This window comes from Salmo salar, chromosome ssa03 (genome assembly GCF_905237065.1).
Source record: "Salmo salar chromosome ssa03, Ssal_v3.1, whole genome shotgun sequence".
In the NCBI taxonomy this organism is placed as follows: Eukaryota; Metazoa; Chordata; class Actinopteri; order Salmoniformes; family Salmonidae; genus Salmo; species Salmo salar.
This window is the reverse complement of record NC_059444.1, coordinates 41,920,761-42,209,118: the sequence shown is the minus strand read 5'-3', so window position 1 is coordinate 42,209,118 and position 288,358 is coordinate 41,920,761. Positions and strand designations below refer to the sequence as shown.

Genomic DNA, 288,358 nt, shown 5'->3' with positions numbered 1-288,358 from the left:
CTGTCACGTACATCGTAAAGATGGGACCAAGGCGAAGCGGGAATGTGAATGCTCGTCTTCTTTTATTTAATGAGAAGAAAACGAAACAAAACACTTATACAAAAAAAACAACGACGAGAAACAGTCCTGTAAGGAACACAACTCACAAGGAACAACTACCCACAAAAAAACCATGAAAAAAACACCCCTACTAAATAGGACCTTCAATTAGAGGCAACAAGAAACAGCTGCCTCCAATTGAAGGTCAAACCAATAAACAAAGCATAGAAATAGATAAACTAGACACAGACATAGAAATAGACTAACATAGAACATACCCAACAAAACCCGAAACACATTAAACAAACACCCCCTGCCACGTCCTGACCAAACTACAATAACGAATAACCTCTTTACTGGTCAGGACGTGACAGTTTCATTCAGTCAATTTATTTCATCCATTGTTGCTGTTCAAATGGACTTCTTCCCTTCTCTCACTTCCTTGGCTGCTCTCTCAAGAACGTCAGACCCCTAGACCCCTGCTGGTTTTACGTTTGGCATACACAGGGCATGATGATTTCTGCTCCGTAACAATACAAATGCACTATCTTGAGTTCATATGCATGAAACATTGCAAAAATACTATACATGTTACGCATATTATGCATAAAACTGACAAAATTCCATCCTCATTTGTATGGCGTATGGTTCCCATTGGCTCAACTTACTCCATGGCCATTGGCTCAACTTACCCAAATGCAAACATTTTGACTATATTAGCCAACACAGCTACAAGGATACACTTTAATGCTAGGTTTAGGACCTCATACTTTAGCTTATGGAGACCCCAACTGATGTACAAAACAATATTAAAACGATCTACGTTGGTTTAGATAGTAGCCTCATGAAACCTATAACACAGTCAATTAATTTGACTGTAAAAATCTGTTTTTTGGACCTCCATGAAATTATGACCTAAATATTTTTTGGAACTCCATGAAATTATGACCTAAATATTTGGTTAAATTATAAATGCTGTGTATGGTTTCCTAGAAACAATGGGTGGCTCAACTAACCCTTTGGCTTAGCTTACCCCACTCTCCCGATCAGCAAAATGTAGTAAAACATTTTGCAACAGAAAACCAAAAACAAGCATTTCATATTGGACAAGTTCAGGTAGTCCCTCCCCGTTTCAGTCTGTTTTCTTCCATTTGGTGTCTAGTGAATAGAACCTGTGAAAGTGTATCTGTTTGTGTGTATTTGTGCTATGTGAACATGTACTGTAGTGAAGATCAGTGTGGCTATGTGACACCTGTGTCTCTCTCAGGTGGGCGAAGGGTGGTGTTCTCCTGGAGGGGGCGAGGGAGAGTGTGTTTGTGACCCCAGTAGACCACTCCTTTCACACCGAGCCGGTCTCCTGCTCTGTGTTCAACGCTGTGGGACACACCAACCTCAGCATCGTGGTCGATGTACACTGTGAGTCTGACTATTAGATAGATGTTATTGTCCTCTGAAGAGGAAATTCATTTCCACAGCTCATACATTTACATATCAAGACCAACAACCACATCACCTAGACTTGTCATTTACAGTTCCATACCTCCATACACTTAAGACAGCAGATAAACAGACAGAAGACTGAGAGCGCACATTAGTCTGTTGTCTGTTTATCTGCTTTTTTATCTACTGTATCTGTCTGTCTGTCCGTCCGTCCATCCCAGGGCACGCAGGGCACGTGACCCCCCCCTCCCATTTGTAGAATTGCAGTGAATTAGCTTTAAAACAGCAACATTTTATCTCAGCCTCCATGGTCCAACTCATCCCTGAGTCCCGAGTGGTGCTGTGGTCTAAGACACAGTGCAAGAGGTGTCACTGCAGTACCTGGTTTGAATCCAGGCTGCATAACATCTGGCTGTGATTGGGAGTCCCATAGGGCGGTCTGCAGCAGAGGTAAGTCTGGGTCTTCCTTTCCTGTGGCAGTCCTCATGAGAGCCAGTTTCATCAAAGCGCTTGACGGTTTTTGCGACTGCACTTGAAGAAACTTTCAAAGTTCTTGAATTGTTCCGTATTGACTGACCTTCATCTCTTAAAGTCATGATGGACTGTTATTTCTCTTTACTTATTTGAGCTGTTCTTGCCATAGTATGGACTTGGTCTTTTACCAAATAAGGCTATCTTCTGTATACCACCCTTACCTTGTCACAACACAACTGATTCGCTCAAACGCTTTAAGAAGGAAAGAAATGTCACAAATAAACTTTTAACAAGTCACACCTTTTAATTGAAATGCATTCCAGGTGACTACTGTACCTCATGAAGCTGGTTGAGAGATTGCCAAGAGTGTGCAAAGCAGTCATAAAGGCAAAGGGTGGCTACTTTGAAGAATCTCAAATATAAAATATATTTGGATTTGTTTAACACTTTTTTGGTTACTATATGTGTTATTTCATAGTGTTGATGTCTTCACTATTATTCTGCAATGTAGAAAATAGTAAAAATAAAGAAAAACCCTTGAATGAGTGGGTGTGTCCAAACTTTTGACTGGTACTGTATATGTCTGTCTATATTTTGTATTTATAGGCAAGTCAGTTAAGAACAAATTATATTCTATATACCTGTTTAACTACTGTATATGTCTGTCTGTCTGTCAGATGGTCCTATCCTGAAGGGGGCGCTCACGCCGATTACAGTGGACATTGACTTTGACGCCAAACTCAACTGCAAGTGGGCCGGGAACCCTCCACTCACACTCACCTGGACCAAGAAGGGATCTAACATGGTGAGAACTGAGAAGCTATCCTCTGCTATAAATCCTGGGTTGGGGTCAATTCCATTTAAATTAATTCAATTCAGTAAGAAATTCGAATTCACATTTTTCGCAATGCTTGTCTATGAGAAACAATTGGGAATTGGAATTTCACTTTACTTCCACAATTGACTGATCTAAAATGGAATTGACCCCAGCACTGCTGCTATCCAGGATCCTGAAACCCCATATCGGGACCTCCATATCCATTCTACCAGTGCTTGACTTGGACGGAAAGAGGTGCCAGATGTAACTCATTTTGGATGCTGGTCTCTTTATATTTAGGTCCTCGTAATCATCCAATTTAAAGTTAATATTGCCCACCGGCCCAATTAAGTACCCTAAACCCATAAAAGCAGCACTTCATTGAACCTTGTCCCACCTGAACTTCTTACTCTCCCCAAACCTAAATCTAACCCCCCCTAACCCAACTAATGTTGACCTCCTAACCTATGACCTAAATATTTTATTAATGCTTTATAACTACTGTAATAAAATAATATATTGGCGCCTGCTGCTGAGAAAATCAACATGTTTTATTAATTAAATATCTCCCTTCCTCCCTCCCTTTACAACTTGGTTCCATCTAATCTCCCTCCCGTACGTGTGTGCGTGCCTGTGTGTGTCCTTTTCAGGTCCTTAGTAACAAGGAGGAGCTGATCCTGAAGTCCGTGAGCCAGGCAGACGCGGGCCAGTATGTGTGTAAGGCTATCGTCCCCAGGATCGGAGTGAGAGAGACTGAGGTCAATCTTATAGTTAATGGTCAGTTACAGTACAGCCGTGTATAGTGTACCCACACACAGATACAGACACACACATATATACAGTGTTACTTTTAACATTACTACCCTTTTGATTCTGCTGTTAGTACTTCTGGGCCCATATTCATAAAGTATCTCAGAATAGGAGTGCTGATATAGGATCAGGTTCCCCTTGTTTACCACAAATTTCCCCTCATTATCACTTGTTTTGTCGTGAGTGGAGTCTAAATAGCTGTATCTGTCTGTCTCACCCAGGCCCTCCCATCATCTCCAGTGAACCAGTGCAGTACGCAGTGAGAGGGGAGAAAGGAGAGGTCAAGTGCTATATCGCTAGCACCCCTCCACCCGATAAGATTGTGAGTGAAGTGAACTCTGTGAGATATCCTATGAAATATCTGTAAAACTTCATAATAACTTTCATGTATATGCATTTATAAATGCTTATAAATGCTTTGTAAATGGTATAATTTCTTATTAATTGTAAGGCTTTGTGAAAAGAGCGAGTGAATGAATGAATAAGAGCTGTACTGACAACATGGGGTGTAAGAGGGGGATGATGTGAGAGTGAAGGGGAGAGTAAAATTCTGTACCTTTCAGTATCGATTATCCACTACACCAGCAGAGACATGACAGAAATCTGTGCTTTATTAAAAAAGTCTCCACTCCTGCCTTTTAGTGGCTTGCATCCCAAATGGCACCATATTCCCTTTATAGTGCACTACTTTTGATCAGAGCTCTGTCAAAAGTAGTGCACTATAAAGGGAATAGTGAGCCATTTGTGACAGCTAGTGGGTGCTTGGAGCATATAGTGTGATACGACATTATAGTTTTAACTTAATGCAGAGAAAGAGGACCTATGAAATATGGCGCTCTGTGCGTGTGAGAAAGGAGACTGGGGGCTGGTGAATGGGAGGAAGGGAAGGGGAAGGGATAAGTTCAAATCTTTTATTTCTTTTTCTGCCTCCTCTAGTCGCTTCACCTTTTTCTTTTTGGGGTGTTAAAAGGTACATTAGCACATCATATTTGATGTATTTATGTTCCATATTTAATAGTTTAACTACTTGTAACGCCCTGGCCATAGAGAGGGGTTTTTTGTTCTTTATTTTGGTTAGGCCAGGGTGTTACATTGGGTGGGCGTTCTATGTTCTTTTTCTAGGTTTTTTGTATTTTTTTGTTTTGGGCCGTGTGTGACTCCCAGTCAGGCACAGCTGAAGTTTGTTGTTGTTGATTGGGAGTCACACATAAGGAGCAGGTTTTTCCTTTGGGTTTGGTGGGGGATTGTTTTCTGTGGTGTTCATTTTGGGACCAGACAGGACTGTTTGCTGTCGTTTCTTTTCGTGTTTTGTATAGAGTGTTTATGTTCATTAAACTCTTTAATAATGAATACACATCCTCCGCTGCACCTTGGTCTAATTCTAACGACAGGCGTTACAGAATCCCCCACCAAAAAACGGACCAAGCAGCGGAGGAAGGAGAAGAACCAGGAGAAGAGCTATCGGGACTCATGGACGTTGGAAAGAATGGAGAGGAACGTTCAGGATTCCTGGAGATGGGAAGAATTACTGGATGAAGGTGGACCATGGGCTCAGGCTGGGGAGTATCGCCGCCCGCAGTGGGAGATCGAGGCGGCGATAGCTGAGAGGCGCTGGTACGAAGAGAGGGAGCGCAATGGACACGGGAGGCAGCCCCCCAATTTTTTTTGGCGGGGGCACACGGGGAGATTGGCGGAGTCAGGCGGTAGACCTGAGCCAACTCCCCGTGCTTACAGGAGGCAGCGTAGTACTGGTCAGGCACCGTGTTATGCGGTAAAGCGCACGGTGTCCCCAGTACGCGTTGATAGCCCGGAGCGCTACATGCCAGCCCCCCGCAAGTGCCATGCGAGAGCAGGCATCGAGCCAGGACGGGTTGTGCCTGCTCAGCGTGTCTGGTCTCCAGTGCGCCTCCTCGGTCCAGGTTATCCTGCGCCGGCGTTGCGCACTGGGTCTCCAGGGCGCTGGGAGGGTCCAGTTCGCCCAATGCCTGCTCTCCGCCCGTGCCGGGCCAAAGTGGGCATTCAGCCTGGAGTAAGCATGTCGAGCGTCCGTACCAGAACTCCAGTGCTCCCCCACAGCCCGGTTTATCCTGTGCCTCCTCCTCGGACCAGGCCTCCAGTGGGTCTCCCCATCCTGGTCCGTCCTGTGCCTCCTCCCAGGACTAAGCTGCCAGAGTGGCCCGCTTGTCAGGAGCTGCCAGAGTGGCCCGCTTGTCAGGAGCTGCCAGAGTGGCCCGCTTGTCAGGAGCTGCCAGAGTGGCCCGCTTGTCAGGAGCTGCCAGAGTGGCCCGCCTGTCCGGATCTGCCATCGCCGCCCGCCAGCCGGGCGCAGCCAGGGTCGTCCGCCAGCCGGGCGCAGCCATCGCCGTCCGCCAGCCGGGCGAAGTCAGGGTCGCCCACCAGACCTTCGGCGCGGCCAGGTGCGCCACCTAAGAGGGCGACGCCAAGGGTGGGGCAGAGGCCACGTCCCGCACCTGAGCCGCCGCCGTAAGAAGGCCCACCCGGACCCTCCCCTTCAGTGTCAGGTTTTGCGGCCGGAGTCCGCACCTTGGGGGGGGGGTACTGTAACGCCCTGGCCATAGAGAGGGGTTTTTTGTTCTTTATTTTGGTTAGGCCAGGGTGTTACATTGGGTGGGCGTTCTATGTTCTTTTTCTAGGTTTTTGTATTTCTTTGTTTTGGGCCGTGTGTGACTCCCAGTCAGGCACAGCTGAAGTTCGTTGTTGTTGATTGGGAATCACACATAAGGAGCAGGTTTTTCCTTTGGGTTTTGTGGGGGATGGTTTTCTGTCTCGTTCGTTTTTGACCAGACAGGACTGTTTGCTTTCGTTGCTGTTTGATGTTTTGTTTATAGTGGTTCATTTTATTAAATATTTATAATGAATCCACAACCTCCGCTGCATCTTGGTTTTCTTGCGATGACAGCCGTTACACTACTTCAGCAGATTTACGGTAGAAAAATCTGTTCGACTCTTTATTGCTTGTGTACACCTGCCTCGACCAGGTGTGTGTGTGTCTGCATGCATGCGTGTGTCCTTGGGTGTGTTTGTGTTAAAGACACGGAACCCAATGTATTGTGTGTGTGTGGGTGTGGGGTGTATGTATGATTATATGAGTACTTATATGCTGTGTTTGAATATACAGTATGGCTGTATAGACAGATTTTCTATTCTCCATTGACTCACAGTTTTTATTGTTGTGTGTGCGTGCATGTGTGTTTGACTCCTTACAGGTGTGGGCGTGGAAGGAGAACGTGTGGGAGAAGGAGAAGGGGACTCTGCTGGAGAGGTACACGGTGGAGCAGAGTAAACCTCACTCCCAGGGAGGGGCTGTCCTCTCCACCCTCACCATCAACAACGTCATGCAGTCTGACTTCCACTCTCCGTACAACTGCACCGCCTGGAACGCCTTCGGACCGGGGACTATGATCATCACCCTGGAGGAGAAAGGTACACCTTAAAGCTGGCTGGATTCATGCCAGAATCTGGTCTAGCAGTAGTCCATCCGACCTCCCTCGAAGAGGCGATCCCTGGGTCCACCACTTGCCCCTTTCCTCTCTGTTTCCCACACTAATCTCCCCCTCTAATTCATGTATGTATCTATCAATATCTAAATAAAATACATAAAGAGGAGGGAATTCCACTCCACATCCACACCTTAAAAAGTAAGTCACTTTGGATAGAAGTGTCTGCTAAATGGCATATATTAGCATTATATGTTGGTATGACCATGTGTCTCTGTCTCTCTTGTCTCTGTGTACAGAGATAGTTCCAGTGGGGATTATAGCTGGTGGAACTGTTGGATCCTCCATCCTGCTCCTGATCTTTCTGTTGGCTCTGGCCTTCTTCCTCTACCGCCAACGAAAAGGCAGTGAGTACTGTACCAACCAGCTACCACGCTCTCTGCATGCAACATCTCTCTGTGTGTGCATGTCTGTGTCTGTCATTCATATAGGACGTGTCCCAAAAATCACCTGATTCCCTATATAGTGTACTATTTTTGTTCAGGGTGCCTTTTCATACAGCCCAGATGTCTGTCATTGCATAGGTGTGTTTTGTTGTTTGTGTGTGCATGTGTGCATGTGTGTTTGACAGCAGCCTCTGTCTTGTTTGGGTTCCAGGTCGGCGTGGGGTCACTCTGGGGAAGCCAGACATCAAGGTGGAGACGGTCAACAAGGAGACACACAGTCTGGAGGAGGAGTCTGAGAGCATTTCCACGGCAACACGCATGGTCAAGACCATGTACTCCGTGAGTACCCCACAACACCCACCTCTATAAAACAAATCAAACTTTATTTAAAGGACAATTGTTTTCACAAAGGAGCGCGTCTCCTCAAAAACAAAACATGCCAGCTATACTATCTTGAAGGAAATCAAAGTGCAGTCCTGAACCTTTCTTCACTGTTGCAGTTTATTTCAAGTGCATTTAGACTTTATTGTAAAACAATAAAATTAAGGATAAGGGGGACATGGATAGAGAGGTCTTCTCACAGGCTGAGGGTGTGTCCCAAATAGCACACTATTCCCTGTGACAAAACAAGCAAGTATAGTGTAAAGAATCATTGTGCCATCTAACCGCTGTGAAATATGTTTTCCATAACCAAAAATATTATATTTCAGCTGGTTGAAATTACAAAACCGAAATTTAAAGACGCAAAAACGAAACTTAAGAACGGGAAGCATAGAAATAGCACATATAGAACTGATCTACGGCTTCTTATTGTTGCTTTCAATGATAATGACAGATCTATAACTCACATTTCTATGTGAATTTGGTTGGGTCGCCCATAAAGTTACCTATTGCAGCTTTAAGACAGAAAGTGTTATAGAAGCTATAAGGTGCTGAAGCATTTAATTGTTGTTTAAGAACAAACCACTGACTGAATTCCCCCTTATGTGCTGCATAGCCCTGGCTATAACATTCTGAACTGTAGTCAACAAACATTTATCAAATAACATTTATTTTGTTTTCATCATATGAAAAACCTGATATTCTGTTTTCCTCTTCCTTCCCTCCTTTCTCTCTCTCCCTGTGTGTGTTTTGTTGTTTGATGGTTTAGTTTCTGCCCTCTGTCTCCCTCTCTCCCTCCACTCAGCCATTCAAAGACGATGTGGATCTGAAGCAGGACCTGCGCAGTGAGCTCGATACCCGCGAGGAGTACGAACTGAAGGTGAGCAACTCTCTCTCTGCTACTCACTTCATACAACCTACCTCAAAACAACAAACATCTCGTGCCTTCAGAAAGTATTCACACCCTTTGAGGTTTTCTACATTTTGTTGTGTTACAGCCTGAATTTAAAATTGTCACTGACCTACACACAATACCCCATAATGTCGAAGTGGAATAATTTTTTTAGAAAGGTTAACAAATTAATAAAAAATGGAAAGCTGAAATATCTTGAATCAATAAGTATGATTCAAACCCTTTGTTATGGCAAGCCTAAATAAGAAAAATGTGCTCAACAAGTCACATAATAAGTTGCATGGTCTCACTCTGTGTACAATAATAGTGTTCAACATGATATTTGAATGACTACCTCATCTCCCCACACATTCAATTATCTGTAAGGTCCCTTAATTGAGCAGCAAAATTCAAACACAGATTCAATCAGACCAGGGTGGTTTTACAATGTCTTGCAAAGAAGGGCACCTATTGGTAGACGGGTAAAATTTTTTATCAGACATTGAATATCCTTTTGAGCAAGGTGAAGTTATTAATTACACTTTGGATTGTGGTATCAATGCACCCAGTCACTACAAATATACAGGCTTCCTTCCTAACAGAGTTGCCAGAGTGGAAGGACACCGCTCGGGGATTTCACCATGAGGCCAATTGTGACTTTAAAACAGTTACAGAGTTTAATGGCTGTGATAGGAGAAAACTGAGGATGGAGCAACAACATTGTAATTACTCCACAATACTTACCTAATTGACAGTGTGAAAAGGAAGCCTGTACAGAATAAAAATGCTGCAAAACATGCATCCTGTTTGAAAGTAAAACTGCTAGAAATGTGGCAAAGAAATTAACTTAATGTCCTGAATACAAAATGTTATGTTTGGGGCAAATCCAACACATCACTGAGTACCACTCTTCATATTTTCAAGCATGGTGTTGGCTGCATCATTTTATGTGTATGCTTGTCATCGGCAAGGACTAGGGAGTTTTTTAGGATAAATATAAATGGAATAGAGCTAAGCACAGGAAAAATCCTAAAGGAAAACCTGGTTCAGTCTGCTTTCCAACAGACACTGGGAGACAAATTCACCTTTCAGCAGGACAATAACCTAAAACACAAGGCCAAATATACACTGAAGTTGCTTACCAAGACGACAATGAATATTTCTGAGTGGCCGAGTTACAGTTTTGACTTAAATCGGATTGAAAATCTATGGCAAGACTAGAAAATGTCTAGCAATGATCCACAATGAACTTGCCAGAGCTTGAGTATTTTTTTTTATGATAATGTGCAAATATTGTACAATCCAGGTGTGCAAAGCTCTTAGAGACTTACCTAGAAAGACTCACAGCTGTAATCGCCGCCAAATGTGATTCTAACATGTATTGAAAATGAGATATTTCTGTATTTCATTTTCAATAAATTTGCAAACATTTCTAAAAACAAGTTTTCACTTTGTCATTATGGGGTATTGTGTGTAGATGGGTGACTGTATACAACACAACACACATAAACACATCACACAAAATATCACAATGACTACCTTACACCTCAAATATGCTGACACCTCAAATTTAAACACATGTAAAAAGCTCACTATCCTTAGGAAATCACGATACACAACTTACACATAACATTTCACACAAATTATCACATTGACTACCTCACCTCAAATATGCTCACATCTCAAATTGAAACACTCATGTAAGCTTGTAAAAAGCTCACTATCGCCTCACCTCTATCCTTAGCACAGTACAATGCACAACTTACACACAGCATATCAAACATGACTAGCTCACCCCAAATAATGCTCAAACCCATGTAAAAATCTCACTATTTCCTCATCATCTCTATTCTTAGGATCCAACGAACGGCTACTACAATGTCCGCGCGACCACCCACGACGATGCCAGGCCGTCGTCCCGCTCTATGCTGTACCAGGGAGAGTTCCGGAACTCCAACCCTCCGGGGGGAGCTACAGGAACTACCTCCAGTGGACCAGCAGGAGGCCCCGGTGGGGCGGTGGTGGCAGGAGGGGTCCCGGGGAATCCGGGGTCACGGGCAGGGTGCTACGACCCCCGACCTCTGTCCAGGATGTCTCATACTAACTACGCCCAGTTCAACACCTTCACTAGGGCTGGGCAGAGCCAAGCCCCGCCCAACATCACCCATCCCGCTCATCCCACTTCACAGACCAGCGAATTCCCCGGAGACTGTGGCCTATTGGACAGCAACACTCAGCTCACCTATGACAACTACGGCTACCCCGCCAAGTATCCCACCTATCGGATGGGCTTTGCCCCGCCCCCGGAAGTAGTACCAGCCTATGAGATGTACCCGACTGGACAAGGGGTGGGACCAGGGCCAGTCCAAGGACTAGGTCCTGGTCCAGAAACTCTGCTTGGGAGGTATGGGACCTCCACCCGCTTCTCCTACTCCTCTCCTCCTGGTACGGACTACAATCAGAGACACACGCAGAGGATGCAGACACACGTGTGAGAGATGTATTGTGTAGTACATAGTGGTTTTCATACACACATATACGTACATAGAGTGCATTTGGAAAGTATTCAGAACCCTTGACTTTTTCCACATTTTGTTATGGTACAGCCTTATTCTAAAATTGATTAAATCGTTTTTTTCCTTCAATAATTTACACACAATACCCCATAATGCAAAAACAGGTTTTTAGACATTTCTGCACATTTATAAAAAACGGAAATATCACATTTACATAAGTATTCAGACTCTTTACTCAGTACTTTGTTGAAGCACCTTTGGCAGTTATTACAGCCTTGAGCCTTCTTGGGTATGATGCTACAAGCTTGGCACACCTGTATAGGGGGGAGTTTCTCTCATGCCGCTGAAAAACATTCCCACAGCATGATGCTGCCACCACCATGCTTCACCATAGGGATGGTGCCAGGTTTCCTCCAGACGTGACGCTTGGCATTCAAGCCAAAGAGTTCAATCTTGGTTTCATCAGACCAGAAAATCTTGTTTCTCATGGTCTGAGAGTCCTTTAGGTGCCTTTTGGCAAACTCCAAGCAGGCTGTCATGTGCTTTTTACTGAGTAGTGGCTTCCGTATGGCCACTCTACCATAAAGGCCTGATTGGTGTAGTGCTGCAGAGATGGTTGTTCTTCTGGACGGTTCTCCCATCTCCACAGAGGAACTCTGGAGCTCTATTAGAGTGACCCCTTGACCCTGGGTTCTTGATCACCTCCCTGACCAAGGCCCTTCTCCCCGATTGCTCCGTTTGCCGGGTGGCCAGCTCTAGGAAGAGTCTTGGTGGTTCCAAACTTCTTCCATTTAAGAATGATGGAGGCCACTGTGTTCTTGGGGACCTTCAATGCTGCAGAAATGTTTTGGTACCCTTCCCCAGATCTGTGTCCCGACATAAACATGTCTCGGTCTGTACAGACATGCACTGTCAAATGTGGGACCTTATATAGACAGGTGTGACTTTCCAAATCATGTCTAATCAATTTAATTTACCACAGGTGGACTCCAATCAAGTTTAGACACATCAAGGATGATCAATGGAAACAGGATGCACCTGAGCTCAGTTTTGAGTCTCATAGCAAAGGGTCTGAATACTTATGTAAATGAGGTATTTTTGTTTTTTATTTGTAATACATTTCAAAAATGTATAGAAACCTGTTTTCGCTATGTCATTATGGGGTATTGTGTGTAGATTGAGGAGAAATAAATCAATGTAATCCCTTTTAGAATAAGGCTGTAACGTAACAAAATGTGGAAAAGTCAATGGGTCTGAATACTTTCCGAATGTACTGTATACACCTAAAAACAAACGTACTTGTCAGAGTGAAACAGATAGATACACTCAACCGGGGAGAACGACTGCCCCTGGCATTGAGGATTTCAAGTTGAAAACCGACGCGATACTGCAGTCATTGTTTCCAGATAACAGGATCCCTAATTAAAGTGACTGGGGAAGTGCCGATCTTCGTGGTCAATATTTGTGTGGGTATATACATTTTTGTTATATGCACAAATATTGGTACCAATAATTTATTATATTTCACCAGATGTATGTCCTTGAACCGACTACTTTAAATCACACACAGACAAAGTTATGGGATCATTTAGTTGCTAATGTCAGCCTGCAGTACCTCGGTCGGCCTTTAACTTGAAAACTCCATTAAAGGGGGCAGCACAGAGCTAGCCTGCAACATCACTTCCTGGAGTAGCTCAAACTGCCCAAGCAATGTTTCCAAAAACTCTTCCATGTAGCAAGATTGCGACACGCTGAAATGACACTTCCTCTTCATCAAATGCGCCACTAAGCATTCTCATAGGAAACTATGGGGTGACGTCATTGATGGCTTCGTCCATATTTTTTAGTCTATGCACTCAACACATTTCTGCTGTCTACACACTTGCTCTATCCCATATACACAAACAATCTTACACAGTTTCTCTCAAACACTCTATTGTGTGCAATCTTAAGCTCCGAGAGCTGATAAAGCGAAAGCCACAATCAAGGGAGGGAAGACATGAAATGATAAGAGAAAGAGAGGCTGGGAGTACTTTTCTTAAACGAGGAGAGGGGTTTCACAGAGTGAGTATTTACATGCTGATAGAAAGCATCCTAGATATATCTCTTCGCCTTCACATCTCCACTCAGTTCAACTCTGTCTCTCTTTCCTCTCAACCCATCTCTGTATATACAGTTGAAGTCAGAAGTTTACATACATTTAAACTCAGTTTTTCACAATTCCTGATATTTAATCCTAGTAAAAATTCTTTGTCTTAGGTCAGCTAGAATCACCACTTTATTTTAAGAATGTGAAATGTCAGAATAATAGTAGAGAGAATGATTTATTTCAGCTTTTATTTCTTTCATCACATTCCCAGTGGGTCAGAAGTTTACACACACTCAATTAGTATTTGGTAGCATTGCCTTTACATTGTTTAATTTGGGTCAAACGTTTTGGGAAGCCTTCCACAAGCTTCCCACAATAAGTTGGGTGAATTCTGGCCCTTTCCTCCTGACAGAGCTGGTGTAACTGAGTCAGGTTTGTAGGCCTCCTTGCTCACGCACGCTTTTTCAGTTCTGCCCACACATTTTCTATAGGATTGAGGTCAGGGCTTTGTGATGGCCACTCCAATACCTTGACTTTGTTGTCCTTAAGCCATTTTGCCACAAAAATCTGTCTGTAAACAATTGTTGGAAAAATGACTTGTGTCATGCACAAAGTAGATGTTCTAACCGACTTGCCAAAACTATAGTTTGTTAATAATAAATTTGTGGAGTGGTCGAAAAACGAGTTTTAATGACTCCAACCGAAGTTGAAATTAAAATACCAAATAATTAAAGAGCAACAGTAAAATAACAGTAGCGGGGCAATATACAGGGGGTACCGATACCGAGTCAATGTGCGGGGGCACAGGTTAGTCGAGGTAATATGTACAGTTGAAGTCGGAAGTTTACATACACCTTAGCCAAATACATTTAAACTCAGTTTTTGACAATTCCTGACATTTAATCCTAGCAAAAATTCCCTGTCTTAGGTCAGTTAGGATCACCACTTTATTTTAAGGACGTAAAATGTCAGAATAATAGTAGAGAGAATTATTTATTTCAGCTTTTATTTCTTTCATCACATCCCCAGTGGGTCACAAGTTTACATACACTCAATTTGTATTTGGTAGCATTGATTTTAAATTATTTAACTTGGGTCAAACGTTTCGGGTAGCCTTCCACAAGCTTCCCACAATAAGTTGGGTGAATTTTGGCCCATTCCTCCTGACAGAGCTGGTGTAACTGAGTCAGGTTTGTAGGCCGCCTTGCTCGCACACGCCTTTTCAGTTCTGCCAACAAATTTTCTATGGGATTGAGGTCAGGGCTTTGTGATGGCCACTCCAATACCTTTACTTTGTTGTCCTTAAGCCATTTTGCCACAACTTTGGAAGTATGCTTGGGGTCATTGTTCATTTGGAAGACCCATTTGCAACCAAGCTTTAACTTCCTGCATGATGTCTTGAGATGTTGCTTCAATATATCCACATAAGTTTCCTCCCTCATGATGACATCTATTTTGTGAAGTGCACCAGTCCCTCCTGCAGCAAAGCACCCCAACAACCCCGTGCTTCACGGTTGGGATGGTGTTCTTCGGTTAGCAAGCCTCCCCTTTTTCCTCCAAAAATAATGATGGTCATTATGGCCAAACAGTTCTATTTTTGTTTCATCAGACCAGAGGGCATTTCTCCAAAAAGTACGATCTTTGTCCCCATGTGCAGTTGCAAACCGTAGTCTGTTTTTTTATGGCGGATTTGGAGCAGTGGCGTCTTCCTTTCTGAGTCGATATAGGACTCGTTTTACTGTGGATATAGATACTGTTGTACTTGTTTCCTACAGCATCTTCACAAGGTTCTTTGCTGCTGTTCTGGGATTGGTTTGCACTTTTCGCACCAAAGTATGTTAATCTCTAGGAGACAGAACGCGTCTCCTTCCTGAGCGGTATGACAGCTGCGTGATCCATGGAGTTTATACTTGCGTACTATTGTTTGTACAGATGAACGTGGTACCTTCAGGCATTTGGAAATTGCTCCAACCCTCAAGTCTGGATGAACCAGACTTGTGGAGGTCTACAATGTTTTTTCTGAGGTCTTTGCTGATTTCTTTTGATTTTCCCATGATGTCAAGCAAAGAGGCGCTTAGTTTGAAAGTAGGCCTTGAAATACATCCACAAATGATGTCAATTAGCCTATCAGAAGCTTCTAAAGTCATGACATCATTTTCTGGAATTTTCCAAGCTGCTTAAAGGCACAGTCAACTTAGTGTATGTAAACTTCTGACCCACTTGATTTGTGATACAAGTGACGTAAGTGATATAATCTGTCTGTAAACAATTGTTGGAAAAATGACTTGTGTCATGCACAAAGTAGATGTCCTAACCGACTTGCCAAAACTATAGTTTGTTAACAAGAAATGTGTGGAGTGGTTGAAAAAATGAGTTTTGTTGACTCCAACCTAAGTGTACAGTGCTATTATTTTTTTGCACATTTGTCACACTTAAATGTTTCAGATCATCAAACAAATTTTAATATAACACAAAGATAACCCAGGTAAACGCAAAATGCAGTTAAGTGCTCATTTTATTTATTAAGGGAAAAAACTATCCGAACCTTCATGGCCCTATGTGACAAAGTAATTAATAACATTTTTTGGAAAGCTGAGTTCAATTTCACTAGCCACATCCAGGCCTGATTACTGCCAGACCTGTTGAATCAAGAAATCACTTAAATAGAACCTGTCTGACAAAGTGAAGTAGGCCAAAAGATCTCAATAAGCAAGACATCATGCCGCGATCCAAAGAAATTCAGGAACAGACGAGAAACAAAATAATTGACATCTATCAGTCTGGAAAGGGTTACAAAGCCTTTTCTAAAGCTTTGGGACTCCAGCGAACCGCAGTGAGAGCCATTATCCACAAATGGAGAAAATTTGGAACAGTGGTGAACCTTCCCAGGAGTGGCCGGCCTACCAAAATTACCCCAAGAGCGCAGCGACGACTCATCCAAGAGGTCACAAAAGAACCCATAACAACATCTAAAGAACTGCAGGCCTCACTTGCCTCAGTTAAGGTCAGTGTGCATGACTCAACCATAAGAAAGAGACTGGGCAAAAATGGCATCCATGGCAGAGTTCCAAGGCAAAAACCATTGCTGATCAAAAATAACATAAAGGCTCATCTCACTTTTGGCAAAAACATCTTGATGATCCCCAAGACTTTTGGGAAAATACTGACGAGACAAAAGTTTAACTTTTTGGAAGGTTACATCTGGAGTAAAAGTAACACAGCATTTCAGAAAAAGAACATCATACCAACAGTCAAATATGGTGGTGGTAGTGTGATGGTCTGGGGCTGCTTTGCTGATCAGGACCTGGATGACTTGCTGTGATTGATGGAACCATGAATTCTGCTCTCTACCAAAAAATCCTGAAGGAGAATGTCCGGCCATCCATTCGTGACCTCAAGCTGAAGCGAACTTGGGTTCTGCAGCAGGACAATGATCCAAAACACACCAGCAAGTCCACCTCTGAATGGCTTAAAAACACAAAATTAAGGTTTTGGAGTGGCCTAGTCAAAGTCCAGACTTGAATCCGATTGAGATGCTGTGGTGTGACCTTAAAAAGGCGGTTCATGCTTGAAAACCCTCCAATGTGGCTGAATTAAAAAAATTCTGCAAAGAAGAGTGGGCCAAAATTCCTCCACAGCGATGTGAAAAACTCATTGCCAGTTATCGCAAATGCTTGATTGCAGTCGTTGCTGCTGAGGGTGGCACAACCAGTTATTAGGTTTAGGGAGCAATTACCTTTTCACATAGGGCCATGAAGGTTCGGATAGCTTTTTTCCCTTAATAAATAAAATCATCACTTAAAAACTGCATTTTCTGTTTACTTGGGTTATCTTAGTGTAATATTTAAATTTGTTTGATCTGAAACATTTAAGTGTGACAAAAAATAAGAAATCAGAAAGGGGGCAAATACTTTTTCACAGCACTGTATGTAAACTTCTGACTTCAACTGTAATCTCATTGGGGAAAAGATATGAAGATTATATTATTTTAATGTTAATATGACCTTGTATAAACATACTGTATACAACTACATCTATGGAACTACTCTCAATATTATGCACACACTCCTTTACACTCACAGATATTAACAAACACACACACTCTCTTACACGTTCAAGGAGATGGTCTTGCGTCACTGCTGTGCTCAGGCAAGGCGATAGCTTGTACTCCATATGTGGACCTCTTTTTAACCTGCTTCTTCTCGATGCCATGACAAACTGCTCAACTGGCATGGCCAAAAGGCTCCTCCAAGAAGTGAAGGAAAATGAAACATGGTGTGCGTTCCAAATGGCACCCTAATCCCCATGTAGTGCACTAGTTTTGACCAAGGCCATAGGGCTCTGATCAAAAGATGTGGACTATATAGGGAATAGGGTGCCATTTGGGACACATCCAAGGCATCATGGTATAACAGCCTTCATGCCAATATGGTGATTTTACCTCCGACAAGAAAGAGAACAACTGGTGGGCCAAGGACCACGTGCTGCACACCTATAAGGTTCGTTGGAGTACGACTCTCCGTGGTATGGTGGGGTACGACTCTCCGTGGTACGGTGGGCTACGACTCTCCGTGGTACGGTGGGCTACGACTCTCCGTGGTACGGTGGGCTACAACTCTCCGTGGTACGGTGGGGTACGACTCTCCGTGGTACAGTGGGGTACGACTCTCCGTGGTACAGTGGGGTACGACTCTCCGTGGTACAGTGGGGTACGACTCTCCGTGGTACGGTGGGGTACGACTCTCCGTGGTATGGTGGAGTACGACTCTCCATGGTACGGTGGAGTGCGACTCTCCATAACCAGATGAGGGGTACAGTGGCTTGCGAAAGTATTCACCTCCCTTGGCATTTTTCCTACTTTATTGTCCTACAACCTGGTATTAAAATGGATTTGGGGGGGGGGTTGTATCATTTGATTTACACAACATGCAAAATATTTTTTATTGTGAAACAAACAAGAAATAAGACAAAAAAAACTGAACTTGAGCGTGCATAACTATTCACCTCCCCAAAGTCAATACTTTGTAGAGCCACCTTTTGCAGCAATTACAGCTGCAAGTCTCTTGGGGTATGTTTCTATAAGCTTGGCACATCTATCCACTGGGATTTTTGCCCATTCTTCAAGGCAAAACTTCTCCAGCTCCTTCAAGTTGGATGGGTTCTGCTTGTGTACAGCAATTTTTAAGTCATACCATAGACTCCCAATTAGATTGAGGTCTGGGCTTTGACTAGGCCATTCCAAGACATTTAAATGTTTCCCCTTAAACCACTCGAGTGTTGCTTTAGCAGTATGCTTAGGGTCATTGATCTGCTGGAAGGACTGAAACAGGTTTCCCTCAAGAATTTCCCTGTCTTTAGCGCCATCCATCATTCTGACCAGTTTCCCAGTCTTTGCCGATGAAAAACAGCCCCACAGCATGATGCTGCCACCACCATGCTTCACTGTGGGGATGGGGTTCTCGGAGTGATGAGAGGTGTTTGGTTTGCGCCAGACATAGCATTTTCCTTGAGGGCCAAAAATCTACATTTTAGTCTCATCTGACCAGAGTACTTTCTTCCATATGTTTTGGGAATCTCCCACATGCCTTTTGGTGAACACCAAACATGTTTGCTTATTTTTTTCTTTAAGCAATGGCTTTTTTCTGGCCACTCTTCCGTAAAGCCCAGCTCTGTGGAGTGTATGGCTTAAAGTGGTCCTATGGACAGATACTCCAATCTCCGCTGTGGAGTTTTTCAGATCCTTCAGGGTAATCTTTGATCTCTTTGTTGCTTCTCTGATTAATGCCCTCCCTGCCTGGTCCGTGAGTTTTGGTGGGTGGCCCTCTCTTGGCAGGTTTGTTGTGGTGCCATATTCTTTCAATTTTTAAAAATAATGGATTTAATGGTGATCCATGGGATGTTCAAAGTTTCAGATATTTTTTTATAACCCAACCCTGATCTGTACTTCTCCACAACTTTGTCCCTGGCCTGTTTGGAGAGCTCCTTGGTCTTCATGGTGCCGCTTGCTTGGTGTTGTTGCAGACTCTGGGGCCTTTTAGAACAGGTAAACTGAGATCATGTGACACTTAGATTGCACAAAGATGGACTTTATTTAACTAATTATGTGACTTCTGAAGGTAATTGGTTGCACCAGATCTTATTTAGGGGCTTCATAGCAAAGGGGGTGAATACATATGCACGTACCACTTTTCAATTTTTTATTATATTTTTAAATAAGCACTTTTTTTTTATTTCACTTCACCAATTTGGACTATTTTGTGTATGTCCATTACATGAAATAATAATAAAAATCAATTTAAATGACAGGTTGTAATGCAACAAAATAGGAAAAACGCCAAGGGGGATGAATACTTTTGCAAGGCACTGTATGTGTGGACTATATAATGAAATACAGTTTTGTATACAGTATGCCACTTAAATAAGGTAGCCTAATCTGGAAAGGATGGAGCTGTAGCAAGCTTCTTCAAATGCTCCTTCCTCCTCCTCTGTCATTTTCTATCTCATCTCTTTACGTATCTACGACTACCCCACATTTCACCCACCTGAGGTCAATGCTGTGTGTTTGGGAAGCGGGTGAAAGAGCTTTTGTATTTAAATAAATCTCTACAATTTGTACAAAATGCGCCCAGTCCCCCATCCTGAAATATTACTGTATTGGTTTCTCTCAATTGCACAGTAGAATATCGATATTTATACCTAAATAGAAGAAGAAAAAATGTCATTTAGAAACATTTTTTAGTTTTTATATGGAGTTGTGGACCAAAGGTTCAGAGTTTTCGGTGACATTCACTTTTACAATTCAATGTTCTGAGGCTTCTGTGTCCAGGTTCAACCATTGTTGAGTTGTGTTGAGTTTTGATCTAGCAGGGTGTTGTTGTAGACTAGGGTAGCGTCTCAAAAGGCACCCCATCCCCTATATAGTGCATTACTTTTGACCAGAGTCTCACCATAAGATATCGGGAATAGGATGCCATTTGGGAGGTAGTCATTATGGGCTCTGGGGTGATCGAGAGGAGGATAAGGTTTACTCTAAAGTTTTGCGAGGTCTTGGGGGGAACAGCATACATTTATCAAGAGATACAGATCGAGGAGGATGTGACCCAATATGGTACTGGTTAGTGTACTCTTCAGTTTGATGCTGGCTATGGTACAGTTTTGATGTTGGTACGTATAATATAGTATTTGTTACTTTGCTTTACCCCATTTGGGTATTTGGTACAGTGCTCTGTAGTGGTGGATGTGTAGGCCTACACACAGTGGCTAACCTGTGGCTGTAGGTAAACTCTGATTATGTCATCCACCCTCATTATTCACTTAAGACGTTGACAATCATTGTTGATTTGACTTAATAATATAATAATAATAATATATGCCATTTAGCAGACACTTTTAGCCAAAGTAACTTACAGCTGTGCATTGCATACGTTTTACATATGGGTGGTTCCGGGAATCGAACTCACTATGGAGGAGAGAGGAGGGCCATGAGTTCCATGCCAAATGGCACCTTATTCTCTATATAGTGCCCTACTTTTAACCAGAGCCCTATGGGTCCTAATCAAAAATAGTGAACTACATAGGGAATAGGGTGCCATTTGGAATGCATACAGGAGGACAAGGTACTCATGCTGGAGGAAGGAGGTGGCGTGGTCCATCTTTAGGGGCCGTGTTTCAATACTCTACTATGACTTTGTGTGTCCCAAGTGGCACCCTATAGAATTACATATAGAACCCATATATAACTTATAGGATCTCAGTGCCCTATTCCCTATATAGTGCACTACCTTTGCTCAGATCCTTATGGGTACTGGTCAAAAGTATTGCTCTACATAAGGAATAGGGTGCCATTTGGGGGACACATAATGTTGCTGCCAGCCACGGATCAGAAGAGAAAGAAACGTCCTTCTTAGATCTCTGTTTCTACTAGAGTCCTCTTGGCTTTCTTCTATATATATATCTTTCTTCCAGCTCTCACCTTTCCTTCCAAATGAAAACATAGGAGTAGATCAGAGTATATTTCTGTAAATAAACATGTGTTTGATGGGGCAGGGTTGGTAGGACGGAGGGGATGAGGATGGGGGCCCTCTGTTCAAAAGATATAGCTTCATTCATAAACTCGTTACAATCTTTTTACTTCCTCACGCATTTTTTTTCTCCAAAATAAATGCCTTCCCTGTATGAAATCTGTTTTTTTATCAGCATATTATATTCATGGTATTATTATGCCACCAACGAAGTGATGATTGAGGTTATACTACAGTGTTTAAACTTGTATACACATACTGTATCCTTTACTTTGTTTTTGATATATGTGTGTATTTAAAGAAAGACCATGGCAACCTATTCCCTATATAGTGCAATGCTTTACACCAGGGCCCATAGTACTCTGGTCAATAGTAGTGCTCTATGTATGGAATAAGTTTGGTACGTAGGGAGTAGTGATACATGTATGTGGCCAAAGTGACTGCACAACCAGGCCACACCAGGCGGGATAGATAGCGTTCTTACCCAGGCTGAACCCAGGCCCTGGTCTCTGGTCCTTGGTCCCAGTGGACAGCACTAAGGTGCTCAGAACTGTTCTGTGCTATCCCTGACCAGCACTGACTGATGTACGTGGTTTGATAGCAGTCTTGTGTTTGGAATCTCTAATCTAATGGGTGCCAAAAGACTGCAGCAAAAACTAAAATGAACAAAGCAGACAAAAAAATGCAGCAGCCATTTGTGTGTGTGTGTGTGTGTGTATGACCTCTGACCCTAATGTTTTGATCTGTGTGTGCGTGTGTGCGTGCATGTGTGTGGGTGTGTGTGTGTGTAGAAATGAGATGTTGGGCTGTGAAGAAAATGTAGGTGAGAGACAGAGGCGTGGGTAGCATCCCAAATTGTATCCTATCACCAACATAGTGCACTACTTTTGACCAGAACCCATGGGGGGCCATTTGGGATGCAGACATGGAGCCATTATGTGACCTTAGGACATGAAGAATTAGCAGACTGAGTCCACTCATCCTTCATGCTGCAGTTGAGTGTGTTTATGCTCCAAGAACGTCCATGATTGAGATTTGGAATGTGTCCCAAATGGCACCCTTTTCCTTATATAGTGCACTACTTTTGACTTGAGCCTTTTGGGCACTGTTAAAAAGATGTGCACTATAAAGGGAATAGGGTGCCATTTGGTTTGGCGTGAGTGCATTTCTTCCATATACGTTCACAATAATTTTATATTTTTTCATTGCTCCGACAGGACTGTATACCTTGTATTATTGTTATTATGATTTAACATTAAGTAATGCTCCTCTGTATAACGGTTCTACTTGATTGTTATTTTACAAAAACAAAGATATTATAAAAATGTGCTTTTATTTACATTTTTGTTTTCTTAAAAAAAAAATCTAAATGTATTTAATTATTTTCCCACAGTATTGCAGAAAATAAAAAGACATAGCCTTCATAAGACAAGGATAACCTGCCTTATTTCACATTTTATATGAAATGAAATGCTCACCAACAAACCCACAATGTATGTCCAAGATTGTACCCTATTCCATATGTAGGGAACTACTTTTGTCTGTGTCCCAAATGGCATCCTATCCTATCATTAGCTTATACTATCACGTTTTAAGGTACAGTTGAAGTCGGAAGTTTACATACACCTTAGCCAAATACATTTAAACTCAGTTTTTCACAATTCCTGACATTTAATTCTAGTACAAATTCTAGTACAAATTCCCTGTCTTAGGTCAGTTCCCTGTCTTAGGCCACTTTATTTTTAGAATGTGAAATGTCAGAATAATAGTAGAGAGAATGATTTATTTCAGCTTTTATTTCTTTCATCACATTCCCAGTGGGTCAGAAGTTTACATACAATCAATTAGTATTTGGTAGCATTGCCTTTAAATTGTTCAACTTGGGTCAAACGTTACGGGTAGCCTTCCACAAACTTCCTACAATACGTTGGATGAATTCTGGCCCGTTCCTCCACACGCTTTTTCAATTCTGCCGACACATTTTCTATGGGATTGAGGTCAGGGCTTTGTGATGGCCACTCCAATACATTGACTTTGTTGTCCTTAAGCCATTTTGCCACAACTTTGGAAGTATGCTTGGGGTCATTGTCCATTTGGAAGATCCATTTGCGACCAAGCTTTAACTTTCTGCATGATGTCTTGAGATGTTGCTTCAATATATCCACATAATTTTCCTCCCTCATGATGCCATCTATTTTGTGAAGTGCACCAGTCCCTCCTGCAGCAAAGCACCCCCACAACATGATGATGGGTGGTGTTCTTCAGCTTGCAAGCCTCCCCTTTTTCCTCCAAACATAACAATGGTCAATATGGCCAAACAGTTCTATTTTTGTTTAATCAGACCAGGGGACATTTCTCCAAAAAGAATGATCTTTGTCCCCATGTGCATTTGCAAACCGTAGTCTGGCTTTTTTATGGCGGTTTTGGAGCAGTAGCTTTTTCCTTGCTGAGCGGCCTTTCAGGTTATGTCGATATAGGACTCGTTTTACTGTGGATATAGATACTTTTGTACCTGTTTCCTCCAGCATCTTCACAAGGTCCTTTGCTGTTGTTCTGGGATTGATTTGCACTTTTCGCACCAAAGTACGTTCATCTCTAGGAGACAGAACGCGTCTCCTCCTGAGCGGTATGACGGCTGCGTGGTCCCATGGTGTTTATACTTGCGTACGATTGTTTGTACAGATGAACGTGGTACCTTCAGGTGTTTGGAAATTGCTCCCAAGGATGAACCAGACTTGTGGAGGTCTACAATGTGATTTTCCCATGATGTCAAGCAATGAGGCACTGAGTTTGAAGGTAGGCCTTGAAATACATCCACAGGTACTCCTCCAATTGACTTAAATGTTGTCAATTAGCCTATCAGAAGCTTCTAAAGCCATGACATAATTTTCTGGAATTTTCCAAGCTGTTTAAAGGCACAGTCAACTTAGTGTATGTAAACTTCTGACCCACTGGAATTGTGATACAGTGAATTATAAGTGAAATAATCTGTCTGTAAACAATTGTTGGAAAAATTATTTGTGTCATGCACGAAGTAGATGTCCTAACCGACTTGCCAAAACTATAGTTTGTTAACACGAAATTTGTGGAGTGGTTGAAAAACGAGTTTTAATGACTCCAACCTAAGTGTATGTAAACATCCGACCTCAAATGTATACACTAACTTTCACACATCTAGATGGCCGGGCCGGGTGAATGTGGAGCCAGAGGCAGCAGCGGGGTCAAATTGTAGACCCCCGTTCCTACATTTGAACATAAACATTGATTTTATCAAAGAAAACTATGCATTTTACCTCTGGGATCCTCAGGATGACAGATCAGAGCAAGATGACTGAATGTAAGTAAATTATTTACCTTCAGGGGGAATGTATCAAACCAGTTGCCGTGATAAAAGTGTTTTGTTATTGTGCACTCTCCTCAAACAATAGCATGGTATTTTTTCACTGTTGGCTACTGTTATTTGGACACCGCAGTTAGATTAACAAGAAGTTTAGGTTTCTGCTCATATAAGACATGTCTATGTCCCGTAAAGTTGGCTGTCATTCTAGTCACATTAGCAACAACCATCCCGGTTTAGGGACACCAATCCCGTTGAGCAGTGGTTCCCAAACTTTTTAAAGTACCGTACCCCTTCAAACATTCAACCTCCAGTTGCGTACCCCCTCTAGCACCAGGGTCAGCGCACTCTCAAATGTTGTTTTTTGCCATCATTGTAAGCCTGCCACACACACACTATACGATACATTTATTAAACATAAGAATTAGTGTGAGTTTTTGTCACAATCCGGCTCGTGGGAAGCGACAAAGAGCTCTTATAGGACAAGTGCACAAATAATAATAATCAATAATTTTGCTCTTTATTTAGCCATCTTACATATAAAACTTATTTTTTTAATCGAAAATTGTGAATAACTCACCACAGGTTAATGAGAAGGGTGTGCTTGAAAGGATGCACATAACTCTGCGATGTTGGGTTGTATTGGAGAGTCTCAGTCTTAAATCATTTTCCACACACAGTCTGTGCCTGTATTTAGTTTTCATGCTAGTGAGGGCCGAGAATCCATTCTCACATAGGTACGTGGTTGCAAAGGGCATCAGTGTCTTAACAGCATGATTTGTCAAGGCAGGATACTCTGAGCGCAGCCCAATCCAGAAATCTGGCAGTGGCTTCTGATTAAATTCAATTTTCACAGAACCACTTGTTGCAATTTCGATGAGGCTCTCTTGTTCAGATATCGTTAAGTGGACTGGAGGTAGGGCATGAAAGGGATAACGAATCCAGTTGTTTGTGTTATCAGTTACGGGAAAGTTCATTTGCACACCAAAAAATCATACAATAATGGAAAGATCTGTGTGTTGTCCTTGTTAATGCAGACAGAGAAGAGCTCCAACTTCTTAATCATAGCCTCAATTTCATCCCGCACATTGAATATAGTTGCGGAGAGTCCCTGTAATCCTAGATTCAGATCATTCAGGCGAGAAAAAACATCACCCAGATAGGCCAGTCATGTGAGAAACTCGTCCACATGCAAGCGTTCAGCCAAGTGAAAATGATGCTCAGAAAAGAAAACTTTAAGCTCGTCTCTCAATTAAAAAAAAAAGTGCCAATACTTTGCCCCTTGATAACCAGCACGCTTCTGTATGTTGTAAAAGCGTTACATGGTCGCTGCCCATATCATTGCATAGTGCAGAAAATACATGACAGTTCAGGGGCCTTGCTTTAACAAAGTTAACTGTTGAGGACAGACGTTCTGCTAGCGGAACGCCTCGCCTAATATCCAATGGTAGAGCGTGGCGCGAAATACAAAAACCTTAAAAATGCTATAACTTCAATTTCTCAAAGATATGACTGTTTTACACCATTTGAAAGATAAGACTCTCCTTAATCTAACCACATTGTCCGATTTCAAAAAGGCTTTACAGCGAAAGCAAAACATTAGATTATGTCAGGAAAGTACCCAGACAAAAATAGTCACACAGCCATTTTCAAAGCAAGCATATATGTGACAAAAACCCAAACCACAGCTAAATGCAGCACTAACCTTTGATGATCTTCATCAGATGACACTCCTAGGACATTATGTTATACAATACATGCATGTTTTGTTCAATCAAGTTCATATTTATATAAAAAAACAGCTTTTTACATTAGCATGTGATGTTCAGAACTAGCATACCCACCGCAAACTTCCGGTGAATTTACTAAATTACTCATGATAAACGTTGACAAAATACATAACAATTATTTTAAGAATTATAGATACAGAAGTCCTTTATGCAATCGCTATGTCAAATTTTAAAATAACTTTTCGGCGAAAGCACATTTTGCAATATTCTGAGCACATAGCTCAGCCATCACAGGCTAGCTATTCAGAAATCAGAATTACTATTAGAAAGATTGGATTACCTTTGCTGTTCTTCGTCAGAATGCACTCCCAGGACTTCTACTTCAACAACAAATGTTGTTTTGGTTCCAAATAATCCATAGTTATATCCAAATACCTCCGTTTTGTTTGTGCGTTCAGGTCACTATCCAAAGTGTAACGCGCGAGCACATTTCGTGACAAAAAATGTCAAAATATTCCATTACCGTACTTCGAAGCATGTCAAACGCTGTTTAAAATACATTTTTATGCTATTTTTCTTGTAAAATAGCGATAATATTCCAACCGGACAACGTTGTATTCATTCAAAGAGAGAAAGAAAAAAATGGCGAGGTCTCGTGAATGCGCATCTCCAGTCTCACTGTCCCCAGGCAGACCACTTACAAACTCTGCCCAGAGACAGGAGACGCGTCATTCCGCTTTCTGAAGGCTTTAGAGAGCCAATGGAAGCCTTAGAAAGTGTCACGTAACAGCACAGATACTGTAATTTCGATAGAGATGCAACAGAAGGACAACAAATTGTCAGACAGGCCACTTCCTGCATGGAATCTTCTCAGGTTTTTGCCTACCATATGAGTTCTGTTATACTCACAGACACCATTTAAACAGTTTTGGAAACTTTAGAGTGTTTTCTATCCAAATATACTAATTATATGCATATTCTAGTTTCTGGGCAAGAGTAGTAACCAGATTAAATCGGGTACGTTTTTTATCTGGCCGTGAAAATACTGCCCCCTATCCACAACAGGTTAATTGACCCCCCATAAATGTAACAGACATATACCAGAAATGTGTCAGGCCCGCCACATCTGTTGACTCATCCAGCTGTTACGCATAGAATTCACTGGCTTGTATGCGAAGCAGTAATTGTTTCAAAACATCTCCTGCCTTGTCACTGATGCGTCGTGAAACAGTGTTGTTTGATGAAGACATTGCCTGTATTGTTTTTTTGGGCCTTTTCCCCCAGCATTGTCCCAGTCCTCCACAATAGTATGGGGCTTGCCTGTCCTAGCCACTCGGTAGCTCACCATATAAGATGCTTCTAGACCCTTGTTATTAATGGTATCGGTTGCTTTTATACATGTCTTACTAGTTGAAAGTCATCTTAATTCTCGCTCAAAAAACTCCTGTGGCTTATTTTTCAAATTGGCATGTTTTGATTCTAAATGTCTGTGCAGGAGTGAAGGTTTGAGTTGTGAGATAGTACTTTTGCACATATGACACACTGTGGCTGAGGAAAGGCGCTACTCCCAATATAAGTGAACCCCAAATCAATGTAGTTCTCATCATATTTGCACCTCTTCGATGGTTCAACATCACTGTTTGTTGTTTGGTGCTTTCCTGGGTAAGGGGGCAGTAGCTCTTCGGCTGCATCAGATTCACAACTGTCAGTGTCCATGCTAGCTGGGCTAACAACAATTGTAAAATTACTGATGCTAGCATTGAATGTGCTCATGGAGTAGAACAACTTGTGTCATCGACAGGTGAGTTAAGCTGGTAGTAGCAGTACTACCAGTAGAGCTGGTATGCATCTCTATGGACGTGGGCCTTACTTTTTTTAACCAATTTCAAGTAAACTGAATGAGCAGCAGCTACGTTTGGCTACATACGGACCGTTAGTGGAATTCCTGCGAGAGAGTAACAGTTAATGTGATTGGATGTTAATTATTTGACTAGGCTACCTGTATTTGACATTGTGTTATTTTGCTGAACACTAGATGGTTTAATTTTATTTTTGACAGTGAAACAAGGCTACTCAGGTGAGAGAAAAAAACTCCCCGAAATGGATAGCCCATTGGAAAATATAAACTGACTGTTTGAAAATGAAAAAATAAAAAGTTATGTGAATCACATTTATATTTGGCGTACCCCGGTTTGGGAATACCTGCCGTAGAGGTTGACTAATATCTGTATTCTATGCTTGTGCTTTTTGAATAACCAATTTCTGTGTTCATAAAAGTGACTGAAATCCTCACTATCAGCATCTGCAATTTGGCTGTACGCCCAGACCCTTGTTTTGAGAGTGAAATATCTCAGTTTCTCTCAGCTTAGGGAGAAGAAGCCTTGTGAGATATTGGTCTGTGTTACGTACGCCTCTTGGAGGAGGGAACACAACACCCTGCTACATCTCAACTACCCATGGCGTGAAAAAGTATGTGATCGTATGTGCGGGGAAGGACAGAGGCAGAGAAAAATACAGTTTATAGGGAATTTATTCTTCCTTAACACGGTAAGGTGGGGAAAAGGGGCTGGACGGAACCAAAGCAAAGAAAGTAAAAATGAAAGAGTCCCCTCTCCTACCTTACCTGCCTTCCCACTACTTACCTAACTTTTAGCACCACCTTGCGCACTAACCTAAATACCGGGGGTAGTCAGCCCAAGTCTTACCTAGTGTGCATAGACAGTAAATATTACGGGTTATGTATGCCTGCAGGCCTCTTGCCTAAACACTCCCAAGGAGTGTTCCCTTTCCCCCCCGGGAACAAATGAAACAGAATAATTACTAATACTTTAAGGGAACAATTTCAATAATCAAAAACACTAAGTCCTATTGGCATATACATACCTCAGGAGTTGTCAGACGTGTGCGTACTTGTGCTGAAGTCAGGTGCAGGAGAGCAGAGAATTGTGAACAGGTGCACACTTTATTTCGACAGGAGAGAATATACAGCTGCATCCAAAAAACCTCCAACCAACAAGGCAAAGTGTAAAAAGCGCAAAAACAGTCACAACCATCAAATGTATACAACCAGGCTTCGTGAAAATAACACGATAGAAAAAGCACGCAAGCCTAGTGCGTACAAAAACACGTATCACACAAACAATCTTACACAAAGATATGAGGGGGAACAGAGGAATAAATACATGTAGATTGATTGGGGAATGAAAACCAGGTGTGCAGGGAACAAGACAACAAATTGATACATGAAAAATGGAGCAGCGATGGCTAGAAAGCCGGTGACGTCGACCGCCGCCCGAACAAGGAGAGGAGCCGACTTCGGCGGAAGTCGTGACAGGAGTAGCGGCTACAAAATACTTTCAACAAAACTTCCACAGACTAACAACCAACATAGGACATCAAAGAAGCTCTCTCTCCTGACAAAGGAACACTGGCTTTTATACAGCTGGAGAAGGAGTTGGTAATTGAAGACAGCTGTTTCCCCTGACGAGAGGGGGGGTCCAGAGCTCCAATCATCAATGGGGCCGACCAATCAGCTGCTTGAGGAATCCAGGATTTCATTTCCTGAAATACACACACACATACAAACCCACAACAACACAGAAACTGGGGAACGTAACAGTCTGTCACATGCATAACTCAGTATTGGTCAGTCACATGAATGAAGAAACGTTAATGATGAATTAATTATGAGTGATGAATAAGCTAAATCATGCAAATATAACTTGTCTGCAGTATATAAAGAGAACTAACGGGACTGCCCCAGTAGAGCTCCTGATCGACATGTGTATTTGGTGCATTGAGCTATTTGCAACCTCTCCAGCACGCTGATAATAAGGAATTATTCATTTAACCTCTCTAGGGTCGGCGGGACGAAATCGTCCCACCTACTCAACAGCCACTTGCAGCCTGTGGCGCGATTTTGAAAACCTTAAAAATCCTATTACTTCAATTTCTCAAACATATGACTATTTTACAGCTATTTAAAGACAAGACTCTCGTTAATCTAACCACACTGTCCGATTTCAAAAAGGCTTTACAACGAAAGCAAAACATTAGATTATGTCAGCAGAGTACCAAGCCAGAAATAGACACCCATTTTTCAAGCCAGCATATAATGTCACCAAAACCCAGAAGACAGCTAAATGCAGCACTCACCTTTGATGATCTTCATCAGATGACAACCCTAGGACATTATGTTATACAATACATGCATGTTTTGTTCAATCAAGTTCATATTTATATCAAAAACCAGCTTTTTACATTAGCATGTGATGTTCAGAACTAGCATACCCCCCGCAAACTTCCGGGGAATTCGCTAAAATTTTACTAAATTACTCACGATAAACGTTCACAAAAAGCATAACAATTATTTTAAGAATTATCGATATAGACCTCCCCTATGCACTCGATATGTCCGATTTTAAAATAGCTTTTTGGTGAAAGCACATTTTGCAATATTCTAAGTACATAGCCCAGGCATCACGGGCTCGCTATTTAGACACCCGGCAAGTTTAGCACTCACCATAATCATATTTACTATTATAAAAGTTTGATTACCTTTTGTTGTCTTCGTCAGAATGCACACCCAGGACTGCTACTTCAATAACAAATGTTGGTTTGGTCCAAAATAATCCATCGTTATATCCGAATAGCGGCGTTTTGTTCGTGCGTTCCAGACACTATCCGAAATGGTAAAGAAGTGTCGCGCGCATGGCGCAATTCGTGACAATAAAATTCTAAATATTCCATTACCATACTTCGAAGCATGTCAACCGCTGTTTAAAATCAATTTTTACGCCATTTTTCTCGTAGAAAGCGATAATATTCCGACAGGGAATCTCCTTTTCGGCAAACAGAGGAAAAAAATCACAAAGGCGGGGGCGGTCGGGTCACGCGCATAAGCCCAGAGTCCCTTGATCGGCCACTTGAGAAAGGCGATAATGTGTTTCAGCCTGGGGCTGGAATGACGACATTCTGTTTTTTCCCGGGCTCTGAGCGCCTATGGACGACGTGGGAAGTGTCACGTTAGAGCAGAGATCCTTAGTAAAAGATAGAGATGGAATAGAAGTTCAAGAAATGGTCAGACAGGCCACTTCCTGTAAAGGAATCTCTCAGGTTTTGACCTGCCATTTGAGTTCTGTTATACTCACAGACACCATTCAAACAGTTTTAGAAACTTTAGGGTGTTTTCTATCCATATGTAATAAGTATATGCATATTCTAGTTACTGGGTAGGAGTGGTAACCAGATTAAATCGGGTATGTTTTTTATCCGGCCGTGCAAATACTGCCCCCTATCCCCAACAGGTTAAGATTGACTTTGATTGTCCCTGTGTAGAATTTCAGTTCCATGTAGAAAGGGTTTTACATGGAACCCAAAGGGAAAGGGGGATACCTAGTCAGTTGTACAACCAGAAGGTTCTACCTGAAACCAAAAATAGTTTTTCAAAGGGTTCTCCTTTTGAAGAACTGTTTAGGTTCTAGATACACTATACAGTATCTAAAAAAGTATGTGAACACCCCTTCAAATGAGTGGATTTGGCTATTTCAGCCACACCTGTTGCTGACAGGTGTATAAAATCAAGCACATAGACATGCAATCTCAATAGAGTGGCCGTAATGAAGTGCTCAGTGACTTTCAACGTGGCACCGTCATTGGATGCCACCTTTTCACAAGTCAGTTCATAAAATGTCTGCCCTTCTAGAGCTTCCCCGGTTAACTGTAAGTGCTGTTATTGTGAAGTGGTGAAAGTGTAGGCGCAACAATGCTTCAGCCGTGAAGTGGTAGGCCACACAAGCTCAAAGAATGGGATTGCTGAGTGTTGAAGTGCGTAGCCTGTAAAAATGGTCTGTCCTCAGTTGCAACACTCACTGCCGAGTTCCAAATTGCCTCTGGAAGCAACGTCATCACAAGAACTGTTCGTTGGGAGCTTCATGAATTGAGTTTCCATGGCCGAGCAGTCGCACACAAGCCTAAGATCACAAAGCGCAATGGCAAGCATAGGCTGGAGTGGTGTAAAGCTCGCTGCCATTGGACTCTGGAGTAGTGGAAACGCGTTCTCTGGAATTATGTATTAATCTGGGTTTGGCTGATGCCAGGAGAACGCTACCTGCCCGAATGCATGGTACCAACTGTAAAGTTTGGTGGAGGATAAATAATGGTCTGGGGCTGTTTTTCATGGTTCGGGCTATGCCCTTTAGTTCCAGTGAAGGGAAATCTTAATGCTACAGCATGCAATGACATCCTAGACGATTCTGTGCTTCCAAATATGTGGCAACATTTGTTACATTTTACATTTTAGTCATTTAGCAGACGCTCTTATCCAGAGCGACTTACAGCAGTGAATGCATACATTTCATAGATTTTTTTTTTTCTGTGCTGGCCCCCCGTGGGAATCAAACCCACAACCCTGGTGTTGCAAACACCATGCTCTACCAACTGAGCTACAGGGAAGGCAACAGGTTGGGGGAGCCCCTTTCCTGTTTCAGCATAACAATGCCCTTGTGCACAAAGTTAGGTTCATACAGAAATGGTTTGTTGAGATCAATGTGGAAGAAATTGACTGGCTTGCACAGTGCCCTGACCTCAACCCCATCGAACACCTTTAGGATGAATTGGAACACTGACTGCGAGCCAAGCCTAATCGCCCAACATCAGTGCCCAACTTCACTAATGCTCTTGTGGCTAAATGGAAGCAAGTCCCTGCAGCAATGTTTTAACATCTAATGGAATGCCTTTCCAGAATAGTGTAAGCTGTTATAGCAGAAAATGGGGAAACCAACTCCATATTAATTGGGGACCGAGTGACACAGTGGACTAAGGCACTGCATCGCAGTGCTAGAGGCATCACTACAGACCCGGGTTTGATCCCAGGCTGTATCACAACCGGCAGTGATCGGGAGCCCCATAGGGTGGCGCACAATTTGCCCCAGCGTTGTCCGGGTTAAGGGAGGGTTTGTCAGTGGTAGGCTGTCATTGTATATAAGAATTTGTTCTTAACTGACTTGCCTAGTTAAATAAAAAATACCAATGATTTTGGAATGAAATGTTCGATGAAAAGGTGTCCACATACTTTTGGTCATGTAGTGTAGCACCTTTTTTTCTAAGAGTGCAGTACATAGTGTTCATAGCATTTCTGTAAGCAGTATATTCAGAAAGGTCTTTACAGATAACCACAGCCCCCTTCTTCAACATATACAGGAGAGAGAGAGACAGAGAGGGAGAGAGACAGAGCAGGGGAGCAAGACAGAGAGAGAGAGAGCAAGAGAAAGGGAGACAGACAGAGATGGAGGGAGGGAGCGAGATGGAGGGAGAGAGAGAAAGAGGGAAGGAAAAGAAAGGGAGAGAGACAGAGAGATAGCAGGAGAGATAGAGAGAGCAAGAGGTGGAGAGGAGGGGTGACTGATTCATCCTGGGTGGTGTAGCAGTCATTATGCTAAAGCCCTCTCCTCAGTCCCCTTCTCCTCTTTTCAGTCCCCCTCTCCTCTCCTTCCCTCTCCTCCAGCCCAGTGACTGGAATAACCTTCAGCATTTCACTTTCGTTCAGATGTGGATATTGTGAATCATACGGACTGTCACCATTTTCATATTTTGCACCGTTCAGCTGTGGGTTGGAAATGATAATGATAATATTTCAAAGTGATGTAATGCATTCCAAGACATTTGTCTTTCACACCTCCTCTGTCTCTCTGCAGATTATGTCAGTCTCAGGGAGGGAGGAAGGGTGTCTGGCTGTTCCTTTTCCAATCTGCAGCGTGCTTCTGCCATCTGGTGGCATAATGAACGTAACGACCGAAAGAGGACAGGAGAGAATTGACTCCACAGAAGTTGGTGATGCCTTAATTGGGGAGGATGGGCTTGTGGTAATGGCTGGAGCAGAATAAATGGAATGGTATCAAATACATGGTTTCCAATTGTGCTGTTCCAGACATTACTATGAGCCGTCCTGCCCTCAGCAGCCTCGACTGACTGTGGCCTACCAGCCAAGTATCAGCTTATAAGAGTGAGTCTTGTGGGAAAATATATTATTCACGAAATATGACACCTAAGTCAACACATTTCATTCAATGGAAAAGATATGTATCAATGTATTGATGCATAAGTCAATACATTGCATTCAATGCAAGAGATATCCCACTGGGCACACCATGTCATTTCAACGTGGATAATTGGGTAATATTTGTTGAGATGTTCATCAACTTATATTAAAATCAAATCAAATCACATTTTATTTGTCACATGCGCTGAAAACAACAGGTGTAGACCTTACAGTGAAATGCTTACTTACAAACCCTTAACCAACAATGAAGTTTTAAGAAAATACAAAAAAAGTAAGAGATAAGAATAACAAATAATCAAAGAGCAGCAGTAAATAACAATAGCGGGGCTATATACAGGGGGTACCGGTACAGATTCAATGTGTCAATGTGCAGGGGCACCAGTGTCGAGGTAATTGAGGTAATTATGAACATGTAGGTAGAGTTATTAAAGTGGCTATGCATAGATAATAACAGAGTAGCAGCGGGGGGTGGGGGAGATTGAATGCAAATAGTCTGGGTAGCCATTTGATTAGCTGTTCAGATGTCTTATGGCTTGGGGATAGAAGCTGTTTATAAGCCTCTTGGACCTGGACTTGGCGCTCCGGTACCGCTTGCCGTGCGATAGCAGAGAGAACAGTTTATGACTAGGGTGGCTGGGGTGTTTGACAACTTTCAGGTTCTTCCTCTGACTCCGCCTGGCATAGAGGTCCTGGATGGCAGGAAGCTTGGCCCCAGTGATGTACTGCGCCGTACGCACTACCCTCTGTAGCAGTTGCCATACCAGGCAGTGATGCAACCCGTCAGGATGCTCTCGATGGTGCAGCTGTAGGACCTTTTGAGGATCTGAGGACCCATGCCAAATCTTTTCAGTCTCCTGCGGGGGAATAGGTTTTGTTGTGCCCTCTTCACAAATGTCTTGGTGTGCTTGGACCATGTTAGTTTGTTGGTGATGTGGACGCCAAGGAACTTGAAGCCCTCAACCTGCTCCACTACAGCCCTGTCGATGAGAATGGAAGAAGCAGACAGCAACAGACAAGACACAGAAAGTGACAGATGAGGGCAGATGTAGAGAGAACAGAGGTGGGTTGAGCACACAGTAGATTGTATTACCTCAAGCTGCTCTAAATTCTAATTAGTTGTATTTATTTGCACAAATTATAACAGGTGAAATACAGAAATTGAAGAAGTAAAATATGGTTTACAAAGAATTTGCATATGCGGTGAAAAGGCCTTTGAAATTACTATTAAAACTTAACTTTAACTCTTTGGGCTAGACGTGCCGCTAGCGCCCCACCTCGACAACATCCGGTGAAATTGCAGAGCACGAAATTCAAAATACAAAATTCGTAATATTAAACATTCATGAAAATACAAGTGTTTTACATCGTTTAAAAGCTTAACTTCTTGTTAATCAAGCCGCTTTGTTAGATTTCAAAAAGGCTTTACGGCGAAAGCATACCATGCAATTATCTGAGGATAGTGCCCCGTGTACAAAAGCATTACAAACATTTTCCAAACAAGCAGAGGTGTCACAAAAGTCAGAAATAGCGATAAAATAAATCACTTACCCTTGAAGATCTTCCTCTGTTTGCAATCCCAAGGGTCAGCCTCATAGAAAATGGTTGTTTTGTTCGATAAAGTCCTTTATATCCCAAAAAAGTCAGTTTAGTTGGCGCACTTGATTCAGTAATCCACCGGTTTCCCTCGTTCAAAATGCATACAAAGCAATCCCAAAAGCTACCAATAAACTTCGTCCAAACAAGTCAAACAACATTTCTAATCAATCCTCAGGTACCATAATATGTAAATAAACGATCAAATTTAACCTCTTACATCTAGATGTTCCGCTAGCGGAATGCCTCGCCAATATCCAATGATAGGGCGCGAATTACAAACTCCTCAAAAATCCCAAAACTTCCATTTTTCAAACATATGACTATTTTACACCATTTTAAAGACAAGACTCTCCTTTATCTAACCACATTGTCTGATTTCAAAAAGGCTTTACAACGAAAGCAAAACATTAGATTATGTCAGGTTGAGTACCCAGCCAGAAATAATCAGACACCCATTTTTCAAGCTAGCATATAATGTCACAAAAACCAAAACCACAGCTAAATGCAGCACTAACTTTTGATGATCTTCATCAGATGACACTCCTATGACATTATGTTATACAATACATGCATGTTTTGTTCAATCAAGTTCATATTTATATCAAAAACCAGCTTTTTACATTAGCATGTGACGTTCAGAACTAGCATACCCCCCGCAAACTTCCGGTGAATTTACTAAATTACTCACGATAAACGTTCACAAAAAACATAACAATTATTGTAAGAATTATAGATACAGAACTCCTTTATGCAATCGCGGTGTCCGATTTTAAAATAACTTTTCGGTGAAAGCACATTTTGCAATATTCTGAGTAGATAGCCCGGCCATCACAGGCTAGCTATTTTGACACCCACCAAGTTTGGCACTCACCAAACTCAGATTTACTATAAGAAAAATTGGATTACCTTTGCTGTTCTTCGTCAGAATGCACTCCCAGGACTTCTACTTTACACCCATAGTTATATCCAAATAGCGCCGTTTTGTTCGTGCGTTCAAGACACTATCCGAAGGGTGACACGCCGGCGCGTATCGTGACAAAAAATGTCAAAATATTCCATTACCGTACTTCGAAGCATGTCAAACGTTGTTTAAAATCAATTTTTATGCGATTTTTCTCGTAAAATAGCGATAATATTCCGACCGGGAGATGTTGTTTTCGTTCAAAGACTGAAAGAAGAAAATGGTGTCTTCACGTGCACGCGAGCGCCCGTCTCATTGTTCTCAGATCGACCGCTTTCCAAATGTGCTACTGTTTTTCGCCAAGGGACTGCAGAGTCATCATTCCCTGTTCTGGCGCCTTCTGAGAGCCTTAGAAAATGTCACGTTACAGCAGAGATCCTCTGTTTTCGATAAAGAGGCTATAGAAGGCCAAGAAATGGTCAGAGAGGGCACTTCCTGTATAGAATCTTCTCAGGTTTTGGCCTGCCATATGAGTTCTGTTATACTCACAGACACCATTGAAACAGTTTTAGAAACTTTAGGGTGTTTTCTATCCAAATCAAACAATTATATGCATATTCTAGTTTCTGGGCAGGAGTAATAACCAGATTAAATCGGGTATGTTTTTTATCCGGCCGTGAAAATACTGCCCCCTATCCTAAACAGGTTAAGACAGAGAATAGTATGTTCATTACCGGAGATAAATAACGAAGTGTGCGCCCTCATCCACGCGCGCCACAATACTACAGCCAAAATGGGAGCCACCTAGAAAAACTACAAATTCTAGCTCATTTTTCAAAAAACAAGCCTGAAATTCTTTCTAAAGACTGTTGACATCTACTGGAAGCCCTAGGAATTGCAATCTGGTAGGTATTCCTTGATTTTCCCATAGACAGCCACTTCAATGAGTGGTGACCTCAAAAAAGAGAAAATCTGGATGGATTCTTCTCTGGTTTTTGCCTGCCATATCAGTTCTGTTATACTCACAGACATTATTTTAATAGTTTTAGAAACTTTAGAGTGTTGTCTATCCGATACTTCCAATTATATGAATATCCTAGCTTCTGGGCCTGAGTAACAGGCAGTTTACTTTGGGCCAAACTTCCGAATACTGCCTCCTATCCCTAAGATGAATACTTTTTATAACCAGGACAGGACAAGAGATTGTTAACTTGAATACTTTTTATAAGCAGGACAGGACGAGAGAGTGTAGACAAGAGACAGCAACATAGAATACTAAGAGACAGCAACATAGAATACTAAGAGACAGCAACATAGAATACTAAGGGACAGCAACAGAGGGCAGACAAGAGAAACAGCAACAGATGTCACAGAAAAAGCGATGGAGAGAGGCAGAGGAGGGGTAAGCACACAGTATCACTTAAAGCTGCTCTATGGATTCTAATTACTGTGCTCTGTGTGTGTGTGTGTGTGTGTGTGTGTGTGTGTGTGTGTGTGTGTGTGTGTGTGTGTGTGTGTGTGTGTGTGTGTGTGTGTGTGTGTGTGTGTGTGTGTGTGTGTGTGTGTGTGTGTGTGTGTGTGTGTGTGTGTGTGTGTGTGTGTGTGTGTGTGTGTGTGTGTGTGTGTGTTTGTGCACTGTGGGATTCTTTAATCAGTTTGGCTTATTGGACAGGTTAGAGCTTATGTTTGAAGTTGTTGAGTGGTAGAGAGTAGAGATTGTTCCAGAGTAGAGAGTACCCACATTAGCAACTGTAATTGAGTACTAGCAGTGTATGCAGTGGCAGGTGGGAAGGTGCAAGTTACCTGAAAAATATCTAATCTCTCAATGTCCTAATCTCTCAATGTTCATCTCAAACTGCATCAAATTCATGCATTTAGCTGTTGAAATTATTATTTTTTTGCTTGGGAGTATGCCCCTCGACCCCCCTAATGGCTTTGGGCTAAGTCCTAAATGTTTTAAAATCCTAGAAACGCCCCTGGGCAGGGCATACTCTTCCTTTACAGTCGACATTCCTGTTTAACTCGTTAAATAAGATGATGGAAAAAAGGTTAGGAGAGCTCAATCATAGACAGACTGATTAAACACAAGGAAAACCTGCCCATAATGTGACAATAAGAGAACCGTCCTCCTCACTGAAGTTCACAACATTTTGTAATTGTGTAACACCATATTGAGATTGGTAAATACTGTTCAATCAATTTGTAATAAAACCGATACACGAGTGTTACACTGGAAAGTGAGTAAGGTGCTGTTTATTTGAAGACATTCACTGGTAAAGTATTATGTAGCCTACTGTATGTAATGGCCTGCTTTCCAAAGACAAACAAAATAGAGAGTGCATTTATATATTAATGTTCTAATGCCTCTATTGATATGGACATTTGAAAATATAAGACAGTTGAATGTCTCCCATAATGGATTAATCAAACATAGGTTATACACTTACAAGTAATGTTTCAAAGATCTAACTGCAGATCTAACTGTACGGGTCATCTCAGAGGTAACCAGGTTAAAACACACAACCACCAAATTAAACATTTGATAGTTACATTCATGTCCTTTTTAAAGCATAATACTTAGCAATATAATGTCATCTAACAAATTGGACCAACACCTCTGCCTATAACTTTGGTTTATAACTTTATACAAAAATGTGTTAATAACTTTGGTCCCAAGAAATCTGATAAAAAGAAGGACAAATGGCATTGCTGTTCAATCTATGGAAAGTCAAGTGTATCATATTCACTGTGCTTATGGGGAAACATACTGTATACATGTAAACATGTACTGTCTATATGAATAAAATGTTTCTATTTTAATGAGATAAATGTGAGATTATGTCAGTGGTCTTGCTGAATGTACCTGTGTCATGTTTTTTTGCACGTTGGTAAATGCATATTGGGGGGTGCATTCCTCCTATTTCCTCAGAGTAATACAAGTATTAATAAATGTCATTATAAATAAAACATACAAAGTGCATTTCAAGGGCAGTTGTCTAAGCTCCAAACTCTCCTGCATTAAGCACACATTTTCTGCCAGACATTTTAAAAGTTTAATGGTGTTCCTTGAATATCAGACTTTAGGTTAAGTGGGTTCATTGGAGCGCTATGGCTGCGTTTACACAGGCAGCCCAATTCTGACCTTTTTTCCACTAATTGGTATTTTGACCAATCAGATCAGCTCTGAAAAATATCTGATGTTAAAGGTCTGATGTGATTGGTCAAAAGACCAATTAGTGGAAGATCAGAATTGGTCTGCCTGTGTAAATGCAGCCATTGTGACGTCTGCATTTGATCCAGCATGACCCAAGATGGCAGGCGTAGCCTACATGAGCTTTATTAAAGTCCTTTATTAAAGTCCCTGTGTCGTCAAAAATGTAATTGTCCTGTGTTTTATATATATATCCATGCTGAAGTTGGAATTATACCGTGAAATTGTGAAAATGATAATGTCCTTTTAGTGTAAGAGCTGTTGTAAAAGACCGCCTGAAATCTCCTTCGCATAGAGTTGATCAGGCTGTTGATGGTGGCATTTGGAATGTTGTCCCACTCCTCTTCAATGACTGGGCAAAGTTGATGGATATTGGCGGGAACATGCACAAACATGTTTGGTGAGTATGCAGGCCATGGAAGAACTGGGACATTTTCAGCTTCCAGGAATTGTAAAGATCTTTGCAACAGTGAAAGATGAGTGACCTGATGATAGTAAATGCCAAGTTATATACTGTAAATACTAAATATGAATACATTGTCTTAGAAAATATGAATACCAAAATCTAAATCATATGAGAAATACCAAGACTGTAAAAAGTGTACCCATATGGAGATAATTATAAGTTATTAATCACATCATCCGGGCTTGTTTACCTGTAATTAAAGAAAATAATTTATAGCATGTTCATATTGATAAATATTAATTCAACCAAAATCTTTCTGTAGAATGCAATTTATAGGCTTTCAGAGGCTTTCACAGGATCAGTTTCTGTTTGTATTTTACTTCCAGAGAACAGTATACACACAAACAGGACAGGTGCATACACACTCGGCAAAAGAAGGTGAAGCTTTCAATACACAAATTACTGGAGACGGAGAAATGCTAAAACGTACAATGCACAGACAAGACACAGCCATGTCACTCTACAAAACCCAGACTGGGTAGTCTAACGCATACTGGAATAAGATTATAATATTTGAGCCTGAGGAGCAAGTATCTAAACCATAAACCAATTAACTTGGCATCTAACACATCTCTCCCCATAAACGACATATTAGACTTTAGAGTCTAGTTTGCGATAGAAAGTAGCTGAAAAAAAGTGAGTTCGCGCTGTGCGTTCTCTGCGGGTGTTGGTCATAGAGTGCCATAGCAATGCTATGTCACAATGACATGTCATATTCTCAAATCTTGATGGTTGTACAGTTGTCTCAAATAAAACTGTGAAGGACCTCGGCATTACTCTGGACCCTGATCTCTCTTTTGACGAACATATCAATACTGTTTCAAGGACAACTTTTTTCCATCTACGTAACCTTGCAAAAATCAGAAATTTTGTCCAAAAATGATGCAGAAAGATGAATCCATGCTTTTGTTACTTCTAGGTTAGACTACTGCAACGCTCTACTTTCCGGCTACCTGGATAAAGCACTAAATAAACTTCAGTTAGTGCTAAATACGGCTGCTAGAATCCTGACTAGAACCAAAAAATGTGATTATTACTCCAGTGCTAGCCTCCCTACACTGGCTTCCTGTTAAGGCAAGGGCTGATTTCAAGGTTTTACTGCTAACCTACAAAGCGTTACATGGGTTTGCTCCTACCTATCTTTCCGAGTTGGTCTTGCCGTACATACCTACACGTACGCTACGGTCACAAGACGCAGGCCTCCTAATTGTCCCTAGAATTTCTAAGCAAACAGCTGGAGGCAGGGCTTTCTCCTATAGAGCTCCATTTTTATGGAATGGTCTGCCTACCCATGTGAGAGAAGCAGACTCGGTCTCAACATTTAAGTCTTTATTGAAGACTCATCTATTCAGTAGGTCCTATGACAGAAGATCTCTTTGTTTCTTGGGACCTAGAACAAGCATCTCTGTTTTGTCCGAGTTTAAAAGTAGAACGTTTGCAGCCATCCACTTCCTTATGTCTGAAACACAGGCTTCCAGCGAGGGCAATTTTGGGGCTTCACCATGTTTCATTGAAATGTACAGCTGTGTGTCATCCGCATAGCAGTGAAAGTTAACATTATGTTTTCGAATGACATCCCCAAGAGGTAAAATATATAGTGAAAACAGTAGTGGTCCTAAAACGGAACCTTGAGGAACACCGACATTTACAGTTGATTTGTCAGAGGACAAACCATCCACAGAGACAAACTGATATCTTTCTGACAGATAAGATCTAAACCAGGCCAGAACTTGTCCGTGTAGACCAATTTGCGTTTCCAATCTCTCCAAAAGAATGTGGTGATTGATGGTATCAAAAGCAGCACTAAGGTCTAGGAGCATGAGAACAGATGCAGAGCCTCTGACGCACTGTCTCGTCTCCACGACGCCGAGGAGCGGGCCATTGACCCCACTCCCATACTCCCTGCCTCCTGTCTGGTGGCACCAGTAGTCTGGGAGGTGGATGCGGACATCGAGCGGGCGTTGCAGTCAGAACCCACTCCATCTCAGTGTCCCGCGGGTCGGAGGTACGTCCCGCTCGGTGTTCACGATCGTCTGATCCGGTGGTCGCACACCCTACCCTCCTCGGGTCATCCTGGTGTTGAGCGGACGGTGCGGGGTCTGAAGGGGAAGTACTGGTGGCCCACTTTGGTTAAGGAAGTGAGGCGCTATGTCTCTTCCTGTGCGGTATGCGCCCAGTGTAAGGCTCCTAGGCACCTGCCTCGAGGGAAACTACAGCCCCTTCCCGTTCCACAGCGACCATGGTCCCACCTGTCGGTGGATTTCCTCACGGATCTCCCGCCGTCTCAGGGGAACACCACGATCCTGGTTGTTGTGGATCGGTTCTTGAAGTCCTGCCGTCTACTCCCTTTGCCCGGTCTTCCTACGGCCCTATAGACCGCGGAGGCCCTGTTTACGCATGTCTTCCGGCACTACGGGGTGCCCGAGGACATCGTCTCTGATCGAGGTCCCCAGTTCACGTCCCGGGTATGGAGGGCGTTTATGGAGAGACTGGGGGTCTCAGTCAGTTTGACTTCGGGTTTTCACCCCAAGAGTAATGGGCAGGTGGAGCGTATTAACCAGGATGTGGGCAGGTTTCTGCGGTCCTATTGCCAGGACTGGCCAGGGGAGTGGGCGAGATTCGTGCCATGGGTCGAGATGGCGCAGAACACTCTTCGTCACTCCTCTACTAACCTTTCGCCCTTTCAGGTGGTGTTGGGCTACCAGCCGGTCCTGGTGCCATGGCATCAGAGCCAGACTGAGGCTCATGCGGTGGAGGAATGGGTACAGCGCTCAAAGGAGACCTGGAGTGCCGTCCAGGAGTCCCTTAAATGGGCTGTAGGACGGCACAAGGAGAGCGCTGACCGCTGCCGCAGTGTTTACCCCAGAGGACCGGGTCTGGCTCTCGACCCGGAACCTGCCCCTCCGCCTGCCCTGCCGGAAGCTGGGTCCGCGATTTGTGGGGCCGTTCAAAGTCCTGAGGAGAATAAACGAGGTGTGTTATAGGTTACAACTTCCTTCATATTACCGTATTAACCCCTCGTTTCATGTGTCTCTCCTCAGGCCGGTGGTAGCAGGTCCACTGCAGGACGCTGAGGTGCGGGAGGTCCCTCCGCCCCCCCCGGACATCGGTGGGCCCCGGCGTACACAGTCCGGTCCATCTTGGACTCCCGGCATCGGGTAGGGGGCCTGCAGTACCTCGTAGACAGGGAAGGGTACGGCCCGGAGGAGAGGTGCTGGGTCCCGGTGGGGGACATTCTGGATCCAGCGCTGCTGCGGGAATTCCACAGCCTCCATCCGGATCGCCCTGCGCCTCGCCCTCCGGGTCGTCCTCGAGGCCGGTGTCGGCGCGCTATCGGAGCCACGCGTCGGGGGGGGGGGGGGGGTACTGTCACAACGTCCACAGAAGGTGGCGCCTCTCCCTGGTCAGGCGGGGCTCGGCGGTCGTCGTCGCCGGCCTACTAGCTGCCACCGATCTATGTTTCTGTGTCTTTTGGTTATGTCTGTTTAGTCTGCACCTGTTTTGTGTTAGTCATTAGTGGGGTATTTAGTTTGTCTGTTTCGTTTGGGGATTTGTGCGGGATTGTTCTTTGTGTCATGCCTTTTGGGCACGTAGGGGTTCATTGTATTTTCCAGTTTGATGCTGCGTGTTTTCGGCATTAGGGTTGCCGGGCTGCGTCCCGTCCTTGGGTATTTTGGAGCTGTTCTCCTGCCTTATTATTGTGCACCCTGCCTTGTTGCGGCATTTTCTCTATACTATTAAACGTGTGTTTCACGGACCTCAGTCTCCTGCGCCTGACTTCACCCCTCCTGCTATCGAAGTGTTTTATGACAGACCTGGAGCACTCAGAAACTGGAAAATCGAGACTAATTAAACGTCTACTTCTTTCTGCTGTAGAAAACAACTTAAAGTCTAGTATATTATTTGGAGAGACCGGTTGACAGCCACGGTAATTGCAGTGTGACAGCAACTCTTTGTTTATGGATATGGAAGGGAAAGTCACAAGTCCAAATGGTTTGAACAAACTGTTTTGTAGAAACTCCCATGAGGACCTGACTTGTTTTGTAAGAACTACTCGCACACACTATCCCCACAGTGCCTAAGTGCTATTCCTCCCCCGAGACCACAGGGCCCCACACACTGTGTCTTTAGACTCACACCACCACACACCTGTCCTGTACTTACAAACGTTTTTTGGGACAAACACTAATTCTACGAATTGTACACATATACTGGACATACGTATGTATGTACGCACATACGCACATACATCATCATTGGAATACTCCCACATTCCTGATTGAACAAAAACCTCCAGTGTCTAAACCACCTGACCTACTTTACGCGAGTACATGTGCACTAAGTATACAAAACATTAAGAAACCTGCTCTTCACATGACAGACTGATCAGGTGAATCCAGGTGAAAGCTATGATCCCTTATTGTCACTTGTTGTCACTTGTTAAATTCACTTCAATCAGTGTAGATGAAGGGGAGGAGACATGTTAAAGAAGGATTTTTAAGCCTTGAGACATGAATTGTTTTATGTGCGCCATTCAGAGGTTGAATTGGCAAGACAAAATATTTATGTGCTTTTGAACGAGGTATGGTAGTCGGTGCCAGGCACACCAGTTTGTGTCAAGAACTGCAACACTACTGGGTTTTTCACGCTCAACAGTTTCCTGTTTATATCAAGAATGGTCCACCACCCAAAGGACATCCAGCCAACTTGACACAACTGTGGGAAGTATCGGAGTCAACATGGGCCAGCATCCCTGTGGAACACTTTCAACCCCTTGTAGAGTTCATGCCACTACGAATTTAGTCTGTTCTGAGGGCAAAAGGCAGGGCTTCCTAATGTTTGGTATACTCAGTGTACGTGACCTTTGATATTTAGGTCATAAATCACTCTTGTGTGTGGATTTTCTGTAAATAATTACTACCGACAGGGTATTAATTAATTAATTAAATTCACAGACTGAATTTAACTGCATTGATTATCCTAATAACTATCACTGTACTGAAATAAAGAGAGTGAAAAAAAACTACTTCAAACTGATATCTGGTAGTTTGCAACATTTTTGTATTTTTACCACTCACAACAGCTTCATAAAGTCCACTGTCTCATTCCGGTTGGTTATTCAAGAGCAGAGAGAAGTTTTCCTCACTAAACTCAGTGCTGTTGTGGACTGTCACGACTCCATATATGTATTTTTACTAGACTGCCTAAACTGTTAAACTTCCACATAAAAGCATTGCACTTTTGCAGTTCTAAATTTGCCTGGACATCCAGATGAACATCCTGTCCCTTCAACACTAACACAGAGGTCACAGACCTGGTCACAGCACTGGATAAAGAGATAAGAGACTAAATGTGAAAAAGAATAAGCTTTAAAAAACGATGTGACAAATAGATGTATGATATCGAATTCCGCAACGCAACCTCCAAAAGGAATACGTGAAAATGTATCATTTTGGCAAATAGCCAAATGTGTTGACACATTATCTCCTGATTTGCAAAAACTATGTATTTGCTCATAATCAAATCAAATTAAATGTATTTATGAAGACCTTTTTACATCAGCAGATGTACTTATACAGAAAGCCAGCCCAAAACCCCAAACAGCAAGCAATGCTGATGTAGAAGCATGATGGCTAGGAAAAACTCCCTAGAAACGCAGAAACCTAGGAAAAAACCTAGAGAGGAACCAGGCTCTAAGGGGTGGCCAGTTTTCTTTTGGCTGTGCTGGGTGGAGATTATAAGGGTACATGGCTATTAAGGCCAGATCGTTCTTCAAGATGTTCAAACGTTCATAGATGACCAGCAGGGTCAAATAATCAAAGTGGTTGTAGAGGGTGCAACAGGTCAGCACCTCAGGAGTAAATGTCAGTTGGCTTTTCATAGCCGAGCATTTCAGAGATTGAGACAGGAGGTGCGGTAGAGAGAGAGAGGGAGGGAGAGAGAGAGAGGGGGAAAGAGAGATGAGAGAGAGGGTTGAAAACAGCAGGTGAAGGACAAGGTAGCACATCCGGTGAACAGGTCAGGGTTCCATAGCCACAAGCAAAACAGCAGAAACAGGATCAGCCGCACGACCAGGTTGACTGGGTACAGCCAGGAGTCATCAGGCCAGGTAGTCCTGAGGCATGCTTCTAGGGCTCAGGTCCTCCCGGAGGAGGGAGAGAGAGAGTTAGTTAGTGGGTTAGGGGGAAAACATCCGACATTATAAAATCCATGTACACAAGCAATAAGTGTGTGGTTAAAATTGGCAAAAAAAACCCACATTTCTTTCCACAGGGCCTGTGGGTGAGATAGGGATGCAACTTAAGCCCACCCTCTTCAACATATATATCAACGAATTGGCGAGGGCACTAGAACAGTCTGCAGCACCCGGCCTCACCCAACTAGAATATTAAGTCAAATGTCTACTGTTTGCTGATGATCTGGTGCTTCTGTCCCCAACCAAGAATGGCCTACAGCAGCACCTAGATCTTCTGCACAGATTCTGTCAGACCTGGGCCCTGACAGTACATCTCAGTAAGACAAAAATAATGGTGTTCCAAAAAGGGTCCAGTTGTCAGGACCACAAATAGAAATTCCATCTCGACACCGTTGCCCTAGAGCACACAAAAAACTATACATACCTCGGCCTAAACATCAGCGCCACAGGTAACTTCCACAAAGCTCTGAACGAGAGACAAGGCAAGAAGGATGTGCTATGCCATCAAAAGGAACATAAAATTCAACATACCAACTAGGATCTGGCTAAAAATACTTGAATCAGTTATAGAATCCATTGCCCTTCATGGTTGTGAGGTCCGGGGTCCGCTCACCAACCAAGAATTCATAAAATGTGACAAACGCCAAATTGAGACTCCATGCAGAAATCTGCAAAAATATTCTCCGTGTACAATGTGAAACACCAAATAATGCATGCAAAGCAGAATTAGGCTGATACCCGCTAATTATCAAAATCCAGAAAAGAGCCATTAAATTCTACAACCACCTAAAAGGAAGCAATTCCCAAAACTTCCATAACAAAGCCATTACCTACAGAGAAATGAATTTGGAGAAAAGCCGCATAAATAAGCTGGTCCTGTTCACAAACACAAACAGACCCCACAGAGCCCCAGGACAGCAACACAATTAGACCTAACCAAATCATGAGAAAACAAAAATATAATTAGTTGACACATTGGAAAGAATTTACAAAAACACTGAGCGAACTAGAATGCTATTTGGCCCTAAACAGGGAGTACACAGTGGTAGAATACCTGACCACTATGACTGACCCAAAATTAAGGAAATCTTTGACTATGTACAGACTCAGTGAGCATTGCCTTGCTATTGAGAAAGGCTGCCGAAAAGCTGCCGAAAGGCAGACCAGCCTCTCAAGAGAAGACAGGCTATGTGCAGACTGCCCACATAATGAGGTGGAAACTGAGCTGCACTTCCTAACCTCCTGCCAAATGTATGACCATAGAGACACATATTACACAGACCCACAACGAATTAGAAAACAAATCCAATTTTGATAAATACATATATCTATTGGGTGAAATACCACAGTGTGCAATCACAGCAGCAAGATCTGTGACCTTTTGCCACAAGAAAGGGGCAACCAGTGAAGAACAAACACCATTGTAAATACAACCTATATTTATGTTTATTTATTTTCCCTTTTGTACTTGAACTATTTGACATCATTACAACACTGTATATAGACATAATATGACATTTGACATGTCTTTGTTATTTTGGAACTTTTGTGAGTGTAATGTTTACTGTTACTTTTTTATTGTTTATTTCACTTTTGTTTATTATTTATTTCACTTGCTTTGGCAATGTAAACATATGTTTCCCATGCCAATAAAGCCCCTGAGAGAGAGAGAGAGAGAGAGAGAGAGAGAGAGAGAACTTAAGTTCACTCAGGACACCAGATAAGACAGGAGAATTTCACCAGGTAGGACAGACTGACCCTAGCCCCCCAGCACATAGACTATTGCAGCATAGATACTGGAGGCTGAGACAGGGAGGGTCTGGTGACACTGTGGCCCAACCAGGCAGGATATAACCCCACCCACTTTGCCAAAGCACAGACCCACACCACCAGAGGGATATCAACAGACCACCAACTTACTACCCTGAGACAAGGCTGAGTATAGCCCACAAAGATCTCCTCCACCGCACGAGCCCGAGGAGGCGCAATACCAGACAGGAAGATCACGTCAGTGACTCAACCCAATCAAGTCAAGTATAGAGAAAAAAAGCCTGGCATGTGACGCACCCCGCCTAGGGACGGCATGGAAGAGCACTAGTAAGCCAGTGACTCAGCCCCGGTAATATTGTCATGAGGCAGAGAAACCCAGTGTAGAGAGGGGAGCCGGCCAGGCAGAGACAGCAAACTCATCACTCGTGTTGTCATGTGTAGCTACCATGCTGTGTTGTCATGTGTTGCTGCCATGCTGTGTAGTTGTCTTAGGTCTCTTTGTATGTAGTGTTGTGGTGTCTCTCTTGTCTTGATGTGTGTTTTGTCCTATATATACACTGCTCAAAAAAATAAAGGGAACACTTAAACAACACAATGTAACTCCAAGTCAATCACACTTCTGTGAAATCAAACTGTCCACTTAGGAAGCAACACTGATTGACAATAAATGTCACATGCTGTTGTGCAAATGGAATAGACAACAGGTGGAAATTATAGGCAATTAGCAAGACACCCCCAATAAAGGAGTGGTTCTACAGGTGGGGACCACAGACCACTTCTCAGTTCCTATGCTTCCTGGCTGATGATTTGGTCACTTTTGAATGCTGGTGGTGCTTTCACTCTAGTGGTAGCATGAGACGGAGTCTACAACCCACACAAGTGGCTCAGGTAGTGCAGCTCATCCAGGATGGCACATCAATGCGAGCTGTGGCAAGAAGGTTTGCTGTGTCTGTCAGCGTAGTGTCCAGAGCATGGAGGCACTACCAGGAGACAGGCCAGTACATCAGGAGATGTGGAGGAGGCCGTAGGAGGGCAACAACCCAGCAGCAGGACCGCTACCTCCGCCTTTGTGCAAGGAGGAGCAGGAGGAGCACTGCCAGAGCCCTGCAAAATGACCTCCAGCAGACCACAAATGTGCATATGTCTGCTCAAACGGTCAGAAACAGACTCCATGAGGGTGGTATGAGGGCCCGACGTCCACAGGTGGGGGTTGTGCTTACAGCCCAACACCGTGCAGGACGTTTGGCATTTGCCAGAGAACACCAAGATTGGCAAATTCGCCACTGTCGCCCTGTGCTCTTCACAGATGAAAGCAGGTTCACACTGAGCACATGTGACAGACGTGACAGAGTCTGTCACATGAGACGTGACAGAGTCTGTCTAATGCAAGACAATGCTAGACCTCATGTGGCTGGAGTGTGTCAGCAGTTCCTGCAAGAGGAAGGCATTGATGCTATGGACTGGCCCGCCCGTTCCCCAGACCTGAATCCAATTGAGCACATCTGGGACATCATGTCTCGCTCCATCCACCAACGCCACGTTGCACCACAGACTGTCCAGGAGTTGGCGGATGCTTTAGTCCAGGTCTGGGAGGAGATCCCTCAGGAGACCATCCATCACCTCATCAGGAGCATGCCCAGGCATTGTAGGGAGGTCATACAGGCACGTGGAGGCCACACACACTACTGAGCCTCATTTTGACTTGTTTTAAGGACATGACATCAAAGTTGGATCAGCCTGTAGTGTGGTTTTCCACTTTAATTTTGAGTGTGACTCCAAATCCAGACCTCCATGGGTTGATCAATTGGATTTCCATTGATTATTTTTGTGTGATTTTGTTGTCAGCACATTCAACTATGTAAAGAAAAAAGTATTTAATAAGATTATTTCTTTCATTCAGATCTAGGATGTGTTGTTTAAGTATTCCCTTTATTTTTTTGAGCAGTATATATTTTTTTATCCCATCCCCCGTGGGAGGCCTTTTGCGTTTTGGTAGGCCGTAATTATGAATAAGAATTTGTTCTTAACTGACTTGCCTAGTTAAATAAAGGTTAAATAAAAATAGATATAATAATTACGCTACTCTGTTGCGGTAAAACCACGAGCGGTTATTATGAGAACGACGACATCTAATGTTGGCTTCAACTTGGCTTTCCATACTAATTCTTAACAAAGAAGGATTAACAAATCCTTAACGAAGAAACCTGCTTTTTGGTCACTTTCTCGTTAATAAAACAACGATGGTGAGATTAATGCTACCGCTATTCATGCATTAATTGTGTGCCTGCGTCGGCCATATAGCTGCGTCAAGAAAAATCGCCATCTATTTAGTCAGGCTATTTCCACATCATTCTCACATATTTTAGAATGTAAGAATAATTAGAATATCAAAGTCTAAAAAATAATTATTCTTAAAGTTGTAATGGCCTACTTTTTATTTACACTTTTGGGGGGAAGTGTGTCCTATATTAGGCCATATATGTAAATTAAACAATTGCATAAAATTGAGGTCCGTGAAAATTACAATTAAGTCCTTGAATTTGTATTAATCTGTATGAACCCTGCTTAAATGATGTATAGTCCTACAGTAGACCTATGTTGTTGTATAGGTGGAGTTATGGGCAATTTGCATATATTCACTTTTATTCCTCTATGTACACTGCATAAAAATCTATGAAATGCTTGTTTCAAATCATTTGGAAATGTTTATCCCAATGTCACACATTGGCCCCATTATTTATAGAAAGACCCATTTGCAAAATGGTTTAAAGATGAACTGATCCAAAAGGTCAGTTGCCTTTGTTAACAACTAATACAGAAGTACCTTTACAATAAAGAACAAGGATATGATGCACACGATTTCAACTATTCCGTTTCAGAAAACATTCCTTTTCAGCAACTTTATGAAGTAGAAATCCATGAAGTTTAACCTAATCTGCCTAAAAGCATAGATCACTTTGGTGCACAGAGAGTGTGTCAGGTTTTTCAGCCCACTTATTTGTGGTCACCTGACAGACATGTCCGAAAATGAGTTGAGCTATGCATAGCGGTCTGTGGTGTGACTTTCTGATAGTGAGAAGTTTCCATCCTTCAAATGACCTTGTGGCGCAGTTTCCTGTTACTGACTTTCCTGTAGCCTAATTGACACTTTGCTAACTTTTTCTCACAGTAAGAGGCTACATTAAAGTATCACAACCCATTTGATATATTACTCAATTGTTTATGTTTTTGTTTCATTTGAGTCTTTGTAATCCGACATGTACAGTTTCAAAATATATTTAAATCTAGAGTATACTCAAAAACTGTTGCCTTGAAGTTACTTCCTCTTCCTCCACTAGCTTTTTACATCCATGACCGGAAATTTCACACAAGATTAACACATTCTGTTTGCAATTCTAACATGTGCCATGGCATGCGAAATGATTTGATAACCTGTTTCCAATACATTTTAAATGTATTTAGAAACAGAAAATGCGCACCAAACTCAAGTGTTTGTGAAAGCAAAGACAGGGTAGAATGCATTTTCATGTTACAAGCCAATTTGTGTTACAATGAGATTTGTTATTGTGTAATTAAAGTATTTTCAACATGTGCATTTCCAGTAGGGCAGCCCCAACCAAATTACTGACACACAAATAGGGGATTCAGTGTAATAATTAAAATAAATCTTAAAAAATGACTGCTCTTTACTTTGATAATTTTTTATTTCAAATTAGCTTATGTTGTTAAAGATCTAGAAGACAACATTCGGGTTTTCCAGTGAAAACCTAGACAAGTTGAAGACAAAATATCAAACCTCTCCCACAGTTAATAGTTCATATCAACAAAGCACTCAGGCTTCAAGGCCTCTTAGAGATCATAATGGCAAAATCATGATCAAACCTGGCTTCAATTACTTTTATGACCAGTTTCCCTGACACAGATTAAGCCTTGACATGGACTAAGAAGCACTTTCAATGGAGAATCTCTCCATTAAAAATGTTTTTTAGTCTAAGACTAGGATTCATCTTTGTCTGGGAAACATGCCCCTTAGCGTTTGCTTCAGTCTGTCTAGACTGCCAGATGGGTGGAGATTGCAGTTTTGCGACTATTTGATTGGTTCCTTTGCGCCAGGCAAGCTCAATCAATGCCAGGATTTATTTTTAATGATTCCAATTGCATTTGAACCCAAGTCTAATCATGGACACCACACAATAATCACATTTGCATTCTCTCAAAACATCAGCAATACCAACAGTCCGTGTACGTTCTCTCCTGTAAACCAAATTAAGGCATGGGTTCATATTCTAATCTAAAGCCATGATTAGGTCTTGACACACCTCTCTCAACTTAAGTTACCCCACCAAATTTCCCCAAAACCTACTTTACACATGAAACCATGATTACCACCAGAGGAAGAAATAGAAGCTTGTACTCATGTGAGTCCCTGGGTGTGCATCCCAAATGGCACCCTATTCCATATATAGTGCACTACTTTTGACCAGAGCCCTGTGGGCCTTAATCAAAGGTCAAAAGTAGTGCACTATAGGAAAAGGAGTGTTTTTTGACTCTATGAAAAGGCAATCTGGTGTCTAGAATAGGCCTAGAACGTATCCTCCTGTTAGCGTTGAACCTTCTAAATGGCTGTTTGTGATTATTTACAAAAATATTATTTTCTATGAACGTGCTTATAGCCACAGAAACAACACATGGCAAACTGACTGAAGAGAGGAAAATCGACAAAATTGTAATTGTTAAAATCACAATCATAAAATATGAATAGAAAGCATCATTCAAACATTTCATCCAGTGTTAAAGTGCTTTTAGTTGGGTTAAAAGCACAAATCTATATACATTCCAGTAATATTAAGTGCTACAAACGCTCCTATGGTGCAAAGGTACTTAATAAAGTGCTAACTGCATTCCTCTGTATCAACAATAACAGATATATCTGTGCAGAAAATGCATACTGACGACTATACACAGCACCTTATAATCATCTTCTCTCGCCTTCTTCATGTCCAGTCAAAGTCCACAACAGGTCTACATTCTTTTTTGTATTGATACATTAGTGTTATCATTTCACCAAAGTGCTTTAAGCTAGCATATTCTACAGTACATTGGCACGTACCAATAACAAATAACAAAATCATAAAACATTCTAAAGTGTTACATATTTGTATGTTTTTACAGTGTATTTATGGACGGATGTCCAGTACGTTGGCAGAGAAGCATCAGTACAAAGGCTGAATCCCAAATGGCACCCTATTCCCTATATAGTGCACTACTTTTGACCAGGGCCCGTAGGGGATATAAAGGGAATAGGGTGCCATTTGCGATCCACCCTAAGCATTCAAAGCCTTTCCAGGGGCTTCCCCCTCTCCAGCCATAACACACTTTGCCCCTCTATATTTCTATACGTACCAATTTCATGTAAATAAACAACAAGCAATGAATTAATCATTTGAATATTTGTAGTAAACTGTAACAGACCCTGCTTAGAATCCAGTGTATGCCAGATCTAGGTTCATATACTATTTACATCTTTCAAGTTTGCTTTAGTCTTACTGAAGTGCCAGATGGGCAGGGTTTGCGGTTTCCGGACTATTCTATTGGTTCCATTAAGCCAGGCAAAGCTCAATTAAGTACGGACAAAAGTATTTGAAATGATTTCCAATAGTATTTGAACCCAGGTCTGGTGTATGCGTCTCAGTGTGTAGGCTCTCAAACATTGCTGATGCGGACACTGAGAGGGCTACTGTCTCTGACCCTCCCTCTCCCTTCCTCTCCTCTCTCCCTGTAGCTCTGCTCCAATCGGATCTTCTCCGGGTCAGTCCCCTCCACCCCCCCTCCTCCTCCTCCCCCGTTGCCATGGTAGCTCTGTGGGCGGGATGTTTTGAAGAGGGGCGTGGTCTTGGTTTTGGCCACTTTGTCGAAGAAGGCAAAGTCGGCCACGTACTTCCCTGAGGGGGAGAGGGAGACCACAGGGGGGAACTCGTACCCCCACAGGATCTCGTCAGGCAGGTAGGAGGTACGCACCTGGCAGGTGGCTGAGGTGGGCTCTACCGTGGCACTCATGATAACCAGCAGCTCAAAGTCCGCCAGCTCAGGATCTGTCCATCCCCCGCCTGAGGAGAGAGAGAGAGAGAGAGAGAGAGAGAGAGAGAGAGAGAGAGAGAGAGAGAGAGAGAGAGAGAGAGAGAGAGAGAGAGAGAGAGAGAGAGAGGACACAAAGGACACAAATATCTCAAATTAAAGGCCCTGTCAAACACACAGATCCATTCCCGTAGTTCTAGGCTGATCCCAAATGGCACTCTATTCCCTATACAGTGCACTGCTTTTGACCAGAGCCCATAGGGCCCTGGTCAAAAGTAGTGCACTATATAGGGTATAAGGTGCCATTTGGGATGCACACACAGATCCATTCCCACAGTAATAACCAGGCGTACCCTTGGCGGCCCAGGCCCTGAGCGGGCTGTTGTCGTCTATGATGTGGTAAAATGTGAGGGGGAGGATGAGGAAGGGGCTGTCGCTGGACGTGTCCACCTGGAAGGGAACGTTCCTCTGGTCCAGACGCACCGTCTCCCCCTCCTTAGTATGAGATGTCTGCAGCAGCTTCCCCGTCACCTAGGGGGCGCACACAATCCCTAGGGCAGGTGTTTTCAAACTGAGGTCTGCGGACACCCGGGGTTCCACAAGGGGGTGCCAGGGGGTCCGTGGAAAATGCATTTTTTTCCTTATTTTTTTTACACTAAATTAAATGTAGTTTTTTTTATAATACCTACAGAACATTTGTTTGGTAAAATATTTATCAATCTTCATATCTTTCCCATCCACCCCCAATGGCAATAAAAAAAATTTGATCAGTATACAAATAACCTTCGCATTTTCCTGTCTCACTCTGCCCTGGGGCCCCGACCTCCAGGGGGCCCCAACTAATATTATTATTATTTCCGGCAGCAGGGTGCAAAGGCCTCCAAACAAATCTCTAGCCCCAAAAGGCTAGAGCAGGCCCTGCTCAGATAGCATATACGTGTAGAATAGTAGGACATTTGCTTTAAAACTACACAATTTTCTCTCAGACTCATGTCCTCACCCAGGGGCTCATAATATTTGGGGTCCTTGACATTAAAACATTTGAAAACCCCTGCCCTAAGGGTCACGTTTGGTTTTAGAGGGGATCAACTCTCCTCATATTTTGCTTCGTCTTCATTATTCAGACAGGTTGTAAAAGAGAAAGCTATGTGGGATAGATCCTTTGCCAAGATAATCCATCCACTTGACAGGTGTGTCATAGCAAGAAGCTGTTTAAACAGCATGATCATTACACTGGTGCACCTTGTGCTGGGGACAATAAAAGGCCACTCTAAAATGTGCAGTTTTGTCACACAACACAATGACACAGAGGTCTCAATGTTTTGAGGGAGCATGCAATTGGCATGCTGACTGCAGGAGCTGTTGCCAGAGAATTTTATTTCTCTACCGTAAGCCACCTCCAATATCATTTTAGAGAATTTGGCAGTACTGTACTTCCAACCAGCCTCACAAACGCAGACCACGTGTAACAACGCCAGCCCAGGACCTCCACATCTGGCTTCTTCACCTGCGGGATCATCTGAGAACAGCCACCTGGACAGCTGATGAAACTGTGAGTTTGCACAAGCAAAGAATTTCTGCACAACCTGTCAGAAACCATTTCAGGGAAGCTCATCCGCTTGCTCGTCATCCTCACCAGGGTCTTGACCTGACTGCAGTTTGGAGACATAACCAACCTCAGTGGGCAAAAGCTCACCTTCGATGGCCACTGGCACGCTGGGGAAGTGTGCTGTTCATGGATGAATCCCGGTTTTAACTGTACCGGGCAGATGACAGGCAGCAGGTATGGCGACATTTGGGCGAACGGTTTGTTGATGTCAACGTTGTAAACAGAGTGTCCCATGGTGGTGGTGGGGTTATGTTATGGGCAGGCATAAGTTACGGACAACGAACAGAATTGCATTTTACCGATGGCAATTTGAATACACAGAGATACCATGAAGAGATCCTAAGGCCCATTGCGGTGCCATTCATCCACCGCCATCACCTCATGTTTCATCATGATCATGCACAGACGGCCCCATGTCGCAAGGATCTGTACACAATTCCTGGAAGCTGAAAGTGCCACAGTTCTTCCATGGCCTGCATACTCACCAGACATGTCACCCATTGAGCACGTTTGGGATGCTCCGGATCGACATGTACGACAGCGGGTTCCAGTTCCCGCCAATATCCAGAAACTTTTAAGAGGAGTGGGACAACATTCCACAGGCCACAATCAACAGCCTGATCAGCTCTATGTGAAGGAGATTTATTGCGCTGCATGAGGCAAATGGTGGTCACACCAGATACTGACTGGTTTTCTGATCCACGGCCCTACCTTTTCTCTAAGGTATATGTGACCAATAGATGCATATACTGTATGTATTCCCAATCATGTGAAATCCATAGATTAGTGCCAAATGAATGTATTTCAATTGACTGATTTCCTAATATGAACTGTAACTCAGTTAAAAAAAAGATATATTGCATGTTGCATTCATATTTTTGTTCACTGTACTTTACACTTGCTGTTGAACACACACACACACACACACACACACACACACACACACACACACACACACACACACACACACACACACACACACACACACACACACACACACACACACACACACACACACACACACACACAGTTGAGCAGTTACCTGGCACCCCAGCAGCAGGCTCTTCCGCATGTTGGCCACTCGGATCATGAGGCAGGGTCGGCCTTCGTGACTGGACACCACGGCGTGCTGGCTAAACTTCACCGTCTCACCTCGCTTCTTTGGCCGAGCCACCTGAGGAAAGCAGTAAAGACTACTGTATCTTGAGTTCAGGTTTGGTGTCAATTCCATTTCAATTTAGTCAATTCAGGAGACATTCAACAATTGAAGTACACATAGAAGTTAATGGGCAATTCAACTGACCGCAACAATGTGTGTATCAGAGATTTCATATATCGATGATGACCCAAGTGATGTAAGAAGGTATAAAGGACAAAACACACCATGCCAACGAACGTTTGAAAGCAGTGGGTGGTCACGCAATCACCAGCTGGGAGTCCATTATTGGTGGCAATTCAAAATGTAGAATAGGCGGGAAAAGAACAGAACATGACGGCAATGTTCTGTTCAGAAGCGATAGGACGGCCATCTGCCGCTTTTAACCGTTCATTGGCACGGTGTGTTTTGTCCTCAAGTGCAGTGCTCAGTGAGCCATGCTGTACCTTGGCGAGGAAGGTTCCGGTGATGAAGATCTCCAGCACCATGGTGATGACGAGTTGCAGGATCAGGAGGATGATGGCAGCTGGACATTCCTCTGTGATGCAACGGAAGCCGTAGCCAATGGTGGTCTGGGACTCCAGCGAGAACAGGAATGCCCCAGTCAGCGTCTGCATCTGCAGCACACACGGGGTGTGGTTCGACGGTGGGTTGAACTCTGAGAGGGCCCAGGAGAGAGAGAGAGAGGGAGACAGAGAGAGGGAGAGAAAGTGAGAAAGAGAGAGGAGAGAAGACAGAGAAAGAGAGGAGAGGGAAAGAGTGAGGGAGACGAGAGAGAGAGCAAAGGGAGATTGAGAGGAAGAAAGAGAGAGAGGACAGAGGCCTTTTCTCAGTTAGATTTGCTCAACTCCTGCATCCTCTCTCTGTCCTCTCAGTTAGATTTGCTCAACTCCTGCATCCTCTCTCTGTCCTCTCTGGCCTCCTTTGGAAAAAGGTCAAAGGTAATCGAAGAGAAGCGATGAGGAGAGTGGACGTGGACGAAAATGTGCTTATATGAAATGTGAAGGTCCTTCTCCACACGCAGGTCATTTACAGGGGTGGATCCCAAAATACATGTGTAAAGTGATCAAAACAAATGAAGTTAGTTGTGCAAGCCATTTTTTAGGTATAAAGATAAGTAGCATATAGTTTTTAAACGTGTGCATGCTTTTCTCTTTCCACAATACAACAGCTGATTCAAAGGGGGGTGTGGCAGATATCAAAACTCTTCTGCTGTAGGATACACTTGTGCTTCCTCGCCACTTAGGAGGCTATCGAGGAGGGGAGGACCATCTTAACCTTGCCTACTAAAGAATTGACACACTCCTCGACCACTTATTGGTTTCCGGGTCACGGAGGAGAGAGGACGGAGGAGAATAGACAAAGGACGGACTTTTGCCCAAACAAGAAAAGGCCAGAGAGTGAGAGGAGAGATTGGGAAAGAGGCTCTGGTCAGAAGTAGTGCAGTAACTATATAGGGAGTAAGGTGCCATTTTGGACAGCCAATGTATGTTACACAAAACTTAGTTGGTGGTTTTTGTTAAGTTGTACTGATCTAAAACAACACTGCGACAGCGAATTGTACTGTATTATTGAGGATTTTAAAAAGTCTCCATTCTCTCCACTCTCTCACCCAGCAGATCTCCATGCACTAATGCCACCAGGTACCACAGAACCCCGAACAGGAACCACGTCCCCGTGAAGGTAAGGGTGAAGAGAAAGAACTTCCACCGCCACTGCATATCAAGGAATGTCGTCCAGAGGTCACGCATGTACAGGGCCGACCGCCCGCTGATGTGTTCGATGCGTACGTTACTCCGCCCATCCTTAGACAGAACACGTCTCCGCCTCCTCAAGGTCCCGCCCCCGCCAGATCCCCCGGCGCCCAATAGGGGCTTTAGAACGTCTGTCTGCGTCTGCGAGTGACACACCTTCTGAGGGGAGCAGCTTCGGGAGGAAGGGGGCGTGGCAGATGTCATCTGTCAACACAACAGGAAGGAAGGAGAGACTGATTAGGTGACGTCTTTATCACAGTAACAGGGCATGAAATAATAACTGTAAATAAAGTTTAGGCATCCTGTAGTACAGATGTTAACCAGTTAACCAGTGCTATTAAGATTATATTCTCAAATCACACAAGAGCAACAAAAGAGCATTGCAATTAATTAACATTTAGAAAGTCACTCGAACTTTGATAGACAAACATCAAAACCAGTTGTCAGAGTTGAGTCTCAAAATGGCAATGTAGGACTATAAAATGCATCACTGTACTTTCGCATTACTGTTGTAATGCGAAAGTACTGCCCTGTAGCCTTTAAGGAATAGGGTGCCATTTGAGGTGCAACTCAGGTTTCTGTGTTGAGTTAAAAAAAAGATATGCATCTTTTGCTGGAAGATTGCAGAACAGAGGAAGATACAAACACAACATGACGAGGGACCAAACAAAACAAGCACATGCTGTATGACCGCAGATTCCACACACTGTGTGTCCCAAATGGCAACCTATTCCCTCACTAATTTTGACCAGGGCCCTATGAGCTCTTGTCAAAAGTAATACACTATATAGGGAATAGGGTGTCATTTGGGACGAAGACAAAAAGTCCTACACAGTAACAACGTTTCCATCGACAGTTTTTATGCGAGTAAAGTCATACCATATAGAAAAATTCACGACAGCTAGAAGGAAGTTTCGGTACAATTTTATAAAATGGCAACGTATTTTTTTTTAATGTGCAAATATTGATATAATAACCATCATATCGAAGTAAACTTGGAGTCGCGATGATATGGTGTGTGGTACTCCCACTACGACTTGGGAAGACATGCAGTTTATAAGGCTACAGATTAAATAAATTATGATGAACTTCACATGGTGGTGAAAGTGCAAGGTGATGAACTTGATGCTCCTTTCCAATAAATATCAAAGATCTTATTCTGGTGACATGATAATCGATGCTTGGTTGCCGTTTGACAAATAAACATATTCTTGCACTTTTGTCCATAATAATCTCATCATGTAGGCTATACTCATACTGTATCTGCAAGCTGTTGACTAGAGCGCATGAACCAATATCAGAGTGGGCACATTTGCTATATAACGCAAACTGTTTTGTGACAAAGCCATTGAAAATACGATGGAAACCCATTTAACTGTATGTTTTATTACTATGTATTTTTTATTCACTCGCAATTTAACTACAAAAGTTATTTTTATGTGCACTATGTCATCACGCACAGACTTTTATCCACAACAAGTCAGTTTGATGGAAACACATCTCTGGTGTGACAATTTGCACTTTATATTTACGCGGATTTTAGAATATTCGCATGAAAATCTGTCGCCAATTGGATGGAAACCTAGCTAATGACATTCGCTCACTTACTTCCACAAAGCACGTAGACCAGAAGTTGAACATGGCAAAGAGAAGTGGGAGAGACACAAATGAGAGATAAAATAATTTGATAAGGGAAATGGGAATAAGAAGGAGGTGTAGAATTAGGATGACCAGATTAACATTACTGCATCAAAACAGACAATAGATACAGGGACTCACTTTGTGAGCCGTACAAAAAGGGAAACTGGACCGATTAAATTAAGGCCAATGCTCTGTTAAAAACACTGAGTTTATCTAGATGAAGTAAAAAGAGACGTGACTGTGCTGTTGATTCCAAATAGAGGGCCCTTTAGTGGACAAAGAGTGAACTTCTGTCTAGAAACAGGATATGGTGATAAGAGTTAACAAGGAAGAAGGCCAACATTCCCTTTCTGGTTGCCCTGCACCTTTCAAGCCGTGTCCCTTCTTGAATTAAGAAGGGAATTCACCAACTCCTAGAGGTCAGTGAATTATATAAATTATTCTTTATTGTTAAAACCAATACCCTTTGGCCCGTAGCATAGCCTTCATCAGGGTATTAATTAAAGATGGAAAATTAAGGAGGCTTTTATAGGCCTTCCCTTCTTCACTCTCATGCTGGTCTTTCTCTCTCTCTCTCTCACACACACACACACACACACACACACACACACACACACACACACACACACACACACACACACACACACACACACACACACACACACACACACACACACACACACACACACACACACACACACACACACACACACACACACACACACACACAGTATTCCCCCAAATGTGTGTCATTGATGTTACCAGGCAGTGACTGTAGTCTACGGCAGGAGTATAGTAATAAGACATTTTAAAATCACATTGACAAAAAAACACAATGTTCTAATAAACATACACGCGACATACACACACACAACACACACACACGAAATTCCAAATAAGTGACGTAAAAAATAAACCCCAAAATAGCTCCGCTACAATGCAGAGTTTTACGTAAGTAATTACTGTTAATTACACATCTCTGGTTATGCAACTCTTTCATAGTTACAATGACAGTATTGAAAACTTTCACCGTGTCCCCCTTCATCCCTCTCTCCCTCTCTCACACACACGCTCTTTCTTTCTCATCCTCTCTTTTTTTCTGAATGTGCAGCCTCTAGGCCTACAACTTGTACACAAGAAGATAACATCTTATTAATAAAAACTTTAACAAAAGAAGAAGCGTAACCAATACCGTAACCGTAACCAATACCTTTCCAATCGGATGTATTCCATCTCCATGACAACACATCTACTTTTGTACAACGGTATTATTACTGTAATATCAGAATGATCAACTGAATCAAAACTTCTCCCTCTAAACTACAAAGGCGTTTTGCATGTTTTCCCGATCTCCCTCTCCTTTTCCTTTCCCTCTCCTGCTCCCTCTCTCACCCTCTTGCTCTCTCTCCCTTTCTCTCGCTCGCTCGCTCTCTCCCTCTCTATCTCTCCTCTCTCTCCTGTGTACACAGGAATGCTTTGTTTGGGTCAGAGATGAAAGGAACAAAAGACACCATTGACAAAAACGACTGTCTGTGTGTGTGTGTGTGTGTGTGTGTGTGTGTGTGTGTGTGTGTGTGTGTGTGTGTGTGTGTGTGTGTGTGTGTGTGTGTGTGTGTGTGTGTGTGTGTGTGTGTGTGTGTGCCTGGTGTGTGAAAGGAAAAGAGAGAAAGAGATCTGTGACAAAAGGCCCTCGTTAATATTCCAGAGTGTAGAGTAATCCCCCACAAGTAGATACTGAAACACGCTATTACCCCCACTGTTGCCCCCATTCCCTCTCTCCCTTTCTACCCCTATCTCTCTCTTCCTCGCTTTCTTTCTCTTCCCCGCTCACGCCGTCTCCCTCCCTCTCCATCTCTCTCTCACACACACACACCAATCGTAGTTCATTGTGTACTAAGGTTGTTGCACAGCATAGAAAGAAGCCGTCATAACATACCGTTAATTACCACCTCAGTTTACACAGATCAGTGCTTCCAGATCCATACTGAATAGTTCCATACAGCTCTAACTTACAGCTGTTCCTCTCATCGCTAGCTACTGTTATTATTGACTAACACGATTCCATCCAGACCACCCTAAAGCTGCTTTTTGACTGTGACACCGGTGTTTCACTGGTGAATTCACCCTGAAGTTATACTAGGGAAATTGTGTTTCCATAGCTAGGGCTGACACTGAGGACTTGTGAATAGCAGAATCAACAACCTCTGTATAATCAAAATAATTGCTAAGTAGACCAAACTGATGGCCAAACCATAGAGCTCCACAACCGCTCAGGTTCCACTCTCTGCTCCAGGACCACAATGGAAATAAGTAGTAAAACATTTTTTTGTGTTATCCTCAATTATTGTAAATGCACTGTACCCACATTTGTGGTTGAATTGTGTTTGATATTGTCCAATAAATCAAACCAAATGTAAAAATATATATTTTTAAATCCATATGCTGTCCTCTGTTCCTTTATTGTTTTGGTTAACTCAGGGATCATTGAAATGGATGCAATTTGACTTCTTTAATTGATTGACGTCAATTTGAATTGACCCCAAGCCATGCAGTAGACATGTAACATGGTGCAGGAATCCCCGAAGCTGTGGTGAAAAGTTGTTTCCCTTATTAGCCTAATCTTTGGTTAACTCTCTGGCACACACCAATTGTTATGTATCACCTCCAAAAAAGAGTACACTACTGTGTGGGTTATTTTTTAAATGATAGGCATTAGGTTGATGTGTATTTGACCATTAACAAACATCTGAAATAAACACCTTTTAGGATGTTAAAGGGTCATGACTTTTGATCAACAGTCATATGTCACTCATCAACTGCAAAATCCTCACTAAAAACAGCCAAATTAGAAGTTATGAGATGAAAAGGTGGTCAATGAAAACTAGAGAAATTGATCATGTAAATGTAATATCTCCTCTTCATATTTATTGAGGTATTAATGTATGATGTAAGTCCTTAAGCAACCTTGAAATATTAACTAATAAATACCTGTTGTTTCATTTTCATCTGATAGCATAGTGTTGCAGCAGAATAGTTTTTTTGCTACAGACAGCTATATACAGGACTAGTAAAGGCCTGTTACATTACTTTTGTTCATATTTTTTATTAATATATATATATATATATATATTTTTTTTTTAATTTTCAGGGATGTGGGTCTTATTCTGGTGACATGATGATCCATGCTTGGCGGCCTTTTGACTCTGCTCTTTTTTCCATAATAATCTCATCTTGTAGGTAGGCACCCGCACTGTATCTGTGAGCTGTTGGCCAGTGCAAAGACCAGAGTGGGCACATTCGCTACATAATGCAATTTTTGTTGTGGCAAAACGATCTGTAGGGTTTAACATGAGATGGAAACCCATTTACTTGTATTTTTTTAACCACAAAAGTTATTTTTAAGTTTTTATGTGCCCCATGTCATCACACACATCTTTTTATCTGCAACAAGTCACTTTGACGGAAACACGGTTTAGAATATTGCAAGAAAATCTGTCGCCAATTGGATGGAAACCTAGCTAGTAATACTGTAATTGATCATCCTATTATTATTTCCCCATCTTTATTTGGAGAGTAGGCCTAATTGAAAGGCCAATCAGCAAAATACATTTATATCTTTATCTGAAGTGATACTTATTTGCTCCCAAAAAGTTGAACTTACCTTGACTTGATGTGTCTTGCAAGCTGTGTTTAAAAACTAATTGAAAGGTGCAGCAGAAGAAGGCAAAGTTCTTCTAGTACTAAACCGTAAGACTCCTTGACATTTGTCTAGTGCACTTGTCTGCATTGTTATCATACGCATGCTCATGTAACCCAGTCATTCCAATCCAACTTGGATGGTGTATTGGAAGAAACTACAGTAAGATTGTCAACTAGAAATAGATAGCCTATACCTTCTTTAAAATAGAAAATACACAAAACTATCATTGATAGCTCAGGCTCTTCTCTTGAACCAAGCCGTAGATTTGTGACAAGTTTTGTGTTGAGTTTATAAGTGGTCAGTCGATCTCTCTCTCTCTCTCTCTCTCTCTCTCTCTCTCTCTCTCTCTCTCTCTCTCTCTCTCTCTCTCTCTCTCTCTCTCTCTCTCTCTCTCTCTCTCTCTCTCTCTCTCTCTCTCTCTCTCTCTCTTTCTCTCTCTTCCTCTCTCTCTTTCTCTCGGCTGGCCATGTAATTGCTGTAATTGGCAGCACTTCATCAATAGGCCTATCCTACCAAGCATGTCCAATGATGGCTCTCGTCCAGGGTGTTACGTGCATATTGCTGATGCTTAAGACTCATCGTCTAGCCGCACGTAACGCACTGGACCAGAGCTAGTCCGCATCTTGCTATGGTGGTTTGAAGTGTTGCGGTTTGGCAGTTACCGGTCTTTGCGGACGCATTATCTGCGGTGCCAATGTGCTTATTAAGCCCTTAGTCATCTTTACCAAATATAAATAACATATCTCTACGAAATTAACTCTATACTGAATTGTTTCCTTCCATTTTGGAAGGGGGGCAACTTTTCTAGTTGTCAATTGCGCTAAATCATGTCTGCTATATCAATTGCTTTGAAGATGGCCACCTGTTCTTTTGGGCATCTTGCTGTTTATCCCCCTCTCTTTTTGTTGATCCCAAATTGCCCCCTATTTCCTATAAAGTGTACTCTTTTTGTATGGGCCACTATATAGGGAATAGGGTGTCATTTGTGAAATACCCCTTAGCATGCCCTCAATGCCTCCGTATTCGCTGCCCGCATTGCATGTGGCCAAGAGCGTCTGTACACGGTGTCCTGTTGGACGGAAACACATAAAGAGAAACATCCGTGAGGAGAATACTGCTTTTCTTGTGTATGTGTCCCAACTGGCACCCTATATAATAGTGCATTACTTCTGGCCAGGGTAGTGCACTATATAGGGAATAGTGTGCCATTTGGGACTCAGGCCTGGCTTATGAATAAGAGGGTGACCAAGCATTTCTCTAATGAAAGACAGAGAATGAATAAGATTCCAGGGGAAGTGTTAACACACACTAAAAGTGGAAAACAAAGGGCCACTGATCAGATAAACAAATAGCTGATAAAGTAAGTAAAAAGTTCAAATATTGCTCTATTTTACCACGGAAGCCTAATAATTGACCCCCCCAGGTTAAAAACCTGGTCAAAATAACACTTTCAGTGCAATGCAAAATTTCAAGCATTGTGATCCCATTCGGGATAAAAAATACAATGTGGTTTACGAAACTTCAATCAGTAAGGCTGGTCTGAATGGGTGTCACTTGTATATCTATTCAGTAAGCATAATATGGGCTCACTAGTGCTGTTTACAGCAACAGTCTTCCAAATGATGGTCAGTGCTTTCCGAGAAATCTCCCCTGAGGGGGAGGATACGTCCTTTGTTCCAACGATCAATCTACACCCACACCCAGACAATCCAGGTGATTCCTCTACGACCAGGATTTTCCCAAGAAGGAGTGAGAGAAACGCCCAACTTCTGGGCATTCTGGCTGATAAGGGTATCACAGTGGTGGAAGGCATGTCCAGCCATGAGTTCCTCCAACTGGCTACAAATGTGCTCAGCTCTTCTCTGCAACTCCCAGATGACGGCATCCTGTCATTGGTTCACCCAGAGGCAACAAAAGACTCCAGAAATCGGCTTCATCAGCAAAGGGGAAGATTCCAAGACGTGAGGGCAGAAGTGCCCTCGACCAGGCTGGTCCTTCTTTTTCTACTCCCCACCCCGCCGCCGAGGCTACCTTCAACAAGGCCCCTCTTGCTGTGGCCGTAACCAACGACCCGGTGCCCTCGACACCATGGGCTCTATTGAAGCATGTCTCCGCTTCCGTTACCGGTTCCAGCCTCACTTGCACTGCCCAAAGTAGCAGTGGGGGTTCCCGCAACCATTTCTGAGATGTTCTTCTCCGGAGTGCCCATGTTTACCCACTGCTAGGGTCCTAACCTGCCCAGATTGTGGCCAGCCAGGGCAGGCCCCCGAGATGTGCCTAAAAGCTGCTTTCAGAGTTAAGCCTGCAGAGGTCCCCCATGATCCAGCACCAAGTTTCATTGTCAAGTCTGAGCAAGCAAAACCCTCCCCTTCACTGACCTCCAGGGACACCTGGTGAAGTTTCATAATAACACCCCCATATGCAATCATTTCAATGAGAATGCCTGAACCTTCTATAATTGCACCTTCCTCTACGTCTCCATCTCATGCTTCGATCCTCACCCCAAGTCTGTCTGCCCATGCCGGTTACGCCCCCCGAAGGCCACCTGGAAGGGGAAAGGTTCAAAGAAATTCCAAAGAAACTTCCACTCCAGTCAACGTCCAAGCCCTGGCCACTAACTGTGGTACCATCCTGGCACCCCCTTTGTAGATTATTTGGTAACGGGGTTTTAAGGTGGGCAGTCACAAAGTTCAGAATCTCCAGTCCGCTCTCAATAAGCCAATTGCTGGTAGTGCAGCAATTGTTGGATAAGAAGATCAATAAAAGTTCCTTAATTGGCTCCTTTGCTTCGCCTCCTTTTTTTACGTTCAAAATGTCAGTAATCGGGGAGGAAACTTTCGATTTTTGACGTACCCGCGCCCTGCTCTGGTCCGATAGCCAGCGTTAACGAGAGCATTCCCCGCAAAGCTTTTTCTCTGTATTATGCTGCCGTGGATCATGCTATTAAGCTCATAAAGCTGGTGGGCATGGGCTCCAAGTTATACAAAGCAGACATCACAGATGCTTTCAAAATCATGCCACTCCACTGCTCATAATGGCCAATGTTTAGTGTCATATGGGAATCGCAGTATTATTTAGTTGTCAGGCTCTCCTTCGGGTGCAGGAGTAGCACCCATATTTTAAATTCTCTGTCTGAAGCCTTGTGTTGGATCTTGTTAAATAACTGCCATTTGCCTTTCGTGTTGCATCTTCTAAACAATTTTCTGGTTAACAATTTCCCTCCCGACAATTCAGGCCATGCTATCTCAGTACTTCTGAACAAATTCATAGCTGTCAGAGGAGAAAACTGTCGGGCCCCTGACTTCTCTCGAGTTCCTAGGCATAATTCCAGACAGCATCAATATGTGCACTTCCCTCCACCTAGATAAACTGTTTCAGATCTGCGAATCAGTGTTGTCCTTCACCGATGGGCAGCCCATCATGAAATGTGACTTATTGTCTCTACTGGACAACTTAACTTTGCGATGCGGATCATCCCTCAAGGGTGGGCCTTTATATCATGGCATCTAATGCAAGCTTTCTCAGCCCAGGTTCTATCAGACCGAGTAATCCTGGATGAGGGCTGCCGTTCAGACCTCCGGTTTTGTCTATTTAGCTTAATAGCTGGAACGGCATCTCTTTTTTTCTATGATGAGATGCCTGTGTCCTCGGATGCCCTCGGTCAGAGGCCGAGCAGTTGCCATACCAGGCAGTGATGCAACCAGTCAAGATGCTCTCGGTGTTGCAGCTGTAGAACCTTTTGAGGATCTCAGGACCCATGCCAAATCTTTTTAGTTTCCTGAGGGGGAATAGGCTTTCTCGTGCCATCTTCATGACTGTCTTGGTGTGTTTGGACCATTCTAGTTTGTTGTTGATGTAGACACCAAGGAATTTGAAGCTCTCAACCTGCTCCACTACAGCCCCGTCAATGAGAATGGGGGCATGCTCGGTCCTCCTTTTCCTGTAGTCCACAATAATCTCCTTAGTCTTTGTTACGTTGAGGGATAGCTTGTTATTCTGGCACCACCCGGCCATGTCTCTGACTTCCTCCCTATAGGCTGTCTCGTCGTTGTCGGTGATCAGGCCTAGCACTGTTGTGTCGTCTGCAAACTTAATGATGGTGTTGGAGTCATGCCTGGCCATGCAGTCGTGGGTGAACAGGGAGTACAGGAGGGGACTGAGCATGCACCCCTGGGGAGCTGCAGTGTTGAGGATCAGCGTGGCAGATGTGTTGCTACCTGCCCTCACCACCTGGGGGCGGCCCGTTAGGAAGTCCAGGATCCAATTGCAGAGGGAGGTGTTTAGTCCCAGGATCCTTAGCTTAGTGATGAGGTTTGAGGGTTCTTATGGTGTTGAACACTGAGCTGTAGTCAATGAATAGCATTCTCACATAAGTGTTCCTTTTGTCCAGGGGGGAAAAGGCAGCGTGGAGTGCAATAGAGATTGCATCATCTGTGGATCTGTTTGGGCGGTAGGCAAATTGGAGTGGGTCTAGGGTCTCTGTGATAATGGTGTTGATGTGAGCCATTACCAACCTTTCAAAGCACTTCGTGGCTACAGACTTGAGTGCTACGGGTCTGTAGTCATTTAGGCAGGTTGCCTTTGTGTTCTTGGGCACAGGGACTATGGTGCTCTGCTTGAAACATGTTGGTAGTACAGACTTAATCAGGGACATGTTGAAAAAAATCAGTGAAGACACCTGCCAGTTGGTCAGCACATGCCCGGAGCACACGTCCTGGTAATCCGTCTGGCCCCGCAGCCTTGTGTATGTTGACCTGTTTAAAGGTCTTACTCACGTCGGCTACGGAGAGCGAAATATTCGGTAACGGCAGCTTTCCCACTCGCCTTTTCCGGGTCCTGACCAGGCATCCGGCTCTTTGTCCTCTGTACCTGCGTCGCTTCCTCTTGCAAATAACGTGGATGTCGACCCTGCCGGGTGTTTGGAGAATGTCTTGTGCATCTTGTTTGTTGAAGAAAAAATATTTGTCTAATCCGAGGTGAGTGATCGCTGTCCTGATATCCAGAAGCTCTTTTTTGCCGTAAGATTAAAAAAACACATAATAGCACAATTGGTGCGAACTGCGCATGTGCAGGCCTCAAAAACTTGGCAGTTTGTCACTTTCACGAGGTTGTAGTAAAACATGTTCAACTACTTAAGACACTGGTTGTGCCTTTAGATTTAAAAACACATGAACAATAAAATAATCATTTTGTATTTCTCTCATTGACTTCTCAACCCAGCCTGCTCTATTTGGTCTGTTTCGCAAGCGTTCCCAGAAGTGGGTGCACACCCAGGCCCACCCCGCCCCTGCCCAGTCATGTGAAATCCATAGATTAGGGCCTAATGAATTTATTTAAATTGACTAATTTCCTTATATGAATTGTAACTGTAAATTGTTGAAATTGTTACATTTTGCGTTTATATATTTTTTGTTTAGTACAGTTGAAGTCGGAAATGTACATACACTTAGGTTGTAACTCATTTTTCAACCAGTCCTGTCACGCTTGTCGTCGGTAGAAATGGACCAAAACGCAGCAGGTAAGTGCAGGCTCATCTTGACGTTTATTTATTTTCAAAATGAATACCAAAATAACAAACACTAGAACGAACGACCAACAACAACAACAACAACAACAACAACAACAACAACAACAACAACAACAACAACAACCAGTCTGGCAAAGCATAAGGCTCAACACAGAACAATCACCCACAAATAACAAACACAAACACACCCTAATATATGGGACTCTCAATCAAAGGCAGATAGACAACACCTGCCTTCAACTGAGAGTCCCAACCCCAATTAACCAAACATAGAAACAGACATACTAGACTAAACATAGAATACCTGAAAACCAAACAGTGCCCAAAAACCCCGGAATACTTAAACCAAATGCCCCTTCAACAAAACACACCACCCCGAACCACATAAAACGAATACCCTCTGCCACGTCCTGACCAAACTACAATACTAATTAACCTTTATACTGGCCAGGACGTGACAGTACCCCCCCCTTAAAGGTGCTAACCCCGGAAGCACCTTAAAAACAAAAAAACAAATAAAAAACAACCCCAAACAACAAAACCAAAATTCCCCTCTACTAAAGGGAGGGAAGGGAGGGTGGCTGCCGTCAACGACGGCACTGTGCTACACCCCCCCCTCCCCAACCCACCTATATTTGGAGGTGTCTCTGGTTCCGGCCGTTCCAGGCTGTCGGGCCACTCTGGCATCGCCGGGGGGCAGTCGGGCCAGTCTGGCAGTTCGGGACAGTCTGGGCAGTCTGGCAGTTCGGGACAGTCTGGGCAGTCTAGCGAGTCCGGGACAGTCTGGGCAGTCTGGCAGTTCGGAACAGTCTGGGCAGTCTGGCAGTTCGGGACAGTCTGGGCAGTCTGGCCACTCCGGCAGTTCAGCGCAGTCTGGCCACTCCGGCAGTTCAGCGCAGTCTGGCCACTCCGGCAGTTCAGCGCAGTCTGGCCACTCCGGCAGTTCAGCGCAGTCTGGCCACTCCGGCAGTTCAGCGCAGTCTGGCCACTCCGGCGACTGTTGACTGGCGGGCAGCTCCGGCGACTGTTGACTGGCGGGCAGCTCCGGCGACTGTTGACTGGCGGGCAGCTCCGACGACTGTTGACTGGCGGGCAGCTCTGATGACGACTGTTGACTGGCGGGCAGCTCTGATGACGACTGTTGACTGGCGGGCAGCTCTGATGACGACTGTTGACTGGCGGGCAGCTCTGATGACGACTGTTGACTGGCGGGAAGCTCTGATGACGACTGTTGACTGGCGGGAAGCTCTGATGACGACTGTTGACTGGCGGGCAGCTCTGATGACGACTGTTGACTGGCGGGCAGCTCTGATGATGACTGTTGACTGGCGGGCAGCTCTGATGACGACTGTTGACTGGCGGGCAGCTCTGATGACGACTGTTGACTGGCGGGCAGCTCTGATGACGACTGTTGACTGGCGGGCAGCTCTGTTGACTGTTGACTGGTGAGGCTGGGTTTACGCACTTGAAGCCTGGTGCGTGGTGCTGGTACTGGGCTTACCAGATTTTGAACACGCACCTCCAGGCTAGTGCGGGGAGCGGGAACAGGACGAGTCGGACTGGGTTGACGCACTTCCGGGTTCGCACGAGAGACAGGAGCTGGAAACCCAGGGCTATGGAGGCGCACAGTCGGTCTTGATCTTACCTCCTGCACAACCCGTCTTGGCTGGATGGAACTAGTAGCCCTGTACGAGCGGGGTGCTTGTACAGGGCAGACTGGGCTGTGCAGGGGCCTGATGGTAGCCGTGCGTAGAGCGGGAGTTGGGTAGCCTGGTCCTCGGAGGCGTACCGGCGACCAGATGCGCTGCGCAGGCATCCTCCTACCAGGCTGGATGCCCGCTCTAGCACGGCACCTGCGAGGGGCTGGAATAGCGCGCACCGGACTGTGCGTGCGTATGGGTGAGATAGTGCGCTCTTCAGCGAAACATGGCGCTCTCCACCCCATACGCTCCTCCATATAACCACGGGTAGCTGGCTTCCGGCTCTTCCTATGCCTAGCCAAACTACCCGTGTGCCCCCCCAAAATTTTTTAGTGGGGGTGCCTCTCGTGCTTCACCCTCAGCGCGTCCATGGCCTCGTACCTCCGCCTCTCTGCCTCGGCTGCCTCAATTTCCCACTGCGGGCGGCGATAATCCCCAGCCTGGTGCCAAGGTCCGGCCCCGTCCAGCACTTCCTCCCAGGTCCACTTCTCCCGCCAGTCCAACTCGAAGTCCCTCTGCTCCTTCCTCTGCTGCTTGGTCCTGGAGTGGTGGGTGATTCTGTCACGCTTGTCATCGGTAGAAATTGACCAAAACGCAGCAGGTAAGTGCAGGCTCATCTTGACGTTTATTTATTTTCAAAATGAATACCAAAATAACAAACACTAGAACGAAGAACAACAACAACAACAACAACAACAACAACAACAACAACAACAACAACAGCAACAGCAACAACAACAACAACAACAACAACAACAACAAACAGTCTGGCAAAGCATAAGGCTCACCACAGAACAATCACCCACAAATAACAAACACAAACACACCCTAATATATGGGACTCTCAATCAAAGGCAGATAGACAACACCTGCCTTCAACTGAGAGTCCCAACCCCAATTAACCAAACATAGAAACAGACATACTAGACTAAACATAGAATACCTGAAAACCAAACAGTGCCCAAAAACCCCGGAATACTTAAACCAAATGCCCCTTCAACAAAACACACCACCCCGAACCACATAAAACGAATACCCTCTGCCACGTCCTGACCAAACTACAATACTAATTAACCTTTATACTGGCCAGGACGTGACAACTCCACAAATATCTTGTTAACAAATTATAGTTTTGGCAAGTCGGTTAGGACATCTACTTTGTGCATGACACAAATAATTTTTCCAACAATTGTTCACAGACAAACTATTTCACTTATAATTCACTGCATCACAATTCCAGTGGGTCTGAAGTGTACATACACAAAGTCGACTGTGCCTTTAAACAGCTTGGAGAATTCCAGACAATGATGTCATGACTTTAGAAGCTTCTGATAGGCTAATTGACATCATTTGAGTCAATTGGAGGTGTACCTGTGGATGTATTTCAAGGCCTACCTTCAAACGCAGTGCCTCTTTGCTTGACATCATAAGAAAATCAATATAAATCAGCCAAGACCTCCACAAGTCTGGTTCATCCTTGGGAGCAATTTCCAAACACCTGTAGGTACCACGTTCATCTGTATAAACAATAGTACGCAAGTATATACATCATGGGACCACGCAGCCATCATACCGCTCAGGAAGGAGACGCGTTCTGTCTCCTAGAGATGAACGTACTTTTGTGCAAAAAGTGCAAATCAATCCCAGAACAACAGCAAAGGACCTTGTGAAGATGCTGGAGGAAACAGGTACAAAAGTAACTATATCCACAGTAAAACAAGTCCTATATCGACATAACCTGAAAGGTCGCTGAGCAAGGAAGAAGCCACTGCTCCAAAACCGCCATAAAAAAGCCAGACTACGGTTTGCAACTGCACATGGGGACAAAGATTGTACTTTTTGGAGAAATGTCCTCTGGTCTGATGAAACAAAAATAGAACTCTTTGGCCATAATAAACATAGTTATGTTTAGAGGAAAAAGGGGGAGGCTTGCAAGCCGAAGAACACCATCCCAACCGTGAAGCACGGGGGTGGCAACATCATGTTGTGGGGATGCTTGCTGCAGGAGCTTGGTCACAAATGTGTCTTCCAAATGGACAATGACCCCAAGCATACTTTTAAAATGGTTGCAAAATGGCTTAAGGATGACAAAGTCAAGGTATTGGAGTGGCCATCACAAATTCCTGACCTCAATCCCATATAAAATTTGTGGGCACTACTGAAAAACCATGTGCGAGCAAGGAGGTCTACAAACCTGACTCAGTTACACCATCTCTGTCAGGAGGAATGGGCCAAAATTCACCCAACTTATTGTGGGAAGCTTGTGGAAGGCTACCAGAAACAATTTTAAAGGCAATGCTACCAAATACTAATTGAGTGTATGCAAACTTCTGACCCACTGGGAATGTGATGAAAGAAATAAAAGCTGAAATAAAATAAAATAAAATCTACTCATTCAAGGGTTTTTCTTTATTTTTACTATTTTCTACATTGTAGAATAATAGTGAAGACATCAACACTGTGAAATGAGACTTATGGAATAATATAGTAACCAAAAAAGTGTTAAACAAATCAAAAAATATTTTATATCTGAGATTCTTCAAAGTAGCTACCCTTTGCCTTGATGACAGCTTTGCACACGATTGGCATTCTCTCAACCAGCTTCATGACATAGTCACCTGGAATGCATTTCAATTAACAGGTGTGCCTTAAAAGTTAAAAATTAATTTGTGATATGTCTTTCCTTCTTAATACATTTGAGCCAATCAGTTGTGTTGTGACAAGTTAGGGGTGTTATACAGAAGATAGTCTTTTGGTAAAAGACCAAGTCCATATTTTGGCAAGAACAGCTCAAATAAGCAAAGAGAAACGACAGTCCGTCATTACTTTAAGACATGAAGGTCAGTCAATATGGAACATTTCAAGAACTTTGAAGGTTTCTTCAAGTGCAGTCGCAAAAACCATCAAGCGCTATGATGAAACTAGCTCTCATGCGGACCGCCACACGAAAGGAAAACCCAGAGTTACCTCTGCTGCAGAGGATAAGTTCATTAGAGTTAACTGCACCTCAGATTGCAGCCCAAATAAATGCTTCACAGAGTTGAATGTATTTGAGAATTTGTTTTGTTTCCATATGCTCATATGCTGAATGGAGAGAATAAACTGTGCAGACCCGAAGACGTGCAAATTACAGAAGAGATGAACAATCCTTGGAATTGTGTGGGTCAGTGCTAGGTAAGAATTTTGTCCAAGGAAATAGACTAAATGTGGAAGAAAAATGTTAGCTGCAATCCTTTTTCAGAACAGTGTATGCCACTTTAAATTCTAAATTGCTGATCTGCAATGAATACCTACCCCTAATTACTCATTCCCCTGTCCACAGCAACATCGATGGTGCAAACTGAGGGTGCCTGCCTGACGTCTGAGGCTCCGTGAGGCTCAGTGTCAGTATTGAAGGTAAGATTGAACTTTAGTTGAACATGTTTTCAATAAACGCTCAAGCAATCTATATTTTTTCCCCAATTTGATTCAACCTTTCCTTTTTCTTTACAGATATGAAACTAGATGGAACACCCCACTAGATGCAATCATTCAGTTGCAGAATTATTTTAAATAAAACATTTACATATTAAGGGGTAATGAAGTGTTTATTTATGTTACATTTAATTGAACTACATGTAAAATATATATTTTGGATGCATTTCCTGATTGTATGTGAAATATTTAAAATCGTTTTTTTGTTACATTTCATGTACATGTACAAATACATTTCAGATGCATTTTAAATACATGTTGTATTATATGTCAAAATGCATCCCCCCCAAAATATTTTAAATGCATTTTTTCCCCCGTATTGGATGATGGTGGTCAGTCAGAGTTCGAACTGCACAACTAAGAAGCCTCTCTTGAAAGCATTTATTTTCTGGCTCACTCACTTCACCTTTGGCAGTTTTGAAGTTGCTCAAGAAACTTACCATTATAGTTTTTGGTATGCTGAAGATTTTTTTATAATAAACCAAAGCACTTCCTCACTGTAAGAACAGGTTCAGAGAGGGGTTAACAGATAGACAGAGGAAGAGGAAGGACAGAGTAGAAAAAGAGAGGAGGAGGAATGAGGGGGTATTGTACTTGGCGGGGTCAGTGCTCTTGGCTCATTGCTACCGGTAATGTTACCTCCGCTTTACACACACACACACACACACACACACACACACACACACACACACACACACACACACACACACACACACACACACACACACACACACACACACACACACACACACACACACACACACAGTGCTGTTTCTAGACATAAGCGACGTAAGTGGCCGTTAGGGGGCCCCCAACCAGGAAGTCAGTCGGTGTCTCAACTCACTGTTAGTTAGGAAAGTAAAATGCAACGTGCAATTTTGAAATAAAATTTGGTAATGCACAGCAGTCACTCAATTAGCTAACATTTTATAGATCGCTAGGTAAGTTAATCTAGCCAGCTATCTTAACCTTGTAGTAATCATAGCTGAACTACTGACTGGGCACTCAAGGCACGCGCCTAGGGGCCCTGACCTCTAGGGGGCCCCAATGGATTTTGCTAGTCACTCTCACTCATGTCATATGAACATGGCATAAGTCATGGGAAAATGTGTAAAATTACAGGACATTTGCTTTAAAGCTGCAACATTTTCTCTCCTCCCATGGCAAAATGTGTAGAACTGCAGAAAATCAGCTTTAAAATGTCACATTTTTCTTTCAACCGCAAGGCAAAATGTGTACAATTGCAGGAAATGTGTTTTAAAACTGCAAAATGTTCTCTCTGCCCTATAGTTTTTTTGGAAGAATTGTGGGGGGGCACTAAAATGCTTTGCCTGTGAGGTGGGGATTTTGCCTGTGAGGTGAGGTGTAACCAAATCTCACTTAGGGCCACCAAAAAGCTAGAAACAGCCTTGCGCACACACACACACACACACACACACACACACACACACACACACACACACACACACACACACACACACACATATACCGAAGTGTAGAGTATTACCTCCGCTTTATTCATCTGTTGGCTTTCTTTACAGCCTTTTGATACAGTTTCCTATTCTGTCATCTGCATTAGCATTCACTTCCTTTGCACAATCTGTCTTCATCCCAAATGGCATCCTATTCCCTAAATAGTGCACTACTTTTGACCAGAGGGTTCAAAAGTAGTGCACTTTATAGGGAAAAGGGGGCCATTTGGGATGCATTCTGTCCTCTGATCTTTTCGGTTTTTGTTTGGAAACAGGCTTTTTTTATGCTAGTAGCTCAGTTCTTCTTCAGGTCCAAGCTTCGTGAAACCAGACTGACTATTGCACTCACGATCGTTTCACTTCACTTGATACGTGCAGTGAAAAAGAATGTGAGCTTGTGAGATCAGGCTGGTTTAACAAGCCAATAAAGCTCTTTCCTCTGCATAAACACAATTTAGCTCTACATTTCCTTCCCATATTTCAATCCCAAAAATGAATAATATGATCATAACAATTTTCATTATAATGCATGATTCAATGGTCAAGGATAACAAAAAGTCATCACAATGGACCTTTAAAGCATCACATTTTATAAAAAATGATATTATAATTCTGTTCATACTGTACATTCCTTTCTCACTCTGGCTATTCAGGACAAGGTCTGCCACTGAGAGGCTGCACAATGAAACTCACCAGAGTTGCATTCATTAGTGCACACCGTAGCAAAACGTTTTGCAACAGAAACAGTGTTTCTTATTGGACAAATTCAGATAGTCTCTCCCTGTTTTAGTCCGTTTCTTCCATTTGGTTCCAAATGAACACTACCCAGAAGTACCAGTATGTGACAGTGTAACTAATGAGCTACGATGCAACTCACAGTTTACTGTTTGGCCAGTAGAATGAGCCAGATGTCTATTCTTCTTCTTACACCTTCTTAGCCGTTGGTTGATATGCAAGGATTTAGGTTGATGTAGGGATACACAACCAGCTAGTGCGTTACCTCTCCTGGAGCATTCCAGTCAAGCTACTATGCTTCTACAGTTTAGCTCAGTCTTCATACCTGAAAGTGCGGATACAAAAGTTAAGTCTGAAATTGCACCCCAATGGCAATCCTGGTTATAGGTAACGATCCTTTGCCTGAACTGTCAACATATTTTTTGCATATAAATATATATTTTTTTATATATATATATATATATATATATATATATATATATATATACATAAAGCAAATTGAGGTGAGAGCATTGGAAATGCTTTTAGTGGTTGCTCTGCTTCTGTTCAATGGGGGGCACTGTGTGCCCTTTCGAAGGATGGGTCCTGGCCTCTCTGGGGGGGCCTAGGGATCCGGGGGGACGGGGGTGGTCTGCTGGTCACTGGGATGACAACACAACTAGGGATGGGAGGGGTTACAATTAGAGGGTTACTTAGTAGCAATGCATATCATGGTACAGCTATATGGACACTCAATCACTGGTACTTTTTAATTGTAAATTTACAAACATAAATTATGACAAATAGATTTGAAATGTATATCCGATAATAGTAAATGGGAAAATAAGTATAGCCAGTTAGAATTTGAATGGCTTAGCAGATAATAAGAAAAGACTAACAATATTTACCTGGCTTAAAGAGAAGAAATATAATATATATTGTTTACAGGAAACTCATTCAACAATTTCAGATGAAGTTGTGTGGAAAAAGGACTGGGTGGGGTGAGATATACTTCTCCCATGGGCAAAGAAACTCAAAAGTGGTGATGATATTAATAAACAGTAATTTTGATTCAAATGTGCAAATTGTCCAAACAGATCCGCAAGGTAGATGGATGATTTGAAATATGTTATTTGACCATAAACAGATATGGCTCATTAACCTACGGACCAAATAACGTGTATTTGAAAATATATATAATAAATAATGCAATTCAGTACTTAGCTCTTAACAAAAACAATTTAGGTCAAAAAAGTCCATATTTACAAAGGAAATAAAAGGTCTAACAGAACAGATATTCTGAGCCTCTATGGTACAAAAATGTACCATAGAGGCTCAGAATAAGTTTGAGGAAAAACAAAAAGAAATGGAAGAATTTATTCAAGGTCAAGTGTAATATATTATACAAATAAAGCCACTTGGATGGAATATGGGGGAAAATGCACCAAATTATTTTTTAATCTTCAACATAGAAATGATACCAATAATAATTTACTGACACTTGTTACAAATGACAGAGTCACCCATGATTCACCAAATTATATTTTGAAAGAGGAAGCAAAGTACTTTAAGCATGTTTTTGTTTCAGTCTCCTCCATCTCCTCTAACCGAAGCTAATTGTATGGATTTTTTTCTATTAATAATGTAAAATTAACAGCTGTACAGAAAGACTCATGTGAAGGCCAAATTACAGAGGAGGAACTTCATGATGCAACTAAAGCCTTTAAGGCTGGGAAAACTCCAGGACTGGAAGGCATACCGGTTGAGGTATACCAAACTTTTTTTGATATACTCAAAGGACCGTTATTAGCATGTTTTAACCACTCCTATGTAAATGTAGATTATCAGACACTCAACAAGAAGGTCTAATTTCATTATTACTAAAACAGGATACAAGTGGAAAATATAAAGATCCAGTCTATTTAAAAAATTGGAGGCCCCTTACACCAGTGTTGTGATGCAAAAATTAGAGAAAAATGTATAGTGCATGAATTAAAAAGGTATTGTCAGATATTATTCATTCTAATCAGACAGGTTTTTTACATGGACGATACATTGGGGATAATATAAGACAAGTACTGGAAACAATAGAACACTATGAACAATCTGGGAAACCAGGCCTGCTATTGTAATGGGTCCTGTGTGTAACGGGTGTAGAGAGTCAGACGCAGGACAGCAGATATGAGTAATCAACATACTTTACTCAAAAATAACCAAATACAAAGCAAAAATGCGAGCCCACAATAACAGACCGATATACAACGAACAATTTCTCACAAACATACATGGGGGAACAGAGGGTTAAATAATGAACAAGTAATTGGGGGATTGAAACCAGGTGTGTAAGACAAAGACAAAACAAATGGAAAATGAAAAGTGGATCGGCGATCGCCTTCTGCTGCCTCACGGCCCATTGCAGGTGCACATGTGCGTCGTCCAAGGTCTCCTCTGAGCACTTAAACCATTCGTCCACCGCAGGAGCTTCGATCTGGCTCTGATGCCAAGGTGCCAGAACCGGCTGATACCCCAGTACGCACTGGATGGGAGAGAGGTTAGTGGAGGAGTGGTGGAGTGAGTTTTGGGCCATCTCTGCCCAGGGATGAACGCCGCCCACTCCCCCGGCCGGTCCTGGCAATATGACCGCAGAAACCTACCCACATCCTGGTTTACTCTCTCCACCTGCCCGTTACTCTAGGGGTGAAAACCTGAGGTGAGGCTGACCGAGACCCCCAGACGTTCCATGAACGCTCTCCAGACCCTGGACGTGAACTGGGGACCCCGATCAGAGACTATGTCCTCAGGCACCCCATAGTGCCGGAAGACGTGAGTGAACAGGGCCTCCACAGTCTGTAGGGCGGTAGGGAGACCGGGCAAAGGGAGGAGATGGCAGGACTTATAAAACCAATCCACAACGACCAGGATCGTGGTGTTGCCCTGTGAGGGAGGAAGATCCATCAGGAAGTCCACCGACAGGTGCGACCACGGCCGTTGTGGAATGGGTAGGGGTTGTAACTTCCCTCTGGGCAGGTGCCTGGGAGCCTTGCACTGGGCGCACACCAAGCAGGAGGAATCATAAACCCTCACATCCTTGGCCAAGGTGGACCACCAGTACTTCCCGCTAAGGCAACGCACCGTCCGACCGATGCCAGGATGACCAGAGGAGGGTGACGTGTGGGCCCAATAGATCAGACGGTCGCGGACAGCAGACGGAACGTACAGGCGCCCAGCTGGACACTGAGGGGCAGTGGGCTTTGTGTGTAACGCCCACTTGATGTCCGCGTCCAGCTCACACACCACCGGTGCCACCAGGCAAGAGGCCGGAAGTATGGGAGTGTGATCCATGGACCGCTCCTCTGTGTCATACATCCGGGATAGTGCATCTGCCTTAGCGTTCTGGGAACCTGGTCTGTAGGACAGAGTGAAAACAAAACGGGTAAAGAACATGGCCCACCTTGCCTGGCGAGGGTTCAGTCTCCTCGCCGCCCAGATGTACTCCAGATTGAGGTGGTCAGTCCAGATGAGGAAAGGGTGTTTAGCCCCCTCAAGCCAATGTCTTCACGCCTTCAGAGCCTTGACAACAGCTAACAGCTCCTGGTTCCCCACATCATATTTTCGCTCCGCAGGGCTGAGCTTCTTCGAAAAGAAAGCACAGGGGCGGAGCTTTGCTGGCGTGCCCGAGCGCTGAGAGAGCACGTCTCCTATCCCAGCCTCGGATGCGTCCACCTCCACTATGAACGCCAAAGAGGGATCCGGATGAGCCAGCACGGGAGCCAAGGTAAACAGATCCTTCAGGTGACCAAAAGCCCTGTCCGCCTCAGCCGACCACTGCAGTCGCACCGGTCCCCCCTTCAGCAGTGAGATAATGAGAGCCGCTACCTGACAAAAACCCCAGATAAACCTCCGGTAGTAGTTGGCAAACCCTAGAAACCGCTGCACTTCCTTTACCGTGGTGGGAGTCGTGACAGCTATTCATAGCTGACTTTGAAAAGTATTTTGATAAAGTACGACTGGAGTTTATATATAAATGCCTGGAAGATTTCAATTTTGGAGAACCTCTTATAAAATGGTTTAAAATCATGTAAAGTAACCCTAGGTGTAAAATAGTAAATAATTGCTACTTTTTAGAAAGTTTTAAACTGTCAAGAGGAGTAAAACAAGGTTGTCCACTAAATCTATTTATTATGGAAATCAAAATGTTTGTCACGTCCTGACCAGTTAAGGGTTATTTGTTGTTGGAGTTTGGTCAGGATGTGGCAGAGGGTATTTGTTTTATATGGTTTGGGGTGGTGGTGTAGGTAGTAGGTTGTTTTATTTATGTATTCCGGGGGTTTTGGGCACTGCTCTGTGTTTATGTATTTCTAGGTTTAGTTAGTTAGTTGTGGGTATAGGTTCTAGGTTTGTTTTCTATGTAGAGTTAATTGGGATTGGACTCCCAATTGAAGGCAGGTGTGTTGAGTTGCCTTTGATTGGGAGTCCTATATTAGTAGGATGTGTTTGTCTGTGTGTTTGTGGGTAATTGTTTGTGAGCACTGCTTGTTTAGCCTGCCACACTGTTTGGTCGTGAGTATTGTTTGGTTTTTCCTGTGGATGCTTTGTGTTTTTTTCATTAAAAGAATGAGTATCCACATACCCGCTGCAGTTTGGTCAATTCAACACGGCACTTTTTGTGACAATGTTAGCTATTAAAATCAGATCCAACAATAATATCAAGGGGTTAGAAATCCAGGGCTTAAAAACAAAGGTGTCATTGTATGCTAATGATTCATGTTTTCTTTAAATTCCACAATTTGAATCCCTCCACAGCCTCAGAGGATCTAGATACGTTTTCTAACATCTCTGGATTACAACCAAATTATGATAAATCTACTATATTATGTTTTGGATCACAATTTTTTTTCACTTCTACATTACCATGTAGTGTACCAATAAAATGGTCTGACGGTGATGTGGACATACTTGGTATACATATCTCAAAATAAATAAATAATCTCACTCCAATACATTTTACTAGAGAGTTAGCAAAAATAGATAAGATCTTGCTAACATAGAAGGAAAATACTTGCCTATTTGTGTAAAAATAACCCTGATTAACTCTTTAGCCATATCCCAGTTTACCTATTTGCTTATGGTTTTGCCTACACCTAGCGAACAGTTACAGTACCAGTCAAAGGTTTCGACACACCTACTCATTCAAGGGTATTTCTATATTTTTACTATTTTCTACTTTGTAGAATAATAGTGAAGACATCAAAACTATGAAATAACACATATGGAATAATGTAGTAACCAAAAAAGTGTTTAACCTCTTATGGCTAGGGGGCAGTATTTTCACGGCTGGATAAAAACCGTACCCGATTTAATCTGGTTACTAATCCTACCCAGTAACTAGAATATGCATATACTTATTATATATGGATAGAAAACACCCTAAAGTTTCTAAAACTGTTTGAATGGTGTCTGTGAGTATAACAGAACTCAAATAGCAGGTCAAAACCTGAGAGATTCCTTTACAGGAAGTGGCCTGTCTGACCATTTCTGGAACTTCTTTGCCATCTCTATCTTTTACAAAGGATCTCTGCTCTAACGTGACACTTCCTACGTCGTCCATGGGTGCTCAGAGCCCGGGAAAAACCTGAATGTCGTCATCCCAGCCCCAGGCTGAAACACATTATCGCCTTTCTCAAGTGGCCGATCAAGGGACTGTGGGCTTAGGCGCGTGACCTGGCCGCCCCCGTCTTTGTGATTTTTTTCCTCTGTTTGCCGAAAAGGAGATTCCCGGTCGGAATATTATCGCTTTTCTACGAGAAAAATGGCATAAAAATTGATTTTAAACAGCGGTTGACATGCTTCGAAGTACGGTAATGGAATATTTAGAATTTTTTTGTCACGAATTGCGCCATGCGCACGACCCTTATTTACCATTTTGGATAGTGTCTGGGACGCACGAACAAAACGCCGCTATTCGGATATAACGATGGATTATTTTGGACCAAACCAACATTTGTTATTGAAGTGGCAGTCCTGGGAGTGCATTCTGATGAAGACAACAAAAGGTAATCAAACTTTTATAATAGTAAATCTGATATTGGTGAGTGCTAAACTTGCCGGGTGTCTAAATAGCTAGCCCGTGATGGCTGGGCTATGTACTTAGAATATTGCAAAATGTGCTTTCACCAAAAAGCTATTTTAAAATCGGACATATCGAGTGCATAGAGGAGTTCTGTATCTATAATTCTTAAAATAATTGTTATGCTTTTTGTGAACGTTTATCGTGAGTAATTTAGTAAATTATTAGCAAATTCCTCTGGAAGTTTGCTAGTTCTGAACGTCACATGCTAATGTAAAAAGCTGTTTTTTGATATAAATATGAACTTGATTGAACAAAACATGCATGTATTGTATAACATAATGTCCTAGGTGTGTCATCTGATGAAGATCATCAAAGGTTAGTGCTGCATTTAGCTGTCTTCTGGGTTTTTGTGACATTATATGCTAGCTTGAAAAATGGGTGTCTGATTATTTCTGGCTTGGTACTCTGCTGACATAATCTAATGTTTTGCTTTCGCTGTAAAGCCTTTTTGAAATCGGACAGTGTGGTTAGATAAAGGAGGGTCTTGTCTTTAAAATGCTGTGAAATAGTCATATGTTTGAAAAATTGAAGTTTTTGTATTTTTGAGGAATTTGTAATTCGCGCCACGCCTATCATTGGATAATGGAGCAGGTGTTCCGCTAGCGGAACGTCTAGATGTAAGAGGTTATTAATACATATAATATATTTTGTATATAAGATTCTTCAAAGTAGCTACCCTTTGCCTTGATGACAGCTTTGCTCACTCATGGCATTCTCTCAACCAGCTTCATGAAGAATGGTTTTCCAACAGTCTTGAAGGAGTTCCACATGCTGAGCACTTGTTGGCTGCTTTTCCTTCACTCTGCGGTCCAACTCATCCCAAACCATCTCAATTGGTTGAGGTCAGGTGACTGTGGAGGCCAGGTCATCTGATGCAGCACTCCATCACTCTCCTTCTTGGTCAAATAGCCCTTACACAGCCTGGAGGTGTGTTTTGGGTCATTGTCCTGTTGAAAAACAAATGACAGTCCCACTAAGTGCAAACCAGATGGGATGGCGTATCGCTGCAGAATGCTGTGGTAGACATGCTGGTTAAGTGTGCCTTGAATTCTACATAAATCACAGACAGTGTCACCAGCAAAGCACCTCCACACCATCACACCTCCTCCTCCATGCTTCACGGTGGGAACCATACATGCAGAGATCATCCGTTCACCTACTCTGCGTCTCACAAAGACATGGCGGTTGGAACCAAAAATCTACAATTTGGACAGATTTCCACCAGTCTAATGTCCATTGCTTGTGTTACTTGGGCGAAGCAAGTCTCTTCTTATTATTGGTGTCCTTTAGTAGTGGTTTCATTGCAGCAATTTGACCATGAAGGCCTGATTCACGCAGTCTCCTCTGAACAATGGATGTTGAGATGTGTCTGGTACTTGAACTCTGTGAAGCATTTATTTGGCATGCAATCTCAGGTGCAGTTAACTCTAATGAACTTAGCAGAGGTAACTGTGGGTCTTCCTTTCCTGTGGCGGTCCTCATGAGAGACAGTGTAGCGCTTGATGTTCATAGCGCTTGATGGTTTTAGCAACTGCATTTGAAGAAACTTTGAAAGTCCTTGAAATCTTCCAGATTGACTTACTTTCATGTCTTAAAGTAATGATGGACTGGTGTTTCTCTTTGCTTATTTGAGCTGTTCTTGCCATAATATGGACTTGGTCTTTCACCAAATATATCACCCCTACCTTGTCACAACACAACTGATTGGCTCAAACGCATTAAGAAGGAAAGAATTTCCAAATGAACTGTTAACAAGGCACACCTGTTAATTGAAATGCATTCCAGGTGACTATGTCATGAAGCTGGTTGAGAGAATGCAAAGAGTGTGCAAAGCTGACATCAAAGCAAAGGGTGGGTACTTTGAAGAATCTCAATTATAAAATATATGTATTAAACACTTTTTTGTTTAATACATAATTCCATATGTGTTTTTTCATAGTTTTGATGTCTTCACTATTATTCTGCAATGTAGAAAATAGTATTAAAAAAAATACCCTTGTATGAGTAGATGTGTCCAAACTTTTGACTGGTACTGTATATGGATTTAAATGTATTTGGATGCATGTATGTATGTATGTATGTATGTATGTATGTATGTATGTATGTATGTATGTATGTATGTATGTATGTATGTATGTATGTATGTATGTATGTATGTATGTATGTATTTGTATGTATGTATATGTACATATAAACTCAAAAAGAAAAATCCCTTTTTCAGGACCCTGTCTTTCAAAGATAATTCGTAAAAATCCAAATAATTTCACAGATCTTCATTATAAAGTGTTTAAACACTGTTTCCCATGCTTGTTCAACCATAAACAATTAATGAACATGCGCCTGTGGAACGGTCGTTAAGACACTAACAGCTTACAGACGGTAGGCAATTAAGATCACAGTTCTGAAAACTTACGACACTAAAGAGGCCTTTCTACGGATTCTGAAAAACACCAAAAGAAAGATGCCCAGGGTCCCTGCTCATCTGCGTGAATGTGCCTTAGGCATGCTGCAAGGAGGCATGAGGACTGCAGATGTGGCCAGGGCAATAAATTGCAATGTCTGTACTGTGAGACGCCTAAGACAGCACTACAGGGAGACAGGACAGCTGATCTTCCTCGCAGTGGCAGACCACGTGTAACAACACCTGCACAGGATTGGTACATCCGAACATCACACCTACGGGACAGGCACAGGATGGCAACAACAACTGCCGAGTTACACCAGGAACGCACAATCCCTCCATCAATGCTCAGACTGTCCGCTATAGGCTGAGAGAGGCTGGACTGAGGGCTTGTAGGCCTGTTGTAAGGCAGATCCTCTGCAGACATCACCGGCAGCAATGTCGCCTATGGGCACAAACCCACTGTCACTGGACCACACAGTGGCAAAAAGTGCTCTTCACTGACGAGTCGCGGTTTTGTCTCACCAGGGGTGATGGTCAGATTTGCGTTTATCGTAAAAGTAATGAGCGTTACACCGAGGCTTGTACTTTGGAGCGGGATCGATTTGGAGGTGGAGGGGCCGTCATGGTCTGGGGCGATGTGTCACAGCATCATCGGACTGAGCTTGTTGATTGCAGGCAATCTCAACGCTGTGCGTTACAGGGAAGACATCCTCCTCCCTCATGTAGTACCCTTCCTGCAGGCTCATCCTGACATGACCCTCCAGCATGACAATGCCACCAGCCATACTGCTCGTTCTGTGCGTGATTTCCTGCAAGACAGGAATGTCAGTGTTCTGCCATGGCCAGCGAAGAACCCGGATCTCAATCGCATTGAGCACGTCTAGGATCTGTTGGATCGGAGGGTGAGGGCTAAGGCCATTCCCCCAGAAATGTCCGGGAACTTGCAGGTGCCTTGGTGGAAGAGTGAGGTAACATCTCACAGCAAAAACTAGCAAATCTGGTGCAGTCCATGAGGAGGAGATGCACTACTTAATGCAGCTGGTGGCCACACCAGATACTGACTGTTACTTTTGATTTTGACCCCCCCCCACACACTTTGTTCAGGGACACATTATTCCATTTCTGTTGGTCACATGTCTGTGGAACTTGTTCAGTTTATGTCTCAGTTGTTGAATGTTATGTTCATACAAATATTTACACATGGGTGTAGTAATTGTAATTGCACAATCAAAGAAAGAGAGCTGGGAATGCTTTCCCTGGAACTTGACAGTAAAGATTATATTTTAGCAGGGATGCCATTTCATCAAGAAGATGCAGGACCTGACAAAATATGCTGGGGAGCAGTTGGGTGGGCAGAGTTGGAGAGGGAACTGTTCGGTCTGCATCATAAACTGAAGCAGATGCTGGCTAAGCAAGGAAGTAATCCAAAAGCAATCAGATTACGTTACTCATTTAGAATAATCCAACTGATTTTGTTACCACCACTCGGCCTAGACTTCAGTTCAATGTCTAGTTTGGATTTATATTTGGTTGAGTTGTCAACTAACTTGAATTCAATGTGAAATCAACCAATATTTCACCATATAATTGGATTTAGGTTAGATGAATTCCCTTACATTGATTACTTTTTTCAAATCCAATCAGTTTCCCATGTTGATTCAACATCACCACATTGAAATTTGTTTGAAATGATGTGGAAACAACGTTGATTCAACCTGTATACCACGGGTACAGTTGAAGTCGGAAGTTTACATACACTTAAGTTGGCGTCATTAAAACTAATTTTTCAACCCCTCCACAAATTTCTTGTTAACAAACTATAGTTTTGGCAAGTCGGATAGGACATCTACTTTGTGCATGACACAAGTACTTTTTCCAACAATTGTTTAAAGACAGATTATTTCACTTATAATTCACTGTATCACAATTCCAGTGGGCCAGAAGTTTACATACACTAAGTTGACTGTGCGTTTGAACAGCTTGTAAAATTCCAGAAAATGATGTCATGGCTTTAGAAGCTTCTGATAGGCTAATTGACATCATCTGAGTCAATTGTAGGTGTACCTGTGGATGTATTTCAAGGCCTACCTTCAAACTCAGTGCCTCTTGGCTTGACATCATGGGAAAATCAAAAGAAACCAGCCAAGACTTCAGAAAAAAAATTTAGACCTCCACAAGTCTGGTTCATCCTTGGGAGCAATTTCCGAACACCTGAAGGTACCACGTTCATCTGTACAAACAATAGTACGCAAGTATAAACACTATGGGACCACACAGCCGTCATACCGCTCAGGAAGGAGACACGTTCTGTCTCCTAGAGATGAACGTACTTTGGTGCAAAAAGTGGAAATCAATCCCAGAACAACAGCAAAGGACCTTGTGAAGATGCTGGAGGAAACAGGTACGAAAGTATCTACACTGCTCAAAAAAATAAAGGGAACACTTAAACAACACAATGTAACTCCAAGTCAATCACACTTCTGTGAAATCAAACTGTCCACTTAGGAAGCAACACTGATTGACAATAAATGTCACATGCTGTTGTGCAAATGGAATAGACAACAGGTGGAAATTATAGGCAATTAAAAAGACACCCCCAATAAAGGAGTGGTTCTGCAGGTGGGGACCACAGACCACTTCTCAGTTCCTATGCTTCCTGGCTGATGTTTTGGTCACTTTTGAATGCTGGCGGTGCTTTCACTCTAGTGGTAGCATGAGACGGAGCCTACAACCCACACAAGTGGCTCAGGTAGTGCAGCTCATCCAGGATGGCATATCAATGCGAGCTGTGGCAAGAAGGTTTGCTGTGTCTGTCAGCGTAGTGTCCAGAGCATGGAGGCGCTACCAGGAGACAGGCCAGTATATCAGAAGACGTGGAGGAGGCCGTAGGAGGGCAACAACCCAGCAGCAGGACCGCTACCTCCGCCTTTGTGTAAGGAGGAGCAGGAGAAGCACTGCCAGAGCCCTGCAAAAATGACCTCCAGCAGGCCACAAATGTGCATGTGTTTGCTCAAACGGTCAGAAACAGACTCCATGAGGGTGGTATGAGGGCCCGACATCCACAGGTGGGGGTTGTGCTTACAGCCCAACACCGTGCAGGACGTTTGGCATTTGCCAGAGAACACCAAGATTGGCAAATTCACCACTGGCGCCCTGTGCTCTTCACAGATGAAAGCAGGTACACACTGAGCACGTGACAGACGTGACAGAGTCTGGAGACGCCGTGGAGAACGTTCTGCTGCCTGCAACATCCTCCAGCATGACCGGTTTGGCGGTGGGTCAGTCATGGTGTGGGGTGGCATTTCTTTGGGGGGCCGCACAGCCCTCCATGTGCTCGCCAGAGGTCGCCTGACTGCCATTAGGTACCGAGATGAGATCCTCAGACCCCTTGTGAGACCATATGCTGGTGCGGTTGGCCCTGGGTTCCTCCTAATGCAAGACAATGCTAGACCTCATGTGGCTGGAGTGTGTCAGCAGTTCCTGCAAGAGGAAGGCATTGATGCTATGGACTGGCCCGCCCGTTCCCCAGACCTGAATCCAATTGAGCACATCTGGGACATCATGTCTCGCTCCATCCACCAACGCCATGTTGCACCACAGACTGTCCAGGAGTTGGCGGATGCTTTAGTCCAGGTCTGGGAGGAGATCCCTCAGGAGACCATCCCCCACCTCATCAGGAGCATGCCCAGGTGTTGTAGGGAGGTCATACAGGCACGTGGAGGCCACACACACTACTGAGCCTCATTTTGACTTGTTTTAAGGACATTACATCAAAGTTGGATCAGGCTGTAGTGTGGTTTTCCACTTTAATTTTGAGTGTGACTCCAAATCCAGACCTCCATGGGTTGATAAATTGGATTTCCATTGATTATTTTTGTGTGATTTTGTTGTCATCACATTCAACTATGAAAAGAAAAAACTATTTAATAAGATAATTTTTTCATTCAGATCTAGGATGTGTTGTTTAAGTGTTCCCTTTATTTTTTTGAGCAGTATATATCCACAGTCAAACGAGTCCTATATTATTGACATAACCTGAAAGGCCGCTCAGCAAGGAGGAAGCATATGCTCCAAAACCACCATAAAAAAGCTAGACATCTATTTGCAACTGCACATGGGGACAAAGATCGTACTTTTTGGAGAAATGTCCTCTGGTCTGATGAAACAAAAATAGAACTGTTTGGCCATAATGACTATCGTTATGTTTGGCGGAAGAAGGGGGAAGCTTGCAAGCCGAAGAACACCATCCCAACCGTGAAGCTTGGGGGAGGCAGCATCATGTTGTGGAAGTGCATTGCTGCAGGAGGGACTGGTGCATGTCACAAAATAGATGGAATCATGAGGCAGGAAAATTATGTGAATATATTGAAGCAACATCTCAAGACAAATGTGTCTTCCAAATGGACAATGACCCCAAGCATACTTCCAAAGTTGTGGTAAAATGGCTTAAGGACAACAAAGTCAAGGTATTGGAGTGGCCATCACAAAGCCCTGACCTCAATCCCATTGAAAATGTGTGGGGAGAACTGAAAAAGTGTTTGCTAGCAAGGAGGCCTACAAACCTGACCCAGTTACACCAGCTCTGTCAGGAGGAATGGGTCAAAATTCACCAATTTTATTGTGGGAAGCTTGTTGAAGGCTACCCGAAATTTTTGACCCAAGTTAAAACCTGTTGTGGATAGGGGGCAGTATTTTCACGGCCGGATGAAAAAAACGTACCCGATTTAAACTGCCCAGAAACGAGAATATGCATATTATTAGTAGATTTGGATAGAAAACACTCTGAAGTTTCTAAAACTGTATGAATGGTGTCTGTGAGTATAACAGAACTCAAATGGCAGGCAAAAACCTGAGAAGATTCCAAGCAGGAAGTGGCCTGTCTGTCAATTTATAGTTCTTCTTTTGGTTCTCTATCGAAACTACAGTATCTGAGCTGTTACGAAGCACTTTCTAAGGCTTCCATTGGCTCATGCTGTTTTTTCTTTTCTCTCTTTGAATGAATACACTATTGTCCGGTTGGAATATTATCGCTATTTTACTAGAAAAATACCATAAAAATTGATTTTAAACAGCGTTTGACATGTTTCTAAGTACGGTAAAGGAACATTTTGAAATTTTTTGTCTCGAAATGCACTCGTGCGTTACCCTTTGGATAGTGACCTGAACGCACGAACAAAACGGAGGTATTTGGACATAACTATGGATTATTTGGAACAAAAACAACATTTGTTGTTGAAGTAGCAGTCCTGGGAGTGCATTCTGACGAAGATCAGCAACGGTAATAAAATTTTTCTAATAGTAATTCTGAGTTTAGTGAGCCCCGAACTTGGCGGGTGTCAAAATAGCTAGCCGTGATGGCTGAGGAATGTACTCAGAATATTGCAAAATGTGCTTTCGCCGAAAAGCTAATTTAAAATCTGACATAGCGATTGCATAATGGAGTTCTGTATCTATAATTCTTAAAATAATTGTTATGTATTTTGTCAACGTTTATGATGAGTAATTTAGTAAATTCACTGGAAGTTTTGGGTGGGAATGTATAATCTGAACATCACATGCTAATGTAAAAAGCTGTTTTTGGATATAAATATGAACTTGATTGAACAAAACATGCATGTATTGTATAACATAATGTCCTAGGAGTGTCATCTGATGAAGATAATCAAAGGTTAGTGCTTCATTTAGCTGTCTTTTGGGTTTATGTGACATAAATGCTTGCTTTGAAAATGGCTGTGCGATTATTTTTGGCTGTGTACTCTCCTATCATCTAATGTTTTACTTTCGCTGTAAAGCCTTTTTGAAATCGGACAATGTGGTTAGATTAACGATAGTCTTGTCTTTAAAATGGTGTAAAATAGTCGTATGTTTGAAAAATTGTAGCATTTTTGAGGTTTTGTATTTCGCGCCACGCTCTACCATTGGATATTGGCGAGGCGTTCCGTGGGAAGCTTGTGGAAGTCAACCCAAAACGTTTGACCCAAGTTAAACAATTTAAAGGCAATGCTACCAAATACTAATTTAGTGTATGTAAACTTCTGACCCACTGGGAATGTGATGAAAGAAATAAATGCTGAAATAAATCGTTCACTCTACTATTATTATGACATTTCATAATCTTAAAATAAAGTGGTGATCCTAACTGACCTAAGACAGGGAATTTTTACTGGGATTAAATGTCAGGAATTGTGAAAGACTGTATTTGGCTAAGGTGTATGTAAACATTTGACTTCAACTGTATGACAAAACATAACATAAATAACACGTATACGGTCTGACATACCAAGGCTGTCAGCCAGTCAGCATTCAGGGCTCGAGCCACCCAGTTTGCATCACGCACTGCTATCATCCATTACGCACATCCGCCTTCCCTCGTCACGCACATCAGCAATATTGGACTCACCTGGACTCACTCATTACCTGTTTTTACCTCCCCTATATTTGCCAGCTCTGTTCCCAGCTTCAGCATTAATTGTTTTTTGTTTGTGTTACTAGTTTGCTGACGCTGTTCCTGTCTCGTTCCATGTATGTTCTTTATTAAATGTTTTACTCCCCGTACCTACTTGTCTCTCCAGCGTCATCCCATGTGACAGAAACATGTGATGTCCATGTTTCATGTGACATTTTGAATGACATGTAGATGTTTTGTTGTTTCTATGTGGTGTCATTGTGCCTATCTAGACTTTTCCTGTAACTACACGTGAGAAAATCTGCAAGAAAATCATATTTAAATTTCGAAATGTTGACTCTGATGTCACACATTGAACCCTTCATTTAAAGAAAGAACAGATAGGGACTTGTGATTAAGGAATACATATTAAAAAAAGGGTGCTGGTGCCGAAAAATAAACGTTTTTACTTAGTAATTACATTTATTAAATATATGTAATTACTAACCCAGAAAAAACGAGTATTTTTGGGCATGTGCACACTTTTCCCATTATTAATGCTGAGCGATCAGTGCTTTTTGAGGTCGGTTCGGTTTCAGTTGGATTAATAAAAAATAATCACGGTTTTGATATTTTTGGGGGGCATTAAATGCACACATTATTTGCGTTGAATGCTGTAGCAACACAGAATAAATCAATTAATAAAAGTCCCATGATGGTAGTGACTGCCCATTACTGCGTATCACTTATTAACCATAATTTATTAACATTACTTTATTTTAATAAAATATTTCAGTTGTTGTGTATATACACATTTGTTTAATTTGATGACTTTATTATATCATTCCAAGTCATCATCTCATCTCTATAAAGCTGCTGCATATGGTGTCTGACAAAATCATTGTTTTAGTAGTTCTTCAAAGTAAATATGGCATACTTTTATGACTGTTGAATACCAACTATCAATCACTTAGGTCATGTATTTTTAGGTAGAAATACCTTGTGAAGCAGCTGCTTTCTATCTCTTCTCTCTGTGTCTGCTCCACACAGACCGGACAAGTATGTGGGCGCGCAATGGATTATGGGTATTGTAGTTAATTACCAAGTTTCCTGAGCTAAACTATGTAGAATATTGGCATGTTGGAAAATACAACTCCCTACTACATCGCACAGTTCGGGCTTGATCTGATGTTTCTCTAGGGAAACTTCACATCGAACTCAGCCCAAAAAAATAACAAAATGGAATTCAATAATTGAACTGATGTCGGTTTGGTTGGCCCAGTGCAGTCAAAAATGTGATTTTCCTGTGTTTTATATATATTTACACACTATAATGTTGTAATAGTACTGTGAAATTGTGAAAAGGATGATAATGCCCTTGTAGTGTAAGAGCTGTTCGAAAAGACCACCTGAAATTTCTGCCTGTTTTGGTGGGATGGAGTTTTGGCCTGGCTGGTGATAAATTAGTTAATAGACCAATAAGAAAGAGAGTTCTAAACCTCTCCGCCAATAACAATTCGTTTTCAGGCCACATATCCTTCCCATTAGGCTCGTCCAATCAGGCCCCGCGCTCAGACCTTTCCCAGATAGTCTTTTTTACAAAAATAACAGTAAGGCACAAATTGTTACCCACAAATGATTTGATATTGAGATAAAAATGGCTGCATTGGGCCTTTAATGTGTGTTATGAAAACCTGGCAATTTTGAGTAAAGTAGCCTGAGTGTACAAAACATTAAGAACACCTCTTTCCATGACAGACTGACCGGGTGAATCCAGCTGAAAGCTATGATCTCTTATTGATGTCACTTGTTAAATGCATTTCAACCAGTGTAGATGAAGGGGAGGAGATAGGTTAAAGAAGGATTTTTAAGCCTTGAGACATGAATTGTGTATATGTTCTGTTCAGAGGGTGAATGGGCAAGACAAAATATTTAAGTGCCTTTGAACGGGGTATGGTAATCAAGAACTTCGATGCTGCTGAGTTTTTCAGACTCAACAGTTTCCCGTGTGTATCAAGAATGGTCCACCACCCAAAGGACATCCAGCCAACTTGACACAACAGTGGAAAACATTGGAGTCAACATGGGCCAGCATCCCTGTGGAATGTTTTCAACACCTTGTAGAGTCCATGCACCGATGAATTGAGATTGTTCTGATGGCAAAAGGGGAAGGGGTTGCAACTCAATATTCGGAAGGTGTTCCTAATGTTTGGTATACTCAGTGTATATACAATTTGGTAAATATACAGCTGTGTTGAGCTGAATCAATCCGACTGTTATTATTGATATTCAATTAATGTATTAGCTTGATCATTTAGTACATTTAAATTTATTTTATTCAGTTCAGACATACTTGCAAGTTGTAACAGTATTTGTTTTTTTAAATTAGATTTTATAGGTGAAGTAAATGACCAAACTGTAAGTGTTCCGATAACGTAGTAGTGTAACCTGTAACTGAAATGCACTATGTTGGTATACTAACAATTATGGATGTTCTCTGTATATTTGTAATACTTATTTATACTTATTTATAGTAGCACCTTTTCATTCTATAATTAATGATTTTTTATTTAACGTCTTAAAGGATGATTCAAACTAGGGGGTTATTCTGTAGATATATAGTGCCTTCGGAAAGTATTCATAGCCCTTGACTTATTCCATATTTTGTTGTTTTACAGCCTGATTTCAGAATTGATTATGTTGATGTTTTTCTCTCACCCATCTACACACAATATCCCATAATGACAACTTGAAAAGAATATTAATTTTTTGGGCCAAATGAAATACAGAAATATCTCATTTACCTAAGTATTCACACCCCTGAGTCAATACATGTAAGAATCACCTTTGGCAGTGATTTCAGCTGTGAGTGTTTCTGGGTAAGTCTCAAAGAGCTTTGCACACCTGGATTGCACAATATTTGCACATTATTATTTTTTTAATTCTTCAAGCTCTGTCAAGTTGGTTGTTGATCATTGCTGGACAGACATTTTCACATTTTGCCATAGATTTTTAAGCAGATTTAAGTCCAAACATGTAACTAGGCCACTCAGGAACATTCAATGTCATCTTGGTAGGCAACTCCAGTGTGTATTTGTGTTTAAGGTCATTATCCTGCTGAAAGGTGAATTTGTCTCCCGGTGTCTGTTGGAAAGCAGACTGAACCAGGTTTTCCTTTAGGATTTTGCCTGTGCATAGCTCCATTCCGTAGTCCTTGCCGATGACAAGCATACCCATACATGATGCAGCCAACACCATGCTTAAAAATATGAAGAGTGGTACTCAGTGATGTGTTGTGTTGGATTTGCTCCAAACATACCACTTTGAATTCAGGACATAAAGTTAACTTCTTTGCCACATTTTTAGCAAACATGGTGTAGGTTTTGCAACATTTTTATTCTGTACAGGCTTCCTTCTTTTCACTCTGTCATTTAGGTTAGTATTGTGGAGTAACTACAATGTTGTTGATCCATCCTCAGTTTTCTCCTATCACAGCCATTAAACTCTGTAACTGTTTTAAAGTCACCATTGGCCTCATGATGAAACCCCTGAGCGGTTTCCTTCCTCTCCGGCAACTGAGTTAGGAAGGACGTCTGTATCTTTGTAGTGACTGGGTGTATTGATACACCATCCAAGGTGTAATTATTAACTTCACCATGTTCACAGAGTGAGTCCAAGCAAATTATGTGAATTGTTAAGCACATTTTTACTCCTGCACATATTTAGGCTTGCCATAACAAAGGGGTTGAATACATATTGACTCGAGAAATACATTTGTATTCATTTGTAAACATTTCTAAAAATATAATTCCATTTTGACATTATGGGGTGTTGTGTGTAGGCCAGTGATACACAATCTCAATTTAATTAATTTTAAATTCAGGCTGTAACACAACAAAATGTTGAAAAAGTCAAGGGGGGTGAATACTTTCTGAAGTCGCTGTACGCTGCTGCTACTGCTTATTAACTATCCTGTTGCCTAGTCATTTTACCCCTACCCATATGTACATATCTACCTCAATTACCTCATACCCCTGCACATCGATTCAGTACTGGTACCCTGTTTAAATAGCCAAGTTACTCATTGTGTATTTATTCCTCATGTTATTATCTTTTTTACTATTTTTCTATTTTTCTCTCTGCATTTTTGGAAAGAGCCGGTAAGTTAGTCTACACATGTTCTTTACAAATCATGTGACAAATAAAATTTGATTTGATTTGGAGCGCAGGGCCCCTGGGCACGTGCCCTGCATGCCCAGTCAGTACTCAGTCATGATGACTACAATTTTAGATAGCTGGGTAGACTAACTACTAATCTAAAAATTCTTAGCTGACATGGCAAATGAGTAACTATCAGTGACTGACATAAGACAACATTTTGAAATTTCACCTGGGGTATTCTACTATTCTTACACCTGGCATATTCTACTATTCTTACTCTCAGTAGTAAGTTGAGACTGAGTTGTATTTTGGGGGGTGGCCCAAACTATATTTTACCACTATCTCTACTCTCCTTCTTTTCCTTCACTATCAAGGCCTATTAAGGTTTAATGACGAGAACCAGGTTAACAAGATTTACCGTGATTTCCCACCTAAACCCACTCCCTTTTCCCTGGATAGATACAGTGCATTTGGAAACTGTTCAGACCCCTTGACTTTTTCCACATCTTGTTACGTTACAGCCTTATTCTAAAATGGATTAAATAGTTTTTTTCCCTCATCAATCTACATACAATACCCCATAATGACAAAGCCAAAAACAGGTTTATATACATTTTTGCTAATTTATAAAAAATAAAAAATAAAAATATATAAGACTTACATAAGTATTCAGACTCTTTACTCAGTACTTTGTTGAAGCACCTTTGGCAGGGAATACAGCATCGAGTCTTCTTGGGTATGACGCTACAAGCTTGGCACACCTGAATTTGGGGAGTTTCTCCCATTCTTCTCTGCAGATCCTCTCAAGCTCTCAAACATCAGGTTGGATGGGATGCGTCACTCCATAGGTATTTTCAGGTCTCTCCAGAGTTATTTTCAGGTCTCTCCAGAGATGTTTGATCAGGATCCAGTCCAGGCTCTGGCTGGGACACTCAAGGACATGTGCTTAGGGTTGTTGTCCTGTTGGAAGGGGAATCTTTGCAACAGTCCAAGTTCCTGAGTGCTCCGGGGCAGGTTTTCATCAAGGATCTCTCTGTACTTTGCTTCGTTCATCTTTCCCTCGATCCTGACTAGTCTCCCAGTCCCTGCTGCTGAAAAACATCCCCACAGCATGCTGCCACCCCCATGCTTCACTGTAGGGATGGTGCCAGGTTTCCTCCAGACGTGACACTTGGCATTCAGGCCAAAAAGTTCACTCTTGGTTTCATCAGATAAGAGCATCTTGTTTCTCATCTTTAGGTGCCTTTTGGCAAACTCCAAGCGGGCTGTGATGTGCCTTCTATTGACAAGTGGCTTCCGTCTGGCCACTCTACCATAAAGGCCTGATTGGTGGAGTGTTGCAGAGATGGTTGCACTTCTGGAAGGTTCTCCCATCTCAACAGAGAATCTCTGGAGCTCTGTCAGATTGACCATCGGGTTCTTGGTCACCTCCCTGACCAAGACCCTTCTCCCCCCGATTGCTCAGTTTGGCCGGGCTGCCAGCTCTAGGAAGGGTCTTGGTGGTTCCAAACTTCTTCCATTTAAGAATAATGGAGGCCACTGTGTTCTTGGGAACCTTCAATGCTGCAATAATATTTTGGTACCCTTCCCCAGATCTGTGCCTCAACACAATCCTGTCTCGGGGCTCTACGAACAATTCCTTCGACTTCATGGCTTAGTTTTAGCTCTGACATTCCCTGTCAACTGTGGAATCTTATATAGACAGGTGTGTGCCTTTCCAAATCATGTCCAATCAATTGAATTTACAACAGGTGGACTCCAATCAAGTTGTAGAAACATTTCAAGGATGATCAATGGAAACAGGATGCACCTGAACTCAATTTCGAGTCTCATAGAAAAGGGTCTGAATACTTATGTAAATAAGGGGTTCTGTTTTTTTCATTTTTCATAAATGTGCTAAAATGTCTAAAAACCCATTTTTGCTTAGTCATTATGGGGTATTGTGTATAACGTAACAAAATGTGGAGAAAGTGAAGTGGTCTGAATACCTTTCAAATACTCTGTAAGTGTGACAAACCGGCAAATTATAAGACACTATTTCTACAGTGTGAACAGCATGACGTGAAATGGAACTGTTAAATGATATGCAATGTCTAAATCTGTCATTATATGGCCATTTCTGAGCTGCTATCTTTATTAGCAATAATCAATGCTCTTGGAGCCTACCATATACGCTTACACAAAGTCTCCATAAATTCAAAGCTCACGCATTGTTTATGCTGAAACTATACACAACCTTGAAATGCAGTTAATAGGTAACAAAACTGGCTCCAGCTTTTGAGCTAATGTTTGGCCTAACTGCTTTTATTTACTAAAAAAAGTTTTTCTGTGTGGCAAAGCTTTATTCAAATTAATGCCAATGAGGCCTACTACAAAACCAACCTGTTAAAAATCCTGTCCAAGGGAATTCTGCCTGATTTAAGCAACAAAAAAACGGGTAAAAAAACATCCATCATCTCTCGCCAAGATCCAGGCTACCTCTATGGAGGTCAAGAGAGCCTTCTCAGTCTGTGGCCAATTTGTGCCGAATATCAGTAACCACCTGAGTCCGGGAACAATTGATGCACCTGCCTTTTGAGAGCCCACTTCAGCATAAAAGAGAAAAGTTAAACAGATAGGCCTATAGCCTAAGCAAATACTTTGTTTGTTTGCTACAGGGTAGGCCTACCAGGTTATTTGATGTAGCCTATAACCTTAGGTTGTAGGTAGAATGTTATTCTACATGTGTTTGGCCAGTGGTGGAAAAAGTACCAAACTATCTTACTTGAGTAAAAGTAAAGATACCTTAATAGAAAATGACTCAAGTAAAAGTAAAAGTCACCCAGTAAAATTCAACTTGAGTGAAAGTACAAAAGTATTTGGTTTAAAATATACTTATGTATCAAAAGTAAAATTATAAATGTCAAATTCCTTATATTAAGCAAACCAGATGGCACCATTTTATTTCTTTTTTTATTTACAGAAAGCCACGGGCACACTCCAACATTCAGACAATTTACAAACGAAGCATGTGTGTTTAGTGAGTCCCCCAGATCAGAGGCAGTAGGGATGACCAGGGATGTTCGGTTGATAAGTGTGTGAATTTGACTATTTTCCTGTCCTGCTAAGCATTCAAAATGTAACGAGTACTTTTGGGTGACAAGGAAAATGTATGGAGTAAAAAGTATATTTTCTTAAGGAATGTAGTGAAGTAAAAGTAGTAAAAAATATAAATAGTAAAGTAAAGTACAGATACCCCAAAAAACTACTTAAGTAGTACTTTAAAGTATTTTTACTTAAGTACTGTACTTTACACCACTATGTTTGGCTGGGTCTTGAGAATCAGTCAGCTACAATTACAGTTAGGCCGATCTACAATTATAGTTACTGTTTCTGACTAAGACTGTTTTTCATGTTAATGCCATTTAAAAAAATATTTTAATAAACTGGAATTGAACTGCTTTATGAACATTTCGTTTTTTCTGTCTTGAATAAAAGTAATAATGGAAAATAATAATTGCTGGGTCTTGACTTGTTTATTTAACTTGATTATACAAAACATGAGGAACACCGTCCTAAAATTGAGTTGCATCCCCTTTTACCCTCAGAAGTGCCTCAATTCGCAGGAGCATGGACTCTACAAGGTGTCGAAAGCGTCCCACAGGGATGCTGGCCCATGTTGACTCCAATGCTTCCCACAGTTGTGTCAAGTTGGCTGGATATTCTTTGGGGGGTGGACCATTCTTGATACACACGGGAAACTGTAGAGCGTGAAAAACCCAGCAATGTTGCAGTTCTTGACACAATCAAACCGGTGCCACTCGCACCTACTACTATACCCCATTCAAAGGCACTCACATCTTTTGTCTTGCTCATTCACCCTCTGAATGGCACTCATACGCAATCGATGTCTCAATTATCTCAAGGCTTAAAAATCCTTCTTTAACCTGTTCTCTCCCTTTCATCTACACTACTGTCTGGTTCTACCCTCCCGCGGGGGCACATCAACCCTCTCTCGCATGTAGAGACCGAAGCCATGGAGGCCTACGTCCAGGAGGTGCTGGCCCAAGGATTCATCCGTCTGTCCACCTCCAGCTTCTTTTTCGTGACGAAGGGGGAGGTCTCCGCCCCTGTATCGATTACCAGACACTGAATTTGGCTACTGTTAAAATCAGTTATCCCCTGCCTCTCATACCCACTGTGATCGAACAGATGCAGGATGCTAAGTACTTTACTAAATTGGATTTACGCAGTGCCTACAACCTGCTGCACGTTTGAGGGGGGATGAATAGAAGACCGCCTTCAACACCAGAACCAGGCACTACAAATATGGGGTAACGACCTACGGCCTGACAAATGCACCCTCTGTGTTTCAATCATTCATTAACGAGGTTTTAGAGACATGTTGGGTCACTGTGTAGTGGTGTACATAGACAACATCTTGGTGTACTACATGCGAGCAACATGTCTCTCATGTTGGCGGTCTCCTTCCTGGGCTAGCGGATATCCACCGTGGGATGGAAGAGCAGAGGGTCAGTGCAGTACGGTTGTGGTCTGTTCCATCCAACATCAAGGCGGTGCAGCCCCTCTCAAGGGCCCTCTCAAGGGAGGTCCTCGACTGCTGCGCTGGACTGGGGAGGCCAATGAAGCCTTCCGTGCACTCAAGGAACATTTTACTAACGCACCTGTTCTGGCTCACCCTGAACCGTCTGCACTCATCGTGGAGGTGGACGCCTCCGAGGTTGGAGTAGGGGCTGTTCTCTCCCAACGCACTGGATCGCTGCCTAAACTCCATCCATGCGCCTTCTGTCTCCCACGGAGCGGAATTACGACATGGGGGATCGTGAGTTGATGGCAGTCAAGAAGGCGCTGAAAGCATGGCGGCACTGGCTGGAGGGTGCTAAACACCCATTCATTGTCTGGATGGACCACAGGAACTCGGAGTGCATTCGAGCAGCGAAGAGGCTGAACCCGCGTCGGGCCAGGTGGGCTCTATTCTTCACCAGGTTTGACTTTACCCTCTCCTACTGGCTGGGATCAAAGATCTTTAAGACCGATGCATTGTCCCGGGTGCATGACACAGAGGAACGGAGGGAGAAAGTGACAGACATTGTTCCCCTGTGTCGCATTGTGGCTCCTGTCGTATTGTGGCTCCTGTCGTGTGGAATGTGGACGCGAACATCCATCGAGCCCTGTGTCAGGAGCCCTCACCTGCCCACTGTCCCGAGGGGCGTATCTAAATGTCCTCCGTCTCTTCACCTGGGCACACACAGCACCTGTGTCGGGGCACCCGGGTATAGCCCATACTATCGACTGTCTCTCCGCAAAGTACTGGTGGCCCACCTTGGCCCAGGACATCCGGGTTTACATCTCATTCTGCTCCACCTGTGCACAGAACAAGAGACCTAGACACCTCTCCTATGGCAAACTCCACCCGCTGCCGGTTCCACAACGACCCTGGTCCCATCTCTCTGTGGACTTTATCACAGACCTTCTCCCATTGGAGGGGCACACCACCATCCTGGTCGTTGTGGACCGGTTTTCCAAAGCCTGTCGTTTGATTCCTCTGCCTGGCCCTGCAGACCGCGGAGGCTCTCTTCTCTCACGTCTTCCGGCACTATGGGATCCCGGAGCGTGTCGGACCGTGGTCCTCAGTTCACCTTCGGTGTCTGGAAGGCCTTCATGGAACGACTGGGGGTCACGCTCAGCCTCACCTCCGGGTACCGTCCCCATTCAAATGGGCAGATGGAAAGGGTAAATCAGGAACTGGGTAGGTACCTTCGTAGTTACTGTTAGGACCGGCCAGGGGAGTGGGCTGCATTGCTGCCTTGGGCAGAATAAGCACAAAACTCCCTCTGTCACTCCTCCACTAACCTCACACAATTTCAGTGTGTTCTAGGCTATCAGCCGACCCTGGCACCAGAGGTAGACGATTGGTTCCGGTACGTCGAGGTGGTATGGAACATAGCGCACACCTGTCTCCAGCACGTCATCCTCCGGCAAAAGGCGCAGGTCGATCGTCACAGCAGTGTGGCCCCGGTCTTTCACCCCGGTGACAGGGTCTGGCTTTCTACAAAGGACCTGTCCCTCTGCCTGCACTGCAGGAAGCTGAGCCAGCGGTTTGTGGGGCCGTTCAAAGTCCTGAGGAGAGTCAATGAGGTGACGTACAGATTACAGCTCCCCGTCAATTACCGTATCTCACCCTTCATTTCATGTATCTCTCCTCAGGCCGGTGGCAGCTGGTCCCTTGGCTAGTGCTGGACCCCACGATGCACCTCCCCCTCCCTTGGACGTCGAGGGGGCCCCGGCGTACTCCGTCCGCAGCCTGTTGGACTCACTGCGTCATGGGGAGCTTCTCCAGTACCTGGGGGCCATCCCCAAGATCAGTGGCGCCCCGCTGCTGGAGCAGTGTCTCGGGGGGAGTAATGTCACACCAGCCTTCGCTTTGGCTCCCCCTCGTCATCATTACACACACCTGGTTCCAATCCCCACTCTATATATATATATACTCCCTCTGCCATTTGTCTTTGTCGGTCATTGTAAATGTTACTTGTTTTCCTGAAAGGAATCTCTCCTACTATTTCCTGAGTACTTTATATTTTGCACTTTGGGTTTGCCCTGTGCCTTTTGATTATGAAGATATATTTTGAGCACAACAGCGTTTGGGTTTTTTCCCGCTTTGTTCTATGGTGCTTAAATAAATTCAGTAGTTCTAAACCTGCGACTGCCTCCTGTCTACACCAGTGAAATACGGCTAGGTGCAAGGGGATAGAAAAGGACCAAGCTACATCTTTCAGTTAAAGGTAGGCTAAAACTAATGCAATTTTCACTAGACTGTAATAACCTCATAATAGACTGTACTCATAGTGCTTCATAGGCCCGTAAAACTAGGCTACATCAATGAAATACTGTGGTGACTTTGAAAGAAATGAGTTTATTAAATTGCAACAAATACAACAACAAACCGTTAGATTGATGTGCATATTTCTCAATTTACAGTGGACATTACGTCCGTTTTTATACTAAACAAAAATATAAACGCAACATGCAACAAATTGAAAGATTTTACTGAGAAACAGTTTAAATAAGGAAATCAGTCAATTTAAAGTCCTTAGGCCATAATCTATGGATTTCACCTGACTGGGAGTACAGATATGCATCTGTTGGTCACAGATGCCTTAAAAAAAGGTAGGGGCATGGATCTGAAAACCAGTCAGTATATGATGTGCACCATTTGCCTCATGCAGTGCAACACATCTCCTTCGCATAGAGTTGATCAGGCTGTTGATTGTGGCCTGTGGAATATTGTCCCACTCCTCTTCAATGGAGCAGTAGACACTTTCTGTTGTTCGCTGTAACTAATAGAACATAAAGTTGTGTTGTATTGAAAAGCCCTTACTTCTTGGAAAAGTATCATAGCTTTCTCTATTTCTGGCATATGACAACCCCTCCAGAGTTGACAACCCCTCCATTACAGTTTTATTTTAAAGGACCCAACAGTAAAGGACAACTTTAAATTTGGGTTAGTTCTTGTTCCCTCAGCAAAACCACACTAGAGTGACTGTGACCATTTGCTATTTTTTTAATGAAGTGTTACACTGCCCTCTGGTGTGTAGCAATGAACACAATTATTTAGTTTCAGATCCAAAACAAAAGTCAGGACTGGTCAAAAGTATTGCACTAAAGAGGGAATATAGGGTGCCATTTGGGATAGGGGCTGAGCTTCGGCGCAATCTGAAAAACTCTGAATACTGCAACAAGAGAAATTAGGAAAGTCAGTGTCTATGACTATGTCCGGGTCATTACCTTGAACTGTAGACGACCACAGTTGACTGTCTCTTTCATCCATTACAAACTCAGAGCTCAAGGGGTTCTCCGGCTTTTCTGTGTTCCTCTGTTGACATCCATCCTGACTGAATCCAGAATGTTCTTCCTCCTTCTCCATCTTTATTACAAACTCCAGAACACTGGTCTCCTGCTCTCCACAGTTCACAGACTGGTGTAGCTTACTGAGCTTCTCTTGATCTTCTGCCAACTGCTCCTCTAGGAGGGTTAGTGGGGCCTGATTCTCCTCTTCTTCCAAGTGCTGATGATTCTCAATGGGGAGATTCTGGATGGCATTATTGCTGTATCTGGTGCTTCCTGCAAAGACAGTTATAACTGCAAAGCCAAAAAAGATATACAGTTGAAGTCAGAAGTTTACATAGACCTTAGCCAAATACATTTAAACTCAGTTTTTCACAATCCCTGACATTTAACCCAAGTAAGAATTCCCTGTTTTAGGTCAGTTATGATCACCACTTTATTTTAAGAATGTGAAATGTCATAATAGTAGAGAGTGATTTATTTCAGCTTTTATTTCTTTCATCTCATTCCCAGTGGGTCAGACGTTTACATACACTCAATTAGTATTTGGTAGCATTGCCTTTAAATTGTTTATCTTGGGTCAAACGTTTCGGGTAGCCTTCCACAAGCTTCCCACAATAAGTTGGGTGAATTTTGGCCCATTCCTCCTGACAGAGCTGGTGTAACTGAGTGAGGTTTGTAGGCCTCCTTGCTCGCACAGCAAAGCACTCCCACAACATGATGCTGCCACCCCCGTGCTTCACGGTTGGGATGGTGTACTTCCTGCTCTGTCTTCCTGCATACTTCGCATACTTCGCTCCGCGGGTAATATTACATTTCATTACATTACATTGGAACGATTTGATTAGTGTAATGTTAGCTAGCTAGCTACATAGTTGTCTTTGCTGTCTTTGTATCAAGGATAAAGGTGTAGCTTTGTAGCTTTGAGAAACTAACTTTGAGAAACTAAGAGAAACTAACAAGGTTAGTTAGCTACGGCGTCGAAGGATACGGTGCACTGGGTGGGTTTCACGGAATAATACTGTACCAAGTTATCTAGCTGAATAAACTAAGTTTGAGCCTGTTCCTAGAAACATTGAACCACTGTAGTTCACATCAATTATAATTTCTAAAGTGGAAGTTGGAAAAGTTATATGAGTGTTTCAGTGAATGGTTGGTGAGGGAGGCCCTGCTCTCTCGCTTCCCCAGTTGTTTAGATAATTTTCATTCCAATATCCTTTGCATTAGCGTAGCCTCTCCTGTAGCCTGTCAACTATGTGTCTGTCTATATCTGTTCTCTCCTCTCTGCACAGGCCACACCAACGCTTCACACCGCATGGCCACTGCTACTCTAACCTGGTGGTTCCAGCGCGCACGACCCACGTGGAGTTCCAGGTCTCCGTCAGCCTCTGGAACTGCCGGGTCTGCGGCCAACAAGGCAGAGTTCATCTCAGCCTATGCTACCCTCCAGTCCCTCGACTTCTTGGCGCTGACGGAAACATGGATTACCACAGAAAACACTGCTACTCCTACTGCTCTCTCCTCGTCTGACCACGTGTTCTCGCACACCCCGAGAGCATCTGGTCAGCGGGGTGGTGGCACTGGAATCCTCATCTCTCCCAAGTGGACATTCTCTCTTTCTCCCCTGACCCATCTGTCTATCTCCTCCTTTGAATTCCATGCTGTCACAGTCACTAGCCCATTCAAGCTTAACATCCTTATCATTTATCGCCCTTCAGGTTCCCTTGGAGAGTTCATCAATGAGCTTGACGCCTTGATAAGTTCCTTTCCTGAGGATGGCTCACGCCTCACAGTTCTGGGTGACCTTAACCTCCCTACGTCTACCTTTGACTCATTTCTCTCTGCCTCCTTCTTTCCACTCCTCTCCTCTTTTGACCTCACCCTCTCACCGCCCCCCCCCCCCCCCTACTCACAAGGCAGGCAATACGCTTGACCTCATCTTGACTAGATGCTGTTCTTCTACTAATCTCACTGCAACTCCCCTCCAAGACTCCGATCACTACCTTGTATCCTTTCCCCTCACGCTCTCCTCCAACACTACTCACTCTGCCCCTACTCAGATGGTATTGCGCCGTCGCAACCTTCGCTCTCTCTCTCCTGCTACTCTCTCCTCTTCCATCCTATCATCTCTTCCCTCTGCTCAATCCTTCTCCAACCAATCTCCTGATTCTGCCTCCTCAAACCTCCTCTCCTCCCTTTCAGCATCCTTTGACTCTCTATGTCCCCTATCCTCCCGGCCGGCTCGGTCCTCCCCTCCTGCTCCGTGGCTTGACGACTCATTGCGAGCTCACAGTACAGCGCTCCGGGCAGCCGAGCGGAAATGGAGGAAAACTTGCCTCCCTGCGGACCTGGCATCTTTTCACTCCCTCCTCTCCACATTTTCTTCCTCTGTTTCTGCTGCTAAAGCCACTTTCTACCACTCTAAATTCCAAGCATCTGCCTCTAACCCTAGGAAGCTCTTTGCCACCTTCTCCCCCCTCCTGAATCCTACTCCCCCTCCCCACCTCCTCCCTCTCTGCGGATGACTTTGTCAGCCATTTTGAAAAGAAGGTTGACGACATCCGATCCTCGTTTGTTAAGTCAAACGACACCGCTGGTCCTGCTCACATTGCCCTACCCTATGCTTTGACCTCTTTCTCCCCTCTCTCTCCAGATGAAATCTTGCGACTTGTGATGGCCGGCCGCCCAACAACCTGCCCGCTTGACCCTATCGCCTCCTCTCTTCTCCAGACCATTTCCGGAGACCTTCTCCCTAACCTCACCTTGCTCATCAACTCATCCTTGACCGCTGGCTACGTCCCTTCCGTCTTCAAGAGAGCGAGAGTTGCACCCCTTCTCAAAAAACCTACACTCGATCCCTCCGATGTCAACAGCTACAGACCAGTATCCCTTCTTTCTTTTCTCTCCAAAACTCTTGAACGTGCTGTCCTTGGCCAGCTCTCCTGCGATCTCTCTCAGAATGACCTTCTTGATCCAAATCAGTCAGGTTTCAAGACTGGTCATTCAACTGAGACTGCTCTTCTCTGTGTCACGGAGGCTCTCCGCACTGCTAAAGCTAACTCTCTCTCCTCTGCTCTCATCCTTCTAGACCTATCTGCTGCCTTTGATACTGTGAACCATCAGATCCTCCTCTCCACCCTCTCCGAGTTGGGAATCTCTGGCGCGGCTCACTCTTGGATTGCGTCCTACCTGACAGGTCGCTCCTACCAGGTGGCGTGGCGAGAATCTGTCTCCGCACCACGTGCTCTCACCACTGGTGTCCCCCAAGGCTCAGTTCTAGTCCCTCTCCTATTCTCGCTATACACCAAGTCACTTGGCTCTGTCATATCCTCACATAGTCTCTCCTATCATTCCTACGCAGACGACACACAATTAATCTTCTCCTTTCCCCCTTCTGATAATCAGGCGGCGAATCGCATCTCTGCATGTCTGGCAGACATATCAGTGTGGATGACGGATCACCACCTCAAGCTGAACCTCGGCAAGACGGAGCTGCTCTTCCTCCCGGGGAAGGACTGCCCTTTCCATGATCTCGCCATCACGGTTGACAACTCCATTGTGTCCTCCTCCCAGAGTGCTAAGAGTCTCGGCGTGACCCTGGACAACACCCTGTCGTTCTCCGCTAACATCAAGGCGGTGACCCGATCCTTTAGGTTCATGCTATACAACATTCGCAGAGTACGACCCTGCCTTACACAGGAAGCGGCGCAGGTCCTAATCCAGGCACTTGTCATCTCCCGTCTGGACTACTGCAACTCCCTGTTGGCAGGGCTCCCTGCCTGTGCCATTAAACCCCTACAACTCATCCAGAACGCCGCAGCCCGTCTGGTGTTCAACCTTTCCAAGTTCTCTCACGTCACCCCGCTCCTCCGCACACTCCACTGGCTTCCAGTTGAAGCTCACATCTGCTACAAGACCATGGTGCTTGCCTACGGAGCAGTGAGGGGAACGGCACCTCCGTACCTTCAGGTTCTGATCAGGCCCTACACCCAAAGAAGGGCACTGCGTTCATCCACCTCTGGCCTGCTGGCCCCCCTACCTCTGCGGAAGCACAGTTCCCGCTCAGCCCAGTCAAAACTGTTTGCTGCTCTGGCACCCCAATGGTGGAACAAGCTCCCTCACGACGCCAGGACAGCGGAGTCAATCACCACCTTCCGTAGACACCTGAAACCCCACCTCTTTAAGGAATACCTGGGATAGGATAAAGTAATCCTTCTAACCCCCCCCAAAAAAAAGATATAGATGTACTATTGTAAAGTGGTTGTTCCACTGGATATCATAAGGTGAATGCACCAATTTGTAAGTCGCTCTGGATAAGAGCGTCTGCTAAATGACGTAAATGTAAATGTCAGGCAAGATCTCATCACATAAGCATGGCTCACAATACCAGGCTCTATTGATGAGTAACTTTTCGGGATCTTTAAGACTTGTATTAGTGTAGCAGACAGGGATCTGTGAAACCCTTTCCCCAGCCTCTTTAAGCAATTAAAAGAAGGCCTTTTTTAATAGCTTGGTGGTTTGGATGCTTCAGGAGGGGGGGGGGTCATGTGTGTTTGCGAGGCGGAGGTCATGAGTTTGAGTCTCGGTGTGAGCTGATCGGGGGAAGAACTTGTTAAGCAAGCAACGTGTTGTGCTTTACATGAACTTCCTGAACTTATCCCTATAGGCTTTAGCTGAGTGGGCTAACACAGAGCAGGTAGATACGGACAAAAATCCATGTCGTGATAAATTGCCTGAATTGAAGTGATAACGATAAATAAGATGATATGTTTATAATGTTCGTTTTTTTATTATCCTTTAAACTGCTACTGCTAGTTCGATGGTTGTAGCCATTAACAATTAGCACATTTATTTTAAACTTCACATTTCTCTAGTACAGGCTACTTATCGTAATAAACCATACCAGCAAAATGCCTGCAATAAGTGATCAATATGGTTGATGTCGATAATTGACACTGAAATCGCTCCATATATAATAACTCCTAAAGTATTGGGACAGTGACACATTATTTGTTGTTTTGCCTCTGTACTCCAGCAGATGCACAAATATCATACCCCACCAAAATTCTAACCTCCCCTGTTATTGTAATGGTGAGAAGTTAGCATTTCTTTGGGGTAAGATATTTGTGAGTGTGTAACTTTCTCACTCATCATAATTCACAATTCATCAGGACTATCCGTAATCATGGTAGCATCCACATTTATGTAGAAGTGTTAAGAAACATATTCTATTCTTATTTACAATAAAAGTGACTCCAAAATGACATTACATTACATTACTTACCATTAATTTCTATTGGGCACAAAATAATCTGAAACACAACCAAAACACCAAATGTATCCAACAAGTTTGTAGAGTCACAAGCTTGATGTTATCATTGAGTGCTAGGAATATGAGACCAAATACTAAACTTTTGACTACTTTAATCAACAGAAGTGAATTTGCCCCAATACTTTTGGTCCCCTAAAATATGGGGACTATGTACAAAAAGTGCTGTAATTTCTAAACGGTTCAGCTGATATGGATTAAAATGGGATTTGCCGCCCCCCTGCTGTCATGGCGGGTGCTATTGGTGCTATATCTGCGTTTACACCTTTTCTGTCCTCGGGGTTGGTCATTTTAGGGGATTTGAATCTGGATTAGCTATCCCCAGCCTCAGCTCAATTTAAGAGTATATGCATTGATTTTAATCTGACTCAATTGATCTCAAAACCCGCACGGCTAAATGTGAAAAACCCTGTTATCTCTTCAATGATTGATTTTAATTCTTACTAATAACTATTTGTCTAGTGGAATATTTGCATATGATCTCAGTGATCATTGTCCCATATATGTATAAGAGATACGAAACAGCAAAATACAAATCCTTGTTCAATTGACATGTTCTACTCTGATTTAGCAACAAAAAAAGAGAAAATAGAAAAATATGCACACCCAACTAATCAGGCAAAGGAAAGAAGAACGTATCAATGGAATGTCCGCAACTCTAGTATACTCCAATAGTGATTGAATCAGACGCACAACAAGGACAACGATTCGATCTGAGTTGTATCTTCATCAGGTCATCTCCACTCAGGCTCTACTCTGATTTAGCCACTGTCTCCTGTATTCCTGACCTGAGTTGGCTCTAGAAAATGTATCCTCCATATTTATTCCTCTAGCAGATCAACACACGCCTTTCAAACAGTTCAGAGATCGATCGAACCTTTGGTTTTCTTCTGAATTATCTGAGCTCATTCAAAGGAGAAATCAGGTCTGGGCCAAAGCAAGGGAAAACAGACACTGTAGTGGACTGGCAATCTTTCAGAAAATTGAGAAACAGATGTACTATATCGATTAAGAAAGCTAAATAAAGCTACTTTTTAAGATCTACTGTACAGTGAGGGGAAAAAGTATTTGATCCTGTGCTGATTTTGTACGTTTGCCCACTGACAAAGAAATGACCAGTCTATAATTTTAATGGTAGGTTTATTTGAACAGTGAGAGACAGAATAACAACAAAAGAATCCAGAAAAACTCATGTCGAAAATGTTATAAAATTATTTGCATTTTAATGAGAGAAATAAGTATTTGACCTCTCTGCAAAACATGACTTAGTACTTGGTGGCATAACCCTTGTTGGAAATCACATAGGTCAGACGTTTCTTGTAGTTGGCCACCAGGTTTGCACACATCTCAGGAGGGATTTTGTCCCACTCCTCTTTGCAGATCTTCCCCAAGTCATTAAGGTTTCGAGGATGACGTTTGGCAACTCGAACCTTCAGCTCCCTCCACAGATTTTCTATGGGATTAAGGTCTGGAGACTGGCTAGGCCACTCCAGGACCTTAATGTGCTTCTTCTTGAGCCACTCCTTTGTTGCCTTGGCTGTGTGTTTTGGGTCATTGTCATGCTGGAATACCCATCCACGACCCATTTTCAATGCCCTGGCTGAGGGAAGGAGGTTCTCACCCAAGATTTGACGGTACATGGCCCTGTCCATCGTCCCTTTGATGTGGTGAAGTTGTCCTGTCCCCTCCATGTATGACGGTGGGGATGGTGTTCTTGTGGTCATAGGCAGCATTCCTCCTTCTCCAAACACGGCTAGTTGAGTTGATGCCAAAGAGCTCCATTTTGGTCTCATCTGACCACAACACTTTCACCCAGTTGTCCTCTGAATCATTCAGATGTTCATTGGCAAACTTCAGACGGGCATGTATATGTGCTTTCTTGAGCAGGGGGACCATGCGGGCGCTGCAGGGTTTCAGTCCTTCACGGCGTAGTGTGTTACCAATTGTTTTCTTGGTGACTATGGTCCCAGCTGCCTTGAGATCATTGACAAGATCCTCCCGTGTAGTTCTGGGCTGATTCCTCACCATTCTCATGATCATTGCAACTCCACGAGGTGAGATCTTGCATGGAGCCCCAGGCCAAGGGAGATTGACAGTTATTTTGTGTTTCTTCCATTTGCGAATAATCGCACCAACTGTTGTCACCTTCTCACCAAGCTGCTTGGCCATTTCAGCCTTGTGTAGGTCTACAATCTTGTCCCTGACATCCTTGGAGAGCTCTTTGGTCTTGGCCATGGTGGAGAGTTTGGAATCTGATTGATTGATTGCTTCTGTGGACAGGTGTCTTTTATACAGGTAATAAACTGAGATTAGAAGCACTACCTTTAAGAGTGTGCTCCTAATCTCAGATCGTTACCTGTATAAAAGACACCCTGGGAGCCAGAAATCTTTCTGATTGAGAGGGGGTCAAATACTTATTTCCCTCATTAAAATGCAAATCAATTTATAACATTTTTGACAAGCGGTTTTCTGGATTTTTTTGTTGTTATTCTGTCTCTCACTGTTCAAATAAACCTACCATTAAAATTATAGACTGATCATTTCTTTGTCAGTGGGCAAACGTACAAAATCAGCAGGGGATCAAATACTTTTTTCCCTCACTGTATCTCTGACTCTGCTGGTGTCAGAAATGCAGTAAAAAAAAATGTATGCACTGATGCGTACAAATTCCTCTTCTTCCCTGCCTAAGCAAGTTCTGTCAGACTCTGGCATCATAACTGAGAATAATGGGATAAGTGATGCTTTTAATCATTATTTTATCTCGGCAGGCTTTTATGATGGTGCCGGAGGGGACTGCTGCCGTTTTACGGGCTCCGAACCCGAACGGTTAAACTATTTTGTGTGTTTTTTCACATTGTTTGTAAATAATGTTGCTGCTACCGTCCCTTATGAACGAAAAGAGCTTCTGGACATCAGAACAGCGATTACTCATTCTCAAACTGGACAAAGAGTATTTCTTTAATGAGTCCAACACAAAGGATATACTGCTTCTCCAAGACAAAATCCCTGTCATTCGCCGGAAGAAAAGACGGAAATACAAAGGGAATTTGTCAGTGAGTGGGTAACCCGCCTCTACCATCTAATATTGGCCAACGGGCAATCACTGGAGAATAAACTTGATGATCTTCGATCGAGACTATCTTACCAACGGGACATTAAAAACTGTAATAATTTTATGTTTCACGAGTCGTGGCTGAACGACAATACGGATAATATACAGTTGGCTGGGTTTTCCGTGCATCGGCTGGACAGAACAGCTTTGTCTGGTAAGACGAGAGGTGGGGGTATGTGTCTATTTGTCAATAACAGCTGTTGCGTGATGTCTAATATTAAGGAAGTCTTGAGGTATTGCTCGCCTGAGGTAGAGTACCTCATGATAAGCTGTAGACCACACTATCAACCAAGAGAGTTTTCATAGATATAGCCGTCTACTTACCACCACAAACCGATGCTGGCACTAAGACCGCACTCAACAAACTGTATAAGTCCATAAGCAAACAAGAAAATGCTCATCCAGAAGCGGCACTCCTAATGGACAAGGGCCTTTAATGCAAGCAAACTTAAATCCGTTGTACCTAATTTGTACCAGCATGTCACATGTGCAACCAAAGAAAAAATAAACTCTAGACCACCCTCACTCCACACAGAGAGACGCATTCAAAGCTCTCCCTTGAACTCCATTTGGCAAATCTGACCATAATTCTATACTCCTGATTCATGCTTACAAGCAGTCTAATGCAGGAAGTACTACTAACTCGCTCATTACAAAAGTGGACAGATGACGCAGATGCCACGCAACAGGACTGTTTTGCTAGCACAGACTGGAATATCTTTCGGGATTCATCAAATGGCATTAAGGATTATACCACCTCAGTCACCGGCTTCATCAATAAGTGTATCGACGACGTCGTCCCCACAGTGTACATATCCCAACCAGAAGCCATGGATTACAGGCAACATCCGCACCGAGCTAAAGGCTAGAGCTGCCGCTTTCAAGGAGCGGAACACTAATCCTTTAAACAGGTCAACATTCACAAGGCCGTGGCGCCAGACGGATTACCAAGACGTGTACTCAGAGCATGCATGGACCAACTGGCAACTTCACTGACATTTTCAACCTCTCCCTGACTGAGTCTGTAATACCTACATGTTTCAAGCAGACCACCATAGTCCCTGTTCCGAAGAAAGCGAAGGTAACCTGTCTAAATTACTTTCGCCCTGTAGCACTCACATCAGTAGCCATGAAGTGCTTTGAAAGGCTGGTCATCAACACCATCATCCAGGAAACCCTAGACCCACTCCAATTTGCATACCACCCCAACAGATCCACAGATGACGCAATCGCACTCCCCACTCTTTCCCACCTGGACAAAGGAACACCTATGTGAGAATGCTGTTCATTGACTACAGCTCAGGGCTTCAACACCATAGTGCCCACAAAGCTCACCACTAAGCTAAGGACCCTGGGACTAAAACAGCTCCCTCTGCAACTGGATCCTGGACTTACTGACGGGCCGGCCCCAGGTGATAAGGGTAGGCAACAAAACATCTGCCACGCTGATCCTCAACACAGAGGCCACTCAGAGGTGTGTGCTTAGTCCCCTCCTGTACTCCCTGTTCACCCACGACTGCATGGCCAAGCACGACTCCAACACCATCATTAAGTTTGCTGACAACACAACAGTGGTAGGCCTGATCACCGACAACGATGAGACAGTCTATAGGGAGGAGATCAGAGACCTGGCAGTGTGTTATTCTGCCACCAACCTCTCCCTCAACGTGAGCAAGACAAAGGAGCGGATAGTGGACTCCAGGAAAAGGGGGGCCGAAAACGCCCCCATTCACATTAACGGGCTGTAGTGGAGCGGTTCGAGAGTTTCACAAGCTCCTTGGTGTCCACATCACCAACAAACTATCATGGTCCAAACACACCAAGACAGTCATGAAGAAGGCACAGCAACACCCCTCAGGAAACTGAAAAGATTTGGCATGGGTTCCCAGATCCTCAAAAAGTTCTACAGCTGCACCATTGAGAGCGTCCTGACCAGTTGCATGGCAACTGCTCGGCCTCCAACCATAAGGCGCAACAGAAGGTAGTGCGTACAGCTCAGTACATCACTGGGGCCAAGCTTCCTGCCATCCAGGACCTATATACTAGGCAGTGTCAGAGGAAGGCCCCAAAAAATTGTCAAAGACTCTAGTCACCCAAGTCATAGACTGCTCTCTCTGCTACTGCACGGCAGGCAGTACCGGAGAGCCAAGTCTCGGTTAAAAGGCTCCTTAACAGATTCCACCCCCAAGCTATAAGACTGCTGAACAATTAATCAAATGGCCACCTGGACTATTTACATTGACACCCCCCCAGCCCCCCCCCCCCAGATTGCGAAATCCTTGACCCATATTTTTTACCTAATGATTATATCTGCTACTATCCTCAAGGTTTGGAAGGCGGCCCTTGTGCTCCCTCTTCACAAAGGTGGTGAGCCTTGTGACCAAAATAATTATTGGCCTATTTCTAAACTCTTGCCCAGCTAAAATGTTGATTAATTCTCAGCTACGATCTTTCTTATCTTTGAAATGTATATCAGTTGGGGTTTGAGTGTGCAAAGCTGTCGCCAAGGCAAAGGGTGGCTACTTTGAAGAATCTAAAATATATTTTGATTTCTTTAACAGTTTTTTGGTTACATGATTCCATGTGTGCTATTTCATAGTTTTGATGTCTTCACTATTATTCTACAATGTAGAAAATTGTAAAAATAAAGAAAAACCCTTGAATGAGTACGTGTGTCCAAACTTTTGACTGTTACTGCATATCTTTCATCTCTCTGTTTCCTCATTTTCCTTCAATTCACAAGAGGCTGAATGTATCTTACGTTAGAAAACATCAGTGTGAGCGAAACAGCGCCCCTCTGTCTCTCTATGTATAGGCCATCGATCCGATGCTGTCTGGTCCAAACGAGTATGACATTGTTGCAGCCCGTAGCATTGAAGGCAAGAAGCCAGTGAGCATCTGGCCTCCCTTGACAATTTTTTTTTTTTAAATACAATGAGCTAAACTGATCGAGCTCAACCGTGAACCCCCCAAAAAAGTGTCAAGGGAAGCCAGCTTGGATTTGACATCACTCCTATCAAATCCGATTGAGAGCATACGTCACTGACAGAAAAATTAGAATTGTTACATCTAGTTGTGTTGTTGTCCTCTGGTGGCTAGCTAGCCAGCTAAGAAAAATGGTCCCTTTCCTAAATTAGCTATGGATAGAGACAGGGATTTGGACTTGTGGTTTTACTTAATTCTGATTCAACCATTAATTCATACATTGTTTGTGCCCCTGGCCTGAGAGGATGGAAGTTCAATATGTAGAAGTTAACTAACTAACGTTGCCCATGAATGGAAGTTAGACTAGCGAGTAAGCATTTTAGTCAGGTAGCCTAGGACAACAAAAAATAATGGTGTGTACTGTATGACAGAGTGATAGACCATTTCATCAACATGAAAGAGAGGAGGAGGGCATTGGCGTTTCTCTACAAGAAGGGTGAGTCAACATGTTTTTCTACTTGCACAAACACGCATGCACACACACGCACACAGAAGTCAGAACCATGGACAGACACATCATATTTAGCTTACATTGATTGGACTAAATTGTTTTTGGTATCTTTTAGTTGTCACTGTATTAGACTAAGCAAAGGCGATTTGATGAAGTTGAAATGGTGCTGGATTAGTGGAGGCAGCCCCTGTTTTCTTTGTGACTTGCCGTAACTCTCTGTGGTTCTAAATCTATTAGTTGTTTAGTGGTCCGAAAATGTCAGAAACATTAACTTGCTTGACCATGCTGTAGGTAGGTCATGTAACTGTTACTGTACATGCAATATGCTTTGTGAACTTCACTGGACAGAGGTTGCTATCCGGTTTTGTGACAAAACAAAGGTGAGGTTGAATTTATTCTGCCACTGCCTTCTTATTGTCTCGGCCTTTAGGCCTATATATATCACTGTTGCGAGGTATATGAACGAACAGGATAAATCATAGAGCAAACAACGCAATTATCACAACACATAGGTTGTAGTATGACTTTTTCTGTGGGGGGGCTTGGCTTCCCCAGTGATTTTACCCACTCACTGCTACTGGCATCTGGATAAACGAGTTGAGTTAAGAAGCTGAGAATAAAAATGTGCTTCTTCTATAGAAATATGTATTGCCTCTCGCTAAATAGTAGAAAGCAGACTATTCAGTCAACGTTCCTATAGGTCCTAGACTATGGCGACAATCTATAGAGGAACCAGACTAATTAAAATAATTGTATTTATTGTAGATAGGCCATGACTGACCTCACACTCCAGTACAGTAGATGGCGGTGTATGCGATCCGCAAACCCAATCTCAAAGAAGAAGAAACTAGCAGCGACACAGAACTACACGGGTAACATTGTAGCTAGCATTTTTAAACCAAATGATTAGCCTACCAGTAGCATATTAACGTTACTTAGAAACAAAGTTCCAATCTTTTGCAGGAGTAAGACAGAGCTGCGTTAAGATTAATTAAACATTTGAAAATGTTGAGCAGTGTTTCTCTACGGGCGCAGATCGCTTCCATCATAGAGGTACTTTCTAAAGCGGCGGTTGCAGAAATTAGCAAAGTAGTCGACGATGGTATAGTTGTGTTACGTGTGGAAATGTGTCAACGGGAAAATGAAATCAATGTCCTGAAAAATAATTTACAACAACTTGACAGCGAGCTTCGAAGAGCTCGAGCTCGTGGGATTCAAGCTCGAAGACGCATTCATCATGGTCGATCAGTCGCTGCTGAGAATCTTGGGAGAGAAGGTGGGTACACGACCTAGTATTAGCAGCAACTCTACTATCAATCAATAGTTAGCAGTACGTAACTGCACGTAACACTGGTCAACTAGCAATAGCACAATTTCAGGTAAACAATGTAGGTTTATTTGATCGGCCAACTCACGTTCACATTGAACCAGAATCTGTATTTACAGAATATGTTGATTATCCTTAAACCCAGGACGCAGCCATTCACCAGCTTTTCAAGATTAATAATATAGAAATACGAACGGTACTTAATAACGAATGTAGTTTAATGTCGTTACGGACGGTATGTACTTCTAAAAAAAAAACTCGAAATAAAAAGTTACATGCACCGGGGGGAAAAAAATCGTCTTTAAAGAATTTAAGTATTGTTTTTGACCAAGTGCGCATGCACCTCCTGCAATATTTGTAATGGAATTAATATACACTAAATAAAGCCTATCTTTATGTACTATCACATTAAAAACGTGCACTGTTGTCTACTTACAATACATATTATTGCATTCCGTGTAGCGCCGGTGAAACCGATTGATATGATCATACACTCTTGTAAGGGGATGAAGCAGAGATCTCTATATAATGAGGAGATGCTTATATCTCTGTCCTAACAATGGGAGTCGTTGTCCCAAAGGCGGGAAGGCAAGGGAAGAGCTTAGGTCAACAACAACAAAAAAAGCTTAGGTCAAAATAACGCATTGGGTTTTTTTGGGGAGAGTGAAACTAATTGTTTAGCTGCCTCTCTTACCTCTCTTCCTGCAGATGAGTGATAGGGGTTAACCTAGAGGTTAAGAGCTCTAGATAAGAGTGTCTGCTAAAATGTAAGTTATTCTGGCTTGGACAAGGCTAGTGATGGTGTGATTGTGAAATCATGTCATTATTACATACCGTTACACCCTTCTTTGACACAACCCCTCAGAAACTAGGGTTGGACTGATATATGATTAAATCGAATGTTGTGATATTTGACATCGACAAAATATTGTAAAGTGCAAGAGCCTTAAATTTACAAATCCAAACTGCAGTTTTACGAATTATGCAGTATCAATATGTTGCAAATCCATTTTTTTTTAATACATGCACCGAATACAACAGGTGTAGACCTTAACGTGAAATGCTTACTTACAAGCCCTTAACCAACAATGCAGTTTTAAGAAAATATTTACTAAATAAACTAAAGTTTAAAAAAAGTAACACAATAAAATAACAAGGCTATATACAGGGGGTACCGGTACCGAGTCAATGTGTGGGGGGTACAGGTTAGTTGAGGTAATTGAGGTAATGTTAATATTATGTTTGGTAGGCTCGCATCACTGGGCAGGTCGCAGCTAGGTTTCCCTTTGTAGTCTGTAATAGTTTGCAAGCCATGCCACATCTGACAAGCATCAGAGTCGGTGTAGCAGGATTCAATCTTTGTCCTGTATGGTTGCTTTGCCTGTTTGATGGTTTGTCGGGGGGCATAGTGGGATTTCTTATAAGCGTTCGGGTTAGTGTCCTGAACTTTGAAAGCAGCAGCTTTTGCCTTTAGCTCGGTGCGGATGTTGCCTGTAATCCATGATTTCTGGTTGGGATATGTACGTACGGTCACTGTGGGGACGGTCATTGATGCATTTATTGATGAAGCCGGTGACTGAGGTGGTATACTACTCAATGCCATCGGACGAATCCCAGAACATATTCCAGTCTGTGCTAGCAAAACAGTCCTGTCAGTAGCATCCACGTCATCTGACCACTTCTTAATGAATAAACTAAGCCATATTTTTTCGACATAACATTATTTAATGAGAATGCGACTAATATCGTAAACAAATAAGCAAAAACAAATGCACAGTCTGGAATTATCTAGTCATTAACGGCGCAAAAACGACTATATCGCGATATTTGGAGTAGCATATCATAGAAGAGGTCTCCCATTGTCCAACCCTAACAGACACTGATCCATTTGGTTTATTATTAAAACAAACAATGAAGGATTTTGCTGACATGCAATACTTATTCATTTCCACAGGGCCAGGTAGAAGCGGTACTGCTTGTGTCGGGAGGACCTCGCTTGAGAAACTGCAGTCTGGGGAAGATGGTAATGAAAGGGATGAAGAAGACATTCGACGTGCAGTTGAGATTCAGGTGAAGACTGAGCCAGGAGTGGAGCTGGAACAAAGAGAACAAAGTACAGGGAGAAAGGACAAAGGTTGTCTGGATGCTGAACTGTCAATGTATGACAGAGACAGCCAGCAGTGGATGTCCAGTTCACAAGCAGACAATGATATGGAGATGAGCAATTCAGAATATTTGAATAGTTCAGGGCAAAACTCCCAGTGTCTCCCTGATCACTCTCCTGTACCTCCTGGAAATTCCGACAAGGCGGAAGCGTCATGCAGCAGTGTTTCGTTTCCAGGTAAACCATATTTTGATGTAAGAGGGGATATGATTTCACAGCTCAGACAGTCACAACATTATCGGCAGTCAGACATACTCAAGAGAACAAGTGATGGCACAGTACAGTCAAACCCAGACCCTAGAAGTGTATTGGGTTTTGGCTCAAATTATAATACTGCAAGGAGAGCGAGGACCAAGAGATTTTGCCAGGTTAAGAAACACTTCATTTGCACACTGTGTGGAAAGAGTTTTGAACGTTATGGTCATCTTGAAAGGCATCTGCGAATTCATACGGGTGAGAAACCATACAGCTGTGACCTATGTGGGAGATGTTTCAACCAGAAGAGTAGCCTCAAAGGGCATCTGAAGACTCACAGAGGTAAGAGATTAGAATCAGTATGTAAACAGTACATTGGTTATAGATCATAGGCAATTCCATGACTGCATACCAAATCACACCCTATTCCCTATATAGTGTAGAGCCCATAGGGCTCTGGGCAAAAGTAGTGCATTGTATAGGTAATTGGGTACAATTTGGAACAGCAATATATTGGTTATTATAGGACATAAACAATTCCCTGTCTCATTTTATTAATCAAATGTAATATTTCCACACAGTATCGATAGACGGACAAGCTAACAACGCGGAGATGCCTCCCCTGGATAGAAGTCAGTCTGAGGAAGAGCAATGCAACAAAAATAATGAAGTGGTCCAAACTCCTCCTGAGATACCTGTGAAGTCGGAGCCAGAGGAGCAGAAGGATGCATCCCAGATACTGAATCATGAAGGAGAAGAACAGACTGCAGGAAGCGCAGAAGAACTGGCTGCTAAGTTGTCATTGTATGAGAGAGGGAGCCAGTCGTGGATGTCCGGTTCACAAGCAGACAATGATATTGAGACAAGCAATTCAGAATATTTCAGCAGTTCTGGTCACAAGTCACAGTGTTTCCCTGACCATTCGCCTTTAAATCATGTCCCAGGAATGGTGGAAGCGTCATGCAGCAGTGCTTCATTTCCAGGAAAACCATATGTCGATGTCAGAGAGGATATGATTTTGCAGCTCAGACAGCAACATTATGGACCTTCAGACACACTCTTGATAGCAAGTGACGGCACAGTACAGTCAAACTCACAGGGCATGGAAGGGGTTACACTGAACCATAGCCCTATCTTCTCTAGTTTTCCAAGAAAAGTGAGAACCTTCCAAGGAGTCACCAAGGACAAGAAGTGCTTCATCTGTTCATTCTGTGGGAAAGTTTTTGAGCGGGTTGGTCATCTGGAAAGGCACCAGCGAATTCATACGGGTGAGAAACCGTACAGATGTGAAATATGCGGAAGGTGTTTCAACCAGAAGAGCAGCCTCAAAGGGCATCTGAAGACTCACAGAGGTAAGTGACAAAAATAATGTTTTTCATACTTTTAATACATGAAAATTAAAATCTGTTAACTGTTCTAAGGTTCCATCCTAAAGGGCACCCTATTCCCTTTATAGTGTACTACTTTTGACCTTGGCCCATAGGGCTCTGATCAAAGTAGTGCACTACATACAGAATAAGGTGTCATTTGGGACAGATACTAAATGTTTTCCTGGTCTCTTTCAGTGGTTTAGGATGAAGTTTAACAGCTAATGTTAAATTGCTATTTTGATGTTATCAATGCTAAAATATTTGGTACTCTTGTTTTGTCAAGCAGATGGTGTTGAAATGCTAACGGAACAACCTCTACTTGATAAGAAGCCTGATGTCCATCCTAAACCCTCAGAGAACCCAGAGGAACAGAGGGCTCAGGCCTCACTTGCTGAAGAACAGCCTAGCTCTGGTGACAGTGAAGATGAGGAGGGGGGAAGGGGGCAGGGGTTAGTAGTGAAAGCAGAGCAAGAGAAGGAGTTTAAAGCCCAGACAATCAATCTGTCTGGACATCAACACCAACAAAGCACAGAGCGACCAGGTTATCAGGATGACCCAGAGTATGTCATGGATGAGAGGGAGAGTCAGATGGGGAGATCTTTTACAGCAGAGAGGCACAATGATAACGAGTCTGGGTCTGTACATCCAGGTTGCTCCTTCGATGGTACAAAGCAGCAGAACTCCCATCCAGATTCACCCAGTGTGAAATACAATCACCGTCTTTTTGATGGAATGCACCACCACGGGTTCTATTCGTCAGCTTCTAGAGAGGTGGAACTTGAACACTTGTCTTTTCAGGATGAGAAAAACAAGTTGGAAATGATTGAGCAAGAGCAGTATGCAGGAATGGCTCTAAATGTAAGGAACCGAGAGGATGGCAATGGGACAATGCTACCCAGGTTTCAGGGCCGGGTACCACTACCTGTAGAGAAGGAAACGGCAATGAGAGAGTACATCACAGAACCAAACAGTCAAGAAGGCATTTTATTTGCCCTTGGTATAGACGGTTTTGACAGCACAGAGGGCAGCAGTGCCACCACAGACAACACAAGAAATAGATGTTTCATATGCTCCATTTGTGGAAAGAGTTTTGATCGCCATAGTCATTTTGAAAGACACCAGCGCACTCATACTGGTGAGAAACCCTACTGCTGTGAGATATGTGGTAAGAGTTTCACTCAGAAGAGCAGCCTGAAAGCTCATCAGAGACTTCATACAGGGTAGTTAATCAAAGGCCAGATGGGCTTCATCAAAATGCAATCAATACTAGTGTTGTAAAATGAGTATTGGACATATGGCTGCTATTGGTAATAACTCGGTGTTGCAACAATTTGGAAGTCCAACTATATTGTGTTGACTTAATATGTTTGTTTTATATGTTTGTTTCCATTACACTTGATTAAATGGAACATTTGAGTAGTGCTTAGTTTGTCGTAATATATATATATATATATATATATATATATATATATATATATATATATAAAAAAAAAAAGGTTAAAGAAAAACTTTGAATAATGACATTTCTTTTCTCTCTTTCTACATCAAACATATGGATAATTTATCCAATTAATAGGGTTACGTAACCATTGTTTTTGGAGAAGACCTTGATGGTAAGTTTGCCTACTACTCAATGAATGAGTAGAGTAGTTCAAATTGAGTTTTTTTACTCAAGCTACCAAAACACAGGAAAATCAGCCTAGTTTGAGTAAAATGTGCTTATTTTTCTGCATGTATATATTTTAAGTAAATGTAAAATTGTGAATGTCTCAATCTTGTGGGTTCACTGTTTTACTTGTTAGTAAAATAAAATGTTTTATAAGAGGATTCCTATTTTTTGCCTTTCCAACTTTGGTGTTCACTTTTCTAGTATTTTCAGTAACAGAAGTTTGATGCGGAAGTAGTTTATTTTGCAAACCGATTTCAATTTTGGTTGATGTGGCTTGCTTTTAGAATTACAAGTTGGATATACAGTTGAAGTCGGAAGTTTACCATACAACTTAGCCAAATACATTTAAACTCAGTTTTTCACAATTCCTGACATTTAATCCTAGTAAAAATTCCCTGTCTTAAGTCAGTTAGGATCACCACTTTAAGATTGTGAAATGTCAGAATAGTAGTAGAGATAATTATTTATTTAAGCTTTTATTTCTTTCATCACATTCCCAGTGGGTCAGAAGTTCACATACACTCAATTAGTATTTGGTAGCATTGCCTTTAAATTCTTTAACTTGGTTCGAACGGTTCGGGTAGCCTTCCACAAGCTTCCCACAATAAGTTGGGTGAATTTTGGCCCATTCCTCCTGACAGAGCTGGTGTAACGGAGTCAAGGTAGTCAAGGCCTCTTGCTCACACACGCTTTTTCACTTCTGCCCACAAACTTTCAATGGGATTGAGGTCAGGGCTTGTGATGGCCACTCCAATACCTTGACTTTGTTGTCGTTAAGCCATTTTGCCACAACTTTGGAAGTATGCTTGGGGTCATTGTCCATTTGGAAGACCCATTTGCGACCAAACTTTAACTTCCTGACTGATGTCTTGAGATGTTGCTTCAATATATCCACATAATTTTCCTACCTCATGATGCCATCTATTTTGTGAAGTGCACCACTCCTGTAGCAAAGCACCCTCACAACATGATGCTGCCACCCCCGTGCTTCATGGTTGGGATGGTGTTCTTCGGCTTGCAAGCGTTCCCTTTTTCCTCCAAACATAATGATGGTCATTATGGCCAAACAGTTCTATTTTTGTTTCATCAGACCAGAGGACATTACTCCAAAACGTACGATCTTTGTCCCCATGTGCAGTTGCAAACCATAGTCTGGCTTTTTTAATGGCGGTTTTGGAGCAGTGGCTTCTTCCTTGCGGAGCGGCCTTTCAGGTTATGTCGATATAGGACTCGTTTTACTGTGGATATAGATACTTGTGTACCTGTTTCCTCCAGCATCTTCACAAGGTCCTTTGCTGTTGTTCTGGGATTGATTTGCACTTTTCGCACAAAAGTACGTTAATCTCTAGGAGACAGAACATGTCTCCTTCCTGAGCAGTATGACGGCTGCGTGGTCCCATGGTGTTTATACTTGCGTACTATTGTTAGATTTTCCCATGATGTCAAGCAAATAGGCACTGAGTTTTGAAGGTAGGCCTTGAAATACATCCACAGGTACACCTCCAATTGACTCAAATTATGTCAATTAGCCTATCAGAAGCTTCAAAAGCCATGACATCATTTTCTGGAATTTTCCAAGCTGTTTAAAGGCACAGTAACTTTAGTGTATGTAAACTTCTGACCCACTGGAATTGTGATACAGTGAATTATAAGTGAAATAATCTGTCTTTAAACAATTGTTGGAAAAATTACTTGTCATGCACAAAGTAGATGTCCTAACCGACATGCCAAAACTATAGTTTGTTAACAAGAAATTTGTGGAGTGGTTGAAAAACGAGTATTAATGACTCCAACCTAAGCGTATGTAATCTTCTGAATTCAACTATATATGGAATTGTTTTAATTAGGTCATAGCAAGGACCAGTTTGCTATTTGGTTTAGAATTTTAAAACCCTTTGAAGTGTAAATTATGTACAAATTATTTTATGAAAAGGTTTTTTTGGCCTTACTGCTATTTGCCTCTACAAAGGCATTGAATAACAGATTCAGTACATGGAACAACAGATTGTTCCCCCCCCCCCAAAAAAAACAAAAAACATCTAAAGGGTGTTTGTTCTGAATTGTCTGTCCGATATGAGAAAGATCAGGAAATTGTATACATTGTACATGTATTTAACTCCTTATTTGTCCACAGTTGTTATATAATTAGTGTGTAGCCCAAACTGTTCAGAAGGTACAGAAGTTGGCAGATAGGCTGTACCGATTTCAAGTCACAAGAGGCTTGTGGGGGTCATAGAGCAAAACGGAGAACATAAGTAGGGTCATAGTTTGTAGGCCAGTTTGGACGCTATTGACGATTTTGTGAGAATACCGATTCTCAGGATGTCTCATAGTCTGAGAAACACAGCTCAAACCCTGTCACCTTTCATTGCAGATGCGGAAGGGCGGATTAAGACGCATCCAATGCAACAACAAAAAAAAACATTGTTGAAACGTTTTATTATGCGATTTATATTTCCTGGGGGCGCGGACATTGACTTTAGGGGGCAGGTACATTTTGGCATTGGCAGTTTGAAGATGTCTATTTCAGTAGCCACGTTTGCGGGTGGACTCTGGGCTCAACAGTGCGACCATTTCACTCGCATATGTGAATTAAAGTATTATCACCTTTATAGTAAAATAAATGCTGCTGAGTAGCTGTTTACAAAGTATTTCTGTCGTTTTGTTTCATAGCTGGTAAAATATTCGCACAAAGTCAAAGAACTACGAATCATATAACGTTAGCCTATTTCACCTCGCCCTGCAACACTGCCTGGCTCCGGGCTTTTTAGAAGCACTGCGCACAATATAAAAGTTGGTCTAATTGATTTGAGATGAAAGCCTACTGAAGTGAGACTTTGTCCTTGTTTCTTGGATAGTTATATTGTTTTCTTCACAAGCTAGGTTGTTTTTCTACGCTTGAGTTTCAACTGCTAAGGAAGCGAAGACAACGCATCTAGCTCACAGGCACAGACACGACGATACCACGGCAACATCCGCCCTTAAAGGGGCAGGTGAAAATTTGTCTCTGATATTTTGGTTAAGACTCAGGTCACAAAAAAAGAAATGTAACAATATACCACATGTAATTCTTACTAGTAATACATGTATTGTTTAGAAACATTACAAAGCATGCTAATCCGATAGCACTTTTTGGAGGGGTAATCTTTTAGCTGGAAAGTATTGTAACGACCCGGTATTGTGTTCTGTGTTTGTGGGTGTGTTATGGTTCTCATGGCTACTAGCAGGGGTTAAATATGTCAGGACAGAGGGAAAGGCTGGGGGGGTATGATGGGTAATCCCGCGGGACTTGGAAATGATAAATAGGGATTACTGTCTCATCTTCTCTCTCTTTCTGTTCGGGGCCTTGATCTGTTCCTATGGGAGTAAACATTAATTAGACTTGGTATAGTTGTGTACATTCGGCATTTAGCGGTGTGGGCTGTGGCCTGAACAATAGCCCAGTTTAGGAATAAACCTGTGTTCTGACCTGCACACCTAGAGTCCGTCTCTTTTTCCTTTATGACCCAGCTGGGTCATTACATTGGCGTCAGAAGTGCTTTCGAACTACGGGACCAAGACTAGGCGAGTTAGCTGTTTAGTATAGGCTGGGTTAGCTTTAGCGTGACTCGCATCTACGGTCATGATGCTTGGGGCGAGGCGGGAAATTAAGGAAGAGTCGGACAATGTGTCCGTTGTGGGCTCGGGGGTACCCGGTCGGGAGGGTCGGGCGGCGACTGCCGTAGAAGAACTGGAGGGCCACATGGCGGGAGTTAAATTGTCAGTCAGCAAGATGGCAGAACTGGCGGGTTTTCCTTCACGCCGCTCGAGAGCAGACGTCACGGCGACGGGGATATCGACGTCACCAGGTGCGGAAATGGCGGGGCCTGCTTATGTAAACAGAGATGGCAGCGGCCTATTGCCATTAGCCACGGTAGCGGCTAAACTGCCAAAGTTCAATGGACAAGGTAAATGGGAAGTTTTTTTCACTCAATTCGAGTTGTTGGCTAGAGCCGGGAGGTGGTCTGACGAGACGAAAGCGTTACAGCTTGCCCTGAGCCTGACAGAGGAGGCGTCGGAATGCCTGTTAACGCTAGCCCCGGACGAGAGGGGCGACTACGGTGCGCTAGTGGAGGCGTCGCCAGGAGGAGGACGCAGAGCTGCGTCCTGTGCTGCGGTGGGTGGAAGAGAGAAGACGACCGCCGTGGGGGGAAGTAGCCCCTCTATCACCAGTCACCAAGGGACTGTGGGCTAAATTCACAGTCCTTAGAGTGGCTGAGGGAGTGCTCCAGAGGGGGTGGAAAAAGCCAGCGACTGGAGAAATTACGTGGCAGGTAGTGGTGCCCAAAAGGCTGCAGGGGAGCGTGTTACAGCAGCTTCATGGGGGAGTTGGCGCAGGGCATTTTGGGGTCTCCAAAACGTTAAAGCGCATGCGTAAAGGCTTCTATTGGGCCAGGCACAGGAGGGATGTTGAGGACTTTTGTAGGCAGTGCGACGAGTGTGCTGCTAAAAAAGGACCTCCAGGTCAGTCACACGCCCTCCTACAACAATTCCCAGTAGGGGAGCCCATGGAGAGACTGGGAGTAGACATAGTGGGGCCGTTTCCAACCACAGACAGAGGTAACAGGTGGATTCTAACCGCTATGGACTACTTCACCAAGTGGCCGGAGGCTTACGCTCTCCCAGACGAGGAGGCAGAGACAGTAGCTGATGCGTTGGTGGGGGGAATAATCAGTCGGTTTGGGGTGCCACAGTCTATTCACAGCGACCAGGGGAGAAACTTCGAGTCACGGGTGTTCTCAGAGTTGTGTAGACGGTTAGGCGCAGAGAAGACGCGCACTACTCCGCTTCACCCCCAGAGTGATGGGCTGGTGGAAAGATTTAACAGAACGTTAGCACAGCAGCTGGCCATCGTTACCTCAAAACACCAGAGAGATTGGGACACCCACTTACCGTTTATTCTTATGGCATGTAGGTCGGCTGTTCAAGAATCGACTGCGTGCTCCCCAGCGCTACTAATGTTAGGTTGTGAGTTGCGCACCCCAGCCGAACTGACGTTTGGCCACCCTCCTGATAATGACGACGGGGTTTTGCCTGGCCCGAACTATGTGTGTCGTCTGCAGAACCGGTTAGAAGCGGCTCACACCTTCGCAAGAGAGCAACTCGAGAACGCAGGGGTGCGCCAAAAGCACCACTACGACTCGCGCGCTAGGGGGAGGCACTTTGGAGCGGGAGAATGTGTGTGGCTTCACAACCCCACGCGCAAGAAGGGGCGGTGCCCAAAGCTGGACAGTGCATGGGTGGGGCCGTGTCTGGTGATAGAGAGAGTGGGGGAGGTGACGTACCGGGTGGAGGTCCCCCCACGGAGCAGGAAGGTGGTGGTCCACCGGGACCGATTGGCACCCTACAGAGGGAGGAAAACGGTAGGAAATGGGAGTGAGGTCTCTGATGTGAGCCCACGGGAACAGTCTAACGACGAGACTCTAGCGCAACCTGAGCCTGGGATGGGGGCTGCTTCTTCGGAGGGCGCTGGAAATGACATTGGGGCAGATGAGTGTTCTGGGGGTTCACCGGTGAGAGCCACGGGGAGGCCCAAGAGACTGATGTGACCTCCGGGTCGTTTTAAGGATTTTGTTGTGTAACCCTAGGGGCTAGGGTTTAGAAAGGGGGGGCTATGTAACGACCCGGTATTGTGTTCTGTGTTTGTGGGTGTGTTATGGTTCTCATGGCTACTAGCAGGGGTTAAATATGTCAGGACAGAGGGAAAGGCTGGGGGGGTATGATGGGTAATCCCGCGGGACTTGGAAATGATAAATAGGGATTACTGTCTCGTCTTCTCTCTCTTTCTGTTCGGGGCCTTGATCTGTTCCTATGGGAGTAAACATTAATTAGACTTGGTATAGTTGTGTACATTCGGCATTTAGCGGCGTGGGCTGTGGCCTGAACAATAGCCCAGTTTAGGAATAAACCTGTGTTCTGACCTGCACACCTAGAGTCCGTCTCTTTTTCCTTTATGACCCAGCTGGGTCATTACAGTATATTTTGTCTGGTAAACATTCTGAGTGGCTGGTAGACTTAAGGTTAATTTTAGGCCCTGGATGCAAGACAGTAGTGTTGTCACCATACCAGAATTAGTATCCAGACAGATCTTTTGAGTTCATTACATTTGAAATTGTAGTTGTTTTTTTTATGTATGCATTAATGAATCAATTATACAATTACACAATCTTTTTTTTTTTTTACCTATGCAACTACATAACATACTGGTAATAATTTATTTGAATGGTAAATCTCTAGTCTATTGATAAACTGGGTAAATCAAGATGTAGCCCCGGCCTATTCACAAAACAGGTTAATGCATATTCAATAGGAATGTGTGCATGCATTGAGTTATTTAGCTTGTTTTGGCTGATTTCAAAGGGTTACAGTTGGAAAAAAATAAATAAATTCCTTTCCATTTGAGACTTATGTTATTGTACTGATCAACAACATTTGCATATAAAAACGGTCTCTTCTTTTATAAGTGTGCCTGACGCATGACGTCATTAACACAAACAGTCAGATGTAGATGATCTTGACTGGAGAGACGTGATGCTGGGGAGAAGAAGCAAATGAATAAAGTTTCAGCTTTGAAATCAGCAATACTTCACATATTATCACAAACAAGGCACTAGGGTGGTACACTGACCTTAGTTCAGCTGTTAGCTAGCAAGGAAAGTCAGCCCACAAAGCTGGAAGCTACCGGTATCTTGGCTTGTAAAGTGTTCTAGCCTGTACTAGCTAATGGACCTTGTTTTGCAAACAGTAATTAACAGTTATCATTTCTACATACTGTGTTGCAGTATTCAAGTGTGTTAACTTCTGTGCAGCATAAATCCTAAGCTGTGTTCAAATACACATACTAATGTACTGTATACAACATACTTAATGAGTATATACTACATACTATTAGTTCATTTTAGTGTACTGTAAACGAATGGTATCGTTTCAATTGAGCGTACTAGAGCGTTGCCTGTCTACCGGAAGTTGATACTGTTGCTATGCAACCTCTTGCTAGCATAACAAATGACTAGCTAAACATTTTACATTTCGGGTGTGTTCGAATATATTCAATCCGGAGTGCCAGATTGTGCTCTGGGCTTCGTAAATTCAGAGCGTTTCGCTCTCGGCGTATTCAGAGCGCACACTGCTGGCAGTGCTGGACGCTCTGGCGAAGGAGCAGTAGGGTTGATCCGAGCGTTCAACGGCAGTCAAGCACCCAAGCTAACTGGCTAACATTGGCTAGCTACTTCCAGACACAAATGAGAAAACACCTTACTCTGACCATTAGGCTGTTTTCATGTTATCCAGAGCGTTGGTGTCTGTAGCTGTGCTGCTGGCAGCAATTGAAGCTTTTTTTTTTGCAGATGTTGTAAATTCATCAGTTATTCTGTGAAAGAGTGCTCTGAAATCAGAGTAGATAGCCAGATTTTCAATGTCCATTGAAACGCACAACGGCTATACCACTTTTCTAAGAACGACATGAATAATCAAGTCAATAAACGTTGCATACTTAGTTAGATAGCATATAGGTAATATTCTGTCTGGCAAGTTTGATGTATTAGTAGATAACTAACGTTAGGTAACATTAACTAGCTAAGATACCGGTACATACTGCTGTAATGCTATGTGGTTTGAAAGGATGGCGTAGCTAAAAAATTGTCAGCCAACATAACGTGTAACGTAACTTATTAGAAAAGTCATTACTTTATTACATTGCTCAACATTTTCTTAACATTTATCATAATTAGTTAAAGCAATGAATTTGTATCCGCTCTCGGACTTCGGCTGCATATTTTCCGCCATTTTCTTCAAATCTGAAAACGTTGTGAAGCCACGCCCATTTTCTGAAGAATTGCATTATGGGCCGTAAAAGCATGGAAATAGTGTCCACTGCATGTATACTTCGTATTGTGGTGAATTTAGTACGACATCTGGGAACTTTTGGCATACTAACTATATTCATACTATGACCAATAAGCATACTATATACGCAATTCACATCACAAATAGCACTATTGGTGCGGTTATTATGAGTATTCGAACACAGCTTTAGACAGTGCAGTGGTTCCTCAGGAGAGGCTAGAGTTGGCAATTGTTGGGGTAGGTTCCTTATTCCTTGTCAATCATTGGCTTATTGGTGAAATCAGCAATCAGACTATCTTCTTTAAGTAAATCAATCAAACCTTTATTAATGCAATTGCAGACAGAAGTTGACAATGGAAACACAGTGCGTATGTTTCAGAGTAAGTTCTGCAAAATAAAAAAAGGTCGAAGTTGCTTTAATATGCTTGCAGTCAACCCCTAGTGATGTAACTACCTACATCAACACCTTCTACTCATGAGACCAAGCCCATGCATATACAGTTATACAAACATGCAGGAGAAAACAATAGTCCAGTGTTTTCTAAGGGCTCAAGAGTAATTTTCCATTCCCGTGTGGCTTACAGCAGTGTGTCTGACTTGTCTCGTATCTATTTACTCCCCTGCAGGGGTCTATGTATCTCTTTTAGCCTTGAGGCGCTTTCTCACAAACACCCTGTTTTGACTGCAATGGCTCACACATCTCTCAGACCATTTCTTATAAGAGGCAGAGACTAGAAAATAACTGTGGAACAGTATTAAACCTTATAATGCATATATTGCTAATCTGTGGTCCAGGACCCTATACATGTAGTGGGGGAGGGTCTTATAGCCCATCCCCTTCTATTAATGCAACATAAGCATAATCAATTATTATAATATATCAATCATTTGGTGCAGCCCCTATCATGACCCCAAGGTGACCCCCATCACAATTAGCAAGTGGACTGCCCTATAAGGGGACATCGGCTGCTCTGATAGACAGACTTGATCTTCTCTCAATCAGAGACATATTTGATAGAAGTAACATAAATTCTAGTACTGAACCGTTTTTCATGTTCTAGTATCGAAAAAGTTTTGGTATACCATGCAACACAATAAAACAGTAATTTTACTCATAGATTATGCATGTAAGAACTACACATTGACACATCCAGCCCAAAACTGGAGACATCAATGCAACAGCAGCTGTGTGTGGTCTGCTTAGTTCAGTGACTTCCATTAAACCAGAAAAAAGAGGGAGTGGGATATCTCACTTCCTCTTCTGTGTCTGACACACCACTTGCTGTGGACCCTGTAACCCCCATGACCTTTAACCTCTGACCCCCATGGGAGCAACAGGTAAACACAACCACCATCTGCTGGCCCAGTGACCTAACCCTGTGACTTTTCACCCTTGACCTCAATTTTTTATGCAACTATGGTGAAAAAGCAACAAATTCAGGTGTACACTTTTTTTCTCATGGAATCTTTTTATTTTACTATTACAGATACATCTTAATTGTCATTTATGGATATTTGCAGGTGTAAGTGTTGACATTTGATGTGACTATGTATCAGTCATGGCCACCAGAGGGAACTAGTCTCCTGGGAAGGTCAGTAAATCCGACATAAGCTCGTCTATCCCTGCTTTGCTTGTAACAATCCGGCAGGCAGACAGACAAGCAGAGAGACAGACATACAGGCATTGGCAGGCAGACAGGCAGACAGGCTGACAGGCTGTGACATTGGCAGGATTCCCTAGGTTGTCACAGGAGGATATTAAAGGGATAGTGTGAGATTATGGCAATTAAGCTGTTTTTCTACTTACCCAGAGTCAGATGAACTCGTGGATACCATTTTTATGTCTGCGTTGGAATTAGTTTCATATGATGCTAGCGTATCTGTAGACTTTGTCATTAGGCTAACGCTAGTTAGCATTGTCTCACAAAATTTCTTCCAACTTACTTCAAACTGTACGCAGAGACATAAAATGGTATCCATAAATGTATCTAACTCTGGGTAACTGCCAGAATCTCGCACTGTCCATTTAAACTAAGTGCTGTTCTGCTGTTGTTCTCTTTCTCCTCTTCCTGGTTCTCCTCCACCCCACCTGGTCAGCCTTAGTAGCAACTAGTTCTGAGTAACTAACCAAATTGTGTTTTTTCCCCTGGTTTTTAAATGACTAATTGACTGTCGGTTCAATTAATTGAATTTCATTGAGTTATTTTTTCTGTGAGCTCAACGCACAGCCGCGAGAAGTAGGGGTGTTGACTAGGGTTGAATATTTTCCAGGTATTTCACAAATGTTACATTCTAAGAATAAATCACTTTTCTCCCGGGTAACCTGGTATTTCCTGCCAAAACCAGAAGAGTCATTAAAAAGCATTATAAAGCATATAAATCAGCTTATGTGTGGATTTGATTAGAGCTATGATTGAAAATTCAAGCTTGATGCTTCCTGAGCCTGATGAGCCAAAAATGTAAAAGAAAATTATGAGCCCTACATTAAAGCCCTACAAAAAAGTCCAAATGATTGTGCCATTATCCAATACATATGATATAGGCTACTGCACATTACGCTCGACAGAAAAACATAAAAGCCTATCAATGTAGCTAGCTATATGCTCTCTTTGGTTTATAAATGAAACTAGCTCCAGTTGGCTAATCTTTTTGAGTGTGAATTGTATTACTGTACTGTATTCTATGGACTGGAATTACGCACAGCGTTCAAACCATGATAAAGCAGGGAGCGAACATGCAATTCTGGTGCACCACATGCGGTCTACAAATTTACAAGTATAGGCTAGCGAATTTGATTTTAATTTTGAAATATAATAGGTCCTATTTGTATAATTATTTGACTGACGCATATATATATATATACCTTTTATGTTTCCCCTAATGTTATTAGCCTACCTCCTCTCTCTCTCTATTGTAGCTTCATTCCTTCCTCGCTTTCAACAGTTAAGTTTCGTTGTCCTTCATCATTCTAGTGACATCCTTGAATAATATAGGACTAGAATTATATGCAGAAGGCTTTCACTTCTCTTCAGGAAGATTAAATGATTATGGGTCTGAATAAATAACTGCTGTAGTCTACCGCCATCATGCGTTCACTCTTCTTTCAAACTACCCGTGAGTTCTATTGGCTGTATTTAACATTCAGCAAAGAAGAGCTTGTGTCCCTCTTTGAATAGTCTATTGGTATAAGAAATGCAAAAAAACAAACAAATTATGTCCAGCAAGATATTCTATTCTAGCTTTTCTTAAATGGGACTCCAAGAACTTAGGAGCATTTTTTTATAGAGAGAGGCCAGCAGAGCACAGGTGCGTGCGTATTGCGCAAGAGACAGGGGCTCTAAAGTAGAAGCTTATTATGCATAACCCATCATTAATTAGCTAAATATAAGGCATTGCATTTATTTCCTGAAAGAGGTAGGCTAGGACATCTATGTGCCTTCGAAAGGTATTCAGACCCCTTGACCTTTTCCACATTTTGTTAGGTTACAGCCTTATTCTGAAATGTATCAAATACTTTCACCCCCCCCGTCAATCTACAAACAATACCCTAGAATGACAAAACCAAAACAGGTTTTTAGAAATGTTTGCTCATATATAAAAAATATAAAACTGACATTATATTTAATTAAGTATTCAGACCCTTTGTTGAAGCACCTTTGGCAGCGATTACAGCCTCAAGTGTTCTTGGGTATGACGCTACAAGCTTGGCACACCTGTATTTGGGGAGTTTCTCCCATTCTTCTCTGCAGATCCTCTCAAGCTCTGTCAGGTTGGATGGGGAGCGTCGCTGCATTTCAGGTCTCTCCGGAGATATTAGATCAGGTTCAAGGCCAGGCTCTGGCTGGGCCACTCAAGGACATTCAGAGACTTGTCCTGAAGCCACTCCTGCGTTGTCTTGGCTGTGTGCTTAGGGTCATTGTCCTGTTGGAAGGTTAACCTTCGCCCAAGTCTGTGGTCCCGAGCACTCTGGAGCAGGTTTTCATCAAGGATCTCTCTGTACTTTGCTCCGTTCATCTTTGCTTTTCAGTCCCTTCCGCTGAAAAACATCCCCACAGCATGATGTTTTTGGCAAACTCCAAGGGGGCTCTCATGTGTCTTTTACTGAGGAGTGGCTTCCGTCTGGCCACTCTACCATAAAGGCCTGATTGGTGGAGTGCTGCGGAGATGGTTGTCCTTCTGGAAGGTTCTCCCATCTCCACAGAGGAACTCTGGAGCTCTGTCAGAGTGACCATCGGGTTCTTGGTCACCTCCCTGACCAAGGCCCTTCTCCCCGGATTGCTCAGTTTGGCCGGGCGGCCAGCTCTAGGAAGAGTCTTGGTGGTTCCAAACTTATTCCATTTAAGAATAATGGAGGCCACTGTGTTCTTGGGGACCTTCAATGCTGCAGAAATGTTTTGGTACCCTTCCCCAGATCTGTGCCTCGACACAATCCTGTCTCGGAACTCTAAGAACAATTCCTTCGACCTCCTGGCTTGGTTGTTGCTCTGACAAGCACTGTCAACTGTGGTACCTTTATATATACACATGTGTGCCTTTCCAAATCATGTCCAATCAATTGAATTTACCACAGGTGGACTCCAATCAAGTTGTAGAAACATCTCAAGGATGATCAATGGAAACAGGATGCACCTGAGGTCAATTTGTAGTCTCATAGCAAAGGGACTGAATACTTATGTAAAAATGTATTTGTTTTTAATTTAATAAATTTGCAAACATTTCTAAAAACCTGTTTTAGCTATGTCATCATTGGGGTATTTTGTGTAGATTGCAGAATATTTTTATTTATTTAATCCATTTTAGAATAAGGCTGTAACGTAACAAAATGTGGAAAAAGTGAAGGGGTCTGAATACTTTCCGAAGGCACTGTATAGGGCTATACACTATCGGTCAAAGTTTTAGAACACCTACTCATTCAATGGTTTTCTTCATTTTTACTATTTTCTACATTGTAGAATAATAGTGAAGACATCAAAACTAAGAAATAACACATATGGAATCATGTAGTAACCAAAAAAGTGTCAAACAAATCAAAATATATTTGAGATTCTTCAAATAGCCATCCTTTGCCTTGATGACAGATTTGCACACTCTTGGCATGCTCTCAACCAGCTTCACCTGGAATGCTTTTCCAACAGTCTTGCAACAGTCTTGCTGAGTACTTGTTGGTTGCTTTTCCTTCACTCTGCGGTCCTACTCATCCCAAACCATCTCAATTTGGTTGAGGTCAGGGGATTGTGGAGGCCAGGTCATCTGATGCAGCACTCCATCACTGTCCTTCTTGTAAAATAGCCCTTACAAAGCCTGGCGGTGTGCTGGGTCATTGTCCTGTTGAAAAACAAATGATAGTCACACTAAGCCCAAACCGGATGGGATGGAGTATCACTACAGAATGCTGTGGTAGCCATGCTGGTTAAGTGTGCCTTGAATTGATTTTTTAAAATGTAACCTATAACCTAACCTAACTAGGCAAGTCAGTTAAGAACAAATTCTTATTTACAATGAAAGGCAAAAGGCCTCCTGGGGGATGGGGGCCTGGGATTAAAAATACAAAATAAATATAGGACAAAACACACATCACAACGAGAGAGACAACACAACACTACATAAAGAGAGCCCTAAGACAACAACATAGCAAGGCAGCAACACATGACAACATAGCATGGTAGCAATATAACAACAACATGTTAGCAACACAACATGGAAGCAGCACAAAACATGGTACAAACATTATTGGGCACAGACAACAGCACAAAGGGCAAGAAGGTAGAGACAACAATACATCACACAAAGCTGCCACAACGGTCAGTAAGTGTTCGTGATTGAGTCTTTGAAAGAAGAGATTGAGATAAAACTGTCCAGTTTGAGTGTTTATTGCAGTTCGTTCCAGTCGCTAGCTGCGGCGAACTGAAAAGAGGAGTGAGCCAGGGATGTGTATGCTTTGGGGACCTTTAACGGAATGTGACTGGCAGAATGGGTGTTGTATGTGGAGGATGAGGGCTGTGGTACGTTTCTCAGATAGGGAGGAGTGAGGTTTTATAAATAAGCTTCAACCAGTGGGTCTTGCGACGGGTATACAGAGATGACCAGTTTACAGAGGAGTATAGAGTGCAGTTATGTGTCCTATAAGGAGCATTGGTGGCAAATCTGATGGCCAAATGGTAAAGAACATCTAGCTGCACGAAAGCACCCTTACCTGCCAGTCTATAAATTATATCTCCGTAATCTAGCATAGGTAGGATGGTCATCTGAATCAGGGTTAGTTTAGCAGATGGGGTGAAAGAGGAACGATTACGATAGAGGAAACCAAGTCTAGATTCAACTTTAGCCTGCAGCTTTGATATGTGCTGAGAGAAGGACAGTGCACCGTCTAGCCATACTCCCAAGTGACTACATCAAGCTCTAAACCCTCAGAGGTAGTAATCACACCAGTGGGGAGAGGGGCATTCTTCTAAACAAACCACATGGCATTTGTTTTGGAGGTGTTCAGAACAAGGTTAAGGGTAGAGAAAGCTTGTTGGAAACTAAGAAAGCTTTGTTGTAGAGCATTTAACACAAAATTCAGGGACGGGCCAGCTGAGTATAAGACTGTATCATCTGCATATAAATGGATGAGAGAGCTTCCTACTGCCTGAGCTATGTTGTTGATGTAAATTGAGAAGAGCGTGGGGCCTAGGATCGAGCCTTGGGGTACTCCCTTTGTGACAGGCAGTGGCTGAGGCAGCATATTTTCTGACTTTATACACTGCACTCTTTGAGAGAGGTAGTTACCAAACCAGCCCAAAGACCCTCAGAGACACCAATACTCCTTAGACGACCCACAATAATGAAATGGTCTACCGTATCAAAAGCTTAGGCCAAGTCAATAAAAATAGCAGCACAATATTGCTTAGAATCAAGGGCAATGGTGACATCATTGAGGACCTATACGGTTGCAGTGACACATCCATAACCTGAGCAGAAACCAGATTGCATACCCGAGAGAATACTATAGACATCAGTTGATTATTGACAAGTTTTTCCAACACTTTTGATAAACAGGGCAAAATAGAAATAGGCCTATAGCAGTTAGGATCAGCTTGATCTCCCCCTTTAAATAAAGGACGAACCTTGGCTGCCTTCCAAGCAATGGGAACCTCCCCAGAAAGGAGAGACAGGTTAAAAAGGTTGGAGACAGGTTCGGCGATGACAGGGGCAGCAACCTTAACCTGTTTGGGCTAGGGGGCAGTATTGAGAATTTTGGAAAAAATATGTGCCCATTTTTAACTGCCTCCTACACCAACTCAGAAGCTAGAATATGCATATTATTGTTCAGGTTTGGATAGAAAACACCCTAAAGTTTCTAAAACTGTTTGAATGGTGTCTGTGAGTATAACAGAACTCCTATGGCAGGCAAAAACCTGACAAGGTTTCATGCAGGAAGTGGCCTGTCTGACAAGGAGTCGTGCGTCTTCCATCTGTTTATTGAAGAGTAAGGATCTTAGCTGTAACGTGACAATTCCCAGGGCTCCAATAGGCTCTCAGAACCCGGGAAAAACCTGAACGATGACGAGGCAGCCTCTGGCTGAAACAGATTATCGCCTTATCCAAGTGGCCGATCAGAGGACCATTGAATGAGGCGCGTGCACGATTCGCCCCCGTGGAGAAATTTAATTCGGCTGTTTAGCTTATTGCAGATTCCCGGTCGGAATATTATCGCTTTTCTACGAGATAAATGGCATAAAAATTGGTTTTAAACAGCGGTTGACATGCTTCGAAGTACGGTAATGGAATATTTAGACATTTTTTGTCACGCCATGCGCCATGCGCTCGACCGTTATTTACCATTCGTATAGTGTCTAGAACGCACGAACAAAACAGAGGATATTTGGATATAACGATGGATTATTTGGGACCAAACCTACATTTGTTATTGAAGTAGAAGCCCTGGGAGTGCATTCTGACGAAGAACAGGAAAGGTAAGAACATTTTTCTTATAGGAAATAGGATTTTGGTGAAGGCTAATCTTGCCGGGTGTCTAAATAGCTAGCCGTGATGGCTGGGCTATGTACTTAGAATATTGCAAAATGTGCTTCATCCGAAAAGCTATTTTAAAATCGGACATATCGAGTGCATAGAGGAGTAATGTATCTATAATTCTTAAAATAATTGTTATGCTTTTTGTGAACGTTTATCGTGAGTAATTTAGCAAACTGTTAGTAAATTCCCCGGAAGTTTGCGGGGGTATGCTTTTTCTGAACGTCACATGCTAATGTAAAAAGCAGTTTTTTGATATAAATATGAACTTGATTGAACAGACATGCATGTATTGTATAACATAATGTCCTAGGTGTGTCATCTGATGAAGATCATAAAAGGTTAGTGCTGCATTTAGCTGTGGTTTGGGTTTTTGTGACATTATATGCTAGCTTGAAAAATGGGTGTCTGATTATTTCTGGCTGGGCACTCTCCTGACATAATCTAATGTTTTGCTTTCGTTGTAAAGCCTTTTTGAAATCGGACAGTGTGGTTAGATTAAGGAGAGTCTTGTCTTTAAATAGCTGTAAAATAGTCATATGTTTGAGAAATTGAAGTAATAGTATTTCAAACGATTCAAAAATCGCGCCACTGAATTCAGGTGGCTGTTACGTAGGTGGGACGAATTCGTCCCGCCTTGCCCATAGAGGTTAAAGAAGAAAGGGTCTAAACCATCTGACCCAGATGGTTTTTTGGGGCTCCTTTAGCACTTCGGACTCATTGACTGCCTGCAGGGAGAAACTTTGTAGCGGGGCAGGGGAAAAAGAGGGAGAATCATCGGGGATAGTCGCATTTGAAAGGGTGGGAGATGAGGAAATGTTGGATGGGCAAGGAGGTATTGCTGAGTCAAATAGGAATCCTGACTTAATGAAGTGGTTAATAAAGAGCTCAGCCATGTGCTTCTTGTCAGTAACAACCACATAATCAACATTAAGGGACATGAGGAGGTGGGTTTATTCTCCAGGTCTTTAACTGTTTTCCAGAACTTCTTGGGGTTAGACCCACAGAGAGAGAACTGCTCCTTAAAGTAACTAACTTTGGCCTTCCGGATAGGCTTGGTGCACTTATTTCTCATTTGCCTGAACGATAGCCAGTCAGTCTGAGTATGCGTGTGCCGAGCCTTTCGCCAAATGCAATTCTTGAGGTGGAGTAACTCTGCAAGATCACGGTCGAACCAGGGGCTGAACCCGTTTTTAATTCTCATTTTCTTTATTGGGGCGTGTTTGTTAACAATACTACTGAAAATATCAAAAAAGAAGGTCCAAGCGTCTCTGACAGAGGGGATCAAGATGATTCTATACCATTTTACAGAGGCCAGTTTATGAAGGAAGGCTTGCTCATTAAAGTTATTTAGCAAGTGTCTATGACATATCAGGATAGGTCGTTTCACTGAGCAGCCATTACGAACACAGGCTGTAAAACAGTGATCACTAACGTCATTACAGAAAACACCAGACTGATACCTATCAGGATTATTTGTGACAAATACATTCCAGGTGACTACCTCATGAAGCTGGTTGAGAGAATACCAAGTGTGCAAATCTGTCAAAAAGGCACATTTGAAGAATGTCAAAAATAAAACATATTTTGATGTTTAACACTTTTTTTGGTTGCTACAGGATTCCATATGTGTTATTTCATAGTTTTGATGTCTTCACTATTATTCTACAATGTAGAAAATAGTAAAAATAATAAAAAACACTTGAATGAGTAGGTGTTCTAAAACTTTTTACCTATAGTGTATCAAGAATATTTCAGGGACAGCTTTTTCCCATCTTCGTAACATTGCAAAAATCTGAAAATAAACTTCAGTTAGTGCTAAACACGGCTGCTAGAATCCTGACAATAACCAAAAATGGTGATCATATTACTCCAGTGCTAGCCTCTACGCTGGCTTCCTGTTAAGGCTAGGGCTGATTTTCAAGGTTTTACTGCTAACCTACAAAGCATTACATGGTCTTGCTCTTATCTATCTCTCCAATTTGGTCCTGCCATACATACCAACACGTACGCTACGGTCACAAGACGCAGGCCTGATTGTCCCTAGAATTTCTAAGCAAACAGCTGGAGGCAGGGCTTTCTCCTATAGAGCTACATTTTTATGGAATGATCTGCCTATTCATGTGAGACGCAGACTCGGTCTCAACCTTTAAGTCTTTACTGAAGACTCATCTCTTCAGTAGGTCCTATGATTGAGTGTCCTGGCCCAGGGGTGCGACGGTGAATGGCAAGGCACTGGAGCGCCGAACTGCCCTTGCTGTCTCTCTCCACTAAGATTCCCTGCCACTGACCGTATTACGGGGGCTGAGTCAATGGCTTACTAGTGCTCTTCAATTTTGTCCCTAGGAGTGATGCGTCACTTGAGTGGGTTGAGTCACAGACGTGATCTTCCTGTCCGATTATGCACCCTCTCAGGCTCGTGCGGTGGAGGAGATCTTCATGGGCTAAACTCAGCCTTGTCTCAGGGTAGTAAATTGGTGGTCTGTTGATATCCCTCTAGTGGTGTGGGGGCTGTGCTTTAACAAAGTGGGTGGGGTTATATCTTGGCCCTGTCTGGGGGTATTGTCGGACCGGGCCACAGTGTCCCCAACCCACCCCTGTATCAGCCTCCAGTCTTCAGTATCTATGCTGCAGTAGTCTATGTGCCGGGGGGCTAGGGCCAGTCTGTTATATCTGGTGTAATTCTCCTGTCTTATCTGTGTGAATTTAAGTATGCTCCCTCTAATTCTCCCTCCCCTCCCGGAGGACCTGAGACCTAGGATCATGCCTCAGGACTACCTGGCCTGATGACTCCTGGCTGTCCCCAGTCCACCTGGTCGTGCTGCTGCTCCAGTTTCAACTGTTCTGCCTGCAGCTAGGGAAGCCTGACCTGTTCACCGGACGTGCTACCTTGTCCAGGACCTGCTGTTTTCGACTATCTCTCTCTCCCTCTACTGCACCTGCTGTCTCGACCTCTGAATGCTCGGCTATGAAAAGCCAACTGACATTTATTCCTGAGGTACTGACCTGTTGCACCCTCTACAACCACTGTGATTTTTATTTGACCCTGATGGTCCTCTATGAACGTTTGAACATCTTGAAGAACAATCTGGCCTTAAATGGCCATGCACTCTTATAATCTCCACCTGGCACAGCCAGAAGAGGATTGGCCACCCCTCAGAGCCTGGTTCCTCTCTAGCTTTTCTCCTAGGTTCCTGCCTTTCTAGGCAGTTTTTCTACATCTGCATTGCTTGCTGTTTGCTGTTTTAGGCTGGGTTTCTGTATGTAGAAAGGGCTTCATAAATACATTTGATTGAGATGATAGGTCGCATATAATTTAACAGTTCCCTTTCACGCCATGCTGTTCATATAAATAATTTATTATAATTTACTGGTTTCTTGCAGTTATTTATCCCGGGAAAGGGAGTGGTTTTGGGGCATTAAATCCTGATTAGCACCCCCTGAAAAATCGTAATTAAAAAAATGTATTAATTCTCGCCCCATCCTCTAAAAAAACGCAGCACCCCTGCCCCGAAACATCTTCCCGCAGCTGTGGCTCAGCGCGCCATTTCTCTAGAGATAAATAAAAACATGTCAGCTAGCTACAACTATTCTAGCTAAATAGGATGACTCGTACAATGGGGAGCACAGCGATAACATTAGATGATTGGCTGACTGGCTGCTAATGCCTTAGCAGAGATGAAATGATGACTTTAAGGAATGAAAAATAATAGTCATCAAATAAATCTACGTAATATACACAACTGAAATATTTTCTAAAAGTACAGTAAGTAATGTGAATAAATGTTGGTTAATAAGTTAAAAGCAGTAGTGGGAATTCACTACCATCATGTGGCTCTTTATAAAAAAAATGTCTACAGTTACATTATTATTTTTGACTATATATAGTATCGCTTCGGTCAATATCGCAATATAATTTTTTCGCTACTTGGCTGTACCTGCACCAAAACTCCAGTATTTTTCCTTCATAACTTGTTCTCCATGTTTAAAAAAAAAATAGGGCTCAAATTCGTTTTTATGGCTTTTATTTGCATGACTGATCAAAACTTGTTTTCTCATGGCTCTCTCTTGTCCCTCTGCAGCAGACATATGGTGAGCAATATGTTTGGAACATCGAATCGTAATAAAAGCACAGTATCGAATCGAAATACATATAGAAACGTGAGAATCACAATACATATTTTATCAGCACCTAAGTATTGTGATAATGTCGTATCGTGTGGTCCCTGGCAATTCACAGCCCTATTATCGTCTATCGACGATGATTGACAGCCATCGTCCATGGTGACGACACCATGATGTGACGATGGTTTAGCCTATTTGAACTTGACTGGCGTCGCGCAGTAAAGAGCATACGAGTGACATTGAGTATTTTGCCTATTCTTATTTGCTATAGCCTATTTCAGTAAATATGTTATGTTAGAGATGAATGTAGGCTGAACAAAGCGAAAAATTCCACCAATGCAGCACAAAAAGTCCAGTGAGAAGATATTGTTGCTCTCTCTCGCTTGCTCTATCATCTATCTATCTATCTATCTATCTATCTATCTATCTATCTATCTATCTATCTATCTATCTATCTATCTATCTATCTATCTATCTATCTATCTATCTATCTATCTATCTATCTATCTATCTATCTATCTATCTATCTATCTATCTATCTATCTATCTATCTCTATCTCTATCTCTTTGCCTCCCCCCCCAGTTCAATTTCAGGGGCTTTATTGTCATGGGAAGCATATGTTTATATTGCCAAAGTAAGTGAAATAAATAATTAACAAAAGTGAAATTAATATTAAACATTACAGTCAGAAATGTTCCAAAAGAATAAAGACAAATGTCATATTATGTCTATATACAGTGTTGTAATGATGTGCAAATAGCTAAAGTACAAATGGGACTATATATATATATATATATGTGTGTATGTTGCATTTACAATGGTGTTTGTTCTTCACTGGTTGACCTTTTCTTGTGGCAACATGTCACAAATCTTGCTGCTGTGATTGCACACTGTGGTATTTCACCCAATTGTTTTTGAATTCTTTGTGGGTCTGTGTAATCTGAGGGAAATATGTGTCTCTAATATGGTTATACATTTGGCAGGAGGTTAGAAAGTGCTGTTCAGTTTCCACCTCATTTGTGGGCAGTGTGCACATAGACCTGGCTCTCAAGAGAAGAGAGGATGTTTTCGGCGGCCTTTCTCAATAGCAAGGCTATGCTCACTGAGTCTGTACATAGTCAAAGATGTCCTTAATTTTGGGTCAGTCACAGCGGTCAGGTATTCTGCCACTGTGTACTCTCTTTTTAGGGCCAAATATCATTCTAGTTTGCTCAGTTTTTTTGTAAATTCTTTCCAATATGTCAAGTAACTACCTTTTCATTTATGGTTACTGTAGATACTGTAGATGTTGCTGTCCTGGTGCTCTGTGGGGGTCTGTTTGTGTTTGTGAACAGAGCCCCAGAACCATCTTTCTTAGGGGGCTCTTCTCCAGGTTCATTTCTCTGTAGGTGATGGCTTTGTTATGGAAGGTTTGGGAATCGCTTCCTTTTAGGTGGTTGTAGAATTTAACGTCTCTTTTCTGGATTTTGATAATTAGCGGTTATCGGCCTAATTCTGCTCTGCATGCATTATTTGGTGTTTTACGTTGTACACTGAGGATATTTTGGCAGAATTCTGCATGCAGAATCGCAATTTGGTGTTTGTCCCATTTTGTGAATTCTTGGTTGGTGAGAGGACCCCAGTCCTCACAACCATAAAGGGCAATGGGTTTTATAACTGATTAAAGTATTTTTAGCCAGATCCTAACTGTATGTCGGAAATTTACATACACTTATGTTGGAGTCATTAAAACTAATTTTTCAACCACTCCACAAATTTATTGTTAACATTTATTGTGTTTTGGCAGGTCGGTTAGGACATCTACTTTGTGCACTTATAATTCACTGTATCACAATTCCAGTGGGTCAGAAGTTTACATACACTAAGTTGACTGTGCCTTTAAACAGCTTGGAAAATTCCAGAAAATTATGGCTTTAGAAGCTTCTGATAGGCTAATTGACATCATTTGAGTCAATTGGAGGTGTACCTGTGGATGTATTTCAAGGCCTACTTTCAAACTCAGTGCCTCTTGGCTTGACATCATGGGAAAATCAAAAGAAATCAGCCAAGACCTCAGAAAAAAAATGGTAGACCTCCACAAGTCTGGTTCATCCTTGGGAGCAATTTCCATACGCCTGAAAGTACGACGTTCGTCTGTACAAACAATAGTATGCAAGTATAAACACCATGCGACCACGCAGCCATCATACAGCTCAGGAAGGAGACTCGTTCTGTCTCCTAGAGATGAACGTACTTTGGTGCGAAAAGTGCAAATCAATCCCAGAACAGCAGCAAAGGACCTTGTGAAGATGCTGGAGGAAACGGGTACAAAAGTATTTATATCCACAGTAAAACGAGTCCTATATCGACATGACCTGAAAGGCCGCTCAGCAAGGAAAAAGCCACTGCTCCAAAACCACCATAAAAAGCCAGACTACGGTTTGCAACTGCACATGGGGACAAAGATTGGTGTGATGAAACAAAAATAGAACTGTTTGGCCATAATGACCATCGTTATGTTTGGAGGAAAAAGAGGGAGGCTAGCAAGCCAAAAAACACCATCCCAACCGTGAAGCACGGGTGTGACAGCATCATGTTCTGGGGGTGCTTTGCTGCAGGAGGGACTGGTGCACTTCACAAAATAGATGGCATCATGAGGTAGGAAAATGATGTGGATATATTGAAGCAACATCTCAAGACATCAGTCAGGAAGTTAAAGCTTGGTCGCAAATGGGTCTTCCAAATGGACAATGACCCCAAGCATACTTCCAAAGTTGTAGCAAAATGGCTTAAGGACAACAAAATCAAGGTATTGGAGTGGCCATCACAAAGCCCTGACCTCAATCCCATAGAACATTTGTGGGCAGAACTGAAAAAGTGTGTGCGAGCAAGGAGGCCTACAAACCTCACTCAGTTACACCAGCTCTGTCAGGAGGAATGGGTCAAAATTCACCCAACTTATTGTGGGAAGCTTGTGGAAGGCTACCCGAACCGTTTGAACCAAGTTAAAGAATTTAAAGGCAATGCTACCAAATACTAATTGAGTGCATGTAAACTTCTGACCCACTGGGAATGTGATGAAAGAAATAAAAGCTTAAATAAATCATTTTCTCTACTATTATTCTGACATTTCACATTCTTAAAATAAAGTGGTGATCCTAACTGACAGGGAATTTTTACTACGATTAAATGTCAGGGATTGTGAAATACTGAGTTTAAATGTATTTGGCTTAGGTGTATGTAAACTTCCGGCTTCAACTGTACTGTATACCTGCATCCCAAATGGCACCCTATGGGGCCCTGTCCAAAGTAGTACACTATAAAGGGAACGCAGCCTATATCACATGTACAGTAGTAATTTCATGACAGAAGGAAGGTTTTGTTGGGCACGATAATTGAAACTCCTTTTTTATTCTCTGCTCCATTAAGATAAAAAGATGGACTGTACTATCACCATAGGAGACGAAGACTTACTGAACCTGATGAAATGCAAGATGAATCCACAGATGGTGAGTCTCTTTAAAACAACAATGACTAAGTGTGCATCCCAAATGACACCCTAATCTCTCTGTAGTGCACTACTTTTGACCAGGGGGGTACCATTTGATATAAAGCCCAAGACTATTGTCCTCTTGTTCAGTCCTCAAGAGGTATACAGGTATTACTTGAACTTTTTATAGCACATATGCATATACAAACATGTTATGTTACACTTGTCCGAAGAAGACAAGGTGAGCGCTACCATCAGTCCTGTGTCATGCCAACAGTAAAGCATCCTGAGACCATTCATGTGTGGGGTTGCTTCTCAGCCAAGGGAGTGGGCTCACTCACAATTTTGCCTAAGAACACAGCCATGAATAAAGTATGGTACCAACACATCCTCCGAGAGCAACTTCTCACAACCATCCAGGAACAGTTTGGTGACGAACAATGCCTTTTCCAGCACATTGCCTTAAGGCAAAAGTGAAAGCTAAATGGCTCAGGGAACAAAACCTTGATATTTTGGGTCCATGGCCAGGAAACTCCCCAGACCTTAATCCCATTGAGAACTTGTGGTCAATCCTCAAGAGGACGGTGGACAAACAAAAACCCACAAATTCTGACAAACTCCAAGCATTGATTATGCAAGAATGGGCTGCCATCAGTCAGGATGTGGCCCAGAAGTTAATTGACAGCATGCCAGGGCGGATTGCAGAGGTCTTGAAAAAGAAGGGTCAACACTGCAAATATTGACTCTTTGCATCAAATTCATGTAGTTTTCAATAAAAGCCTTGACACTTATGAAATGCTTGTAATTATACTTCAGTATTCCATAGTAACATCTGACAAAAATATCTAAAGACAATGAAGCAGCAAACTTTGTGGAAATTAATATTTGTGTCATTCTCAAAACTTTTGGCCACGACTGTACATGTCAGCCTCCTATATGTGGCCACTTCAAGACAAACTTTATAGTGGATCCCTATGGCTCTGTAGCTGCATGACTCTCCAATGATGGAGATCAGTAATTTCACAATCTTTCATATTGAGAATCTTCACTCACGTTTAGTCCAAATAAAGTTCCACTGGAAAGACAGATGGTTACATAAATGAGCTTTTATGAATCTTGAAAGTCATTTTTTATTCATTTCGATTTTTCTCTTAGTTAGATTTTTGGTCAAAATGAGTTAGCGAAGCCTAATCGTTAGTAGGAAGCTAAATCTGATTTGATTGTCTGCTGAAAATTGGCCAGTGTAGTGGGATTAGTCCTCATCTAGACTGAATGCTGATATGACATGGGGTGGGTCTCTCTCTCTTCTCTCTGTACCCTCTCTCTCTCTCTCTCACTCGTGCCCTCTGTCTTTCTCTCTGTGCCCCCCCCCTTCGTTCTCTCTCGTAAATGAATGTCTAGTCAAGGCCTCCAGATGTACTAAGTGCATTCTCCAGCCCTCTGGTTGTTCAAGGACATTGACCCAGGCCATAATGGACACAGTCTGACATTTTTATAATGCCCTTAGAGCAAGGACAAATCACTTAACATGTAACAGACAGAGAGAAAAAGAAATGGAATGAGTTTGTTCACAAACTTCGGTAAACCTCACGCATGTATGCGCATACACACCACACACGCTCGCGTACATCCGAAGGTAATGAAAGTTTGTTCACAAACTTTCGTAAGCGTCATATGCGTACACATATACAGTGCCTTCAGATATTATTCACATTACTCTACTTTTTCCACATTTTGTTGTTATAGCCTGAATTTAAAATTGATTAAATTGAGATGTTGTCACAGCCGAAACAAATATTTTCTTTATCTATATATATTTGTAGGGGTTCCCCTAATGACTTAGCCTTTTTTACTCAAGACCATGGTGCTTGCCTACGGAGCTGTGAGGGGGACGGCACCTCCGTACCTTCAGGCTCTGATCAGTCCCTACACCCAAAGAAGGTCACTGCGTTCATCCAGCGCTGGCCTGCTCGCCTCCCTACCTCTGCGGAAGCACAGTTCCCGCTCAGCCCAGTCAAAACTGTTCGCTGCTCTGGCACCCCAATGGTGAAACAAGCTCCCTCGCGACGCCAGGACAGCGGAGTCAATCACCACCTTCCGGAGACACCTGAAACCCCACCTCTTTAAGGAATACCTGGGATAGGATAAAGTAATCCTTCTACCCAGCCCCCCCAAAAAAAAGATATAGATGTACTATTGTAAAGTGGTTGTTCCACTGGATATCATAAGGTGAATGCACCAATTTGTAAGTCGCTCTGGATAAGAGCGTCTGCTAAATGACGTAAATGTAAAATGTAAATGTACTCTATGGTAGCCCACCACAGGATTCTTTAACCTCTTGGGGATACCCTAGGATAGGGGGCGCCACAGCGCATTTTGAAAAAAATTCGTTCCCATTTTCAACGGCCTACTAATCAAACTCAGAAGCTAGGACATGCATATACTTATTATATATGGATAGAAAACACCCTAAAGTTTCTAAAACTGTTTGAATGGTGTCTGTGAGTATAACAGAACTCATATGGCAGTCAAAACCCCGAGACCGATTGAAACAGGAAGTGTAATTCTGAATTGTGGACTCGACTTCATCACTTTGCCTATTAATCACACCGTGAGCAATGGTTCACTGAGCACTTCCTATTGCTTCCACTAGATGTCCCCAGTCTTTTCACAGTGGTTTGAGCCTTATACAGTCGAAACTCAGTGAATGAGACGCATTGGAAATTGGTCACAGGGGATGGGCCATCACCATTATGACGTCGGCGGCCCTGTCTACCCCCACCTTTGGAAACGTTTCAAAACACTCTGCAATCGTCCCCGTCGAATCTTATTGGCTCTCTTGGTGTTACAGGCCCTGAAGATTAATGTTTTACAACGTTTGACATGTTTGAACGAACCTAGAGGAGGAAAAAAGTACATTTTCCTAAACTACTGTCCCGCGCACGTCGGAAGATTTGGAGACAGCCCTAGGACACGCTACCAACAGCAGGCTAATGGAACATGAATTATGGACTTTTTCGACCGAAAATACATCTGTTGTGGACCTGGGATTCCTGGAAGTGCTTTCTGATGAAGACAACTAAAGGTAGGCGATTATTGACAATATTATACAAGATCAGATGTGACTTGCGATTGTTCCAAGATGGCGCGGCGCTAGTTTTCCAGGCTCATTTTCTGAGTATCGCATCTCCTTTTATCGCAAAGTGTGATTACCCAGTAAAGTTAATTTAAAATCTGGTATGACAGGTGTTCTCAAGAGATATTCATCTATAAATGTTAGATTGACAATATAAATTTAAAAAATGGTTTTCGAATAGTAATAAAGGGAATTATGCGCTGTTTCCCGGGACGCATTTGAGGGGAAAATAGTTAGTCAACGTCAGACGCCGATGTAAAATGCTGTTTTTATATATAAATATGACCTTTATTGAACAAAAGAATGCATGCTGTGTGTAACATGATGTCCTAGGTGTGTCATCTGATGAAGTTTGTAAAAGGTTAGTGCTGCATTTAGCTGTCTTCTGGGTTTATGTGACATTATATGCTAGCTTGAAAAATGGGTGTCTGATTATTTCTGGCTTGGTACTCTGCTGACATTATCTAATGTTTTGCTTTCGCTGTAAAGCCTTTTTGAAATCGGACAACGTGGTTAGATTAAGGAGATGTTTATCTTTCAAAGAGGGTATGTTTGAAAAATTTGAATTTTGACATTTATTTGGTTTCAAATTTGCCGCTCTTGAAATGCACCTGCTGTTGATAGGGTGCACCACGGGTGGCACGCTAGCGTCCCACATAGCCCCAAGAGGTTTTAACATGGGAAATGCCCATAGCGTTACACTAGCTGGAGATTTCCATTAATTTCAAGTACTGACAAATATTTGGATTTTGAAGAATGACTTACAAATACTTCAGTTCCAACTTTCCTACTGTACTCCTTTGTAGCTTGGTGAGAAGGTGACAACATTTGGTGCAATTATTCGCAAATGGAAGAAACACAAAAGAACTGTCAATATCCCTCGGCCTGGGGCTCCATGCAAGATCTCACCTCGTGGGGTTGCAATGATCATGAGAATGGTGAGGAATCAGCCCAGAACTACACGGGAGGATCTTGTCAATAATCTCAAGGCAGCTGGGACCATTGTCACCAAGAAAACAATTGGTAACACACTACACCGTGAAGGACTGAAATCCTGCAGCGCCCGCAAGGTCCCCCTGCTAAAGAATACATATACATGCCCGTCTGAAGTTTGCCAATGAACATCTGAATGATTCAGAGGACAACTGGGGGAAAGTGTTGTGGTCAGATGAGACCAAAATGGAGCTCTTTCGCATCAACTCAACTCGCCATGTTTGGAGGAGGAGGAATGCTGCCTATGACCCCAAGAACACCATCTCCACCGTCAAACATGGAGGTGGAAACATTATGCTTTGGGGGTGTTTTTCTGCTAAGGGGACAGGACAACTTCACCGCATCATTTGACGGGGCCATGTACTGTCAAATCTAGGGTGAGAACCTCCTTCCCTCAGCCAGGGCATTGAAAATGGGTCGTGGATGGGTATTCCAGCATGACAATGACCCAAAACACACGGCCAAGGCAACAAAGGAGTGGCTCAAGAAGAAGCACATTAAGGTCCTGGAGTGGCCTAGCCAGTCTCCAGACCTTAATCCCATAGAAAATCTGTGGAGGGAGCTGAAGGTTCGAGTTGTCAAACGTCAGCCTCGAAACCTTAATGACTTGGAGAAGATCTGCAAAGAGGAGTTGGACAAAATCTCTCCTGAGATGTGTGCAAACCTGGTGGCCAACTACAAGAAACGTCTGACCTCTGTGATTGCCAACAATGGTTTTGTCACCAAGTACTAAGTCATGTTTTGCAGAGGGGTCAAATACTTATTTCCCTCATTAAAATGCAAATCATTTTATAACAATTTTAACATGCGTTTTTCTGTATTTTTTTGTTGTTATTCTGTCTCTCACTGTTCAAATAAACCTACCATTAAAATTATAGACTGATCATTTCTTTGTCAGTGGGCAAACGTACAAAATCAGCAGGAGATCAAATACTTTTTCCCCCTACTTTTCCCCCCCACTGTATGTGATGTGGTATGCAATTTTCGGGGGACCACCTTTGGCTTGTGGGGGATGCTTTCAGAACTACTGGCTAAAAAGTATATTAAAGTACCGGAGAATCCCTTTAACTGTCAAGCTACAATGTTCTGACCATAGAAATAGAATGAGGTATTCTATTTTATAATATTCATTCTAATTCTATGGTTCTGCTACCAGCTGGGATAAACTGGAGGAAGAGATATTGTGACAGTTGTGTGAAGCAATTGAGGTCTCTTTGGACTCTTGGATGCCCAGTTTATAAACAACTTATGAAACTGTTGGTGTGTCAAGAAAAGGAAAATATCGTTAAGCACCAACTAATCTGGTTTGATCTCCGGCGCTTCTGTTGAGTCATTTAATACCACAGTGACCAGGCGTTTACGTCCCAAATGGCACCCTATTCCCTACATATAGCACTTTTTTAACCAGAACCTGTGGGCACTGGTCAATAGTTGTGCACTATATAGGGAATAGGGTGTCATTTGGGACATAGACCAGGTGTTTGCTGCTAGAGCATGGCAGTGTATGACCGCCTGCTTTCATGCCTGTGTGCCCACATCAATAATAACACTGATTTTGTTCCAAGTGGCACCCTATTCCCCTTGTAGTGCACTATTTTAGACCTGGACCCATAGGGCTATAAAGGGAATAGTGCCATTTGGGACACACACACTGTCATTGCTGTACATTTATACAATATTTCCTGTTTGTGTAGTAAATTATGTTTAATAATAATGTTACATCATGGACTATTTGATAATAATGCTGTTTGAATACCACTTTATGTGCCCTGGTGTCTTTCTCTACAATCTGGCATCTCTGATTTCAAAATGACCGTCCGATGTGACCTGATATTGAATAATATTAATGTTGTATAGAATGTTTATCTGTAAATGACTGAATGAACTCTATTGATTTTGACTGAATAAATAAACACTATATTGACAAGAAGACTGAGTACATTTGATTAAAAGTGGCAGTAATAAAGCCTCTCTTGAAAAAGCCGAATCTTGACCCAGAAATTATAAAAAACTATCGGCCTATATCGAATCTTCCATTCCTCTCAAAAAAAATTTAAAAAGCTGTTGCACAGCAACTCACTGCCTTCCTGAAGACAAACAATGTATACGAAACGCTTCAGTCTGGTTTTAGACCCCATCATAGCACTGAGACTGCACTTGTGAAGGTGGTAAATGACTTTTTAATGACGTCAGACCGAGGCTCTGCATCTGTCCTCGTGCTCCTAGATCTTAGTGCCGCTTTTGATACCATCGATCACCACATTCTTTTGGAGAGATTGGAAACCCAAATTGGTCTACATGGACAAGTTCTGGCCTGGTTTAGATCTTATCTGTCGGAAAGATATCAGTTTGTCTCTGTGAATGGTTTGTCCTCTGACAAATCAATTGTAAATTTCGGTGTTCCTCAAGGTTCCGTTTTAGGACCACTACTGTTTTCACTATATATTTTACCTCTTGGGGATGTCATTCGAAAACATAATGTTAAATTTCACTGCTATGCAGACGACACACAGCTGTACATTTCAATGAAACATGGTGAAGCCCCAAAATTGCCCTCGCTAGAAGAAGCCTGTGTTTCAGACATAAAGAAGTGGATGGCTGCAAACTTTCTACTTTTAAACTCGGACAAAACAGAGATGCTTGTTCTAGGTCCCAAGAAACAAAGAGATCTTCTGTTGAATCTGACAATTAATCTGGATGGTTGTACAGTCGTCTCAAATAAAACTGTGAAGGACCTCGGCATTACTCTGGACCCTGATCTCTCTTTTGAAGAACATATCAAGACTGTTTCAAGGGCAGCTTTTTTCCATCTACGTAACATTGCAAAAATCAGAAACTTTCTGTCCAAAAATGACGCAGAAAAATTAATCCATGCTTTTGTTACTTCTAGGCTGGACTACTGCAATGCTCTACTTTCCGGCTAACCGGATAAAGCACTAAACAAACTTCAGTTAGTGCTAAATACAGCTGCTAGAATCCTGACTAGAACCAAAAAATTTGATCATATTACTCCAGTGCTAGCCTCCCTACACTGGCTTCCTGTTAAGGCAAGGACTGATTTCAAGGTTTTACTGCTAACCTACAAAGCATTACATGGGCTTGCTCCTACCTATCTTTCCGATTTGGTCCTGCCGTACATACCTACACGTACGCTACGGTCACAAGACGCAGGCCTCCTAATTGTCCCTAGAATTTTTAAGCAAACGGCTGGAGGTAGGGCTTTCTCATATAGAGCTCCATTTTTATGGAATGGTCTGCCTACCAATGTGAGAGACGCAGACTCAGTCTCAACCTTTAAGTCTTTACTGAAGACTTATCTCTTCAGTAGGTCCTATGATTAAGTATAGTCTGGCCCAGGAGTGTGAAGGTGAACGGAAAGGCTGGAGCAACGAACCGCCCTTGCTGTCTCTGCCTTGCCGGTTCCCCTCTTTCCACTGGGATTCTCTGCCTCTAACCCTTTTACAGGGGATGACTCACTGGCTTACTGGTGTTCTTCCATGCCGTCCATGTGAGGGGTGCGTCACTTGAGTGGGTTGAGTCACTGACGTGGTCTTCCTGTCTGGGTTGGCGCCCCCCCCTTGGGTTGTGCCATGGCGGAGATCGTTGTGGGCTATACTCGGCCTTGTCTTAGGACGGTAAGTTGGTGGTTGGAGACATCCCTCTAGTGGTGTGGGGGCTGTGCTTTGGCAAAGTGGGTGGGGTTATATCCTGCCTGTTTGGCCCTGTCCGTGGGTATCACCCTGACCTGTTCACCGGACGTGCTTGTTGCACCCTCGACAACTACTATGATTATTATTATTTGACCATGCTGGTCATTTATGAACATTTTAACATCTTGACCATGTTCTGTTATAATATCCACCCTACACAGCCAGAAGAGGACTGGCCACCCCTCATAGCCTGGTTCCTCTCTAGGTTTCTTCCTAGGTTTTTGGCCTTTCTAGGGAGTTTTTCCTAGGGAGTTTTTCCTAGCCACCGTGCTTCTTTCACATGCATTGCTTGCTGTTTGGGGTTTTAGGCTGGGTTTCTGTACAGCACTTTGAGATATCAGCTGATGTACGAAGGGCTATATAAATAAATTTGATTTGAAATTTGATTTGATTAGTTACTTCCAAGACGTGAATGAGAAGAAAACAGTTATGGTTTGTCTGAGTCTATTTGTCTGTTTCTGCATCCTACACCAAAACGGCAACCTATTCCCTATTCAGTGCACTTCTTTTGAACAGTGCTCATAGGGTTCTGGTCAAAAGTAGTGCACTATAAAGAGAATGGGGTGCCATTTGGGATGTAGTCTGAGAGCATTTAACTTGCAGATGAGACACTATTATGCCTGTTTGCTGCGTTAGTGTTTGTGTAACTGATTGCATTAATTACTTCACAACCAATTCACTGTGCAGATGTTTATTTTATTCATAATTATTTTTATAACAAATGTTTTCCTCTTAGGGTTTTGTAGTATCATGTTGTACACTTGTCTGGCAGAAATGTAACATTCTACATTTCTTCTGTTCTGAAGTAATTTCAATGGCACCCTATTTCTTATATAATGCACTACTTTTGACAACAGCCCTCGACGTCTAGTTTCTTTTTTGTATCTAAGGGTCATGTTGATCTCATTTTCAGGAAATTATTGTTTTTCTACAACGAGCTCTGTATGTCCCAAATTACACCCTATTCCCTAAACTGTGCAATAATGTTGACGTGTGCAAACAGAGAAGGTGAGAAGGCTCGTGCTCAGGCCCTGAACATACATTTACATTTACGTCATTTAGCAGACGCTCTTATCAAGAGCGACTTACAAATTGGTGCATTCACCTTATGATATCCAGTGGAACAACCACTTTACAATAGTACATCTATATCTTTTTTTTGGGGGGGGGGGGTAGAAGGATTACTATATCCTATCCCAGGTATTCCTTAAAGAGGTGGGGTTTCAGGTGTCTACGGAAGGTGGTGATTGACTCCACTGTCCTGGCGTCGTGAGGGAACTTGTTCCACCATTGGGGTGCCAGAGCAGCGAACAGTTTTGACTGGGCTGAGCGGGAACTGTGCTTCCGCAGCGGTAGGGGGGCCAGCAGGCCAGAGCCGTTCCCCTCACAGCTCCGTAGGCAAGCACCATGGTCTTGTAGCAGATGCGAGCTTCAACTGGAAGCCAGTGGAGTGTGCGGAGGTGCGGGGTGACGTGAGAGAACTTGGGGAAGGTTGAACACCAGACGGGCGTTCTGGATGAATTGTAGGGGTTTAATGGCACAGGCAGGGAGCCCCGCCAACAGGGAGTTGCAGTAATCCACACGGGAAATGACAAGTGCCTGGATTAGGACCTGCGCCGCTTCCTGTGTAAGGCAGGGTCGTACTCTGCGAATGTTGTATAACATGAACCTAAAGGATCGGGTCACCGCCTTGATGTTAGCGGAGAACGACAGGGTGTTGTCCAGGGTCACGCCGAGGCTCTTAGCACTCTGGGAGGAGGACACAATGGAGTTGTCCATCGTGATGGCGAGATCATGGAAAGGGCAGTTCTTCCCCGGGAGGAAGAGCAGCTCCGTCTTGCCGAGGTTCAGCTTGAGGTGGTGATCCGTCATCCACACTGATATGTCTGCCAGACATGCAGAGAAGCGATTCGCCACCTCGTTATCAGAAGGGGGAAAGGAGAAGATTAATTGTGTGTCGTCTGCGTAGCAATGATAGGAGAGACCATGTGAGGATATGACAGAGCCAAGTGACTTGGTGTATAGTGAGAATAGGAGAGGGCACCAGTGGTGAGAGCACGTGGTGCGGAGACGGATTCTCGCCACGCCACCTGGTAGGAGCGACCTGTCAGGTAGGACGCAATCCAAGAGTGAGCCGCGCCGGAGATACCCAACTCGGAGAGGGTGGAGAGGAGGTGCTGATGGTTCACAGTATCAAAGGCAGCAGATAGGTCTAGAAGGATGAGAGCAGAGAGAGTTAGCTTTAGCAGTGCGGAGAGCCTCCGTGACACAGAGAAGAGCAGTCTCAATTGAATGACCAGCCTTGAAACCTGACTGATTTGGATCGAGAAGGTCATTCTGAGAGAGATAGCAGGAGAGCTGGCCAAGGACGGCACATTCAAGAGTTTTGGAGAGAAAAGAAAGAACGGATACTGGTCTGTAGTTGTTGACATCGGAGGGATCGAGTGTAGGTTTTTTGAGAAGTGGTGCAACTCTCGCTCTCTTGAAGACGGAAGGGACGTAGCCAGCGGTCAAGGATGAGTTGATGAGCGAGGTGAGGTAAGGGAGAAGGTCTCCGGAAATGGTCTGGAGAAGAGAGGAGGGGATAGGGTCAAGCGGGTAGGTTGTTGGGCGGCCGGCCGTCACAAGACGCATGATTTCATCTGGAGAGAGAGGGGAGAAAGAGGTCAAAGCATAGGGTAGGGCAATGTGAGCAGGACCAGCGGTGTCGTTTGACTTAACAAACAAGGATCGGATGTCGTCGACCTTCTTTTCAAAATGGTTGACGAAGTCATCCGCAGAGAGGGAGGAGGGGGAGGGGGAGGAGGACTCAGGAGGGAGGAGAAGGTGGCAAAGAGCTTCCTAGGGTTAGAGGCAGATGCTTGGAAGTTAGAGTGGTAGAAAGTGGCTTTAGCAGCAGAAACAGAGGAGGAAAATGTAGAGAGGAGGGAGTGAAAATATGCCAGGTCCGCAGGGAGGCTAGTTTTCCTCCATTTCCGCTCGGCTGCCCGGAGCCCTGTTCTGTGAGCTCGCAATGAGTCGTCAAGCCACGGAGCAGGAGGGGAGGACCGAGCCGGTCGGGAGGATTGGGGACATAGAGAGTCAAAGGATGCAGAAAGGGAGGAGAGGAGGGTTGAGGAGGCAGAATCAGGAGATTGGTTGGAGAAGGATTGAGCAGAGGGAAGAGATGATAGGATGGAAGAGGAGAGAGTAGCAGGAGAGAGAGAGCGAAGGTTGCGACGGCGCAATACCATCTGAGTAGGGGCAGAGTGAGTAGTGTTGGAGGAGAGCGAGGGAAAAGGATACAAGGTAGTGATCTGAGACTTGGAGGGGAGTTGCAGTGAGATTAGTAGAAGAACAGCATCTAGTCAAGATGAGGTCAAGCGTATTGCCTGCCTTGTGAGTAGGGGGGGACGGTGAGAGGATGAGGTCAAAAGAGGAGAGGAGTGGAAAGAAGGAGGCAGAGAGAAATGAGTCAAAGGTAGACGTAGGGAGGTTAAAGTCACCCAGAACTGTGAGGGGTGAGCCATCCTCAGGAAAGGAACTTATCAAGGCGTCAAGCTCATTGATGAACTCTCGAAGGGAACCTGGAGGGCGATAAATGGTAAGGATGTTAAGCTTGAATGGGCTAGTGATTGTGACAGCATGGAATTCAAAGGATGAGATAGACAGATGGGTCAAGGGAGAAAGAGAGAATGTCCACTTGGGAGAGATGAGGATTCCAGTGCCACCACCCCGCTGACCAGATGCTCTCGGGGTGTGCGAGAACACGTGGTCAGACGAGGAGAGAGCAGTAGGAGTAGCAGTGTTTTCTGTGGTAATCCATGTTTCCGTCAGCGCCAAGAAGTCGAGGGACTGGAGGGTAGCATAGGCTGAGATGAACTCTGCCTTGTTGGCCGCAGACCGGCAGTTCCAGAGGCTGCCGGAGACCTGGAACTCCACGTGGGTTGTGCGCGCTGGGACCACCAGGTTAGAGTGGCAGCGGCCACGCGATGTGAAGCGTTTGTATGGCCTGTGCAGAGAGGAGAGAACAGGGATAGACCGACACATAGTTGATAGGCTACAGGAGAGGCTACGCTAATGCAAAGGAGATTGGCATGAAAAATTAACTAAACAACTGGGGAAGCGAGAGAGCAGGGCCTCCCTCACTAACAATTCACTGAAACACTAAAACGCTAAAATATAACTTTTCTAGCTACCACTAGAAATTAAAAATGATGTAAACTACAGTGGTTCAATGTTTCCAGGAATAGGCTCAAACTTAGTTTATTCCGCTAGATAACTTGGTACCGTATTCTTCCATGAAAACCCGCCTAGTGCACCGTGTCCTATGACGCCGTAGCTAACTAGCATGCTAGCATCCTGTAACACGGTTAGCACCAATACTTGGTAACAACAAGATACCAATGGATCATTTGTGTCCGTGTCTAGTTCATAACGCAGAAGTAATTAAGCGTTGGCTTGCTAACACAAAGTCAGTCCTGCTAGCTACACAAGTGGACTACACATCTCGAATGTTCAGAAAGTTAAGCTAACGTTGCAAAAATCTTATTGACTAAAAATGATACAGCTAGCTGGTAGGGTTAGCTAGCTAGCAGTGGGCGCGTTGTTGACTATGTTAGAGAATGTAGCTGGCTAGCTAACCTCGATAGTTACTCTGTACTACGCCTTTATCTTGATACAAAGACAGCAGATACAACTATGTAGCTAGCTAACAATACACTAATCCAATCGTTCCGTTGTAATGTATATAGTTTCTACAGTACTGCTAATTGGTAAAGTTGGCTAACTAGCTGTGGTGTTATGGTGTTGACGCCATTTCGAAAACGGCGCGAACGAACGAATACAGCTGGCTAGCTAACCTTGTTAGTTCCTCAGAGCTACACCTTTATCCTTGATACAAAGACAGCAGATACAACTATGTAGCTAGCTAACAATACACTAATCAAATCGTTCCAATGTAATGTAATGTAATGAAATGTAATATTACCCGCGGAGCGAGGTGCAGCACGACCACTCACTCCAGCATCCGGAAGATAAAGTAATACAACATACAGATTAGATTAGTGGTGGAGAGATTGCAAATTACTGGCCTCTGAATATTATCTTTCGAACATGTGAAGGGTAGCCTATAAGGTTTATCCTCTATGGGATCGGTGTCCCTATACCGGGGACGGTAGATGCTAATGTGATTAGAATGACATTGTAAGTAACAGCAAACTTTCCAGGACATAGAAATGTCTTATATGGCAGAAATCTTAAATTCTTGTTAATCCAACGGTACTGTCCAATTTACAGTAGCTACTACAGTGAAAAAATACCATGCTATTGTTTGAGGAGAGTGTGCAACAACAAACGACAACTGGTTTGATACATTCACCTTTGAAGGTAAGTAATGTACTTACATTCAATCTTGCTCTGATTTGTCATCCTGTGGGTCCCAGAGATAAAAATGTAGCATAGTTTGTAGCATATATTCAAATGTAGGAGCTGGGTTCTACAATTTGAACCCCTGCTGTCTCTGGCTCTGCACCCACCCCGCCCAGCCATCTAGATGTGTGAAAGTTAGTGTATAAGCTAATGATCCATGTATAACATTCCTGGGAGTGTGTAAACTAAAATGTTGTATTACCATATCATTTTTGTATGTTCTCTATAGTTATGTACTTGAAAATGTATCAATTGACCAATTCGGCACATTTGGGCAGACATACAAAATACTGTGCAGTATTGCAATGCTTCGCTGGATCAATCTGAAACGCTGCACACACGCTGCTGTCATCTAGTGGTCAAAATCTTTATTGCGTCTAAACTGCAATATTATATTATGGCCTTTCTCTTGCATTTCAAAGATGATGTACAAAAACATTTTTGGAAAACGCATGTTTTTTTGGTTTGTATTATCTTTTACCAGATCTAATGTGTTATATTCTCCTACATTAATTTCACATTTCCACAAGCAAAAAGTGTATCAAGAATATGCATATCCTTGCTTCAGGTCCTAAGCTACAGGCAGCTTGATTTGGGTATGTCATTTTAAGCGAAAATTTAAAAAAAGGGTCTGATCCTTAAGAGGATTTATATCAAGGTTACTTTGTGCATCTGTTGTATACTTAAGCAATAAGGCCCAAGGAGGTGTGGTATATGGCCAATATACCATGGCTAAGGTCTGTTCTTAAGCACGACGCAACGCGGAGTGCCTTGACATGGTCCTTAGCCATGGTATATTGGCTATATATCACATAATTGCTATTATAAACTGGTTACCAACCTAATTAGAGACGTAAAAATATTTTTTTTGTCATACCCGTGGTACACGGTCTGATATACCACTGCTGTCAGCCAATCAGCATTCAGCATTCAGTTTACAATTGTTCTTACACCTTTTTGGAGGATCTGTAATTGATTGAATCCCAGCCTAAGCCTCTGAGGCTTTTGGGGAAAATGAAACAAACAAAACAAAACAAAAAGCAATGTTTCCAGATGATCCAAATTATAACAAATTCTAGATGCCTTCAGATGCTTTTGTAATTGTCTTATTTGTACATTCATCTCATGATGCCCTACTTTTATTTTTATTTTTCTTGTGGATTTTTACATTTAACATTTTTAGCTGATCCAGACCTGTCCCTGTTGGCTCCCAGCCCCACTGGGCTGCACCTTATGCCAGACACAGCCTGGGCTCTTAATCTTTTCCTACACCCCTCCTTCCATCTCTCCCTCCATCCCTCTCTCCATCCAATGGTGCCAACTGGTGGCATTTAGCAGCTGCTGTGGCTGTTTGGCCGGGATTAGTCACGTTTAGTCCATCCTCCCAGTCCCGGGTCACCAGACTTATGGCTCCTGAACATTAACGTATAACAGATAAGGGCAACTAGTGGGATCTGATCTGTGATCTGGGAGCAGGGCAGGCTGATGTTAAGACTAAGGGAATCCCTTAAATTCTCCTGAGGACTCTCGTGTGGGTTTGGGCTGCATCTCAAATGGCACCCTATTCTCTATAGTGCACCAGTTATGTAAAGTACTTCAGTAAAAATTCTTGAAAGTACTACTTAAGTCGTTTTTTTGGGGTATCATCCATTTCTCCCTCTTCAGACATCATAAAGTCATTCAAGAGCATTTAAATCAAGACAGTAGAATAACAAGTATTTTTATGTTTGAAAACTGCATTTAAATCAAGACAGTAGAATAACAAGTATTTTTATGTTTGAAAACTTTTACTTCACTACATTCCAAAACAAAATGATGTACTTTTTACTCCATACATTTTCTCTAACACGCAAAAGTACATTGAATGCAGAAAGGAAAATGGTCTAATTCACACGCTTACAGTGCCTTCGGAAATTATTCAGACCCCTTGACATTTTCCATATTTTGTTACATTACAGACTTATTCTAAAATTGATTAAATAAATTAAAAAAGCTCAGCAATCTACACACAATACCCCATAATAACAAAGCAAAAACTGTAATTTTTTTGCAAATTTATAAAAAATATAAACCAGAAATACCTTATCTACTTAAGTATTCAGACCTTTTGCTATGAGACTCGAAATTGAGCTCAGGTCCATCATGTGGTAAATTCAATTGATTGGACATGATTTGGAAAGGCACACACCTGTCTATATAAGGTCCCACAGCTGACAGTGCATGTCAGAGCAAAAACCAAGCCATGAGGTTGAAGGAATTGTCCGTAGAGCTCCGAGACAGCATTGTGTCGAGGCACAGATCTGGAGAAGGGTACCAGAACTGAGCAATCAGAGAAGGGCCTTGGTCAAGTAGGTGACCAAGAACCCGATGGTCAATCTGGCAGAGCTCTAGAGTTCCTCTGTGGAGATGGGAGAACCTTGCAGAAGGACAACCATCTCTGAAGCATTCTAACAATCAGGCCTTTATGGTAGAGTGACAAGACTGAAGACACTCCTCAGTAGAAGGCACATGACAGCCTGCTTGGAGTTTGCCAAAAGGCACCTAAAGACTCTCAGACCATGAAAAACAAGATTCTCTGGTCTGATGAAACCAAGATTGAACTTGGCATGAATGCCAAGCATCACATCTGGAGGAAATCCGGGCACCATCCCTACGGTGAATATGGTGGTGGCAGCATCATGCTGTGGGGACGTTTTTCAGCGGCAGGGACTGGGAGACTAGTCAGGATCAAGGCAAAGATGAACGGAGCAAAATACAGAGAGATCCTTGATGAAAACCAGCTCTAGAGCCCTCTGGTCCTCAGACTGGGGCGAAGGTTCACCTTCCAACAGGACATCAACCCTAAGCACACAGCCAAGATATAGCAGGAGTGGCTTCGGGACAAGTCTCTGAATGTCCTTGAGTGGCCCAGCCAGAGCCCAGACTTGAACCCAATCGAACATCTCTGGAGAGACTTGAAAATAGCTGTGCAGCGACACTCTCCATCCAACCTGACAGAGCTTGAGAGGATCTGCAGAGAAAAATGGGAGAAACTCCCCAAATAGATGTGTGCTAAGCTTGTAGCGTCATACCTATTAAGAATCAATGTTGTAATCGCTGCCAAAGGTGCTTCAACGAAGTACTCAGTTAATGGTCTGAATACTTTGTCATATTTCAGTTTTATATTTTTTTACAAATTAGCAAAAATCTCTAAAAAAATGTTTTTGCCTTGTCATTATGGGATATTGTGTGTAGATTGAGGGAAAAAACGACTTAATCAATTTTAGAATACGGCTGTAACGTAAACATGTGGAAAAAGTCAAAGGGTTTGAATACTTCCCGAAGGCACTGTATCAGTAGAACATCAATGGTTATCCCTACTGCTTTTGATCTTACGGACTCACTGAACACATGCTTTGTTTGTCAATTATGTCAGTGTTGGAGCGTGCTCCTTGCTATTTGTAAATTATAAGGAATTTGAATTGATTTATAATTTAATTTTAATACTTAGGAATATTGTAGCAATTACATTTGCTTTTGATACTTAGGTATATTTTAGGAATTACATTTACTTTTGACAGTTAAGTATTTTTAAAACCAAATACTTTTACTCAAATAGGAATACACTGGGTGACTTAAACTTGAGTAATTTTCTACTAATGTCACGTCCTGACCATAGAGAGCTCGTATTTTTCTATGGTAGAGTAGGTCAGGGCGTGACTGGGGGGTTTTGTCTAGTTTATTTATTTCTATGTTTAGTTCTAGTTTCTTTTTTCTATGTTGGGGTTTTTGTCTAGGTTACATTTTCAATGTTGTGTTCTAGGTTCTTTTTTCTATGTTGGTTTTTTGTCTAGTTTACGTTTTCTATGTTGTTCTAGGTTCTTTTTTCTAGGTTGGGGTTTTCGTATGATTCCCAATTAGAGGCACCTCGTCATCGTTGTCTCTAATTGGGGATCATATTTAAGTTGTTGTTTTTCCCACTAGTGTTTGTGGGAGATTATTTTGAGTTTATGCATGTAGCATCTCTTCGTCACGGTTTGTTGTTTTTGTTTATAGTTTATTGTCTGTCTTGCATAGTTTCACATAGAAATAAAAATGTGGAACGATACGCATGCTGTGCCTTGGTCTCTTTCATACGACATCCGTGACAACTAAGGTATCTTTACTTTTTGTCAAGTATTTCAACTGGGTACTTTTTTGCACTACTTTTGACTATTGAAAACCATATCACACAGGAGCTTATCTTATCTCTCTTTGAGGCTGTGGGCCATGTGCTGTACATCAAATGGTTGCTATAGATTATTGTAACTATGGCCTAGATTCAATCCGATCAAGCGTTAACAAGTGATTGCCGACAGGTGTAAGTGCGTCAAATCGGTGAGCAGCTGCTCATGTGGTCATTGTCACAAAGTCACACCTGTCCCACTCATATTAGAAGTTCAGAATGACAAAGTTTGGGCTATATAGAAATAATGACACTCAAAAGGAAAATCATTAAATCAAATCAAATTTGTCACATACACATGGTTAGCAGATGTTTATGCGAGTGTAGCGAAATGCTTGTGCTTCTAGTTCCAACCATGCAGTAATATCTAACAAGTAATCTAACCTAACAATTTCACAACAACTACCTAATACACACAAGTGTAAAGGAATGAATAAGAATATGTACAACGAAATATATGAATGAGTGATGGCCGAACGGCATAGGCAAGATGCAGTAGATGGTATAGAGTACAGTATATACATATGAGATGAGTAATGTAGGGTATGTGAACATTATATAAAGTGGCATTGTTTAAAGTGGCTCGTGATACATTTATTACATCAATTTTCCCACTATTAAAGTGGCTAGAGTTGAGTCAGTATGTTGGCAGTAGCCACTCTGGCAGTAGTGTCGTCTGCGAACTTGATGATTGAGTTGTAGGCATGCATGGCCACGCAGTCATGGGTGAACAGGGAGTACACGAGAGGGCTGAGAACGCACTCTTGTGGGGCCCCAGTGTTGAGGATCAGCGGGGTGGAGATGTTGTTACCTACCCTCACCACCAGGAGACGGCCCGTCAGGAAGTCCAGGACCCAGTTGCACAGGGCGGGGTCGAGACCCAGGGTCTCGAGCTTAATGATGAGTTTGGAGGGTACTATGGTGTTAAATGCTGAGCTGTAGTCGATGAACCGCATTCTTACATAGGAATTCCTCTTGTCCAGATGGGTTAGGGCAGTGTGCAGTGTGATTGCGATTGCGTCGTCTGTGGACCTATTGGGGCGGTAAGCAAATTGGAGTGGGTCTAGGGTGTCAGGTAGGGTGGAGGTGATATGGTCCTTGACTAGTCTCTCAAAGCACTTCATGATGATGGAAGTGAGTGCTACGGGGCGGTAGTCATTTAGCTCAGTTACCTTAGCTTTCTTGGGAGCAGGAACAATGGTGGCCCTTTTGAAGCATGTGGGAACAGCAGACTGGGATAAGGATTGATTGAATATATCTGTAAATTACACAAGCCAGCTGGTCTGCGCATACTCTGAGCACGCGGCTGGGGATGCCGCCTGGGCCTGCAGCCTTGCGAGGGTTAACATGTTTAAATGTTTTACTCACGTTGGCTGCAGTGAAGGAGAGCCCGCAGGTTTTGGTAGCGGGCCGTGTCAGTGGCACTGTATTGTCCTCAAAGCGAGCAAAGAAATAGTTTAGTCTGTCTGGGAGCAAGACATCGTGGTCGGCGACGGGGCTGGTTTTTCTTTTGTAGTCTGTGATTGACTGTAGACCCTGCCACATACCTCTCGTGTCTGAGCCGTTGAATTGCAACTCTACTTTGTCTCTATACTGACGCTTAGCTTGTTTGATTGCCTTGCGGAGGGAATAGCTACACTGTTTGTATTCGGTCATGTTTCCGGTCACCTTGCCCTGATTAAAAGCAGTTGTCCGCACTTTCAGTTTTGCGCAAATGCTGCCATCAATCCACGGTTTCTGGTTGGGGAATGTTTTAATAGACGCTGTGGGTGCAACATCACCGATGCACTTGCTAATAAACTCGCTCACCGAATCAGCGTATTCATCAATGTTGTTGTTCGACGCTATGCGGAACATATCCCAGTCCACGTGATCGAAGCAATCTTGAAGAGTGGAATCCGATTGGTCGGACCAGCGTTGGACAGACCTGAGCGCGGGTGCTAACTGTTTTAGTTTCTGTCTATAGGCTGGGAGCAACAAAATGGAGTCGTGGTCAGCTTTTCCGAAAGGAGGGCGGGGGAGGGCCTTATATGCATCACAGAAGTTAGAATAACCATGATCTAGGGTTTTGCCAGCCCGGGTCGCGCAATCGATATGCTGATATAATTTAGAGAGCCTTGTTTTCAGATTAGCCTTGTTAAAATCCCCAGCTACAATAAATGCAAACAAAATTATAAATATTTCTATCAGCCTAATCGGGGAGTAGATTACATCTCATATTCCAGTCCTCGAACTTGTAAACAAGGCAGCATGGGATTTATCTTGATAGAACTCCATGCAGTCAATGGAAATGTCCCCTTTAGGTAAAATGCCGAGACACCGCCAAAACAACCACTATGCGGGTGGCGGCTAGCACAGATCTGATAGACTCTAGCCCTAAGTCTGTGAGAGATCTGAGAATGTATCCATTAGAGGAGCATTTAATAATGTTTGCATGTTTCCTGTGTCGCTTTGTGTTCTGGGTCTACTTTGAACCCTTTACATTTCCTGTCTTTTTGTTCACCATAAGGTGCCAAATATGTTTTTTGTGATGCCAAGAAAATGAAACTCCAAAAATCCAACTAGCTATCCAAAATTACGGGTTTCAAATAAGAAAACCAACTCATCAGACAATCAAAACATACTACACACCACAGTTCAATAAAATGTGTATTTGTGTTTCCTTACAATATATTTCCATTTTTTGCCCTTTTTTTATACAGAAAAACAGAAAACATCTAGTGCAATTGGACTAGATTAAACAATTAATAATTGTTCATTTCATAACAAAGATAAAATGGTGCCTGTTGAGTCATACTGTATGTCTATACAAACTGCAAATGATTTTTCACTTTTAAAATAAATATATGTACATATGAAGCGAAGTTCAGAGTATGGCCTGTGGTTGTTTTGTTGCAGCTTGCTGCTCTTGCACTGAATGTATTAGGTGTAACCCCATATGTTCTGTGGTGTACCCATACTGTATTATCTCCCCACATGCTTTTCCTTTGTACTTTAAGGCAAAGAGGGAATAGGGTGTGCGCAAAGAACTTGACACTGCAGAAATGTTTCAACAACGGTTAACACCTCCCGGAGCAGTATGGCTCTTACACATACCTGTCTCTGTCATTGTGTGTCCCCCAAATGGCATCCTATTCCCTACCATATATAGTGCGCTGTATAGAGAATAGGATGCCATTTGGTACACAGCAATTGTTTCCATCATGCCAGTCACCATATATGAGGCAGTTGTGTACTACCTTGTTTAAGGGGATAAAAAGGCAAAGAAGATAATGGGAAGGACATTTTAAGGAGGAAAGGTATCAAAAGGTTTAAATCAGAGAGAGAAGCAATATGTGTCAGTTTGCTGAGGAAGAAGAGCAGAGTAGAGTGTATTTGAGTTCTGTAGATCCCTTCTCTGTTGAATGTGAACACGAATGTCTTGAAAAGCCATTCTAGATATCGATGAAAGAGGTCTTCAGAAAACTTAACAGCCAGTTTAAATGTACCGGTCAGTTTCTCAATGATATAAAACGTTTAGATAGCCTATGTATCCCTTTGTTTCAGATGTGGAGATTAAAACAAACTGATTCTAGATTTTACCTTAGCGACGATCATACTACGCTCAGTTACTTAGGTCACAGTAACTGATTGCCTCGATGCCTGTCTGCCTGCTTCATATAGCAAGCCACGGCCACATGATTTACTGGCTATAGGAGCAAACCATTGAACGTGGTGGTGTACCTAATAAACTGTGTAAAATGTCTTCTCATCGTATGAAATGTCTCCTCATCATAGAGAATGTCTCCTCAATAAATAGAATGTTTGCACTTCATATAGAATGTCTCATCATATAGAATGTCTCAATGTATAGAATGTCTCCCACCATATCACTCTGCTGCTGGTGCATAGTATAATAAGTCTTGTAAATATGTACACAAAAATATACACAATCATAGTGGGTCGTAATATACGTAATGTAGAAAATCGTATTTTCTTTACACATCCTCTGAATTGCATCCACAGTGGGCCATAATGTGCCAGCAAGGGTCGGGTTGGTCGTCCCGAGCTCTGGAGCAGTTAGTGAGTCCTTCCTCTCTCCCTCTCTCCCCTGTAGCTATGATCCTGGCTACATTCAGTTACTCTACACTTTTTCCAAAGTATGCATTTTCCCACTTCTCATCATGGATTTAAAAGCGTAGGATTGGTGTAGGCTAAGAATTGGCTGGAGGGAGTTGTTAGATCCACCCTTATTAGATCCATGACGGGGAGTGTGCAAGTGCACTCTTCGGGAGAAGTGTGACGAATCAGGATGCAGCTCAATGATAATTATGTCTATACGTTGGTCTCCAGGCCATTCATGTCGATGGAGCAGTGGTCCTTGACCTTGTGCTCCCTCTTGTGTTGGGGAGCATGGGGGTTCCTCTTCCTTTGCTCCGGCCGTACCCCCTCCTCCAGCTGCATTAGACGAGCTACGTCCGGGCTCCCCGGTCCGCAGGGAGGGGGCTGGTACACACCGTTCTTCTGGTACGTCATCATCTGCTGGATGCTGATCATGGGCTTGGTCTCGCAGATCAAAGGTACCTGAAGGGGGTAGAAGACAACGGGAGGTAGAAGAAGGAACCAATCCATGAATTTGTGCTAAAGCAAAGAATTCCCTATGCAAAACAAATGGATAGGTCCACTGCTGGTTCAAATGTCAGGACGCAATGGGAGGTACAAAGAAAACAAAAATGTTAAACGGCCAACACATTTGGATATATTGTAAGTTGCAATTGAAACTTTGTTTTAATGTTCTTTTATCTCATAACAACATGTCTGTATAGCCAAAATGATAATTCCCTATGCAAAACAAATAGCTGTGGCAGTGACTACTGTACCTGATCTAATATTTGTATTATGTCCAGAGAAATTAGGAAACTAATCAGGTTTAGTTGATGGAGTGAAAATATAATTGAGAAGATTATAAATATTTGAGTAAGAGGGTAATTCCCTAATAAATCCAGTCTGATTGCAAAAACAAAAATTGTTAAACAAATCAAAACATATTTTATATTTAGGATTCTTCAAAGTAGCCACCCTTTGTCTTGATGACAGCGATCTTCTGTTTACCACCCCTACCTTGTCACAACACAACTGATTGGCTCAAATACATTAAGAAGGAAAGAAATTCCACAAATTAACTTTTAATAAGGCACACCTGTTAATTGAAATGCATTCCAGGTGAATACCTCATGAAGCTGGTTGAGATAATTCCAAGAGTGTGCAAAGCTGTCATCAAGGCAAAGGGTGGCTACTTTGAAGAATATAAAATATAAAATATATTTTGATTTGTTTAACACTTTTTTGGTTACTACATGATTCCATATGTGTTATTTCATAGTTTTGATGTCTTCACTATTATTCTACAATGTAGAAAATAGTAAAAATAAAGAAAAACCCTTGAAAGAGTAGGTGTGTCTAAACTTTTGACTGGTACTGTAGGTAGAGGTAAAGTAACTATGCATAGATAATAAACAGTGAGTAGTAGCAGCATAAAATAGTCTGGGTAGCAATTTGATTAACTGATTAGCAGTCTTGGGTTGGGGGTAGAAGGTGTTTGGGAGCCTTTTGGACCTAAACTTGGCTCTCCAGTACCGCTTGCTGTGCGGTATAGAGAACACAGTCTATTACTTCGTTGAGTTTTTAGGGCCTTCCTCTGACACCACCTGGTATAGAGGTTCTGGATGGCAAAAAGCTTGGCCCAATGATGTACTGGGCCATACGCACTACCCTCTGTAGGGTCTTGCGGTTGGATGCCGAGCAGTTGCCATATCAAGTGGTGATACAACCAGTCAGGATGCTCTCAACGGTGAAGCTGTATAACTTTTTGAGGATCTAAGGACCCATGCCAAATCTTTTCAGTGTCCTGAGGGGGAATAGGCATTGTTGTGCCCTCTTCACAAATGTCTTGGTGTGTTTGGACCATAATAGTTTGTTAGTGACATGGACACAAAGGAAATTGAAGCTCTCGATCCACTACACTACAGCCCTGTCAATATCAATGGGGGTGTTTAGTCTCAGGGTCCTTAGCTTAGTGATGAGCTTTGAGGGCACTATGGTGTTGAACACCGAGCTGAGTGTGGAGTGTAGTAGAGATTGCATCATCTGTGGATCTGTTAGGGCTGTATGCAAATTAGAGTGGGTCTAGGGTTTCTGGGAAACACGTGGGTACAGTATTACAGACTCGGTCAGGGAGAGGCTGAAAATGTCACTGAAGACACTTGCCAGTTGGTCAGCGCATGCTCTGAGTACACGTCCTGGTAATCCGTCTGGCCCTGCGGCCTTGTGAATGTTGACCTGTTTGAAGGGCTTACTTACATCGGCTATGGAGAACATAATCACACAGTTGTCATGAACAGCTGGTGCTCTCATGCATGGTTCAGTGTTGCTTGCCTTGAAGCGAGCATAAAAGGCATTTAGCTCATCTTGTAGGCTCTCATAACTGGGCAGCCTCGCAGTTGGGTTTCCATTTGTAATCTGTAATAGTTTGCAAGCCCTGCCACATCCATCGTGTGTTAGAGCCGGCATAGTAGGATTCGATCTTAGTCCTGTATTGACGCTTTTCATTATATGGGAAGTGTTGAGTTCGGTAGGGAGTACATTTCGGGCATCGTAGGGACTAGGGCTCCGCCCTAAACCAATAGGAGCGACCTTTACGATGTACAGTGAGCTCCAAAAGTATTGGGACCATGACAAATTTGTTGTTGTTTAGGCTCTGTACTCCAGCACTGGATTTGAAATAATACAATGACTATAAGGTTAAAGTGCCGACTGTATTGTAACTTCAGTTATATGAGCAGTGGTGTGTATTCATGGAGGACAAGGGAAGGCATGCTTCCCCAAATATTTGAACAATAAAACACATTTTATTATAAAAACAACTGTGTTTTTATAATTTTCCTTCAATTCGCTGAATCTATCTCACCAGCAAAATCATCCGAGCGAGGGAAACAGAGCCCCTCTGTCTCAGTGTGTGTTACCCATTCCCTGTATCTGATGCTGTATGGACAAAAAGAGTATGACATGTTGGCGCCTTAGTATTTGTTGATTGATCCCAGAAAGCATTTAGCCTCCCTTGATAATTTTTTTATCAAAGAATTAGCCAATCAGCGTCGAGCTGAGCTCAACTGTGGGTAGTCCTGGCGCACCAACCCACCACCACACATCAAAAGGAAAACATCATTGTCAGAAAAATGTGTCTGTTTCTGGTCTCCATGGCAAAAATCATCACTTTTCTAAGCCATGGATGGAGATGGGGATTTTGACTTGTGGTTTTGACTTAATTCTCCGTACAGGCCAATGTTTATAAAGGCGATTCTGATCTAACCATAAATTCATATATTGTATTGTGCCACTGGCCTGAGATGATTGAAGTTCAATATGTAGCCTAGATGTAGTCTAGTAGGATCACGTTAACTAGCTCGCTAAATTAGCTGGTTCATTGTTGCCCATGCGAGAAAGTTAGGCTAGCAGGCAGGCTAGGAAGCATTAACTTGCTTGACCATGTATGCAATATTTGCTTTGTGAACTTCACCTGACAGATGTTGCTCTTTGGTTTTGTGATGAAACAAACGTACAGTATGTGTGGTTGAATTTATTCCGCCACTGTGTGACTGTCTTTTTGTTGTCAAGGCCTCATTGTATATCACAGTGACGTATGGACGAATGGGTTATAGAGCAAACAACACAAGTATCACAAAATAGATTGTAATATGTTTTTTTTTCTTCTGGTTTGGCTTCCCCTGTGATTTTACCCATGCACAGCTACTGTATATGAGTAGAGCGGAGCCCTATAGGCTTTCTAGCCCTGTACAACTTCAGAAGACTCGCTGCAAATCATTTTGGGAGTGCCTCAATATATAGGGACACCTGTACTCTCATTGGCTGATGGTGTGTGCATAATTCATTTCTCAGGCGATACTGCTTTGCAGCAGGGTAGACCAGTAGGAATGAAGCCCCCCTATGGGGCTGAGCTCTACTCATAACTGGAGTTACAATACCCAGTAATTATCGTTCTACCTCCGACACCACTATGCAGATGTCGGCTAAAGTGGATCTGATTGAATAGAGCCCTTTTTTATTGGAAAATGGAAATTAAACTTCCTCGAATGGAAAGTTTATAACCTTGATCCTTGTGTGTCCAGAATTGTGTTAGCATGTGTTTCTCATACGCATATTACTGTGCTCCGAGCACGCAAATTGGAGCACGGGAGGGTCGGAGTCCAAATCAAAGTATGTGAAACGGAGCATGGAGGGCACTTCTCAAAAGTGCACTCCGTTTGTACATATTTTGATGTTTGCATCGATGCAAGCTTTAACAGAAAGTATGCAAAGAAATATGACGCCCTCCAGATAAAAAAATATGAAAAATACTTCAAATCAATGGCAGACATTATTTGAGCTGAAACGAGAGAATATACACTCCGACTTCAGAATGAAGTGTTTCCTATTCACATCTCACATGTTGCCTGACTACAATATTTTATCTTGATACGTTAAGAAATACATGCCGTGTTAATTTTGGCATGTTTACCTGCCTATGTACCGTAGACCGCAAGTCAATTGGGATAACTGGCTAGCTACTACTGTTAGCTAGCCAGATAACCACAAATAATTGTTAGCTAGCTAGCCACAACGAATTGAGATCTACCTTGCATAACTTTAGTTTTAGGTAATTTTTGGCTGTTAAACTATCTGGTTAGTTTTATTACGATTCACATATACAGTGCACTCGGAAAGTATTCAGACCCCTTGACTTTTTCCACATTTTGTTACGTTACAGCCTTTTTCTAAAATGGAATAAATTGTTTTTTTCCTCATCAATCTACACAAAATACCCATAATGACAAAGCAAAAACGGGTGTAAATATTTTTTTGCAAATGTCTAAAAAAAAATATTTCATTTACACAAGTATTCAGACTCTTTACTCAGTACTTTGTTGATGCGCCTTTTGTGTCGATTACAGCCTCGACTCTTTTTGGGTAGGACGCTACAAGCTTGGCACACCTGTATTTGGGGAGTTTCTCCCATTCTTCAATGCAGATCCTCTCTCCAGAGATGTTCGATCGGGTTCAAGTCTGGGCTCTGACTGGTCCACTCAAGAACATTCAGAGACTTGTCCCCAAGCCACTCCTGCATTGTCTTGGCTGTGTGCTTTGGGTCGTTGTCCTGTTGGAAAGTGAACCTTCGCCCCAGTCTGAGGTCCAGAGCACTCTGGAGCAGGTTTTCATCAAGGATCTCTCTGTACTTTGCTTTGTTCATCTTTCCCTCGATCCTGACTAGTCTCCCAGTCCCTGCCACTGAAAAACATCCCCACAGCATGATGCTGCCACCACCATGTTTCACCGTAGGGATGGCGCCAGGTCCAATCAATTTAATTTACCACAAGTGGACTCCAATCAAGTTGTAGAAACATCTCAAGGATGATCAACGGAAACTTGAACGGAACCTAAATAAGGTATTCCTGTTTTTTATTTGTAATAAATTTGCAAGAATTTCTAAAAACCTGTTTTCACTTTGTCATTTTGGGGTATTGTGTGTAGATTGATGAGGATTTTAAAATAAGGCTGCAACGTAACAAAATGTGGAAAAAGTCAAAGGGTCTGAATACTTTCCCAGTGCTCTGTAGATAGCTAGCTGATAGTCATGAAGTAAAACGTTTGCGTTGTGTATATCTTCTTTGGTTCAGTGAATGGGGAGGTGCAGCTTGAGATAATACAGTAGGGGGAGTGCAAGTGCTTCTAAAATGTCATGTTTTATGCGTTCTCCACATTCTCGTCCTCACAAGAACGTACTCGAGAACTTCCTCGGAGAATGCACTCGGAGCATGAGAGTGTGGAGCACGGTGGAATGCATATTGAGAAACAGAGTTTCTCTCACCTGCTCTCCCTCCTTGACAAAATCTTTTCTACAGATGTGAGCCATGATCCCCGTGGCCAAAGCGTCTCCCATCACATTGACCATGGTCCTGAAACGGTCTCTGGAACACAAAATGGAGGTTCAGCTGCCTTGGTGGTGGTGGGAGGCTCTGTTGGTGCACTGCACACACACTGAAGCTACAGTCTAGCAGTGTTGTGAGAGCACTAGTAACACATTACAGTATCACAGTTTTTGTGACATATTGAGATCCCTTTGTTATATATTTTAAAATCAACTTGTCGTAATATCTCAGTACAATGTTATTTTTAATAACATGATCCTATAAGACTACTTTTTGATTGACTATGTAAAATACGGAAAACTTTGCTTAGGCTTAACTTTATCAACACCTCACCCTTTATCAACTTTTATTATATCTAAATATAAATAGAAACTGGGGGTGAAGATCAAACAGAAGCGTTGTGTACTTACAACGCCCAATCCACAGCAATGATGAGTGTGATGTCATCAGTGGGTAGGCCCACTGAGGTTAGCACGATCACCATGGTGACCAGTCCGGCCTGCGGAATTCCAGCTGCACCAATACTGGCAGCTGTGGCTGTGATACTGGGATCAGGAGAGAGAGGAAATTAAACCAGTGACCTTATTAACTGTATTAGCACAAATCTGTACAGTGTCCAACACCTCCCAATTTTTTTATTTTTTTATTTTTATTTTACCTTTATTTACCTAGGCAAGTCAGTTAAGAACAAATTCTTATTTACAATAACGGTCTACCCCGGCCAAACCCAGACGACGCTGGGCCAATTGTACGCCGCCCTATGGGACTCCCAATCACGGCCGGATGTGATACAGCCTGGATTCGAACCAAATCAAATCAAACTTTATTTGTCACCTGCGCCGAATACAAGTGTAGACCTTACCGTGGAATGCTTACTTACAAGCCCTTAGCCAACAGTGCAGTTCAAGAAAGATTTAAGAAAATGTTTACCAAATAAACTAAAGTAAAAAATTATAAATGGTAACACTAAAATAACAATAATGAGGCTATATACAGGAGGTACCGGTACCGAGTCAATGTGCGGGGCTACAGGTTAGTCAAGGTAATTTGTACATGGAGGTAGGGGTGAAGTGACTATGCTTAGATAATAAACAGCGAGTAGCAACAGTGTACAAAACAAATCTGGCGGGGGGGTCAATGTAAATAATCCGGTGGCCATTTGATTAATTGTTCAGCTGTCTTATGGCTTGGGGGTAGAAGCTGTTAAGGAGCCTTTTGGTCTTATACTTGGCGCTCTGGTACCGCTTATCGTGCGGTAGCAGAGAAAACAGTCTATGACTTGGGTGACTGGAGTCACTGACAATTTTTAGGGCTTTCCTCTGACACCGGCTAGTATATAGGTCCTGGATGGCAGGAAGCTTGGCCCAGTGATGTACTGGGTCATACGCACTACTCTCTGTAGCGCCTTATGGTCAGATGCCGAGCAGTTGCCATACCAGGCGGTGATGCAACCGGTCAGGATGCTCTCGATGGTGTAGCTGTAGAACTTTTTGAGGATCTGAGGACCCATGCCAAGTCTCTTCAGTCTCCTGAGGAGGAAAAGGTGTTGACGTGCCCTCTTCACGACTGTCTTGGTTTGTTTGGACCATAATAGTTTGTTGGTGATGTGGACACCAAGGAACTTGAAACTCTCAACCCGCTCCACTACAGCCCAGTCGATGTTAATGGAGGCCTGTTCGACCCGCCTTTTCCTGTAGTCCACAATCAGCTCCTTTGTCATGCTCAAATTGAGGTAGAGGTTGTTGTCTTGGCACCACACTGACCTCCCTATAGGCTGTCTCATCGTTGTCAGTGTTGTGTCGTCAGCAAACTTAATGATGGTGTTGGAGTCGTGTTTACCCACGCAGTTGTTGGTGAACAGGGAGTACATTGAGGGGACTAAGTACACACCCCTGAGGGGCCCCAGTGTTGAGGATCAGAGTGGCAGATGTGTTGTTGCCTACCTTTCCCACCTGAGGGCGGCCAGTCAGGAAGTCCAGGATCCAGTTGCAGAGGGAGGTGTTTAGTCCCAGGGTTCTTAGCTTAGTGATGAGCTTTGTGAGCACTATGGTGTTGAACGTTGAGCTGTAGTCAATGAACAGCATTCGCACATAGGTGTTCCTTTTGTCCAGGTGGGAAAAGGCAGTGTGGAGTGTGATAGAGATTGCGTCATCTGTGGATCTGTTGGGGCGGTATGTGAATGGAGTGGGTCTAGGTTATCCGGGAGGATGCTGTTGATGTGAGCCATGACCTGCCTTTCAAAGCACTTAATGGCTACCGACATGAGTGCTACGGGGCAGTAATCATTTAGGCAGGTTACCTTTGCTTTCTTTGGCACAGGGACTATGGTGGTCTGCTTGAAACATGCATGCTTTGAGTATACGTCCTGGAAATCCATCTGGCCCCACGGCTTTGTGAATGTTGACCAATTTAAAGGTCTTGCTCACATCAACTACCAAGAGCATTATCACACAGTCGTGCAGAACAGCTGGTGCTCTCATGCATGCTTCAGTGTTGCTTGCCTCGAAGCGAGCATAAAAGGCTTTTAGCTCGTCTTGTAGGCTCTCGTCACTGGGCAGCTCACGTCTGGGTTTCCCTTTGTAGTCTGTAATAGTTTTCAAGCCCTGCCACATCCAATGAGCATCAGAGCCGGTGTAGTAGGATTAAATCTTAATCCTGTATTGACACTTTGATTGTTTGATGGTTCATCTGAGGGCATAGTGGGATTTCTTATAAGCGTCCGGATTAGTGTCCCGCTCCTTGAAAGGGGCAGCTCTAGCCTTAAGCTCAATGCGGATGTTGCCTGTAATCCATGGCTTCTGGTTGGGATATGTACGGTCACTGTGGGAACAATGTCGTCGATGCACTTATTGATGAAGCCGATGACTGAGGTGGTAAACACCTCAATGCCATTAGATGAATCCCAGAACATATTGCAAAACAGTCCCATAGCGTAGCATCCGTGTCATCTGACCACTTCCATATTGAGCGAGTCACTGGTACTTCCTGCTTTAGTTTTTGCTTTAAGCAGGAATCAGGAAGATAGAATTGTGGTCAGATTTGCCAAATGGAGGGCGGGGGAGAGCATTGTATGCATCTCTGTGTGTGAAGTAAAGGTGGTCTAGAATTTCTTTCCCTCTGGTTGCACATGTAACATGCTGGTAGAAATGAGGTAAAACCGATTTAAGTTCGCCTGCATTAAAGTCCCCGGACACTAGGAGCGCCGCTTCTGGATGAGCATTTTCTTGTTTCCTTATGGCCTTACACAGCTCGTTAACCTCTATGGGCTAGCGTCCCACCCGTGGTGCACTCCATCAACAGCAGGTGCATTTCAAGAGCGGCAAATTTGAATCCAAATAAATGTCAAAATTCAAATTTTTCAAACATACAACTATTTTACACCCTTTGAAAGATAAACATCTCCTTAATCTAACCACGTTTTACGATTTCAAAAAGGTTTTACGGCGAAAGCATAAATTTAGAGTATGTTAGGACAGTACATTTACAAGAGTTGTGTGTAATGTTTTGTCAATTCAAAGACAGGGTCACCAAAACCATAAAACCAGCTAAAATGATGCACTAACCTTTTACAATCTCCATCAGATGACACTCCTAGGACATTATGTTAGACAATGCATGCATTTTTAGTTCTATCAAGTTCATATTTATAACCAAAAACAGCGTTTTACTATGGCATTGATGTTGAGGAAATCGTTTCCCTCCAATAACCGGCAGTCAAGTCAGCACCACAAATTAAATAATTAAAATTAGAAAACATTGGTAAAATATTATATTGTCATTTAAAGAATTATAGATTTACATCTCTTGAACGCAATCAACTTGCCAGATTTAAAAATAACCTTACTGGGAAATCACACTTTGCAATAATCTGAGCACTGCGCCCAGAAAAATACGCGTTGCGATACAGACTAGACGTCATGTTGGGGAGATCTAAAATCGAAAATACTATGTAAATAATCCATTACCTTTGATTCTCTTCATCAGATGTCACTTCCAGGTATCACAGGTCCATAACGAATGTAGTTTTGTTCAAAAAAGCTCATCATTTATGTCCAAAAATCTCCGTCTTGTTAGCACATGATCTAAGCCCGCCGGACTTCACTTCATGAACGAGGGGGAAAAATATATTTACGTTCGTTCAAACATGTCAAACGTTGTATAGCATAAATCATTAGGGCCTTTTTTAACCAGAACATGAATAATATTCAAGGTGGACGAATGCATTCTCTTTTATAACGTATTGGAACGAGGGTACCCAACATGAACTCGCGCGCCAGGTGTCTAATGGGCCATCATCGTTCCATGGCTCTTGTTCGGTCAGATCTCCCTCCAGAAGACTCAAAACACTTTGTAAAGGCTGGTGACATCTAGTGGAAGCAATAGGAAGTGCCAAAATATTCCTCAGCCCCTGTGTTTTTCAATGGCATAGGTTTAAAGGTAATACAACACATCAGGTATCCACTTCCTGTCAGAAAATGTCTCAGGGTTTTGCCTGCCAAATGAGTTCTGTTATACTCACAGACACCATTCAAACAGTTTTAGAAACTTTAGGGTGTTTTCTATCCATATATAATAAGTATATGCATATTCTAGTTACTGGGTAGGATTAGTAACCAGATTAAATCGGGTACATTTTTTTATCCAGCCGTGCAAATACTGCCCCCTAGCCCTAACAGGTTAAGTGCGGTCTTAGTGCCAACATCAGTTTGTGGAGGTAAATAGACGGCTACGAATAATATAGATGAGAACTCTCTTTGTAGATAGTGTGGTCTACAGCTTATCATAAGGTACTCTACCTCAGGCGAGCAATACCTCGAGACTTCTTTAATATTAGACATCGCGCACCAGGTGTTATTGACAAAAAGACAAACACCCCCACCCCTCGTCTTACCAGACGTAGCCTCTCTGTTTTCCCAGTGCATGGAAAATCCCGCCAGCTCTATATTATCCGTGTCATTGTTCAGCCACGACTCGGGGAAACATAAGATATTACAGTTTTTAATGTGGTAGGATAATCTTTATTTTGCAATGATTGCAGAAGGCACCCTGACCTCCGCCCCCTTTTTCTTTGTCTTTTCTTCACGCAAATGATGGGGATTTGGGCCTGTTCCCGAGAAAGCAGTATATAATTTGCGTCGGACTCGTTAATAGGGTGCCATTTGAATAGAATTTTACCAATAAATCAATTCGAAATCAAATCAAATGTATCGGTCACATACAAATGCTTGTGTTCCTAGCTCCAAAAGTGCAGTAGTATCTAACAATTAACAACAATACACAAATCTAAAAGTAAAAGAATGGTATTAAGAAATAGGATGAGCAATGTTGGAGTGTCATTGACTAAATCCAGTAGAATAGAATACAGTATACACATATGATATGAGTAAAACAGTATGTATATATTATTAATGTGACTAGTGTTCCATTTCTAAAGTGGCCAGTGATTCCATATCTATGTACAGTATATCAGGCAGCAGCCACTAAGGTGCAGGTTTGAGTAGCCGGGTAGTAGCCGGCTAGTGATGGCTATTTAACAGTCTGATGGGCTTGAGATACAAGCTGTTTATCAGTCTCTCGGTCCCAGCTTCGTCTGTGCTGACCTCGCCTTCTTGATGATAGCGGGGTGAACAGTCCGTGGCTCCGGTGGTTGATGTCCTTGATGATCTTTTTGGCCTTCCTGTGACATCGGGTGATGTAGGTGTCCTGGAGGGCAGGCAGTATGCCCCCGGTGATGTGCTGGGCAGACCGTACCACCCTCTGGAGAGCCCTGCGGTTGCGGGCGGTGTAGTTGCCGTACTAGGCGGTGATACAGCCCGACAGGATGCTCTCAATTGTGCATCTGTAAAAGTTTCTGAGGGTCTTAGGGGCCAAGCCAAAGGTTGATGTGGATAGGGGCGTGCTCCCTCTGCTTTTTCCTGAAGTCCACGATCAGCTCCTTCATTTTGTTGACGTTGAGGGAGAGGTTATTTTCCTGGCACCACTCCGCCAGGGACCTCACCTCCTCCTTGTAGGCTGTCTTGTCATTGTTCGTAATCAGGCCTACTACTAATCCTTGACCTGTCATCCTGTCATACACAGCATGTACTGTATATTATGTGCACCCACACATACACAAAAATACAGATACAGTAATTGACATTTGACACGATGGCTGAGTTTCTGTCCCGTTTGGCCTCACTGTTTGGGAAGCCTCTGGGAACACACTGACACACATGCTGCGTTGCAAATAGCACCCTATTCCTTTCATAGTGCACTACTTTTAACCAGAGCCCTATGGAACCTGGTCAAAAGTAGTGCACTATAATGGGTACATGGTGCCATTTAGGACATACACTCTGACACACAGTCTATCTCTGGAGCCCTGGACGCCCTAGAGGCGGATGCTGGAGTGAGTAGTCATGCTGTACTTCGCTCCGTGGGTAATATTACATTTCATTACATTACATTACAACGGAACGATTTGATTAGTGTAATGTTAGCTAGCTAGCTACATAGTTGTCTTTGCATCAAGGATAAAGGTGTAGCTAAAGGTGTAGGTGTAGCTTTGAGAAACTAACTTTGAGAAACTAACAAGGTTAGCTAGCCAGCTGTATTTGTTCGTTCGTGCCGTTTTCCAAACGGCGTCAACACCACAACATCACAGCCACTGCTAGCTAGCCAACTTTACCAACTAGCAGTACTGTAGAAACTAAATACATTACAACGGAACGATTTTATTAGTGTAATATTAGCTAGCTACATAGTTGTCTATGTATCAAATATAAAAGATAAAGGTAAACGCAGCCACTGCTAGCTAGCCAGCTAGCAGTACTGTATCATTTTTAGTCAATAAGATTTTTGCAACGTAAGCTTAACTTTCTGAACTTTCGAGTTGTGTAGTCCACTTGTGTAGCTAGCAGGACTGACTTTGTGTTAGCTAGCCAATGTTTAATTACTTCTGCGTTATGAAAGGAACTAGAAACGGACACGAATGATCCATTGATAGTTTGTTGTAACCAAGTATTGGTGCTAACCGTGTGTTATTGGATGCTAGCATGCTAGTTAGCTACGGCGTCATAGGACACGGTGCACTGGGTGGGTTTCACGGAAGAATACTGTACCAAGTTATCTAGCTGAATAAACTAAGTTTGAGCCTATTCCTGGAAACATTGAACCACTGTAGTTTACATCAATTATAATTTCTAAAGTGGAAGTTGGAAAAGTTATATTTGAGTGTTTCAGTGAATGGTTAGTGAGGGAGGCCCTGCTCTCTCGCTTCCCCAGTTGTTTACTTAATTTTCATTCCAATCTCCTTTGCATTAGCTGCTCTTCCTCTCCTGTAGCCTATCAACTATGTGTCTGTCTATCCCTGTTCTCTCCTCTCTGCACAGGCCACACAAACGCTTCACACAGCATGGCCGCTGCCACTCTAACCTGGTGGTCCCAGCGCGCACGACCCACGTGGAATTCCAGGTCTCCGGCAGCCTCTGGAACTGCCGGTCTGCGGCCAACAAGGCAGAGTTCATCTCAGCCTATGCTACCCTCCAGTCCCTCGACTTCTTGGCGCTGACGGAAACATGGATTACCACAGAAAACACTGCTACTCCTACTGCTCTCTCCTCGTCTGACCACGTGTTCTCGCATACCCTGAGAGCATCTGGTCAGCGGGGTGGTGGCACTGGAATCCTCATCTCTACCAAGTGGACATTCTCTCTTTCTCCCCTGACCCATCTGTCTATCTCCTCCTTTGAATTCCATGCTGTCACAGTCACTAGCCCATTCAAGCTTAACATCCTTATCATTTATCGCCCTCCAGGTTCCCTTGGAGAGTTCATCAATGAGCTTGACGCCTTGATAAGTTCCTTTCCTGAGGATGGCTCACCCCTCACAGTTCTGGGTGACTTTAACCTCCCTACGTCTACCTTTGACTAATGCAAAAATCTTATTGACTAAAAATGATACAGTACTGCTAGCTGCTAGAGTTGGCTAGCTAGCAATGGCTGCGTTTACCTTTATCTTACCTTTATCTTTGATACAAAGACAACTATGAAGCTAGCTAACATTACACTAATCAAAACGTTCCGTTGTAATGTATTTAGTTTCTACAGTACTGCTAGTTGGTAAAGTTGGCTAGCTAGCAGTGGCTGTGGTTTTGTGGTGTTGACGCGTTTGGAAAACGGTGCGAACGAATGAATACCGCTGGCTAGCTAACCTTGTTAGTTTCTCAAAGCTACACCTTTATCCTTGATACAAAGACAGCAAAGACAACTATGTAGCTAGCTAGCTAGCTAATCAAATCAAATCGTTCCGTTGTAATGAAATGTAATATTACCCGCGGAGCGAAGTACAGCACGACTACTCACTCCAGCATCCGCAGACGACACACAATTAATCTTCTCCTTTCCCCCTTCTGATAACCAGGTGGCAAATCGCATCTCTGCATGTCTGGCAGACATATCAGTGTGGATGATGGATCACCACCTCAAGCTGAACCTCGGCAAGACGGAGCTGCTCTTCCTCCCGGGGAAGGACTGCCCGTTCCATGATCTCGCCATCACGGTTGACAACTCCATTGTGTCCTCCTCCCAGAGTGCTAAGAGCCTCGGTGTGACCCTGGACAACACCCTGTCGTTCTCCGCTAACATCAAGGCGGTGACCCGATCCTGTAGGTTCATGCTCTACAACATTCGCAGAGTACGACTCTGCCTCACACAGGAAGCGGCGCAGGTCCTAATCCAGGCACTTGTCATCTCCCGTCTGGATTACTGCAACTCGCTGTTGGCTGGGCTCCCTGCCTGTGCCATTAAACCCCTACAACTCATCCAGAACGCCGCAGCCCGTCTGGTGTTCAACCTTCCCAAGTTCTCTCACATCACCCCGCTCCTCCGCACACTCCACTGGCTTCCAGTTGAAGCTCGCATCTGCTACAAGACCATGGTGCTTGCCTACGGAGCTGTGAGGGGAACGGCACCTCCGTACCTTCAGGCTCTGATCAGTCCCTACACCCAAAGAAGGGCACTGCATTCATCCACCTCTGGCCTGCTCGCCTCCCTACCTCTGCGGAAGCACAGTTCCTGCTCAGCCCAGTCAAAACTGTTCGCTGCTCTGGCACCCCAATGGTGGAACAAGCTACCTCACGACGCCAGGACAGCGGAGTCAATCACCACCTTCCGGAGACACCTGAAACCCCACCTATTTAAGGAATACCTGGGATAGGATATAGTAATCCTTCTACCCCCCCCCCAAAAAAAGATATAGATGTACTATTGTAAAGTGGTTGTTCCACTGGATATCATAAGGTGAATGCACCAATTTGTAAGTCGCTCTGGATAAGAGCGTCTGCTAAATTACGTAAATGTAAATGTACAGATTGACCAGTACTCCGCTAAGAACAGCCAAACGTCACAGGAAAAGACAGGACGCTACAAAATAATATAAAAACCCTCCTTATAACTCTGCCGTGACAAGATAGCTGAGTAATACAGGTCATATGGGTCTTACTGCCAGGAGATTACTGCCTGCCTGGCCACAGTCGGTCTGCGTCCAAATAGGCACCCTATTCCCAATCTAGTGCACTACTTTGACCAAAGCCCTATGGGTCCTGGTCAAAAGTAGTGCACTATATAGGGAATAGGGTTCCTTTTAGAAAGCAACAGTTTGTGATGAGTAGAGGAGGATAGGATAGGTCTGCTTAATGTTATTACAGTTTAACATGTCATTAAATTAGGGGAGAGCAAAGCCATTTTACACTGCAGATCTGCAGGTGTGGTGGAGGAGGAGGGGTCTGGGCTAGTCTGTCTGTCTGTCTGTCTGTCTGTCTGTCTGTCTGTCTGTCTGTCTGTCTGTCTGTCTGTCTGTCTGTCTGTCTGTCTGTCTGTCTGTCTGTCTGTCTGTCTGTCTGTCTGTCTGTCTGTCTGTCTGTCTGTCTGTCTGTCTGTCTGTCTGTCTGTCTGTCTGTCTGTCTGTCTGTCTGTCTGTCTGCCTGCATGCATTTATCTACGTGTTTGATTCAGTATAATCTCATAATATTCATTCATTCATCCTAAAAACTGTAACACCAGATACATGTCTGTGTGGCACAAAACGCAAAGCTAGAGATTTGTTGTACCCTTGGTGCTATTTTGGACAAAATAATTCCACACATGCTTATCATTGGTGCCTATAAAATGTAGCCGCACAGGCAATACACATATCTGGATGATTAAGCAATCAATATGATAACCATGTATTTTCCACCCCATTCCATTCCAGGAAATTCCATTGCAATAATCGGATCTTCCAACATTTCTCCAGGTTTTTTACCTATTTGTTTACATCACGTGTTGTAGTCATAAATACTTTCTACGTATTTAATAAGTCAGTCTGCAATTATAATTCAGATGCCCCATTCATCCATTTTCATACTAAGGCCGGTGGTCCCAATTTCGCTTGTAGACAATATGTATTTTAAATGCGTTCGTGGAGATTGCATTCAAGGCAAACGCTACAGATGTCGGCTCAATTACAAATGAGTTTTAAAGCGGCAATCTGCAGTTGAAACAATAACAAAGCGCACTCCCTGCCCGTTTCTGTAAAATGCTATTGTGATGGGCCTGAAGAAATGTGACCACTTTCAAAATTCATAGACAGAGCCATAGATGCAAGAACTGACCATTCATGATATGGACGTATATATCCAAAATAGTAGTTCTAGGCCTAGATTCAATCAGATCAAGCGTTAACCGGAGATCGCTGACACCTGCATAGCTGATGATTTGGTGGTGTCGGAGGTGAGACTGTGTTGGAGCTGTCGAATCAGTGAACAGCTGCTCTTGTGATCATTGTCACGAAGCCACACACGTCCCACTCATGTTAAAGTGTACAACGAGAAAGTGTAGGCTATATAGAAATGATGACGCTCAAATGGAAAATCATTAAACTAAATAATGAGGATTTCTATCTGCCTAATCGAGGTGTAGATTACTTTTCACATTCCAGTGTTCTAACTTACAAACAAGGCTGCGTGGGATTTCTCTTAATGAGACTCCGTGCAGCCAATGGCAATGTCCGCTTTAGGTATAATGCCAGAAGCCGCTTGTGGATTTGACTGCTCTAACCCAGTTCCAAACCGGCACCGCCAAAACATCAGCTTTGTGGATGTCGGCTAAAGCGGATCTGATTGAATCGGGCCCTTAACCATGTTTTGTGGCTATATAGTGTTTGTTTGCATTTACTTTATTTACAAACATTGGAGTAAAACAAGCTTATATTTTGGGATCTGATTGGGTAAGCTCATTTTTAAGTTATATTTATCAAGAATCAATGGGTACATATAATTAAATAATGAGACCAAAAATGGGAATACAACCACAGTGCCCCTTTAAAAGTAAGCGTGCTATAGTGTGGTTTCTGATTGAATCCCGGCCTAAAATACTAGAAACCCTCTCACAAGAATTTCTTGACTCTCCCCTCCCCCTAAGACTATAGGATGCATACCTGATAGTGATGATCTGGCCAAAGTCCAACTCGTAGTTGTTAACCTGGGCGATGAAGATGGCCGCCACTGCCTCATAGAGTGCCGTCCCGTCCATGTTGATGGTGGCGCCCACGGGGAGTACGAAGCGGATGATGCGTCGGTCGATGTGGTTGTTCTCCAGGAGGCACTTGAAGGTTATAGGCAGTGTGGCAGAGCTGATGAGACAAAGGAGCAGATTGCGTTTTAGATAAGTATTAATATTGGATTAAACTCGGTCAACTCTATTGTCTTGTAAATTGAACAGGCATTACCATTCAACATTAATGATGGGTGGACAGGCGGCCATATTGATTGTACTTATGTGTATGAGTCAAATCAGCATGGTCTGAGGGGTTTTTCCCATTCTAGGGATTCTATTTCTATGATTAGATTAATGTGAAATGGGCTGTGCTCAACTCTATTTTAGCTGCAGGCAGTCTGTGTTAACTGACAAACTCAGGTAACAGTATTTCACTGAGGAATGGTATTTGAAGATATTAGTGCTTTCCATAATGAGTAATATAGTTGCTTGGCATAGCAGCTAACCTAGCTGCTAACAAGCTATCAAACTAGCAAAGTTTCCTTGACAGCTTGAACATAGCCTGCGACACGGTTAGCCCTTGTCACTGGGACCATTTATTGTCCCGGACTTGTGGCTGTCTAAATCTCTTCTGTTTGTTGTTGTTTAAATCTGACCTGCGACCTGCCCTCTCTGGAAATGTGTGGAGTGCCAGTATTAGCCTAAGTTGCTACCGTGGCATCCAAAGCCAAAGATGGGAGTCATGGCGAGGACAGTGTTTCTCTATCACAGGTAAAGAATCTTTTAAACAAACAAAAAGGGTTATACAAGCAGTTTTTGCAACAACAGAAAAATGGCTTAAAGAGCATTGTCCAAATACTGATGGACTCAACTAACAAAAGAATGGACAATCTGACCAGAAAGGTCCAGGACATTTTACATTTACATTTACATTTAAGTCATTTAGCAGACGCTCTTATCCAGAGCGACTTACAAATTGGTGCATTCACCTTATGATATCCAGTGGAACAACCACTTTACAATAGTGCATCTAAATATTTTAGGGGGGGGGGGGGGATTAGAAGGATTACTTGATCCTATCCTAGGTATTCCTTAAAGAGGTGGGGTTTCAGGTGTCTCCGGAAGTTGGTGATTGACTCCGCTGTCCTGGCGTCGTGAGGGAGCTTGTTCCACCATAGGGGTGCCAGAGCAGCGAACAGTTTTGACTGGGCTGAGCGGGAACTGTGCTTCCTCAGAGGTAGGGGGTCCAGCAGGCCAGCGGTGGATGAGCGCAGTGCCCTCGTTTGGGTGTAGGGACTGATCAGAGCCTGAAGGTACGGAGGTGCCGTTCCCCTCACGGCTCCGTATGCAAGCACCATGGTCTTGTAGCGGATGCGAGCTGGAAGCCAGTGGAAGCCAGTGGAGAGAGCGGAGGAGCGGGGTGACATGAGAGAACTTGGGGAAGGTTGAACACCAGACGGGCTGCGGCGTTCTGGATGAGTTGTAGGGGTTTAATGGCACAGGCAGGGAGCCCAGCCAACAGCGAGTTGCAGTAATCCAGACGGGAGATGACAAGTGCCTGGATTAGGACCTGCGCCGCTTCCTGTGTGAGGCAGGGTCGTACTCTGCGAATGTTGTAGAGCATGAACCTACAGGATCGGGTCACCGCCTTGATGTTAGTGGAGAACAACAGGGTGTTGTCCAGGGTCACGCCAAGGTTCTTAGCACTCTGGGAGGAGGACACAATGGAGTTGTCAACCGTGATGGCAAGATCATGGAACGGGCAGTCCTTCCCTGGGAGGAAAAAGCAGCTCCGTCTTGCCGAGGTTCAGCTTGAGGTGGTGATCCGTCATCCACACTGATATGTCTGCCAGACATGCAGAGATGCGATTCACCACCTGGTTATCAGAAGGGGGAAAGGAGAAGATTAATTGTGTGTTGTCTGCATAGCAATGATTGGAGAGACCATGTGAGGATATGACAGAGCCAAGTGACTTGGTGTATAGCGAGAATAGGAGAGGGCCTAGAACAGAGCCCTGGGGGACACCAGTGGTGAGAGCACGTGGTGCGGAGACAGATTCTCGCCACGCCACCTGGTAGGAGCGACCTGTCAGGTAGGACGCAATCCAAGCATGGGCCACGCCGGAGATGCCCAACTCGGAGAGGGTGGAGAGGAGGATCTGATGGTTCACAGTATCAAAGGCAGCAGATAGGTCTAAAAGGATGAGAGCAGAGGAGAGAGAGTTAGCTTTAGCAGTGCGGAGAGCCTCCGTGACACAGAGAAGAGCAGTCTCAGTTGAGTGACCAGTCTTGAAACCTGACTGATTTGGATCAAGAAGGTCATTCTGAGAGAGATAGCAAGAGAGCTGGCCAAGGACGGCACGTTCAAGAGTTTTGGAGAGAAAAGAAAGAAGGGATACTGGTCTGTAGTTGTTGACATCGGAGGGATCGAGTGTAGGTTTTTCAGAAGGGGTGCAGCTCTCGCTCTCTTGAAGACGGAAGGGACGTAGCCAGCGGTCAAGGATGAGTTGATGAGCGAGGTGAGGTAAGGGAGAAGGTCTCCGGAAATGGTCTGGAGAAGAGAGGAGGGGATAGGGTCAAGTGGGCAGGTTGTTGGACGGCCGGCCATCACAAAACGCGAGATTTCATCTGGAGAGAGAGGGGAGAAAGAGGTCAAAGCACAGGGTAGGGCAGTGTGAGCAGGACCAGCGGTGTCGTTTGACTTAACAAACGAGGATAGGATGTCGTCGACCTTCTTTTCAAAATGGTTGACGAAGTCATCCGCAGAAAGGGAGGAGGGGGGGAGGGGGAGGAGGATTCAGGAGGGAGGAGAAGGTGGCAAAGAGCTTCCTAGGGTTAGAGGCAGATGCTTGGAATTTAGAGTGGTAGGACCTTAAGAACAGTTTGCAGTTCTCCCAGGGAAAGGTGGATGTCCTAAAATACTTGCGGCAAGATGACACCAAACTGTAAGTACTCTTGAGAGGACATTAGCACTCTCTGTAAATCATTATTAACAATGACTGGGAAAAAATATTATCTATAGGGGCAATCCAAGAGGAATAACATCGTTGTGGATGGCATACCAGAGTCTTCACATGAGAACTGGGTCGAGTCTGAAGAGAAAGTAAGAAAAATGATCACTGAAAAGCTGCAGATGGATCATAAGAAGATTGAGGTGGAGGCCATCCACAGGTCTAGAACATGTAACCAGCCTAGCTGACAGACCCAGGCCGATAGTGGCCAATTTCTTGAGGTTTAAGGACAAGATGGCTGTTCTAAAGAGAGCCAAGAACTTGAGTGGAACCAACATCTTCCTCAATGAGGACTTTTCTGAAGCTGTGCGCCAGAGGCAGAAAGAACTTATCCCAGTTATGAAAGCTGCCAGAGAGCATGGGACCATTGCTTACATCCACTACTACAGGCTCATTGTCCACCCTCCCTCCCAAAAGACTGGGAGGAGTGAGAGAGCCAAGCTTCTGGGTCAGTAGCTTCAGCCTAACATCACACACACACACACACTTATTTATTTATTTTGTCTACATATTATGTCTATCTGCGATAAGCTACCAAGGAAAGGGCTAACAATAGTCCATATTAATACATGTAGCCTTAGAAATAAGGTACATGAAATCAATAATTTCTAACATTGGATAGCATTCATATACTGCCCAACTCTGATTGATTGATTGATTGATTGATTGATTGATTGATTGATTGATTGATTGATTGATTGATTGATTGATTGATTTGATATACTGGCAAACTCTGAAATTCATTTGATGACACAGCAGTAGTAACAAAGGGATATTACATCTACAGAAAATACAGAAAAGCCTATGGGGAAGGTGTTGCTGAATAAGTTCAGAGGCATATTCATGTAAAGCTTAGAGAGGATATCATGTCAAATGTTGTTGAAGTGTTGTGGTTACAAGTTCACCTGCCTCATCTAAAGTCTCTTCTTTTAAGATGCTACTACAGGCCACCATGTGCTAACAGTCAGTATTTTAATAATACTGTGTGTGTGCAATGCTTGACAACATGTGTGATGTTAACAGAGGTCTATTATCTGGGTGACCTGAACATTGACTGGTTAGCAACTAGCTGTTCTCTCAAGAGGAAGCTTTTAACTGTTTGTACTAATAATGGCTGTAATGTGACCCAGGTTATCACTCAATCAACGAGTGCATACCAATAGTGTTGGATCTGTGACATCCACTTATATTGATAATTTCTGCTCTAATGCTGCAGAGCTTTGCTCCAAAGTCAGTGCTTAATTTGAATCGGATCCTACCGGACCAGGATCCGGCACCTCTCAGTTTTGGACTGCTTCGTTCTGGAACCTATTTGCCTTCATCCGGTACCTCTCCTGGCATGAAAAATACTTTTAACTGTTTGCTTTTATTCCAATTTTTACATTACAATCAGAGTTAGTCAAATTAAAGTTGACTCCCCTGTAATTCTCCTGGCTGCCCCCTAAAAAAACGTAATGTGAAAACGTGCCTGATAATTGATTCGTGTTGGCCCGGCCCAGGCTTATGATTTATGCAACATTGTCGCCTATATAGACCAGCACGTGGACATTGCTGTGGTGAGAGAGAGAAGCCTACCTCTATCTCACACAGAACTAGAATGAGATTCACTTTCTATGGTCTCTCTCCCTCTCTCTAGTCTGATAGACATGCACCTGCAACTGTCAGCTCTCCAGCATTACACTTTATCATTTATTTCCTTAAAGAATCATAGCCACACAAAGGGTTCTGGAGGTGCCAAAGTTATAGAATTACTTCTGTTTGTTCAGAAATAAATGAAATAATTCCAAATACTACACCAGGAGAATGGCTATAATTCTTTAAAAAACAATGTCTAGCTGTGGATTGTGTGTAGCCCAATCACGAGGCATGCCGAAAGTCGGGTACGTGCGGCACATCTGGTAGTAAACAGCATGCAGCCAAAACAGGCTTTTGCAATATTTAAAATACAATTGCGGGAAAATACAGGTTTGAAAGCAAATGGATCCTGCTGAAAAGAGAAGACTAATCTGTCCAAGTTATCAATTTTCAAATAAGCCTATTGAGAGAGATGAGCTTTTGGCACGAGCGCATCGCCACTCAGCATCATTGGGTGAGTCAGTGAATGTATTTTTAATTTAACCTTTATTTAACTAGGCAAGTCATAACAACAAATTCTTATTTACAATGACGGCCTACTCCGGCCAAACCCGGACGATGCTGGGCCAATTGACTGTAGTGATGCCTCTTGCACTGAGATGCAGAGCCTTAGACCGCTGCGCCACTCAGGAGCTGAAAAGGGAAAGCTTTTTTAGGACTATAATTTCCTCCTCATATTGCACAATATGTGTCTTCACACACCTACAGTATGTATAGGCTATTGATGGGTTGAAGTTTTTTTTTTTATCTCAGTTTGTCAGTGTCAAAATAGTCTGTCATTTCGATCATTTGCTAGGACTTAAAAAATATTCTGCTAAAGTCTCCAGTCATCTAAAATGATGTAGAATTGCATGAAATGTGTTTATAAAGGCCACATTTGTACCAAACCCTAGGCCACAAAAAATGTCCCCATGTGTTCAACTTCTGCAAAAGCCTCTACTAGGGTTGTAAAAGGTTTGTAAACTTTCCGGTAAATGTCAGAAATTTCCGGAAATATTCCATGTGAAGTTAAGCCCTGGAATTGGGGATTTTTGCTTAAATTCATCAAAAAAGTTAGCTTATAACAGTGAACCTTTTTGTGGGATACACATAAGGCAATTCTAGGTCTTGTGACATATTTTAGTTAAACTATCCCCAAATCAATGGAATTGCAACCCTCTGCATGCGCAGTGCATTCTTCCATCACATGTACAGTGCACTCTTCCATCACATGTACAGCTGATTCTCAAGATCTTTCACACTAATGAGATGCTATTGAGCCCACACTGCTAAACTGTCTGAGACAAGGACTACATGCTTTCTGGTAAGTTTTGATTACAATACTGGGTGGGGTGAATATATTTTATATGACATACATGATTTTTTGTTAACTAGTAAATAGTAGCCTCATCTGGCCAAGTGCATAAAGTTCCCTCAGCGCCCACAACAAGCAACCTCTGACAAAAGTCCCTCTACTTCTATTCTATTCGAGGTTCCCATGTGTAACTCTGTGTTGTTTTTGTCACACTGCTTTCCTTCATCTTGGCCAGTTCACAGTTGTAAATGAGAACTTGTTCTCAACTGGCCTACCTGGTTAAATAAAGGTGACATAAATAAAATAAAGAGGTGAAAATTATAAATCAGACACCTTATGAATAGCAACAGCTCATGGTCCTCCTGGAATCAGAAGGTTTTTTGACTCAGTGGAGGAAAGTAGTCAGAGAAATGCTGATGAATGCCTTGCTCAAGCTGTGTATGCAACTGGTTCACCTCTGATGGTCATCGGCAATGTGTATTGGAAGAGATTTCTGAATGTTCTTCACACTGCATACACCCCTCCAACCAGACATGCTTTATCTACTCATTTGCTGTATGTAAACTTCCGACTTCAACTATACATACATACATACATACATACATACATACATACATACATACATACATACATACATACATACATACATACATACATACATACATACATACAGTTGAAGTCAGAGGTTTACGTTACATACACCAAATACATTTAAACTCAGTTTTTCACAATTCCTGACATTTATTCCCAGTAAAAATTCCATGTCTTAGGTCAGTTAGGATCACAACTTTTATTTTGAGAATGTGAAATGTCAGAATAATAGTAGAAAGAATGCATTATTTCAGCTTTTATTTCTTTCATCACATTCCCAGTGGGTCAGAAGTTTTCATACACTCAATTAGCATTCGGTAGCATTGCCTTTAAATTGTTTAACTTGGGTGAAATGTTTTGGGAGCCTTCCACAAGCTTCCCACAATAAGTTGGGTGAATGTTGGCCCATTCCTCCTGACAGAGCTGGTGTAACTGAGTCAGGTTTGTAGGCCTCCTTGCTCGCACATGCTTTTTCAGTTCTGCCCACAAATTCACTATAGGATTGAGGTCAGGGCTTTGTGATGGCCACTCCAAAACCTTGACTTTGTTGTCCTTAAGCCATTTTGTGACAACTTTGGAAGTATGCTTGGGGTCATTGTCCATTTGGAAGACCCATTTCCGACCAAGCTTTAACTTCTTGACTGATGTCTTGAGATGTTGCTTCAATATATCCACATAATTTTCCTCCCTCATGATGCCATCTATTTTGTGAAGTGCACCAGTCTCTCCTGCAGCAAAGCACCACCACAACATGCTGCTGCCACCCCGTGCTTCACAGTTGGGATTGTGTTCTTCGACTTGCAGGCCTCCCCTTTTTCCTCCAAACATAACGATGGTCATTATGGCTAAACAGTTCTATTTTTGTTTCATCAGACTATAGGACATATCTCCAAAAAGTACGATCTTTGTCTCCATGTGCATTTTCAAACCGTAGTCTGGCTTTTTTATTGCGGTTTTGGAGCAGTGGCTTCTTCCTTGCTGAGCGGCCTTTCAGGTTATGTCGATATTGGACTCGTTTTACTGTGGATATAGATACTTTTGTACCTGTTTCCTCCAGCATCTTCACAAGGTCCTTTGCTGTTGTTCTGGGATTGATTTGCACTTTTCGCACCAAAGTACGTTCATCTCTAGGAGACAGAACGCGTCTCCTTCCTGAGCGGTATGATGGCTGCGTGGTCCCATGGTGCTTATACTTGCGTTCTATTGTTTGTATAGATGAACGTGGTACCTTCAGGTGTTTGGAATTTGCTCCCAAGGATGAACCAGACTTGTGGAGGTCTACAAATAGTTTTTTCTGAGGTTCTTGCCTGATTTTCCCATGATGTCAAGCAAAGAGGCACTGAGTTTGAAGGTAGGCCTTGAAATACATCCACAGCTACACCTTCAATTGACTCAAATAATGTCAATTCGCCTATCAGAAGCTTCTAAAGCCATGACATAATTTCTGGAATTTTCCAAGCTGTTTAAAGGCACAGTCAACTTAGTGTATGTAAACTTCTGACACACAGGAATTGTGATACAGTGAATTATAAGTGAAATAATCTGTCTGTAAACAATTGTTGGAAAAATTACTAGATGTCCTAACCGACTTGCCAAAACTATAGTTTGTTAACAAAACATTTGTGGAGTGGTTGAAAAATTTGTTTTAATGACTCCAACATAAGTGTATGTAAACTTCCGACTTCAACTGTATGTACCCACATACATATACAGAAGGCCAGCATCCTGGAGTCGCCTCTTCACTGTTGTCGTTGAGACTGGTGTTTTGTGGGTACTATTTAACGAAGCTGCCAGTTGAGGACTTGTGAGGCGTCTGTTTCTCAAACTAGACACTCTAATGTACCTGTCAATCAATCAAATTCAATCAAATGCATTTATAAAGCCCTTTTTACATCAGCCGATGTCACAAAGTGCTGTCCTCTTGCTCAGTTGTGCACCGGGGCCTCCCACTCCTCTTTCTATTCTGGTTAGAGCCTTTTTACATTTACATTTTACATTTTAGTCATTTAGCAGATGCTCTTATCCAGAGCAACTTACAGTGGTGAATACATACATTTCATTTTCATTTCATGCATTTATATATACTGCTCAAAAAAATTAAGGGAACACTTAAACAACACAATGTAACTCCAAGTCAAGCACACTTCTGTGAAATCAAACTGTCCACTTAGGAAGCAACACTGATTGACAATACATTTCACATGCTGTTGTGCAAATGGAATAGAACACAGGTGGAAATTATAGGCAATAAGCAAGACACCCCCAATAAAGGAGTGGTTTTGCAGGTGGTAACCACAGACCACTTCTTAGTTCCTATGCTTCCTGGCTGATGTTTTGGTCACTTTTGAATGCTGGCGGTGCTTTCACTCTAGTGGTAGCATGAGACGGAGTCTACAACCCACACAAGTGGCTCAGGTGGCAAGAAGGTTTGCTGTGTCTGTCAGCGTAGTATCCAGAGCATGTAGGCGCTACCAGGAGACAGGCCAGTACATCAGGAGACGTGGAGGAGGCCGTAGGAGGGCAACAACCCAGCAGCAGGACCGCTACCTCCGCCTTTGTGCAAGGAGGAGCAGGAGGAGCACTGCCAGAGCCCTGCAAAATGACCTCCTGCAGGCCACAAATGTGCATGTGTCTGCTCAAACGGTCAGAAACAGACTCCATGAGGGTGGTATGAGGGCCCGACGTCCACAGGTGGGGGTTGTGCTTACAGCCCAACACCGTGCAGGACGTTTGGCATTTGCCAGAGAACACCAAGATTGGCAAATTCACCACTGGTGCCCTGTGCTCTTCACAGATGAAAGCAGGTTCACACTGAGCACATGTGACAGACGTGACAGTCTGGAGACGCCGTGGAGAATGTTCTGCTGCCTGCAACATCCTCCAGCATGACCGGTTTGGCGGTGGGTCAGTCATGGTGTGGGGTGGCATTTCTTTGGGGGGCCGCACAGCCCTCCATGTGCTCGCCAGAGGTAGCCTGACTGCCATTAGGTACCGAGATGAGATCCTCAGACCCCTTGTGAGACCATATGCTGGTGCGGTTGGCCCTGGGTTCCTCCTAATGCAAGACAATGCTAGACCTCATGTGGCTAGAGTGTGTCAGCAGTTCTTGCAAGAGGAAGGCATTGATGCTATGGACTGGCCCGTCCGTTCCCCAGACCTGAATCCAATTGAGCACATCTGGGACATCATGTCTCGCTCCATCCACCAACGCCACGTTGCACCACAGACTGTCCAGGAGTTGGCGGATGCTTTAGTCCAGATCTGGGAGTAGATCCCTCAGGAGACCATCCGCCACCTCATCAGGAGCATGCCCAGGCGTTGTAGGGAGGTCATACAGGCACGTGGAGGCCACACACACAACTGAGCCTCATTTTGACTTGTTTTAAGGACATTACATCAAAGTCTGATCAGCCTGTAGTTTGGTTTTCCACTTTAATTTTGAGTGTGACTCCAAATCCAGACCTCCATGGGTTGATAAATTGGATTTCCATTGATTATTTTTGTTTGATTTTGTTGTCAGCACATTCAACTATGTAAAGAAAAAAGTATGTAATAAGATTATTTCATTCATTCAGATCTAGGATGTGTTATTTTAGTGTTCCCTTTATTTTTTTGAGCAGTGTATATATATTTTTTTTGTACTGGCCCCCTGTGGGAATCGAACCCACAACCCTGGTGTTGCACACACCATGCTCTACCAACTGAGCCACAGGGAAGGCCGTGAGGTGTTTGTTTGCGCTGTTCTGTGAAGGGAGTAGTTCTCAGCGTTGTACCAGCTCTTCAGTTTCTTGGCAATTACTCGCATGGAATAGCCTTCATTTCTCAGAACAAGAATAGACTGAAGAGTTTCAGAAGAAAGTTCTTTGTTTCTGGCCATTTTGAGCCTGTAATCGAACCCACAAATGCTGATGCTGAAGATACTCAACTAGTCTAAAGAAGGCCACTTTATTGCTTCTTTAATCAGAACAACAGTTTTCAGCTGTGCTAACATAATTGCAAAAGGGTTTTCTAATGATCAATTAGCCTTTTAAAATGATAAACTTGGATTAGCTAACACAACGTGCCATTGGAACACAGGAGTGATGGTTGCTGATAATGGGCCTCTGTACGCCTATGTAGATATTCCATAAAAAATCTGCCGTTTCCAGCTACAATAGTCATTTACAACATTAACAATGTCTACACTGTATTTCTGATCAATTTGATGTTTTTTAACAAAAAATGTGCTTTTCTTTTAAAAACAAGTACATTTCTTAGTGACCCCACTTTTGAACGGTAGTGTACATTTTATGGACACAGTCTGTTCTACAATAGTTATATTTTGTTTGTTTTTACTCCTGTCCTTCCTCTATCCTCAACCTCTCCTATATATTTATGATGTCCATCCGTTTTGATTACTATTTGTCATATCTTTCAAACTGTGTTCTTTCAAAACAAGTTCTTAACCTATATACATTTTGCGGGCACGGTATGTTTTACATTAATTATCTTGTTATTAGTCCCAACCTTCAGCGCCATTCAATCCCTCCCATCTATCTCTTAACACCATCCATTTTGGATTTCTATCTGCCATATATTTTTCAACTGTGCTGTGATGTTTCACCAAAGTTCTGAACCTTTCTATTCTCATTGTTTCTACAGATTGTAAAATTGAAAATACTTTTTTTGTTGCTAAAAGTATTATTATATTATTGATCGATTGACTATGACTTTTCAAATCGCCCAGTAGTGCTATCTGCAGGGTTAGCTCCAGGTAAATATTGCAATTCTTCAGCCATTCCTGGACCTGTGACCAAAAACAAGCTACAGCACATATGGACAGTACCAAACAAATGATCTAATGATTCTGCCCTTTCGCAGCAAAATCTGCAGAGCTGGGAAGGTTGTATCCCCCATATAAATAATGTTCTATTGGTTGCAAGAATTCTGTACAATAATTTAAATTGAAAAATGTTACGTTTTGAATCCGGCATCATTTTGCGTATCATTTCATAAACCATGTGCCATGGAATCGGTATGTCAAAAATCTCTTCCCAACTATTTTGCAATCTATATGGCACGGCTGTCAATTTTTGGGTCCTTAAATGAAACCGGTATACTTTTTTATTTATCACAATTTTCTTTAACCAATTACTGTATGGTCTTTAATGCAAGGCCGACAGACAAGTTCCTTACTTTTTCCCCCTGAATAAAGGGAAAAATTCCTTTCTTGAACATAGGGTGAGACATTCTTACTAATTTGCTAGAGAACCAGTTCGGATTTAAGTATAACTTTTGTATGACTGAAGCCTTTGGTGAGGGGTCTAATGCTTTAAAATGTAATAATTTCTGCCTTACGAATTCATATTCAATGCCTCGCAAAGAAAGGCACCTATTGGTAGATGATTAAAAATAAAAGCAGAAATTGAATACATTCACATTTGAGGGGAACGGCACCTCCGTACCTTCCGGCTCTGATCAGTCCCTACACCCAAAGAAGGGCACTGCGTTCATCCACCTCCGGCCTGCTCGCCTCCCTACCTCTGCGGAAGCACAGTTCCCGCTCAGCCCAGTCAAAACTGTTTGCTGCTCTGGCACCCCAATGGTGGAACAAGCTCCCTCACGACGCCAGGACAGCGGAGTCAATCACCACCTTCTGGAGACACCTGAAACCCCACCTCTTTAAGGAATACCTAGGATAGGATAAAGTAATCCTTCTAACCCCCCCCCCCAAAAAAAGATATAGATGTACTATTGTAAAGTGGTTGTTCCACTGGATATCATAAGGTGAATGCACCAATTTGTCAGTCGCTCTGGATAAGAGCGTCTGCTAAATGACGTAAATGTAAATGTAAATGTAGGGTTAGTGTTATGGCTAGGGTTGTGGCTGGAGCTAGGGTTAGGGTTGTAGGGTTATGGCTAGGGTTATGACTAGGGTTAGTGTTATGGCTAGGGTTGTGGCTGGAGCTAGGGTTATGGTTATAGGGTTATGGCTAGGGTTATGACTAGGGTTAGTGTTATGGCTAGGGTTGTGGCTGGAGCTAGGGTTAGGGTTATGTCTAGGGTTAGTATTATGTCTAGGGTTAGGGTTACAGCTAGGACTGTGACTGGAGCTAGGGTTAGCTTTGAGCCGGTGTGTGGATATGAAGCTAGGGTTAGGGTTAGGGTCAGTGTTATGGTTGTTGTTGTTTACCTGGAGGAGGTTGCCAGGGAGATAAGCAGGGCCTGCAGGATGCCCCTGATGTAGACGATGGGACTCTTCTTGGTGATGAAGAAGTACATGGCTGGTAGGATGAAGAGACCGTGCAGCACCAGCCCCATCACCACGGTGATAGCGTAGAACCCCAACTTCTTCCCCATGGCCGACGGGTCATCCATCTCCAGGATCTTACCGGCGACCAGGAACACAATGCCGAAAGGAAAGTACCTGCGGTGGACCAGGAAGTTAAGAGTTGTTTACATTGTAGATTCTCATTGTAGGTAATTTTGTTTTACCCAAACAGGCTAGTTTTTTAACAGAGCCGACTCTAGCCTTTTGGGGGCCCTAAGCGAGATTTGGTTGGCCCTGCTCTTGACGGTGGAGAGAAACATTTTGGTTTTTAAGTTACTTTCCTGCAATTCTACACATTTGGGGTGTACAGAAAATGTGGCAGTTTTAAAGCAAGATTTCTGCAGTTCTACACATTTTGCTATGTGGCGGAGAGACATTTTGTGAGAATACTCCTGGTTATGTTATAAAACATGTCAGGCAATTCTATTTATTTTGCCATGGGGCAGAGATAATTTTTTTCGACCCATTTTGCCATGCGTTGAAGATATATATTTTTTACACCTTTGCCATTACTTATGCTATGTTAATGATGTCTGAGTGAGAGTGACAAACCAAATAAATGGGGCCCCCCTGGAGGTCAGGGCCCCTGGGCACGTGCCCTCTGTGCCTGGTCGGTGGTCAGCCATGATTACTACAAGTTTAGATAGCTGGCTAGACTTAACTTACCTATTGTCACGTCCTTAACAGTATAAGGGGTTGTTTGTTATTGTAGTTTGGTCAGGGCATGGCAGGGGGTGTTTGTTTAGTGTGTTTTGGGGTTTTTGGTTTATTTTCTATATTTTCTATTTCTATGTGTTTATCTAGTTTTTCTATTTCTATGTTGGGTTTTGGTAGGACCTCCAAGTAGCGGCAGCTGGTTGTCGTTGCCTCTAATTGGAGGCCATATTTAAGTGGGTTAGTTTTCTCTTGTGTTTGTGGGTGGTTGTTTCCTGTTTAGTCTGTGCACCTTACGGGACTGTTTTCGTCGTTTGTTTTGTGTAAGTGTTTTGTTTTCCTTCTAATAAAAGAAGATGTTCAATATACCCGCTGTAGTTTGGTCTACCTACAACGATGCTTGTTACACCTATATATATTTTTAAAGCTGACATGGCTAATTGAGTGACTGTCAGTGACTGACATAACAAGAGAAAAATTGCTGCAACCAAATGTTGATCTTGCACCTCGTGCATTCTACTATTCTAACTCTCAACAGTAAGTTGAGACCCCAACTCAGTTCCTTGTTTTTTGTGAAGGGCCTCTAGCTCTTACCAGATCACTATGGCGACAATCTTTAGGACAGCCTCGTTCAGACTCTGACAGAAGTTGACCAAGGCGCTGCCATTAGGCCCCATTCTTCCCAGCATGATACCTGGAGAGACCACCAACAACAACAACAACACATGGTGTTAGACTGAGACAACATGGACACCATACCGTGGGCCTGATTGATTTGCTAATAGTTTGTGCTTTAACTATAGGGAATTGATAAACATTGAGGAGAGAACTAAAGTGTAAAGTGAAGTGAAGTTTAACTAGATGAAGGGCAGTGATAGTAGTAGTGATAGTGTGATAGTGTCGATGATGTCACTCAAACATAATGACACTACAAGGCAGTGTGCCTTAGGGGGTTTGTGTGTGGGTGTGTGTCTGTGTGTTTGTGTGTGTGCATGCATGCATGCACGTCGGTTTGTGCATTTGTTAGTGGAACTGTCCCTCACCCATAATGACATCACAGGGGGGTTAGGGTTAGAGGTCAGTGATGACGTCACTCACCCATGGTGGCGGAAAAGATGACAATCCCCAGGACGTTCATGCCATCGCTGGTCCCGGGCAGTGTGCGCATCTGGATGTCTGGCGGAGGTGTCAAGTCTAGGGAGAAGTTCTGTATGTCGATGCCGTTGTCGTCCTGGACACCGTAGATATAGACCCTCCGGGTGGTGCTCTCCATCAGGGAGGCTGCCACCGTGGGTGGGGGGGCCTTCATGATGGGGATACTCCTGGTACGGTACTAATAAGACCAGATGTATACATGAATATCATATTAAAGTATTCAACATATACTGTATAAAGCTCTGTCAGGGCAGCTGCCACTTTGGGCAGGGGGGGGCTTCATTATGAGAATACTCCTGGTACGTTACTAAATTAACAAGACCAGATATATACTGAGTGTACAAAACACCTTCCAAATATCAGAACAGCCTCAATTCATTGGGGCATGGACTCTACAAGGTGTCGAAAACGTTCCACAGGGATGCTGGCCCATGTTGACTTCAATGCTTCTCACAGATGTGTCAAGTTGGCTGGATGTCCTTGGGTGATGGACCATTCTTGAAACATACGGGAAACTGCTGAGCGTGAAAAACCCACCAGCGTTGCAGTTCTTGACACAAAAAAGTGCGCCTGGCACCTACTACCGTACCCTTTTCAAAGGCACTTACTTAAAACTTTCGTCTTGCCCATTCACCCTCTGAATGGTACACATAAACAATCAATGCCTCAATTGTCTCAAGGCTTAAAAATCCTTCTTTAACCCGTCTCCTCCCCTTCATCTACACTAATTGAAGTGGATTTAACAAGTGTCATCAATAAGGGATCATAGCTTTCACCTAAATTCACCTGGTCAGTCTATGTCATGGAAAGATCGTTCATAATGTTTTGTACACTCAGTGTATATACAGTATATATACAGTATATACATTAATGTCATATTGAAGTATCTAACATGTTATGTGTAGCTAGATATACAAGCTAAGCATGATGATGGTACGTGTGTGAAAAAGAGTCGGAATTAGTTAAATATACTGTACTGAATGCAATCCGGTCAACGGTCACCCATAATTTGGTGAATTTGTATTTCAAACACACAGACTTCCATTTAAATAATCTCATATCATCGGCATTTCATGCTTTGGCACTCCTCCTAAAACTCTTTAGGAAACTAAAATGGAAACGCCTACATTTCTACTATATACAGTATGATAATGTCATACTGCTCACCTGTTGGAAAGTTGCTTGGACCAAGTTTGCTGGGAACATGTTTCTGGAAGGGAAGAATATAGAAAAGTGTTAAACTCTGTAGCCGGCAGACAGGTTTCAGAAATTAAATTGTTGAAATAAATGAAAAAGCATGATTCACAATTTTTCAATCAAACTTTTTAATGCAAAGTTCAAATCTGTTATGTGACTAGACTTTCCAATAACAAACATGGAAGCACAGAATGTTCCAAATGAGGAGTCAGAGAATTTGACCGCATCCAAAAGCTTTACACTTTATTTATAACCTTTTTTGGTACACCACTTGTCTCTTTCACATCATCTTGTGGATAACCAGAAACGATTTACACAATGTGTACAGTAATAGCATTTTCAGTAGAACGCATAGTAGTAGCAATGCCAAGAATGTCTAAAGCGTTCATCAAGGAAAAGGGTGGCTACTTTGAAGAATCTAAAATCTAAAATGTATTTTGATTTGTTTAACACTTTTTTGGTTTCTACATGATTCCAAATGTGTTATTTCATAGTTTTGTTGTCTTCATTATTGTTCTACTAGGTGGAAACTAGTAAAAAATAAAGAAAAACCCTGTGAATGAGTAGGTGTGTCCAAACTTTTGACAGGTACTGTATACCGAAGGGTCTAGCCTGCTTGAGAATCTGCACGTCACCACTTGGTACTGTAATTACATGTGTTGTAAGATAGCTTTATGTGATTATTAAGTGGCTTATAGGACTTATGAGTTGTTTATAGCAACCACAGTCCAAGCTTTAATTTAGGTCTATCTTAGCCAGAGATGTAAAGTTAGAACCAATGCATAATGCTACGTGTATAGTGTAAATAACATTTACCAATAGACCTACTGTCACGTCCTGACCAGTAATAGGGGTTATTTGTTATTGTAGTTTGGTCAGGACGTGGCAGGGGGTATTTGTTTTATGTGGTTCGGGGTGTTTAGTGGGGTGTTTGATTTATTATTCCGGGTTTTTGGGCAATGTTCTATGTTTATGTATTTCTATGTTTAGTCTAGTCATTTGTATTTCTATGTTTAGGTAATTGGGGGTTGGACTCTCAATTGGAGGCAGGTGTTTTCTTGTTGCCTCTGATTGAGGGTCCTATAAATGTGTATGTGTTTGTGTTGGTATTTTGTGGGAGATTGTGCTTGGTATAGCTTTGTTGCCTTACCGGCCTGTTATTAGTCGTTGTGTTTTTGTTGTGTACGTGTTTGTTTTGGTTCACCTTCTTGTCCATTTAATAAAGAAGATGAGTGCACATTTCCCCGCTGCGTCTTGGTCCACTTTACCCTACGACAACCGTGACACATACTAAATGATGAATGTACAGTCAATCAAAGAGTTACTCTATAAATGAGGAATCCATTTACTCAAATCAACTAATACGATTTATTAGTCACAAATTAATTGACACTCAAACAATTACTATGTACATAAAATACATTATACATTACAGTATAAGACAGAGTAAGTGACTCTCAACTAATGAGAAATACACGTGTCTTTTGATGCAGCTTGCAAAACAAGTTCTCAGTTAAACCAAAGGAGACTCTGACCTTTTGAATGTTATGACCAGACAACAGGAATGTGCCTGATAACTGGTCAACCAAACATACAATTTTGACCCGGTCTCACTGAACATACTTAATATACAGCTCTTGAAACAATTCAAGCACAACAATTTAATTCACATAATTACATTCACAAACTCAGTCCAGTTTTAATTACTTTCAGCCTTGGAAGGCACCAGGAGACAAATGGAATCTCCTGCACTTTGCGGGAATGTCCCTCCCAGGGCTGGAGGTGCGAGCTCAGGATGAGCGTTGCTATTTGAAATGCAAACATCTGGCCAGTGCTAGAGGCATCACTACAGTTCGATTCCAGGCTGTATCACAACCGGCCGTGATTGGGAGTCCCATAGGGCAGCGCACAATTGGCCCAGCATCGTCCAGGTTCGGGTTTGGCCGTGGTAGGCCGTCATTGTAAATAAGAATTTGTTCTTAACTGACTTGCCTAGTTAAATAATGGTTCAATAAACATTTTAAAAAATATGTATACAGTGCAATAATAAACAACATGCTCGCTAAACATTTGTAAAATTCACTGTATAAATATAATGTGATTAATTTGTTGATTGATGGTTTTAAGAAAAAAAACAAAAATGATTATTTAAAATAAAAATACTGATATAGAGTATTGAAGTGCAGTATATTTAATCACGAGGTCACACCTGTAAACTGTGTAGGTGACCAATAAATTGGATTTGAATTATAGTAGATTCCATTACTAAGTCATCCATTTCGGTCCTCTATGAGAGTCAAGCATGCCAATAAACCACTCTGGTAATCAAACACAGTGTGGATCAGAACGAAACACTGACCTCAATGCCACTAATTACACCTGCACCATTACACACGTTCATACACACATCACATTAAACACACACACACAAGCGTACGGCCATAAGCACACACATACTTGGACATGCAGACGCACGCATGCACCTCGCACAAACATGCACAAAAACAGGCGCACAGACATAAGCACATATATATACACTGGCATGATAGATGAAGGCAGGGAGGGAGGGAGGCTCTAAAGCTTTAGGGTAAATCCTGAGCACAGCTGTCCTCTGGGATAAAAAAAACCACACAGCAACAACAAGGACAGGCAGGATCCCTCCTCCTGGCCTCACGTACATGTGCCATAGCTGCTGCCTAGGTAGATACCAGGGTTGGGGTCAATTACAATTCCACATGTTCCTTATTGAAAAGCATTAAAGTGAATTGGAACTGGAATTTCAGTGTACTTCTAGAATTTAAATGGAATTGACTTCAACCCTGGTATAGATACACAGGTCATTTTCCCACGCATTTTCAAAATGTCACAGTGCTTAGCACTCACTTTTCATTTTAAGTTGAAAAAAAAACATCAATAATTGCGCAGTTACCCTCTGCATCAGTTCCCTATGTTTAACAGCATGTAACAGGCTAATGCACATGCTCAGCTCTAATCAAAATACACCTGAATGAGTACCACCTATACTTACACAATGACAATAAAAGATAGTCATTGTTCCTTAATCTGTTATACTTAATAGTAATAATGTAGTAATAAAGTGTCATTGTCTGTGTAGAGTTTCTCACATGAGGACTCTGTGTGTAGGTAAGGGCCACAGAATCCCTGTCTGGCTTAACATACACTTTTTCACATCATAAATCTGATTACCTGTTACAATTTTTGATGCAGGACAGCACATGACAAGGTTGGTGTTCAGTGCTAACAAAAAAATATACACGTTTGTGAACAAACACGTATGCCAACTTACTGTCTTTTTATTTATTACGATTACTATAACATATGGTAAATGTTTAAATCATTAATACTAAGCGATAATAAAGCAATAATAAAGTGCAATTGTCTGTGTAGTAAAGCCTCCCTACGAGAGGTCCCTGTGTGTAGGTAAGGGCCATAGGCCTGTGACTGGGAGATGTGTAGGGCCATAGGCCTGTGACTGGGAGCTGTGTAGGGCCGTAGGCCTGTGACTGGGAGCTGTGTAGGGCCGTAGGCCTGTGACTGGGAGCTGTGTAGGGCCATAGGCCTGTGACTGGGAGCTGTGTAGGGCCGTAGGCCTGTGACTGGGAGCTGTGTAGGGCCGTAGGCCTGTGACTGGGAGCTGTGTAGGGCCGTAGGCCTGTGACTGGGAGCTGTGTAGGGCCGTAGGCCTGTGACTGGGAGCTGTGTAGGGCCATAGGCCTGTGACTGGGAGCTGTGTAGGGCCATAGGCCTGTGACTGGGAGATGTGTAGGGCCATAGGCCTGTGACTGGGAGCTGTGTAGGGCCGTAGGCCTGTGACTGGGAGCTGTGTAGGGCCATAGGCCTGTGACTGGGAGATGTGTAGGGCCGTAGGCCTGTGACTGGGAGCTTCGTAGGGCCATAGGCCTGTGACTGGGTGACTAAGTGCTTGTGACAGTGGCCCACTGACCGGCTGTTATGGTGATACACACTGTGATGCTCTGAGCCAGTCTAGCGTGTCCCTGTGTCTAACCATAACCCTTACCCCACCCTCCATCCCTCACCTGGTTAATTAGCTTAGCTGTGACCCACTGACAGAGGAGGCATTAGGCTTTGCATCCTGTTTGTGTTCGTGTCACTGAAACACACATGCACGCACACACACACACTCTGTGAGGCTGAGACGGCACATGACACTGCACACATGGTTAACCACCAGGGTGGCTGGGTGAGAGACAACCAAGCGCTGGAGATTTGCATGCACAGTAGATCAGAGTATGTACCACATTTTTTTTATACCACGATGCTGGATGCAAATTTCCTCAGAACAAAAACAGTAACAAACCCACCTGGGGGCAGCCAGTGGCGCAGTTTTGCCTATCGCGAATCTTAGCTTTAAAAGAGCAGTTATATTGTCAATTAAGCAGTTCATAGCTTAACATTTTCCAAATATATCAGGGCCTTATATCTCTGGCACAGTTGAATTAAACAGTTCAAAACTCTCACCGGAGAAATGTGAAAAGGACAGGTCTGGATCAAATGTTGTCTTGGGAAGCTACAGTACCAAATGATTTATCCTCTCTGCAGTGATGGTGAACAGAGGTTGAACCAGAGACATTATATGTTTTCTATACACATGACTGGGTTGAACTGAGGCGACAGAGGTGGTCATACAGTTGAAGTTGGAAGTTTACATACACCTTAGCCAAATACATTTAAATTCAGTATTTCACAATTCCTGACATTTAATCCTAGTAAAAATTCCATGTCTTAGGTCAGTTAGGATCACCACTTTATTTTAAGAATGTGAAATGTCAGAATAATAGTAGAGAAAATGATTTATTTCAGCTTTTATTTCTTTCATCACATTCCCAGTGGGTCAGAAGTTTTCATACACTCAATTAGTATTTGGTAGCTTTGCCTTTAAATTATGTAACTTGGGTCAAACGTTTCAGGTAGCCTTCCACAAGCTTCTCACAATAAGTTGGGTGAATTTTGGCCTATTCCTCCTGACAGAGCTGGTGTAACTTTGTCAGGTTTGTAGGCCTCCTTGCTCGCACCCGCATTTTCAGTTCTGCCCACACATTTTCTATAGGATTGAGGTCAGGGCTTTGTGATGGCCACTCCAATACCTTGACTTTGTTGTCCTTAAGCCATTTTGCCACAACTTTGGAAGTATGCTTGGGGTCATTGTCCATTTGGAAGACCCATTTGCGACCAAGCTTTAACTTCCTGACTGATGTCTTGAGATGTTGCTTCAATATATCCACATAATTTTCTTCTTCATGATGCCATCTATTTTGTGAAGTGAACCACGTCCCTCTTGCAGCAAAGCACCCCCACAACATGATGCTGCCACCCCCGTGCTTCACGGTTGGGATGGTGTTCTTCGGCTTGCAAGCCTCCCCCTTTTTCCTCCAAACATAACGATGGTCATTATGGCCAAACAGTTCTATTTTTGTTTCATCAGACCAGAGGACATTTCTCCAAGAAGTACAATCTTTGTCCCCATGTGCAGTTGCAAACCGTAGTCTGGCTTTTTTTTATGGTGGTTTTGGAGCAGTGGCTTCTTCCTTGCTGAGCGGCCTTTCAGGTTATTTTTTATTACATTTTTTTATTTCACCTTTATTTAACCAGGTAGGCTAGTTGAGAACATGCTCTCATTTGCAACTGCGACCTGGCCAAGATAAAGCAAAGCAGTTCAACACATACAACAACACAGAATTACACATGGAATATACAAACATACAATCAATAATACAGTAGAAATGTCTATATACAGAATGTGCAAATGAGGTAGGATAAGGGAGGTAAGGCAATAAATAGGCCATGGTGGCAAAGTAATTACAATATAGCAATTAAACACTGGAATGGTAGAATGTGTAGAAGATGAATGTTCAAGAAGAGATATTGGGGTGCAAAGGAGCAAGATAAATAAATAAATACAGTATGGGGATGAGGTAGATTGGATGGGCTATTTACAGATGGGCTATGTACAGGTGCAGTGATCAGTGAGCTGCTCTGACAGCTGGTGCTTAAAGCTAGTGAGGGAGGCTTTAGTGATTTTTGCAGTTATGGCGATATAAGACTCATTTTACTGTGAATATAGATACTTTTGTACCTGTTTCCTCCAGCATCTTCACAGGGTCCTTTGCTGTTGTTCTGGGATTTATTTGCACTTTTCGCACCAAAGTACGTTCATCTCTAGGTGACAGAACACGTCTTCTTCCTGAGCAGTATGACGGCTGCGTGGTCCCATGGTGTTTATACTTGCATACTATTGTTTGTACAGATGACCCACTGGAATTGTGATACAGTGAATTATAAGTGAAATAATCTATCTGTAAACAATTGTTGGAAAAATGACTTGTGTCATGTGCCAAGTAGATGTCCTAACCGACTTACCAAAGCTATAGTTTATTAACAAGAAATTTGCGAAGTGGTTGAAAAACGAGTTTTAATGACTCCAACCTAAGTGTGTAAACTTCTGACTTCAACTGTATGTAGGACACAATAATGATCCATTAGCTGGAGCTTTGACACGGTGGCATTGGATGGAAAGAGAACAAACAAAGAGAATAAAAATGCTGTTTTTTTAATGATTTTTAATAAAGCATCAAAGATGCACTCTCGAACTTTTGCATAATTTCAGCCAGTAGTTTTGAAAGTGGTGTTCACGAGCCAAAAGTGGTCCCCATTTTCTGTGCACTACGTCATCAAATTGTGTAATAGCGTCATCCATTTAGAAATATTTGTTACGTCCTTAAATTTTTTATAAAAAAATGTGGATGATATGTTACGAATCCAGTTAGCGCTATATCTTATACATTTCTTGTGCTTAAGATCTTGGAGTGCATAAGGCATGTTGAGGGCCATGGATATTTGCTAAAATGGCACCCTATTCATAGGTTGCCATTTTGGATGCAACCAATGGTAATTATATTCCAAGGCTCTGCTGAGGATTGTTGTTGTTAACTGATGAGGTGAAGCTAAGAGCTGGAAGCCCCTTTGCTGTCTGCTATAGTGGGGGAAAAAAGTATTTGATCCCCTGCCGATTTTGTACGTTTGCCCACTGATAAAGAAAGGATCAGCCTATAATTTTAATGGTAGGTTTATTTGAACAGTGAGAGACAGAATAACAACAAAAATATCCAGAAAAACGCATGTCAAAAATGTTATAAATTGATTTGCATTTTAATGAGGGAAATAAGTATTTGACCCCCTCTCAATCAGAAAGATTTCTGGCTCCCAGGTGTCTTTTATACAGGTAATGAGATCTGAGATTAGGAGCACACTCTTAAAGGGAGTGCTCCTAATCTCAGCTTGTTACCTGTATAAAAGACACCTGTCCACAGAAGCAATCAATCAATCAGATTCCAAACTCTCCACCCTGGCCAAGACCAAAGAGCTCTCCAAGGATGTCAGGGACAAGATTGTAGACCTACACAAGGCTGAAATGGGCTACAAGTCCATCGCCAAGCAGCTTGGTGAGAAGGTGACAACAGTTGGTGCGATTATTCGCAAATGGAAGAAACACAAAAGAACTGTCAATCTCCCTCGGCCTGGGGCTCCATGCAAGATCTCACCTCGTGGAGTTGCAATGATCATGAGAACGGTGAGGAATCAGCCCAAAACTACACGGGAGGATCTTGTCAATGATCTCAAGGCAGCTGGGACCATAGTCACCAAGAAAACAATTGGTAGCACACTACGCCGTGAAGGACTGAAATCCTGCAGCGCCCGCAAGGTCCCCCTGCTCAAGAAAACACATATACATGCCCATCTGAAGTTTGCCAATGAACATCTGAATGATTCAGAGGACAACTGGGGGAAAGTGTTGTGGTCAGATGAGACCAAAATGGAGCTCTTTGGCATCAACTCAACTCGCTGTGTTTGGAGGAGTAGGAATGCTGCCTATGACCCCAAGAATACCATCCCCACCGTCAAACATGGAGGTGGAAACATTATGCTTTGGGGGTGTTTTTCTGCTAAGGGGACAGGACAACTTCACTGCATCAAAGGGACGATGGACGGGGCCATGTACCGTCAAATCTTGGGTGAGAACCTCCTTCCCTCAGCCAGGGCATTGAAAATGGGTGGTGGATGGGTATTCCAGCATGACAATGACCCAAAACACACGGCCAAGGCAACAAAGGAGTGGCTCAAGAAGAAGCACATTAAGGTCCTGGAGTGGCCTAGCCAGTCTCCAGACCTTAATCCCATAGAAAATCTGTGGAGGGAGCTGAAGGTTCGAGTTGCCAAACGTCAGCCTCGAAACCTTAATGACTTGGAGAAGATCTGCAAGGAGGAGTGGAACAAAATCCCTCCTGAGATGTGTGCAAACCTGGTGGCCAACTACAAGAAACGTCTGACCTCTGTGATTGCCAACAAGGATTTTGCCACAAAGTACTAAGTCATGTTTTGCAGAGGAGTCAAATACTTATTTCCCCCATTAAAATGCAAATAATTGTATAACATTTTTGACATGCGTTTTTCTGGATTTTTTTGTTGTTATTCTGTCTCTCACTGTTCAAATAAACCTACCATTAAAATTATAGACTGATCATTTCTTTGTAAGTGGGCAAACGAACAAAATCAGCAGGGGATCAAATACTTTTTTCCCCACTGTACAATCTCCACACGGAACGCACACACACATATGCACACATGCACGCACACACTCATGGACACACGCATGTCTTACTGGTTTTATCATTTGTCATTTATCATATCAAATCATTTTTCTAAAGCCTGCCTCAAACAAATTCTGATGAAGGGGAGGTATCTTACTGAGTGAGGTCTAGAGGGTCTTGGGAATCTGCAGTTGCCAGGTTACTGTGTAAAACCCTTCTATGAAATGTTGCTTTTATAAAAGTCACTATGTAAATACATTTGATTTATTGAACAGCAAAACCTTTAGCATGTCAACAGTCACAGAGTACAGAGGCTTGAAGAGGAACTAACAAAGTAATAGCAATATTCCTGTCTAGAATATGTTTTGCACTGGGGAAACAAATGTTTATTGTAAACGTGACAAATAAAACCCCTCAACATTGGAATCCTTGAACAATTGAACCTTCGCTGTAGGCTGATTTTAGAATGATTCAATTCAGTAGGACACGCAACAACAAAGGTCAAAGGTCAATGTAATGATCTTCTTCCTGTCTCTTACCGAATCAAATCAAGCAGGGCATCAGCGGAGCTCATGATTGGCTTGCCGCTGTCCTCGTTGTCCTCCTTCTGGGCGGCGCCCCCTGGGTGGATAATGGTAACCATGAGGATGCCCACCACCACCGCCACAAAGGTGGTCCACAGGTAGTAGGAGACTGTCATGATGCCCAGGCGGCTGGAACACTTGGCATCCAAGGCTGCTAGCCCTGACATCAAACTGGAGAGAGAGAGAGAAGAGAAAAATAATGGTTAGGAAGTGAAAGAGCCAGGCAGATCATCACAGAGAGAGAAGACAGTGTCATGACGTTGGCCTGTGGGTAAGGTTTATGACCCCCCCCCCATAAATACCTTTCTCCCTTCCCCTCTCTGACCCTACTGAAGGACTTGAATAGCCTGTGTTAAATATAGAGAGTCTGGGAACATCAAACAAATGGGGAAAAGGAACCATATTTTGGTAATAAAACCAGTTGGAAATATGCTTTGGAACGTAATGAGTTTGGATTTCATTTCAGTTGTCATCTGAGACATTATGACTGATGACAGGACGACATAAACTGTACCTGGGAAAGTATCCACCCTCTAGTTATCAGAGTCACATGTAATTGTTATGCAATTGAAATGTTTGATATTGAAATTGTTTGTTAGGAGATTAAATGTAATTTTAGCTTCCAAATGAGAGAATTGGGTTTTCATAAGGAAAGTGCCCTGCTTGATCAGTGGCCCAACCCTGTGAAGAGACAGGGGTTATAAACGATGAAACACCTCCCTCCCCCTCTCCACTATATAAGCCTTTGACGAATAGATAACCAGGTTGTTCCAGCACGTGAGGTCTGCAGCCTCTACGTTAGAAGGACACACATGTCAAGTACAGAACTAAGCCAACCTCGGCGTGAGCTTTGGTGGCGAATGGTATGAACTTTGAGCTTATTCACTACAGAAGTGATACTTCCTAGCCGTTGAGTTAGGAGCGGCCACTGTAGACGGGGGCTAGGAAAGGACGGACGACGGATCCAGTCTAACAGACAGACGAAGATACCACCACGTATCCAATTTACCACCAGAGACATTCTTGCGAGGACAGGAAGGTCTGTTGGCCAACCCGGCCAGCATCTACGACCAATCTACCGAAGCGCAGCTCAGAGTAAATATTTATTGCATTTTCCTTTTCCAAATGGGCGGTAATTTAGAATGCATAAGATAATGTATTTACGATAGCATAGCTGCTGTTTCTGTGTTCCTAAATCTTCCCGCTCTTTCATTCAAGCCCAACCCCCTTTCCTTTGTGTAACCAGCTTTCATACAGGTTCCGTTCACCAGGGGTGAATTCTGTATGACATCATTGTATTCTGTGTATTTGTAATTCTGTGTGATTAGTTAGGTATTTAGTAAATAAATAATTAAACCCAATTTTGTATTGCTGATTCAACTTGTTAGCCAGGGTTCATGAAGATAGCCAAGAATTTACAACTTTCATTATGAGACTGAAAATAAGATAAGGGTTAATATTGACTGCTATCGATGTAAAATATTACTAAGTATTTTAAGAGTTTATTCAGAAGATAACAGCTCTATAAACGTTCTTCCGTGGTGCCCCGACTTTCTAGTTAATTACATTTACATGATTAGCTTAATCAGGTAATATTAATTACAGAAAAATCCTTTTATAAGTTAGCATGTCATATCACTTAATCCGGCATAGCCAAAGACACGACAACAGAGAGAAACAGAATGGTTAGGGGGCACTTGGTAGACAAACACCCCACGTCTTACTGGACAGAGGACCACCCAGAGACCCCATACCAGACCACCAAGGAGCCCCAAGCCCCCTCAATTCCACACCAGACCCAGCGCACCCCACAGGCCCTACCCACCACCAGAGCATCACCACTTCCATCGGCACAGCCAGACTGGACCGGGCCCAGCCTACTACCCCACACCAGGGGCCCAACAGCAGGACCAGCGCAGCTATGCTGAGGCCCTCAGAGGAAAGGAGAACTCTGTAGGATTGAGTGAGTGTCACGCCCTGACCTGAGAGCGCCGTTTTTCTCTGTTTAGTTAGGTCAGGGTGTGATATGGGGTGGGCATTCTATGTGTTTTATTTCTATGTTTTGGCCTGGTATGGTTTCCAATCAGAGGCAGCTGTCTAGCATTGTCTCTGATTGGGAGCCACACTTAGGCAGCCTTTTCCCACCTGGGTTTTTGTGGGTAGTTGTTTTCCGTTTAGTTGTCTGTTGCCTGACTGAACTGTTTGCTTTCATTTTTTGTTTCTTTGTTTAGGTGCTTCATTGTAGTAATAAATATGAGCACTCAACACGCTGCGTTTTGGTCCACTCCTTTTGACGATCGTAACAGTGAGATTAAACAGCTCCTCCAGTATATCTGCACTAAACTCCACTCAACGCACACGCATACACTGCTGTACTAAGAGTTTACTTGTTCAATGAATAGAAAGAAGGAAAAAAGAGAACACGTTTGCTGTTATCCATTGTTTATCTCATTCCTAACAACTTAGTAGTTACTGTATTTTTTACTGCACTATTCTTTCTTAATTTGCAACGTGAAATCACTATCAGTTAGCATGTGAAACATTCAGGGCCTAAACTTGTCAACCTTTGGACTGAAGAGTTTACCACTGAAAAGATGTTGATGTCATCTGAAAGATGTTGATGTCATCATTCTGCAGGAGACATGGTGTAAGGCAAACATTGTCACTCACTGTCCCACAGGCTACAGAGAGGTAATTGTGCCATCACAGAAACACAGATCTGTCAATAGAGGTAGAGACTCTGGAGTATTGATCATTTGGCACAAACCCAAACTACAAAATCTAATTGATCCTCTCAAAATTGGTAAATATGACATATGGTTAAACTGAAAAAGTAACTTGTACTGACAGAAAAAGATGTGTTACTTTGTGCAATATATATTCCCCCCTCCCCCCTCAGAATCCCATATTACTCGGGGGAGATAATATTGAGGAGAAGTGCCATTTCCAGGCCCAGGGATATGTGCTGATCTGTGGGGACACACATGCGCTCACAGGCACACTATCTGACCTAATGACCACACGAGGGGACAGCTTTATTACAGGCCATACTGTTTCTGTCTTAATCTGCCCCATAGAAACAACAGTGACAGCACCATCAACAAAATGGAAGGGATTTGTTGCAGCTCTGTCAAAGCCTGAGTCTGAACTTTGTTAGTGGTAGGTTACGGGGGGATTCTTTGGGGAGATTCACCTATTACTCACCTCTTGGCCACAGCACAGTAGACTATATGATTACAGACATTGACCCATTCTCTCTCAGCTCATTCACCATCAAGCCACTAACACCTCCGTCTGACCACAGCCAAATTACCTTGTTCCTCAAAAGTACAGACTTGGAAACAACCACACATTCACAGCCCAGCAAGCTGTACAACTTCAGAAATTCATACAGATGGGCCCAAAACAGCACAGAAGAATACCAGAAGGCAACCAGTAACCAAAAAATCCAAACACAATAACTTTCTAGATACCACATACACTCATAGTAAAGAAGGCTTCAATCTAGTAGTAAATCATATAAACAATATTATCAGGCAAACTGCAAATGAAGCACAATTGAAATATGTTTGATACAGACTGTAAAATTATCAGGAAAAAAACTGAAATAGGTTTGATACAGATTGTAAAATTCTCAGGAAAAAAATTGGAACACTATCAAACCAAAAGCACAAAGTGCCAAATAATGGTGAATTTCACCTTTATTACTATGAGACTTTTAAAACTCTATAAGCGTACAATCAGAACCAAAAAAGCACAGCACAACAGCAAGCAGCTGACTCTAGTCCATAAACACAAACAACTTCTGTCAAAATTGGGGGAAAAAACAAGAGGAATTAGCGATACAAAATGGTGGCTTAAGGACAACCCATTTTGAAACACTCTACAACACAGCTCAAATTGATGCAAACGCAGAAAGAACAACGTCAAATTCATGAGAAGTTGAATGGATTAGAAAACGCTATAATAACAATCAAAATCCATTGGACTCCCCAATTACTGACCAGGAGCTATATTAGAAACTTCAGGCCCTCAAATTGAAAAAGCATGCGGACCTGATGGTATCCTAAATGAGATGCTCAAATTCACTAGTGCAACATTTTAATTGGCTAAAACTGTTTCATTTGATCCTGAGTGTAGGTTATTCCCCTGACATCTGTAATCAAGTACTCATAACCCCAATCTTTAAGAATGGAGACAAATTTGACCCTAACATTTACAGAGGCATTTGTGTGAACAGTAACCTGGGGAAAGCACAATGTCTTGAGTAAAAGCCAAATTGTATTTATACCAAAGCATCGCACGACCGATCATATTTACACCCTACACGACCTGATAGATAAACATGTCCACCAAATTTATGCTTACTTTGTCGACTTCCATAAAGCATTGGATTCTATTTGGCATACAGGACTGTTCTACAAAGTTATTAAAAGTGTTGTAGGTTGGTAAAACATATGACATAATTCAATCAATGGCAATACTGGCAATACATGCAGCATCAAAATTGGCAAGAAAATAACCAAATTCTTTAACCAGGGGTGGGATCTGAGGCGCTCGCTCCTCAATATTTACATCAACGAATTGGCTGCTATTCTAGGAAAATGTTCAGCCCCTGGTGTTAGTCTCCACAATTCAAATGTTAAATGCCTGCTCTTCACAGATGACCTGTGCCTGCTGTTACCCACAGCACATGGCCTACAGCAGAACCTGGACCTGCTAGAGTGGTCCTGCCAAACCTGGGCCTTGGCAGTAAACCCCAAAAAGAATGATTTTCCAGAGAAGATCCAGGTCTCAGGGACTTCGACCAGAGGTATCAATTGGTACAAAATATATCACCACAATTACTTAGGTTTAAATAGAAGCTCAACTGGACACCTAAATGAGGCAGTGAATGAACTGAGAGAGAAAGCTCGCAGGTCATTCTACGACATTAAAAAACTAATTCAAATTGAAATACCTTAAACTAATTGAATGTGTCATTGAACCAATTGCACTTTATGGCAGCAAGGTGTGGAGTCCACTTGCAAAACAAGATTTCACCCAGTGGGACAAACCCCATCGAAACCCTGTAATATTCTCCTACATCTCCAGAGGAAATATACAAACAATGCATGCAGTGCAGAATTTGGCCAATATCCACTAATAATAAAAACTAAAAAAATAACAATTAAGTTTTGGAAATATCTAAAATACAGTGATCCCCTCTCATATCATTACCAAGCTCTGCGATGCCAAACACTGGGCAAAGAAAAAAGTCCCCTAATCGAGCTGATCCTGGGGTTGAGTTCACAGACCTGTTCTACTAACACACTAAAGCCTCAGGACCAGAACATCCAATCAATCAGAATAAACCAAATTACAACACAGTCAAAACAAAACTACATTACCTATTGGGAAACACAAGTACAAAGCAAAATGCATTGCTATCTGGCACCACATCAACAGTAAACCATGGCAAACTATTTGACCACGGTTACTGTTCAAAACCTGTACAAAGTACAGACTCAGTGAGCACATTCTTGCTATTGAGAACGGTAGACACAGGAAACATGGCTCCCTGTAGAGGAAAGGCTGTGCAACCACTGCACCACAGCAGGACCAGAGACACAGCTGCATTTCCTGACAAAATGTAAAAAAATATAAAACAATCTAAAAGTGTAATTTCCCCAAATTTGAAACCCCTTATTCAAGGTTTCAGAGACCTATCTGATGAGAATAGGCTACCGTCCTGTTCGGGGAAGACGCAGAGAGCTGTAGGTTGGCAGCGCATTACATTGCTGCCTGCAATAAGATGAGGGACCGTGTCTGACAGACCAACCTGCACATGTCCTCTATGCCATTGTTATTGTTATTCTCCATTGTATGATTATTTTTTACCTTGATTATTGTTGCTACTGATTGTCCTTTTGACAATATTGATTATTATTATTTTAACTATGTTAATATTGTAAATGAATCACTCAATCTCCTAAATACACTTTGGCAACATGTATATTGTTACGTCATGCCAATAAAGCAAATTGAATAGAATTGAGAGAGCGAGAAAGAGAGAGAGAAAGAGAAAGAGAGAGACTAGCAAATCAAACTGTAGACAGTGAGTGAGCGAAAGAGAGAAAGAGAGAGAGTGCTAACGGTTGTTGAAATGGTTAGCTACCTCTTGTTCTTGTCTGAATAGTGTATTGGGACATTCATGTGAAATACACTTTTTAAAGGTCGAACGCAGCCGTTTTTATCTCAACATCAAATAATTTCTGGGTAACAATTGATTACCTTACTGTGATTGTTTTCAATTCAAAAGGTCAAAAGAAACAAGAAAGAATTTAGCTAGGACTGTCTGGGAGTAGTTTGAGTGGGGAGGGGTGAACTTAAAACTAGCTGTAATTGGCAGAGAGGTTTGGAACTCTTTCTTATTGGTCTATTAACTAATTTACCACTTGGTGATGGGACGAAACTCCATCCCACCAAAACAGGCTGAAATTTCAGTCGGCCTTTTAAAACAGCCGTAAAACATTAAGAACACTTTCCATGACATAGACTGACCAAGTGAATCCAGGTGAAAGCTATGATCCTTTATTGATGTCACATGTTAAATCCACTTCAATCAGTATACATGAAGGGGAGGAGACAGGTTAAAAAATGATTTTTAAGCTGTGAGACAATGGATTGTGTATGTGTGTCATTCAGAGGGGGATTGGGCAAGAGAAAAAATGTAAGTGCCTTTGAACGGGGTACGGTAGTAGGTGCCAGGCGCACCAGTTTGTGTCAAAACTGCAATACTGCTGGGTTTTTCACGCTCAACAGTTTCCCGTGTGTATCAAGAATGGTCCACCACCCAAAGGACATTCAGCCAACTTGACACAACTGTGGAAAGCATTTGAGTCAACATGGGCCAGCATCACTGTAGAATGCTTTCGACACCTTGTAGAGTCCATGCCTCGACAAATTGGGTCTGTTCTGAGGGCAAAGGTGTTCCTAATGTTTGCTATACTCAGTGCATGTAAAAAAAACAACAGGAAAACAAGGTTTTTAAGAAAGATTTCAGCTAATAGCATACAGTGCATACAGTGCCTTGCAAAAGTATTCATCCCCTTTGGCGTTTTTCCTATTTTGTTGCAACACAACCTGTAATTTAAATTGATTTTTATTTGTATTTCATGTAAAGGACATACACAAAATAGTCCAAATTGGTGAAGTGAAATGAAAAAAATGACTTGTTTCCAAAAATTAAAAGAAATTTAAAACGGAAAAGTGGTGCATGAATATGTATTCACCCCTTTGCTATAAAGCCCCTAAATAAGATCTGGTGCAACCAATTACCTTCAGAAGTCACACAATTAGTTAAATAAAGTCCACCTGTGTACAATGTAAGTGTCACATGATCTTAGTATATATACACCTGTTCTGAAAGGCCCCTGAGTCTGCAACACCTCTAAGCAAGCGGCCTACCAAGCAAGCGGCACCATGAAGACCAAGGAGCTCTCCAAACAGCTCAGGAACAAAGTTGTGGAGAAGTACAGATCAGGGTTGTTTTTTTTTTTAAATATCCGAAACTTTGAACATCCTACGGAGCACCATTAAATCCATTATTAAAAAATGGAAAGATTATGGCACCACAACAAACCTGTCAAGAGAGGGGCGCCCACCAAAACTCACGGACCAGGCAAGGAGGGCATTATTCAGAGAGGGAACAAAGAAACCAAAAATAACCCTGAAGGAGCTGCAAAGCTACACTGTTGTCACGCCCTGACCATAGAGAGCACTTGGTTCTCTATGGTGTAGTAGGTCAGGGCGTGACTAGGGGGTGTTCTAGTTTATCATTTCATGTTGGTGCTAATATGGTTCGCAATTAGAGGCAGCTGTTTATCGTTGCCTCTGATTGGGGATCATATTTAGGTAGCTATTTCCCCACCTGTGTTTTGTGGGATATTGTTTTTGAGTGAGTGCATGTCGCACCTCAGTACTGCATGGTCGTTTGTTTCTTGGCTTGTTTAAGTTTCACAAAAATAAAGATGTTGAACTCCAATCAAGCTGCGCCTTGGTCCGTCTCTCCACACGATCATGACAACTGCGGAGATTGGAGTATCTGTCCATAGGACCACTTTAAGCCGTACACTCCACAGAGCTGGGCTTTACGGAAGAATGGCCAGAAAAAAAGCCATTGCTTAAAGAAAAAAATAAGCAAACACATTTGGTGTTTGCCAAAAGGCATGTGGGAGATTCCCCAAACATATGGAAGAAGGTACTCTGGTCAGATTTAGCTTTTTGGCCATCAAAGAAAATGCTATGTCTGGCACAAACCCAACACCTCCCATCACCCCGAGAACAACATGCCCACAGTGAAGCATGTTGGTGGCAGCATCATGCTGTGGGGATGTTTTTCATCGGCAAGGACTTTGAATCTGGTCAGAATTGAAGGAATGATGGATGGCACTAAATACAGGGAAATTCTTCCAGAGATTTGAGACTGGGACGGAGGTTTACCTTCCAGCAGGACAATGACCCTAAGCATACTGCTAAAGCAATACTTGAGTGGTTTAAGGGGAAACATTTAAATGTCTTGGAATGGCCTAGTCAAAGCCCAGACCTCAATCCAATTGAGAATCTGTACTTAAAGATTTCTGTACACCAGCAGAACCCATCCAACTTGAAGAAGCTGGAGCAGTTTTGCCTTGAAGAATGGGCAAACATCCCAGTGGCTAGATGTGCCAAGCTAATAGAGACATACCCCAAGAGACTTGCAGCTGTAATTGCTGCAAAAGGTGGCTCTACAAATTATTGACTTTGGGGGGGTGAAAAGTTATACACGCTCAAGTTTTCAGGTTTGTTTGCATCTTGAAAGTGGTAAGCATGCTGTGTAAATCAAATGATACAAATCCCCCAATTTTAATTCCAGGCTGTAAGGCAACAAAATAGGAAAAATGCCAAGGGGGGTGAATAATTTCGCAAGCCACTGTTCATTTCTTCTTAGTAGCCTTCCCTAAATATTTAATCATCAGGCACATCAAATATACACAGAAATCAATAGAAACAGATCTATGACATGAACATAAGAAATCCAACACTCAAAGCACAGGGTAAAACCCTTTAGGACATAACTTCCAACACTACTGCAACATTCCAACTTCCAGAGAACTCCAACCATCCCACTAATGATCTCAGTTGAGTAATAAGCACTGAAGTATAAAATAACTCGAGACTGTGACCAAGATGGCGGACCATTGTTTTCAACATAATCTAGTATTTACATTCACATACGATTCATGGACCGTACCCAGGTTGCATCTGCTTTACACGGCCCAAATTCACATGCACACTAGATCTGTGTTCGAATACTCATACTAACCGCATTAACTGTACTTTTTGTGATGTAAATTGAGTATGTAGTATGCTTATTGATCGTAGTATGGATGTTGTTAGTATGCCAAAAGTTATCGGATGTCGTACTAAATCTGCCAAAATACAAAGTATACAAGCAGTGGCACTATTTTCGTGCTTTTAGGGCCCATAATGCAATTCTTCAGGAAATGGGCGTGGCTGTACTATGCCTTCGGGGAGTTTCAATGCTTCTCTCTCGTAGTTTAGCTCCAGTAAGGATCGGACCCTTTTATTAAATTTCCGCCTAAATGACAAACCCAAATCAAACTGCCTGAAGCAAGGATATGCATATTCTTGATACCATTTCAAAGGAAACACTTTGAATGTGAAATTAATGTAGGAGAATATAACACATTAGATCTGGTAAAAGATAATACAAAGAAAAAACATGTGTTTTTGTTTAGTTTTTTTGTTCCATCATCTTTGAAATGCAAGACAAAGGCCGCAATGTATTATTCCAGTTCAGGCGCAATTTAGATTTTGGCCACTAGATTGCAGCAGTGTATGGCAGCAGTGTATGGGCAAAGTTTTAGACTGCATTTCATTGCATTTCTGTTCAAACTGTTGTATCAAGTCTGCCCAAATGTGTCTAATTGGTTTATTGATACATGTTCAAGTTCATAACTGTGCACTCTCCTCAAACAATAGCATGGTATTATTTCACTGTAATACCTACTGTAAATTGGACAGTGCAGTTAGATTAACAAGAATTTAAGTTTTCTGCCCATATCAGATATGTCTATGTCCTGGGAAATGTCTTGTTACTTACAACCTCATGCTAATCACATTAGCTCACGTTAGCTCAGCCGTCCCGTGGGGGTTCACCGATCCCATAGAGGTTAACAAACAGATACATCAGAAAATAGTACGTCGGCTATAAGTAAACAGTGGGAGGGATAGAGCATGCGCAGAGAAGGGCGACTTGAAACCAATGAGACTGATTGTTTTTTGGGTTTTTTTATATTTTATTTTTGCATTTTCCAGTTAAGAACATTCAAAAGTGAAAAGATATTAGACAACAATAGGACAAAGTGACAGTAACAGACGAGCGTAACAAAACAAAAAAAAGTATAAATATATATACAAACATATAAGTCATAATAAAGTGCACAATAAAAAATAATAATAATGAGACATTGGTAAGCTACATATTATACATTACGTGTGAAACATTATATAAGGATTATATAGAGATTCAATCAATGTGATGTGGGGGAAGATTCTCCATATAGTCAATAAAAGGTTGCCAAATTCTGTAAAATGTCTCTAACTTATTCCTCAAGCAGTAAGTGATTTTCTCCAGTGGGATACAACTATTAACTTCCGATAGCCACATTGCAGGGAAGAATCCGATTTCCATTTCAAGGCAATACATTTCTTGGCAATCGCTAGCAATATTTCTGTTAGCTTTATAGTATGGCTTTGCCTAAGATTGGTGTTAGTAAAGTTACCCAGTAGACAGACCTCCGGGTCTAAAGGGAATGCAACCCCGTGAATTGAGGATATGGTATCGCATACCCCCTGCCAGAAACCGTGTAGTTTTAAACACTGCCAAGTGGAATGGAGGAATGTTCCTTCATCTGAGCCACATCTAAAACATAGGGAGGAGATATGAACTTGTGCAGTCTAGATGGGGTGATATAGAGCTGATGGAGGAAATTAAACTGGATCAATCTGTATCTGGAGTTCAATGTGGATGTAACACCATCCCTACATAGGTCACTCCATAGACCCTCATCAAGATCAATACCCAGATCTTTTTCCCATCTAAGTTGGGGTTTATGTAGCTCAGGCAGTGTTAGTCCTGACATAAGAGCATCGTAAACACGGGAAATGGTATTGAACAGTGGTTGGTCTGCGTGGCAGAGTTGTTCAATAGGTGACATCTTAGGTAGGTTCCACTGTCACTTGAGAGTCACCCTAATAAAGTGTTGTAGTTGTAGGTAGATTAAGAAGTCCCTGTTAGACAAGTGGTATTTCTGTTTCAGCTGATCAAAAGACATAAGAACTCCCTCCTCATAACAATGTTCCAGAAGAGTGATCCCCTTATCAGACCATGGTCGAAAGTTACTATTCTGGAAAAACAGGGGTTTTATGTTCCATAAAGGGGTTTTAGGGGAAAGGTATCTCCCTCGTCTGAACAGCTCATGCAGTTTGCACCATGCCAGGACAGAATGTATGATTAAAGGGTTGTCTGTGATGGTTTTTATAGATTGTCTGTCCCATTTGTAAAACAATTCTGCCGGAGTGTCATCATTTACCTCAAGCTTTTCAATGTTCAACCATGAGGGAGAGGGACCATTGTCAAACCTCTGAGCCAGAAACCTAGACTGTGCAGCCCAGTAGTACATTCTAAAATTGGGGAGGTTTAAGCCCCCTTGACCGTAATCAAGGGTCAGTTTATCCAGGCCAACCCTAGGAGTTTTGCCGTGCCAGATAAACTGTCTGGTCAGCTTGTCGAGAGAGGAAAAGAATGCTGCGGGAACAGGGATATGGACAGAGTGAAACAAATATAGAAATCTGGGCAGGACATTCATTTTAATTACATTGATTCTACCCAGTAGAGTGAGAGGAAAGTCCATCCATTTACACAGGTTACCCTCCACCTTTTACAACAAACTGGCCAGATTGAGTTTATAGAGGTTGTTCAGATTACCATCCACCATTATGCCCAAATATGTGAAGCCCATAGGCGACCATGTAAAAGGAAACTTGTGCTTGATGGTATGATAATATAATATAATATAATAATAATATTTCGCTTTTATCAAAATGTACCTTATATCCAGAGGCAGAACTATAACACTGTAGTAGGATCTGCAAGTGAGAGAGGGAGTGTTCTGGGTTTGTTAGAAATAAGATAAGGTCGTCCGCAAAGAGTGATAACTTATGGGTCTGGGGGCCCACCTCAAAGCCATGTATGTCAAGGCACGTTCTAATAGCCTCAGCCAATGGTTCGATGGCGAGGGCAAAGAGGTGGGGGTAATTGGGGAACCTTGTCTGTTCCCCCTATAGAGAGGGAAAGAGGAGGAAGTAATCCCATTGGTAGCAATCCTAGCTTTAGGAGATTTGTAGAGTGATTTTATCAAATTTACAAACACGGTACCTAAACCAAACTTTTCCAAGACGCGAAAGAGGTATGGCCATTCAACCCTATCAAAGGCCTTTTCAGCGTCGAGGGAGACTGCGACACTAGGTATTTTGTTTTTGTTAGCAAGGTGAATTATATCAAAGAACCTTCCGAGATTATTGGAGGACAATCTATTAATTATGAAGCCAGTCTGATCTGGGTTGACCAACATGGGAAGACTGCTAACCTACAAAGCATTACATGGGCTTGCTCCTACCTATCTTTCCGATTTGGTCCTGCCGTACATACCTACACGTACGCTACGGTCACAAGACGCAGGCCTCCTAATTGTCCCTAGAATTTCTAAGCAAACGGCTGGAGGTAGGGCTTTCTCCTATAGAGCTCCATTTTTATGGAATGGTCTGCCTACCAATGTGAGAGACGCAGACTCAGTCTCAACCTTTAAGTCTTTACTGAAGACTTATCTCTTCAGTAGGTCCTATGATTAAGTATAGTCTGGCCCAGGAGTGTGAAGGTGAACGGAAAGGCTGGAGCAACGAACCGCCCTTGCTGTCTCTGCCTTGCCGGTTCCCCTCTTTCCACTGGGATTCTATGCCTCCAACCCTATTACAGGGGCTGAGTCACTGGCTTACTGGTGTTCTTCCATGCCGTCACTTGAGTGGGTTGAGTCACTGACGTGGTCTTCCTGTCTGGGTTGGTGCCCCCCCCCTTGGGTTGTGCCATGGCGGAGATCGTTGTGGGCTATACTCGGCCTTGTCTTAGGACGGTAAGTTGGTGGTTGGAGACATCCCTCTAGTGGTGTGGGGGCTGTGCTTTAGCAAAGTGGGTGGGGTTATATCCTGCCTGTTTGGCCCTGTCCGGGGGTATCATCGGATGGGGCCACAGTGTCTTCTGATCCCTCCTGTCTCAGCCTCCAGTATTTATGCTGCAGTAGTTTATGTGTCGGGGGGCTAGGGTCAGTCTGTTACATCTGGAGTATTTCTCTTGTCTTATCCGGTGTCCTGTGTAAATTTAAATATGCTCTCTCTAATTCTCTCTTTCTCTCTTTTCTGTCTTTCTCTCGGAGGACCTGAGCCCTAGGACCATGCCTCAGGACTACCTGGCATGATGACTCCTTGCTGTCCCCAGTCCACCTGGCCGTGCTGCTGCTCCAGTTTCAACTGTTCTGCCTGCGGCTATGGAACCCTGACCTGTTCACCGGACGTGCTTGTTGCACCCTCGACAACTACTATGATTATTATTATTTGACCATGCTGGTCATTTATGAACATTTTAACATCTTGACCATGTTCTGTTATAATATCCACCCTGCACAGCCAGAAGAGGACTGTCCACCCCTCATAGCCTGGTTCCTCTCTAGGTTTCTTCCTAGGTTTTTGGCCTTTCTAGGGAGTTTTTCCTAGGGAGTTTTTCCTAGCCACCGTGCTTCTTTCACATGCATTGCTTGCTGTTTGGGGTTTTAGGCTGGGTTTCTGTACAGCACTTTGAGATATCAGCTGATGTACGAAGGGCTATATAAATACATTTGATTTGATTTGATGACTCCAGTCTCTTAGAAAGCATCTTGGTGACCAGTTTACAATCTGTGTTAAGGAGAGAGATTGGTCTATAGGAGGCGCACTTTAGTGGGTTTTTCCCGTTCTTGTGGATTACAGTAATCACTGCTTGAGAGAAAGACTCTGGAAAGCAGTTGTCTTCCCCGGCTTTTTTAAGTACCTCCATAAGGTAGGATACCAACAGCTCCCTAAATTCTTTATACAACTCTGGAGGGAAGCCATCCTCCCCAGGAGATTTATTAGAAGGTAAGGATTTAATGTCCTCCAACAATTCAGGAACTGAGAAGTGTTCACTCAGGCGCTCTCTATCTTCCTCTGACAGGCATGGGAGGTTGAGAGAGGAGAGAAAGGAATCGATCTCTGATAGATCATCGCTTGATTGGGAAGTGTAGAGGTCTTCATAGTATTTCTTAAAAGTATTATTAATTTCAGTAGGGTCGAAAGATATCTCATTAGTAAGAGTTTCTATAGCATTAATTGTCCTCTTACTTTCCTCTGCTTTCAGTTGCCATGCCAATACTTTGTGAGCTTTCTCTCCAAGCTCGTAATAACGCTGTTTTGATTTAGTGACGGCCCTCTCAGTTTGATATGTGTTCAGAATATTATATTTCAGTTTTTTATTTACCAAAAGCCTGTATAGATCTTTAGTCAGGCCTCTTTGGTAGGTTTTCTCTAGCTCAGAGATTTCAGATTCAAGGGCACTCAGTTCTGCACCGTGTTTTCTCTTCAGCCCTTTAGTATAGGAAATGATCTGTCCCCTCAGATAGGCTTTCAATGTGTCCCAAAGAATGAAACTGTCAGGATTGGAGGGTTTGTCAAAGTAAAAATATTGATCTGCTCTTTGATGAATGCACAAAATTCAGGTTGCTTTAGGAGTGTAGAATTTACTCTCCATCTATATGCTCCATTTACCTTGGTAGGAATGGAGATTGATAATACCAGAGGAGAATGTTCACTAAGCAATCTGGGTGTCATGTCCTGACCAAAGTAAGATGTTATTTTCTATGGTAGACTAGGTCAGGGTGTGACAGGGGTGTTTTGTGTTTTTTCTTCTTCTATGTTTTCTATATCTATTGTGGCAAAGAAAGGGGTCAAGTGATAAATGGCAGATATGTGAGGGCAGAACTAATAAACGGGCTCTGCCCGATCACTAAAATGGCCACCCCGATCAGAACTACAGATCACAAAATGGCCGACTGCCAAAACTACAATTCCCAGAAGCAAGGGGAACCCTCAGAAGGTGGAGCCGACCCACAGATAAAAGGTCAAGAAAAACCAGGAAGAGAGAGAGAGGGCGGGAAGGATCTATGAACCATAGAGAAAGAGACAATCTACATTGGCTGGATTTACCGTGTACGAGCTGGACTGTTTTGGACTTACCTGTTGGCGTTTAGATCTGGACCTACCGAGAACCAGATTTGTGTACCGAACCCTGCTATCCTTGACCTTACTTGTGGCCTGGGTGGACCAGGACAGCGAAACAAACACACAGGTACTGTCATGTTCGAAATAACTTTCATTCTGGGCTGACTTTGGTGACAGTTTCCCACTTAATTTGTGACAAACGCTCCTAACTTTGAAGAGGTTTGCCACACGTGGTGGAGAGTGTGGGCACTGGATTAACCATACCGCTGGTTAGGTAGAAAAAATAAAATTAAAAATAAAAATTAAAAAAAAAGTTTAGTTAGCACTCCAAAGGGGAGTCAGGTTTTTTTTTTTTTGGGGCTTTGTTTGGTTAGGACAGTTTTTTTCCGGAAAATGAGTATGGAGGGAGCCATACAGGCCCTGTTACAAGCGGCGGCCGCCCAACAAGAGGCAACTAGAGCTCAACAAATAGCTCATCAGGATGCAATGCGAATGTATCAGGACACGTTACAGGTCCAGCACCGCACCAACCAGCTGCTCAGAGAAGAGCAAGAGAGAAACACCCGGGAGTTAAGAGAAGGCCTAAAGGGGCTAGCGGACCAAATTGGGGCTCAGTTACCAGGGAGAAAAGTGAGCATGAGGCCATATCGGGTACCCGAGGCTCGACAGGCAGCGATTAGAGCAGAGACGGAGAAAATGTTGACAGCTGGAGTGATCGAAGAGTCACATAGTGAGTGGTCTAGCCCAATTGTGATGGTCTCCAAGCCCGATGGGTCTTTGCGGTTCTGTAACGACTTTCGGAAGGTAAATGAAATCTCCAAGTTTGATGCCTACCCCATGCCCAGAGTAGACGAACTACTGGAGAAAATTGGTAAAGCTCGGTACATTACGACCCTGGACCTGACAAAAGGGTACTGGCAAATTCCTCTGACCCCCAGGGCCAAAGAAAAGACAGCCTTTGCAACCCCTGACGGTTTGTTTCAATACACCGTCATGCCATTCGGCCTACACGGGGCCCCAGCCACCTTTCAACGGCTCATGGACAAGGTCCTAAAACCGCACCAAACATACGCCGCAGCTTATTTAGATGACGTGGGGATCTACAGCCCAGATTGGGAATCCCACTTACCCCGGGTACAGGCGGTGTTAGACGCCCTTAGAAAGGCAGGGCTCACGGCGAACCCTGCCAAGTGTTATGTGGGGTTAGAGGAAACGGAGTATCTGGGATACACAGTGGGAAGAGGATTAATCAAACCCCAACGTAAGAAGGTGGAGGCAATTAGAGAATGGCCGAAACCAGTAAATAAGAAGCAGGTTCGAGCCTTCCTAGGGCTGACCGGGTACTGCCGGAAGTTCATCCCAAGTTATGCCACAGTGGCCGCCCCACTCACCGACATGACTAGAGCCAGAGGGCCAAACATGGTCAAGTGGGATGAAAGGGCCACCAAAGCATTTAGGACATTACAGGAGGCCCTCTGCTGTAATCGAGTGCTGGTGGTACCAGACTTTGAGAGAGCGTTTGTGGTTCAGACGGATGCTTCAGAGGTCGGCTTGGGAGCAGTGCTGTCCCAAGAGGTAGAAGGGGTGGAACACCCCATCCTGTTTTTAAGCAGGAAGCTGGAACCACGGGAAACCAACTACTCAGTTGTTGAGAAAGAGGCGCTGGCAGTAAAGTGGGCTCTGGAAAGCCTGAAATACTACCTGCTGGGGCGCCACTTCACCCTCATCAGTGACCATGCACCACTCACCTGGATGCATAGGGCTAAAGAGAAGAACGCTCAGGTGATGCAGTGGTTTTTGAGTCTCCAACCATTTCACTTTGACTTGAAACACAGAGCAGGAAAGGAAATGGGAAATGTGGATGGGTTATCCCGCATGCACGCATATTTTGCTGCGGTAGCCCGACCTAGGGGGTCGGATCTAGGGGGGGAGATGTGTGGCAAAGAAGGGGGTCAAGTGATAAATGGCAGATATGTGAGGGCAGAACTAATAAACGGGCTCTGCCCGACCACTAAAATGGCCACCCCGATCAGAACTACAGATCACAAAATGGCCGACTGCCAAAACTACAATTCCCAGAAGCAAGGGGAACCCTCAGAAGGTGGAGCCGACCCACAGATAAAAGGTCAAGAAAAACCAGGAAGAGAGAGAGAGGGCGGGAAGGATCTATGAACCATAGAGAAAGAGACAATCTACATTGGCTGGATTTACCGTGTACGAGCTGGACTGTTTTGGACTTACCTGTTGGCGTTTAGATCTGGACCTACCGAGAACCAGATTTGTGTACCGAACCCTGCTATCCTTGACCTTACCTGTGGCCTGGGTGGACCAGGACAGCGAAACAAACACACAGGTACTGTCATGTTCGAAAGAACTTTCATTCTGGGCTGACTTTGGTGACAGTTTCCCACTTAATTTGTGACAAACGCTCCTAACTTTGAAGAGGCTTGCCACACTATGTTTAGTTCTAGTTTTCTATTTCTATGTTGTTGTTTTTTGGGTTGATCTCCAATTGGAGGCAGCTGGTCCTCGTTGTCTCTAATTGGAGATCATATTTAAGTAGGGGTTTTTCTTCCTGGGTTTTGTGGGTTATTATATTTTGAGTAGTGTTTGTTTCTCTCTGGTCACTGTTTGTTGTTTTGTCATTTCAGTTATTTATGTATTGCAAAGTTTCCCAGATTAAATAAAATGTCGAACTACAACCATGCTGCACTTTGGTCCGCTCCTTTCGACAGACGTGACAGAATAACCCACCACAAAAGAACCAAGCAGCGTGGAAAGGAATGGACCTGGGAGGAAGTTCTAGACGGCAAGGGATCCTGGACATGGGAGGAGATCCAGGCTGGATGGGATCGCCTCCCATGGGAACAGGTGGAGGCAGCGAGAGCAGAGCAGCGACGAGAGGAGGAACTAGCCCGGCAACAAGGCAAACACAAGAGGCAGCCCCCCCAAAATAATTGGGGGGGGGGGCACACGGGGAGATTAGCAGAGTCAGGTTGGAGACCTGAGCCAACTCCCCGTGCTTACTGTGGAGGGTGAGTGATAAAGCAAGCACCATGTTATGCTGAGATACGCACTGTGTCGCCAGTGGGCAGCTACAGCCTGGTGCGCTCGGTGCAAGCTCCTCACAGGTGCCGTGCTAGAGTTGGCATTCAGCCAGGAAGGAGTATGCCTGCTCAGCGTTCCTGGTCTCCAGTGCGTTTTCTCGGCCCAGGTTATCCTGCACCAGCTCTACGCACGGTACCCCCAGTTCGCCAACATAAACCTGTGCGACCTGTCACAACACCTCGTGCTTGTCGAGCTACGGTGGTTATCCAGCCAGGACAGGTTGTGCCAGCCATAAGCTCCAGACCTCCAGTGCGCCTCCACGACCCAGTTATACCCTGTGCCTGCTCTGCGCACCCGGCCTCCAGCGACGTTCCCTAGTCCAGAACTCCCAGCGACGTTCCCTAGTCCGGTGAGACCTATTCCAGCTCCACGAAAGAAGCCTCCAGTGATGATCCATGGTCCGAAGCCTGTAAAGATGATCCATGGCATGAAGCCTCCAGAGATAATCCATGGCCCGGAGCCTGTAGGGATAATCCATGGCAAGAAGCCTGTAGGGATGATCCATGGCCCAGAGCCTGTAGAGATGATCCATGGCACGGAACCTGTAGTGATGATCCATGGCACGGAGCCTGCAGCGACGGTCCCCCAGTCCGGAACCTACAGCGGCGGCCTGCAGCCCAGAGTCTCCAGTGGCGGCCTGCAGCCCAGAGTCTCCGCCGACTATCCACGGTCCGGTGGTACTAAAGCAGAGGGATCAGCGGGTGGAGCGGGGTTTATGCCCCAAACCGGAGCCGCCTCCTCTGCTGGAGGATGAGGTTATGTGGACTGCACTAGAGCCGCCATAGATAGGAGTTACCCACCCAACCCTCCCTTTTGTTTTTGTTTGTGTTTTAGTGGCATTCGGAGTCTGCACCTTTGGGGGGGGGGGGTACTGTCACGTCCTGACCATAGTAAGATGTTATTTTCTATGGTAGTGTAGGTCAGGTCGTGACAGGGGGTGTTTTGTGTTTTTTTCTGTTTTCTATATCTATGTTTAGTTCTAGTTTTCTATTTCTATGTGGTTGTTTTTTGGGTTGATCTCCAATTGGAGGCAGCTGGTCCACGGATTAAATAAAATGTGGAACTACAACCACACTGCACTTTGGTCCGCTCCTTTCGACAGACGTGACACTGGGGAGATACTCGCTATCTAACACTGTATGAAACAGTTGGGTTGATAGTAAAAAGTTATCTATGCGTTTGTGTGTCTTATGTGGGTGTGAATAAAAAGAGTAGTCCCTATCCTGTGGGTGCAACTGTCTCCAGATGTCTAGTAAATTGACATCTTTCATGAATGACATGGTGAGCTTGCCGGCTTTGGTAAGAAGTGAGGGTTTATCAGAGGACCTATCAAGAACTGTATCTAAACAAAAATTAAAATCTCCTCCAACCAGTAGCCATCCTGGTGGTGCTTGAGAGACCTGAAGGAAGACATTCTGTATAAACATATGGTCATCGAAGTTAGGAGCATAAATATTCAATAGGGTCCAAGACTGCACCAAAACAAACTTGCCCGAGGGATCAGAGATGGTGTTGTTGACGCAGAAGGGGATGTCTACTTATCAAAATTGCAGTTCCTCTTGCTTTGGAGTTAAAAGAGGACGCAAAAACTTGTCCTACCCATTCTCTCTTCAATTTCTTGTGTTCACTAGCTGTAAGATGTGTTTCTTGTAAAAACACAATGTCAGCCTTTAATTTCTTAAGGTATGTATAGACTCTTTTTCTTTTAATCGGGCTGTTACGGCCTTACATTGAATGTGACATGTTTTAGTGGATTAAGCATAGGTTGGGTTTCAAATATGTAACCGAATGGAAATCTCTCATATGTAAATGGTCAGGAAATGTTTCAACTTTGGTTTGAACACAGAAGTGACCTATGTGTCTCTTTAGGAAGGAAACAACAAACATAGAAAAAAAATCCCACCAACCCCGATTGTCAGAATAAAACAACAATCCCAACAATCAAACATGAATACACTTGTAGCGATACGTAGCTGCTCGCTTTCCATCTTGCTCTTATTAGCTAAACCTTGGCGTAAACTAAAACCTGCGAGCACTCTAAGTTGAAAACAATCGTTGTGAATAGACATTTATGGCTGAATATTTACTGCCCACGGTAAGGGCTGCTTGAGTCTCTTTTCAGGAGAGGAGAAACATAAATGGGGGGGAAAGCAGTGGGCCTAAGCCCACTTATTTGCTTCGCCCAGTGGATATTGACTAAACCAAAATATACTCTCCTGTAAATGTAATAGAACTCACCCCGGGGAAAAAATGGTTCGTTGAAAATGTACAAATCAATTATAGCGACCGGATAGCGGGGTAAACGGATCCAAATTCCAAGAAGATAGATGAGGTAGCCGGTGTTGTTCTTCTCCTTCAGTGCTTTGGCAACAGGTCTGAACTGCTTGCGACGTCTGGCGAGATCCCCTCTCATATCCGGGAAAAGGCTGACCATCTTGCCATCGATGGTGATGTCCCCTTTGGCTCTTGCGAGTTGCAGTATCTTCTCTCTGTCTTGGAAACGGAGGAACCTGATCAGGATGGCTCGTGCGGGCTCATCTGGCCGGGGTTTCGGCGCTGATGTTCTGTGGGCGCTTTCGATTTCCAGCGGCTTGGTGAAGTTGATTATGTCTAGGACATCCGGGATCCATTGAGTGAAGAAACGGACCGGGTCATGGCCCTCGCTGTCCTCTTTCAAGCCCACCACACGGATATTACTACGTCTGCTCTGGTTCTCCATCTGATCTACCTTGTTTTTGAGGTAGGCATTGTCCTTCTGCAGTTGTATCAGAACCTGGTCATGTCGAGCGATAGTATCTTCAACTGTGCTAATGCGCAACTCAGCCTCAGTCGTTCTCAAAAGGAGATCATTCATGGAGGATTTCAGGTCGTCAATAGAAGAATGGAGTTAAGCCGATTTCTTGTCAATTTTCATAGAAAGACCTTTGTTACCATCCTGAATTTCCTGGAGGAGAATAGCCAGCATATCGGCAGGCTCGCAAGAGGCTGCACAGAATCGGTACATCCGAACTTTACAATTTATCAGTTAGAATGTTAGAATATTGTTTCAACGTTGTTATTTAGGTGATAATATAATAACTTTGAAGAGCTCGGTTTTCCAACGTCTGCTCAGCTCCGCGGCATCACGTGCTCCCCCATGAGACCGATTGTTTGACCACAAGTGAGAGTTGTTTGATATCGTTGAATCTTGTTTGCTATTGCAGAAATGTGGTAAGAGGTTAATGGGAAATGGTGGCGAGTAGTGTGGACAAAATAGAGGAAATTGAGAAAAAGTTGATGAAGCAACAGCTGTGCTGGAATACGAACAATATGGGTGTCAGTTCTGATTGTATGGAGCGGGAGGGTTAAGGGCCGAAATGGTCGGTAGTGGAAAGACATAGGAAGAAGAGAGATCATGATACAGAAAGCAGAGGATCGTCTAGTAAAGGAAGCATAAAGAGGGCCAAGGTAGAAAGCAAGAGTAGTGATGTGGAAAGTGGTGAAAGTGTTTGATGAGACCACAGGGCCTCACTTACACCCTATCCGACTAACTAATGCCATAGAGAAAGATGTAGGTGAAGTGAAATTAGCTTGGTTAATTGGAAATGGTAGATTGTTAATATTGTGTGGTAGCCAGGCTCAGCAGCAAGAGAAGATTTAGAAAATGAACAAATTTATTGGGATGAAGATTAAAAGCCATGTCCCTGTTGCTTAAGCTAGACTGAGGGGAGTCATCACTGGGGTCATAATATCTATGTCCACAGATGATATTAAAGAAACCGTGAAGGAGGCAGAGTGATTGAGGCTTAAAGGTTGATCAGTAGGAAAGAGGGTCAAAGAAGTGAAAGTCTTGCCAGGAAAAGTATAGATAGGATTCTTTAGTTTCCAGAGAATGTTTTAAATGTCAAAGAATGGGACATGTAGCTGCTCAAAGAGACCAAAGATAACCCTGAAGGAGCTGCAAAGTTCCACAGCGGAGATTGGAGTATCTGTCCATAGGACCACTTTAAGCCGTATACTCCACAAAGCTGGGCTTTACGGAAGAGTGGCCAGAAAAAAGCCATTGCTTAAAGAAAAAAATAAGCAAACATGTTTGGTGTTTGCCTAAAGGCATGTGGGAGATTGCCTAAACATATGTAAAGGAAAGAAAAGATGTTCCAAGTGTGGAGGAGCACATGATTACAGTGAATGTGGAAGCAATGTGAAGGTTAAATGAAGTGCTGTAATTGTGGGGGAGAACAAAGGGCAGCATTTGGTGGATGTCAGGTACAGAGAGAGGATAGAGAGGCTAAGAGATATAGGATCCATCATGATGTATAATATGCAGAGGACGTAAAACAGACTGGTAGAACTACAGTGTGGACTGATGGATCTTACATGCATGTACCTGTAGTAAGTGGACCTACTGTCAGACTGAAGGATCTTACATGGATGTACCTGTAGTAAGTGGACCTACTGTCAGACTGATGGATCTTACATGGATGTACCTGTAGTAAGTGGACCTACTGTCAGACTGAAGGATCTTACATGGATGTACCTGTAGTAAGTGGACCTACTGTCTGTGCTGGTGCTTCTTCTGGTCCTGGCATGGTTTCAGGCCTTTTCAGAAATCTTGTGCTCATGAATGTGTGGTGTCAAAGGACACTTTGATAATTAATAAAGTTGACTTCATAGCTTTTATTGGTAGGGTTATCAATACAACTCAAGTTATGGAAAGCAGAAATGCCAGGTTGAAGTTTATTGTGAAGACGGCAAGAGATATTTGGGGTAACAAATGTTACTGTTTAAATGGTTATTGACATGCTGAACAATCCTAAGGGTGGAGTGTTCCAGCATGATATAGATAAAGTTGAATGGGGTTAGGGAGGGGTTTTGGGGGAGGGTGCGGTAGAAGTGAGGGATTTATTTGGTTTAGAATTTTATTTTCATGGTAGTACAGAATTGGGCAGATCATGATTGATCGTATTTTCCAGCACAGTAGGTGGCGGCATGCACTTAAACGATTGTTTGCAGACCGCCATGATATCATAGAAGACAAAGAATGGGCGTGGCTTCACAACGTTTTCAGATTTGAAGAAAATGCGAGAAAATATGCAGCCAAAGTCTGACTAGAGCGGATACATATTTATTGCTTTAACTAATTATAACGAATGTTAAGAAAATGTTGAGCAATGTAATAAATTAATTACTTTTCAAATAAGGTCCCCTACACGGTATCTTCTCTGACAATTTGTTAGCTATGCTATCCTTATGAACTGCATAGCATTACAGCATGTACCGGTATGTTAGCTAGTTACCTAACGTTGGTTGGCTACCAATACATCGAACTTGCCAGGCAGTGTATTAACTATATGCTATCTAACTAACTACCCAATGTTTATTGTCTTGATTATTCATGTCATTCTTAGCTAAGTGGTAGAGTCATTGTGCGTTCTCAATGGACATTGTTAATTCTGGCTATCTACTCCGATTTCAGAGCACTCGTCTCGCCTGAGTGTGCCAGAGCGCATAATAACTGTTGAATTTACGAACGCTCAACACCCGTTGAATATGGCCGGTGTCGGTAAACGTTGACAAAAAAAAAATGTAATTGTTGCCAGCAGCACAGTTACAGTCACCAACGCTCTGGATAACATGAAAACAGCCTAACCAGCTCTGCTAGGGCGAGTAAAATGTTCAGAGTGAGGTGTTCTCTCATTTGTGTCTGGAAGTAGCTAGCCAACATTAGCCAGTTAGCTTGGGTGCTTGACTGCCGTTGTGAGGTCAGAACGCTCGGATCAGCCCTACTCCTCGGCCAGAGTGTCCAATGTACGCTCCGAGAGCGAAATGCTCTGAATTTACGAACGGACAATCTGACAACACTCTGAATTTATGAACGGACAATCTGACAACGCTCTGGATTTACGAACGCCCGGAGTGCACTCTGACACTCCAGATTGAATTTACGAACACACCCGAAATCGTAACACTTCTAAACTGAGCAACAGTTTAGCAAAAAAACAATAGTCCCTTTTCCAGGACCCTGTCTTTCAAAGATGATTTGTAAAAATCCAAATAACTTCACAGATCTTCATTGTAAAGCGCTTAAGCACTGTTTCCCATGTTTGTTCAATGAACCATAAACAATTAATGAACATGCACCTGTGGAATGGTCGTTAAGACACTAACAGCTTACAGACGGTAGGCAATTAAGGTTACAGTTATGAAAACTTAGGACACTAAAGAGGCCTTTCTACTGACTCTGAAAAACACCAAAAGAAAGATGCCCAGGGTCCCTGCTCATCTGTGTGAACATGCCTTAGGCATGCTGCAAGGAGGCATGAGGACTGCAGATGTGGCCAGGGCAATAAATTGCAATGTCCGTACTGTGAGACGCCTAAGACAGCACTACAGGGAGACAGGACAGACAGCTGATCATCCTCGCAGTGGCAGACCACGTGTAACAAGACCTGCACAGGATCGGTACATCCGAACATCACACCTGCGGGACAGGTACAGGATGGCAACAACAACTGCCTGAGTTGTTGTTGCCATCCACCAGGAATGCACAATCCCTCCATCAGTGCTCAGACTGTCCTCAATGGACTTGTAGGCCTGTTGTCTGGTGAGGACCTGCCTTACATCACCAGCAACAACGTCACCTATGGGCACAAACCCACCGTCGCTGGACCAGACAGGACTGGCAAAAAGTGCTCTTCACTGACGAGTTGCAGTTTTGTCTCACCAGGGGTGATGGTCGGATTCACGTTTATCGTCAAAGGAATGAGTGTTACACCAAGGCCTGTACACTGGAGTAGGATCAATTTCTAGGTGGAGGGTCCATCAAGGTCTGGGGCGGTGTGTCGCAGCATCATTGGACTGAGCTTGTTGTCATTGCAGGCAATCTCAACTCTGTGCTTTACAGGGAAGACATCCTCCTCCCTCATGTGGTACCCTTCCTGCAGGCTCATCCTGACATGACCTCCTGACATGACCCTCCAGCTTGACAATGCCACAAGCCATACTGCTCATTCTGTGCATGATTTCCTGCAAGACAGGAATATCAGTGTTCTGCCATGGCCAGCGAAGAGCCCGAATCTCAATCCCATTGAGCACGTCTGGGACCTGTTGGATCAGAGGGTGAGGGCTAGGGCCATTCCCCCCAGAAATGTCCGGGAACTTGCAGGTGCCTTGGTGGAAGAGTGGGGTAACATCTCACAGCAAGAACTGTCAAATCTGATGCAGTCCATGAGGAGCAAATGCACTGCAGTACTTAATGCAGCTGGTGGCCACACCAGATACTGACTGTTACTTTTGATTTTGACCCCCCCCCTTTGTTCAGGGACACATTATCCCATTTCTGTTAGTCACATGTCTGTGGAACTTGTTCAGTTTCTGTCTCAGTTGTTGAATCTTGTTATGTTCATACAAATATTTACACATGTTAAGTTTGCTGAAAATAAATGCAGTTGACAGTGAGAGGACATTTATTTTTATGCTGAGTTTAGCTCGTCATTTGGTATGCTAACAAGCTGGCAAGTAGTTGCATATCGACAGCATCAACTTCCGGTAGACAGGCAAAGCGCTAGTACGCTCAACTGAAAGTATACCGTTGGTTTTCAGTATACTAAAATGAACTAATAGTATGAGTATATACTCATTAAGTATGTAGTATACAGTATGTTAGTATGGGTATTCGAACACAGGTTAGCACTCTGTGCAGTGCGCACAGGGAGTAGCGCGACATTGGATAAATATGACATTTTAATATCTTCGCTTGTGAGTGATGAAAAAAACATATAATTCAATGGATGTTTTGTGAACAAAGGTGATGACTAAAGTGTCTTATCAGACATTTCCTAATCTGACTTCTCTATGGGACCGACTACGGAAATTGCCTTTCTGGGCAGGACGTCAGTTAAACTGCATTACTGAAGCAAGGCTGTAGGTGCAATCGAAAACATACTTCCAGACCAGAACCCTGTCCCTTTGGTAATAAGTAGCAACGCCCACCCGAGGATCCTTTCAGTCATCTATTTTCTGTGTTTGAGGGGTGCAAAATCCACTTGTTACTTAAATCTCGCTGGATTGATTGCTTTCATTTTACTCTCGTGACTCTTCCCACTCTTGCCTGTGCCATTTGTTTTTTCCAGCTAACGTAACGACCGTGGAAACGTTTGTAATGACCTGTCAAACACACTCCAGTAAAAGCTAAAATGGGCTCAATGGAATACATTAGCTTTCTATAAGAACACTTAGTCTGAGATTTAACGCATTGTCTCGACAGTTACATCAGAAGAAAGATTACTTTATTTTGATAGGTGTTGACAGGGTTGCCATGTCCGTAGTTTTGTAGCGAATTGGGCTACATTTAAACATTATATCTTTGAAAATATTTATATTTCACTGTGACCTGCTGCTGACTGTTAGGCAGTGAGGCAGGCTGTTGCTGAGTGAGTGAATGAGTGGTGGGGAGGGCCGGAGGGGTGTGTGTTTGTTGAGAGAGCACTACAGCAGGCAGCTTAAGGGGTCAGCATGCTTCAGTTTTTCTTGCGCCTAGCCAAACTCGGCTAGAGGAACCGAACAAGTGTGCTGGCATACTCCCTTAAAATACCTTCCCTTGGGAAAAAAAAGAAAAGCGGCATTAGTTTGTCCATTTTGAGACACGTAGCCAGTATACACTTCCTCAAAATAATCAGAATTAATTTAAGATAACTCAAGAAATCTGTCATTCAATTTGACGTTTCTTCCGAAGAGACCTTAGTCGTGCAATTTTACATCTAATTTTACATGAAAAAATGTGCATTAAGCAAGTCGCCTCTAGTTGAACGACAACAAAGACTGTTGACCCATCACCAATGAAAGGGCGTAGACCAGCTCCGAACTTCGGCTTGGCTCCAGAAAAAATGTGGTGTCCCAACAGTCGAAAAAACTCTCACCGAAGTCCAAAATGAACAAAAACATCACAAAATGTTATAATATATGCATGAACTTTACCAAACTGTTTCAGCTGGGAAGCATGAAAAATACTGCATCAAACATCTTAGTTAGATGTAAAATTGCGCGACTAAGATATCTTCGGCAAAAACGTCAAAATTAATGACAGATTTCTTGAGTTAGCTTAGATTAATTCTGACTATTTTGAGGCTACAGCGTCTCAAAATAGACAAACAGTACTATTGCTGTTTTTTCTCGTTTTTCAAGCAAAGGTCTTTTACGGAATATGTGATGTTCGGTTGGCTAATTCGGCTAGGCGCCAGCCAAACTGAAGCATGCCTTTAGTCCACTATTGTCGCCTGATCGAGAGGAGACAAAGCAGCACTCGCGCATGTCGTGACAACATTTTACCAGTTGTAAGTAGGCTATTTAGATTGGCATTATGGAGACACCTATTTTTCTCTATAAAACATATTAACACATTGAACTGATGCACATCAATAAATAATGGAGACAAAGCACTGGAAAACTACTTTGGGCGCACTAGAGCGCATTACAAAAATTTGCTCAGAGGTGGTTTAAACTCTATTCTAATGTCAACTTTGCTTAAAGAAAACAGCATCAAGCGAACTGTTTAAAGCATGCTCAGTTCTTGAGTCTTGGGGGCTGCGAGTGGAAATTTAAAATGGAAGTTATGGAACTCCCTCGCATGGTTATTTTTATGTGAAAAAATCCATTAAATGTGGAGAATGATACATTTGCCTCTGTTGGCCATCACTTAGCCTATTAATTTATATGCCATTGTAGGCTACTGTAGGCTACCATTATATAAAATAAATATGTTGAAATTACAATATCACTGGAGTCATTGCAAATCAATTTGTGCCACTTGTGTAGCCTACCTGGAGCTGGCAAACAGATTAAATAAATAGCCTATAACTTCAGTTTATTGTTGTTGTAGCCTTGTGTTATTATGCAATTATTAATGGCCATGTTCAGTTAATTAAATTGGAAATGATCAAAGGTCTGTCGCAATTGCTGATCAGTTGTTAGAATGCATTAGATTGATGGTGACATATTAGGCTACAAGTAAAAAGTATAAAATAAATAAACACTGAAAAAACTAAGTATATGTTTTTTCCACTTGGAACCGGTAGGTTTGCTAGACGTTATTCATGGTTGCCTCTTGCGTGAAGGTATTGGAATTATTAGGGAATTAAGTAAAGGTCAGAATACGGCGTATCTGTTTACACACCACCACACCTTCATTTTGAATAGCATGCAATTCTCATGCAGAAGTTCAAGGTCAGAATATGCATAGAGAGAAAAGTGCCTAAAAAGGGAATTGCGTTCCATTTAAGCGTGCTTAACTCGGGTCAGAATTCCCCCTTGGTCCATTAAGACAGGCAACCTCAATTAAGCACGGACAAACTATTTGAAGGGATTTCAATCCAGGTCTGCTGCTCTCATTGAGATAGAGATAGTGTGTTGGAGGGGGATAGATGTGGAGTGTCCACCATTTTCATGTAGTCAACTGGGTGGGATTTCCAACTTCATTGGGCCATGTCCAACCGGGTCATCGGGAGGGATCAACCAATCGTGAAGAAGAAAATGGACTACTTCAAAATGGAGATTGCCTCAATGGCGCTGTCCATGCTGTCACAGACACTATAATGGCATAAATACAAAGATGAGTCCTCTATCTACGTATCTCTATGGAAGAATCTCAGTTGCACACTCCTCCTTCACAAAACCCATTGGAGGAAAAAGTCAGAGGGGAGTGACCTCTGGCTTATCCAATGGGTTTTGAGGAGAGAGGATGAGAGGAGTATGCTATTTAGATTCTCCCATAGTGTGTGTTGGAGTTCGTTGAAGCAGCAGCAGACTGTGTATAAAGACTGGGCAAGGGGCTTTACAGTTCTCTCCCAGTGCAGGGCAGAGGATGGAGGACAGGGACGTGACCCTGGTCAATAATGCTGTGGCCACCTGCAGTGTAGCACCAGGTGGTTCCCTCTTCACAAAGTCCCTCTTATTCAGAGGCTGTCAGCAATAAGTCAATAGGTCAATGGTAACATTACAAGCATGAGATTAATGCTCATAGAAACCAGCAACCAGCTTATACATTTTTGATCAACCGACATTCAGAGTTTCTCAGAGAGCTTCTCCAAATAGTAAGTCAAATGGTAACATTACAAACATTTCAGAGCTCATAGAAAGAAAATGATTCTTGATCTCAGTCTGTCAGTATCCTCAAGAAACCTGTTACTAAATCAGAGAGAGAGAGCGTGTGAGAGAGAGAAGTCCTTTACATAAGTAAGGAAAGGTCACAGATTTTTCTGGACCATGCTTGACTGTCTCCAAATGTTTCCCATCAGAGCAGCCAGATGAGCAGACAGAGCAGAGCAGTGGTGAATGAAAACACTTCTTCCTGCTTGACTGTCTATGGCTGAATTCTTTCCCCTCCTCTACTCCTCTCCTCTCCTCTGCTTCTACTCTCCTCTGCTCTCCTCTCATCCCCTCTCCTACTCCCCCCCTCTCTTCTCCCCTCTTCTCCTCTGCTCCCCTCTCCTCCCCTCTCATGTATTCTTTCCTCTTCCCTCCCTCCTCTCCTCTGCTCCCCTCTCCTATCCCCTTTCTACTCTCCTCTCCCCTCCCCTCTCTCCTCTCCTCTACTCTCCCTTTCTCTCCTCTCCCCTCCCCTTCTCTACTCCCCTCTCCTCCTCCCCTTCTGTACTCCCCTCTACTGCCATTTGGGGCGTAGATGAGGTGAACCATCCTGATCTTGAGACCGTGCTGAGGCTGAGATAGCTTTCTGGATGTCCTTGATCGTCACACAGTCTCTTACCAGCAGGAGATGGGCACAGGAGGCAGTGAATGAAGGGGGAGGGTGTGTGTGTACAGTATGTAGAGTATGTATATAACTGTTCATATATCACTAAGATATAGCTGCTCATAGCCTCGGAAGGCTTCTAATGTACGAGACTAAGTCTCTCATGACACGGTCTTGACACTCATTTGGGTCTGAGTGCCGAGATTAGTGTGTGTGTGTGTGTGTGTGTGTGTGTGTGTGTGTGCCCCCTAGTTAAAAGTAGTGCACTATAAAGGGAATAGGGTGCTATTTGGGACGCAATGTATTCATCCAGTCTACACAAGAGACCAGCTGGGTGATGACTGATGAACACTTGTTAATTTTTACACAGGGAAATCCGTCCTTGTCATCACAAATAAAAGCAAATACATTAAATAGAAATCAATGATTTCTTCAAGTATGGTTTATCAGAGATGTCAAAAGAGAAGAATCATGAAGCATCAGACATCTCCCAATTAACAGTAAAGTCTGCTACAGAACTCAAACATCATTCTGTGGTCACAAATGAAATGAAAACAAATAAATTCATTAGATGTTCATTCATTATTCAACTATGGTTTATTAAAGATGTTTGGATGCTGCAAAATTAGAAAATCCAAAATGATAATCAGATCTCGAGGCATTAGACATGCATCAGACATCAAGAACTGATCCCAATTCTCATTTGTTGATTTCTCAAGGGAAAATACAACAGAGTTGGTGCCAGAAGAGCTTGGAGGTATGCATGTGTCTTTTTCCTGGAATTAAATTCTTCATCACTTTTAAAGGAGATTTATAATTCGCTGTCATTGTTTTCTATGTTAATCACACTTTGCGGTTGTTTACTTGCAATTGCATATCACTTTGGAATCTTGTGATAATTGTGACTGACTGAATATATTTCCATTGCCGATGTAATAGATAGGTAGTTCACAATCTCACTCACTTCCTCCCTTTGCTGACACGAAGAAGTACAACAACACTGTTGTATATTGTATTGTGTTTCTGTGATGTATCAGATTGTGTGTTGATTTTCATGTTGTATGTAACAGAGACTGTGAAAACAATCTTGCTCTATGAGAACAATAGAATGTATCTGTCTAAAGACAACATGGCTGTCAAGTTCCGCAGTCACTCAGTCAAAATGGAACCGAGTCAAACATGCGGTTTCCATATGTGTGATGTTTGATACTGTTCCATTTATTCCATTCCAGCCATTACAATGAGCCCGTCCTCCTATAGCTCCTCCCATCCGCCTCCACTGCTGTTGTGAGGTGTTGAAGAGGAAACTCCCTCTCAAAAGGTCAAGCCTGGAAAGCCTAAAGGCCATGACGACTGACTGACAACAATTTTCTTAGAAATGAGAGCAAAGCAGAGCGGAGATGGTTTCTCCTCTGCTCCATTTAATCAATTTGTTTTAGATATGTCAGAATTTCAGTCTGCTTAGAAATGAGAGCATATATTTTTCTTAGCAATGAGAAATACAGTGCGTCCTGAAAGTATTCAGACCCCTTGACTGTTTCTACATTGTTACGTTACAGCCTTATTCTACAATGGATTACATTGTTTTTTCCCCTTCATCAATCTACACAAAATACCCCATCATGACAAAGCAAAAACAGGTTTTTAGACATTTTTGCAAATGTTTAAAAAATAATTAAATGAAATATCACATTTACATAAGTATTCAGACCCTTTACTGAGTACCTTGTTGAAGCACCTTTGGCAGTGATTACAGCCTCGAGTCTTCTTGGGTGTGACGCTACAAGCTTTGCACACCTGTATTTTTACACAGGAAGCGGCGCAGGTCCTAATCCAGGCACTTGTCATCTCCCGTCTGGATTACTGCAACTCGCTGTTGGCTGGGCTCCCTGCCTGTGCCATTAAACCCCTACAACTTATCCAGAACGCCGCAGCCCGTCTGGTGTTCAACCTTCCCAAGTTCTCTCACGTCACCCCGCTCCTCCGCTCTCTCCACTGGCTTCCAGTTGAAGCTCGCATCCGCTACAAGACCATGGTGATTGCCTACGGAGCTGTGAAGGGAACGGCACCTCCATACCTTCAGGCTCTGATCAGGCCCTACACCCAAACAAGGGCACTGCGTTCATCCACCACTGGCCTGCTGGCCCCCCTACCTCTGAGGAAGCACAGTTCCCGCTCAGCCCAGTCAAAACTGTTCGCTGCTCTGGCACCCCAATGGTGGAACAAGCTCCCTCATGACGCCAGGACAGCGGAGTCAATCACCACCTTCCGGAGACACCTGAAACCCCACCTCTTTAAGGAATACCTAGGATAGGATAAAGTAATCCTTCTAACCCCCCCCTTAAAAGATTTAGATGCACTATTGTAAAGTGGTTGTTCCACTGGATATCATAAGGTGAATGCACCATTTTGTAAGTCGCTCTGGATAAGAGCGTCTGCTAAATGACTTAAATGTAAATGTAAATGTATTTTGGGAGTTTCTCCCATTCTTCCCTGCAGATCCTCTCAAGCTCTGTCAGGTTGGATGGGGAGCGTCTCTTCACAGCTATTTTCAAGTCTCTCCAGAGATGTTCGATCAGGTTCAAGTCTGCGCTCTGGCTGGCCCACTCAAGGACATTCAGAGACTTGTCCCGAAGCCACTCCTGTGTTGTCTTGGCTGTGTGCTTAGGGTCATTGTCCTGTTGGAAGGTGAACCTTCACCCCAGTCAGAGGTTCTGAGTGCTCTGGAGCAGGTGTTTATCAAGGATCTCTCTATACTTTGCTCCGTTCATCTTTTCCTCCATCCTGACTAGTCTCCCAGTCCCTGCCGCTGAAAAACATCCTCACAGCATGATGCCACCACAATGTTTCACCTTAGGGATGGTGCCAGGTTTCCTCCAGATGTGAGGCTTTGCATTCAGGCTAAAGAGTTCAATCTTGGTTTCATCAAACCAGAAAACTTTGTTTCTCATTGTCTGAGAGTCCGTTAGGTGCCTTTTGGCAAACTCCAAGCAGGCTGTCATGTGCCTTTTACTGAGGAATGGCTTCCGTCTGGCCACTCTACCATAAATGCCTGATTGGTGGAGTGCAGCAGAGATGGTTGTCCTTCTGGAAGGTTCTCCCATCTCCACAGAGGAATTCTGGAGCTCTGTCAGAGTGACCATCGGGTTCTTGGTCACCTCCCTGATCAAGGCCCTTCTCCCCCGATCACTCATTTTGGTCAGGTGGCCAGCTCTAGGAAGAGTCTTGGTGGTTCCAAACTTCTTCCATGTAAGTATGATGGAGGCCCCTGTGTTCTTGGGGACCTTCAATGCTGCAGAATGCTTTTTTGTATCCTTCCCCAGATCTGTGCCTCATATCAATCTGGTCTCGGAGCTCTACGGACAATTCCTTCGACCTCATGACTTGGTTTTTGCTCTGACATGTACTGTCAACTGTGGGACCTTATATAGACAGTTGTGTGCCTTTCCCAATCATGTCCAATCAATTGAATTTACCACAGGTGGACTCCATACATTTGCAAAAAAATCCTGTTTTTGCTTTGTCATGTAGGGGTATTGTGTGTAGATTGATAAGAAAAAAAATAGTTTAATCAATTTTAGAAGAAGGCTCTAACGTAACAAAATGTGGAAAAAATTTAAGGGGTCTGAGTACTTTCCGAATGCACTATATACATACCGGTTTCTCCATACCGGTATGTATATTTTAGAATGTGTGTCAGAATGGCTGATGCCATGCTGATTACCGCTGGAATAATGATTTATTCTAAATGTGTAAGAATGCCCCCTCTGGAGAACCCTATTACCATACATATGTATAATCTAGTCTACAAGGTAGGGGTAAAGGACTTAACAAGGGCATGTAGGTCTACTACTGGGCTGCATACCAAATGGCACCCTATTCCCTATAGCCCAATTCGGCTCTGGTCAAAAGTTGTGTACTATACAGTATATGGAATAGGGTGCCATTTGGGACACATGCATAGTGTACAGAGTTGATGTCATACCACAATGAGTCCAGAGGTTGACGGGTCCACTCAGGGATGTATGCAGAGGTCAGAGATTAGAGTCTTAAATGGAGATGCAGTAATAATCCACACACAAACAAACACACACACACACACACACAGACACATATGCAGATACTCAAACACACACACATGCAGACACAGACACTCATGCAGACACACACACACACACACACACACACACACACACACACACACACACACACACACACACACACACACACACAAACACACACACATAGACACAGATGCAGACACTCAAACACACAAAATGCTGACACAGACACTCACTCACACACACACACACATGCAGACACACACACACACACACACACACACAGCTGCAGACACACACACACACACAGCTGCAGACAAACACACAGATGCAGACAGACACACAGAGAGAGAGAGAGATGTCCAGTGACACAAAAACCAGACCAGATCATGGGGCTGCATTACAGTAGACATGAGTCCCAGAGTGTGTGTGTGTGTGTGTGTGTGTGTGTGTGTGTGTGTGTGTGTGTGTGTGTGTGTGTGTGTGTGTGTGTGTGTGTGTGTGTGTGTGTGTGTGTGTGTGTGTGTGTGTGTGTGTGTGCGTGCTTGCATGCGTGTTTGTGCGTGCGTTTGTCACTGTGCATGTGTGCATGCGTGTTTGTGCGTGTGTATGTGTGCATGCATGCATGTTTGCGCACAGGTGTGCATACATGCATCTGATATAATCACCCTCCACACTCATAGTCTGACTGATTAATCTTTTACCCTAATAAAAAAAGCGTTAAAGTGGCGTTACGTAGCAGATTAGATCATGATGATGTTGGAACTGTTGTAAATGCTGGGGAATTGTTTCGGAGATTATATACTGTAGTCTTTCATGTATTATCTTTCCTGTATGTTGTGTCTGTATGAGTGGATGAGACAGACAGAACTGGCTGGATATACACTCTTTGACTTGTACTTACATGAGGCTAAAGCTACATAGGGGGTTATAAGGGTTTAATAAAGGTTTTATGAAGGGTTTTTACTTCAGAGCTGTACTATTACGTATACTACTATCTTAATAGCATTGTTTTTCAGTTGTGAGAATTGATCATTCGTTATCATTCGTTATTATTACCGACAAACTCTGGACAACCATCCTGACACGCACGCCAGTGTCTTCGTATCTTTCACTGTGTGTGTGTGTGTGTGTGTGTGTCATCCATCACCATGGGGAAAATTAAATAACTCACAAATTAAAAGAGACTAAGGTTGTTGACTTTCATACTTAGGCCATGGGTACAAAAAAACTACTCAAAAATACAAATATACCACTTACCACTAGTAGGGAAACAATTAATACATTTAAAACAACTGGAACAATGGTCAACTTGCCTGGTAAGGGACCCAAGTGTATCTTGTCCTTACGCAGAGTGAGGAAGATGATTCGGAAGGCAAATGAAAGTCAATAGGAATTGTTTCTGGCAACCCTTCCAAAAAGCCTATTGGCAAGGAGGTGACTAATTATAGATTTGAAGACTTGGTGACCCCAAGAAGCGACCCAGTTCTGTAACTCTCCCGCAGCGGCCCTTGGACTTTCATTTGCCTTCCGAACCACGTTGCTCACTCTGCGTGGGGACAATATACACTTGGGTCCTCTAGCAGGCAAGTTTCCCACTTTTTTAGAGCAAAAAAACCCCCAAATGTAAACACCTGGAGTTTGCTAAACGGCATTGGTATTTGAAATGGAACCAGTGTTATGGTCAGATGACACGAAAATAGAGCTCTTTGGCCACTCACACCAGTGGTGAGTTTGGCGCCAAAAGAAGGAATGCATATGCAGAAAAGACACCTACTGTAAAATATGGTGCTGGATTTTTTATGTTATGAGGCTGTTTTGCTTCCGCTGGTCTTATGGCCCTTGTTAAGGTCAACCACATCATGAGCTCTACCAAGTACCAGGACATTTTAGCCAATAACCTGATTGCCTCTGCCAGGAAGCTGAAACTTGCCCGCGAGTTGATCTTCCAGCAAGACAATAACCCAAGCACACATCAAAATTCACAAAGAAATGGTTAATGACCACAAAATCAACATTTTGCAATGACTCCGGACTCCGCACAGACCGAAGGATAGCAAGAATCTTAAAATATTCTGTATGGCAGAATGGTCTAAGATCCGTCCCAATTTGTTCTTCAATCTCATAAAACATTATAGAAAAAGGCTAATAAGTGCTGTTAACCTCGCAAGAGAAGGGTGCCGAAAGTATTGCAAACAGGGGTGCCAATAATAATGACACCTATATTTTTGAGATTTTTTTTGTATTACTTGTTAAACTAAATATTTTTCCTCTGAACAATTGTATTAGTACCATAGAAGATAATAAATAAAAAAATTAGAGCATACATGTCACGACTTCCGCCAAAGTTGGTCCCTCTCCTTGTTCGGGCGGCGATCGGTGGTCGACGTCACCGGTTTTATAGCTGCCACCAATCCACTTTTCATTTTCCATTTGTTTTGTCTTCATTGTACACACCGGGTTTGCATTCCCATAATTATATGTTCCTTATTTAACCCTCTGTTTCCCCCATGGTTTTGTGCGTGTTTGTTCGTTGTAAGTTGGTCTGTATTTGTGAGCTTGATTATTTTCCTTCTTGGAATATTTGTTGTTTTGAGTAAAGTTACGTGAATTACTCATCTCTGTGTCCTGCGCCTGACTCCGCCTTACCTGCTACACCTAGACGCCTTACTATAGCTCACTATAGCTCAGTATTTATTTTATACAGTATTTTCTGCTCATCTATACCAATGGTGCCAATAATTTCGCATATGACTATCTGCCATCTGAGGCTTACTGCACTGTACTCTACCTTCCCTTCTTTGGACAAGAGACTTATACTAATCCACCCCTCCTCCTCCTCGAGTGGAAACAGTGGAGCTGACTGAGTGCTCCTTTCCTTTACTGTATCGATATCTAAACACACATGCACGCGCAAGGCTGAAATAGTCTCAGGAAGTAACATAGCTTGGCCAACAGTTCCTGATCTTATGTGTGCAGCAGGGTACAGCCTCAAAGAAATGACATGCCTGCCATCACTCATTAACCTTAGGTCTCTGTCTTTTAGCTTTAATTTATCTTGCATGAAAATGTGGAGGCACAATCAAAGGATCAGATAATTAACACACAGAGGCATCATAAATCCTTATTATTGATCTCTTTTATGCAAAAACAATGACATTCTAGCCCTCACATCCTTTATCCAATATGGTCAGCAAACCAACATAAAAACAGTAGGATTAAATTATAGCATAATAAATAATTATACATGAATACTATTTTCAGACATGTTGCAGTACAAGACCACTATATTACTGTACATACGAAAGATGACAGCTGGCCATCCAGACTATTACCAATACCCCATTAGTGCTATTAAAGATTACAGTGACATAACAAATGAGACAAAAATTGTCATGAGGCAATACTACTATTATGGACAAACAAAAAACAAACAGACACTATTCTACAGTATGTCCAAATCTAGAAACCCTCCTTGCCCTTTGCTGCGCAGCTAGTGTATCTTCCTACAAGAACACCATACAAGTAGTTTCCAAAGCTCTGTCCTGTCCATCACGATCAAGAAGCCAGAAAAACAATTCACTCTAAAACTCATATTTCATCTGACTTGAATACGATGTTTAACCTGCTCTGCTGAACTAATAATCAGTTGGGATTTTCTTCCATAAGGGGTTTATCAGAGGGCTGAGGCCTTTTATTACTAGTAGAGTCAGACAGACGGATGGACGGGGGGCGGGTGGGCGGGCAGACAGAGGACGACAGGGATTGAATCAGTTGGGAAATAAATGCTCTGGGAATTAATCACTGTCGATTCACTGGGCATTCAGCTCCCAAAACTGACAGACATGACGTTACCACAGACATTTACATTACATTTTACATTAAGATATGAAGATACCAGACAGACCCAGACAATGCCATTTCCAACTATGTTGAAAGGTATGAATATTAGGTGTTAAACTGATTTGTCAACAGCACTGCACCCCCCACAGCTACTCGCCCAAGCCTTCCCCATTTCTCCTTCTCCCAAATCCATTCAGCTGATGTTCTGAAAGAGCTGCAAAATCTGGACCCCTACAAATCAGCCGGGCTAGACAATCTGGACCCTTTCTTTCTAAAATTATCTGCCGAAATTATTGCAACCCCTATTACTAGCCTGTTCAACCACTCTTTCTTGTCATCTGAGATTCCCATAGATTGGAAAGCAGCTGCTGTCATCCCCCTCTTCAAAGGAGGGGACACTCTTGACCCAAATTGCTATAAACCTATATCCATCCTACCCTGCCTTTCTAAGGTCTTCGAAAGCCAAGTCAACAAACAGATTACCGACCATTTCGAATCCCACCGCACCTTCTCCGCTATGCAATCTGGTTTCAGAGCTGGTCATGGGTGCACCTCAGCCACGCTCAAGGTCCTAAACAATATCGTAACCGCCATCGATAAGAAACAATACTGTGCTGCCGTTTTCATTGACCTGGCCAAAGCTTTCGACTCTGTCAATCACCACATCCTCATCGGCAGGCTCAATAGCCTTGGTTTCTCTAATGATTGCATCGCCTGGTTCACCAACTCCTTCTCTGATAGAGTTCAGTGTGTCAAATCGGAGGGCCTGTTGTCCGGACCTCTGGCAGTCTCTATGGGGGTGCCACAGGGTTCAATTCTTGGGCCAACTCTTTTCTCTGTATATATCAATGATGTCGCTCTTGCTGCTGGTGAGTCTCTGATCCACCTCTATGCAGACGACACCATTCTGTATACTTCTGCCCCTTTTTTGGACACTGTGTTAACAACCCTCCAGACGAGCTTCAATGCAGTACAACTCTCCTTCTGTGGCCTCCAACTGCTCCTAAATACAAGTAAAACTAAATGCATGCTCTTCAACCGATCGCTGCCTGCACCTGCCCGCCTGTCCTGCATCACTACTCTGGACGGTTCTGACTTAGAATATGTGGACAACTACAAATACCTAGGTGTCTGTTTAGACTGTAAACTCTCCTTCCAGACTCACATCAAACATCTCCAATCCAAAGTTAAATCAAGAATTGGCTTCCTATTTCGCAACAAAGCATCCTTCACTCATGCTGCCAAACATACCCTCGTAAAACTGACCATCCTACCGATCCTCGACTTTGGCGACGTCATATACAAAATAGCCTCCAATACCCTACTCAACAAACTGGATGCAGTCTATCACAGTGCCATCCGTTTTGTCACCAAAGCCCCATATACTATCCACCACTGCGACCTGTACGCTCTCGTTGGCTGGCCTTCGCTTCATAATCGTCACCAAACCCACTGGCTCCAGGTCATCTACAAGACCCTGCTAGGTAAAGTCCCCCCTTATCTCCGCTCACTGGTCACCATAGCAGCACCCACCTGTAGCACGCGCTCCAGCAGGTATATCTCTCTGGTCACCCCCAAAGCCAATTCCTCCTTTGGCCGTCTCTCTTTCCAGTTCTCTGCTGCCAATGACTGGAACGAACTACAAAAATCTCTGAAACTGGAACTCTTACCTCCCTCACTAGCTTTAAGCACCAGCTGTCAGAGCAGCTCACAGATCACTGCACCTGTACATAGCCCATCTATAATTTAGCCCAAACAACTACCTCTTCCCCTACTGTATTTATTTATTTTATTTATTTTATTTATTTTATTTATTTTATTTTGCTCCTTTGCACCCCATTATCTCTATTTCTACTTTGCACTTTCTTCTACTACAAATCTACCATTCCAGTGTTTTACTTGCTATATTGTATTTACTTTGCCAACATGGACTTTTTTTGCCTTTACCTCCCTTATCTCACCTCATTTGCTCACATTGTACATAGACTTATTTTTCTACTGTATTATTGACTGTATATTTGTTTTACTCCATGTGTAACTCTGTGTTGTTGTATGTTGTCGAACTGCTTTGCTTTATCTTGGCCAGGTCGCAATTGTAAATGAGAACTTGTTCTCAACTTGCCTACCTGGTTAAATAAAGGTGAAATAAATAAAAAATAAAATAAATAAATTTGTCAGGATTATTAACTTGACCAATCAACATAATCAGAACCATAGAGATGTAGAGAATATGCAATCCATAAAGATTAGTACGGAAGTATATAGCAACAAACAACAACTGTATTGTAGCCTGGAGTTGGCTTGTTTACCCATGTGGATACCTATAACAAAATAACTATAAAGGGAACCACTGATCAATTCAAAACGCATTTTGTTGTATGAAGCCTGTTCCATATCCTAATGGGGATCCTTGGTGGAGGCTGGTGGGTGGGTGGGTTTCTTGGAGGTGGGTGGGTGGGCGGACGTATTTGGGCGGATGATGGGCTTCAGGTGGGTGGGGCGGATGGGCGGATGAGTAGGTTGGTGGGTGGGAATTGTACGTAGTTCCCCAGACAGCTAACCTCAACCCTACCCACATGAAAGAATATTAGAGTTTACTATAGAATACTATAGTACTTACTATAGAATTATATAGTATACTATAGAATACTACACTCCACACTGTAGTATCCCTCAATCATGTGTAGAACTGTGACAATTGTACTATACTGTATGTCCTCAATCAGACAATCTAAAGTATTTCACGATTATAATAACCAGACACTGTTTACAAAGCGCACATTAATTTATTTTATATTATGTGGGGTTAGCACATTTATTGAGATGTGTGCTAGTATAAATCTCTATGCATGATTGTGATCTTAATATGTCTGGAATGTAATTTGTGCATTGTAATGTTAATTGAATATCCTGATGTGAAACTGATTCTCATTGGCTGTTGCATGATGGGGAGTCCTATTTAAACCCTGTAATTCATTGTTTTTTATAGGGAGACAGACAGGGAACAGGTTGGCATGCTGCCAGGTTTTTCAGGCATGATTGAAGCCTGGGTTTTCTTTAGAATGAGCTCATATTTGATTCAGTTTATGTTCTTTGTTGCTCTTTGACCGGTTAGTTATCTTTGTAAATATTGTAAGTATTTGGCGCCTGTTTATTCCTCACCGCTAATAAAATAACTGCTGCTGAAGTATTCCGTTTATTGATTTATCACATTATTCTAGTGAGCAAAGGTTTATTTAGTATTCTAGGGCAACAAGTAACGACAAAAGAAAATTATAGACAAGTTGACTGTCACGACTTCCACCGAAGGTGGCTCCTCTCCCTGTTCGGGCGGCGCACGGCGGTCTACTAGTTGCCAGTGATCCCTTTTTCCCTTTTCATTTGGTTTTGTCTGTCCTGTGTTACACCTGTTTTGAGTTAGGTTTATTAGTGGGTTATTTAGTCTCGCCCTACCAGGTTGGGTTCGTGCGCGATTGTTTTGTTTTACCTGTCGTAGTTTTGGGGTTGCATTATATTTTCTTTGTCTTATGAGGACTGGCGTTTCTTTCTGGACTGCGTTCCGGCCCTTTTGGGTGGATTATTTTGTCTGGTTTTTATGCCTGTTCATGGTGTTTTGGATATTTGGTATTTGGTCTCCTGCGCCTGACTTCATCCCCCTCCACACACACACACACACACACACACACACACACACACACACACACACACACACACACACACACACACACACACACACACACACACTCCTAGAGAGTATTGACATTGACTAACAAATAGCCTACCAAAATGGCTGAAACATAGGCCTATCTAAAAAGGTCTGTACTAGTCATGTATGCAAAAACACTAGAGTAAATACTAAAGTATAGTTTCAACTTTCAACTTTTATTTATCATTTGCACAGAATACAAAAGGTTTGAAAAGTACAATGAAATGCTTATTTGTTAGCTCTTTCCTAAAAATTCACTATTCAAGGAAATAATATAAGGGAAATTATGTAAAGTAATAATAAAAAGTATGAAAAACACACAAGAACACAAGAAATACAGGTAGAAAAAAAAGTCACAAGAATGCAAGCTATATACAGGCTCAGTGCAATAATTACAGTGTGCAAGGGTACTTTAGTAGTTGAGGTAGATATGTACAGGACATGTAAACAGGTGTAAAGGTGACTGTAGCAGGATAAATAATGATAATAATAATAGTCAATTATAATCAATATAGCAGCAGCAAGGTGAGTGGGTGGGTGCGTGGTGGTAAATGTGAGTGTGGGTGTAAGTGTGTGACATCAGTAAGTGAGTGTGTGTGCGCATGTGTATGCGTGTGTGTGCAGGGTGTCGGTCTAGGTGTGTGTGTGTGAATGTGTGGGTAGAGACCAGTGAGTGAGCATAGAGTCTGTACAGATAGTCACTTCAGATAGTCCATGAGAGAGGGTAGGCAGCCGTTGTTTAACTGTTCACCACTCTTCCCAGCAAACCAGGAACATTTGGTCCTGAGTGGCTCAGTTGGTAGAGCATTGTGCTTGCAACACCAGGGTTGTGGGTTCAATTCCCATGGGGGACCAGTACAAAAATGTATGTTCTCACTACTTAATGTAAGTTGCTCTGGATAAGGGCGTCTGCTAAAATGTAAACATTAGCTAAGCTTCCCATTTAGTTCTCGTTATCTAACATTACAAAAAAATGTTTTTTAAGATCTTTGGAATGTTCTCCTAACATTCACTAAAATATTGTGCTCAGCATCTGTAACAACCACCACATAACATTCCCCAAACGTTCTCATTAGGTTCCAGGCAATGTAATAACACAAACAGACAAAATGTGTTCTGGGAACGTTCTTGCGAGGACATCAGGCGAATGTTCTATACAATCACCAGGACAACCGGACAGTTATTTTGTTATGAGAACATTAGCCGCAACCTAACAAATGTTCTGGGAACTTTCACAGAACCAATTTTGGTTTGCTGGGTTATTGCTTGGGGAAAGAAGCTGTCTCGGAGCCTGTTGTTTTGAGACCCGATTCTCCGGTACCGTCTACTGGACGGTAGCAGAGAGAACAGTCCATGGCTGGGGTGACTGGTGTTGTTTACGATTTTTTTGGGGCTTTCCTCAGACACCGCCTGGTATGAGTGTCTTGAATATCTGGGAGCTTGCCCTGTGGTTGAGGGCGTTGCAGGTGCAATACCAGCTGGTGATGCAACCAGTCAAGATGCTGTCGATGGTGCATCTGTAAACATTATTGAGGATCTTGAGGGGCAATGCGAAATATTTTCAGCCTCTTGAGAGAGAAGAGGAGCTGTCATGCCTTCTTCACAATTGTGCTGGTGTAAGAGGACCATGTTAAGTCCTTAGTGATGTGGACACCAAGGAACAGAGCCCATATCCAGGCACGTTACGTTAATTACAACTTTTCTACAGTCATGTCCGCAAAAACACTACATTGAATACTACTGTAAAGTCAGCAAAAACACTACAATGAATACTATAGTATGTAAATATAGTAATACTACAGTCTTTATACAATAATATAGAGTATCAGATAAGTTGTTCTTAACGTAATTAACCATCATGTGCCTCTTTGGCAGTAAACCTAGTGTGGACTAAAGTTAACTCCTGCTGTGCATGTGACTGAGGGACTAGAACACTGACTGGCCTGGCCCTTCTGCTTAGAGGTGAGGAGGGAGGGAGGGATGGAGAGCGAGAGAGAGAGGTAGAGATAGATAGAGATAAAAATAGGGTGAGAGAGCGAGAGAGATAGACATAAAAAGAGGGTGAGAGAGAGAGCGAGAGAGAGAGGGGGATCAACTTCTCATCCAGTCTTTGCCGTAGCAGGGATTGTAAGTAGCTTATTCCGTAAAGCGTCCAGCATGTAATCAGTCCGTTTGCATGATTTGTTATTTCATTTTTTGTCGGTCAACATCGCTGCAGCCTCATGTAGCCAGGGAACAGAAGATTTGGTTCCAAAATAGAGTCGGGCTGGAGAGAATCTGTCCGGCTCACCATTAGCAAGAACTTATCAAACCCCATAAAACGGCATCAGATTTATAGTACCGCCACATAAATATTATTCCCTGCTTTTTCTCTGTGAGGAGAATTCAGGTGAAAACGCTTTTGACGTAGAAATTGTATAATAATCACTTGTAGAACTGCACTGACATTCTGTTGCATGAAAGCCTTGCATAAACACCAACATTGCAACAAGGAGGAAAGGCAACTCACAGGACTTAGTTAGGCCAGGGGTTTTCAAACCTCTCCTCGGGGGCCCCCGGCGGTTCCATGTATTTTAACTATTCCTCAGCTAGCATACCTGATTCAACTTGTCAACTAATCATTAATCCCTTGATTAGGTGAATCAGGAGAGATAGTTAATGGCTCAACAATATTGTGAAACGTCAATTGCAACGCACAGGTAGAAGGTCAACGTGCTCCTGCAGGTTACCGCTGGATTTCTTAAAATCAAAAAAATCTAATGTTATTATTTGTCACATGCGCTGAATACAACAGGAATACAACCTTACCGTGAAATGTTTCCTTACAAACTTTTATGCAGTTTTAAGAAAAATAAGAGGCTGTCATTGTAATTAATTTGTTCTTAACTGACTTGCCTAGTTAAATAAAGGTTAAATAACATTGGCTACAAAGAGCGTGATCACACAGTCGTCCGGAACAGCTGGTGCTCTCACGCATGCTTTAGTGTTGCTGCCTTGAAGCGCGCATAGAAGTAATTTAGCTCGTCTGGTAGGCTTGTGTCACTGGGAAGTTTGCAGCTGGGCTTCCCTTTGTAGTCCATAATAGTTTGCAAGCCTTGAATTTTAGTCCTGTATTTACACTTTGTCTGTTTGATGGTTCGTCTGAGGGAATTGCAGGATTTCTTATTAGTGTACGGTAAGAGTCCCGCTCCTTGAAAGCGGCAGCTCTGTCCTTTAGCTCAGTGCGGATGTTGCCTGTTATCCATGGCTTCAGGTTGGGGTATGTAAAAGTATCAAAAGTAAATGTAATTGCTAAAATATACTTAAGTATTGAAAGTAAATATAAAAGTATAAATTATTTTAAATTATTTATATTGAGAAAACCAGACTGCACCATTTAAAAAAAAAAAAATTACGGATAGCCAGGGGCACACTCTAACAGTCAGACATAAACAAAGCATTTGTGTTTAGTGAGTCCGCCAGATCAAAGGCAATAGGATGACCAGGGATGTTCTCTTGATACAGTAAGTGCATGAATTTGACTATTTTCCTGTCCTGCTAGCCATTCAAAATGTAACAAGTACTTTTGGTTGTCAGGGAAAATGTATGGAGTAAAAAGTATATTATTTTCTTTAGGAATGTAGTGAAGTAAAAGTTGTCAAAAATATAAATAGTAAAGTACAGATACCCCAAAACTACTTAAAGTACTGTAGTACTTTAAAGTATTTTTACTTCAGTACTTTACACCACTGACTTCCTTAATATTTGATTTCGCGCACCAACTGTTATTGTCAAATAGACACAGACCGCCACCCCTTGTCTTACCCCAGGTGTTCTGTCTTGCCGATGCACGGAAAAAACAGCCAACTGTATATTAAACCATGAAGCTGATTAATAAAAAATATATATACTTTTAGAATATTAGAATATAGAAGCAGTAGGCCTATATTTCATTCAAACGTTTCACCTTATGGGGTTCTACTAAGATTACATATTGTTTTAAATTGAATTGTTTTAAGATTGCAAAATAATTTGATAAAATATTGAATTTGGCCTTTACCACTGTAACGCGGGTCCCATAAAGGGGACCAAGGCGCAGCGTGTATAGTGCTCATATTCACTTTTATTATGAAGACACTAGAACAAAACAACAAAACGACCGACAACAGTTCCGTCAGGTGAAATACACTAAACAGAAAACATCCACCAAAACCCAGGAAGAAAAACCCCTACTTAAATATGATCTCTAATCAGAGGCAACGAGGATCAGCTGCCTGCAATTAGAGATCAACCCAAACAATTCCAACAGAAATAGAAAAACTAGAACTTAAATATAGAAATAGAAAACATAGAAAAACACAAAAACACCCCCCTGTCACGCCCTGACCTACTCTACTATATAAAATTACATCTTACTAGGATCAGGACGTGACAACCACTATAGCCCATAAAAATGTATGGCAAAAAAAAAGACAGTCAAAAAATAAATCATAAGGAATAAGGTTTTGAAGTGACTGTCTTTTATCTAGGAGATATATATCTAGGAGATAAAAGAAAGCTCCTGAAATATATACAGTGTATTCAGAAAGTTTTCATACCTCTTGACTTTTTCCACATTTTGTTATGTTACAGCCTTATTCTAAAATGGATTCAATCTTTTTTGCCTTCATCAATCTACACACAATGCCCCATAATGACAAAGCAAAACCATTTTTAGAAAAAAAATTTGGGACATTTATTAATGAAAATAAAATGGAAATTATATTTACATAAGTATTCAGACTCTTTACCAATACTTTGCTGAAGCACCTTTGGCAGCGATTACAGCCTTGAATCTTCTTGGGTATGACGCTACAAGCTTGGCACACCTGTATTTGGGGAGTTTCTCACATTCTTCTCTGCAGATCCTTTCAAGCTCTGTCAGGTTGGATGGGGAGCGTCACTGCACAGCTATTTTCAGGTCTCTCCAGAGATGTTCGATCAGGTTCAAGGCCCTCTGGCTGGGCCACTCAAGGACATTCAGAGACTTGTCCCGAAATCAATCCTGCTTTGTCTTGGCTGTGGGTCTAAGGTCTAAGGTCCTGAGCGCTCTGGAGCAGGTTTTCGTCAAGGATCACTCTGTACTTTGCTCCGTTCATCTTTCCCTAGATCCTGACTAGTCTGCCGCTGAACAACATCCCCACAGCATGATGCTGCCACCACCATGCTTCACCGTAGGGATGGTGCAAGGTCTCCTTCCGACGTGACGCTTGGCATTCAGGCCAAAGAGTTCAATCTTGGTTTCATCAGACCAGAAAATGTTGTTTCTCATGGTCTGAGAGAATTTTAGGTGCCTTTTGGCAAACTTTACTGAGGAGTGGCTTCCGTCTGGCCACTCTACCATAAAGCCCTGATTGGTGGAGTACTGCAGAGATGGTTGTCCTTTTGGAAGGTTATCCCATCTCCACAGATGAACTCTGGAGCTCTGTCAGTGTGACCATTGGGTTCTTGGTCACCTCCCTGACCAAGGCCCTTCTCCCCCAATTTCTCAATTTGGCCAGGTGGCCAGCTCTAGGGAAAGTCTTGGTGGTTCCAAACTTCTTCCATTTATTAAGAATGATGGAGGCCATTGTGTTCTTGGGGACCTTCAATGCTGCAGAAATGAATTGGTACCCTTCTCCAGATCTGTGCCTCGACACAATCCTGTCTCAGAGCTATATGGACAATTCCTTCGACCTCATGGCTTTTGAGTGTGTTTATGTAGTTTTCTTTTACATTTCTTAGCAGTCATATGTAGTTAACACCAAATACACTCACAGTTCTGCAAACAACAGCAGAACTGCATGACCTGAAAATGTAATCTTATAAATAAACAACAGCAAATTCTAGGACATACTGCAGCTAGTTTCCAAGTCAGAAGGACAGGGCATGGAAGTAGATGTTGTTGTCGTTTTGTCAGCGAAGATCAATACAAGCACAAATATTTTCCAAGTACTGTGTATGTGTGTGTGTTGGGAGGAGGGTGAACTACCCAGCATGCCCTCTGTTGTGTTCCTACCTGGAGACGACGAGAGGCAGAATGAGCATCTTCAACATCCTCATCAGGAGCTCTCCAGGAAACTGGAAGTACTTCACCTCCTACATAAACACAGAGAGGACAAACAAAGCAGAGCAGGATGTTAGTTAGGGTAGATAGACCTACTGTAAATATTGGGTAGGTTTACTGTAGATAGGCATTTTGGATTTACCACACTGTAAAAAGCCAACTTAACCAATTCCTATTCAGCGTTATAATTTGAAGTAATGTGTTCAAGTTTGTTTACTCAACAAACTCTTCTCGAAGTAAGCTGAATTTAAAAAGCTTGTTGAGTAAAATTACAAATTCATGTTGCCTTTGGAAGGCAACACTGTCAAAAAGCCAACTCAACCAATCGTTTAATCAGCGTTACTACGTGAGTTGAGCAGACTTCAAAAGGACAAGAATTTGAGCTAATGTGTTAGTGTGTTTACTCAACAAACTCTGCTCAAATTCAACTGAATTTGAACAACCATGTTTGATCAAAACAACTCAAAACCACGCTCATCATTATCATATTTCCCAGCATGTGCTCTTACAGGTAGATTTTTCAGAATTGTTTGTTTCAATACCTGTGTTTTTGCATGTACTTTGTTTGGTTGGTTAATATTATGCTACACAAACATAAATAACATACGTTTTTTTTAACTAATCAAATCAGTTTGTAGTTGGACTTATTGCACCTGTTACTGAGATAGCTGTTCCAGTTTATATGATTTAGGTAGTCTCAATAATACATTTCCCCAACCCTGGCAGTCATTCTGAATGCAGGTATGGGGTAATTAAACGTTTCAATTGTTGGATTCCATTAGAAATTACACATCACTTTGTAAGCTAGCATAACGTGACTTGCAGGCTTAATGTGGCCTGTAAACAAAGAGTTTCAGACCAACTTAAAAGCTTTATGCCAAGAATAAATGCAGTAATGTACACACAAAGGTAAAAACACACTTAATGGGACCACCATCAGACCAACTCCTTGAATGGCCTACTCCGTGAAGTTTGCATTTGTGTAAAAAAACAAACACTACGTTGCTCAAAACATATTTTTTTTACCCTTAAGTGTGTGTACATTACTGTATTTATACGTCAGATATTATTTTTCAACAGGAAAAGTCTTTTTTTTAATTGCTGGAGTGCGTATTTAAGCATTTTAGAGTGGTGTTTCAAATGAGCACATTGTGGTTCTAAATTACTCACCAACATAAAATGATCCCCTTTAAACTTCAGTGGCAAGTTACAAACAGCATGTGATATGAATGGGAATATTCAATCCAGATAAATAATTAAATAGGCATCTGTTAGAACATCAACCTCTCAGGTATTTACTATCATCTGTTCTACTGTATTTACCAAGATGGGGGGTGTTTACAATTCCTTAGGATGTGGATATGAGGAGGATAGAGAGAGGGATGGTTGGGGGGATGGAGAGTAGGGGGAGAAACAAAGATATTGGGAACAGAGAGGTGTGGAGAGATAGAGAGAAGGTTTTGAGAGAGAGAGAGGAAGGGAGCGAGAGGGATGAATTCAAACACAATAAGTCTGAGAGATGATAACAGCTAAAGAGCTTTAGCTGTTGTTTAATATTAGGAAGGAAGAGGGGGCGGAAAGACAGGAGGAGACGGCGATTAGATCAGGATCACTGCAGTCAAATGGCGGGCTGATTAGTAGTGAGTGTGTGTGTCACGGGTGAGAGAGACGCGCACACACAGCTGGTATCAGGCCCTGGCATCTGCCGAACACAAGGCTGACATGTGGCACATGCACACACTGCCCCAATTATAACCACCTAATCCCAATAAATGAAACACCCAGTGACATTTTGGGAGGTTGATCATATCATAACCCATAAATGATCGCTATATAAGACCTGATGGTTCATCTTGTTTGTAATATCATGCAATACATCTGTTGCATGATAGCAGGACAGCAAAATGGGAGGGAAAGGGGACCGGGGATAGGGTTCAGAGGGTTTTAAAATAATTATGTGGAGATCTAGATTTGGGAAGATTAGTTTGAGTCAGTTGCTCTGAAGCCTTGTTTACACTGCAGGCGTTAATGCTCAAATCAGTTTTGTTTTTCAAATGCGTTTTGGAAACTGACTGTCCAAACAACAAGTTACAAGTGACCAATCCAGATTTGTGTGTGTTCAGACAGCGGTCATTTGCTGACACGGCTACGCTAGTTGTCATAGTAACGACGGGTGTGTTCAAAACAAGTCCTTTTTTGGCTAGCCACAGCAGTCAACTAGCTATCTGTTTAGCATTCAAGCACATTCACAAATTTGTTTGTAAAGAATGAACAAGCTAGTTAGCTACCACATGTTCTTGTCAAACTGTCAACAGAGTAGCTAGCAAGCAACAAGATATGCCAAATAACAGTCTACCACTTAATAAATCAGATTTGACCATTCAGGCACGAGGGTGGCAGGTAGCCTAGTCGTTAAGAGCGTAGGGCCAGTAACTGAAAGGTTGCTAGTTTGAATCCCTGAGCCGACTAAGTGAAAATCTGTCAATGTGCCCTTGAGAAAGTCACTTAATCCTAACTGCTCCTGTAAATCGCTCTGGAGAAGAGTGTCTGCTAAATGACATAAATGTGAAGTTGTATGGCCAGGAATCAGATTAGTATCTGCTTTCAAACAACATATGAAGATGGCTTGAAATATCCGATTCAATGTGCTTTTTGGCTGTTCAGACTACAGGAAAAAGAACTGACTCAAATATGCATAAAAAATTGATTTTAGTGACTTCAAACTGCCAGAGTGAACAAGGCTTAAAAGCAGTGGCATCACAGTCTCTCAAATTAAGCAAATTATTAATCTGGTTAATTATATTAGACGATCCTTTTGCTATAGACTAGTTTTAGGTGGCGGGAAAAAAGGTATCTAAACCATTCCCAAACAAACAGGAGAAATACAACGCAAACAAACATTCAATTGTTCCTTCCTCCACCTCAACTATGTGTATACTTTGTATGGTTTGGTTTTTTGCCTTAGTGCAGAACAAACCGTTGTCGGTTTGAGAAATAACCTTCAAGACAGTGGAGGGGGAGAGTAGGGGTGATGGTATGTTGTGTGCATCTATCCACTCACTCCCCCACTCCCATTCCCTATGAAGACATGGCTACACCCTCAGGACCTCCTCCGCCTCCAGTACCCTACTTTCTCCTACCCACTCTACCTCACAGCAGAAAGAGGGGATAGAAAACCAGCTCTCATAACAAATAATAGTATAATTTTGGTTACCCCTCAAACATTTCCTTTGCTTCCCCTCCATAGTACAACATTAGCCTAATCCATGTAAAAGAGCTACTGGATTCACTGTGGCTCTATAGCTGCATTTAGACAAGTAGCCCAATTCTAAAAATAAATTTTAAAAAAAATCACAAAAAGTTGCTTCCCACAGTGTTCTCCTAGGCTGCGTATATACGGGCAGCCTAATTCGGATCTTTGGCACTAAATGATCTTTTTGACCAATCAGATCAGATCATTTACCAATAATTTGGCAAAAGATCAGAATTTGGCTGCATGTGTAAACTCTGTGAGTAGCAATTGTGTTCAAGAGATACACAGTGAGTAGCAACTAGCCAGAAGGTAGGAAGGGAGCACAAAGCTCAGTAAAAACAACATTCCACTTGGTCAGTCATATAAATGAAGGAAGTGCTGGATATTTTGGAAGGCCATCTCGAAGAAACGTGTGGTAATGTAGATAGAGCTCCACCACGAGCAGAAATACAGCACCCATGAACATGTTTTTGGTAGAAATTGAGACAGAAGAGTAGCTATTGAGGAACTACTTCAACCGAAAACAAAAACCCTCCCAAGGCACCATTAGATGCCTCTTGAATTCCACTTTGTTGATTTTTCCATCATATTCTCCTAAGTCTCCTCTCCCACTGTAACGGCTGTCGAAGAGATGAGACCAAGGCGCAGCGGGTACCTGAATACTCATACTTTAATATTATTATTTAAAGTGAGTAACAGGGAAAAACAAGAAACAGAACAACAGTGAACAGATTTTCAGGCTAAACAAACAGCAGTGCAAATACAACTACCCACAAAAACCCAAACCAAACACACACCTATATATAGGACTCTCAATCAGAGGCAACTAGAAACACCTGCCTCCAATTGAGAGTCCAACACCCAAACCTAAACATAGAAAAACTAAACTAGACAGAACGTAGAAATACATACAAAACACAAACCCTCTGCCACGTCCTGACCAAAACTAATACAATTACTCCCTCTGCTGGTCAGGACGTGACACCCACTTATATGACAGCACCGGAGATAACTTTTTGGGGGGGGGAATCTTTTTGGGACTAATGTTTAGAACATATGGAATGTTCAAAGAAAACCAACTAGGATGTTTTATGTCAGTAATGAGTAGCTCTTATCACCATCACTACTACTGTAAACCGAAGCCATTTCCTTCTCCTTGTTCTCTTATCCACCAGTCTAATGGACCTTTAAACGGTTGCAATATTGTGGTATTATCAGAGCTTCAGACTCTTATCAAATATACTACTTTGACAAAATCCACTCGGTCTCGTGGGCTACCTACAGACGGTAACTGCTGGAAGAGATATCCATAATGTTTTGTAACTTCATATTATTTTGTCCCCAGGAAACTCTCCTTTTCCAATTTGAGATATTATTTTCTGCAAAGTTTGTCATCTCCATAGATGATACATTTGTTTTTTATTCTTGAATTATACACTGAGTATATCAAACATTAGGAACACCTTCCTAATATTGAGTTGCACCCCAAATTCTGCCCTCAGAACAGCCTCAATTCGCCGGTGCATGGAGTCTACAAGGTGTCGAAAGCGTTCCACAGGGATGCTGACCCATGCTGACTCCAATGCTTCACACAGTTGTGTCAAGTTGACTGGATGTCCTTTGGGTGGTGGACCGTTCTTGATACACACAGGAAGCTGTTGAGCGTTAAAAACCCAGCAGCGTTGCAGTTCTTGACACAAGAAAGTGCTCCTGGCATACCACGTTTAAAGGCGCTTAAATCTTTTGTCACATACACAATCCATGTCTCAGTTGCCTCAAGGCTTAAAAATCCTTCTTTAACCTGTCTCCTCTCCTTCATCGACACTGATTGAAGTGGATTTAACAAGTGACATCAATAAGGGATCATAGCTTTCACCTGGACTCACCTTGTCAGTCTGTCATATTTTGTGCACTCAGTGTACATTCTAAATAATGTATAATGTCACATAACCAATTATTCATACAGTCCTGTTTTATTACGTCAATCATTGAAATTACAAGATACCAGTACACCAGTACACAATGTAATAAGACAGTCGCTAAGAACAAACAGTCAATGTTCATTTTCATAACCCACAGGGCTGGTGGATTGTCACTCCCCCCATGTGTAAAATTAGCACAGCCGATTGTGTACATTGTGTGCCGTAATTACCTTTGTATATTTAATTTGAACAGAATGCTCTCAAATGAACTGAGTCCAATTTCAATGTATTCTGTTATTTATCTGATAAACAGCGAATGCCATGCTTGAAGCTGGTCTAGCGGGTAACTCTGCATCTCCCCCCTCTCTGTATCCCCTGTCTTATTCAAATCTATCTCTGTCCAAATAAAGTGAATATACCTTTTCAACAAATATTGGGAAAAAACAAACAGGGAATGACAGCAGTGTGCTGCTCTATATCCCATCTATGTGATTCACAGCTAAGCCTCCACAGCCACAGCAACAGCCACTGACAATCCTTCATCTCACAAATATGGAGCGCGGCTGATGAGAAGATGTTTATTTTGAAAACAAACTCAGACAGGACAAGTGAAGCCAAACAAATCAATAGGGGCAGGATGGACAGCATTACCCAGCAGCATGAATCACTGGATGAGTTGTGTTTGGAAGTGTTTCAACTTTAATATAATTTTTTAGCTGAGTATACCAGCTGTTTTGTAAACAGAAAATGTGTCTCTTTCCATAAGTCAGTCTGATCAGTGTCCTCCTAGAGACAGAACAGTGATCTAGCCTCAGGTCTAGCCACTAAGCGACAGCAGCCATTGGTACTGCGACATTAAAGAGCAGAGAGGCTTTGTTGGATCGTCTGTATTCAGCAACAGCTTATAGAGCGATCTCCCTTTTTCTCAACCCCCATTGCACCCACCTCAACACTCACACACCTACAACATAAGTGTGTGTGGTAATTCACAATTCAATCACACAGTGCTATTAAGGTTGGTATTATCACATGGTAGGACAACAGCTGTGTTTGAGGAGAGGTTGGTGTTAAGAAAGGGGGGAATGTTTGGGGATATTTTTGGGAGGACAGTTCTTATGTAAGGTGTTTTTCAAGGATAGGAGGACAGGGGGACCAGTGGACAGGGAGAACAGGGTGGAGCAGAGTAGTGGGTCAAGGACTTCAGGGGCACCACATTTGTAAGGAGCAGTGATTTTTATATTTAACTAGGCAAGTCAGTTAAGAACAAATTGTTATTTACAATGACAGCCTAGGAACTGCCTTGTTCAGGAGGAGAACGACAGATTTCTACCTAGTCAGCTCAGGGAATTGATCTAGCAACGTTTCGGTTACTGGCCCAATGCTCTAACTAGGCTCTCTCTCTCTCTCTCTCTCTCTCTCTCTCTAGGCTACCTGCCATTCCCTTTTTGGGAACATGGGGTGGGGGTTGGGGGGGTAAGGGAACAGGAGACCCAGGGTGTTTCAGGTCAGCAGAGGAGTGGTAACTGTAGCGGAGGTGTGAAGGAACAGGTCCTTATGGGATGGTGGGAATGACTATTGAAGGAAGGGTACTATTGAAGGGTGTGTGTTGGTTGGTTGAGGGAACAGGACACCCTACAGGTGTTAGTTTTGACACTGACCTGGTCGGAGAGCTGCTTGCCCCGCAGGTGGAACCCCATCATACAGCCAATGACCACAGCCAGCACAGACAGGATGAGGAGCCCGTTCTGCGCACACACATTCTTCACCCGACCCCGCACCTCTGCAAAGTTCACCGCCATCCTGACTCTCCCGGAAAGTCCTCCACAGTCCCGGACACGGACACTCACTCCACCAGAGTCCCTGGTCGGTCACTCAGTCAACCATATAGAGCCAGTAGAGAGGCGACAGACTGGATGGCAGGAGAGGGTTGGGTGAAAGATGGAAACAAAGAGACGGGGAGAGAAGGGAGGGACTGAAAAGTGATTAAAGAGAGAAAATAACTAAGAAGAGGAAGATAGAGATAGAGAGAAAGAGGAGTGGGTGGAATAGATATAGGTTTGCAGAAAAAAAAGTAGTAGGGAGAAAGGCAGTTGTCCCCTCTTTGCACTTTAGGGGGTTTTCTGCGACTCCATGAGCTGCTCTCTCTGTCATTCCACACAGGACTAAGAACATTACACTTTCCAGGCACACACACGTTCTCTCTGTCTCTCTCTCTCTCTCGCTCTCTCTCTCTCTCTCTCTCCACCCCCTCCCTTTCTTTCTCCCTCTTTACCTCCCTCTCTCTCTTGCCAGTAGGGGGCTCTAGTCTGCGACAGCTGGCAGTATTGTCCTGAGGGTTAATACACTAGATCCTATTAGGAGCGGACCGGGCCACGCTACACTGCACTGTGCTGCATTACTGGGATCTGGCAGGATTAAAGACCTACCAACAATTAGACAGAGGATTGTTCCAGCCAGGCAACCACAAAAAAGATGGAGGAGACAACAAGAGGAGGGAAAAACCACTGGCCTTGGAAGGGGGGAGGGAATGGAGACACATTAAGGGAGTCTAGGGAGTTTTTCCTAGCCACAGTGCTTCCACATCTGCATTGCTTGCTGCTTGGGGTTTTAGTCTGTGTTTCTGTATAGCACTTTGTGACATCGGCTGATGTAAAAAGGGCTTTATGAATAAATTTGATTGATTAATTGATTTGATTGATTAAGGATATTATGTCACGTCCTGACCATAGAAGCTTTTATTTTCTATGGTAGAGTAGGTCAGGGCGTGATGGGGTTGTGTCTAGTTTAGATTTTCTATGTTGTCATGTTCTTGTTTCTGTATTTCTATGTTTTTTTGTTGGGATGATCTCCAATTAGAGGCAGCTGGTCATCGTTGTCTCTAATTGGAGATCATACTTAAGTAGTTGTTTTTCCCACCTGGGTTTGTGGGAGATTGTATTTTGAGTTAGTGTATGTTGCACCTCTTCGTCACGGTTTGTTGTTTTGTTTATTTGTATCTATTGCATAGTTTCACAGTTTAATAAAGAAAATGTGGATGACGGATCACCACCTCAAGCTGAACCTCGGCAAGACGGAGCTGCTCTTCCTCCCGGGGAAGGACTGCCCGTTCCATGATCTCGCCATCACGGTTGACAACTCCATTGTGTCCTCCTCCCAGAGTGCTAAGAGCCTTGGCGTGACCTTGGCCAACACATCGTTCTCCGCTAACATCAAGGTGGTGACCCGATCCTGTAGGTTCATGCTCTACAACATTCGCTGCGCTTTGGTCCGCTCCTTCATCATATGACAACCGTGATATATTATGGTTATTCATCTGTGGTGTTACACATACTGTACACAGACACACAAGCAAACATATGCTTACGCACACAGGTATGCACGCCCGCACGCACACACACATACACCACACACACACACACTGACACGCACACACAACAGGATGGCTGTAAGGGGACAGAAGGCAAATAATAAGGAAATAAACAACTGCATGTGTGTATGATGGAGAGGGAGAGACGTACTGCTTCACACCAGGGACAAGGGAACCGGACACACTCATGTGGTGAGCTTAGTTCCCATGACGATGTGTGTAATCAGGTAAAATGAGGCCTCCTGGATCCTCCCTGACACTGCATGTGACCACAGAGCCACTCATTGCCATTCACCCAAACCCAACAGCCACCAACAGCCATTGTTAATATGGAATGTTGTTATAGTGACAGTTAATAAAAATAAAATAATGGAATCAAAAACTGTCTGGCTAGCTAACAAACATATTGTGCAGATATATCTAAAAATGCATTGTTTTATGCAATATTGTATCACATTTTCTGAGTTCTTTTATTAAAGTTTTACCAAGATTTGTTTTGCATGATTTTTTATGTTGCAATGTCTATTCTAAAGTTCTAATACAGGTATTCAATTATATGCCCAACGACCCACAGCTGCCACCCTGCGAACCCTGCCAGACGGTCTGGGCTGTTGGCCTGCCTGACACACACCTGTGAAGGACTGTGAGGGAGAGGGATAGATATATCTTAAAATTTGGCAACTTTAGATCTACTAGATGGAAACTCTAATTAGGTGTTTTCCACTCAACGCTGACAGCCCCGGACATACACACACACATGGCCCTCCATCGCCAATTCCAGTTCTCTGCAGGCAGAATGTGTGTGAATTCAGAGAAGGTGAGATTCCTGTGACATACTGAGATACTTTCTAATCCTAATCCTAGGTAAATTTAACAGGTGCACACACCTGCTGCTGTGACCATGCCGATCGCACACACCTGTTACTTTTACCATTTACATTTACATTTACGTCATTTAGCAGACGCTCTTATCCAGAGCAACTTACAAATTGGTGCATTCACCTTATGATATCCAGTGGAACAACCACTTTACAATAGTACATCTATATCTTTTTTTGGGGGGGGGGGTAGAAGGATTACTTTATCCTATCCCAGGTATTCCTTAAAGAGGTGGGATTTCAGGTGTCTCCGGAAGGTGGTGATTGACTCCGCTGTCCTGGCGTCGTGAGGGAGCTTGTTCCACCATTGGGGTGCCAGAGCAGCGAACAGTTTTGACTGGGCTGAGCGGGAACTGTGCTTCGGCAGAGGTACGGGAGCCAGCAGGCCAGAGGTGGATGAACGCAGTGCCCTTGTTTGGGTGTAGGGACTGATCAGAGCCTGAAGGTACGGAGGTGCCGTTCCCCTCACAGCTCCGTAGGCAAGCACCATGGTCTTGTAGCGGATGCGAGCTTCAACTGGAAGCCAGTGGAGTGTGCGGAGGAGCAGGGTGACGTGAGAGAACTTGGGAAGGTTGAACACCAGACGGGCTGCGGCGTTCTGGATGAGTTGTAGGGGTTTAATGGCACAGGCAGGGAGCCACGCCAACAGTGAGTTGCAGTAATCCAGACGGGAGATGACAAGTGCCTGGATTAGGACCTGCGCCGCTTCCTGTGTAAGGCAGGGTCGTACTCTGCGAATGTTGTAGAGCATGAACCTACAGGATCGGGTCACCACCTTGATGTTAGCGGAGAACGATGTGTTGGCCAGGGTCACGCAAAGGCTCTTAGCACTCTGGGAGGAGGACACAATGGAGTTGTCAACCGTGATGGCGAGATCATGGAACGGGCAGTCCTTCCCCGGGAGGAAGAGCAGCTCCGTCTTGCCGAGGTTCAGCTTGAGGTGGTGATCCGTCATCCACACTGATATGTCTGCCAGACATGCAGAGATGCGATTCGCCACCTGGTTATCAGAAGGGGGAAAGGAGAAGATTAATTGTGTGTCGTCTGCGTAGCAATGATAGGAGAGACCATGTGGGGATGACAGAGCCAAGTGACTTGGTGTATAGCAAGAATAGGAGAGGGCCTAGAACTGAGCCCTGGGGGACACCAGTGGTGAGAGCACGTGGTGCGGAGGCGGATTCTCGCCACGCCACCTGGTAGGAGCGACCTGTCAGGTAGGACGCAATCCAAGAGTGAGCAGTGCCGGAGATGCCCAACTCGGAGAGGGTGGAGAGGAGGATCTGATGGTTCACAGTATCAAAGGTAGCAGATAGGTCTAGAAGGATGAGAGCAGAGGAGAGAGAGTTAGCTTTAGCAGTGAGGAGAGCCTCCGTGACACAGAGCCTCCAAGCCTACAGCAGAGCAGACTGGGGCTGCTTCCCAAATGACACCCTATTCCCTATGTAGTGCACTACTTTTGACCAGGGCCAATAGTTAAGATGTTAATTGTATGATCATGAGGTGGCGGATGAGGGAACTGAAAAAGGTTCTCTCTCGCTCTCTCTCTCGCTCTTAATTATGAAAGCATGCGCCAAACTTGAGGGCTTTTTCATTACAGCTCTGCCTGCCTGCTCATATTTTGATTAATTTACACCGATCACAAGATAGCACTTGATAATTACAGTACCTGAGGGGAGATTAAACAATAGACAATAGATACCGGTATAAACCTGATAAATATGCTATTGTAGTAGGCAATCTGAAATTGGTACATCCATTTCCGGATATTTAAAAGAAATTGAAAAAAGGGCTTTTCTTTATTTTTATTTTCTACATTGTAGAATAATAGTGAAGACAACAAAACTATGAAATAGCACATATGGAATCACATTGTAACCAAAAAAGTATATATATAGTATATGTATATATATTTTATATTGACATTCTTCAAAGTGGTCACCCTTTTCCTTGATGACAGCTTTGCACACGCTTGGCATTCTCTCAATCAGCTAATCACCTGGAATGCATTTCAATTAACAGGTGTGCTTTCTTAAAAGTTCATTTGTTGAATTTGTTGTGGCAAGATAGAGGTGGTAAACAGAAGATAGCCCTATTTGGTAAAAGACTAAGTCCATATTATGGCAAGAACAGCTCAAATAAACAAAGACAACGACAGTCCATCATTACTTTTTAAGACATAAAGATCAGTCAATCTGAAAAATTTCAAGAACTTTAAAAGTGCAGTCACAAAAACCATCAAGCGCTGTGATAAAACTGTCTCTCATGAGGACCGCCACAGGAATGGAAGACCCAGAGTTACCTCTGCTGCAGAGGATAAATTCATTACAGTTAACTGCACCTCAGATTACAGACCAAAGACTGTGTGAATTAGGCCTTCATGGTCAAATTGCTGCAAAGAAACCGATAAAGGACACCAATAAGAAGAAGTGACTTGCTTGGGCCAAGAAACACGAGCAATGGACATTAGACCGGTGGAAATCTGTCCTTTGGTCCGATGATTCCAAATTTGAGATTTCTGGTTCCAACTGCCGTATCTTTGTAAAACGCAGAGTAGGTGAACGGATTATCTTCGCATGTGTGGTTCCCACCGTGAAGCATGGAGGAGGTGTGATGGTGTGGGGGTGCTTTGCTGGTGACACTGTCTGCGATTTATTGTAGAATTCAAGACACACTTAACCAGCATGGCTATCACAGCATTCTGCAGTGATACGCCATCCCATCTGGTTTGCGCTTAGTGGGACTATAATTTGTTTTTCAACAGGAAAATGACCCAACACACCTCCAGGCTGTGTAAGGGCTATTTGAGCAAGAAGGAGAGTGATGGAGTACTGCGTCAGATGACCTGGCGTCCACAATCACCTGACCTCAATCCAATGGAGATGGTTTAGGATGAGTTGGACCGCAGAGTGAAGGAAAAGCAGCCAACAAGTGCTCAGCATATGTGGGAACACCTTCAAGACTGTTGGAAAAGCATTCCAGGTGAAGCTGGTTGAGAGAATGCAAAGAGTGTGATTTGTTTAACACCTTTTTGGTTGCTACATGATTCCATATGTGTTGTTTCATAGTTTTGATGTCTTCACTATTAATCTACAATGTAGAAAATAGTAAAAATAAAGAAAAACCCTTGAATGAGTAGGTGTGTCCAAACTTTTGACTGGTACTGTATATACAGTGCATTCAGAAAGTATTCAGACCCCTTTAATTGTTCCACATTTTGTTACGTTACAGCCTTATTCTAAAATATATCAATCATCAATCTACACACAATACCCCATAATGACAAAGCGAAAACAATTTTTTTTAAATGTTTATAAATGTATTAAAAATAAGAAACAGAAATACATTATTTCCTTTTGCTATTAGACTCAAAATTGAGCTCATGTGCATCCTGTTTCCATTGATCATCCTTGAGATGTTTCTACAACTTGAGTGAAGTCCACCTGTGGTAAATTCAATTGATCGGATGTGATTTGGAAAGGCCTGTCTCTATAATGTCCAAAAGTTGACAGTGCATGTAAGAGCAAAAACCAAGTCATGAGGTCGAAGGAATTGTCCGTGGAGCTCCGAGACAGGCACAGATCTAGGGATCTGCAGTATTGAAGGTCCCCAAGAACACAGTGGCTTCCATCATTTTTAAATGGAAGAGGTTTGGAACCACCAAGACTCTTCCTAGAGCTGGCCACCCAGCAAACGGAGCAATCGGGGAGAAGGATCTTGGTCAAGGAGGTGTTCCAGAGCTCCAGAGTTCCTCTGTGGAGATGGTAGAACCTTCCAGATGGACAAGCGTCTCTGCAGCACTCCACCAATCATGCCTTTACGGTAGAGTGGCCAGACGGAAGCACATGACAGCCCGCTTGGAATTTGCCAAAAGGCACCTAAAGAACTCAGACCATGAGAAATAAGATTCTCTGGAGAAACTCCCCAAATACAGGTGTTCCAAGCTTGCAGCATAATACCCAAGAAGACTGTAATCACTGCCAAAGGTGCTTCAACAAAGTACTGAGTCAAGGGTCTGAGTATTTATGTACTGTGATTCAGTTTTACATTTTTTTCATTAGTAAAAATGTAAACAGTTTTTCCTTTGTCATTATGGGGTACTGTGTGTAGATTGATGAGAAAAAAAAAATTCAATCAATTTTAGAATAAGGCTGTAACGTAACAAAACGTGGAAAAGTCAAGTGGTCTGAATACTTTCCGATTGCACTGTATATATACACAACCATTCATTATTGAGGAATATAACTTTTAATTGCCTCATGAGCTTAGATCAACTGTCGTATCACATCAGAACCCAAAATATAAGCTTGCTTTACAAATGTATCACTGTAACACTGTATATCCTCAAACTATGGATGGTCAGTACTTGCATCCATAGCTGTCTATGAATTTGAGAGTGGTTGCATTTCTCCAGCACCATCCCTCCGCTGTTTACCAAAACAGAGTTGGGGTACTGCCTTTGTTGTTATTTTAACAGCAAATTGCCCCTTTAATACAGCCCAGGAAATAAAATAACCTAGGAGCATTTAGCCCCATGAGGGGAAAATGGCATTTCGTATTATCTTAACATTTTAACAAGCTTTGGGATTATACTACAGTAATGGTAATCCTACATACAGCTGTGTGCTCAGGATTCCCAGATTGGGGCGTGTGATGACACACATGCACACAAATGCCTGTGTGCACCTACAGAACGCATACAAAAGCACGGAACAAACAAGCAGACACACACACACTAGCACAGGCACACACACACACACGCACGCCGTACTGTACACTTAGAAAAAACAGTTATTTGGAGTTCTAAATAGAACCTTTTGGTTATTTGGACGAGATTGAAGAACACTTTACTAATAAAGGTTCTATATACAGTACCAGTCAAAAGTTTGGACACACCTAGTCTTTCAAGGCTTTTTCTTTATTGTTACTATTTTCTACATTATAGAATAACAGTGAAGACATCAAAACTATGAAATAACTCATAGTAGCCACCCTTTGCCTTGATGACAGCCTTGTACACTCTTGGCGTTCTCTCAACCAGCTTCACCTGGAATGATTTTCCAACAGTCTGGAAGGTGTTCCCACATATGCTGAGCACTTGTTGGCTGCTTTTCCTTAGCTTTTCCTACAACTCATCCCAAGCCATCTCAACTGGGTTGAGGTTGGGTGATTGTGGAGGCCAGGTCATCTGATGCAGCAATTCATCAGTTTTAGCTTTTTTGCATTGACATATATATCCATATTAATGATGCTGCTGTATGATTTCGCCTGGTCAGAAAAATGTTTAGCTGAAGTCCGACACCGTTAACTCTTTATGGCAGGGGGAGATCGAATTCTTATTTTGCAACATTGCTACCGAGGTCAGAGTGGCAATCTAAATGCTAGCTAGAAGCAAGAGAAAATAATGTGTTTAATAAAAAAATAAAGAAATAAAAGGGGTTTTGTATAGAACCTTTTGGTCAATCCAAATTTTTACTGCCATTCCGATTCAAAAACCAACTGCCATTCCAGCATGATGAGGCAAGAGGACAGTGGTTGAACTTGAAAATAGCCTAACAATAAGCTCGTTATTTTTCAATGTATTAAGGTAAGCGTAGTTGATTTTTTTACTCAAATAAATGAAGCCAAAGTCAAATGATAAACTATAGGCTAGATAAATAAAGTTGTATTAGAATTTGAGTACCGTTTGTAAGATAGCTAGCTCAGGAAAAAGCTAGGCTACTTTAATTTGCCGTTTTACAAGCTAGCCAGCTAACTCTTACAAATAAACTTAATTTGTATTATGGCATATGCCATATAGAGCTACAGACCAAGCCTGACATTGGCAATTAGCTCATTTTTACTTTAATTTCAGTATTTCAGTGTGGAATCAGATGAGGGAACTATTAGGTTTCATGAAGCCATTAGACTGTTGCTGACCCCTGTTGAATGCATGTAATGGGCAGTGAGCTGACAGAGCAGGTATGTATCTAAATGATTCATAATTAATGATGTATAATAAGTCTGGGTGATCCAATAGCCTAGTTAATCATTACATGACTTTTAACACACTATCTATGTTTTGCTCAGTGTGGAAGTAACCAACTATCAGAGGAACAGGATCTCTCTTTTGGCTGCTGCTGACAACAGCTACATGTAAGTTGTTCTTCTACATCATAATAATTATATGTTTGCATAGCATTTTGTATTCATTTTGGCAGATCTACAAATGCTTATTTCTGAAGATTAACTCATGTTAGTGCTCATTTTTTAATCTCCTCCGGAACCAGCTAGGCAACAACCCGTACTGTAGCTGACTGTTCCATAAAGAAGTTAGAGTTGGTACCAAGATTGGCGTGGTCCATTATTTAAACAGAGATGCCTCCCTGGCCCCCAGTGCATATTTCCAAACTATGTTTGCATATAATGACAATACTATTTCAAAACTATGCTGGTATTCTTTTGTCCATTACTTGTTTATAATATTATATTCTTTGCTAAAAAATTATTATTAATTAGTAGTAGCCATATTTCATAAATGGCCCCATACAGGGTTCTATATGGAACCAATTGTGGTTCCGTGAAGAAGAACCATTGGTGTTCTGATCAAAGAACCCTATAAAAGGGTTCTATATCAAACCTTTAGGGGTTCCATATATGAAGCAAGCGACAGAACACTTTTTTTCTATGTGGAAACTTTTTTTCTAAGAGTGTAATGCCCTCTGCTCACAGCAAGGCCTACTCACGCTATCTAAACTAAACAGAGATAATATTATAACATACCAAAATCATAATCCTGATTGAGTCCCACAGCTCCCAAAGCTCTGTTTAATCATCTCTCATCTGTGGTACTCTCTGCTATTGTATCTACTCTGTTGGTTGGGGATCTCTGTATGTGACACACAGAGGTCATCTAGTTGAAATGCTACGCAGTGAGGGGAGGAAGAGAGGAGGGAGGTAAATTACAGGCACTCAGTCCTTATCTTCAATTGGTCAACAGTGTGGCCCCATAATGTTTGTTTGTTTATAAAAATTGTAAAAGAGAGACGTAAATGTTGTTTTTGTGGTGTTTGTTTTGTTGAAGCCGTGATTGTGAAGTTACATTGTCCTGCAACCATATATTTATGGTGATGTAAGTGGCTTTTAGCGGAATGCCATAACATGCTGCCAGGAAACAGAACATTTATGGTAAAAACTGAGAAGTTAAATACGGAGAAGTTATGCAGTACTGGCCATTGAGTTTAGGCCTACTGAATATTGGCCCCTGGTATATGTGAGAGAGGTAATCAGACAGAGAGGCAGAAAGACCATCTATAATGAAGAAAAATGTAAATTCAACATGCAACAATTTCAAAAATGTACTGAGTTACAGTTCATATAAGGAAATCAGTCAATTGAAATAAATTCATTAAGCCCTAATCTCTGGATTTCACATGACTTGGCAGGGGCGGAGCCATGGGTGGGCCTAGGAGGGTATAAGCCCACCCACTGGGGAGCCAGGCCCAGCCTATCAGAATGAGTTTTTCCCCACAGAAGGGCTTTATTACAGACAGAAATACTACTCAGTTTCATCAGCTGTCCAGGTGGCTGGTCTCAGACGATCCCGCGGGTGAAGAAGCCGGATGTGGAGGTCCTGAGCTGGCGTGGTTACACTTGGTCTGCGGTTTTTAGTCCGGTTGGACGTACTACCAAATTCTCTAAAACAACATTGGAGACAGCTTATGGTAGATAAATTAACATTAAATTCTCTGACAACAGCTCTGGTGGAAATTCCTGCAGACAGCATGCCAATTGCACACTCCCTCAAAACTTGAGATGTCTGTGGCATTGCGTTGTGTGACAAAACTGCATATTTTAGAGTGGCCTTTTATATTCCCCAGCACAAGGTGGACCTGTGTAATGATCATTCTGTTTAATCAGCTTCTTGATATGCCACACCTGTCAGGAGGATGGATTACCTTGGCAAAGGAGGAATTCTCACTAACGGAGATGTAAACAAATATAGTATATACTTTGTGATTATGGGGTGTTGTGTGTAGATTGATAAGGAAAAAAACTAATTTAACCAATTTTAGAATAAGGCTGTAAAGTAACAAAATGTGGAAAAAGTCAAGGGGTCTGAGTACTATCCGAATGCACTGTATATCTAGGAGATATAAGAAAGCTCACAAAATATTTTAGTTTTTTTTGGACTTCCCTGGTTTTATGATGTATTCTTTGACTGTCTTTTTTGCCATTTATGAATGTGTTATTCAATGCCATAGTATGGGCTATATTAGCTAAGGCCAAATTCAATATGTAATCAAATCATTTTTAAATATACATTTTTATACTTAAAGGGGTCATAAAATTCTAAATCAAATAGCCAAATGATCTGTGGAATGCCAATATTAAAACAATTCTATATGTTATCTTACTAGAGGGATAGGAGTATTGGGGTTATGATTAGGGAAAATAGGATTTTTAATGGTCAAATTTATTGGAGGAAATACCTTTCAGCTGACAACCGAAGTCAGCCTGCAGGCGCCCAGCCCACCAAAAGGAGTTCCTAGAGCACAATGAGACAAGTGAAGACCCCCCAGCCAAAGCCTCCCCTAACCTGGACAATTGTGCACCACCCTATGCATCTTCCAGTCATGGCAGGTTGTGACACAGCCAGGAATCAAACCCAGGTCTGTAGTGATGCCTCAAGCACTGCGATGTAGTGCCTTAGACCACTGCGCCACTCGTGAAGCACGTGGGCAAAAAATGTTTTGCTCCAAAAAGTTCAGAAATTTGATGAAAACAAAGCTGTGCCCACGCTTGCGTGTGTGTGAGAGCATGATGAACATGCCTTCTCCACCACATCCCCCAACCAACATTCCCTACACCAATGGACAAATAATCCCTTTCTTTTGCCAATTTTGTCCTGTTTCAGGATTGGACTCAGGAGATAATCTGGGATTAAAACGACCAGTGAGGGCTGGTCTATCTGTCCCTCATTCATTTAGAATATCTGACCAACATGTTCAACATCTACTAGTCATGTCCTTTGAGTCCAAACACATACCAGTACAGATCCTCACATACTTGAAATTTATCAAACTAATTCACTATTTACCAGAGCTAGCATGTTAAACAATGCGTTATGAATGACTGCTGTTTCTCAGAGTTGAGGAATTAGATTATAGCCTATTCCCAGTCTGTCATACACTGAGTGTACAAAACATTAGGAACAGCTCTTTCCATGACAGATTTACCAGGTGAAAGCTATGATCCCGTATTGATGTCACTTGTTAAATCCACTTCAATCAGTGTAGATGAAGGGGAGGAGACAGGTTAAATAAGTACGTTTAAGCCTTGAGACAATTAAGACATGGATTGTGTATGTGTGCCATTCAGAGGGTTGAATGGGCAAGACAAAATATATAAGTGCTTTTGAATGGGGTATGGCAGTAGGTGCCAGGTGCACCGGTTTGTGTCAAGAACTACAACGCTGATAGTTTCCTGTGTGTATCAAGAATGGACATCCAAAGGACATCCAGCCAACTTGACACAACAGTGAGAAGTATTGGAGTCAACATGGGCCAGCATCCCTGTGGAACGCTTTCGCCACCTTGTAGAGTCTATGCCCTGACGAATTAAGGGGGTGCAGCTCGATATTAGGACGGTATTCCTAATGTTTTGTGCACTGTGTAAATGAGTCATAGAAATGACTACTGTGATATGATGTATTTTTAATTAATTATATTAGATTGGTAGACCAAGCTGGGTTAAACCATAACCTGGCCAGGGCATTAGTATGCAGGGTATATATACAGGGCATTCGGAAAGTCTTCAGACATTTGTTATTACATTACAGCCTTATTCTAAAAGTCTTCAGAAATTTGTTATTACATTACAGCCTTATTCTAAAATGTATGAAATATCCTCACCAATCAACACACAATAACCCATAATGGCAAAGCAAAAAAAGTTTTTGAGAAATGTTTGCAAATGTATTAAATATAAAAAACAGAAATACCTTATTTACATACTGTAAGTATTCAGACCCTTTGCTATGAGACTCAAAATTGAGCTCAGGTGCATCCTGTTTCCATTGATCATCCTTGAGATGTATCTACAACTTGTGGTAAATTCACCTGTGGTAAATTCAATTGATTGGACATGATTTGGAAAGGCACACACCTGTTTATATAAGGTCCCACAGTTGACAGTGCATGTAAGAGTAAAAACCAAGCCATGAGGTCAAAGGAATTATTCAGTAGAGCTCCGAGACAGGATTGTGTTGATGCACAGATCTGGGGAATGGTACCAAAACATTTCTTCAGCATTGAAGGTCCCCAAGAACACATTGGCCTCCATCATTCTTAAATGGAAGAAGTTTAGACCACCAAGACTCTTCCTAGAGCTGGCCACCCGGCCAAACTGAGCAATCAGGGAGAAGGGCCTTGGTCAAGAACCCAATGGTTACTCTGACAGAGCTCTAGAGTTCCTCTGTGGAGATGGGAGAACCTTCCAGAAGGACAACCATCTCTGCAGCACTCCACCAATCAGGCCTTTATGGTAGAGTGGCCAGACGGAAGCCACTCCTCAGTAAAAGGCACATGACAGCCACCTTGGTGTTTGCCAAAAGGTACCTAAAGGACTCTCAGACAATGAGAAACAAGATTCTCTGGTCTGATGAAACTAAGATTCAACTCTTTGGCCTGAATGCCAAGCTTCATGTGTGGAGGAAACCTGGCACAATCCCTACGGTGAAACATGGTGGTGGCAGCATCATGCTGTGGGGATGTTTTTCAGCAGCAGGGACTGGGAGACTGGTCAGGATAGAGGGAGAGATGAATGGAGGGACCTCAGACTGGGGTAAAGGTTCACCTTCCAACAGGACAACGACCCTAAGCACACAGCTAAGACAACGCAGGAGTGGCTTTGGCATACGTCTCTGAATGTTCTTGAGTGACCCAGACAGAGCCCGGACTTGAACCCAATCGAACATCTCTGGAGAGACCTGAAAATAGCTGTGCAGCGACGCTCCCCATCCAACCTGACAGGGCTTGAGATGATCTGTAAAGAAGAATTGGAGAAACTCCCCAAATACAGGTGTGCCAAGCATGTAGCGTCATACCCAATAAGACTCGAGGCTGTAATTGCTGCCAAAGGTGCTTCAACAAAGTACTGGGTCTGACTACTTATGTAAATGTTATGTCAGAGCAAGGAAGAGAGGGGGGAGAGAGAATGGGAGGGGTATGACGAGAGAGGAGAAAGTTGGAGATGAGATGATGAATAAATACTGGCCTTGGGGATCTCACCCACCACTTATGAACACCTCCCCATCCTCCTCCTCCACTCACTCCTCCTTCCTCCTCCTCCCTGTGTGTGTGTGTGTGTGTCATGCTTTTCAGGTCATGATTGTATGAGAACTGCATGTAAGATGGCCTATAAAAGTCTCTTCTGAACAGTTGATGTTGAGATGTGTTTGTTACTTGAACTCCGCAAAGCATTTATTTGGGCTGCAATTTCTGAGGCTGGTAACTCTAATGAACTTATCCTCTGCAGCAGAGGTAACTCTGGGTCTTCCATTCCTGTGACGGTCCTCATGACAGCCAGTTTCATCATAGCGCTTGATGGTTTTTGCGACTGCACTTCAAAGTTCTTGAAATGTTCCTTATTGACTGAACTTCATGTCTTAAAGTAATGATGGACTGTCATTTCTCTTTGTTTATTTGAGCTGTTATTGCCATAATATGGACTCTGTATTTTACCAAATAGGGCTATCTTCTGTTTACCACCCTACCTTGTCACAACACAACTGATTGGTGCATTAAGAAGGAAAGAAATTCCACAAATGAACTTTTAAGAAGGCACAGCTGTTCATTGAAATGCATTCCAGGTGACTACCTCATGAAGCTGGTTGAGAGAATTCCTAGAGTGTACAAAGCTGTCATCAAGGCAAAGGGTGGCTATTTGAAGCATCTCAAATATAAAACATTGAGAAGAACATTGAGAAGAAGTTAACGCTTTTTTGGTTACTACATGATTCCATATGTGTTATTTCAAAGTTTTGATATCTTCATTATTATGCTACAATGTAGAATATAGTAAAAATAAAGAAAAACTCTTGAATGAGTAGGTGTTCTAAAACGTTTGACCGGTAGTGTATTTCCCACCGTAAAGCATGGAGGAGGTGTTATGGTATGGGGATGCTTTGCTGGTGACACTGTCTTTGATTTATTTAGAATTCAAGGCACACTTAACCAGAATGGCTACCACAGCATTCTGCAGCAACACGCCATCCCATCTGGTTTGGGCTTAGTGGGACTATCATTTGTTTTTCAACAGGACAATGATCTAACACACCTCCAGGCTGTGTAAGGGCTATTTGAGGATCAAGGAGAGTGATGGAGTACTGCATCAGATGACCTGGCCACCACAATCCACAATCCCCTGACCTCAACCCAATTGAGATGGTTTTGGATGAGTCGGACCGCAGAGTGAAGGAAAAGCAACCAACAAGCACTCAGCATATGTGGGAACTCCTTCAAGACTGTTGGGAAAGCATTCCAGGTGAAGCTCGTTGAGAGAATACCAAGTGTGCAAAGCTGTCATCAAGGCAAAGGGTGGCTATTTGAAAAATCTCAAACACTTTTTTGGTTACTACATGATTCCATATGTGTTATTTCATAGTTTTGATGTCTTCACTATTATTCTACAATGTAGAAAATAGTACAAATAATGAAAAACCCTTGAATGAGTAGGTGTTCTAAAACTTTTGACCGGTAGTGTACATATTGATGCCGTCCTTTGTGGATATCTGAATTCTCAGTAGGTATAGGACCAAAACGGTAATCCTTGGTAGAAGACGCTAACATAAACCAGGTAAAGTGTGGTATACCTCAAGGCAGCAGCCTTGGCCCTCTACTGTTCTCTATTTTTACTAATGTCCTACCACTAGCCTTGAATAAAGTCTGTTTGTCTATGTACGCTGATGACTCAACGTTATACTACCACAGCAAGTTAAATCACTGCAACCCTTAACAAAAAGCTGCATTCAGTTTTAGAATGGGTGGCTAATAATAAGCTATTCCTAAATATACTGAACAAAAATATAAACGCAACATGTAAAGTGTTGGTCCTATGTTTCATGAACTGAAATATAAGATGAGTATGTGGTTTAATATTTGATTTGTTACATGAAAAAATTAAGGTAATCTGTTTTTATCCCCAATAAGAAAGTACTAGCCATAGAGCTGCCAGCTTGTAGTTCTAATAACCGGTTCGTTCAGCCTTTCCAATGGGAAAATCTATGTGGAAAGAAAAGGGTTTTGGGATAAACAACAAAAATAAGGTCTGAGGTTAACACAGGCTTAGGAGATTGTATCCGTTTTGTTCTGTGAGAATACCAGTCAGTTAGCATGACCTTTATGAATTATGAAGCCTTTTTTTTTACATAGTGCCCTTAAAAAGTATTTATGCCCTTGACTTATTCCACATGTTTCTTGTGATACAGCCTGCATTCAAAATTGAATCACCCATCTACACACAATACCTCATAATGACCAAGTGAAAATATGTTTTCAAAAATGTTTGCAAATTTTAAAGGAAATACAGAAATATCTAATTTACATAAGAATTCACACCCCTGGGTCAATACATGTTAGAATCACCTTTGGCAGCGATTACAGCTGTGAGTCTCTGGGTAAATCTAAGAGCTTTGCACACATGGATTGTACAATATTTGCACATTATTTTGAAAATTCTTCAAGCTCTGTCAAGTTGGTTGTTGATCATTGCTAGACATCTATTTTTAGGTATTGCCATAGTTTTTCAAGCCTATTCAAGTAAAAACTGTAACTAGGCCACTCAGGAGCATTCAATGTTGTCTTGGTAAGCAACTCAGTGTATATTTGGCCTTTTGTTTTTGGTTATTGTCCAGCTGAAAGGTGAATCTGTCTCTCAGTGTCTGTTGGAATGCAGACAACCAGATTTTCCTCTAGGATTTTGCCTGTGCTTAGCTCTATTCCATTTATTTTTATCCTAAAAAACTCCCTAGTCCTTGCCAATGACAAGCATACCCATAACATAATGCAACCAGCACCATGCTTGAAAATATGAAGTTTTACTTTTGTGCTTTATTGCAAACAAGATGCGGCAGGCAGAGTGGGAGTTTCCTGGTAGAGAGAGCCAGACACGATCCCGAGGATGGAACCTGGAGTCTCACTGCAGTGGAGTCTCACTGCTCCTTCTGACCCAGAACGTACTGGAAGGGAGTCAGTCCAGTGGAGGAGTGATGTAATGGATTCTGTGCGTACTCCGCCCATGGAAGGAATTGGGCCCACACTCCCTGCCGGTCCTGGCAGTGACTCCTCAGGAACCTCCCCATCTCCTTGTTCATCCTCTCCACCTGCCCGTTGGACAGAGGCCTATACCCAGATGTGAGGCTGACCGTGACCCCGTGCTTCTCCATAAAGGTTCTCCATACCCGTGCTGTGAATTGGGGCCCACGGTCGGAGACACTATTCCAGCAGGTCTTCCATCCATAATGTCGGAAGACCTGCTGGAATAGTGCCTCAGCAACCTGGAGAGCAGTCGGGAGACCAAAGAGAGGACTAAAACAACCTGATTTAGAAAATCTATCCACAACCACCAAAATGGTGGTAAAACCGTGATGGTTCCGGATCCTATTGGCCGATTGTCAAGGGCTTGCACCGCAAACGGAGAGGAGAGCGGGTATGAGGGGATGTTCAGAGAGGAGGTAAGGGTCTGGTCAATGAAGTTCCCTGCGGCACCGTAATCCACTAGCGCTGTAGAAACAGCACGAGGGACAGCCAGTTAGTGTGATCGACACTAAAAAGGGTCTAGCAGAAACTGATGAAGATGAGATACTCACACCTATCCCAGGTGGTGGAAGATCACATGATCACATGACCGTCCCTGCTCTTATGGATCCCGAGTTGGGACTTTGAGAGAAAAATTACGTATTTACCTGATTTGTTTGATATTTAACAATTAATACTTAACAGATAGTAAGACATTTCTGTTCTACTAATGCTGTGTTTTTATGGTCTCCACTGGGTGTATGTTCAAGAATGGGTTTAACTATAGATAGTTTAGGGGTAGAACAATCCCTTTGTCTCATTGTCTCAAAATCATCCTTGCATCTGTGAGACTAAGCCGGGTGGGGGTTAAAACACCAGGTGCAGATAACCACAATATGAACCCAAAGTGGCTTGTGATGCCCCCCGATCTGCATGGAAGGGGTGGAACCAGCCATTACTAAGCATTTTTAGTGTCCGCTACATTATATAAGAACCAGAATTTTCTGTAAAGGTTAGACTCTCGCTCCAACACTCAGGAGTGTTGGGACGACCAGCCTCATTATTGCAGTAATTAAATCAATATTAAATAAATATGATTGTTTGAAGAAATGACAAAGTGTCTCTCACTTGATAAGAATATTCCACAACAATATTTGGAAACCCAGATGGGACACCAAACCCCATCTGCTGACTGCTCCTGAGGACCTGGGTTTAACCATGCACGGGGCCACACCCATTGGATCAAGGTAACCCGCTCTCCACTGAAGGAGAAGCCAGGTCCCTGCCTAAGATCTGAAGGAGGGTGTCAGGCGGGTGGTTACGGTGTTCCGAACAGAGACAGATAAATAGAGTGACACTGGCATTTCTTGAAAGCAATTATACATTTTTTGTTGAGAAAATTGAGTTCCGAGGGAGCTGCCATCTGAAGTTAACATCCAGAGTCTGTGTGAACTGGATGAATCCAGAATCTGTGTGAACTGGATGAAACTAGAATCTGTGTGAACTGGATGAAACTAGAATTGTGTGAACTAGTTAAGACTTCGAAGGTTTGGAAATTATAATCTGTGTTAACTAGATAAGACTTTAAAGCAAAAGGTCCTGTGTGGGCTACAACCCTGTGTGGACTGAGAAAAGCACTATAGAAATATTAGAGAATGCATTACAATGATATAGTATAAGATAGTAAGGTGCACCTGTAATTGTTTAAACCAAACCCCATTTTAAAAGTAAGTCCTGAAGTTACTGCCGTTTTAAGGTTATGAGATCCTAATGGTATCGTCATAATAAATAGGAAGTCGTGATCGTACTATCCTGAAGTAAGAAATTATTTGGAGTCCTACATGCCGTGATGCATTGTAATGCCATGGGTTAGTATTGTAAGATGTAAATGTATGAGTTGCGTTATCCCAGAACCTGACCCCGAGATAGAAATTAGAAAATTTTCCTGCAGGTTATAAAAAAAGATTGTAGAAAACAACTAATTGATTAAGTATGTTTTGGGAACAGTACTGTGTGTCCTGTGTTTGTGAATGTGATTTGAGAGTTGTGTGAGTGTGGAAATAAGTGCTAATCTGAAGTTTGGATAATAAGATATGGAAATGTGTATAATAAGCTGATTTAAATTTGGATAATAAGTTTCGATATGTAGCGTTGTCTTGGGGTTCCGTCCATCACTGCCCATCATAGAATATCACGGGTGGTATTGAGCGCAAGATGTTATTTTAGACAGTAGCAGTCTATCATTTCTGGAAGTCTAGAGAACCGTTGAGGATTCGTGTGGAGCATTATTTCCCTGACCGGCGGGGCAGTGTCCGGGAAACGTTATTTTTTTTATGCTGGGAGTAGGGCGATGGAGAGTCGTTGGAAACGCACATGGAGTGGTTAATTAATGTGAGTACCTAAGATTTCCTACGTTATACATGGATTCTGTGAAGATATGGAAAACATGAGAAGTTGCATGTGCGTATAATCGATTACTGGAGATTTGATAATGGAAATAATAATTTACAACCTTGCACACCCATACGTAAGGGGTGTACAAATTATTCTGAAAGGTTCAAAGAGTGGTCTCTTTATGGATCACTTGATAGAGATAAGGTTAAATCATTATATGACTGTCTACAGGATCTGGGAGAAGTGCACGAGCATACTACCAATTCGGCTCACTGCGAATTCAGCTCATGGATAAAATTCGGCAGCCTTTCCCTGCTGACAGGAAAATTCCAATCTAATAGAGCATTCAGGGATGCAATTGTGACTTGGCACAATGACATAAAATAAGAATCAAAAGCTCAATACACCAGCGTATTGATGTTAGCGTCCTATCAACAGAAAAGCAAAATCGATAAAATCAAGTTTAGTAGATGTACTCAGCGTAACCATACTAACCGTACTATTTGTGAAGTCTTAACCTCTCTTGGGTAGGGGGCAATATTTTCACCTACGGATGAAAAGCGTGCCCAAAGTAAACTGCCTGTTACTCAGCCCAGAAGCTAGGATATGCATATAATTGGTAGATTTGGATAGAAAACACTCTAAAGTTTCCAAAACCCTAAGTCACTGTACACTGTATAGGCAATCACTTGAAAAACTACAAACCTCAGATTTCCACACTTCCTTGTTGGATTTTTCTCAGGTTTTTGAGTTTTTGAGTTCTGTTATACTCACAGACAGTTTTAGAAACTTCAAAGTGTTTTCTATCCAAATCTACTAATAATATGCATATCCTACCTTCTGAGCCTGAGTAGCAGGCAGTTTACTACGGGCACGACTTTCATCCGGACGTCAAAATACTGCCCCCTACCCTAGAGAAGTTAATCCAGTCGCTGTGTCAGATTTCAAAAAGGCTTTACGGCGAAAGCATACCATGCGATTGATTATCTGAGGACAGCGCCCCGTGTAAAAAAGCATACAAACACTTACCAGCCAAGTAGAGGAGTCATTAACCTCTCTAGGGTCGGCGGGACGAAATCGTCCCACCTACTCAACAGCCAGTTGAATCCTGTGGCGCGTTATTCAAATACCTTAGAAATGCTATTACTTCAATTTCTCAAACATATGACTATTTTACATCATTTTAAAGACAAGACTCTCGTTAATCTAACCACAATGTCCGATTTCAAAAAGGCTTTACAACGAAAGCAAAACATTAGATTATGTCAGCAGAGTACCCAGCCAGAAATAATCAGACACCCATTTTTCAAGCTAGCATATAATGTCACATAAACCCAAACCACAGCTAAATGCAGCACTAACCTTTGATGATCTTCATCAGATGACAACCCTAGGACATTATGTTATACAATACATGCATGTTTTGTTCAATCAAGTTCATATTTATATCAAAAAACAGCTTTTTACATTAGCATGTGACGTTCAGAACTAGCAAACTTCCGGTGAATTTACTAAATTACTTACGATAAACGTTCACAAAAAACATAACAATTATTTTAAGAATTATAGATACAGAACTCCTCTATGCACTCGCTATGTGCGATTTTAAAATAGCTTTTCGGTGAAAGCACATTTTGCAATATTCTAAGTAGATAGCCCGGTATCACAGGGCTAGATATTTAGACACCCACCAAGTTTAGCCCTGACCAAAGTCAGATTTACTATAAGAAAAATGTTATTACCTTTGCTGTTCTTCGTCAGAATGCACTCCCAGAACTTCTACTTCAATAACAAATGTTGGTTTGGTTCAAAATAATCCATAGTTATGTTCAAATATCCTCTGTTTTGTTCGTGCGTTCAAGACACTATCCGAATGGTAAAGAAGGGTGACGCGCACGACGCATTTCGTGACAAAAAATGTCTAAATATTGCAATTACCGTACTTCGAAGCATGTCAACCGCTGTTTAAAATCAATTTTTATGCAATTTTTCTCGTAAAAAAGTGATAGGTTCAAAGAGAGAGAAAATAAAAACATGGGGTCGACTCGTGCACGCGCCTCCGTCCCATTGTCCTCTGATAGAGCACTTACCAAAAGCGCTAATGTTTTTCAGCCAATGGCTGGAATTACATCATTCAGCTTTTTCCCGCCTTCTGAGAGCCTATGGGAGCCGTAGGAAGTGTCACGTTACAGCAAAGATCCTCAGTTTTCAATAAACAGAGCCAAGAAGAACAAGAACTTGTCAGACAGGTCACTTCCTGTAAGGAATCTTCTCAGGTTTTTGCCTGCCATATGAGTTCTGTTATACTCCGAGACACCATTCAAACAGTTTTAGAAACTTTAGGGTGTTTTCTATCCAAAGCCAATAATTATATGCATATTCTAGTTTCTGGGCAGTAGTAATAACCAGATTAAATCGGGTACGTTTTTTATCCGGCCGTGCAAATACTGCCCCCTACCCCCAACAGGTTAAGTCAGAAATAGTGATAAAATTAATCACTTACCTTTGATGATCTTTATATGGTTGCACTCACAAGACTCCCAGTTACACAGTAAATGTTCGTTTTGTTCAATAAAGTCCCTCTTTATGTCCCAAAAACTCTGTTTTGTTGGCGGGTTTTGTTCAATAATCCAATGGCTCCAAGGCAGTCACAACAGGCAGTAAAGTTCGTCAAAACATGTCAAACGATGTTTATAATTAATCCTCAGGTTGTTTATTGTCTTTATAATCAATAATATTTCAACCGGACAATACCGTTTTCAAAAGAAAGGAAAAATAACAATCTGCAGGTCTGCATACTTCCTCTGTCCTCTGACCAAAATTGCTTTTTACTTGTTTTTTTTTCAAAATAAAAGCCTGAAACCATGTCTGAAGACTGTTGATATCTAGTGGAAGCCATACGAACTGCAATCTGATTCCTAACCCATTGGATTCTGTATAGGCATTGAGTTGAAAAACAGACACATGAAAATAATTCCACTTCCTGGATTGATTTTTCTCAGGTTTTCGCCTGCCATATCAGTTCTATTATACTCACAGACATTATTTTAACAGTTTTGGAAACTTGAGAGTGTTTCCTATCCAATACTGCCATGCATATGCATATCTTAGCTTCTGGGCCTGAGTTACAGGCAGTTTACTTTGGGCACCTCAGTCATCCAAACTTACGAATACTGCCCCCTATCCCTAATTATGACAAATGTTAAGAAAATGTTGAGCAATGTTGTAAAGTAATGACTTTTCAAATGAAGTTGTGTTGAACGTTATGTTGGCTGACACATTTGTTGGTTACACTATCCTTATGAACTGCATAGCACATCATTGCATCAAACTTGCTAGTATATTAACTATATGCTATCCAACTACCCAACATTTGTTAACTTGATTATTAACATCACTCTTAGCTTAGCTAAAGTATATAGTCGTTGTACATTCTCAATGGACATTGTTAAATGGATGCTTTGTAAATTTGCTCTGGCTATCTGTTTGGATTTCAGGGCACTAGTCTGAATGTAACAGAGCGCAGAATAACTGATGAATTTACGAATACTCAACACCCATTGAATATGGCCGTTGTCAGTAAAAGTCAAGGAAAGAATGTAATTCAATTATTGCCAGCAACACAGTTAGTTAGCAGCACTTTGAATAACATGAAAAAAGTCCAACCATCTCTGCTAGGGTGAGTAGAATGGTCAGAGTGAGGATGTGTTCTCTTATTTATGTCTGGAAGTAGCTAGCAAGCTGGCTAACTTTAGCCAGTTAGCTTGGGTGCTTGACTGCCTTTGTGAGGTCAGAGAGCTTGGATCAACCCTGCTTCTTGGATGATTTTGGGGTTGAATAATCCTTGTAAGAATCAAGGACAGTGGATATTAGGTAACATATTAAAATTGGCAGTATAT

At 42.8% G+C, this 288,358-nt stretch overlaps 4 protein-coding genes across 11 annotated transcripts in view; 2 read left to right on the top strand and 2 right to left on the bottom strand.

The window, feature by feature from the left end:
- Positions 1 to 11,407, top strand: part of LOC106600495 (kin of IRRE-like protein 1) — a 135,586-nt gene extending 124,179 nt beyond the window's left edge. The window contains exons 7-15 of one of the 2 annotated variants that reach the window (XM_014191886.2): positions 1,307 to 1,455; positions 2,631 to 2,758; positions 3,421 to 3,547; positions 3,802 to 3,902; positions 6,808 to 7,024; positions 7,338 to 7,445; positions 7,696 to 7,823; positions 8,671 to 8,745; positions 10,614 to 11,407. In XM_014191886.2, coding sequence (XP_014047361.1) covers positions 1,307 to 1,455; positions 2,631 to 2,758; positions 3,421 to 3,547; positions 3,802 to 3,902; positions 6,808 to 7,024; positions 7,338 to 7,445; positions 7,696 to 7,823; positions 8,671 to 8,745; positions 10,614 to 11,252 — 1,672 coding nt within the window. In that variant the 3' untranslated portion in view covers positions 11,253 to 11,407. Of the gene's footprint in view, positions 1 to 1,306; positions 1,456 to 2,630; positions 2,759 to 3,420; positions 3,548 to 3,801; positions 3,903 to 6,807; positions 7,025 to 7,337; positions 7,446 to 7,695; positions 7,824 to 8,634; positions 8,746 to 10,613 lie in introns of both variants that reach the window. The other variant, XM_014191884.2, reaches the window with a different exon arrangement.
- Positions 11,408 to 52,334: 40,927 nt separating this feature from the next.
- Positions 52,335 to 64,863, bottom strand: LOC106600497 (ATP-sensitive inward rectifier potassium channel 10). 3 transcript variants are annotated; one of them, XM_014191891.2, is made up of 6 exons: positions 64,546 to 64,863; positions 59,102 to 59,447; positions 57,936 to 58,147; positions 57,376 to 57,507; positions 55,078 to 55,255; positions 52,335 to 54,756 (listed from the first exon to the last, which is right to left on the bottom strand). In XM_014191891.2, the coding sequence occupies exons 2-6, from the start codon at positions 59,445 to 59,447 to the stop codon at positions 54,353 to 54,355; spliced, it is 1,272 nt and encodes a 423-aa protein (XP_014047366.1). In that variant the 5' UTR covers positions 64,546 to 64,863; the 3' UTR covers positions 52,335 to 54,352. The 3 variants fall into 3 exon arrangements, with proteins under 3 accessions (XP_014047366.1, XP_014047367.1, XP_014047364.1); XM_014191892.2 differs by lacking the exon at positions 64,546 to 64,863 and adding an exon at positions 62,095 to 62,307 and having other exon boundaries at positions 59,102 to 59,415; XM_014191889.2 differs by lacking the exon at positions 64,546 to 64,863 and adding an exon at positions 62,095 to 62,304.
- Positions 64,864 to 117,112: 52,249 nt separating this feature from the next.
- LOC106600498 (zinc finger protein 585A) lies at positions 117,113 to 123,156 on the top strand. 5 transcript variants are annotated; one of them, XM_014191895.2, is made up of 4 exons: positions 117,113 to 117,549; positions 119,555 to 119,941; positions 120,541 to 121,311; positions 121,613 to 123,156. In XM_014191895.2, the coding sequence occupies exons 1-4, from the start codon at positions 117,279 to 117,281 to the stop codon at positions 122,551 to 122,553; spliced, it is 2,370 nt and encodes a 789-aa protein (XP_014047370.1). In that variant the 5' UTR covers positions 117,113 to 117,278; the 3' UTR covers positions 122,554 to 123,156. The 5 variants fall into 5 exon arrangements, with proteins under 5 accessions (XP_014047370.1, XP_014047369.1, XP_014047368.1 ...); XM_014191894.2 differs by having other exon boundaries at positions 119,555 to 120,301; positions 121,616 to 123,156; XM_014191893.2 differs by having other exon boundaries at positions 119,555 to 120,301.
- Positions 123,157 to 166,604: 43,448 nt separating this feature from the next.
- On the bottom strand, positions 166,605 to 265,697 carry LOC106600499 (excitatory amino acid transporter 5). Its single transcript, XM_014191899.2, has 11 exons — positions 265,206 to 265,697; positions 258,325 to 258,404; positions 210,431 to 210,646; positions 201,235 to 201,277; positions 200,011 to 200,245; positions 199,507 to 199,606; positions 198,121 to 198,354; positions 185,359 to 185,553; positions 174,315 to 174,449; positions 173,844 to 173,943; positions 166,605 to 168,505 (listed from the first exon to the last, which is right to left on the bottom strand). Exons 1-11 carry the CDS (start codon positions 265,344 to 265,346, stop codon positions 168,257 to 168,259), a joined length of 1,728 nt encoding a protein of 575 aa, XP_014047374.1. The 5' UTR covers positions 265,347 to 265,697; the 3' UTR covers positions 166,605 to 168,256.
- Between the last annotated feature and the right edge of the window lie 22,661 nt (positions 265,698 to 288,358).

Bases quoted from the DNA above. Each gene is read 5' to 3' on its own strand.
- LOC106600498 (XM_014191893.2), top strand. From the start codon at position 117,279: ATGTTGAGCAGTGTTTCTCTACGGGCGCAGATCGCTTCCATCATAGAG. The intron at 120,302-120,540 runs GTAAGAGATTAG...ATTTCCACACAG, and splicing joins GCATCTGAAGACTCACAGAG to TATCGATAGACGGACAAGCT. The intron at 121,312-121,612 runs GTAAGTGACAAA...TGTTTTGTCAAG, and splicing joins GCATCTGAAGACTCACAGAG to CAGATGGTGTTGAAATGCTA.
- LOC106600497 (XM_014191889.2), bottom strand. From the start codon at position 62,133: ATGTGTTGTCATGGAGATGGAATACATCCGATTGGAAAG. The intron at 59,448-62,094 runs GTATTGGTTACG...TTGTGTTGACAG, and splicing joins GAATACATCCGATTGGAAAG to ATGACATCTGCCACGCCCCC. The intron at 57,508-57,935 runs GTACAGCATGGC...TGCTTTCCTCAG, and splicing joins CCGGAACCTTCCTCGCCAAG to GTGGCTCGGCCAAAGAAGCG.
- LOC106600499 (XM_014191899.2), bottom strand. From the start codon at position 265,346: ATGGCGGTGAACTTTGCAGAGGTGCGGGGTCGGGTGAAGAATGTGTGT. The intron at 185,554-198,120 runs GTAAACAACAAC...TTGTCTCATCAG, and splicing joins TCCCTGGCAACCTCCTCCAG to CTCTGCCACACTGCCTATAA. The intron at 174,450-185,358 runs GTATGCATCCTA...TCCTGATCCCAG, and splicing joins GGCCAGATCATCACTATCAG to TATCACAGCCACAGCTGCCA.